The following is a 280,099-nucleotide window of genomic DNA, read 5'->3' as shown; positions in this document are numbered from 1 at the left end:
CATGCCCTTGACCGGAATCGAACCCGGGACCCTTGAGTCCGCAGGCCGATGCTCTATCCACTGAGCCAAACCAGTTCTGGCTGTTTTTTCTCAATTAGAGTTGATATGTCCATGTTTGTTTTTTAAAAATATGTTTTTTATTGATTTCAGAGAAAGGGAGAGGGTTAGAGAGATAGAAACATCAATGATGGGAATCAATTGGCTATCTCCTGCACACCCCCTACTGTGGATCAAGCCCACAACCTGGGCCTGTGCACTGACTGGGAGTCGAACTGTGATCTCCAGCCAGGCATATCCTATATCTTTTGATTGGAACATTTAATCCATTTACATGTAATTATTATTATTTTTTTAAAATATATTTTATTGATTTTTTACAGAGAGGAAGGGAGAGATTCAGAGAGTCAGAAACATCGATGAGAGAGAAACATCGATCAGCTGCCTCCTGCACATCTCCCACTGGGGATGTGCCCGCAACCCAGGCACATGCCCTTGACCGGAATCGAACCCGGGACCCTTCAGTCCGCAGGCCGACGCTCTATCCACTGAGCCAAACTGGTCTCGGCTACATGTAATTATTGATAGGTATGTGTATCTTGCCATTTTGTTACTTGTTTTTGAGGGTTTTTTATTTTCTCCATTCCTTTCTTCTCTTGAGCTCTTTTGACTTGCTGGTTTCCTTTAGCATTTTGATTGGGTTTCTTTTTTTTTTTTTTTTTTTTTCCGTGCTTAACCTTGTGACTCTGAGGCTGTGCACGTGAAGTGAGATGTGTCACAGATCTTTCTGGTGTATGAGGTTGCTTCAGCATCCACAGAAGAGAAAGGAAAAGTCTTTCTAGTTAAGTTTTTAAACCTGATTTATAAAACCAGTTAAGTTTTCTAAACCACATGAAGGGTATATCTGTGTGTGTGTGTGTGTGTTCAAAGTTCCTGGGGATATTTAACATGTATGACACTACAGTAGGGTATATTGAAAAGGTAAGTAAAGTGAGAGGTGAGAATTTATCCAGTGAATAATAAAACTAGCATAGTTGACATGTATCAGGTGCTTGCTGTGTGTCAGGCATGGGCTACGCGCTTTGAACACATCCTTACAGACCTGTATAATGGAAGTTGCTGTTCTCTGCATTTACAGATGGGGACATGGAAGCTGAGAGGTTGCCCAGCTTGACTGGTCAAATGTAGGAAGTGACTTCATTTGTCTATAAAGCCAGACTTTGAATTACTTCTGGTTATTTTATACTGGTTATACAGCTTTGGTGGCATTTTTCTCCCTTTGTGCGGATTCTTTAATATTTGGATTAACCAAATGAAATATCCACTTAACCACCTGGAGTCTTTGGGCCCAAGTAATATTACTTAAGCTTTAGTCTAATATTTAGCTTTTCTTAACTGTAACTTATTACAAACAGTTGTGCCAGGAGTTCCAAGATCTTGTTATCTTATCCATGAAGAAAGAGCCCACATTAACACAATGTGGGAATGGAGCCGAACCAGGCATTTGTGTACCTGTTGACTGGCCCGGGTCAAGTGGAATGCTCAGTGGCTTTCACAAGTTACCCTGGGGGAAGCCTTTCTGCTGGGAGGATCACAGATTATTATTGGTTCCCCCACTGGACATGCAGGGAAAGTCTCCCACACCTTTGCTGTTGTTTCTTTTTCGCTGCTGATTGGGTTTCTTGTCTTTATCTTTTTCATATTTTTTGGTTTGTGGTTACCATGAGGTTCATATATATCCATCTCTATCTATAATCTATTTTAAAATTATTGGAATTTAAGTTCAAATGCATCCTAAAAGCATTACATTTTTACTCTACACTTCAATTTTGTTTTTGTATCTGTTTTGTGTAGTTCTAGCTATTCTTGTTACTTTTGTCTTTTAACCTTCAGATTAGTTTTTTTAATGGTTGACTCATGGTACTTTATTATGTATTTGCCTTTACCAGTGGGATTTTTTTTTTTCTTATAGGAATTTTCTTACTTTTGGTTATAGCTTTTTCTATATAAAGTAGTCCAGTTAACATTTCTTGTAAAGCTGGTTTAGTAGTGGTAAACTCCTTTCGTTTTTGCTTGTCTGAGGAACTCTTTATTTCTCCTTCAATTCTAAATGATAAACTTGCTGGATATAGTATTTCAGGTTGTAGGTTCCCTTTGTTCAGCACTTTAAATATTTCCTTTCACTCCTATCTGATCTGTAAAGTTGCTGCTGAGAATAAAGCTGATAGCCTTATTGGGTTTCCCTTGCATGTGACTTTTTTCCTACTGATTCAAGATGGTCTCTATCCTTAACTTTTGCCATTTTAATTACAATAGGTCTTGGTGTAGGCACTGTTAGGCTCATATTCTTTGGAATTCTCTGTGGTTCCTGGACCTGTATGTCCATTTCCTTCCCCAGATTGGGAAAGCTTTCAGTCATTATTTCTTCAAAATACTTCTGGGCATTTTCTCTTTTCCCCCCTGTAATCCCTATAATACCAATGTTAGAGTGCTTGATGTTGTCAAAGAGGTCCCTTAGACTATCCTATTTTAAAATTCTTTTTAAATTTTGCTGTTCTTATTGGGTGACTTCCAAACCACTTATACTGTCTTCAAAATCATTAATCTGTTCTTGGTTATTATCTAATGTTCATTCTTTCTAATGTATACTTCATTTCAGTTATTGTGTTCATCATGGATTATTTATTACATTTTCTAACGCTTTGTTAATGTTTTCTCTGAGTCACTCTATTCTAAAGATTTGAATTCTGTAAAAACTTATCTTTGTTTCTTTAAAAATTTTCTCTGAATTTTTTTTCTTGTTCCTTCATTTGAGCACTTTGAATACACCATCCCATTGACTTCTGACCTTCAAGGGTTTGACTGGAAAATTAGCTAACAGCCTTATTGAGAATCCTCGTATGTAATGAGTTGTTTCCCTCCTGCTGCTTTCAACATTCTCCCTTTGCATATGTCTTTTAACATCTTGACTATAATGTGCCTCAATGTAGTTTATTTGGGTTTATTGCTCAAGATTGCTTTGGCTTTCAGGGTCTTTGGTGATTCTGTAACAATGATAGGATTAAATTTTCTGTAAAAATGCCATTGGACTTTTGATATAGTCTCCTTAAATCTGTACAGTTCTTTGGGTAGTATGGACATTTTAACAATATAAAAACTTCCAATCAAAAAACACAATATATCTTTCCAGTTATTTATGCCTTCAATTTCTTTCATCAATATCTTATAGTTTTAAATGTACAGATTTTGTATTTTATTGTTTTTTGTAGCTACTGTACATGTTATTACTTTCTTAATTTCTCCTTTAGATAGCTCATTGGTAGTGTATAAATGTTAAACTGATTTTTATATGTTGAATTTTTATCCTATAATTTTCTGAATTTGTTGATTAGTTCTAGCAGTTCCTTGAAGTTCAGGGTTTTCCATATATAAGGTCATGTCATTTGCAACATATGATTTCACTTATATAGGGAATCTAAAAAACAAAATAAATAAACAAACCAAACATAAACACACTTATGGTTGCAGAGAACAAAGTGATTGCTGCTGGATGGTAGGGAAGTTAGAGGAATAGATGAAAACGGGGGAGGATTAAGATGTGCTAATGGCCAGTTATAAAAACAGTCACAGGAATGCAAAGTACAGCGTAGGGAATATAGTCAGTAACAGTACAATAACTATGTAACTTTATCTTTGATTTTTGAGTTGCTTGTAATGTATCTTGAAGATCTCTTTGTTTGGGGACCTTCAGAATTCATGTATCTGGATGCCAATATCTCACACAATTTGGGAAGTTTTCAGTGATTGTTTCGTTAAATGAGCATTCTGCATCTTGCTCTTTCTTCTTCTTCTGGGACTCCCATAATGAGTGATTTGCTCTCATGATGGTGTCCCATAATATGGTAGACTTTCTTCTGATTAAGTCTGCTGTTGAAGCTCTCTATAATAATTTTCATTGTATTCTTCAGCTTCAGCATTTTTCTTTGGTTCTTTTAAAAATTTCTTTGTTGAACTTCATTTTGTTTACGTATTACTTCCCAAGTTTATCAAGCAGTTTGTGTTAACTTGAAAGTCCCTGTACTACTTTAAAATTATTTTTAATTCTTTTACAGGTAACTGGTAGATCTGCTTGGAAGTGGTGGTGGTGGTGGGGGGGGGTGGTGTCAGACATTAGATAATTATTTTGTTCCTTTGGTTTTGTCATATCTCTTTACTTTTTCAAGTTTTTTATGCTCACTTATTAACCCAAAATTAGTTTTTAAACTTCATAGGATTTTTGTAAACAGACATTTTTTTTCCTTTTTTTCTTTTCTCTTTATTATACTGACTAGGAGTTCTATTGCAATATTGAATAGAAGGCAAGGATTATCTTTGCCTTTTTTAAAATTAGAAGGGAAAGGGATTTAATATTAAACCATTAAACATAACAATTAGATTTTTATAGTTGTCCATTATAAAGTGTTGGGATTCTGTTTCTGGTTTGGTGGGATTTTTTTTTATCATAGGAGTGTTCCCTTTTGTAATTTTTTTTTGTTCTGATTTTCCTCCTTTATGTTAAGCTGAATTATATTGCTAAGATAAATTCCACCTGGTCTCACTATATCATTGTTTTTCTCATTGCTAAGCTCTATTTCCTACTATTTTGTTAAGTAATTTTGCACTGGTGTTCATGTGGGACATGGATCTTTTTCTTTTCTCATATTTGTCAAGTTGTGCTACTGGTGTTGTGCTAGACTCATAAAACAAGTTGAAAAGTTCTCTTCTCTATTTCTTGAAAGAATTTGTGTAGAACTTGGTATAATTTCTAACTTAAATATTTGATAGAATTCACCTGTGAGGTAATCAGGACTTAAGAGTCTTCCTTCCTTCCTTCCGTGTGATTACAAATTTAATACTGTAATAAATATGGAGCTATTTTTAGACCTTTTCTTTGTGCATCACTTTTGACAAGTTATATTTCAAAAGACATTTGTCCGTTTCATCTGAATTGTTGAATTTATTGGCATAAAGTTGTCCATAACATGCTCTTATTATCTTTAATGTCAAAAGGCCAAGTAATGATGTCTCTCTTTTCATTCCTGGTAATAGTAACTTGTATTTTGTCTTTTCTACTTGATCAGCTTTTTAATTTTCCTAGACTGTCATAATACATTATCATAAACTGGGTGGCCTGAAACAATGGAAAGTTATTCTCACATTTCTGTAAGACAGAAATTCAAAATCAAGGCTACCTCTGTAGGCTATTGGAGAGACTCCTTCCTAGTTTCTGGTTGCTGGCAATCTTTGGCATTCTTTAGCTTGAGGATACATTCTCCAAGCTCTGCCTGTCTTCACTTTGCCTTCTCTATTTGTGTCACATGTGGTCTTTTTATAAGGACATCAGTCATTGAATTTAAGGCTAAGCCTAGTCTAGTATGAGCTCATAACTAATTCCATTGGCAAATACTCTATTTCCAAAAACAATCACATCCTGAATGTCTAGACATGACTTTTGACGGAATACTATTAATCCTATGTTCTAGTCTTACTAGGTGTTCATCAATTTTAATCATTTTAAAAAAACTCACTTGAATTTCTCTTCATTGATTACCATCAATTTTGGAAGTTTTCAGTCAATATCCCTTCAAACATTACTTCTGTACCATTCTCTTTATCCCCTCCTTTAACTCAATTATAAAATGGAAAGCCATTCGAGTTTGCCTTCAAAACTCATATATTGGATTTTAATTTGCATTCTTTTCTCCTCAACTTTGTTTTTATATTTTCTTTTCTTATTGAATTTATTGGGTGACATTGGTTAATCAGTTTGTATACTTTCAAATGCCATCTTCAAGTTTATTGGTCCTTTTTTCTATGTGTAACTGTCATATTCAATTGTAGAATTTTTATGTTTTTCAAAGCTCTCATGTCTGCTGAAAGTCCTCATCTTTTCATGCATGTTTCCCACCCTTTTTACTAGATCCTTTAGCACTTTTATCATAGTTATCTACATTTGATATTTGCAACATTTAGGAAATCTCTGAGTTTGCTTTCATTGACTGTTCCTCTCTGGATCAAATTGTCCTGCTTCCTTCCATGTCTTCTAATTTCTTCCTCTATGCTGGATATTTTTTATAAAAGAAGAGTAAGTGTGAAAATAAATGTTATCTCCAGAAAAGGGCTGCTGTTTCTTTTTCATACTCCTAGAGTGGAGGCTGAGTTAATTGGATCTATATTTTTTCTAAGAGTAAAAGTTAAAGAATTAAAACACCATCAAACTAATATTTTTATTTTACAATAATTTATTTAATGTGTTATGTATATCTCTAAGCCTGATATTCCAGTATGGACGTACAAGTCCACATTTTCCCCTGTGCCACCTTATCCACACATAATTTATAATTTTATAAACTTAATTCAATCAATTTCCCCCTCACCATACTGTGGTCTTCATAACTGAATTATAGTTTCTTTGATATAGAACAATCAGGACTGGATGCTGTATTCCAGATGTGGTTGCACTATGATTTGCAGAAATATAATAAAAAAAAATTTCATACTTTGTACCCATATTTTTCTCACATGATGCCAATCAATGTTTACTGAAATGCCCCCCCTTTCACTGCTGCTTAATATACATAAACAGTATTTTATTTTCAGTCCAAAAGTCTTCAGAAATATTATTTAGTCCCATTCTAGCAACTTATTCATGATCAAGCTCTGTTTCCACCAAATAACCATTTTCCCTTAAATTGCTTTCTCTTAAACTTTAAATTTGTTCTCACCATCTTGTATTCTGGCAGTGGACCCATTTCTTCTAAAAAGATAAGGCTTGTTAATCTTCTTCAAGGATTCTTTTGCAAATCAGTTTGTCATGGTCATCTTCCAGATGAGCATTTTCTCCAAATTTTATCTGGAATCTGTATATCATTCTTTTTTACTTTTAAATACATTTTTATTGATTTCAGAGAGGAAGGGAGGGGGAGCAGGAGAGATAGAAACATCAGTGATGAGAATCATTGATTGGCTGCCTCCTGCACCCTTCACACTGAGGATCAAGCCTGCAACCTGTGCATGTGCCCTGACACGGAATCGAACCAGGACTAGAACTGGGACCTCCTGGTTCATAGGTCGACCCTCAACCACTGAGCTACGCCAGCTGGGCTGTAAATCATTCTTTATCTACATAGGTAGAAATTTTGGTACAAGCTATCCAATCATGTGCCATGACCAGAGAGATGTATGTATCACAATTATTTTGTACCTAGTTTTTTCAAGTTGCTCATTTTGTCTTTTAGAATCTGACTTCTACAAACATCACATCCCAGTAAAAAGGTTCAATATTTGCCTGTTCAAGGCTACTTTTACAAGTAATTATAATTTGCTATAAAGAAAAATCTATAAAAAGTTCTTGACTGTAGTTTAAGGTAACTATTATTAATGATATCTGCTGTTATTCACAAAGTCCTCAGATTCATGAATGAACACTAACCTTCGTTTTATGTAAAACATGATTGGCATAAATTTAACTATAGCTGCTTCTCTCAGTTTTAATTAAAATCTCTTATCAGAGACTAAGTTTCATGAAATTATTATAACCATGTGTGACAGACCAGTTAGCATAATATCTGGCTTTGTGGCAGGCATCAATTCAATACCACTAAAACTAGCTAACCACAGATGGTATATGAATTCAGGTCTGCTTCCCTTTATTGGTGAATTCCAGAAAAAATTTTTTTAAAAGACTATAAGAAATGTAGTAATATGGTAAAACTATTACTGCAAAACCCAATTTGAAAGGAGCTGCTGAGCAATGCTGATTACTTGGTGTCCTGGAAAATGACTTGCGTAAGTGCTCCAAACAAAACATGCTTTACAATAATTTCTAAAACGTGAAATGCTGGATTCTGCAGATGGTTCAGTGCACTTCTGGTGTTTCACTTCAATAAAGTAGGGAAAAAATCTAGTGCTATTGTCCTTTGGTTTTATTTCCTGCGAGTAAAAAAAGTATAGGCAGAAATGGTTTTACATGATCCACTTGAATATATCCCTTGAAATAATTTATAAATTGGCTTACTTCATGATTCTTGGTTATCAGGACCCATCAATGTCACTGTCAGCCTTATTTGGTGGAAAATTTCAGATCAGTAGTAGTAACTTATGAACGTTTTCCCAATCCCTGAGAATCATAATCATCGCATGTTTCATCTTTTCATCATACATCTCTGGAAAGTAGGTGTGTTTGCTCGTTGTTAATAGGACAAGGAACAGTGTCATAGAGGGTTAATCCATGTAAATTGGTTTCCACTCGCAAAGAAATTTTCTGGAACAAAAAAAAGGAAAAATATATACAGAAGTTTGCTCCTTAATGACAGGTCACATCCTCAATATGTTCAGAGGACTATCTTTTGGGATTAGGAATATAAATCAATTATAATGAATAATAAGAATGAGACAGCTATTGAATTGCCAAAGATATTGGTAGTATTGAGAGCTGGGAAAACCAAGTTTCTCTATTCGGATCTTTATTTTTCTTTCATTTCTATGAAGAATCAGTAAAACTAAATGTTGAGGATGGCCAACGTACATGGAAGCAGAGTGGATGAAAATTCTGTCAAATAATTTCTCAAATGTGATTGTTTTACAACCCCATTTCAAAGCTGAATCTTGCTAGTAATACACTACTTCTGCAAACACAGAAATGATTCATGTGAAAAGTTCCTCTTCTGCCATCACTGCTTATGAAGTTAATGTTCGAAAGGTTAGAGACTTGCCTTCAGAAAGTTCTCGTACCCCACCTGAAGGAAGTTTGACTACATAAATCTAATTCTGTGTTTCCTTACCTGAAAATCACGGATATAAGTCAGGAAAAAACCAAAGAAGGAAAATGACATAGACCATTCTGCTGCGGTAGTCATCATGTGAAGCACATAGCCCTTGAGTGACAATGAAAAAAAAAGAATAATTCTGTGAAATTTCGGGCAAATGGTCTATAATTTCTCTCAAATAAAAAACCTGTCATACTTATAAACCCTCAATTTTTTTTTTTAACGTATCTTGAGCATTCAAGGCAGGCATTGGAAAAGTCCTCTTAAATGATCTAGGTATCATCACAGTTTTATCTAGAACACATAAAGTTCCATTTGAATAACTAAGACAGGAGAACTTCTTGAATCAAGAACTTACTGCCTTTCCCAAAGCCAAAGATTAAAAAAAAAAACAACCACCCTTAAGTAAACAATGCTCATGATAAACTTAGTGCTATTTTAAAGCATTAAGTAGTGTACGGATTATACTTCAGAAAATCTAGCAAATTATTTTATTCATTCATTTTCACAAATATGTCCTAATAAGACTGATATTTGGTAAATAATTTAAAGTAAAATGCCACTGAGAGGTTTGTGAAAACAGATAAAATCATTTTATTATCGATGTAGTATATGTCCCTCCTCCATTTCTCTCAGGATCAAAGCTCAGATATCCACTATATTTGAATCCAAATGCAGAGTCCATAATAATACACTTCCAGGCAACAAAAGGTGGGCAAAGACATGTTTTCAATTCAGAAAACAAGTATTCTAATAAAAGATCTCAGCTGAGTACACTGTATACTATATCCTGACTGTGAGGAGTCCATTTCTGAGAAAACTCTTTGCCATCACAATTTCCTTCATATCTTGAAAATGCCCACAGACCACAGGTGACAGGAGAATACAGAGGATGCCACATAAACCCTTTCATATATAGGAAATAACCTTAATACATATCTGATTATTCTACTGAAAATGTCTCGTTAGTGATAAAATGAAAAACACTATCAAAATAGTCATCTTTAATACAAAACTATGTTTTTAAGACTCTACGTTCTTACTTTGTCCTCGGGGTTCCAGTGGAGCTTCTGTACTATATCTGAGCCAAAATGGCCACTGTACAGGAGTGAGGAGCAGGTCAGCACTATGAGAAAGGCCGGTCAAGGAAGGTTCTCAGAGAGGAGCTGTAAGTTTAAATTAGATTCAAAACCAAATTTCTTTAAAGGTCCAAGAGGACCACGCATATATTTGTTTCCAAGGTCCAAGCCCATCTTCTTGAAGACTTCCTGGTACACGGCAGAAGGAGACTTTTCAATGTGCCCAGAGAGTCACCATGAAGTGGCTCGCATCGTCAACCGCCTTTGTCAGTAACTCAGCACTCCCACCGCCAGCTTCTGCTACATAATTAACTCATCATAACATCTTTGAAGGGAGCATGATTAGTTTACACATTATTTTTGTTCCTAGCTCAGTTACCGGGTTCCTATGTAAAAACTGAATTACATGTTTAAAATCCTTGAATTTGGAGTTACTGTTCCAAGAATCTCACTGTCCACAAAAGGACTGCTTACAATATGCCAACAGCGTTCACTTAAATTTTGTTATTCAATTCCCTTCCGAGTGTAGCCACATTTTATTTATTTATTTATTTTAAAAACATATATTTTTTACAAAATATATTCTATTGATTTTCTACAGAGAGGAAGGGAGAGGGATAGAGAGTCAGAAACACCGATGAGAGAGAAACATCGATCAGCTGCCTCCTGCACATCTCCTACTAGGGATGTGCCCGCAACCCAGGTACATGCCCTTGACCGGAATTGAACCCGGACCCTTCAGTCCGCAGGCTGACGCTCTACCCACCGAGCCAAACCGGTTTCGGCTGCAGCCACATTTTAGAGCAAAGGATACTGCTAAATGCGCTCACTCCACACCAGATGACCAGCAGTAGTCTGACCCAGAAGATCTGTTTGCCATGAATTTTGGGCTGCATTAGGTAGGAAAGGGCGGTCTGGACAAACATATACAATGAGCCCATACCAAAGGTGAGAACAGCTCCACATATATGCACGGCAAAAAAGGTTGTTTTCTGAGGCAGAAAGAAGAAATAAAATAAAAGAAACTGAACACATATTGCCAATACAGTATTTAAAACACAAGCGAGCAATTTCAATGGGACATTCACAGAGTAGAAAACCCCTGCAGATTGTACAAATTACTTCCTGAGGCAATTTTGTTTCATAATATTCAGCATAAACCTGTGGGTTATAATAATTCAAATTCAATCACAGTCCACTACTAAAAATATGATAGTAATTATCTATCCATTTAATATGTTTGTTTATTTAGGTGCCTCTTCTATGTCAGCACTATTTAGTAATCAGATATATTAGTAAAAAAAATAAATAAGTAACAAAAATTGGCCCTCACAGTTTACACTCAAGTGAAGGTCACTGCTATCCAGAAACAGAGATTTTCCTTTTTTTCTTATTAGTCAAGTCCTGTAGATCCTTAAAATGACAGAATAATTTCTACTTAGTCAACAGATTAATGAGAATGAAATTTTCTAAGTGTAAATGTAGCTATTTCAAAAAGGGCCAAATAATTCCAAAGCTGTGGATTCTATTTTGTGAGGGCAAAGAAACAACAGCAGCATGTAACTGGATGCTCCAGGTGCTCTTGACACGTACATTCAGGTACCTCAGGGAAATACCTGTGCTGGGTTAAAACACAAACCTGGAAATTTGCCACAAAAGAAAGTCCTAAACAACTCAGCAATCCAAGTACGAAGCCAGCCTTGTTTAACTTGGAGATATATTTCCCTTCGGGATTCAGAGCCTGAACTTGCTTATAACGAACATAAATGGTAGCAACGCCTGGGAAAGAGAAAATCCAAAAAACAAGTAATAAATAACCAAGAAATAAAGTTGCCAATAAAGAGTTCGCGAAGGTCACTGCTATCCAGAAACAGAGATTTTCCTTTTTTTCTTATTAGTCAAGAAAGGGCTAAATCAAACTTCCCTTGCAAAAACATTGCCAAAGAACACGAAAGTACAGAAAACGTAGCAGAGCTATGCTTTTGTAGATACGTGCTTGAAAACTTTAGTCATACACTGAAACATTTACTTGACTTTAATTTTTGACTTCCTATAAAAGAATGCAAATAGTCACAATTGGTGGAAAAAGCAATACTCTAGCAAACCATTAATAAAAATTTGGCTCAAAAAACAAGTGATTAATAGGAATGTAAAATACTGTAGCAGAACTCCATTCCTTTGGCATTAGAATATGGTTCAAAAATCAAACCATGCTATCCTCAAACTTCGAAATCACTTACCCTGACGGGATGTAGTTGGTGTTAGTTGTGGTCAGTGTGTTGACAGCTCTTTGCCCTCTACTGGTTGCTTAAGAAATCCACTTAAGGCCTCAAGGAACATTTGGTAATACTTTACAACTTGTATTTGAATGAGTAGTCAAGTAGCTCTATACGTTTTTTTAAAGATTTATTTCCATAATTCAGCATTTCTAGAAATTGCTTTTCTTTTAAAAGGAACATATCTCTGAGAAATAATTTAGTGAGAACATTCCCTCAAGTATAGCAACTAAAAAGTAAAACAAATAACGCAATATTGTCTAAAGATGAAAGGGGTGATTTGGCTATTAATTTTCATCATTAAGATCATTCTCATTACTTACATAAAACTGCGGCGAAATTTAACATTGCCCCAAACAGGCACTTTTCTGGAGCGATGGTACCAGTGTCACTGAAAGAAAAAAATGGTGTGGATTTCTAACACTGAATTTACACGTGTATTTCTTCTAAGGAATAAGAAACAACAGGGGTTACTTCAAGTCCTTTATCTTTTCATAAGTCTGTGGGTTCAACTCTTATAATTGCGTAAGGACATGACAATTTGAGCTCACAATATTTGCCTAGTTCACTTTTTATCATATCACTTAGATTATTTTTTCACATACTAGAAATCAATGTAAATTAATGAAAAAGCATGTTAAGGATGTTGTTACTGACTTACATCTATCAGGCAGTATGTTCATCTGTCTCTGAATATTCTCTAACATCACAGAGCCTTTCAAAAATCTGTCTTTTGTTATTATGTTCTTTTTTTAAAAAAAATACGTGCTTATTGATTTCAGAGAATGGAAGGGTGAGGGAGAGAGAGATAGAAACATCAATGATGAGAGAGAATCATTGATCAGCCGCCTCCTGCATGCCCCCTACTGGGGAACAAGCCTGCAATTTGGGCCTGTGCCCTGACCGGGAATCAAACTCTGACCTCCTGGTTCATAGGTCAACACTTAACTACTGAGCCACACTGGCTGGGTTGTTATTGCTCTTGACTCTGCCTATAACTCAATTTACAGCTAATCATTCATGATTAATCAAAAAATATTTATCAAGAACCTACCCTGTGCCACACAGCGTTTTAGGGACAGAAATATGGTGGTAAGTAAAGGAGACAAAGCCATTGGCTTCCTGGAAATTCCATTCCAGACCAGTTTTGAGCCCCCACCTCCCTATGGCCGTGACCAATCTTCTAGCAGAACGCTGACTCACAGCATTCCGTCCAGACCTCTATCACCACCAGCTGCCACATGCACTGCAATGCCCGTCGGTCAGGGCAGTGTGGTGTACATGGACCCAGATGAACTGCCACCACGTACTAACTGTGGAACCTTGGGCATGTTCCTCTGTCTCCCTAAGTCAGACTATCTGCAAAATGGAGCTATTACCCTCCTCCCTGCCTCACCGGATGGCCACGAGGAACTGAAAGTGGAGTAGTGCATGTGAAATATCTATCAGAGTAGCAGGCACAGAGGAGACCCATTAAATGTTACTTCCTTTCCCCTCCCTCTAACTACTGTAAAGATTAAAGAGACAAACTCTTTGGTCTCGAATTGAAGTATGTAGAAAAGAGAATAAAGATCTTAACTAAGACAATGTAATGGGAATAAAAAAGGAATGGAGCCCTAACCGGTTGGGCTCAGTGGATACAGCATCGGCCTGCGGACTGAAGGGTCCTAGGTTCGATTCCGGCCAAGGGCATGTACCTTGGTTGCGGGCACATCCCCAGTGGGGGATGTGCAGGAGGCAGCTGATCGATGTTCCTCTCATCGATGTTTCAAACACTCTATCCTTCTCCCTTTCCCTTCCTCTCTATATAAAATCAATAAAATATATTAAAAAAAAAAAAAAAAAAGGAATGGAGCCTGGCAGGTGTGGCTCAATGGTTGAGTAACAACCCATGAACCAGGAAGTTAGGGTTTGTTTCAGGTTAGGGCACATGCCCTGGTTGTGGGCTCAACCCCAACAGGGGGCGTGCAAGAGGCAGCCAACTGGTGATTCTTTCTCATCATTGAAGTTGCTATCTCTTCCTCTCGCTTCCTCTCTGAAATCAGTAAAAACATATTTTTAAAAAAGTACTATTCTAAAATAAGAGAAAAAAAAAGGAATGGAAAGTCATTTCTGGTAAGGAATCAGAAGACTCGGTGAGCATCTGGATTACGTTTACGAAAAGTAAAGTATCCAATATGAATCGGAAGGCCTGCTCCTTCCTACTCTAAAACGCATCTTCAGATACAAAAGCTTCTGTTCCTCTCTGATCACGATCAGGGAGTGGGGATCATGTTTTTTTGTTGCTGCTGTTCCTTCTACCTTTCAAGTTTTCAAGAATAATGTATACATATTATTCTTATAATCAGAAAAAATACACACAATTTTAAGTTCCAAATGATGCTCTTGTTTTGGATTACCCCAAAAGTAACCCAAAGCATCCATGTCCAAGCCGCTGGCTGCGCGGACTCCTTCCCTGGCTCTGCAACACGCTGACACAAACTGGCCTCCAAATGAAAAGAGCCCTGCCCATCGCCTCGGCAGCAGGCCCTTCAACCCAGCGGTCTGCACACCATTTTGATTACACACCATTAAAAAAGTGTAACCATGTAACTTCAAAATATATGTATTATTATTACACATATATTACAGTTCAGCTTAAATATTTTGAGATTTTAAAATATGCATAGAAGTTCTAATAGTTTCTTCTTGGATCCCAGTGGCTAGTCTCACGGACCCCACTTGGGCCTCCACAACTTGAACCTAGACAGCATCTGAAACCAGCTTGTAAACTGTCTTTGAAGTGAACTTTACTTTCGGTTATGCCCTTTGCTGCTGTAACAACTAGGCCTTTTAGTTAGGGTTTATGAACAGAAAGGAACTAGTTTAACAATCATTTTTCAAATGAAAGGAAAGGAGCTTAAGGGAAGTAAAAATAAGTACCATTGAGTTTAAATATGTCATAATGTTGGGAAAAGATTCTAGGGCAATATACGAGTTCGTTAGCAGAAAAAGACAGAAGGGCAGGGACAGGAAAGGAAGTGCCTAGGGGACGCTGGGTCAGGAAATCACATGCCGGACCATCAGAGAACTGAAACCGAGAAAGAACTCAAGTGGCCTCTAACTTACTTAAAGCTCTTTCAAATGAAAGCAGACAAGTTCTCGAAGAGGGCATAAAAACGCTAAAGGACCCGAATGAATCTTTTCTGTGTGTCTTCTCTTGAAGTTACTAAAGTGTGAACTGGCTCCTTAAACCAGCGGTCGCCCAACCTTTCGGACCTCGAGGACCACCGGTTGGCGACCGCTGCCTTAAACTACACGTGCCCCTAGCAGAGTAGTAAACATTGGTGACGATCAGATTCCTAGAACTGGAACCTTAAATAAAAAATATCTTTTTGTTTTATACATCTTCCCCAAGGGCACCCAATTTGTTGATATTCTTTGGGTCATACCATTTATAAAAAAATACATTTAGCCTTTGTTTATCATCCTTTAAAAGGTTAGTTTTTCAAAAGGTAAACAAATTAATAAATGAAACAACTCCACCACCAAACACGCCAAACTCTGAAAGGCAATCCACCAAACCCATTAATCACGTGTGTGGAGGCAGGAACTAAAGGGAGGTTAGAAGAGGGAGGTCACATCACCTTTATAATTGAAAGGACATACAAGAAATTGAGTACTTCATTAGCAATTTTGAAATTTCAAAAATATTTGCGGTAAATGTTGATACTTCATGTGCCAGAAAGATCTAGGCAGCATGTCCTGAGAAGTAAGCGCGTGGCCTCCAGAGTCAAACTGCCCAGTGAAATTGATTCTCGGTTCCGTCATTTACTGCCTTGTGCCTCTGGACAGGAACTTAACCTTCCTGGACCCCATTTCCTCACGTGGGGGGTCGTAGTTCCCACCTCAAAGGGTGGCTGTAAGGACCCAATTATTTAAGACTGAAGAATGCTTAGGACATTACCTTGCACATAAGTAGATCAACAGATGTTTGTCATTACTATGTTCTTTCAATATTATTATTGTTGTCTGCAGCATTTTTTTTTTTTTTAAGGGGTGAGTAACTCCAATTCTATCTCCTGAGACAACGTCGAATACTGATTTGGAGAAGAAGGCACTGAAGTGTCACAATTCACTAAGCAAGTCCCAAATGAATCTCAGCCCTCTGTCTCCACATTTCTCCATCACATAGAAGGAGCCAAGAATCCTTCCGTTATGTTCCTCTTGTTGTTGTAAAGCCAAACATAACATTTGAATTTCAAAATGCTAACGTTACCTCTTGGCTTCGATGCTAAAATATGAATGAGAAACAACCTATCGGATACATTTCACTGACCTGATATAAGGCAACGCAGGGTCAACATGGTGGAGAATGATGGCAGTAATGTACGAAAATATGAAAGCAGCAGCCGTCCAAATGACAAGGGCGGAGGGCAGGAAACTGAGGCCTTGCTGAAACCACCACATCTCAGACAGGTCTTCTGAAGCAGAAAACAAGTCAGACGAGATTATCCACACGTATTTCATCTTTTCTGCTTGAGCCGCCCACTCCCCCAACCTTGGACTTAGCACCCTGAGCTGGTCCATTTCTGAAACCATCACCCTCACCGCCTACTAACACCCGCTCTCCTTCGACTTCTCAGGAAATGAAACCAAGATTCTCCCACTCAGATCCAGGCTCCTTTCCCTCCCATCCTTCCATACATCTAGTACCAAGTGCCGCTTATTCCACCTCCGAAATGTCCTTAAAATCTAGCTCTCCTCTCCATCTGCACTGCACTGCCCCACTGAAACCACCCTCATTTCTTGGCCAGCTTATTATTATAACCTACTAACTGGTCCTCCTCTAGACTGGACCACATCCAATCTAGACTCCACCCTAAAGCCGGAGTGACCCTTCTAACACCAATCCGAGCACCTTCTCCCCCCACAGCGAGTCTTTCAGGTCTCCCCTATGCCCTTGTAAACACCCCCTCCTCCTGCGCATGGTCTGTGAGGCCCTTGCTCACCTTCATCATCATGACAAAAGCAAACACAGTGATTACTCTGTGTCAGCAATGTTATGAAGCACTTTCCATTAAGACATGATCTCACTGACTCCTCACAGCAGACTTATAGAGGTTAAGAGAACTGCCCAAGGTCATGGGGAGGTAGAGGCAGGAGTCAAACTCAGGCAGTTCCATTCTGCCACCAATCGCTGTGCTGTACGCCACCGCAAACTGCTTTCAGATCTTCGAATGTGGCATGCTCTCTTGGGCCCCTCAGACCTGCATGCGCACGGTACTGTCTGGATGAGTGGACTACAGTGCTCTCCCCGCTCCCTCCCACTACCACCGGTCAACACCTACTCACCCATCTTCAAGTCTCGACTCCAGTCCTTCAGCGGAGTGTCCTGCCTTGTTCCCAACAGTACTTCTACCCCCCGCCCCCCGCCCCCTGCTCCCAAAGGAGACTCACACCACTTACCTGTTACTTGCTTGTTTGGTTTTATCTTCCTCACTAAACCTTAAGTTCTGTGAGAGCAGGAACAAAATGTTTTGTTCACCATTACATTTTCAGCTCCTACATGACGGGGGGCAGGGAAAAAAGAGAGAACCTAAATATACAAAGACCACACATCACCACTTTCTCCCTTACCTTCCAGGCTGAGGACGCTGGTAAATAATAATGAGTCAATAATGTGAGTCAGAAAACATGACTGTCTCTTCTTGCATTTAATTTTAAAAAATAAATACATAAGTACTTTCAAATTATAAGAAATGACTCACATGCATGTGAAAGTAACTGCATGTTTGGAGGAGTAGCTTCTCATAGTAGCTTCCCATGAACTTTGCAAAAACTTACAACTCTTCTCTCCACCCATCCGCCAATGTGCTCAGCTTTCTCATCTCAGACTTTCCAAATAATGAAATCTCAGCTATTTTTGACTTGTACTTGTCACTTACTCTGTCATCTGACTTATTGCTAAATACGTGTATTTAAATCTTGCCCAGTAAGTTTCTTTTCCTTTGTTCCTAAAGCTACCATTATAGACTTGAGTAATTTCCTGTCTGAATTACCATAATCTCCTCCTTTCCTGTCCTTTTCCATTGTCAGTCCTTACCACTCCCACCAATTTTCTTCATCTGTTCAGTTAATCATGACAATTCCTCCCTAAATTCCCCAACATAAGTTTCTGGGACAATACTTCTCAATTTCTATAAATTTTGAGCTACAGTACTTCTAAAATCTTTCACTTTTCTCCTTCTATCTCTTTAAATGCTATTTGAATTTGTTTCTGATCATTCCAATCTAAAATCCTTAGGAGTCTGGTACCATATGTGTTGGTTCTGCCAACCCTTGCACAGGAGTTTCATGGTTTCTGACGATGAGCTCAATTGGGAGTGTCCCAAGGATGAGATGAAGGGTGACCCATTCCGGGAGGGCCTGTATTTTTTTTTGCTGGGCGCTCTGACATATAACCAACCCAGGCCAACTTTAATTTCTTGGCTTCAGGTTTGCCAGCACATGTAGATATGTCAATTTGAATCCTGAATCTGGGCTATGCAGACCCTGTAGTTTGATATAGTAGGCAGCCAGGCAGAATGGGCAGAGCAGGAGCCAGAAGCCCTGCTACAAAAGTCACCAGGTAGAAAGTTCTGGAGATCTAGCAACAGGCAGAACTGGGAGGACAAGTATTGCAGGGTGGGACCTCGCCCCCCAGGGTGGCCTTTTCTCCCCTAATAGGACACTGGTCATGCACTTGAGACCCCCTGACCTTTCATATCGCAGGTCATGGTCAGACCCTCCCCTGACATGTCGCTAGTCATGCCGTAGAACCCCTAGAGGAGGAACAGGGGCCAGAGAAAAGCCTCATAGGGCTCCCAGACAAGCCCTTGCACAACCACTCCCATAAGCATGAAGCCTTCAAGACAACAAGGTTCTGGCCTGCATCAAACAATCTTAGGAACAAAGCCCCAGGTCCGCGGACCACAGAGACAGAGTTTTGGTCTAACGAGAGATAATATCTAGGCCTCAGTTGTGTATCAGCTGCAGGCCCAGAAAGTATCAAGGCCAGGCAGGGCAACATGGGCCATGGCCATGGACCAGCTGTGATGACTAAAGCCCCCCTGCCCTGGGGCCGACCAATCAGTGCAGACCACAACCCTCAGGAGACACACCTGGAAAGCTGAAGAATATTCTATTGAGGTCCTCCCCTGAGACCTCCAGAGGCAAGCCCTTAAGATAAAGGACCAGCAGGCTTACACTTTCTCTCTCTGCAGAACTTTCCCCTCTCCTTCCCCAGGCGCGTTTCCTTTGACTTTCTGTCTCCTAAGTTTCCTGAGTTCATGCAGCTCACTGCTTCCTCGCTCGCTTTTGCGGCCCGTGCCTTTCCAAATAAACTTTCACTTGTATTTGAGTTGCTTGGCTCTGAATTCTTTTCTTAGCTGAACTCAAGAACCAAGATCTGAACCTGGTGCTGTTCCCTGTTACAGTTTCTGTCCTCCAGACAGTCTGTTTGGAGTCGGTACCTTTATTTCCACCACCTGCAGCTACGTGACAACAACATTTCTTTGTGATCTCCCTTTGTCAAGGAGGTATTTTTCCTAGCCCACCTTTCACTGAGTTTGTAGAGATTTTTGAGGGCTCTAGCTAAATTTGGGGGGAGGGGCTTGTCCAAGGCCATGAGTTGTACAATTTCAAGTAGAAACATTTACATTTTACTTTTTATGGAAAAGCCATCCCTTGAAACACAGGTACCGTTTAGGTGAATAAACACAGGTACTACTACGTGAATGGTGCCTCCTGAAGTTGTACCCCTGGGAGGTCAAAGGGAGATGACTTTCTCTCTCTACTTTGGGGGGAGGGGGGAAGCTATCACCTATCCCCAGCTGGGCTTTTTTCTGCTACCAGCCCAATGCCCCAAAGGAGACACACTGCTAGTTTACTACTCTGGTCTCAGCTCTCTTGGACTTTTCAGCCCTGAGGACTTTCTGTTCTTTCCCACAAGACCTGCTATGCATTTAAAAGGCTAATATAATTTATTCAGCATTTAGGTGTTTTGGCAAGACTGATTTTCAAAACATTTTGTCCACCCCATTGCTAGAAGCATAACCTCCTCCTCATTTGATCCTTTGTGCCTGTCCAAATCCTTCCTAGTCTTCAACATCGAGCTGGAAAACCACTTTCCACCCACAACACCTTCCCTAATCCCTCTGCACCTGGAAATAAGCACCCGGGGCCTCAGAGAACACGGAGCCTTTGCACGTCTCTTACAGTGCACTGTCCTCCACAGGAGGAAAAGGTAGGAGGGCGTTTTAAGTGGGTAAAATCCTGAATGGGGACTCCACTTCTCCACCGCAGCACAGCAGAGGGCTTTGCTCAATAAATATTTTATGAATGAACAAACAGCCCAAACTAAATCCTCTTAAACCCCAAAAAGGTTCATAATTTTTCTGTTTCAGTAAACAGTATTATCATTTTCCCAGATTATCTAGATTCCAAGGCCTCAAAGTAACCTCACATGCTGTCGCTGAGTGATGGCAATTCTACCTCGTCATTTGCAGCCATTCCTCCTCCCAGTTCTCAAGTCAGAGTTTCAACTCTCTCCGCGGAACTAATTTTTTCCTTCCCCTCCATCCATTCTACATGCACTGTCAAATTAACATTCCTGTAACATTCTTCTGTTCAAAAACTTGTTTTTATAAAATTGGACAAACCTGGACAAGCTTCCTTAACTTCCCTGAACCAGTTTTTCCTTTGAAAAATGGCATAATATTATTGGCAAAGGCTGCATTGTCCAACACAGTAATCAGAAGCCACAGGTGGTTATTTAAAATTTCAATTGACTAAAAGAAAGTAAAATTTTAAATTTTAGTTCTTTAGTCACGTTAATGACATTTCAAGTACTCAAAAGCCACCCGTGTCTAGTGACTACTGTATAGGACAGTGAAAACAGTACATTTTCATTCTTGTGGAAAAGTTCTATTGGACTGTGCTAGAAGGTTATTACTGGGAGTGCACTGACATAGCACAAGTAAAGAACTTAACACACTGATGACATAGACAGCAGCTTTTAGAATTAACTGTTAAATGTTCTAATACTCGATTCATAGAGGTTTATTGAAGAATTAAATGAGGTAATATACGTAATAGGTGATATGGATAATATACTGTCATAGGGGTCAATAAAAGTTTGTTCCTCTTTTAGAATGTAAAAGGTGAATTACCTGTTTTAGTATCAGTCTTCAAATCTGCTCAAACCTGCGCCTTTTGAAGATCCTGAAAACCACATACAAAGAAAATCAGAGATTGTTCAACCCACATGCTTTTAAATACATACAATTTCAAGTCAACACACCAATATTGTTCATGGGCAGAACACTATGTTATAGGATTATTATTAATAGCTTATTTTCCCTATCGAGTTGATACTTGTGTGTTTCATAATGATGTTGTACCATCTAGAAACAAGTCTAGGATATCAATTCTCTGATCCTTTTTTATATTACCTTTCACTGACCTCAGAAAGGATAAAAGAAAATACAAAAACAACAAGTTTCCCCTATAGGATAAACAAAAATGCAAAAAATAATAATGGCCTATTAAGCAAGATAAAGCACTATTTTTTGATGCAATGGAAAGAATGCAGCTGTGTTCTCAGATTTATCTATGTGCAAATCTTAGCTTTATCATGTTCCAGCTGTATAATTTCAGGCAAATTACTTAGCTTCTCTGAGTTCCAGTATTCTGACTTGTAAAGGAGCAATCTAAAAGAGTTTTTCCTTAGAGTTGAACCCAGTAAACATAAATATAATGACAGCTGACATCAATTTTTGTACAGCCATAACTAGCCACAAGGATGGGAAATGACAACACTTAATTCTCTGTATAAATGAGTCACCTTGGATTAGTCTCTCCTTAGGTTTTGAGAGTTCTAGCTGTTTCCACTGACAATTTAGAGAAGCAGGGCGTGAAACGGTTGCCCAGTTTGCTGACAACTGAGAAATTTCTGCGCACCAATTAGGGAGGAAGATGAGTATTGCTCTTGGATTTTCACACTGGAAAACTGGAAGCATGACTGCCAACCAAGCAAAGTAAGAATTTTAATGATTAAGAATTTAAGAAACCTGCTCAGCTGGTGTGGCTCAGTGGTTGAGTGTCCATCTATGAATCAGGAGGTCACGGTTCGATTCACGGTCAGGGCACATGACCGGGTTGCAGGCTCAGTCCCCAGTGTGGGGTGTGCAGGAGGCAGCCAATCAATGATTCTCTCTCATCATTGGTGTTTCCATCTCTCTCTGAAATCAATAAAAATATATTTAAAAAATAATAATTTAAGAAACCTTTTAAAATCCTCCAAAATATGCAGGAATAACCTTCACATGGCACGATGAGTTTAAGAAAATGTTCTTGCATCTCTCACCTATGTTCTCCGCTTTCTTTGACGATCCATGAATCAGAACTGCAGCTACAATTTTCAAATTTCATAAATATTGAAATGCCACTGGTAATAAGATGAATTCCTTATGCTGTCTCCTTTAAGTGGTGACTGAGAAACGATAAAAAAATTCTATTTTTTTTTATAAATCTTTTTTTTTAATCCTCCCCAAGGATATTTTTCCATTGATTTTAGAAAGAGTAGGAGAGAGAGAAAAAGACAGTAATAGCGACGTGAGAGAAACACATCGATTGGTTGCCTCCTGCACGGGCTTGGCTGGGAAGGAACCTACAACCGAAATAAATGCCCTTGACTGGACTCGAACCCAGGACCCTTCCGTCTGCAGGCCAACACTCCATCCACTGAGCCAATCTGGCTAGGGCAAGAAAGAAAATTCTAGGTGTTCCAAGTGAAGACAGAAAGCCCTGGGGGTACACAGAACCATCAGGTGCAAAGCATAATAGAAAATGATTATTTTTCTAAACACTCTAAGTTGGACTTCTGACAAATGAAATGTTCTTGTAATGATTAAATCCTAGATGTCTAGAAGGTCAGGCAAGTTTTAAAATAAGTTGGATCAAATATCACAGGTAATCGGGGGAGAATCTGATGCACTGCAAATTACAGCACTGCATCCATCTGGGAGATCTGGAAAAAAAATCATTTGCGTTTTTCACATGTGCCTTACAGTAAAGCCTGTTGTGGATACAAAGACTTGCCATTTAGCCCTAGCCGGTTTGGCTCAGTGGATAGAGCATCGGCCTTCGGACTGAAGGGTCCCAGGTTCGATTCCGGTCAAGGGCGTGTACCTGGGTTGCGGGCACATCCCCAGTAGGGGGTGTGCAGGAGGCTGCTGATCGATGTTTCTCTCTCATCGATGTTTCCAACTCTCTATCCCTCTCCCTTCCTCTCTGTAAAAAAATAAAAAAATTCAATAAGATATATTTTAAAAAGGACTTGCCATTTACCTGTCAGTATTGGGCTCCCCCCCCGCCCCCCTGGATAGGACTGCGGGTAGCAGCCCCGAGCGCCGCGTAAACACAGCGGCTCACCACAGGTCTCCATTCCACCCCCTCCCCGCCTGGAATCGGAGCCCAGGAGTGACGACGGGAACGCAAATCGACCAGTTTTTCGCGGGACGGGGGCAAAGGTTCCCGGTCACCGCAGGAAACAAACAAAACCGGGGAACTGCACGTTTCCACCACGGCCGCCTTCCGGAGCCGCGGGCACTTGGATGCCGACCAGGGCTGGGCTTCGCCTGGGGCCGGGCAAGGATGCGGGAGGCGGAGCCTGGCCCGGCGCCGGACGGCGGGGACGGGGGACGGGGGACGGGGAAAGGGAGGGGAGGGGGGTGACCTGGGACCGGGACCGAACGGCGGGGCGCGGAGACCCGAGCCCAGCCCGCACGCACCCCCGGAGCCCGCCCGCCGCCCCATCGGGCCCCGCGCGCGCCTGTCAGAGTTGTTCTCGGGGGCACCGCGAGCTGGCACCCGACCCGCACGCCCGCCACGAGGGTCCCCGCGAGGCGTCCCCTTGCCCGCCGCGCGCCCCTCTGACACACACCCCTGGGGGGGCTGGGGCCGCTCCGCACCCCCTCCCCGCCTACCTCGCTGGGTGCGCCCGCCGAGGCCGACTGCGGGGTCCGGCGCCTGCGGGCAGGACGGGGACGGGGCGGGCCCCGCGGCGCGCGCCCGAGCAGCCAGGCCCGGCCCCGCGCGCGCCCCCGCCGCCGGCCGCGCCGACCCGCGACTCCTTTACGGCCGTCGCGAAAGTGTCGCGAACGCGCTGCCGCCCATCAGAGTCACCCAGTCGGCTGGAGTCGGAGTTATCAATACTCGGGGTGTGCCTGCTGGGCTCCGGGTAAGGCTGCGGGGCTCGGTCTTGGGGAGACGGTCTGGGAGGGGAGGATGTGTTGGGGGGCACGACTCTCAAAGGGTATGGAGAGGGGCGTGCGTGTGCGGGGTGGGGCGTGGGATCGGAGCTGTGTGTGGACTCGCGCGAGGCGGGCGCCGTCCTTCCTCGCGCGGGTGGCCTCGCGCGCGGGGTGGTGGGGAGGGCGCGGGGCCGCTGCCCCTCTGGCCCCGGGTGTAGAGGCGGCGATGGCGGGGTGCCCCGCGGGAGCCCGGGGACAGCTGGGGTTCGTGGGGGTGGGGTTCGGGGAGGGGAGAATTCGGGGACCGGAATTGGGCTGACCGGAGGCTGGGGGCGCTGCCCGCGCGGAGCCGACCTTGCCTGTTGGGTCGACACCGAACCGCGATGCGCCCTGAGCCGGGCGGGGCTGCCTTCCCTTTGGAACGTGATACCGGTGCTTCGTGGATGGGCCACGCTTCTGGGTCGGCAACTTCTGGAGGAGCGTCCGAGGGCAGTGACCGGCCCCGAGGTCGCCCGCCGGGGTTGTGGGGCGCTGGGCTCGGCAGGAGGGTTGCTGGTTCGCCTGGTTTCCCAGGGGCGCTGGGCGAATGGGATCTTTCCGTGTAGCCGCCTTCACTCTTCTCCCCATCGGGGCTTGGCGTATTGGCCCCTTTGCATCATTGGGATCGAATGTATCATTTTGCTTGAAGTCACAGTTCATGAGTGAATGCCTATTAAGATGGCAGGCAAAGTCTTAGTTACCTTTCAACCACGATTCGCGTCTCATCTCGGCTGTGAACAGAAACTGTTCCGTTTCTGCTCTAAAACGAGTAGGAATGTGTTGAGTGAGTGTATTGAATGGACTGACCACACCGGTCAGGCTGTGGTGAGGACATTTCCAGCATTTTATGCCGTTCACATAAAATTCCAGAGAGGGAGGTTCTAGCTAAAGCCTTTTGCTGCACTTGTGGTCTGTGCTGAGAAACATGAGCCAAAGCCCCCTGTGCCGCTGGTCTCTACGACCCTTCCAGGTAAGAAATAAGTTCGATAAATCTGCCTTTTGTATGAACCTGCTCCGACAGAGGCGTCTTTATGTGTTGTCCACTTAATAGATTATTACTGAATATTTACAACGATCGTTTTAGAAATGTATTCTCCTTCCTCGCCCACAACCAATCTCTCTTAAAGTTTACATTATAAACACCATTAAGTGTTTGATATGTAACTCTAAACTTTTTTACAGCCCCAATTACATTTTATTGCATTGGCCCTGTGTTTTCTAGGCAGCAGTGGACTCCTTCAAGCTGGCTAAAAGTGCTGGTGATGCTTTTTCTGAGGGTCATGCTGTGCTGTGGTTTTTAAGGGAATAGGAAAATCTATAAAATGCTGGGCTGTTGCTTCCCCTCCTGTCCCCCCTTCTCGGAGGAAGTTGTTTCCTGGTTTTAAAGAATGCAAGATTGCACTTCAGCAAAACAGTAGATCTAAATTGTATCACACAGTACTGTTTCTGCTTCCAAGTCCACTGAAAAGGCTTTTGTTTTTGCTAGCTTGTTTTGTGTATCACTTGTTAAATAATGCTGAATGATATCCACTGATCTTGTTGGCTCTCTCCCTCTCTCTCTCTTGCTTTTTTAATTTGCTCTGCCTCCCAAATTGTGTTGGCCATGAGAATTCTCCTTTAGGAGTGCCATAAAGGTTGGAAAGAGCTGTGTAGTCACCAGTATCTGTGAAAGGTTGTACTAGTAAACATATTGCTGAATCAGTGCAGCTCAAAACTTGGCACACTTAGGCATGGGAGCAGGGAATTCTGGACTCTCCCACTGCAGGTTGGGTATTGTGTAAGCTTACCTTATGCTCTGCTGAGCAATGGAGATTCCTTTTCTCGTGTGATGCGTGTCAGATGTTCCCCAGTGCTGAGCACAGGAATAAGGTAGGCTGCATGCCATTATCCTCAGTTGCTATAAGCACAGATGTTTTGCATCACAGATTCAAGGTCCACAAACGGTGTGTAATTTTAGTGAAGGTATTCATTACATATCTCAGATTATATTTTTGTACCTTTGTTGGGTTTTTTCCCATTGATTTTGAGAGAGTGGAAAGGAAGGAGGGAGAGAGAGAGCGATAGAGAGAAAACACTGATATGAGAGAAATACGTCAATTGGTTGCCTCACATGCACCCCAGCCCTGGGCAGAAAGGAACCTGCAACCCAGATACGTGTGCCCTTGACCAGAAATCGAACCCAGTGCATGGACTGGCGCTCTAACCACTGAGCACACCAGCCAGGGCCCTTTGTTGGACTTTTCACATAAAAATACTCATGCCTGCCCAAAGAAAACTTACTGTGAGACCATCTGGGCCCCGTCCTCTGGACTCCCACAGGAGTTTGTTCACAGCATGTTATAACTCAGCTGGTTGGGCATGGATGGCATATTTCAATCTTTCTGTTTCCTGAAGGTCTAGAACCGCTGAGTGATCATTAAATACTAGATGAATCACATTTGCTCATTGTTCCACAAATGAGAACTAATGGCCTACTTAACGTTAGGTATGCTATGAGATCTTGGAGGAAAAAAAAGTTAAGACAGATATGGCCCCTGCACTCCAAGGGCTTACAGCCCTGGTGGGGAAAGACCAAAACACCATCACCACCACCAGTGACAACAACCAAAAAAAGTTTAGAGTGTGATAAGTGCTGTGAACGGTTATAGCAGAGGAGGGGGCTGTGCTGATTAGAAGTGGAGAGGTTGCAATAGCTATAGATAGGCCTGTGATCAGTGTTATCCAGGGGGTGGGAATGTTTTACTTTAAAACGTTCACTTTTATTATTATGATTTATGAAAACATATCCTCAGTTAACAAGTAGACTGTTCTACAGAATGACAGGTTTCTTTATAAGCTCCTTGATGGCTTTCCATAACATCAGGATGAAAACTCCTTGCTGTGGACCATAATCCCCTGCACTGTCTGGCTTTTCAAACGTCATTGTATTCCCTTTTTTATTTTGGGGGGTGGGGGGTTTAATTGAGATATTATTAACATATAACATTTGATGAATGACGTATATTAAAATACGACACAATTATATGACATTATATTAACATGATGCTGGTTTCCGGTGTGCAACATGCTGATTTTATATATGTATATGTTGCAGAGTGATCACCACAGTAACTCTTCCATCTGGTTTACGACTGCCCAGGCATACTGGTCTCAAAGGTGCCTGGATGAGATAAGGCTTTTCTTGCCTCAGGGCCGGTTCCCTCTTTGTGGATGGTTTCTGCTGCTCTTGGATTTGGGGTCCATGCTGCCTCTTCCCAGACTTCAGCCGCCTTATTCACACTGCGCACCCTCACCTGTTTTCTGGCTCCACACTTTGTTTTTTGTCATAGCACCGATCACAATGTGTCATCTTAGTGGCTTGTTTACCTGTCTTTAGTTATTTTCCCATTGGATGTGGGACCTGGGACTGTGTCTGTCTTGTTTACTGCACTGAGAGATTGGCCGGATGCATTTGGAACTTGGGGTCCATTTTCTCATAAAAACTTAGGACTGGTAGCTAGGTTTCTCTAGCCAGCAATAATTTTAATTTCTTTCTTAGTCATATTTTTCTTTTTTAGTTCCTTGTAGTGTGGCAAGAAAATGATATTTTCTCTCATCCTTTGGCCATAGACCTGGCTTAGATAAAAATCCTACGTGGCTGAAATAATTGTTGGTGGTATTCGTTCCTCTTTTCCATATCTCCACCCCACGTCCTTATCTCCTTTCTCTCCCTATAGTCTGATCTTCCTACTGTAGTCACCTACCCTGTCCTGCCCTCTTGAAATATGCATGCTTTTCATTTGCTAAAATTCAGAAGCTCCTATTTTTTCCTGAGATGATTTTCCTGTCAATAGCCTCTGCATTTCAGGTGTGATGGAGGGAGGTGGGACTGTGGCAGTGAGCGCAGCCTCTGTGGTTGTGTGTTGGTGTTGAAAGCATAGCATGTCAGGGGCTACATGTATCTGAATGTGTGTTTGCAATCTTGTTGCTAACAGCTTCACAGAGACAATCTTGCCAAATTGAAATGTTCAAAAACTTTTTGCCTTTTTCCACCCCCCTGGGTGAATTAGACAGTGGCTAGAACTAGAAACGTTTGTCAAAATGTAGATTTTTCCAAGAGAGCAATAGAGGGTTAAAAAAAAAAAATCTAGGTCAGCAAGGGAAAACACCCAGAAGGAAAAGTATCAGTTTATCATACAGTCCTGCCAAACGCTCAAACTTAAAACCATTAGGATCGGTTGCGTGTAGCTGTTAGTGCCAAAAGTGGGCCAGCACCCTCAATGTTACCTTTTAAAAAGGGGGGAGGGTGAGGGAGGGAATACTATAATAATAAAATACAAGTTAAGTTGGCTAAACTTTCTGTTTCAGCTTTAAGTGGAATCCCATGAGAGCATACCAGATATAAAAACGCATACTAAGTTTGACTATAGAAAAGCTGGCTTACTATATAAAGCTAAGTATTTCGGTGGTTATCAGTCTGTCACTTGATCTAAAACGATCTTGTCACCAGTTGTTTGACATTATATAAGTATTGCTTACAGTTGTAACCAATTGGTTTGTGACACAGGTCGACTTAAGAAATGTCCAAACCTGTTGAGAACTTTTATGAATTGAAACTGACAATTGCCAGGAAGCGAAATCTCAACAGATTGAGAAAATGCTCCAGAGAATGGTAGTTTTGCTGCTTATTTTATACATGAGAATCAAAGGGGGGGGGAGGGGGGGATACATGAAATTCATCGGTAGTAGATTTGGGAGGTGGGAGAAAGCAAAGCTGGGGAGTCTCTGAGAGTGGATGAAGAGTAAACCGTAGCGACACGTACAGTATTTTACTTTGGTGAGTATAGGAGAGTTAACAATTACTATTTATTGTACATAGAGATGGTTTGGGGGAATAAGATAACAGTGAGGGGTTCTGTGGTCTGTGCTCTGTTGCAGTGGGAGTGCCCTGAGGGGTCTGGAAAAGGAGACCTTCCAAGGATATGTTATTTTAGATGCAAAAAGACAGTAGACAAGCTCACTTAAAGTTAAGGTTGACTTCTGTCAAGGAAGCTACAGGCCTAGGCTGTGACTACCCACACATGACCTGCGGTTAGTTATGCTCAGACCATCCTGTGTGGTTGCTTTTGGTGTCTGAGTCTGCAGGGCCCACCATGCAGGCCTCCCCTGAGCTTGTCGGGTTTAACATGTGGCCCCTTTTCCGCGCAGACAGTTATCAAGCTCCATGACTGATGGTGATTTTGGATGTCACTTTAGAGCAGCCGTGGGCAAACTACGGCCCGCAGGCCGGATCCGGCCCCGTTTGAAATGAATAAAACAACAACAACAAAAAGGACCGTACCCTTTTATGTAATGATGTTTACTTTGAATTTATATTAGTTCACACAAACACTCCATCCATGCTTTTGTCCCGGCCCTCCGGTCCAGTTTAAGAACCATTGTGGCCCTCGAGTCAAAAAATTTGCCCACCCCTGCTTTAGATCTTTTGTGACATTGAAATTTTGGAATTTGTTACTTATGGTAGTAGAGGCAAGAAGTCCTGGACATGTTTTGATACTAGATCCATTGTTGAGATGTCCTAGACCCTGGATCACATTCTGTATCCCGTGGTGCGTCATTTCTGAGAATGTCACAGAGCGTTCTGGGTATCTCTCTACCAGAAGATCAGTGTGCACCCTTTGGTACAATGCCACTACTTAAGATTATTCCTTTTGTTTTGTTTTGTTTTTTTCAAGTCTCTTACGGCTTCTTTTTCTCCCTAAATGTGAGTTTCCCACAAGGTTCTTTGTTTCATTTTCTCTCCATACCTAATCCCTTCGAGAACTTTCCTACTTTTTAGCCTTAAACTAGACTTTAGCTTCTAAAGTGATAATGATATTTTCATCTCATACCCAAACTCCCAGTCATTTGATTTTGTCTGAAACACCTGTACCTAAAAGGTGCACATCTGTATTTCCTACCCTCAGCCCCAGGTCCTCTCTCACCCCCCACCCGCCACCAAAAGCCACATAACCAGCTGATTCTTCTTCCCAACCCCTGTTCACAGTAGGACCAGGCGTCTCTACTGACTACTTCTTTCCTCTGCGCCTTCTAGTCCCCAAGTACTTTCTCTTGACTCTTCCTTTTAAATAGAAGTTACTTAAAGATTTGACTGTCTTTCATGTTTCCATTTTTACCAACCTACTCTAGGCACTCACCACTTCAAACCTTTGAAGTCTCCATACTAATTGTTGTTTGTGTATTTATTTTTTAAATTCTCAACCAAGGACATGCTTTTATTGATTTTAAAGAAAGAGGAAGGGAGAGGGAGGGAGGGAGGGAGGGAGAGAGAGAGAGAGAGAGAGAGAGAGAGAGAGAGAGAGAGAGAGAGAGAGAGAGAAACATCAATGTGAGAGTGAAACATTGATCGGTTGCCTCCCGAGCATGTCCTGACCAGGGATTGAACCCACAGCCTAGGTATGTGCCCTAATCAGGAATCCAACCTGTGACCTTTCATTGTATGGGCAAAACTCCAATCAACAGAGCCATACTAATTTTTAAATGTTCTCACTATCTCTATTCTGATTAATATATATCTATCCTATTAATCTTGAAAATACACGTCATTATTTTCTTACACTGCTTAATAACAATAATTATGTTATCTCTAATGTGTTTTGAGTCACGTACTTCAGGGATTAAACTCAAAGTCCTTTGTGAACAGTCATCACCAATTCAGGTGGCCTTTTTCCTTATCACCTCAGTTCATCGGTCACACTGCTGATACCATCTGCCCTCTGAAAGTCACCTTTTCATTGCTGTTGACCCCCACCTGGCATACTGTCTGTAGGGAATCCTTTTCTACTGGCGAGAAGTTTTATCTTTTATTTTAGCTTAAACAGGAAGCCTGTGTTTGTCTGGACCTCACAAGGAAATGAGCCCCTCTTTGCCTTAGTTTCACTTTCTGTAAAAATAGGTATAATTAACAGTCCTTACCTTCTGGGCTTGTTGTGAGGATTAAATGAGTTAATATGGGAAACATGAAAACATGCTTAAAGTTTTTCGTACATAGTAAGTGCTCAATAAATGTTAACTGGCAGCATTAAATAAAAAAATCTAGTTTCAGACCTACGATGTAAATACTCATTTGCTAGCTCTTGGGGTGCCTTTGGACCTCCGTTTTCGTGTATTGGAAATGATTCGATCACTTATAGGATTTGTTCCATTGTAGTACTGAAGGCAGTGAGGTGAAAAAGACCATGAGCTTTGAAGTCACACTGTAAGGGAACAGGAAGCACCATTAATAAGAACTAAGACGAAAAGCAAACCCCTGGTTTTCTGGTCCCGGTTTTCTGTTACCAGTTTGACTTCTTATTTTTTTAATTTACTGACATTGCTGTAAATAATGGCTGACAAAACTTTTGTCCCCTCGCCCCCCCAGGTAAAGACCAGCCACCAAAAGCTGTGAAGCAAGATAAATTATTCTCTCCAAATAAAAGAAAGCCAGAGTCCATGAGCGGCCAGCGGTCGTCCAGGAAACGATGTGGGGACGCGCGCGCGGAGTCCCCCGTGGGCTTCGGGCACACGAGCGCCCCAGGGTGTGTGTTAAACAAGTTGTTTCAGCTGCCCACGCCGCCGCTGTCCAGGCACCAGCTCAAGCGGCTGGAAGAGCACAGATACCAGAGTGCCGGCCGGTCCCTGCTGGAGCCCCTGATGCAGGGGTACTGGGAGTGGCTCGTGGGAAGGGTCCCCTCCTGGATCGCCCCGAACCTCATCACCATCGTCGGGCTGTCCATAAACATCTGCACGACGGTCTTATTAGTCTTTTACTGCCCTACAGCCACAGAGCAGGTAAGGAATGTCTTCATGACAATGACGCACATTTGTTACACACCAGCAACACCGTCATTGGGGTTTCTAGGTCAGTCTAGCTAAAGATCAGATACTCTGACAACTCCTCGCCAACTCTTTTCAAATATCCTGCTACATCAGATAATTTTAATAAGACTTGCTACTGCAGCCTACCTCATACACTATGGGTACGAGAAACCGTAAGTAGAGGGTGGACTCTGATTCTGGTAGGTAAATTAATGTTAGTGGGGACTAATACGTCAAACGCCCCTTTTAGAATCAGTAAATCTCAATTCTTTACAAAAGAGTTTTCTTTCTTTTTTGGGGGGTGGGAAGGGGGGATGGCTGAATACAGTCTTAGCAGAGTTAAAAATAATCAGAGAGAGCAGTCTGCGGTAGCGAAATGCACCCTGCACATCAGTCAGTCATATCCAGACTGTTGCCCTCTTCCTTCCAGGGCGATGGTTGAATATCGCTCTTCTCTCCCGTAAACACATGTGGCTGGTAGACCTCCGATATCTCGGTGATTCTAAAAGACGAGAGAAGTGTAAGAAAAAGTCAATGTCATGATTCCCCTGCTCTGTGTCCCGCCGTGGCTGCCGTTCAGAATGGAAGCATGGGATTGCTGGGGGACGCCCTTCCGGGGCCACCTAGACGCAGCGTCTGCTGCTGCTTCCTCTGTTTCCCTCTGAGCTCATTACTTAAAACCAAAACTGAAACCAGGACCCTTCATCAGAATGGGTACATTGTGTACTTCTTTGGTTTTAAAATGTCCTTGTCAGAAAGTGAGCTGCGGTAGTTAGGCAGAGGAAAGAACCAAACGTGTGTTGTGCCCGTATTAATCAGAATGGTTGGTCACACGGAACCCAAGAAAATAGAAAGTGGTTCTCAACTAAAGGTGTTAAAAGTGACCCTGAACCATGCGTCATAATGGGCACACATTTCTTGTATGTTTTAAGCTTGAAATAACAATTTTCTAAGTAGTCGTGTCATATGATTTGTTCTTACAGGTGAAATTTGTCATCATCTATCCTTTTCTGTTTTCATCAATTCATAGTTGAATTTTTTTTCCCAGAGCTCATTTCCCCCTCATCCTTGAATAAATAGTTTCATTCCTCTTTGACTACACAAATCCAGTCCATACAGATTGAATGGACATATTCTGGTTTTTCCTCATTTTCTTATCTATCGTACTTTACATCAGTCTGGAAACTTATAAAACAAAAGCCAGTCTAACTTTACATATGATGGGGGGCGGTTCCCAGGGCAGGCACTAAAGGCTTACGTAGAACAGGACAGGGTGGAGAGGGTTACTCAGGTGTGACCCACTCGGTAGGGGCAGGGCAACGTCCAATTCCAGGAACCAGCTGACAGTAGGAGGGGATTTCCCGGAAGCCACCTCTGTTCTGGCCCGGGGACATCTGAACCTGGCCAGCAGGCCCTGCAATGGTCAGGCCGGGACCTGTCATGAACTAGTCTCCTCCTCCACAAGTATGTCCTTGGATTCTTTCTTTTTTTAAAAAAAAAAAAAAATTTTTATTGATTTCAGAGAGGAAGGGAGAGGGAGAGAGAGATAGAAACATCCATGATGAGAGAGAATCATGGATCGGCTGCCTCCTGCAAGCCCCACACTGGGGATGGAGCCCAAAACCTGGGCATGTACCCTGACCTGGAATCGCACCATGACCTCCTGGTTCATAGGTTGACACTCAGCCACTGAGCCACACCAGACAGGCTGTCCTTGGATTCCTTATTACCTGTGCTTTGAGCTGTTTTACAAGTAGCTTACTTGAGGTCCTGACAGCTACTTCCAGAGGAATTTGGTCCAGATTGCCCACATCTTTAGAGATACAGAAAAACAACAGGGAGGTGGGTCAGTTCCAATAAAGCCTTCCAGTTGTACTGAGTTTGTATGTTTTTTGTTTTTGTTTTATATTTCAGAGAGGAAGGTTAGAGGGAGAGAGATTGAAACATCAATGATGAGAGAAAATCATTGATCAGCTGCTTCTTGCACGCCCCTACTGGAGATGGAACCCACAACCCGGGCATGTGCCCTTGACCGGAATTGAACCTGGGACTCTTCAGTTGCAGGCTGACACTCTATCCACTGAGCCAAATGAGCTAGGGCTAGGATGGACTTGTTTAAGCCAGTGTTTCCCACATGAGTTTAGCATGAAAGGTGTGTTTTTTTCCATGTAATACCTGTAAACATCTTGAAAGATACAATTTGGGAAAGACGGTACTACATTATTCATTCATTGACTCTTAGAATCTAAAGGTTAGAAAGAATCTTGTAGAAATTCCTGAGTCTCATGGATCATGGGATTTCTGTCATGTCCCTGGGAAGTGTAATCCAGTTTCTGCTTGAGCACCGGTACTAATTAAGGAATTTAATTCTTTTACAGTTCAGATGGTTTCAGAATGTTTTTCATTATGTAGTACCTGGATCTTCTCTCCCAGAGCTTCCAACCAGTAGTGCTTCTCTGGAAAATGAAGATAAAGCATATTAGCCAACCACAGTAATGAGTGTGTCTTAACAGTCTTGCTTTTCTTGTGTTCTTGCGCAGGCACCTCTGTGGGCATATATTGCCTGTGCGTGTGGCCTTTTCATCTACCAGTCTTTGGATGCCATAGACGGGAAACAGGCGAGAAGAACCAATAGCAGTACTCCTTTGGGAGAACTTTTTGATCATGGTTGTGATTCACTATCAACAGGTACTATTGATTTTTTTTTTTTTTAAACATATTTTTTTTTATTGATTTTTTACAGAGAGGAAGGGAGAGAGATAGAGAGTTAGAAACATCGATGAGAGAGAAACATCGATCAGCTGCCTCCTGCACATCTCCTACTGGGGATGTGCCCGCAACCCAGGTACATACCCTTGACCGGAATCGAACCTGGGACCCTTCAGTCCGCAGGCCGACGCTCTATCCACTGAGCCAAACCGGTTTCGGCTACTATTGATTTTTTTAAATATTAATGATTAATAGTGACAAAGGGGATGTGACGAACAATGTTAGAATAACTAGGAGGTTTATGGTGGGATAATGGTTATCAGAATGGTGATTTTATATAAGTTTTAGTATTTCCAAAAAGCTGTAAAACTGGTTAATGTTTATTCATTATTAGCTGTATTGGGAAATTTAGAATTTATATTAATTTCCACTAAAGTTCTTTTTAACCGGAAGTATTATTGTTTTGGCACCAGTTATTTTTAAAAATCTTAGGGCATTGTTGTCATCATCAAAGAAATCTCATAAATTATAGATGTGAGTACAATAGTGGGAGACTAGGAAATTCCTAGTCTTTAGATGGATATTTTGTAGACATTTAAAATTATATCGTAGATTTGGGGTACAACCATGAGAAAAGGACTAGAAAAACACACTAATGTGCTAGCGATAGATGAGTTACTGTAGTTAGATTATAGGTGATATGTCTCTATTTGTACTGTGTGTAAAGCAATATCTCAGTACCTTTTTAGAGGGCAAAACGAGAGATTTAGGAACTAAATGACAGTTTCTAGCTAGTCTTCACCACCACCCACACACTTACTTTTAATTAGTTCTTTAGTTGGTTTCTTGTCATTTGGCATAGCAATGAAAATATTTTAAAAGAAAAACAAAACCCTCAATAGTTTTCCCTCGTGGACTCAGATTTGCAGACGTGGGTGCACGTTAAAGTTGCTGTTTCTGTGCATCCTGACAGCAGGATGACAGGTATCCTGGTTTATTTTAAGTGATAGTCATTTTTGCTCTGTAGTTTGAGTTCGAAACTTTTATAGGGAAGTCCGTAACGATATCTGCTAAGTAAGAAAAGACGGCTATCCATCTGAAACAAGTAGGTCCCTTTGTGAATTATTTTTTTCTTTTATTTTTTAAAAAAATATTTTTATTGATTTTAGAGAGAAAGGGAAAGGGAGAGAGAGAGAGAAACATCAATGACGAGAGAGAATCATTAATCGGCTTGCCTCCTGCACACCCTACACTGGGGATTGAGCCTGCAACCCAGGCATGTGCCCTGACCGCACTGACGAGGAATCGAACTGTGACCTCCTGGTTCATAGGTCGACGCTTAACAACTGAGTCACACCGACCAGGCTAGTTTTTCTTTCTTTTTGACTCTGCCTTGTCATTTTTTTTTACTGCTCATTAGTACACTATCACTAAGTTGGGAGAATACTCCAAAAAAAAAAAAAAATGCTAAAGTATTTTAGTTGCTTTCAAAAACTTAGGTTTCGCTAAGTGTGTAGAGCAGGGGTCACCAACCGGTGGTCCGTGGACCTCTGGTGGTCCGTGGGGTCCAAAAGGTTGGGGACCGCTGGTGTAGAGAAAGAAAAGATTGAAACTACAGGCAGCCCTACCTGGTTTGGCCCCGTGGATAGAGCGCTGGCCTGCGGACAGAAGGGTCCCGGGTTTGATTCCAGTCAAGGGCACATGCCCGGGTTGTTGGCTCCATCCCAGTGGGGGGCGTGCAGGAGGCAGCCAATCAATGGTTCTCTCTCATCATTGATGTTTCTATATCTCTCTCCCTTTCCCTTCCTCTCTGAAATCAATAAAAACATATTATTTAAAAAAAAAGAAGAAATTACAGGATAAACTATAATGTAAAAGATTATATCCTTTCTTGTTTATCATTGATAACTGAGATTGTACATTTACAGCGTCTTTCTTTTGCCTCTAAAATCATTTCAGCTGAGTGTGGGGCCTTCTTGTGTCTGTTTTTGTTTTTTTTAATCCTCACTCAAGGATATTTTTCCATTGATTTTTAGAGAGAGTGGAAGAGAGAGGGAAAGACAGAGAAATATTGGTGAGAGAAACCCATCGATTGGTTGCCTCTTGCACTCGTCCCAACCAGGGCCCAGGCCGGGGAGGAGCCTGCAACTGAGGTTTGTGCCCTTTCAGTCCACAGGCCAATGCTCTATCCACTGAGCCAAACCGGTCAGCTCCGTGTTTTTTTGTTCAGATTGTTCAGGTGTTGATTGTGATCTTTCTTTTGCAGTGTTTGTGGTTCTTGGAACTTGTATTGCGGTGCAACTGGGGACAAATCCCGATTGGATGTTCTTTTGTTGTTTTGCTGGGACGTTCATGTTCTATTGTGCGCACTGGCAAACATATGTTTCTGGAACATTGCGATTTGGAATGTGAGTAGCACTTAATGGTTATTTTGTTTTATCTTTCAAGCAACAAGAATGTTGCTTATAGGTATGTGAATATTAGGTATTGGTCAAATTACAAAATTAGTTTAGTAAATGAAAGAAGTTGAGAACCCTCATAATTCTAGCTATTACCCAAGGGTCTCCATTATGTGTCCTTCTATCACAGTTTTTTTGGTTTTTGATTTTTTTTAAAATTGATTTCAGAGTGGAAGGAAGAAGTAGAGAGAGATAGAAACATCAATGATGTGAGAGAATCATTGATCGGCTGCCTCCTGCACGCCCCCTGCTGGGGACCGAGCCTGCAATCCAGGCATGTGCCTTGACCTGAATTGAACTGGGACCTCCTGGTTCATAGGTTAACGCTCAACCACTGAACCACACCAGCCGGGCCTGTGTTTTATTTTGATCTATGAAAATTCATTTTCAGGAAAGAAAAAGATACTTAAAAAGAGCAAAGAGCAACTCTAATTTCTAAATATCGTAGCTTAATAAGGTTTTATTCTTTTCACATTGTTTTATTTATGAGTCTATAAAAATATAAACTCTTGGTAATTTGATTGACGTGAGCACACCATATAGGTTATTACTGCCAACAAAATGCCTAAGAATTTAAAAAATAAAATACAAAAACTCCTTCAAACCGCAAAGTGAATAGTTCAGCGTCGTGATCCATAAATATTAATGAGTAAACCAGTCTTGGAATGAGGGTAAGGGTGGAATTGACCAACTAGTGTTTAATCAAGTATCACAGATCCTATTTATACTGCTCAAGTTAATCTTTTATTTTTTCATGGTATAAGATTAAAAGAGAAAGAACTTGAAAAAAGACTCAGAATACATCATGAAATGTCAAAATAAAGATCTGATGGTAAATGATAGAACATCTTAACCTAGTCTCTAATTAAGATGAATCATTAATGGAGTTTTGAATATTAGATCCATAATGAATTTAGTTGTTGAGGTTTTGAAAAATACAGAGTTCATAGAAAGTCAGGTGTTCCCTAAAAGTTTAGTTGAGATGACTTTTGCTAAACTTATTTAAATATAATTTAAGATGTTCTTATGACAGTAACTAAATAATTATTAATATTTTGGATATTAGCTAAGAGACATGTCTCAATAAAGGGGTTTAGAAAACATGTTTAAGACCCATTTTAAAATGTTATTTTTATTATAAGAGACAATAGTGGATGTGAGTGTCCAATTGAAGACTGTATGCATTCATCAGCAGTTTAAAAATGATCAGTGCTAAAAAAAAAAATGATCAGTGCTCAGAAAATATTTAAAATTTCTGATACTATTTTTACAAAGCACTGTTTGAAAATATTATGTACCAATGTTTTTTCCCCTCAGACTTCTACGATCACTTGGTTTGCTAATTAAGTGATGGTACTTTTTACTATCTGGATTTCACACAGTTTGTGTTCCATTGGTATGCTCTCAGAGTTAACTTTCAGGCCCTTATTTTGAAAAGGTGTCTGTCACCTAGCCCTAATGTATTCTCTTCCCCTTTAAGTAAAGCAGCATCACCCACATGGCGTGAGCCCCGGGGAAGGGAAGCGGAAGCCCTGGGAGCAGGGAGGAGGAAATGGATGGTGTTTGTGGGCATGACTTGCTCTGACAGCTTTCTGTTCGCCGGTCTTAGCGCTGTCCTGGTGGCGTATTCCTTTGACGAAATACCTACTTGGAGAACTGCGGGCAGCGCCACATCATTAGCGCATCAGATGCCTGTAGGGGAGTGGCAGGAGCTAGGGCTGGAGAAGACCCAGAAAATCCAGGGCCTTTGTCCTGCCCAGAAATGTGAGCTTTGATCCTGGATCTGTGGGGAACCTTTGCAGGGCCTAACGCAGGGCCAGTCTGACAGCATTCTGATGAGTGGATTGGAGTGGCCCTGACAGAAGGAAGGAGACCCCTTAGGAGGCATCAGCACAGTGAATGTGAGGAATGAACTCGCACAGAGACTGCTGTGGAAGGCGGGGGGCGGGGGGGTGGTTGGAGATTTAGAGGTAGAAACTGTAGGACTTCTCTGTCTGGATTTGGAGAGTGAGAGGGCGCGGAGACTGGCATGGCTCCCAGATCACCTTCTCAGGTGGGTGGATGGAAGGTAGAGAAGGCACTACAGGAGAAGGAGCCTTTTGAGAGAGAGAGAGGAAGGGAGGTAGAGAGAGAGAAACACTGATTTGTTGTTCACTCAATTAGGCATTCATTGATGGATTCGTGTATGTGCCCTGACCGGGGATTGAACCCCAAACCTTGGCATGGGGACACTCCAACCAACTGAGCTACCCGGCCAGGCCGGAGGAGCCTATTTGAAGGGAGAGTTCCATCTAGAAGATGTATATGGGGGATTTTAGACGTCGGATAGGATAAGAATAGCAGAAAACATAGAAAGCAAGCCTAGAAAGAAGCCCATGAAATTGAACAGCAGAGTAGGAGGAGGCATACCGGAATGGATTTTGAAAGAGAACAATGCTAAATGCTGCCAAGACTCAAAATGAGGACAGAAAAGTGTACATTGATTTGGCAGTGTGAGGCCAGCAGAGTGGTTTCTCTGTAGTGGGGGCAGAAGCCAGATTGTAGGGGTGACACGTGGAAGGAATACGTAAGCGCACGGCTACCGCAGGCCACGTACAGAATGGGTGGCTGTGGTGGGAAGCAGCAAGAGAGAACGTGGCTCAAAGGAGGGAGGGTTTTATATTTTGTAAAAGTTGATTCCCACTAATTTTTAATGGGAAAGGTCCCAGCATACACAGGAAGTCGACTAGAGAGGAGAGTAGGGTAAAGACAGGAGCGACTGGCACTGCCTTACAACGGTGTGAAAATTACAGTGAGATATTGAGGCCAGTTTGCGTTTAACATCTCCCTTCAAATTAAATAGTATTATAAGGGATTGGTTTTGATTTGGGAAAATTGTATACTATTTTCTGAAATCCTGCATTCACATTAAGGCAACGTTGAATTGATATTTTTAAATTAAAAGTAAGTTACCGCCTTCATAGAAATATGCTGCCAGTGCTTTACATTTAAGAAGATATTTATCCAAATGCTAGGGCATATGGAGTAATAACGGTATTTTTAAAGAAGTTCTAAAAACGCCATGCTGGCGTTCCCATGTTCTGCGAGAGCAGGTAGCAGAGGAACATGTCTAGGGAAGCCAAGTCTGTGTCGTGGAGGAGAAAGCCCAGAGTTTGTTTTGTTTAATTAGGAAGGAAGGGCAAGGGCAACCCTCAAATGTAGTTTGAATAAAGAAATTTTTTAAAATCCCTTCTTCTTATTCAGAGGAAAGTGGAAGCAGCCTTAGGCCCCTTAGGAATTTTATTTTTAAATACTTACTTTAATTATTTTATTTTGATGTTTACACACATACGTGAAAAAAATCACGAGGATTTCTTTTTATATACCATAAATTCAGGTTGCTATACCTTTAATAACCTTATAAAACAAAATGTTTGCCAAATTAGAAATTTGTATTTGTTTTCCTTAGTCTCCTAATGTCACTATTTTTAGTTCCTGTTAAATGTTCTCTTAGTACCTTGAATAAAGAGGCCCAATAATTTAATTCATCTATTACTAACTAATTTCCACTCAGCGTCAGGTATTGTGAGTGGCCAGTGTGAGCTGTACCTGCCGGCACTTTACCATGGTCACAGGTAAAAGCCGCCGTGTGCAGGGAGCAGTACCCACCACATCCCTACCCAGGGCCCTGTCCTGGCGGTGCTTCTGGTCTGAGCAAGTAGAGCTGGTGGATGAGTACTGCTCATCGGACCCTCCCAGGCCGGCTGAGCCCGTCAGGATCGTTATTATAAGTCTGGATAGGAAAGGCTGGGGAGGGAATAGGTTTAGAGGCTAGAACTTCGTAGAAGGATTGAGTCCGTGGGAGAAGATAAGAATTATGAGTTGAAGCTCATTTGTAAACACTTGTAAAATATTCTTTAAATTGTTTGTCAATTATATTAAACGCAAGAGTTCACATTTCCTCTCTTAAGGTCTAAACCCTCCGTATCCAGGTATTTTTAATGTATAACATGTAGATGTCTGTGTAGAATCATTTTAATAAATTAAATGCTTAGAAACCCTAAACAATCCTTAATGAACTATATTTATGCAAACCGTGGGCCTTAAAAAATCTTTAAGATAGAACTCTTTCTTAAATTATCATTTCAGAAAAAACAACCTTCGTTTTTTTAAAAAAAATCTATTTTTATTGATTTCAGAGAGGAAGGAAGAGGGAGAAAGAGATAGAAACATCAATGATGAGAGAGAATCATTGATCGGCCGCAACCCGGGCATGTGCCCTTGACTAGAATTGAACCTGGGACCCTTCAATCCACAGGCCGAGGCGCTATCCACTGAGCCAAACTGGCTAGGGAAAAAAAAACCCACAACTCTGAAGTTACCTTTTTAGGAGGAAAAAAAAAGAAAGTAATTATAGTAAATTGAACTCAGGCCAGTGTGTCTTGTCTCAAGTGTCCTCTCTAAATGGCCTCCTCTGTACATCAGCTTGGGCAAGGCCCTAACCTTCATGGTCCTCATTCTCTAATGTATAAAGTAAGAGTTTGGGATTAGGTGACATCTAAGGTTCTTTCTGTGAGTCCATTAAATTTACAAAGATTACTTCCAGAGTTCTTATTACTTATAATTATGGCAGGTAGAGTATTTTTCTTCACTTTATTGCATTTTTTTCTATAATTAAATGAAAAACATTAATAGGCTATGTATTCTACTGGTAGTCTGACAAATCCAGTTCACCTTCTTACCCAGGTAACCTCTAAACAGAGCTAGGGAACCGTTTTTCTGCCAAGGGCCATTTGGATATTTATAACATCATTTGCTCAATATTATTCATTTAGTATAAATTTATGTTGCTATGAAAAAAACTCCTAGATTTATTGAATTTCAGGTCCCGCCTGCAGTTCCCTTGGCAGGGCCAGACCCAATGATTTTGCGGGCCTTATATGGCCTGGCCGTTCCCCACCCCTGCTCTAAAGAATAAATAGTTGAAAACCTCCTAGTCATTAAAAACTATTAATGTCTGAGCCACTTCCTGTGCATTGGAAATGAGGAAACTTCTTGTCAAATGCCTTGATAGGATCTGGATCTGTAAATGTTTAAGATTTATCACGTGGATTATTGAACACCAAAGATTTCCCTTTAGTTTCGGTTTTCCCGTGTATTTTTTCTCAGCAATGATTCACTCATTTGGACTCTGCCCATTTTATCAAAAAATCATAGATAATATCCTAAAACAACTATATGAATGTAAAACCTGAGTGCAGTTTGGACTCCGGATCAGCAGGTGAAATTGTGGGCCCTGATCATTAGCACTCCTTGGTTCTTAGGTTTGAATGTGCCCATTTTCTTTGGAGCCTGTTCTAAACCACTAGCTTTTTTCTTTTTTTAATTTAAATTCTTTATTGTTTAAAGTATTACATGAGTCTCCTTTTACCCCCATTGACCTCTCCCCGGCCACCCCCACCCCCAAACTAGCTTTTATCTTGTCACCAAAATTTTTTTTAGCGATTGAATTGGATGTTTTATTTACCTTGACCACTAATAAACGTTTCCAGTGCAGTAGAGAGTGACAGCTGGAATTAAGGGAAGAGAAAGAGGAGAGGATAAGATTCTGGACTAGAGATGATCAGGAAGCAGAACAATGAAAAGGCCACTTTGATTTTTGCTCTAACCAATTCCTAAAGGTCACCCTTCCCCACTCGCCCTTGCCCCTTCATGTGTTGATGTTACTGAGAGCAGAGGTAGGGGCGAGGTGAGTGTGGGGTGGTGAAGGGATGCGAGGTATCCGTGGTTTCCCAAACACACAGATGTCTGTACATTGGGGCTGCTGGGGAGCATTTACCACAGGCCTGCCCAGATAGGTCCTGGCGCTCACGGTACCTACCTCCCAGACGGTGTGATTATTTGACAAGCAGTAGTCACCATTCCTAGGTCATTGAGAGCTGACTTGTGTTTTTAGTCCTAGTGTTTCCAGCTGCCGATTTACAAGTCATTTATTCAGTGTTATGGTTTTAATTTTTATGCTTTGCTACTATTTGGATTTGGGTAAGAAATGTCCATGTATGCATGGGAGGACAATAGTATTGTATAAATCATATTGTTGAAACTTTAGATGTCTTTATAAGGAGAATGCTACATTTTAAATCTCACGTTGTTACCTGTTTTAGTAGGGCTCTTTAGCAGAAGCTCTGAGTAAAGCTATTTTGAAATGTTTGTTTCCTTATGCATAGATTCGATGTTACAGAGTCCCAGATCATAATTATAATATGCCAGCTTCTCACAGGAACCCTGGGACCTTGGTTCTGGAACTCCACGGTAACTGCTAGAATATTCATGCTGTCCAATGAACAATGGCGTGAACTCAATGAAGACAGCACCTTTGTCATGCACAGAGTAATTAAAAAACAAAAAATCAAAAGTCTGGTGGTATTTCACAGGCAAACAGGTTATTAGAAAACGAATAATTTTAATATATAATAGGGCAATAAAAATCCACCCTATTAAACAGAATTTTTTAAAAATAATATTTTGATGATCTGATGCTAAAAACAATTTTCTCTCCCATTTACCTACTGTAACCAATATTATTTTTGCTCTATGTAATATTTTTAAAAAACAAATACCTTTCCACCATGAAATAGAATTCTTTGGGTATTTATATTTTGAAAACAATAAAGCAAGCAGAGTTTTCATTAGATACTTAAGTCGAGAGAGCTTTTTATAGCGATGTAGAAAAGATTCTATTTACTCTTTTCACTTACTTAGCGTATCATTTAAGCTATGTAGTACTAGTGCTTCTGCTTCTGTGTGCAGTAATTTTGTTTTTAAAAATTAATGCTACAAGCTGTTCTCGCTTCTATTATGTTTAATATTTTCCTCTCTTGTGCTTTTAAAACTAAGTATCTTTAGCTTTCCTGTTACTATAGTCATCCTTTGACTACTTTCCTTTTCAGGTTGTGCTTTTTAATATTAAATACATATTTCTGTAGTTAATGCTAAGAGTAAGAAATGTATCTTTTTCTTCATATATTAGAAGTCTGATTTTGACCTTAGGACTTTTAAAATTTTGAAGATTTATTAGGAAATGGTTTCCCACTAGAATAGGCCAGAGTCCTTCACACTTTAGAATGAAAGAGTTTATTTACAAGAAAAATAGAGCTTTGATTCTGTTTATTTTGTAAATCTAGTTATTCAGTGGCAGTAACGATGACTTTGGTGACAAGTCAGTAGTGAGGGATCTTCTACAACTTTTTTTTTTTTCATCAAAAACATTTGGCATGTGGAGAATACCAAGGACTCTAGGCATGTTTTAAGAACAAAACTAAAGCCATTTCCAATTGACTTCACAATATATTTTCATAATTATTTGTGGAATTCCCTCCTGGGGTAGAATCATGTGCCTCGTTCAGGGTGTCACCCTATAGCACTCCTTTACTGTTCACCTGTCTTTAGTACTTTCTCCGAAGATCTGAGGCTTTATGCTCACTGCACTTGTCTAGATTTGTAATTTTCTATAGCTCATCTGTTACTATTAATTACATTCACCAAAGGTCACTGTCACCACTATTCCTAATGAAATTCATAGTCAAGATATGGACTATATTGTTTACTTTCACTGTGTTTATGTGTGATAACTAAGTGCCCTATATTTAGAGGTCCCTCCTATTAAAATGTTTGTGGAAACTAATGCATTTTCATTGTAACCTGAAAGATGCTTTTCCTCCACATACGCTGTCTTCCCTTTCACCAGTTGCTGCGAACCTGCAGATGTCTTCTTTTGCTTTTAGTATTTGTCACTTTAACTGATTTGCCCATTTAAATAAAATTGTCAGATGTACTTATTTTTTCTTACAGAGTTCAGGGGAAAAATAAGCTTCACAATAAGTGGTTATTTCTAATTTGTTTCCAAATTAATTTCATTTATTAACATCGAAACTTCCTATGTCAGCACTTGCCTATTGGGCTGTGCCATTTTAGAGAAAATTGTGTGAGAAGACGAGAAACATCATCCTGAAACGTATAAACATCCCAGTGATAGCAAGTTAAACACCTGTGACAGACGTTTGTCCCTGTTGATTCATAGTCTAAAATTTAGGAGAGTTTGGTCAGCATTGTGTAGGAACAGCACTTACTAGCTCTGTCATGGGCCTGTGGAAGTCATTTTGCCTATCTTACTAAATGTCCCACCTATAGGATGGTGGTACTAGGTCCTGCCTCCCAGCATGATTTTGAAGATTAAGAGTAAAAAATATAGTGTGTTAACTACAGTGACTGGCATATAGTAAGTGGTCATTACCATTATTACTAATTTCAGACCTGTGTTAGTGACTCCCGATGGTCTCCAGGTTTCTTCCGGAATTGATTGTGCTAGTGCGAGTGGGAGAATACGCCTGGGAACCCTTTATCTAACTCCAAGATGATCACTCAGTGAGCTGAGAGGACTGTTTTCCAAGATGAGAAGGACAGGCTGCCCCTTAGCAAACTTGGATCCCTCTTGGAGGACCTGTTCTACGCTAGCCCTTGGCTATTCTCTTCTTACTCAGAGTCACTAGACAGGTTATTTTTTGTTTTTGTTTTAAGTCTTCAAAGATAATCTAAAGATCCAGGTAATCATTCACATGGTAGACAATACTGTTTTAAATAATTCAGCTTACCTCAGAAATAGACATTTAGACTTCCTCTGTAGATATCACTTGAATTTAAAATACTCATGGTTATCACTCAGCTGTACTGGTAATACTTATTTAGCATTAACCTAAGCTTGCCATGCCCAGTTTGCCCCTTATCAAGGGCAGGAAGTTAAATATCGGAAGGCAGTGTATTGCATTTCGAGCTAATCTTTACTCCAGGCTGCCAGTCTTCTCCCCACCCCTGGTATTTCTGGTAACGTACATAAGGAATGCCTTATTCTGGTTATGCATGTTCCCTAGCACCTCAGGTCCATTTATGAATAATTGCAAATCTGCAGTTAATAGCAATCTAATCTTTGAATAGGATTCCAGGCACCTTCAATGACTTTTGAATAAAATGCTTCTTTTGAAATAATAGCTCACAAGTCAAATTGTACAAACCTGGGTTTCTTTGACTTGGTGAATTTAGCGCTAGTGCATGTGTTAACCAAGCTGGTAGCCAACCCAGATTACAACACAATTATATTTGCTGTGTATAGTTTAACAAAAAAAATTATGTTTGCAAATTTGCAAGTCTATCTTTGAAATGCACACAATACGTAAAACATTCTGGGCAAAGGTGATTGGTGATTACCATGCTTATCAACCGTCCCCGAATGCCAGTTAAACCCCTTCACACCCTCACTTAATACTGAATTGTCTTGGAATTCAAACCAAGTGCATGTGGTAGGTATCCCAGTTTGGGGCTTTGTCAAGATCTTTCATGTTTTCTATTCTCTTTTACATTTATCCGAGGTACAAATAATTGCATGAGGTTCCCTCCATTTTTATTTTGTAATTCTATACTTCTGGCCCTTCCCCTCCCACAAGGCTGCTTCATATATCCAGCAAAATGTTGTAAGATGTCTGCCCTCCACCCGAAACAGAGCCGATCGTCTCTGACACCTGCTTAGCCTCCTGAGTCTGCTACTGAGTGTCATTTTCCTTATTGGCAACACCACTCACCAGGTCAGCTCTACAGATTCTTTTTAGCCTAACCCAGTCCATTTCCCCCCCATAAAAATGTGTATATCGAGATAACTGCATCACTGTATGTTTGCAGCTTAATCAGCTTGTTTAAAAACCATTCTTGAACACACGAGGATCAGGTTTTTTTAGCGGTGAGAGACCGTTTCAGCCTAGTTACTTGCTGTGGGTTTGAGAGCTTCCGACCCTTAAACTGTTTGTTCTCAGTGTCAGCTTTAGAAGTGAGTGCTCGGCTCTGCTCTGGGAGTTGAGCCCCCTGGCTGCTGTCGATACCTATTTTTCTTAGACTTAAAAAAAAAGCTTACTTTCATAACAGATAAATTACTCACTTTGTTTAAAAACTAACATTATAAAAAAAAGATATGTAGTTAGTGGTCTCCCGCCTCCTCTCCCAGCAGGCTGGTTCCCATGCTGCCCTCCACTAGGTAACTACTGTTCTCAGTTTATGATTTATCCTTCCAGCAACTTGTTATAGAATTAATGGCAAAAATAAAAAATAGAATATTTTTATATAGAAAAAATAACATATGCACAATCTAGAACACAGTTGTTGTTTTTTACCTATTATGTCATTAGTATGTGTCTATATCACTATGTAGGGAGCTGCCCCACTCTTCTTTAAAAAGCTACCAAATATGCCGCCGAGGCACCTAATTTCTGGGACCACACCTCATTTCTAGTTTGCTATTATAAATAACACGGTAAGGAAACACCTTGTGCGAACATGGTGTGCAGGCGTATCTGTAGGGTAAGTTCTCAACATTCAGAGGCCTTTGGATCCAGGCCTCTGGGGATGAGAGCCTCCAGGTTTGACGAAGTGCCGGCAGGAAGGGAACCCCAGTGTAGGCTTTGCTCCTCAGTCTTTTTGCCCGTATTCTTTTTTCCAGACTCTCGGCCTTCTCATTTCTGCTGCCCTGTTTTTGCACCACGTTTGCCTCTTTTTGACTGTACGATCACTCCCAGCTACCTCGAAGCTAACTCTTGACTGCTTTCAATGTCTTCTTTCCAGAAACCTTTGGGTAGTTGACCTAATAAACCTGAGAATTTGACAACTGGGTGGAACTTTTTTCACCCCCGTACCATGGAAGGCCTGACATGAGGATGTCTAAAGGGCAGTCCGCTGTACAAGGTCTCCGTGGTTTTTGCGACTAGTGAAAGCTCTCCATTTCTTCCGCTGGATACTACAAAGCAGTATTTCAAGATCTCGTGTTATACGGCGGTCCAACGCAATCCTCTGCTTGACACTCAAAATTTAATACACACACTTCGTTTTTTCTTTTTGGTTGGAAAGGTTAAGCTCTAAGTTTTCAGCCCAACCTCAGAAACTTCCTTTGGAAAGGAGGGGTTTTTATTGCTCTGTGAAATTCATCAAATTAAATGAAAAGGCTCTGGATTTTATTTGATTTTGCTCATAACAAATTTGTGACACCTCCTCTTCCCCTTTCCTCGATATTTGAGATTTTTGTCGATTGTGCATGATAGAGGAACGCTGCTAAGCTTGCAACTAATGAACTTGAAATGGTTTTGAGTAATTCTGCTTTTTTGGCTTTTTGTACCTAATCAGAATTGATGTGACTGAAGTGCAAATCTTCATAATAATCATGCATTTGCTGGCAGTGATTGGAGGACCACCTTTTTGGCAATCTATGGTAATTCCGTTCACATTGTGTATCCCATGTCATGCATGTTGTCTTTTGCTTGTGTTTCTAATATAGGATAACACGGTTACAGGGTGAAATGTAAAATTATTTTGTTTTTTTCTGAAAACGAAAGGCTCACAGCAGTCGGACACCAACTTCTCTCTAGGGCCTGGTGGATTTCACTAGCCTTCTACGTGGGGCCTTAGGTGCCCCCAGGGCTGGTTCTCAAGGCGCTTTCCAGTTATGACTTGTCACTCCATTTTACTAGTACAGCCGAGGAAACAGCAGGGAGCGTGAGATAACCAATGACGTGGTTAAATCGGCCCTTTTATTCCATTTCCGAACTCAGTTTTTTGGGCATATGCTTAAAGCCGAGTGGCAGATTTGGGGTAGGAAGTTAGCTCTGGCCCCCAAACAGAACCGATGCTATTGAAGCCGGTGCCATAGTGGGTTTTTGGTGTGTGGTGTTTTTTAACAAGCCACGCCCTAGGTTTTCAACCTGACCTAAACTATAGGCTCCCCTCCAGTCCCAAATTCTCTTCCAGAAACCTCTGGAAGAGGGACTGTGATATGTGTGCCATGGAGGCTCAGACACAGGCTCAGGAGCCCGCCTGCCTGAGTCGGCCCCAGCTCCCATCTCCTGTGGGAACGTCACCTGTCAGCTCTCTGCTGCTTACTTCCTCCTCCGTACAATGAGGACAACAGTCCCGACCCCGTCGGGTGATTTTTGTGGATTAAATGAGTAAATATGTGTAAAGCACTTAGAACGGTGCCCATCACACCGTAAGCCTCAAATGTTGCTGCTCTTGCAGTGAGAATGTACCCTCCGGATCTGAGCCAAAGTAGTCTGTCCTCCCTGGCCCGGGTAACCTCGGACCGCTCCCACCACCCGAGCAGAGCACAGTATTTGTCACTCAGTAGGTGTTACCTTACCAGAAAGATTGACTGCTTCTATGCGAACATAGTTCTTCAAAACCAGATTAATGTTAAGGTATAAGGGAAGTTTACCGAGCAAGAGTTTTCCCTCACCTAAGTCACTTTATGATGGTAAATTAGTTACTTGAGGAAGTGAAATTAACACACTTCCATAAGTATTTATTGCCAGAAATTATTTAATGCCCTTTATTTGGGGGGCGGGGGGTGGAGGATGAAGGGATAAAAATAATCTATAGTCAACAAGAAAAAGTTTGAAACTATTTCGTCATGTACGTAATATGTACGTAATATCATTCAGATTCACATCTTTCCTACACGCAGTCTCAACGCCAATACGGTCTTCAGTGAATTCTGACATCTGTAGCTCTCACTAGAGAATTTTATTACTTTTGCTCTCCACTAGGTTAGTAGTTATTTTTTTATATAACTGCGTTTTAAAAATAATTCAGCCATAGAGGAAGGATTTTTCTTTTCCTAAAACTAGATCATAAAGCCTAAAGCCTAAGCCTAAAGCCTACCCCCACTTAAATTTGTTATATGGCTTTGTGTTTTATTCCAAAATCTCCGCCCTCCCCCCCCCCAAAAAAAAATTGATTTGAACCTCTTAAACATAGATAAATAACCATAGTTTTAGCATACTGATGACAAAAAGGAAATGGGATTCTGGCTTGATCATCCAGAAACAAAGCCAGCATCAGGTATGTAGACCTGTCCATCCAGTTATCCTCATCAGTACGGAGCACACGGAGCACTGTTGTACACGAAGTTACGCTTAGGCAACACACATCCCCTGGTTCTTTGGCTTTTGCCTGGCAGTAAATTTGCTGCAGGTATACTTGTTGCCTTTTTTAAATTAGGATTTATACATACATCAGAGATGTAATTTTTTTAAAGGATCAAATATTTTGTCCTGTCTTTATTGATAATTAAGAAAGTATAGTCATCCTTTTTTATTAAGTGTTCTACAAGGAACCCTCGGGCTCCAGGCTAACCTGGAGTGCGCAGACCCCCCAGTCCAGTTTCAGGGCTAGGGAGGTGAGTAGCAGAGGGAAACCCCCCGCCCTGTCTTATTCGCATCACCGGTCCTCCTGTCACCATCAGTGGATGAAAAGGGAGGACTTCAGATCCTGGTGCTCTTTGGGGGCGTAGAGAAAAGGTCTGTGTTCTTTGAGCGGACGGTCCCCAGGAGAGTCCCACAACTGACCGCAGGCCACTGCATTTTTTGTTTTCTTCTTACTTGGCCCTAAGCATTTATGGATGAACATGTTCGTTCAGGAAAGAGCACTATGTGTAGTGTTCCCACTTATCTGTGCGCCAAAATGGAGAGATGGTTTGTTTAGGGCCTAGACGTGAAATTTTCATCTCTTCTGAGGTTGATGTCATAAAATGGAAAACGCTTTCTAAGTCCTCATTCAAAAGCTTTTACTAATATTCAGAAAGCAAATTTATGGCAAACAAACAAAAACAGTGCAGAGGTCTTCATAACGCTGATTGCAGGAGGTCAGCTACCGGGCAGAGGTAAGTGGTTCGTGTCCGCTGCTCATGGAGCACACCTTCTTGCTGCTCTTCTTTCTCTTCAAAGAGACCAGTTTTTACCATTTTGTTTTGTTTGGTTGGGTATTTTTTGTCTTGTTTTTGTTTTCTTTCTTTTTCTTTTTATTAAGGAAAAAATACTTTTATGCACAAAAGTCCACTAGGGCGTGGTTTACATGTTGCAAGAAATAAAATAACACATTTTTGTGTGTGTATTGCTTCCCCAAGGAATATATCCGTTTGGAATGCCTGGGAACTATCTGTTACCCTATCACTCTTCTGAAATGGGCGGGGGGGCATACAGGTTTGAAGGGGACCCACAAATAATCCCCACAGGGTTGCTCTCACTGACATTTGATTCTCGTAAATGTACTAGTTGATTAAATGTGTGTGTATTAAGCCATGAGACACCTTATTCATTAGGTAGAACTGAAGACTTGGTAGTGTAATTTATATCTCATTCTCAAAGTAAAAGACTTAAGAAGTGCAGTTTTTCTTAAAGGTGAACACTAATGTTACATTGTCTTTTCATAGAATTCACTTGTATTAAAAGTATTTACAGATAGTCATAGCCCACATTCTTTGGAAGAAAGTATTTATACTCAAAATAGTACTTTCTATTTTTGCTGAAATTTATAGAACCTATAAGAACACTTTATTATGCTCATAAGAAAACTAGTGTAACAGTTAGTAACCGATATTCTACATTAACCCAAACCATTGAACCAAAACATGGGTCCATTGTCAATCTGGCAAATTGAGGGTTTAAGATCTTTTTTCCACTTCCACCCTTTTCAAACATAAATTCCTTTGGATGCAGCCAGGGAATCCAGAGGGTTTTTCCCTGGCTGTGGGGCAGGCCCCAGGCCCCAGGCCCCAGGAGAGCTTGTCTTGTCCTGCCCAGTCTCTGAGGCCCCGAAGCCCTGGAGGCCGAGGTAAAGGTGTCTTCGCGCAGCTTTCTGGCTGCTCCCACAGAGCGGGTGCACTGTGGCCACCGTGGATGCGTCCCAGGAGGACAGAGAGAGACTGGGAAAGACAGTGTGCCCGCCCTCTTTCATCTTGGGTGTGAGGTGCCAGTGGCAACACTTCTGGTGCTTTTTATAAGCGGAGCAGTTGGTGCCGACTTCGAAGGGCTCATCACCGGGAGAGGCTCGGGATCCCGCTGGCCCCAGCGTTCCCTTCACTCGGCCTCCGATTTCCTGGTAGCTCCCTTCCCTGATCCCTCTCAGTGGGGGCCCGTGTGTCCTTACACGCTCGCAAAACTAATTCCACATGGAGAGTAAGAGAAAGGGAGCGCTTCACCCAGCAGGTGCGTACGGAGCCCCTGCAATATGTGGGGCTCTAGAGAGAAGGTAAAAATCAACTCAGACACAGCCTTACACCCAGGAGCTCAGGGTTGGTGCGTGTGGCCATCACATGACGGGTGAACAGCGTCCTCGGCATGTTTCTGGTACTTGCTTCTGAGCCTGTTCTTGCTCACTTTGGGTCCAAGCCACTTACTAATTTGCCTGGCTTTGCTAATGTTTCTGCTGCTCCTCCTTTCAAAAGGCAACCATTTCCATGATCCAAAGCATTTTCCAGATTTTAAATACAGCTGTGATGCTGTCCAGCCCAGCTGTGCACAGCTCTCTGCAAGGCCAGCCTTGGCGCTCATTCCGTCCGCTGGCCCGCATTCAGGCAGGCCCCTGAATGCCTCGCTGCTTTGGAAATGTGGGAGAGTGTAGGGTTTCCCTCTTGCCAGACAGGTCCTTTGTCATGGGAGCAGAAAGGGAGCCAGCCCGCATTTGGAGTTTCCGCCAGGTGCATCAGGTTCGCACTGCCATAGCTCTAGTTTGTGAACTAGAGCAGAAAAATCTCTTGGAATTCAAGCAGCCATGGTGTTGGTTTTCTCTATGGAAAACAAGTTTTGGATTGGTCTGTCGGGTTTGGAGATCAATCGGGGAAGGAGGACAGCATTGAGGATGGTCCAGTGAGGTCTGGGCTTGATTTTTAAGTTGACCTATTTCACGTTAGAAGCGTAAACACCACCACAGTACAACTTGAAGTTCAGACAGTTGATTCCAACTTTTTTTTTTTTTTTTTAGAGTTGCAGTTTTGCAAGAGGTCATAGAGTTGTGTAAACAAACAGAGGTCTTAAGAATTTTGAAGAAATTGAGGAGCTAAACATTAAGAATTATATCTACTAATTTTACTGCAGTTTTATACATATGAACAAATTGAAAATCTCAGATTTCCTATTTGGTTTTAAAAGTGTAGGCAGATGGCAGCCTAAAAAGCGTCAGCAGCCCTCATTAGTTTGTTTTCATTGTAAAAACTCATTGCCTGCTAAGCCTGGGCTTTGGGAATCTTGTTCCTATAGTCATTTGTTTCTATTTTTAGACTCTTATCATTTTATTGTTGCTTTCTTTCCATCTATACTGGACAAAACTTGAGACTTTAGAAAAGCTAAAGGGGAGGTATAGGAAGGGAGAGATTCTTAAATGATTTTAAATATTAATGCAAGTATATTTCATTTTAAATGGCGGACTTGTATTCGCAAGATTAAATACACGATCTCAGTCCACTCAGCCGCCCTTGTTTTAAATCAGCCCCTTTCCTACTTGGATGTGCTTGCCGTGTTTGTCCCCCACACGTGAACGCCTTCTTCCTTGCCCTCTGCTTCCTAGCTGCTTGTATCCTAACAATTTGGCCTTGGGAACTCTTCTGAGTAGAACTTCTGTCTTCCATTCTCCAGTTTACAAATTTTTGTTTTCAATCCAGTTGCGAATATTTTTCGTCTTTCATCATCCACGCTTTATCGTAACAATGAGTAACAAATTGCGGATATAGAGGTAGAGTTAAAAAAATGCACAAAGAAAAAGACAGAGAACTCTTCTTTGATAAAAACACCAGGAGACAGCCCAGTTCACTATTGCCAGACTCCTGGGATGTGTTAAATGAGCTCACTTAGCTTATGACTCAAATTCATGAAGTTGGACCAGTTGTTTTCTTTTTAAAGATTGCTGTCAACAGTGAGATTAATTTCTGTGTAGCCTCGTCTCTTCAGACTTGTTATGTTGCTCATAAAGGAAAAGAGAGAGGAACTTGCATTAGTTTAAGTATTTACTAGACTGGGGGGCATGGAGAAGAACATATCAGAATGTGAATTGAGTATGTGACTGTTCTGTTTTCCTATTTCAGTTTGTATATATTTTAATTGCTCTTTCTCTCTACCTATTAAAGATTCCAGTGCTGAATATTCAAGTGAAAATTTTTCCTGCACTTTGTACTGTCGCAGGGACCATATTTTCCTGTACGAATTATTTCCGTGTAATCTTCACAGGTGGTGTTGGGAAAAACGGATCAACAATCGCAGTGAGTATTGCTTATGCTAGGACTCAGGTGTGGGGGTCACTTTGCTTTTCATTTGAATTATATGAAATCGCCCAGCCAGCATGGCTCAGTGGTTGAGCATTGACCTATGAACCAGGAGGTCACAGTTCAATTCTGGTCAGGGCACATGCCTGGATTGCGGGCTTGATCCCCAGCAGGGGGCATGCAGGAGGCAGCCAATCAATGATTCTCTCTCATCATTGATGTTTCAAGCTCTCTCTCTCCATTCCTCTCTGAAATCAATAAAAATTGTATTGAATTATATAAAATCACTTGTCAACTAGGAGTTTCCACTTAGTCTTAAAAATAGTAATATCCAAAACTTCAGCTTTATTTATACATGCATACAATGATATGCTTATATTTATGTGATATGCACAAACTTTTATGCACTGTGTTTTTTTGTGTGTGTGTGTGTTTTTTTTAAAGTATGGTCTGCTTTATAAAATAAGCTTGGCCTCTTAAAAGTGAACTCCTCAGTTTGTGCCTTCCCAGTCCGGGCGGCTGCTTTTCCTGAGCTGTTCTGATGCTCCATTGTAGGAACTGTTGGCTGTCAGATTCCACGAGGCTCTTAAAAGCTGGAGCTGGTCAGTATCGAATCCCACTAATCCATCTCCTCTCTGCCCTGCACAGGGAACAAGTGTCCTTTCTCCTTTTCTCCACATTGGATCCGTGATCACATTAGCTGTGATGATCTACAAGAAATCCGCAGTCCAGCTTTTCGAAAAGCATCCCTGTCTTTATATACTGACATTTGGTTTTGTATCTGCTAAAATCACCAATAAGCTTGTGGTAAGCACGAATGTTTTTGTTTTTAATTTTCATCTGATTCTGGTTTTAGGGCCGTAGTTTTCATTCCGTAGTGTCCTGAGAAGTTGTCGAGTTTGCTCTCCTCCGATCAGAATCTCCTGACATCAGTCTGGGAACTGTTGGTATCTTCTGTGAAGCGACAGTGAGATTACCAGGAGCTCCTTGAGCCACTGTAGTTCTCCCCTCTCTCCACAATTTCATGTGCTTAGTTTGCTCACCTGCATTCTTCAGTCTCAGTCTAGACCAGGGGTGGGCAAACTTTTTGACTCGAGGGCCACAATGGGTTCTTAAACTGGACTGGAGGGCCGGAACAAAAGCATGGATGGAGTGTTTGTGTGAACTAATATAAATTCAAAGTAAACATCATTGCATAAAAGGGTACTGTCTTTTTTTTTTTTTTTTTTTTTAGTTTTATTCATTTCAAACGGGCCGGATCCGGCCGCGGGCCGTAGTTTGCCCACGGCTGGTCTAGACACTCAGATTAGGCTCCTGGTGAGATGCGTGCTTGGGGGCCTAGTTGATGGGAGAGCCCTTTGGTGTGTAGCTCTCACACACACTTCGTGTTGTCAGGTTTTTAGTTTGGGAAATTCAACGTATGTTGCTAAAGAATTCTTGAGACTTGCTGTTGGAGCACAGTGCTGGTTTTCTGTGTAGCTCACCATTGCTCCAACACGGAAATGCCCACGCCAGTGATTCTCTTTCTTTCCTAGGTGGCGCACATGACAAAGAGTGAAATGCATTTGCACGACACAGCCTTCATAGGCCCAGCACTTCTGTTTCTGGATCAGTATTTCAACAGCTTTATCGATGAATATATTGTGCTTTGGATTGCCCTGGTAGGTATTGTATTTCGTGATGTGGAGGCTACTTATTGTTTCAGTGGGCCCGTCCTGAGAGATCCATCTTGCAATTGTAATGATTTGGAATGTCAAAGCCTCATTTATAGGACTTTGTGCGAGTTCCTTGTGGCTTCATCTTTGAACCATTTTTTACATTACTTTTAATTCTGCCTGCATTAGGGCTTATAAATTCCATATTTCTGACTGTAAAGCAGGAGTTGGCAAACTTCACCCAGGGTGCCAATGGCCTGGTTTTGAAAATAAAGTTTTATTGGAACACAGCCATGGCCATGCATGTATGTATTGTCCGTGGCTGCATTCATGCAATAATGGCAGAGTTGAGCATTCGTGACAAAGACCGTGTGGTCCGCAAAGCCTGAAATAATGACTGTGTCTCTAAGAAAGAGTTTGTTGGCCCTTGTAAAGGAAGAATCAGTGAGCTCTGAGATGTTAGATTGTATGGAATGGAGGGTGACTCTGAAGAGAAGGGGAGAAAGCCAGAAGCCGCGCCTCTGCACTGTCGACGCTGAGGGCACCCTCGCAGGTCAGGTGACTCTGATCGCCTCTTTTCGTTCCAGGTCTTCTCTCTCTTTGATTTGATCCGCTACTGTGTCAGCGTCTGCAATCAGATCGCATCTCACCTGCACATACACGTCTTCAGAATCAAGGTCTCTACAGCTCACTCGAACCATCACTAGTGATGGCGTCGGTGTGGTATAGGAAACTCGTGCTTTCTGCAGGAAAGAATCTGAACATATTAATGAGAGTGGGGAGGACAAGAACAAGTATAATTTATAATAATCAACGTGGTATAACTTTTATCCTTTGTTACTGGTAACACTCCTTAACGATCCTCTGTGAGAATGGGAGTTTCGAGTCCTGTCCTGTATATTGTACATGTTGATGTACAGGTTTTGGCCAAGCGAGCGTGTGGGGAACAGTGCCATGGCTTGTAAGCTCTCCTGGATTCAGAATAAAATGGTCATGTGGGGCTGATCCCCTTCAGGGGAGATTTCTTAGGTAGAATATTTGCAGGCCAAAAGACGGTTGCTATATAATTTTAACAAATCATCATCGTTTAGTGACATCTTTGATTCATGTCTTCTCAAGCTTTCTTTGCCAAGGAGCTCAGCTCAGGAGCAGATGTCCCCCACTGGCGTGTGAGGGGGAGCTAGTGACCAACACCCGGAATTCGGAGGGAAAGGTTTCCTATCTTGACATCGTGGAGGAAGTCATTTTTTTATTGCTCAAGAAATGGAGTGTCTCACGGGCTGGGACCCTGTCAGCATGCGGAATAATGTACCTTTGTCGATTCATTTTATTTTTTTAAATAAATATATGATCTGAAAGCCAGCGTTTTTCTCAATTTTATTCACTGGAAAAGTAAAGTAAATTTTAATGTCATTTTTCAAACTTGAAGCAAAATTTATTTCTGTTCTTTAATAAATAAGAAAATTTGGTCAGCTGTGTTGTTGTTCTGTCCTGTGACCTTTCTATTTTGTATAAATTATTCAACTTAAAACATAGGAGAACTGTATTCTTTTCCGCTCCTGATAGTTTTTTTGTTGTTGTTGTCATCACCCTGTCCCACCCTCCAAAGACATTTGTGTTCTTTGTATAGGATTGAGGGACCTGAGGGCCACACTCACATACACACACTAAAAAGATGCAATTCTTGGCCCAGCCGGCATGGCTTAGTGGTTGAGCATTGACCTATGAACCAGAAGGTCCCAGTTCGATTCCTGGTCAGGGCACATGCCTGGGTCCCCAGTGTGGGGCATGCAGGAGGCAGCTGATCAATGATTCTCATCACTGATGTTTCTCTCTATCCCTCTCCCTTCCTCTCTGGAATCACAAAATAAAAATTAAAAAATGAAATTCTTGAAAAAATGCTTCTGAATATTCCCCATCCCTTCCACTGTTTCAGCAGAAGGTAGGAGAGGTGTGGAGGGAAAGTGGACTAGGTGACCCCCTAAACTTCGGACTCTACGGTTCTCTTTTCTCCAGAGAAAAAAATGTCACTGTGGGATCCCTCCACCTTTAGCTGACCCAGCTCCACTGGGCTTCCCAAAATAGCAAGTAGGAAGTAGGATGTCGAAAACAGAGCTTCCAAACGAGGTAGTGGGTGGACAGGCCTATTTATGGACACCTCTGTCTCCTGCTCACTGACATTGCCGCCCTCCGTGACCCCGGACCACAAATTCCTCCCTCTGGCTCACAGCCCTTCCTCCCAGGAACCTGGAGAGCTCGCCTGCCCCGTCCCAGCGCTGTGGCCAGTGCACCTGTGTCCCTGTCCCCTCCTGGTGAAGAGCTGCTGACCCCTAGAGCTCAGCCACCAGCACAGCCCCAGTTCTGGGCCAGCACCAGGTCCCCTACTTGCGGTCCCGTTTATTCTCACATCTATTCCTGTCTTTTTGCTCCTCCCCCAAGAGTGGAAGTCAAAGATACACATAGAAACCACAGGAAGTTTTCATTTTATTCTTATCCCGTGTCCACAGACCTTTTTACGTGGCAAGCCGGAGCCTTTGGGCCACAGCTGCTTTCTCCGGAGGATTTTGTAATAGTGGTTCCTGGGACGGGGCAGTTCTAGCAACTCCTACGTCTCCATGACACCTGTGCTCCTGTTCTGCTCTGTGTCCCCCCTGCACAAGGTGAGCCCTGCTCCGTGAGCACAGAGGCCAAATCTTCCGAAGCCTTGAGAAAGCAGATTCCAGGGATCCCAAACTCGAGACACCAGCTCGAAGCAAGACCGGGTTCCCAGGACTTGGGAGAAGACTGGGTCCTGGGACTGAGAGCCTCGCTGACCCTGCCCTGTTGGCAGGGGCCAAAGTCCAAAACTGGAGGTCTAGTCACTCCCGTTCACCACAGTTCTCATTTCACAGGCTTTCCCTTTGATTTCTTCTGTTTCTTCTGTTCTTCATATTCACGTATTTTCCGTTGGAAATAGCCTGTGGGTTCAGAAGCAGGTGTTAGAGGATGTAATCTCGCCAGGCAGACGGATGAGCTCAGGGATGAGGATCAGAAATACCCTTTCTGGCCTGGCTGGCATGGCTCAGTGGTTGAGCATCGACCTATGAACCAGGAGGTCATGGTTTGATTGCCGGTCAGGGCACATGCCCAGGTTGAGGGGCTCTATCCCCAGTGGGGGGTGTGCAGGAGGCAGCTGATCTATGATTCTCATCATTGATGTTTCTCTCCCTTTCTCTTTGAAGTCAATTTTAAAAAAATTTTTAAAGGAGAAAAAAAAATCCCCTGTCTGCTCCCTATACCCCCACTAAACCCACATTCTCATTGGGGAATTCCCACACCCTCACAGGCCTCTGGAGACCCCGTATTCCATTAGCCCCCAAAGGGGCTACAAGGAATAATTGGCTCCAGACTCAGAGCAAAGGGCCTCCTGCCCCTGATGAATAGAGCGACTTCTGCAAAGTGTCAGCCCGGGGCATCTCCTGAGGCTGAGTTCTTTCTTTCCAACCGGCCGATAAGATCCCAGCTGTCCTGGGGCCTCTGGAGGGAAGTGCCCTTTCCTCCCCTCAACTCAGGGCCAGGGCCAGTGATCCCGCAGGCCTAGGGGGTAGAGGTCCTCGCTGCCTACCTGCAGGAGGGTTCTTGCTCTTCTCAGCTTCCTGGATGAAAAGCGAGAAGAGCTGTGTCTTCACAAACTTCTTCACGAATCGGCGGTTGGCCTTGGAGGGCAGAGCCTTGTAGAAGGCCCGTTCTTGGAAGCGGCCTTGCCCGTTGGCCTCCCACCTGATGTAGGAAGCGTAGTGGCCGACGGTCTTGACAAAGAACTGCACGAACGGGCCTGACACATGCTCGTTGATTTGTTCTGGAGCTGTGGGGGACACGGAGACGCCGCTCAGGGAGGAGCCAAAGGATGAAACGGCCCACCTTTACCTTTGAGGGGCTGTCACTGCAGGCTGAGCGCTCCAAGGGTGGGGGTGGGGCGGGGGTCATAACCACTGATGGACTCTTTAAGGTGGGAGGCTGGGTATGAGTTCTCTACCATTGCTTAGGAAGAATAAAATCTCTGACTCGCCCCAGGATCCAGGCCTCAGGGACTGGCCCAGGCCTGCTGAGCAGGTTCATTTTAGTTCTGGAAGGGGAGGGTTGGGAACATGCCCTCAAGGGCCTTGGAGAACCCCACAATAAGAGGGGCCTGGGACTTACTCTGTTGCTCATCGATCCCCTGACCGAGAGACTCCAAGATGTCATCCTGAAGCTTGGGAGGTAGGATGTCTTTTTCGTCACCGACCTAGTCGAGGACAGAGTTGGGGAGGAGGTGTGAGTGGGGTGTTGGCAGAGAGAAGGGTGTGTCTGCACCCCCACTCATCCCCAAATTAATAACTGGTCACATAGGTGAGAAACAACAGAAGCCGTTTCTTGGTCTTTCAGCTGGACTCAGTGTTAGCAAGTCTCCTCTCCACCCCTGTGGTTCCTGGTTGGCACCCCTGCTCTGAGGCACCAACACTAATTGCCTGGCCCCGAGGTCGGTCACCTGCGATTTTCGTGTGTCATGGGCCCCCTGAGAGGGGAGAGGTCTTCTTAGCAGGGGTTCCCGCTCAACATGGATGAGCGAGCATGGAGGAGACGGGAGTGATGGAGTTAGTGGTGGGCCTGCAGGGGGTCTGAACCCAGATACTCACTGACATTAAGAAGGTTCCTTCACAAAGATTCACCAGCAGGACCTGCAATAAACACAGAATGGCTTTATCTCTTCCCCGTCGTCACAGACCTCCGGAGGCCCCGCCACCTCCATTTCAGCCCAAGTAGCATCTTCAATGCTCGTTTCGGTCTGACACTCCTTTCACCCCCTCCCGTTTGGAAACCTCAGTTCCTTTCCGGGGGAAAGGGTGTGAGGGTCCAGGACAGTGACGGCGAACCTTTTGAGCTCGGCGTGTCAGCGTTTTGAAAAACCCTAACTTAACTCTGGTGCCGTGTCACATATAGAAATTTTTTGATCTTTGCAACCATAGTAAAACAAAGACTTATATTTTTGATATTTATTTGATATATTTAAATGCCATTTAACAAAGAAAAATCAACCCAAAAAATGAGTTCGCGTGTCACAGGTTCGCCATCACTGGTCTGGGAAGAGGGATGGGAGAGAGCTGAGCTAGAAGGGGACACAAGATGAGGAAATCATAGCCAGTCACTCCCTTCATGAAGCCCTGGGTAGACTAACTGCTTCTAAATATGGAACATGTAGAACAAGGTAGGTGCTTTGCACCTGTGTCGCATGTAGTCCTCCCAACAGTCCTGGGGGGGCATGAACTGACCCAACTCACAGAAGCTGCCTGAGGTCCTACGGCTAACACACAGCAGGGCCAGAGCCCACGCCTCCAGTGCCCTGGCCTCAGGACTGCACCCTGTCCCCACTCTCGCCTTCAGCTCCCTCCCCCTGGTCAGCTTAGGACAGGATGGGCATCATTTCATCTCTCCATTCTTGCAACAGCCTAGAGACTCCCTCGGAGCTTCGGGAAACAGCGAGAGAAGGAAATGAGCGCAGGGTCAACAGGAAGACAGAAGGAAAGGCAGGAGGAGACCACGTGCCTGCAGGCTGCAGGTGAGGCAAGCACGGGGCTGGAACTAGGAGGCCTGGAATTCGGGGGCCCTGAGCTCCGGTACCAGCTCCATCACTCGCCTGAGGGGCCTTCCGTCTAGACCAGACAACACAAACAGACATCCCGCTGGTTGGATTCCAACCTGCAGATCTGCTTCCAGGATCCTCAGCGCGTTCTCAAATAACTGAATTCACTGCCAATGTTTACATTGGAGCCTTTCACATAAAATTTGGATTGGGGGTTTCTCCTCAAAAGTCGGGGAGTCTATGCCCTGGCCGGTGCGGCTCAAGTGGTTGGGCATCATCCCGTGCACCCAGAGGCTGCCGGTTAGATTCCCGGTCAGGGCACACGCACAGGAGGCAGTCGATCGATATTTCACTCTCACATCGATGTTTCTCTCTTTCCCTCTCCCCTCCTCTTTCTCTAAAAATCAATTAAAAATATTTTTTTAAAAAGTCAGGAAGTCTAACACTGGTTCTCATTTCTAAAGGACAACATTCAGAGAGAACTGAGTGCGGCCGCCCCCTTTGGGCTGGGCACGGGCTCAACAGTTTGCCATAACCCCCTCCCCCAGCCCCCACCCCAACCTGCTGGCCACTGAAATGCCTACTGAGCTCCTCTTTTCAGTCTGCTCGTGACAATGGGGTGAACGAACCCTCCCCCCCTGCTATTCCCCCCCCTCCCCCCCGTGCTCCCTTCTTCCAAATAAAAGGAAAAAGAGGGACTGGCAAGTGTGCCAAGAGACAGCGCCGGCGCTGTAATTACCCGTCCTCAGGGGAGAAAAGGTGAACTAGTCCGGGCCTGAAACCACTGTGTACATGGGCTCCTGTTTGTTTGGGGGGTTGGGAGCGAAGATTGTGGGTGAAGAATGTTTCTGTGATGTCGTTCCCCCAAATCTTCCTAGCACTGGGGTATATTACTGTCAAATAATCCCTTCCCGGGAGCTTATGTGGGGGTCAGGGAATCCCCTCACACCCGCAGTAGCCCCTGCCCACTCCACAGGGCAGCTGCGGAGGCGGGACAGAGGCCCAGGCCGGGGACGGCAGGAGCCAGCGCCTCGGCCTCGGCCTCGGGAAGCCTTCCTGCCTGGCCCCGGGGAGGAGCCCCGGCTGCTGAGAAGCCGGCTGCAGTGTCAGGAAGTTTCATAACTGACGGTATTGGGACACTGAAGCCCGATTGCTACACACGGGCTGGCCCTCTGTCCCCGTGAGTCACAAGGCGAAGGCTCGTTCAGAGGGCGTGTGTACTCAGCACTTCTGAGAAGGGCTGGGAGGGCCAGGAAGCGAGGAAGGAAAACATGTCTTTCCTTCCCAGCAGCACGTGGTGGAAGAGGGGCTCGGGGTCCGCTCCCTGTGCCCCGGCCCGGCCCGGCGTGGCCTGTGTGGCCTCGGAGATGCCCACTGAGCTCTCTGGACTTCCGTGGTGTCGTGCACCTGGGGGACGTCCTCCCACGAGGGCTGGTTCCAGGCCTCTGGAGCAGCTCACTGCTAGCCTCTCCCCGTGGCTGGCCCTTTGTCTGCACAGTCAGGGTTAGGCAGTGCAGACGCCCCCCAAAGTAGGTCTTCTCGCTTGAGGTGAGTAACATGCTCTCTCTGAAACTTCCTTCTGACAGCTCCAAGCAGGACACATGTCCTGAGTTGTCCCTCCAACACGGGAGACCGATGCATGCCAGGAATGCCTGCTCGGGGTGTCCTGACAACATCGAAGGGCTCTACCCTGATTGCCAACGGCCCTCTCAGCCACTCGGAAAGACAACTCCTGCTCCAAAGATCTGCCTGTTCAGGATTCAGCTTTCAGCGGGGCTGCATGAGTGAGCTCATGTCCAAGGAATGTGAGGGAACTCCAGAGGGCTGTGTGCCGCAAAACCCAGCTGTGCTTACCCGTTCCGATGGGGCAGGGGACCCCCAGGGCCCGCTCAGGGGGGCCAGCTGTCCCCGGACGGTCAGATGACCCCTCCACGAGCTACGTGCTTGAAGCCCAAAGGAGCAGAGAGCTGACGCTTACGGAGCATCAACTACATGTCAGGCCTCAGGCAGGGAGCTTTAGGCGGGTGATTTCCCCTGGAATCCAGGGCACTGAACACTGTCACCCCCGTTTTACAAAAGCAGCAGCTCAGGCTTAAACAGGTGAAGCAACCTGACCCAAATCACACTGCCCCGAGGAACAGAGCTGGGATCCGGCGCCAGGTCTGCCGGCCCCGAGTCACGGCTCTCAGTGCTCGCGCCTACCTCTTCCATGGGGCTGTCCAGGACCTCCTGCAGAAAGCGCATTTGCACTCCCACCATGAAGGGCGTGGGGCAGCAGACGGTGGCCAGGAGGCTCTCGGGGACCACGGGGATGTAGGTGTGCGCCCAGCTGAAGGGGTAGAGCAGCGCCGCGGCGGCGTGGATACACTGCGACAGGGTGCTGGGGACAGCGACAGGGACGAGAGTTAGAGGGGCCTCCCTGCGCCCCACCCCTGCCACCCCCACGCTGCCCACCACCCACAGCGGGTGCAGCCGGCCGGGAGCCACGCTGGTCCCTGTGGCTCCTCACAGCTGGGAGGGGAGGGGCGGGGGCGGGAGAGGCGCGGGCCCCTCTCCAGGATGGGCCTGCATTGGGCCTTTATTTGTCATAAGACTTTTCAGCAACAAAAGCGGCTCTAAGGAGCGGAGAGGGGAGAAACGCCTTCCCTCGAACCCATCACCGATGGAGCCCCTTCTATGCGCTCGGCACGGTCCTAAATATGTGGGTGCCAGGAACTGGGAGACGCAGCCCTGCTTCTCGGAGTTCGCAGTGCAGCCGAGGAGGCAGACAGTGAACACCGGGCAGCAGAGGCCAGGCCTGTCTCCCCCTCGCATCTCTCCAGCCCGGCCCAGGCCTTCCCTCTCCAGCTCTCTCCGGCCACTCCAGGCTGGTGCCTGAGTGCCTGGGAAATTCCTAGATTCCCGGAACCTCGCTCAGCAATTCCTCCCGGAAAGTCCCGCAGAGGGGCTCTGCCCTTTCCTACCAAGCACTGGGTAATTGCCGCCTGGTCACAGCGCAGGGCCAACTCCCAGCCACTCACGCAAGCACACAGCCCACTCTCTCTCTTCTCTGTCCCCCACTGGCTTTCATGGCTCCTCATTTCTCCTGGTTGCCCCCGACACCGGAGCCAATAAACACACGGATGCAGAAACCTCGTTCCAGTTCTTGGTATCAACCAGCACTCCCCGAGAGAGACCGGCTCAGAGAGCGGGCCAAGGCCGAGGCTAGCTGGAAGTTCCACCCACCCCACCCCCCATGTTTCAGGGATCTGACAGATGGTGTGGGAAGGAAGTGGGGAGAGATGGGATCTCCCTGGAGAAAGTCAACGTCCGAGAGGCAAGTCCTGCTGGCCCTGGCCCTGGCCCTGGCCCCGGCCAGCCAGCTGACCCGTGCGGTCACGTTCACTTCCCAGGCACCGATCTTAGGGGGAAAGGCCAGCACCCCAGCTCCAGCCACACAGAAACTTCTTTCCCCACAGGGCTGAGCGGGGAAAAGCTGGTTCCAAAGCAAAAGGTTACACCACTTCCCTCAAGGACTAGCTCACAACTAGTGCCTTTGTGTTGACACTGGTTTTTATAGAATGTTCTGCCCACAGACCCCACTCCCTGGCCGAGCTTCCTTTTCTCTGGGCGCCATGACATCCACCTGACCCTCTCTGGCCTAAGAGCTGGGTTCCCAACATCCTTTCCTTCCTCTTCCCTGACAGACAGAGCCAGAGTTGTCAGCCAGTATCCTCCCTCCGCAGACATGAACAGAAGGCCAACCGCCAGCTCTTTGATGGTGTTTTTTTCCTTCTCCATCCTGTCATGTCTCCCCTTGTCTTTCTCAGACTCAAAGGCCCTAAGAGGTAGAGACCAAGGCATGGCAATGCCCCGCTTCAACACACACAGGGGCACACTCAACTGCGAAGTTATTATTATGAATAACAGCTCAGCTCGGCCGGCCTGGCTCAGTGGTTGAGTGTCAACCTATGAACCAGGAGGTTATGGTTTGATTCCCAGTCAGGGCACATGCCCAGGTTGTGGGCTCGATCCCCCTTGGGGGAGGGGGCGGGGAGAGCATGCAGGAAGCAGCCAATAAACAATTCCCTCTCCTCATTGATGTTTCTATCTCTCTCTCCCTCTCCCTTTCTCTCGGAAATCAATAAAAATATATATATATTTTTAAAAAAAGAATAACAGCTCACACTTACTAATCTGTGCCTGGCAGGGTGCTGGCTGCCTAATGTGAACTATTTCATTTAATCCTCACCACAACCTCACGAGACAGACAGTCGCTTCCTCCATTTTACCGATAAGAAGATCATGACTTCAACAAGTTAAGAAGCTAACTTAAGGGAACCACGTAGCTAAGAATAGGACTTGAACCTCTTTGTGCTGATTCAAAACCTACGCTTCCACCCACGACAGAATTCTACATCCCCTTCGGGTCAAAGGCCATGTCTTGTTTGCCTGTATCCTCCCGAAGGCTTGGCATCCGAGACACAGTTCACACACGCGTGTCTGTTGAATGCATGAGTGAATGGATAGCTGTGCTTGTCATTAAGGATTACGGCCTTGACCTCCATACCACTGCATGCCTTCCTGCCTGAACCTTTCAAAAGCAGAGTCATATCTGCACCCACCCTAACGCTCTCCGCCCGGGCCATCCCCTGGACACTTCTTGGCCTTTTCTGAGCTCGGTCAGAACCCTCCTCAGGCCTGGGCAGCAACCAAGTTGGAGGGCAGAAGCAGATTAGTGCTGGTCCAGACCCGGAGGCAGGAGGGCGGGAACCCGGGCCCCACAGCCTGACTTCCTCTGGGGACCCTCCGGCCGTTCCCCTGAACCCGAGGACGCCAGTCCGTTCGGCTGAGCCGCTCAGTGGCTGGACCCACCTGAGACCTTCTGCCAGGAAGATGATTCTCCTCTCCAGCACCGCGGAGGCGAAGAGCTGAAGAATCTGTTCGAAGCTGAGACAGCGCAACAGAGAACTGAAGTCCACGTGTTCCAGGTGGGAGTCCAGGGGCCGCGTCAGGGAGATGAACTTGGGGAAACCAGAGAGGTTGTCATCACACTGAAGCCTCACGCAGTCGGCCTCCACGGTCCCCGCAGGAGTGAACCCCATCCTGTCTCTCCCACGCTAAACCCACCTGTGGTTTCCTTCCGCCCTGGGGACAGCACGGCCCACGAGGCCCTGCCCCCCTGCCAGCCTCACGGAGCCCACTCCACCTCCTGCCCGCTTCCCCACCACCTCCTTCCTGTGCCCCGGGCATGTCACGCTCTTTCTGGCTGGACGTCCTGCACAGGTGAGGCCCCCGGGACCCCCCTCCTCCCAAGTTCTTGTCCCCCCTAGTCTCAGAGGCTCTCCTCGGCCACTTAAAGCAACGCGTGCTCTCCGTCCTTTCTCTGTAGCATCCTGGTTTTTTCCCCTTTCATCAAATCATACAATTTTTTAATTATACATTTGTCTGTTTCCTTATTGAACGTCCGTCTCCCCCAACTAGACTTTTAGCTCCATGAGGTCAGGGGTCACGTTCATTGTATTCACCACTTTACAGCCAGGAAATCGTGCAGCTCGGGGTCCAGCAAGCACGCCCTACTTATTTTCTGAGCAAGTGACAAAGCCCAGCCCACCCCCACCTTGATTTTATATGGAGAAGCCAAGGTTCAGAGGGACACGGATTACCCAGAGGAATAGGGGTCAGCATGGAATTCTTAAAACAATGTTCTGCCTCAAAACAGTGGTGTCCCGGGCGGCCTGGGTGGGGACTCAGGGGCGGGGAGGGGTGATAAGAAATGGACAGATGGAGGCCTCCGGCAGAGCTAGAGCGCAGAGACCGGAGGGTGAGGGTGGGGCACGGGGGCCGGTGGCAGGTTGGGGCTGGGGGCAAAGTCCACCTGGCACCAGGAACCTCGGCTCCCGTGGCTTATTTATTACACATACAAGTCTTGGCGGCTTGAATAGTGAGTGAGTAGGCCAGGGGTCCTCGAACTTTTTAAACAGGGGCCAGTTCACTGTCCCTCAGACCGCTGGAGGGCCGGACTATAGTTTAAAAAAAAACGATGAACAGATTCCTATGCACACTGCACATGTCTTATTTTGAAGTAAAAAAACAAAACGGGAACAAATACAATATTTGTATTTGCATGTGGCCCGCGGGCCGTCGTTTGAGGACCCCTGGACTAGGCCTTGTGAGCGGCCGGTTGGGAGGATGGGAAACTGTGGGTTGGATATTCAGCTCTGACGATAATTCAAGCCAGACCCAGCCCCCGCCTGGCTCAGTGCGTCTGCATGTTAACCAGTGAGTGAAGGGCTGTAGGGCTGCGAGGAGCGGTGTCGCAGAGGCCTGCCCCCTCCAGCCAGAGCGGGTCTCACCTCTTTACTGAACCCACCTCGGTGCCCGAGTCGGGGATGAAGCTCTTGAGGGTGACGGTCTTGCCGGGAGCGGGGAAGGCGGCCTCCCGCAGGCCCTGCATGAACGGGTAGATGACGGCCATGGAGATCTGATGCCGCTTCTCCACCTCATCCAGGATCTGCAGGAAAAGGACCCGGGAGGCGAGGCTCAAAGGGATGCAACGGGGAGGGCGGCAGAGGCCCCGGGTGTGAGGGTCCCGTGCTGGTCCAGCCCGTCTTCCCGTGTCTTCTCTGCCCCTCCCCCGCGAGTCCTCTCTCCTCCCTGGCACAGACCAGTCTACTGCTTCCTCCTGGCCTCCTTCTTCTCATCCTCCCTCGACCTACCCACATGCTTCCCTTCTCCGAACCTCAACATAAGCTACCTTCCCGGGAAGCCATCGCAGGGTAAACTCATCATCCACTTGACACCACGTTCATCGTGATGGTTGGGATGAGGGCCTACAAGGCTGGTTCCGCTTGGCACCACTCTGCCCCTCAACTTTCGCTGGAAACTGCCCAGGGCCAGGGCCAGCCTCTGTCCCCCATGAATGCATGCTCCACCCAAGCAAGGCTGCCAGAGTCCCTGCCTTCACCCTCCCAGGGGCCTGCTGGGGGCAGAGCACACCGAGCCCCTTTCGTGGCCACCAAGACCCGCCCTCTCCATTCTGACGGCCCCTCTGATCCCACTCAGGTGTGTGGCTCTCAGCGAGCTCCAGCAGAAGTCCTGGCGTCCCCAACGCCCCAGCGGCCCTGGAAGGCCCTGAAGGGAACCCGGCATCGTATAATAATAGTCGCCATAGCTCTTTAGAGCTCAGCCTTTCTCACAGATCACCTCACTCGAGCCTCACACCAACCATGGCATAGGAAGGCGCGGGTCATATATGCATCTGACAGACGAAGACACGGAAAACTCCAGACTCCTAACCGGAGCTCCTCCCTGCGCCTCCAGCTGCTTTCTGGCCTGACCGGAGTGGGAGGAGTGGGACCCCGGGGCTCTCAGCGGGGGAGACGGTTCCCTGCACTCGGTTCTCACTTTTCTGTGAAATCAAGTCCAGCCCAAGCCCATCTCCGCCTGGGTTCTCCCGCCTGGGCCCGCCTGGCCCCGCTGACGGGGAGGCACTCCCTGAGCACTGAGGGAGCACCGTGGGGCGGCAGCTGGGCAGGCAGCCAGGCAGCCGGCAGCCGAACAGGCCCAGCAGGCCCAGGAATCCCGCCCCGGCCCTACCTTGGAGAACAGGCCGAAGCAGCCGATGCAGCTGATGATGCAGTACACCCTGGGGAGCCGAGGGCCGCGGCCGGCGGGCTGTGGGGGGAGAGAGCCTCCTTCAGGGCTGCAGCCCCCAGGCCTTTGGGGACAGCGGGGCACGAGCTGGAGGCTGGGGACGCATGGTGAAAGGTGGGCCGGATGGAGGAAGGCCTGGGCAGGCGCAAGGAGGCCAGAGCGGCCACCAAAGTCCAAAGAAAGTGGCTGTGAGGGGGCTGGAGGGCTCACAGGCAGGCACTGCCACCATGGGGGGTCGGCAAAGAGCACGGACCAGCGTGCTGCGGGGACGAGGGAGGACAACACTGAGAATCCTGAGAGCCCAGGGCAGGTGTTCAAATCCCGGTCTCTGCTCCGGGGGCTCCCGGGGCCACGGCACCAAGGCCCAGACGGGGATGTTGGGAGAGCAGAGACCACGGCAGGGCCTGCAGGAGTCCCCTGGGTAGGCGGGCGAGGGGGCACGTGTCCCTGTTCTGCAGGCTGCAGGGGGCACTAACATGGCAGCGGGTGCTGGGCTGTGCTCTCTACAGCCGCCACTGCCAGGGGCCTGGGCTTGTGCGGCTGAGGCCTGGCAAGCCCCCTGAGGAGCCGGAAGGCTGCAGAGAGGAGGGGACAGTTCTGAGCTGCACAGACCAGGAGGCGCCTGCAGTAGCCGATCTTCCTGCTCCCATCCACGTTGGTCAGCACGAAGGAGAAGGTCTCCCTGAGGAAGAGACACGAGACTCTCATTTGCCCACTAGACCAGGGATGGCGAACCTATGACACACGTGTCAGAGTTGACACGCGAACTCATTTTTTTGGTTGATTTTTCTTTGTTAAATGGCATTTAAATATATAAAATAAATATCAAAAATGTAAGTCTTTGTTTTACTATGGTTGCAAATATCATAAAAATTTCTGTAGGTGACACGGCACCAGAGTTAAGTTAGGGTTTTTCAAAATGCTGACACGCTGAGCTCAAAGGTTCGCCATCCCTGCACTAGACTGTACAACGGCATCAGGGGAGTGCCAAGGGGGGCGAGGAGGACCCGGGAGCTGCTGGCCGGTCAGGAGAGCGGTACTAGTACCAGGAGAGTAAGTGCTTATCGGTGTCAACCTCCAAAGGCATCATCTCATTGAATTCTCAAAACAGCCCTTAGAGGAAAGTTTGCTTGTTATCCCTGCTTTAAAGTTGAAGGGACTGAGGCGGAGAGGGCATTTCTCATGCAGGCCATTCAACTCCTAGCCGTGCAGCCAAAACTCGAACTCAGACAGTCAAGTCCCAGGGCTCCTGCTGGAAGGGACGTTGCTACGTCACCTTCTTAGAGGGCCAGGGCCTTCTTCTAAGCCCAGCTTCCGCCAGTGGCAGAGTCAAAACCCAGAGACGTCACTCCCAGCACGAGGGAAGGGAATCCCACCCTTCTCTGCTCAGAGGTAACTGGTCAACCTGTGGGCCAAGATCCTTGGTCTTACGGGGCCCCAGGCAAGATGGTTATACATGAATCCACTGAGCCCCTCCCCGTCAGGAGGAGAGCTGGTAAGAGACGGGCATACAGGCCACGTGAGGGGCCACAGGAACCATCAGGCTCACACGGGCCCTTCTGCCCCGATCCCACAGGCCCCGTCTCAGGGCCGGCAGTTACCTGGGATACTCAGTGAGTGGGGCCCACTCGTTCCCATCCGGGAAGCAGAACAAGGGGATGGCACTGAGCAGCCGTTCCTCTTCCTCCTGCTGGCCCCGAAGCAGGTTCTCCCGCTGTAAGGACAGGAAAGGAGATGAGCCGATGGTGCACGTAGGGGCCTCAGGAGAGGGCAGGAGGGCAGGGGCAGCAGGAGGGGGCAGGAGGCAGGGGCCCCAGGAGAGGGCAGGAGGCGGGCAGGCAGGCGGACTTCTTTTGAGGCTCTAGCACAATCTTAGGATAAGCTTGTCCATGGCACGGGGTCCTCTGCCTGTCACTCTACACAGGGACTTTGTTCTGGGTCTGGCTGGACGGACCCCAAGGCCGAAACAGCCCGTCCCGGGCCACGTCTACATGAACCCGAGTTAGACTTCAGTGTCTGAGGATCCGCGTAGTCAGGAAGGCGGCCAGGCCACCCGTGAACACAGAAGGGCCCTGAGACCACTCGCTTCCTGCGAGGACCACGTCCCAGAGGTAACACCTCGCAGAAGAGAAGCGGCCAGCTCACCGGCCCCACTTTCAGGGTGAAGGAGATCTCTGCGGCCCAGGGCAGGGGCAGTGAGGAGCCCAGTGTGTGGGCACGTGACCACGGGCTGCCCCGCCCCCTCCTTCCCACGGGGGTGCCTGGGAGGAGCTCAGGCAGAAGGTAAGCTTCGCCACAGAGGAGGGTGACTGGGATGGAATCTGGGAGAACCAGGAGGTCCCCAAAGGGAAGAACAAGCCTAGTTTGCCGGCCAGGGAGCCTAGGTCAGCTCCTCACAAAGAGGCCAGGCCTAGATTCTGTGGGTGATAACAGGAAACAAGAGCGGGCGAGCTCAGGGCACACACACACACCCCCTGCCCCCCTGTCGCCTCTCAAACACCCCACCCTCTGTCCCCTCCCCCCGCCCCCCCTTGCAGTCCTTACCTTGGGAAACTGGTAGGTGATCGTCGGCTCATAATCCTCCCCCGATCGCCTCCTTTTGAGGGAAACCACGAGGAGGTATTCGAAGAAATGCTGTCCTCCGGCGAAGGTGGCCAGGCAGTGCTCCGGGGCCCGCTCCGGCTCCTTTGCAGCCTCCCCCGGGCTGTCCTGGACAGACCCTGAAACCAGACACGTGGCCCACTCGGATCTCACAGGTCCACGCCCCGAGTGGGGACTGCGAGGCTCCAGGCAGCTTCAGCACCTCAAGGCCCCCTGCCCACGCCGAGGTCCCCGGAGCCGGCCCAGCACCCAAGGTCCTGGAATGGGATCAGAGCCAGCTGGGTAGTTTCCACGCCAGCCCTGGGGATGTGCAACCACGCGGAGCCACCGGGAGAAAAGAAAGCACTGATTTGGAAGCCGAGGAAATGTACTGGGGAGGCCCCGTGGGAGGCCCCGTGCCCCGGGCACTGCCTGCCCTCAGGGTGCCCAGCGCAGCACCTGCAACATGCCCCAGCAGACCTGTGCTCACTGCATCAGAAGAGGCCCACGGGCCATGTGGCTGTGACCACACCAACCCCCCCAGGGGGTATGACAGGCTCTAAAGACCCGCAGGGGAACCTCCCAGCGCAGTCACATGGGAGGAGGAGGTCAAGATATAAAAGGAAGAAGGAAAAGAAGTGTTTCAAGGAAGAAACAGCCCCAGAGAGGAGAATCACCCGTGGGGAAAAAGGAATCCAGTCCAGACCTGGTGGGATTCGGGACCGCCATTTGTGGAGCTGCCTGAGCATCCCGCCTACCAGTGGTCCTGCCATCGTCCCGGGCCTGTGGGGCATGGAGCGCTGGCTGCCCTCGCCCACAGCGACTGGCTACAGAAAGCCCCAGGAGAGAGCTGCTGCTTCAGCTTCCGACCCTGGCGCTAGGCAGACAGGCCCCACGCTGTCTCCCAGATGAAGGAGAGCAGTTTCCATCCCGGGCACCCAATGGGTGAGCAAGCCGGCTGTGACGGGACCCAGGCAGGAGGCAGGAAGCCCGCACTGACACAGGCAGCATCCTGGCACGCTGCTCAGACCTCAGCTCCTCCCAGGAGCCCCAGGGTGTGGTGAGACAAAAGGTCGTAAGTAAACACCTCCAAGGCCCAGCTGCTTCTGGGCTCAGGGCTTTGACTTCTGGGCCGGAGGTTGTACAATGGGCTTATTTACAATCTGGGTCAAGTGAAGAATGCGAGATAGCATCAGGCTGCAGGCACTGGGGACTCCTGAGCCTTTTATCCCCAGAACTTTGACTTGTGGCCTTTCACTTCGAAACTGGGTCAACAGCAGCCCCAAACCCCTGCAAGGCCACCTGGAACTTCCAGGACCAAACACCCCCACAGCCAGCATGCCACTACGTCTGTCCGGTGACATCCAAGAGGAGAGATGCTTCCAGGAGGAGGGAAACCTGGACATCAAGACACACCTAAAAAGCCTCCTCTCCTGCTGGTGGAGCAGAGAGCAAAGTCCGTGTCTGAGCCGCAGAGCTCCTGACGGTCCAGATCTGCGTCGGATCATCTCTTCCCCTTGCAACACCTCCCGGACAGGCTTCTCTCCCTGGGACCTGTCCCAGGGTCCCAGCAAAGGATCCCTCTTGCAAATAGAAAGCGCTGACATTCTCCTGGCCTGCAGGAGGGAACTGGCTGCACCAGCAACAGTAGAGAGCACCTGGGGGAACTCTGCCCCACCCCCACTCCTGCTCAGTCTTTTATATTTTAATATACTTTTTATTGATTTCAGAGAGGAAGGGAGAGGGGGAGAGAGAGAGAAACATCAATGATGAGAGAGAATCGTTGATTGGCTGCCTCCTGCATGCCCCACTGTGAGGATCAAGTTCACAACCTGGGCATGTGCCCTGACCGGGAATCAAACCGTGACTTCCTGGTTCAGAGGTTGACGCTCAACCGCTAAGCCACGCCAGCCAGGCCTGCTCAGCCTTTGTTCCCTGTTGGGCCAGGTCAAGTGTTCTGCTCAAGCTAAAAGCAGAGCAACTGGCCCCTGGGGCCCTAGTGGTGTCTGGAGGCTGTGTCTGGGGGCTGGGAAGGAGAGAAAGGGTAGCACTAAGTCACCTAGAAGTCTTGCATAAACCCCTGAGCGAGCACATGTACGAGGTAAGAGACAAGGACTTTGGCCAGGCAGCCGCGTCTAACAGAAGCCAGGAGGCCAAAGGGTTAGATGCCAGAGTCTGCCACTCCGGCGGAGAATGAGCAGTCCTCCGGAAGAGAGCGGGTTCTGGAATAAAGAAGAGCTTCGAACCTGGCTTTCGTCGGACGAGTAGAAGCCACACTCAGTGGCCCAACCATGACTCCTGGGGCGAGCCCCCGTCACAGTCAATAAGGATGTGACGCATACTGTAATGGTGAGAACAGTGACCCAGATCACCGCGCACCCTCACCACTCCTTGCTCGCAACCTGCACAGACTTGTTGTTGTACAATCCTCACCATCTGTCTGAGGAACAAGCATGTTGCTGATACAGATGGGGAAACCGAGGCACAAAGAAATCCAGAGACTATGAACAGAATCCGTGGGGGGTGGGGATCGTGAGAATTCTGTGCCCATGCTCCCGCCCTCTGGACGCGGCACACACAGAACGGCGCACCAAAGTGGGATGCCTCGTGTTTGCCACGGACTTTGAGAATCCACACCTTTTCACGGATCCTTCCAGAACCTCAGGAAATTACTCCTTTCCTCAAATCATTTGGGTTGCAGTTTACAGACCATTCGTTCCTGCTCTATTAGGAGAGCCCAAGGAACAGCAAAACTCATAAACTCGAGCAAAAAAGTGACTAGACCTTTGGGGTTGAGGCCCAAGAAACGCAGAAGAGATGGCCTTCTCCTGTCTTTCCAAGGGGGTTATCAGCCGGAGAGAGGACATCCGTCAGACTCGCACGCGTCATACAGGTCACCCCATTTAATCCCCGGAGGAATGATTATCCCGGGTGTTTCACTGAGGAGGGAGCCAGCCTTTCTAAGGAAGTCAGGAGTCTGGTTACACTTGTTCCTCCACCAGGAAGCTCCGCCCACAGCCATCTGAGGAAAGTCCCAGAAAAGACTAGAATATAGGTGAGGGCAGTTTCTGAAACCTGCATCTGAAAAGCTGGCCTTTCCTCTTCTAGCTCATCTGCCTTGAACCCGGGACCACCCCCACTGCCACTCCTCCCGCCAGCATGATTGACACATCCGTGTGTGTGTGTGTGTGTGTGTGTGTGTACACACCCTCCTACCACACAACTGCCCTGCAGGGAGGGGAACTCCCAGGAAGGCGGAGGACAGACGGCAGGCAGGCAAGATGAGGAAACACTCTCCTGGCCTAACAGGTGCCAGGCCTCGGGACAGGAGTCCCGGCTGCTAGTCTTCCAGCCCCTCAACCTCCCGGAAGCTCCTCCGGGCACGAGCCTCACCTTGTCTGGGGGGCCAGGGTGGTTGGGAACACCCGGAATGTCTCCTGTGGCTGCAGGGAGCAGACCCCGTTCCTCCACCCCCACAGCTGGGGTTGAGAGAGACCAGAGAAGAGAGGCCAGCGGCCCCACCCTGCACTCAGCCGGGCCACTGCAGGTTCCCGACCTCTGTCCCCACCCGTGGTCTCTGACCTCCCTGCCTCCGTTGGGGTGAAATGACAGATACTGGAACCCCATGGTTAGGGAGAACAGCCAGGGCTGGGGTGGAGGGCAGGGGTAATGGCAGGAGCACTGACTTCACCCCCAGGTCTCCCCGACGCTGGGGGTTGCACTTGGGAACGTGGCTTCCTTCACTCAACCTTGTGATTTGCCAGCGCTAGAGCGGTGGGCTGCCCGTCCACCCAGCTCCCTTCTCCTCGGACAGCGGGACCTGTGGGCAGGGGAGCTGAGGGTTCTGGCGAGTGGAAGAGGCAATACATGTTTGCAGAATGAATGGGGGGGGAAGAATGAATTCCTAATCGCCTTCCTTCCCGAGCTCAGGGCCCTGCCGAGAAGGAGGAGCACCACTCGAATGTGACTCCCCACAGCGCGGAGGACTGACCCCCACTTCGCTGCCCAGGGGCTCCGGGAGGCCGGACTTGCCTGGTTCCCGCTAAGGCGCCACCCCAGCTCTGCTCTAGGCCACGCTCTCCACCGGCCCTGGGGCGGGGGTGTCACGGCGTCGGGGAGCCCAGTTTTGCGTGGCTTTTGGAGGCGCAGAGGCGGGGCGGGGGCCCGGGGCTGAGGCGGGGTCTCGGGGAGGGCGCTCCCGGCGCTCTGCGGTCTCACCACCAGCTTCCTGGCTGGAAGGACACGTGGCCCCGGGGCCCCACCACCGTTTCCTCTGCCCCGTCGCCTCCCCCTGCACCCCCTGGGGCCTGGCAACTCCCTGACCTCCGACCTTGTCCGCCCCCGGCCCCGTCCACCCACCTGCGCACCTGAGCTGCCCAGCCCGCCCGAGTGCGCGGCGGACCCGGACCCGGACCCGACCCGGACCCAGACCCGGACCTGGACCCGGACCCGGACCCAACCCGACCCGACCCTCCGCGCCGCCCGGCCCGGCCCCCGCCGCGGTCAGCCGGTGTCCTGGCCCCGTCCCCGCGCTGTCCCCGCGCTGTCCCCGCGCTGTCCCCGCGCTGTCCCCGCGCCCCGGCCGGCACTAACCCCCGCGGCCGCGCTTCAGTCGCAGGCTGGCTCGGAGGCGGCGGCCGAGCCCATCCATGGCCCCTCCGGTGCCCGGCGCCCGCTCCCAGGTCCGCGCCGGCCCCGCCCCGCCCCCTGCGGACCTCGCGGGGCGACACTTTCACTTTCACGCGGGGGGAGGCCGCGGGGACCTGCCGGGCGGGGCGAGGCGGGGCGTCGCACCTTCCGGACGCGGCCCAACCCCCCACCCCCCCTCCTGCTCACCTGGGCGGGCCGCGTGGGGTGACAGAGGGCGCTCGTAGGCGTCCGGACGGGGCGGCGCCACCCCGCTCCCACCCTCCGCGGGTCCCGGGGAGGCCAGCGCCTACCTCCGCGGCTCCAGCCGGGAATGCCCCGTGGGCACCCGCGCACCTTCCAGGCGGCTCCCCACTGACCCCAGGAGCGGGGAGCTCGTTGGCTGAACCCTTCCAATCGCTCCGTCTCTCCCCCTGCGACTGCCTTGTCCAGATCTTTGGCCATATTTGTCCTTCTGCCCCCGCGGGGCGCAGGGCGTGTGAGCCCGCCTTGCTCACAGCCTCTTCCACTTCCCCACGTAGCGGACCGAGGGGAACCGGGCCACCGGCTCCTGGAGATGCGGCCTGGGTCCTGACCCGCCTTCTCAGCAACCTGCTCTGTTTGCTTTTAATTGATTGGACTAACATTGGATAATAGCATATACATTTCAGATGTGCAGCCTTATAATTCCACAGCTACATATACTCACTCTGTTGTGCGCTCACCACCCGAAGAAGTCTGCTCTCCTCCCATCACCATATATTTGACCCTCTTTGCTCGCTTCCTTTTCCCCAGGCACCGCTTCCCCTCTGGTAACCACCATTCTGTTGTCCGTATCTATGAGTCTGGCTGTTTGTTTGTTTGTTTGTTTTCTCCTTCGTTGGATGATTGCATAAAGAAACTGTGGTATATATACATGCAATGGAATACTACTCAGCCATAAGATGATGAAATCTTGCCATTTATGACAACATGGATGGTCAGGAGAGTATTACGCTAAGTGAAGTAAGTCAGATGAGAAAGTCTTGGGGAACACACGAGACTTGGTTGGAAAGTTGGTAAGGAGGACATTCTGAGGAAAGGGGAGTGTGTAGAAGGCCGCCTGCCCTGTTTATGGGAATTCCGACTTAGAGGAGACTGAGGGGAGTGTTGAAGGCGGTGCCCCCAATTATTCCATGACTTTTCCAAATTAGTCTGTGCACATGCAGAACCCCGGGTGTTTACTGGAATCCTTGTGCCTAATCTTTGGGTGCCTTTGCCTAGAGGACAATGCAAACGCATGTGTCCTCCCAAGATTACTCACCCTACTGATTGTATGTAAAAGATAAAACTGCAATAAAAGCCTAATGAGGCAGGCAATCGAGGCTGCCTGGTCTCTTTGGCCAGGCAGTCCCTTAGCCTCTCTTTCACAGCAAACGTTGTGTCGAAGTAATCCATTCATCCATCGCTCAGGGTCTGCTGGTCCGCCCTGGCAAAAAAGGACACCAATCAGTGGCTCAGTTGGTTGGAGCATTGTCCCATGCACCAAAAAGGTTGAGGGCTCGATTTCTGGTCAGGGCACATACCTATGTTATGGGTTCGATCCCCAGGTCTGGGCCCGTACGGGAAGCGACCAATTGATATTTCTCTCTCATATCCATGTTTCTTTCTCTTTCTCTCTCCCTCTCTCTCTCTCTTCCCCTTCTTCTTTCTAAAAATCAATAAATGTATCTTCTGGTGAGCATTTAAAAAAGGAGGTGGGCAAGAGCCGTGTGATTTTATGATATGCGGGATAGAAAAGAAAAAGGAACAAATCATCCAGCGTGTTCCTGGGCAGATGAACAACATGGGAGGAAACCCTGTCCTGCCACTCCCAGCCGCCAGGACATGTGAAAGTTAGGGAACAGAACGCTCTTTGTAAACTCTTATGTGATCCAAATTTAAGGGATGATGATGATGATGATGATGATGATGATGATAATGATGATGGTTGCAGCTGTCCACATTCCGTTTTCTAATTCCAAATCTCAGTACAGCCTTTCAGCTCCTTCTCCACCCGTCCCACCTTCGCTGGCTTCCAGACTTCTCTTCTCAGGCAGGAACATCTGCAGCTGACAAACCCCACTTGCTCCCTGGGCAACGGCCCTGTGTCCCTTCCTGCCTCAGGGCCAGCATCTGTGGGATAGGAAGGGTGGAGGAAGTAGAGTCCCTCTGAAGTTGCTCATTTCCCAGCAATTTTAGCCCGAAAAGGCGTGTGAGGCAGAGGGAAGAAGACATGCTGGCAGAAAGATGTCTAGGATCTATAGGTAGAACCCCCCAAGCTACAGCTCCCTCCCCCCTCCTGTGCATGGCCTCCAGGTGACTCTCCGGTCACAGGCTGTGGGTGAGCAGGAGCGAGGGATCCAGCCCTGGTATTAAACTGTCTGGTCTTTGCCTGGAGATTCTAAAAGTCGCCTCTACCCTGGGCCTCTGCAATTTGGTACTTAATTACAAGGTTTGTTTCTGTTCCTTATTCTCTGTGTCATCCCGCACACAAGGGCACGTGTCTTCCCCAAGGACCTTCTCTGGGCTGCACCTGGGTCTTAGGCATCTCTGTGTTAAGTTTAGAACTTGCCCATGACAAACTTGTCCAATTGGTTGGATATTATTGTGCCTTAATTTTCCCAACTCATTTTTATGGTGGTCCCAACTAAACTACTTCCTTCCTTTAAAAATGATGAAAAAATACGTGTCCGTGTACAAGAATGATCGTGTATTTGAAGTAGCTTCAAACCAGAAATAGCCTCCAATGTCTATAAACAGTGGAATGGATGGATTGGGCATATTCTTACAATGGAGCACCATACAGCAGTAAAAGTGAATAAACAACTGCTACATACATGACACGGCTAGTTCATACAAACATAACTGAGCAAAAAAGCTAGATATAAGAGAGTACGTAATGTAAGTTTCCATTTCTATAAAGTTAAAAATAGGCAAAACAAGTATATGTGTGAGAAGTCAGGATGATGTTAGATCTAGAGAGGAAAGGAGAAGTTATAATTGAGAGGATACCCTAGGGATTCTGGGTGCTGGCAATGCCCTACTTCTTAATCTGGTGGCAGATACATAGGCATGTTCACTTTGTGGTCATACATGTAACCCCCTTGGAATGGGAAGCCATTGGGAGGTCTGAACAGAAGACTGACGTGATCTCACAAAAATGAATGCGGCATGGTCCCTGTCCCCGCAGAGCTGACATTTGGGAAAGACATGACACGATAGAGGTGCTGGGATTAAGAGAGACACAGAACAGTTTAGGGACAGGAAAGAGAAATGCGTTCCAGCCCGAAGACTGGAGTCTACTCTCCAGGAGAGAAATTGAATTGCAAAAATTCTACTTACTTTAAAAAAATTAATAGACTAATTTTTAGAGCCATTCTAGGTTTATGGAAAAATTGAATGGAAAGTAGAGAGACTTCCTAGATATTCCCTCCCCCGACTTTTCCATCTTCCATTTGTGTTTTGACACACTATGATTAACTAAAGTCCATGGTTTGTATTAGGGTCACTCGTCCCACACATTCTGTGGGTTTTGACAGATGTATATGACACGACTTACCATTAGTGTCACGTGGATGGTTTCACTACCCTAAAAATTCCCTATGCTCCACCTTCTCATTCCTCCCTCCCTCCCTTCCTGGGAACCCCTGGCAACCACTGACCAATCCTCTCGCTGTCTCCAGAATTCCATAGAATTAGAATCATACAGCACGCAGACTTTTTAGATGGGCTTCTTTCACTTAGTATCTACTTACTTTTTAAAAACCTCTCAATACATTCAGAAGCAAAAGAACAAATAGAATTTTGGGTGTCTTTTTGGCACTGTGCAAGGCTCTGAGCCACCAACGGGCATAACCTGTTGGACAAATATGAATAAATTCCCAGCATTGTGACTACCACATTAGCACATGGCCAATATGGAATTATTGAACTGAACTACAGTTCTAACACCTGGAAACGTAGGCATTTCTCAGTTCTCCTGGGCCATTCACTTAAAAGAAACAGATAGCTCTCGTGGGTTGAGCCCTTTATACGTCCAGGCACTATGCTAAGCATTTTGTAAACATTATTTCAAATCAGCATTACCAATAATTCCTTGAGTAGGTATTACTATCTCCGCTTTACAGATGAAAAACAGGCTCAGAGATGTTAAGAAACTTGCCCAAAGTCACAAAGCAGCTAAAGTGAACCTTTAATTCATACTCGGATGGGAACCTTATCTCCAGGCTCATGGGACACTGCTGATGAGCCCACCAACTGTCGCTGTGGCATCTGCAGAGTGGACAAGCGGCCCAGCACTCAAAACTCTACTTATTTGTACAATTTCCAGAACTACATGTTTTTCTCATCCAACCAAGGGAAACTTAAAAACCATCTCGGTCCCATGACTACAGGAAACTGACATTTCAGAATCAGGGCTTGGTCTGAGAGAATGGAGGAGGAAAACAAGGTTTGCTCATTACCTCCAAGATCATTCTAGACCAGTTCTTAATCCCATGCCGTGTCTTGCATCTTCTATCACCTTTTTTTTATTTTTTAAGCGGTAACCTTTTATAACACGTTTACTGAGAGGTCTTCCACATGAACTTGAATTGACTAATTTGAATTGAAATTCTCTTCTCCTTGCCTGGATTGCAAGGAAATCCCTTGACTTCACACCTTCCCTGTCCCTCTGCACCTCATTGTTTCATTAACCATCATATTCTGGCCATTTATCGATAGAAAGGACCTAGAATTGTAGAGTGCCAAGTCAGAGGGACAGTATCAGAGGCAGCCCTGTGGTCTCAGTAATAGGAAATGCCCCCTCCCCCACCCCGGAGAATTGAGCTGCCAGCCGCTGGCCTCCCTGGATGGGGGTGAAGCCTCGTCACCACACAGCTAGTTCCTAGCAGTCAGGACCAGAACCAGGAGAGCTGTGTCCAAACCCCTGTCTTCAGCCCGATGAAGGGATCTGATGGGTAACTGTCTCAGATATTTTCCCCTTTTCTTCACTCAGCTGGCAGTTTATAACAGAGAGCAGCAAGCACGCAGCACCGCCTTAGAACACAGAGCTCAGTACGCACTGGTTCATCGCCCGATTAATGACATTGATCCCCAGCTGTCCATGTTCATCCAAATATCAGAGCCCAAGAAGGTACCCTCGTGCCCCCACGATCCCCTTCCTCTCCCCTCGCCCCTCCCAGCCCAGGAAGGAGCTGTGCTGGACAGCCTGGTTAGACAGAGGGCTGTCTGCTCAGGGACCATGGCCATCGTGTAGGGAAGCTCAGGAAATGGTGAAAGGCTTTGAAAGCCAAGCCTGTGAGGCAAGAGGGAAGGTCACAGTGGGTGAGGACCCGGAGGGAAGAGACAAATGCGGTGGGTAGAGCTGGGGGCAGGGCTGGCATCACCTTCACCAGTCTGGGTGATGCTCTTACCAGACTTTTTCATGAGCTGCGAAGGGCCACAGCCGACTTCATCGTTCTCCACCTCTCTGCTCACGCACACCTCACTCTAACACATCTTCAGCTGTCATTTCCTGAGTGTCTCCTGGGTCCCAGGCATGCTGCTGGGTGCTGCAGATTGAAACGCACAAACTTGAACCTGACTCCAAGGAGGTACCTTTTCTGCTTTCAATGGGGATTTCACACTCAACGTAACTTGTAGGGTTTTTGTAAACACCAAGGGAATCTGTAATACTGTCAACAATAAGAAATACATTTAAAAAATCCAAGGGAGATTTTAGTTATGAAAATGCTTTGAGTGGGTGGAGTCTCTGACCCAACATGATTGCCCTCTGGCTCAATGGGATGTGTGACGGGTCACTAGTGTCCTCACCACCGAGAGGAAGTGAACTCAGTGCACAGCACCTGCTGGACCGCATGGAGGGTCTGAGGTCGGAGCAGCGCTCAAGTTGTAAATACATGAGAAGCGGTGAGCAGAAGATTCCCAGGGTGAAGGGGCTGTGCAATTAAATACTGTTTTATTTCGCTTTTACTTTCTTTGTCATCTTCTCCTCCTCCTTTTTCTCCTCCTCCTCCTCCTCCTCCTCCTCCTCCCCCTCCTCCTCCTTTTGGTTCTATACAGAGGAAACCAAATGCAAATCGGTACAGTGCTTTACTCTTTAGGGACCCAGGTACCAGGGGCCTGCCTGTCAGGAAACAAAGCCTGGGTTGCACAGAGGCCTGGCTGCACAGAGGCCTGGGGGCCGGAGGTGGGGCCCAGGTTGTTTACCGGCTTGTTCTGGGGCAGGAGGTGGAACCGTCACCCACAGCACTAACCAGAGGAAACTGCCTGTTCCCAAGGTCATTGCAGGCTTCCTGCCCAGCACCTGTTCCCTCAGCCTTCGGAGGGCCTTCACCTTCACCTCAGATGTTTTCCATAGATGGGACAGGAGGGAGGGTTTGTGAATGACCAACCAACTCTCCCAGCTCAAACCTGAACTCCTCGTGTATCCTGGGGCGGCGGGGGGGGGGGGGGGGGGGCAGGGGGCAGTGCGCTGCAGGTGGAAAGAGCACCAGGCTTTTGAACTCCTGCATTTAAATCCTGGAAAGCTGCATGCCCCTCCCTGTACAATGAGGAGGGGGTATAAGAAGCACTAGCTGTGAGGGTGAGCTGAGAGAGAGAGAGAGAGAAGCATCTATGTGAAAGAAACACATCAATTCGTTGCCTCCCACACTTGGCCCGATCGGAGCTGGGGATGGATTCTGCAACTAAAGCACCTCCCCTTGACTGGAAACCGAACCTGAGACCCTACCGTGCACAGGCCAACGCTCTAACCACTGAGCAAAGATTGTAACTGAATTGCAAAAAGCAATCCACTGTGGAAAGTGTCCATCACCCACCTAACATGCCTCCATGGCAGCCCCTCTGCTCTGCGCACAGAGCGGGATTTGGTCAGCCACCAGTGGAAACCCTTTGACTTGGGGGAGAGAAGACCCCGCTCTGGCACCAGGAACGAGTCGCAGTCCCCCCACCACACACAGTAACCCCATTCTCCTAAGGTTGGCTACGGATGTGGCTCCAGGAAAGCTTTTGCTTTCTTGAATAAAAAGGAACAAATTCAACTGGCCGGCCCCGTGTGTCTCCTTGCCATGTCTCCTTCCCTGGGCACGGACATGATGCCTGTTCCTCTCATCATTCTATTCATGTTCCCTTTCAATCCTTGCGCACACTTACAGTAGCTACATTAAGGCTCTTGTATGTTAATCTCTGTCATTTCTAATCTGTTTCTCTTGATGCTTTCTCTCCTGGTTATGTCACATTTCCTGTTTCTTTGGCATATCTGTATTTTTTTTTATTTGAAAGGGAGAGAAATATTGATTTGTTACTCCACTCTTTTATGCATTCATTAACTGCTTCTTGTAGGGCCCTGACCAGAGAGTGAACTCACCACCCTGGCGTATTAGAGTAATGCTCTAACCCACGGGGCTACCCTGCCAGGGCCTATCTGGTGATTTCTTGTTGGATGCTGGACATCATAACTGTCGTCGAATGTTTAGATTGAGTCGGCAGGCAATTTGTTTCCTTGCAGACTGACCTGCGCACTGGGAAGTTGGTGTGTGAGCCGTGTTAGGGGACGTCTAGCATTCTCCGCAGGGCCCAGGTGCCCTTCCATAAGGCTTGAGCCTGTGAACTCCCAATTCAATTCCCAGCTGCTCAACCGAGACTTCCCCCTCTGGCCAGTCTCATATCAAATGTCTCCCAGGCCTGGGGGAGCCCTGCTGTTTGTTCAGCTCTCAGCTCCCTGGGCGTGTTTTTCCTCCATCATTGTTCTTCGCCTGTCTTTCTGGAGTTTCACCCTGTCTGTACAACTTTCCATCTAGCCAAAGATCCGAGGGAGCCCCATGCAGATTCCTGAAGCTCTTTCTCCTGTTTTGCCCCCTCGTCCCTGGCGTTCTACTGCACAATGTCCACACACCTCGCCCTCGTCCAACTCCAATTTCTGTCTCCTCAGCCCAGAGAGACCGCCCTGCTCTCCATGGGACCCGCCTCCTGGGGTGTGGTCTGGAAATTGTCCCCAGGCAGGAATCTGGGGCAGCCATAGGGCTCCTGCCGTTCCCTTTCCCTCTTTTGGGGTTCCCAGTGCTGCGCTGCCTGTCGCCTACCATCTGAAACACTGGTTTCACGTTTTTTGTTTTGTTTTTAAGTCTTTATTGTTGAAAGTATTACATATGTCCTCCTTTCGCCCCATTGACCCCTTCTAGCCCACCACCACCCCTCACCCCCGACCCCAGGCCTTCACCACCCTATTGACTATGTCCATGGTTATATGTGTACGAGGTCTTTGGTTGATCTCTTTCCGCCCGCCCACCCTCCCCAGCCTTCCCTCTGAGGTTCTGCCCTCTGTCTATGCTTCTGTGTTTCTGGGTCTATGGTTTAATGTTTTTAATCTAGTTCTCTAGTTTATGGCACCAGGGCTACTCTCCGTAAGTGGAAGTGACCTCAAACACTGCTTAAATATCTAGTACATTTTAGCTCTGCTAGTGACGAGGGTGTGAAGTTGAGTGCGAGTTCACCGGCATGTGCCGAGGAACCGAAACTCGGGTGGGGAAGTCCTTGCAGCTAGGAGGAGTGTCCAGGTGCTCTGCATGCTCAGGCTGTTTTTTGTGCCCAAATTGTATCATTTTACCGCAGCTTAGCTCCTCTGAGCACTCCCTGTCCCTCCGTTCCTGCCGTCTAACACTTGGAATACCGACTTCTTTAGCCAGCACCCCCTCCAACACCTTCCCACACCCGCTTTCCGACCAGCAAGGGAGGCCTTCCGGGCCCAGGTGCACTCAGACCACAGAGGACTGAGACCCGCTGCTTCACAGGCCAGTGGGACGAGCTTTCTGATTCTCCCTGAATCCTATCTGCTTCAGGTTTGCCCCAAAGGCCCCTAGTGTGTCTGTGAAACTGTGTTGTGAGCAGCGATACTTAAGCAAACTGGAGCCATCGGGAAATAACGAGAGCAATGACCATCGGCCTCTGCGTGTCAGGCCACTAGGGGCTGAGGGTCCTGGAGCACTCACTGTAGGACCTGTGCCAGCTGTGGGCGCCCAGCAGAGGGCCTCCTGCTCTTGGTTTCCCAGGGCCTGCAGTGTCCCTCCCCCAAGCTCATGCCCTTGCCAGGGTAGCCCACCTCTGGTACTCAGTGAGGTGGGAGGACAGTCCCAGGCATTTTGGTATGAAGCTGGACAACGCTGATGCAGTGAGTCCAGGTTGGCCAAAGCTTTGTCAGAGCTGCATCGTGGCTCTGTACAGTCCCCCTGTACAGTCCTGTCTCCTCCCCCTTCCTTTCACGGGTAACGATTCCTGGTAAATGGCTTGTGCCCGAGCTCTGACTCCACCTGTTTCCAGAGCACCTGGCCTGTGACAGAACCACCACTGGGCGTTGGCAGCACATGGAGCCCGGGTCCCCCGCAGCCAGCGCCTCAAGGTCAGGTGGTGGGTGATGAGTCCACAGGAAGGGCACCCTGACTCCATTCTTTTATATATATATATATATTTTTTTTTTTTTTTACTGATTTTTTACAGAGAGGAAGGGAGAGGGATAGAGAGGAACATCGATGAGAGAGAAACATCGATCAGCTGCCTCTTGCACACCCCCTACTGGGGATGTGCCCACAACCAAGGTACATGCCCTTGACTGGAATTGAACCTGGGACCCTTCAGTCCGCAGGCCGACACTCCATCCACTGAGCCAAACTGGTTAGGGCTGGGAGTCCATTCTGATCCAGGCACTCGCTAAGTGGCTCACATGCATGAAGCGGCTCACATGCATGATCACATGTAATCCCACAGACACTCCCGTGGGAAAGGTCATCTTGTCCTCCCCATCGGTAAAGACCTTCCCTGGCCTCTGTCTGCAGAGTCGGGGCAGGCCCCGGGATAGAAGATGCATCATTATCTCAGGTCCCCTCCAGGCCCTGGGCCCTATCTTCTGCAGCCTGAGCCCTGAAACGGCTTCCTTTTCATCTCTGCCTCCTGTTTCCACCCTCCTGCGCCTCCTTCCTCCCCCGGCTCTCAATTCTGCAGATCTGGCCGCCCCCGCACGGGCCCCACTAAACAAATCAGAGGCACTTTCCGTGCCCAACCCCACTCTCGAAACTAGGAAGGTACGATGCTCTCAGCCCACATCCTGTACCTGAGCGAAGTTCTCACCGGTGGTTCAACCCAGACAAGCCTTTATGTAACACCATTCAACTTATGGCTAGCCTGGCGGCCACCAAGTCTAGACTCCCATTCATTTATTCACTCACTTATCAATGACGAACTCCCAGCGATGGGCCTGCTGTGTGCAGGCGCTGGCTGGAAGGACGCCGATGAAGGACCTTTCATTTATTCTCACACTTGTTTATTCAACAACGACTTACTGAGATCCCTTTTTGTTTGAGACAAGTCTTGAAGATCTGGTGGGGAGCTAGTCAAGTTTTGACCTCACGTTTTCCTTAGTGGGAGGGAGAAGGCTTAGCGTCCACTATTCAACGACTTCACTGTAGTCCAGTCTCACTCACAAAGTCCCGAAGAATGTCCAAGAGATTCTCAGTTCAGGTTGGATAGTAACTTCTCACGCCACAGGGGTTCCCGGGCAAGGGGGACATTTGGGTGTCTCCTGCTGTTTGTTTTCTTCCTCCCTAGTTCTTTTTGGGGGGCTGGGCCTTTCTCATTAGGTTCTCCGGGTGCCTCCGGGGCCTGCCCCTCTCACCAGGGAACAGCTAGGCCCCTTGAATCTGCTCTCTCTCCTCTCTTGCCCTGATGGACACTTGGCCTCGGCTACCCTCCCTCCCGGCGTCCCGCCTTGTGGGTGGGGCTCTCTTCGCACGCGTCCCACATGTCCCAGGCTGGCATACGTGGGAAGAGTCCCGTCGCTTCTGCCCAGAGGCTCATTAACAAAAGCCCCTTGTCGTTATGCCAAGGTTAGGGCTGAGCCAGGCCCAGAAAACAAGGAGGGGAGGTGCCAAGCCTCAGGAATGCTTGCGTGTTGGGGCAAATGAGGAAAATCCATGTCTCCATATTTAGAGCTGCACAGAAGAAATGGATTTTCTGCATTTGCCCCTTTGACCTTCCCTGGAGTTCTCCCTCTGCCTCCTCCTTTTTTGGGGTCCACCTGTGCCACAGTGAGCAGGTCATGGACTCATCCTCTCTCCCTACTCATCCTCTCACCTTCTCTGAGGCAATCCCCATCCCCAAAGAGACCCTTGCAGGACACAAGACCACGCCCACCAGGTATTGAGCCTCCTTTCAGCCACCACCAGAGGGCGCCACGTCCCCCAGCCTCCCACAGTGCCGCCGCGGTCCTAACGGGGGTTGTGGTCAGGCTGGGTGGATCCCCTGGGGCTGGTTTCCACGCTAAAGGTCATGCCTTTGCTCCTCCCTGGGTCGCCTTCTGGGGCTGGGGAGCCCTCAGACGCCATCTGGACACCAGTGATGTGGCATCCTGGTGGGCTTCCTGTAGGAACACCCCTTTCTGCATGGGTAGTAAGGCTGGGAGTGGAGTGGAGGGACGTCCTAAAACATTGTGATCCTCAGCCTCCACCCACGGGCATCTTTGCAGCTGTCTTTTCTCGGGTTCCATGGCTCCTTGTCCTAGGCCTCGCTGCTTCTCCCTTCAGTCAAACCCAATTAGAAATGTCTGCCCCCTGATTCCCTCCAGCCTCTGTAAACCATACCACCTTCAATTAAACAGAAGCAACCTTGGCAGGTAACGCTTTCTCACTCCAGACTTGGTGACACCTCCCAGACTTCCAGCCACTGCCTGACATCAATCACTGCAATCGAGTTGAGGAGATGGCCCTAGCCGGTTTGGCTCAGTGGATAGACCATCAGCCTGAGAACTGAAGGGTCCCGGGGTTTGATTCGGGTCAAGAGCACATACCTCAGTTGCAGGCTCCTCCCCGGCCTGGGCCCTGGTGGGGTCTCGTGCAGGAGGCAACTAATTGATGTGTTTCTCTCACATAGACGTTTCTCTCTGTCTTTCCCTCTCTCTTCCACCCTCTCTAAAAATCAATGGGAAAAATAGTCTCAGGTGAGGATTTAAAAAAAAAAAGAAAAATGAAGGAGCTGGAGGGTGGGCAGGGTCAGCCGCACCTGCAGCCTGACTTCCCTTGTCCATACTCCTCCCCTAGGGTCCAGCTGGCCTCTTGGACATGCGGGGCCTACTCTGAAATGACTTTGAACCCGAGGCCAGCCTCATACCCGTGCCAGATATGCCATTTCCTTAAATGTACCTTCAGTCAACAGCCTTTCAAGGCTGTTCTCACAGAGCCTCCATTGTGTCCTGGGTTGATTACCAAGAAGGAAAACACAGATAAGAGTCAGAGGGTAAACGGAGCCAGGTGATCCCGCTGCCCCTTTATCCCTGACTCCCCCCTGGCCCATTGATGGGGGCCAGGTTCCGGGTGGCAGGGCCTGCCGTGATCCCTATAAAAAGCTCCTGGGTGCTCGCTCAGGCCTGGAACGGGCAGGTAGGACTTCCCACCAAAATGGGCAAGTTGCTGATTCTTGTTGGTGAGTCTTCCCAGGTGGCCCAGGTCAGCTCTCAGAGAAGCTGCTCTTTCTCCTCCATTCACTCCACCCCCCACCCCCACCCCCACTCCCTGTGCTCCAAGGTCGCCTGCACTGTCCCTTTCTCTCTTGGGATCATGACATAGTGGGGAAGGAAGGAAGGAAGGAAGGAAGGAAGAAAGGAAGGAAGGAAGGAAGGAAGGAAGGAAGGAAGGAAGGAAGGAAGGGAGGAAGGAAGGAGGAGGGAGGGAGGGAGGGAGGGAGGGAAGGGAGGGAAGGACCCTTGAGCACCGGAGGGCTTCAGATAGGAGGGGAATGGATACCTAGTGACCAGGACAAGCTCATTTCCCCCAGGTAGGATGCTGGAGCCTCGCCTCTCCCATTCTAATGTCCTGTGATTCTTCCACACGGCCAGCCACAGAGCAGGAGCTCAATGCACGGTCCTGACCGAGGATTCATCAGCTGACAGGAGCAATTAATAGGAAACAAGAAATGGACGAGGCAGATTTTCTCTGAATACATACTGCGGGGACAGGTGTGAGGGGCCTGGGGAGGGAGGCAGGAAAGGCCTTAAAGAGCTAATGCAGTTTCTCCCGCGCTAGCTCCTCCCCACAGAGCATGCCCACTGTGGCTAGCAGCCCAAGGAGAGGGATCGGTGGGCGGGGCACAACAGCTCCTCCCACTTATGATTGGGTGGCTTGAAAGGGATTCAAATTCAGAAGCATCCTTTGAGTTGAAAAGTACCAGTATAGTGGAGTTGGTGCTAGAAAAGGTGAGTTCTGGTTGTCAGAGTGAAGGGACCGCCATGGGAAGGGGCCCTCGGCCTGAAACCGGCCTTGGGCACCTCCAGTTCCTCCTCTGCCCTTCTCTACCATTTGGCTTATCTTTAGGGTCCATTCATTCAAAATGGACCTTATCTTTAGGGTCCATTCATAGGGTTGACTATGTACCAGGGGTTCTGCTGGGTAGCGGGGACTCAGCGGGGCAAGCACAGTCCCTGCCCTGAGGAGCTCAGTCTAGTGGGAAGTCCAGCAGGCTGTTATCTGTCAGTGCGGTAAGTGCGGTGATGGAGATAAGCCACCGCAAATACCCGAGGAGCCTAGAGGGAGAACAGAGACCCAGCCCGAATGCCACCCTCCGGGGAAGTCTTCCATGACACCCTGTGCGCGTCCCAGTTTCATCACTTGTCACGTTGCGTTGCAGCACCTTTGGGCTTACAGGTTTGACTTTCCCGCCAGACTGTGAGCTCCTGGAGGGCAGGGGCCATGTCTAATTTTATCTTTCTATCTCCAGCACCCATCACTTAATAGGAGTTTCTAGAAGAATAACAGCCCTAGCCAGTTTGGCTCAGTGGATAGAGCATCAGCCCTCGGACTGAGGGGTCCAGGGTTTGATTCCGGTCAAGGGCATGTACCTCAGTTGCAGAGTCGATCCCCAGCCCTGGATGGGGTGCATGTGGGAGACAACCAATCAATGTGCCTCTCTCACATCGATGTCTCTCTCTCTCTCTCTCTCTCTCTCTCTCTCTCTCTCTCTCTCTCTCTTTCTCCTTCTCCTTTCTACTCTCTCTTTAAAATATCAATGGAAAAATATCCTCCAGTGAGGATTAACCAAAAATAAAAATAAATAAAAATAACAATAAATCTCCCTGGTTCCTGAGCTCCGCACTGTCATCTGAGCGTCCAGGTCGCTCACTGAATCCTACCTTAGCTGCCTTCCCGGAAAGCATCAGGCAGGGTCCGTGCTGGGGAAGGGCCTGTAGAGCAGAAGGGGCATCAGTGCTCAGCTGCTCTTCTCCACTTCCTGGCCTGTGTTCTCCGCTTACTGGTCCACTCCCTGCAGGGAAAGGGTGACCTGCCCCCCTCTGACCAAAGTCTCTTTTCTTCTTTAGGGCTGGTCCTCCTGCTGCAGCTGGGTAAGTGCCCCATGTGAGGGTGGGGAGTGCCAGGGTTCCCTGCGGAATGGGGATCATCTCTAACCTCCCTGCCACTCCAGGCACAGCAACCAAACTTGTGTGCTACTTCACCAACTGGAGCCAGTACCGCCCTGGCACTGCCAGCTACATGCCCGAGAACATGGACCCTTGTCTGTGCACGCACATCATCTATGCTTTCGCTGGCATGGCCAACAGCCAGATCACAACCATCGAGTGGAACGATGAGGTCCTCTTCGCCGGCATCAGTGGCCTCAGGAACTAGTGAGGCAAGGGCTTGGGCTCAATGCTGGGTTGGAGGTTTCCAAATGGGCCTTTAGGACGTTCCCCGAGAGAGACCAACACCAGGACACCTAGTCTTGGAGTTCTGACCAGTCACTCTCGGGCGTCATGGGCAGGGCCGTCCGCATGCTCTGCCCAGGACAGGCAGGGTGCTGTCATTTTTCTGAATTATTTTCTCACCAGATTCTCAGCCTTGCAGTCTGTGTATTCCGGGAGGTGCCCTCCTGGGGTCATTGTGAAGACTGCCCCCTGGAGTTTGTGAACTGTGGTGCATCCCACACCAACCTATACTCGAGCTCCCAACAGAACCTAAGATGGTTCTTGTGCCAATTAAACGCTGAGCTTATTTACTGGGTGACTACTAGGTTGGGCATTTTTCTAGGTGCTTCCCATGCTAGGAGAAGAATATCGCCTTTTCTGGAAAATGTTATGTCACCTTTCTTCATTCTTGATGTTTTCATTTTCAAATTTGGCGGTAAACCTCTACTCTCCCTAATAGTCCCACAGACTCTAGTTTTGTTCTGTAGCAGCAATTCAGCAGTAGATGTAGCATTGAAATAATTATCCTGGTAAATATGGTGCCAGATGCCAAGATAGGGTCCTAGGACTGAAAGAACAGTTTCTTGCAATTTCCTTCCTTCCGCAGTGTATATCTCCATATTGCAGATATAGCCGGTGTCACTCTCGCACACCATCCGAACAAATAAACCATATTTTGTTATTTTCACTGGGTTGTACGTGCGAAATTTGAAACGTCCTCTCCATGGAATCATTCCCTCGTCCAAAGACAACTGTTGCTTTGGTTTGTATATTGTTCGAAATTTATGCAGGAAATAATCCAGCACAGGTTGAATCTTGAAAAGTCTCCCCAAGCGACTGTCCATTTCGGCGTTATCATTGAAATGCCAGAATGTCCATATTTGCTCAAATCTATGGCGACTCATTGTCTGTGGAAATATAGGGGTACATAGCAAAGGATCTGTTGACCAATAGTCTTTCAAGCTATCTTTTCTTGTTTGGCCCATCAGAATAACTAGGCCAAGGAATTTCTTGATGTCCTTCTGGGTAACCAGAGACCACTTTAGTGTTCTAGATGGTGTTTTGCGTTTCATTGCGGTTTGATCGTGATAGTTGGACAGCTCTTTGCACAACATCTCAAACAGTTCATCACCAAAAAAGATATTGGTCACAGAGGGTACAGAGTCACACTGAGACGGAAATGTAGTGACCCCAGCATGACCTTCAAACATTTGTAAGCGTGGTGGTGTGTCAATTTCAGACCAACAATTATCAGTGGCTTCGTCAGTGTCGGAATCACTTGAAAGCACCGCCACCTTGCGCTTCCTTACAGGCCTAATAATTTCACTGTCAGTAGAATCAGTAGAATTGCCTCCGGAATCGTCAAAACAGTCATCCGCATCTTCGATCTCACTAGGAATCTCTGATAAATTATCGTTAAATGCTTCCGGAAGAGTATCAGTTTCGTTGGTTTCCTTCCTTTTTCTGAGAGAGGGCATTTCTAAAAGCGCCAGGAACTTGAAGATGAAGACTATTCGAATGACCAAAAGACAATGTAACTGCAATGCTTTATGGGTTTGTGCAATTATATAGTTTTTCATAGATTGACCTGCACAGTTTCCACCAATGACAACGCTTCATTCGATGTGGACTGTGCCGCGCCAGCACGGCCAAGGGTGTCTCTGAGTGGGGGGGTGAAAGGATTAAGGAAAGACAGATAAGAGAATAATAGCTGGGTCTCGGTGGGACGCTGCTCCCTGAAGAGGAGACAACGCCAGCGCCCACAAACCGTGTCTTTATTTTATAGCAGATGCCACGAGGCAAAGTAGGGGCGTGATCATGTTGTTTACAGCATTCTCATGAGTCTCAACCTCACTCAACTACATGCACCTGAACTCTATCACAAGGCACGTGGGGCTATGTGTTCGGACCATAGGTTCAAGCTTACAACCACAGCCATTGGCTATGATTGTGCTGGGAGGGCCCTGCCCTCCAGCTAGGACTTGCACGTGCAGTGAGAGGACCCTGTCCTTTCATTAGTCCGAGGCTTGAACTTGCCAAAACACGGTAACCGCGTCCCACAGTGGACAAGACAGTGTGTTGACATCTAAGGTCCATAACAGATGGCACGCGAAACACGAGAAAACTCCTGAGCGGTACTTAAGGTGCTACGTTCATTTGTGTAACAAAAATACCAATTACAAATAAACATTTTAAAAATTACACAGTTCTGATGCCCCTTTCACTCTCATGTGTGCCTGGGTTTGGAAGGTGAATTAAGTGAAGGGACTCAGAGTTGTTGACCAGATGTCCCATTGTGTACCGAATGTCCTCATAAGTCGGCAGCAAAGAAGTCCCCAGAGTTGCACCAGGTGCTGACTCAGCCATTCTGTAAGCTAACTACAAAACCAGAACTTGAGCTTAATTTCTCATGGATTTGACATCTTTAGCACATATTTCACAGCCACAAAAGCATTTCTGACTCATGGTTCCCCAGGCCTCGCTGTGGCTTGCACTTCAGCCTTTGTACGTGTCTGGGTTGCTGTCTTCATCTTAAGAGTCTACACACCCGAATGGCTCCTTATCGCGTTGCCCTGGCTCTGCGGGAAGGAAGTCACTCTTGGTATTCCCCCAATCCTCACTCCAAGTCCCTTCCTGCTGCTTTATTTATAAAGCCAACACTTATAAAGGGTACTTGATGGGCAGGCCCCATAGAAACATCCACTTGCTAATCTTCATAAGACCCCCTAGGTCAGCGGTTCTCAACCTGTGGGTCACGACCCCTTTGGCGGGCGAATGACCCTTTCACAGGGGTCGCCTAAGACCATCCTGCATATCAGATATTTACATGACGATTCATAACAGTAGCAACATTACAGTTATGAAGTAGCAACGGAAATAATTTTATGGTTGGGTCACAACATGAGGAACTGTATTTAAAGGGCCAGAAGGTTGAGAACCACTGCTCTAGGTAGTCATGGTGATGATGCCCACTTTCAGGAACATGGCACAGAGAGGCTGAGAAATGGCATAGAGTCCTGCACCTTGGACATGCATTGGAAAGCTGGCAGTGTGGTTCTGGTGTCTGTGACCTTTCCCACACCCTGGGCTGTCCTTTGGTGCAACCACGCCATGAGACTACCTCTCACTCCCAGGCCAGGCTGGATATTCTAAAAGCAATCTTCTCCAAAAACATCTTCTTGATTCTCTCCACCTACCTCTGCCCATTTCTTTGGAACCCTTAAATCCAGATGCGTAGCTGCCCACTCATCCAGCTGGTCTCCTTTTTAGTTGGTTCTAACTGTTACTCTGGACTAACTTGTCCGATAGCACTTAATTCAACAGGTCATAATTTCCTCTTTCATTATCTGCCTGCAGCAGTGATAGTGAGCCCTGTGTCTTGTTTACTCAAACAGTCCAGCACTCACATGGTACCTGGCACAATGTAGGTCATGATTAAATAAGTGAATGAACATTAATAAATACCTTGAAACAGATGCATTCCCCTGGTATTTACTCTAAGTGCAGTATTGACTGTAAGGTTATAGAAGACAGGAATTGTGCCTCCTCCCTTTCTTCCTTCCAATTTGTGACTCACATTTTCCTGGAAGAATGCTTTTTAAAAAATACGTCCTGATTAGAAAACTGTGGTACATCTACGTGATGGAATACTATGCTGCTGTAAAAAAGAAGGAATTCTTACCATTTGCAACGGCATGGATGGAACTGGAGAGCATTATGCTAAGTGAAATAAGCCAGTCAATGAAGGGAAAATACCACATGATCTCACTCATTTATGGATAATAAAGACCATTATAAACTGATGAACAAAAATAGATACAGAGGCAGAGCAGCCTCGAACAGACTGTCAAACTACAGTGGGAAGGCTGGGGAGGGCTGGGGGGCAGGAGGGGAGGGTAAGAGATTAACCGAAGGACTTGTATGCATGCATATAAGCATAACCAATGGACATAAGACACTGGGGGGTAGGGGAGGCCAGGGGATTGTCAAGGGTGGGGAAAAAAAGGAGACATATATAATACCCTTTGTAGTACTTTAAGCAATAAAACAATTAAAAATATATATGTCCTGCCTGATTTCCCATATGCTAAGTCCTATGAAATGACAACACTCTCAGCATATACTTAAGCATTTTTTAAACAAGAAGATATATTGACAACCTAGAATGTTTAGTCCATTTACATTTAATGTAATTACTGGTGTATTTAGGTTTAAACCTAATTTTTTTTTTTTTTACTACTCCAGTCAACTAACTAAAGGGAACCTTTACTGAGACCTCACACCCATGGGGCTTATGCAGGAGGCCACCCTGCAGGGCTGGAGGGCATGCATTTGACCTTCTTCTTAGGGTGGAGGTTGGTGGTGGATTGTAACATTTAATGGCGCAGACGTGCAGGCAAGGGAAACACTTGGGACAGATCATTTTTGTGGAAGTTGCATTTCTGAATGAGCTGGAGGAGGGAAGGCTCACTAATGTCACTTAGCAGGCAAAGCACCAGGTTCAGGGTGAATTTTTTCTGGATGGTAAAGTCTGAGTGTGGCCATCCTCTAGCTGTTCACTCACAAGAATCAGATGCTGCTGGCTGGGCAGGGTGCCCTCCTTGTCTTGAAACTGGGCGTTAACATTCCCAATGGTGGCACTGGGTTCAACCTCAAGGGCGATGATCTTGCCCATCAGTGTTTCACAAAGATCTGCATCTGTCGATTGGCTGCCTCATTGGAGGGAAAGAGCTAAATCTACACTCCTTGACTCACATTTCAAATCCTGCTTCTCCTGTTTGGAGGAGAATAACAGTTGTGAAAAGGGAAACAAGGAAGGAACATCTTCAGAGTGCAGACTAGTCTGGCAAATGCATTCTAGACAACTGTACATAGGAAATTTGAGTATCTGGACATTTATTCTATTTTTTAAAAAGGCTGTGAGATATTCTAGCATCAGGGGAAAGAGATAGAGTGAGAGCATGTTAACCTGTTTCTGGAAAGGACCGCGGAAACCATCTGCTACCAATAGATGAGGGTGAAATAGCCTCTTAGCGCTCTCCACACAGAGAGTGTAGCCCACTGTACAAAACCATTTTGAATTATGTAAGCTATTCCGTAATGGAGCTTATTAGTATGGTGTCTGGGCTTGAGCCCAATCCTTTCTTCTTATAGAGTAAAATCAAGATAATATGGTTTCCCTGTCAATAATGGGTTCTTAAACGGGTTTGAGGTTTATGAGCACTACCAATACCAACATTGACTTTGGAGGCAATTACGACAAATGAGAAACTGATAAGTCACAGGAGGGGGGTATAAAAGGCAGGTTGAACAAGGGAGTTTCTACCCCTGAGGCAAGATGGCCAAGCTCACCCTCCTCACTGGTAAGGAACCACCGCCACTCTGTGCCCTTGAGCCACTCTCTCCCTCCTGCTTTTCTGCCCCTTTAAAACCTTTGAACTCAACCCAATCGCCAGAGATGATCGCTTTGGGGAAAGCACAGGGACACTGTTCCTTTCCTGGTGATAGGTCTCCCACTGCTCGGCGGTCCCCTCCCTTCCCCAAGCCTCAAGGCTCATGGCCCTTTAGTGGTCTTGTGAGTGGGAGTAGAGGGGAGTGGGCTTCTAGGAGAAACCTTAGGACTTTATCGGCCTCAGAAGGTTGGAGGGTACAGAGGTGTTAAAGGGACTCGAAGAGTGAAGCGTAGGGAACATGCTACTGTGCGTGAAGCACCGTGTGGAAAGGCTGCTGTGTCCGCAGACGTGTTCCTCCAGCTCATTGTTCTCTCTGTTGCTTTAAGGTCTGCTCCTTGTGCTGACAGCCGAGATAGGTATGTATGCTTCTTGGCAGGGACCCCCATATTGTTCCTTTTTCGTTTCTTCATCATTTGGAAACTCAGCATGGCCCTCCGTCCTTCTACATAAAACAAAGACTATTAATTAATTTTTTTTAGAGAGTTGGAAATTCCTTAACCAAGTTAAGGATTGAGATCATTCTAAAACCCCAACGCTAATATTAACTAGACAGTGGTCTCACACATAAATGTTAATAAAAAAATAACATGACCAGGCATCTTCATGGTGCCATTTGCTCTGTTAAAAGCATTTTCAAGTCTGTCATCTCACTGAGTCTATAAAACAACTATTCGCTGAGAGGAGGAAAAGGCATTACATCCATCTCGCAGCCCAGTAAACTAAGGCAGAGAATGACTTATCATATGACTTGTCCCAGGAAATATAGGGAGGTCAGGGCAGAATCTAAACCTGGAGCCAGAACTCTTGACTGTGAGAGGATAGTTTGTTTCCTTCTGAGTGAAGTTATTACTCAGGGAGACAGCTACACGTGCTACACAGACTAATACCATCATCCTACCTGGGTTGTAGTTTCCAAATGAGTAAAATGGGAAGAATAGTAGCACCTACTTCATAGGATTTTGGTGATGATTATTGAATGAATTTAAATAAATTACTGAGAGCAGTGCTTGGTAAATCATAAATGCTAAGTGAGCATTAGTGTTTGCTAGTGTTAATTAGCATGCTGAAGGGACTAGGACAGTGGTTCTCAACCTTGTCTGCACATTAGAATCACCTGGGAATCTTTTTAAAATCCTGAGTTCTGGGCCTCATCCTCTGGAAATTCTGTTTCTTTGTTATGGGGTGGGGCCACAACATTAGTAACAAAGAAACAGAATTTCCGGAGGATGAGGCCCAGAAATCAGGATTTTAAAAAGATTCCCAGGTGCTTCTAATGTGCAGCCAAGGTTGAGAACCACTGGACTAGGGTAAATTTAAATCAGAGTTTACTGCTTTAAGGTTTTATCTCAGCAAAGGGCACTGATTTCTAAGGGTCTTTAATTCTCTCTTGAGGGACAGAGCTACCTCTGACAGATATCTTCAGCCCCAAATTGCCTGCTAATTATGGGTTGGCCACAATACACAGGGATCTCAGGCACATCTCCCCCCTCCCAATTCATTTGGAAGTCTGTGGTTTCTCAGGCAATCAGAGACGGTGTCATCCCCAGGGAGCTTGCTCTCTCATTGTTTCTCACCTCTTCCTCTGGGGACCAGGTTCTGCCTATCACCTGACATGCTACTTCACCAACTGGGCCCAGTACCGGCCAGGCCTGGGCCGCTTCAAGCCCGATGACATCGACCCCTGCCTCTGCACTCACCTGATCTACGCCTTCGCCGGGATGCGCAACAACGAGATCACCACCATCGAATGGAATGACGTGACCCTCTACCAGGCTTTCAATGGCCTGAAAAACAAGTAAGTGATGAAAGGACTGAAGTTTAAAATCTTTTAACCTTTGAGAATAGTTTGGATGAAACCTTCCACAGTGGCCTCCAGGCTGAAATTCCAAACAGGCCAACAAGCAGCACACAGATAAACTGCCAGCTTTCTGACAGTTTCCATGACAGGGGTGACCCTCACTTAAGGGCAATGGCTGGCTCTCAGGAGGGGGTCATCAACTAAAGTCTAGCTCAGTTGCCAAGGGAAGTTTAGAAAAGTCCAGTGCTATAGACTCAAGTGGGAACAACCTTCTACTTGGAAGCAACCTGAAGCTGGCACTGATGAGCACACCGTGTCCGCCATCTAATGCCACCACTCCCACAGTTGAGGAGGAATGGATGAGAATGAAGAAACCAGTATGAGAGTTGGCGTGAGACTTCTCCTGGCTGAGCAATCATGAAACCAGGTGATGTTGAAATGATTTCGCTTTCTTTCCATTTGTTCTGACACACTCTTTGCTTCTTTCCCCTTCAGAAACAGTCAACTGAAAACTCTCCTGGCCATTGGCGGCTGGAACTTTGGGACTGCCCCGTAAGTTTTGCAAGATGACTTCCTACACCGATGTTATGACAAGGTGTCAGGACTGTGGAGGCAAGCCCTCATCCTGCCCTCTTGGGGTCTCCCATAGTTTCACTGCCATGGTGTCCACTCCTGAGAACCGCCAGACTTTCATTGCCTCGGTCATCAAATTCCTGCGCCAGTATGGCTTTGACGGACTGGACTTTGACTGGGAGTATCCTGGCTCGCGGGGGAGCCCGCCTCAGGACAAGCACCTCTTCACTGTCCTGGTGCAGGTGAGCTGTGTTCCATGTCATTTTTAAATTCAAATTCATTTTTAAATTCCAGTTTGCATTCGATATTCTTTAGTATTAGTTTCTGAAGAGCACACAACCCATTTCATATGCAAGATCACTGAGGCCATACAGAAAACCCAGCTCCCTGCAACCTCAGTGGGAGAGGAAGGACCTGGATGCCCTATTGCCGTGAGAATGCTGAAGAAGGAAAGATGGACGATTGATTAAATTTAATTCAAAGAATAGTCATGAACGTCAACTTAGAGTTCACGTTCATAGACGTTCTCCTACTCTTGCACAGGAAATGCGTGAAGCTTTTGAGCAGGAGGCCAAGCAGGTCAACAAGCCCAGGCTGATGGTCACTGCCGCAGTCGCTGGTGGCATCTCCAACATCCAGGCTGGCTATGAGATCCCCCAGCTGTCCCAGTGAGTGACCACTTGTCCCCAGCTCCTCTGTGTCGCTCGTGTAAGAGACGCTCATCCTTAGCCTGTCTTGCTATTCAGGGACCTTGTTGAGGAGGCTTTGGGAGGGGTATCTTTGCCTGCAGAGGTGTGGGAGATGACCACCAGAGATGATTTTACCTGCTTTACCTGGACTGCAGGTACCTGGACTACATCCATGTCATGACCTATGACCTCCATGGTTCCTGGGAGGGCTACACTGGAGAGAACAGCCCCCTCTACAAATACCCGGCCGACACTGGCAGCAATGCCTACCTCAATGTGGTGAGTCCCTATACAGACATATATACAGACCAGAGATGGTGTCCTAAATCACATGGGGATTCGGGGACAAAAGGCATCATAAATTTAGTCAGGTTCTCAAGTGGAAAATCAGGTTGCTATAATTAATTAACTAGTTCCCATTTACAAAAAAAAAATAAAAAAATCACCAACTAATTAACACCAAACTGCCAATTTTATCAGATAGGAAAGAAGATTAATAACAAGTGCTTCTTTAAGAAAAGAAAATGAGGCACTACTACTCATATTTCAATAAATTACAAACTGTTTCTCTGATCTTTCCTGTCTTCCTATTCCCCGGTTGCCTTGTCTAATTCTACTATTCCAATCTTTGCACATGTATGCCATGCAGAATTTCAGCCATTCACCAACAGATCATACCAGGAAAATCATGAGAAAAAAAAAAAAAAAACTTAGTCCTTCACTCATGGTTTGAATGGGAAAAGTTTACCTAAAGCTTTCATATTGGCGTGTCATTAAAAGAAGTTAGTTGAATAAGGACAAACCACTTCAGTAGAGGTACATCAGTGATGCTCTAAAACACTGCAGCAGGCACAACCATACACAAACACTGGGCTAACCACTCATTACCAGGCCTACAGCCTGGTGGGGCCTCTCTCTGACCTGCTGCCATTGCAGGATTACATCATGAACTACTGGAAGGACAACGGGGCCCCAGCTGAGAAGCTCATCGTTGGATTCCCATCCTATGGACACACCTTCATCCTGAGCAACCCCTCCAACCATGGGATCGGGGCTCCGATCACTGGCCCTGACCCTGCTGGGCCCTACACCAGGCAGTCTGGGTTCTGGGCCTACTATGAGGTATGCTCCCGGCAATCTGAGAGAGGCAGAGAAAGGTGGCATTCTCTAGGCCAGGGGTTTAACAATATAAAAGCCCAACATGTCTTGGCTCACTTAACAAGTAGTTGGCTCATTACGGGCGGCAAGATGAGCACTCATGTGGCACGTTAGGCTGGATTCCAAATACAGAGAGAGTAGGAAAAGGAGATACCATCAGCGAGATTACATCAGTGAACAGACACTGCTCGCTGCCTGCCAAGGCATTCTTTGATTTAAGAGCTTCTCCCACATTGAAAATAAATGACCCACATGTGACAAAGGATCAAATCCTAAAGGAACTGAGAAATTTGCTTGATAGAGCTCTAGGCCTTCCTTTTCAAGTAGCTTCATGCATCCCTTCTCTATTTCCCTCCCCCATGCCCTTTACCCCTGCTACATGGACACTTTGCCCACCTCTTGACCTCTTCCTTACCTCCTCTTAGATCTGTCCCTTCCTGAAGAATGGCGCCACTGAAGTGTGGGAGGCTGCTGAGGATGTCCCCTACGCTTACAAAGGCAATGAGTGGCTTGGCTATGACAACACCAAGAGCTTCAAAATCAAGGTGGACTGTGTTCTATGGATTCTTGTTGCCTCTTTGTTCCCACCCGTAGCCCTGGAGCCCCAGGCTGGCCTTGATGTCTGCACTTCATTGGATTTCTCTGTAATTACCACAGGCTGACTGGCTGAAGAAGAACAGCTTTGGAGGCGCCATGGTCTGGGCCATCGATCTGGATGACTTCACGGGCACTTTCTGCAACCAGGGCAAATTCCCCCTGACCACCACCCTGAAGGACGCCCTGGGCCTGCAGAGCGAAAGTGAGTTGGAGTTGAGACCCTAAGCCTCAAACTTGAGAGACGTTTCAAAGCTTTCTTTAAAGTCAAGGAGTCATGGTCCAAGGGATTTGATGACTATTGCTCTATTCATATTTGGTAATGTTTCAATAATGGTGGGGAGAACAAACAGGGTTCTTCACCATTCCTTTATCCATGACTCATTTCACAAGCAAGATTTTAGCATCTATTAGGTATTAGCACTAAGTAGGTATGGCAGAGGATCCTGAATACATAAGTCACAACCTCTACTCTATAGAAGCTTACAATCTAATGGGAGAGATACTATTGATGAGATTTCAAAGCTAGATAACAAAGAAGATATTCTATGGTGAAATCCCAGAAAAGGGATAAGAAACCTCCTTGTGACTTTATGTCATTAAGGTCTCAATGCACCAGGGGAACTAGGAAGGAGGAAAAAAAGACAAATTATGCTTTGAAGGATGAAGAGGGAGTTGGTTGATAAGCAAAGAGGAGAGGGGAGGGCAGGCATACCAGATCAGGAGACTGAAATATGCACAGACATGGAAGGAGGAGCTAAGAAGCAAATCCAGGATATTAGTTCTCACGCATCAGACACGCTAACAGAAAGCAGGGGGGCTCAGGATCTGGCTTCTTTCTTTTAGGTTGCAAAGCCCCAGCCCAGCCCATTGCTCCCATCACCGAGGCTCCCAGTACAGGTGGAGGCAGCGGCAGTGGCAGCGGCAGCGGCAGCGGCAGTGGCAGCTCGGGAAGCAGCCCCGGTGGCAGTGGATTCTGTGCCAACAGGGCCAGTGGCCTGTACCCCGACCCCACTGACAAAAACGCCTTCTACAACTGCGTGAACGGACACACCTTCATTCAGCACTGCCAGTCCGGCCTGGTCTTTGATGCCGCCTGCTCCTGCTGCAACTGGTGATGTCTTTGCCAGACACCACGTCCCTCATTCCAGCTCAGAAATTGTTGTACAATAAAGGGTTGAGCATTACTGTGCAGTAGCTTCTACTTCTTTCCTGTAGGGTCTTGAATGTAGTTAACCCCAGTCTCCCAATGACATACGATAGCTCCACCAGCCCACCAGCCATGTGGTTTCTATGGTGAGCACCCAGAGCAGGCACGGCTCTCTCCTGGGTGCTGGGTGGAGGGAGCGGAGGGATTCAAGGAAGATGCCTGGTCCTTTCATTCTCAGAACATGTACTCAGAGGAGGGTGGGAGGAGACAAGGATGTAAGAGTCAAATAAGGACCCATAAACAAACGTGTCTCTATACACTCCTTTAGAGCAGAGATTTCCAACTGGTGTGTCAAGAATTTTTAAAACATGCAATATCTGACTCTTTAGGCAGATGCACTGACCTCTTTTCCCTGAGAACGTCAAATAAAAAAATGACAACAGACAGCACAACAATAGCCATCCAGTGTGAATGAATCAAAATTATACCTATTTTTTTTTTTTGGTGTTGCAGAATTTTAGTAATTAGTTTATGTGTGCCATGAGACGAAAAAGGTTGAAAATTGCGGTTTTAGAGAACTATTTCTAGATGTTCAAGGGATGCAATAGTGAAGATTTGGAGGTAGTTTATATGTGGAAATAAGAGAGGAAGTGGGTTTGAGCAGGATTGGGGAGGATTAGGAGGGATAGTGAGACAGAGGAGTTGGGGTACTCTGGGAAGGCAATTTAAAGCGAGGAGCCTGGCCCATGTAAAAGTTGGGAGGTTGTATGTAAATTTCTTGAGCTAAACCCAAACAAATTAAGCTTTATTATTTAAAATAAACTTAAGAATTTAAATCACTTCGATAAATTGGAGGTTGAATTCATCCATCAATGGACACTTAGATTGTTTCCACATCTTGGTTTATAAATACTGCTGCTATGAACAGGGGGTGCAGGGGTCTCCTTGACAAAGTGCTTTCATTCCTTTGGAGACATATCTAGAAGTGGGACTGTTGGATTATGTAGTAGTTTTGTTCTTAATTTTTTGGAGAAGCTCCATATAGTTTTTCATAGTGGCTGCACCAATTTACATTTCTACCAACAGTACACAAGGGTGCCCTTTTCTCCACATCCTTGTCAAAACTCACTATCTCTTGTCTTTCGATGAGAGTCATTCTAACAGGTGTGTGGTGACATGTCACTGTGCTTCTGATGATAAATATCTTTTCACACACCTGTTGGCCATTTGGATGTCTTCTTTTTTTAAAAAAATATATTTTATTGATTTTTTACAGAGAGGAAGTGAGAGAGACAGAGAGCTAGAAACATCGATGAGAGAGAAACATCGATCAGCCGCCTCCTGCACATCTCCCACTGGAGATGTGCCCGCAACCCAGGTACATGCCCTTGACCGGAATCGAACCTGGGACCCTTCAGTCCGCAGGCCGAGGCTCTAACCACTGAGCCAAACCGGTTTCGGCTGGATGTCTTCTTTGGAAAATATTTATTCACTTCCTCTGCCCATTTTTTTGTTTTCTAAATCCTCACCCAAGGATATTTTTCCATTGATTTTTAGAGAAAGAGAGAGGGAAAGACAGAGAGAAATATGGATGTGAGGGAAACACATTAACTGGTTGCTTTCTGCGCACACCCTGACCAGTATGTGCCCTTGACCGGAGTCAAACCCAGGACCCTTCAGTCCACAGGCCAACACTCTGTCCACTGAGCCAAACTGGCTGGAGTTGCCCATTTTTTTAAATTGAATTGTGCTTGGGTTTGTGGGGGTTTTTGTTAATGAGTTGTATGAGTTCTTCATGTGTTTCAGATATTAATCCCTTATCCGATATACCGCATGTAAATGTTTTCTCCCATTTTGTTGATTGCTTCTTTTGCTGTGCAAAATTTAATTTATTTTTGTTGCTTCGTTCCTCTGGCTAAGACTTACAGTGCCATGTTGAAGAGAGTGGGAAAGGGACATCCTTGACTTATTCCCGATCTTACAGAAAAAGCTTCCATCTTTTTATGTTAACTCTGAGCTCTTCATACATGGCCAGGGGTCTTAGTTTTTAACAACAAATTATAGTCTGGAAAATTTAAGCTACTTTTTCATTTTGTTCATGTTTACCACCAAAATCATATCTTCTTTTTAATTCTCAGCCTTTATCTCTTTTTAAGTTAAATTTCATTTTGGTCAATATAATACATGTATATATAATTAAGACATCAAAAATACTACACAGTTCTCTAGAGGATCAATTTTATCAACTATATTACTTAGTTATATATTATATAACCATTAGCCATTATATGTATAAACAAAAGAATCGATAGCCAGACAGAAATAATTTTTTTTTATTTTTTTTATTTTTATTTTTTTTTAATTGCTTAAAGTATTACAAAGGGTATTACATATGTGTCTTTTTTTTTCCCCGCCCTTGACTATCCCCTGGCCTCCCCCACCCCCCAGCGTCCCATGTCCATTGGTTATGCATATATGCATGCATACAAGTCCTTCGGTTGATCTCTTATACCCCCAGAAATAATTTTTTTATAAATATATTTTTATTGATTTCAGAGAGGAAGGGAGAGGGAGAGAGAGCTATATGAACGTCAATGATGAGAAAGAATTATTGATCGGCTGCCTCCTACATGCCCCACACTGGGGATCGAGCCCACAACCAGGGCATGTGTCCTGACTGGGAATCAGACTGTGGCCTCCTGGTTCACAGGTCGACGCTCAACTACTGAGCCAGGCCAGCTGAGCCAGACAGAAATAATTTTGTAAATTATAGTAGAAATGTTTTTTCCTCCCCAAAATATATATATTTAATGTTATTTGAGTCTAAGATAAGAAAAATAAAACAGAAAGTTTTCTGGTGCCAAAAAACTGTGGATTGAGAACCCAATCCAGGTACCTTTTTTTCCTTTCTAGTCCCCCAGCCCTGTTCTCTTGGTGACTGTGAAGTCAGATTGCACCCTGTGCTAAGGAACGAGTGGAGAGTAACCTGGGTCGCAGCTATCTCTACCTGGCTGTTGATGGCCTACCCAATCGCAGCTGTGTCCATTATTTTACGGGCTCTGGGCCCTGAACTCTGCCACGTGGGCACTGAGAAGCCATTCCTTTCATGGTGCTGGTGCAAATAAAGTGCTCCAACTATTGTATGACCATAAGGATGGGAATTCTTCCCAACACACAAGTGCTCCGATGGCAGGCAAGCTGGATGGGGACTTACCTGGAATGTTTGGGGAGCTATTAAGAAGGGATTCTTTATCTGCAGGTCACTCATATGGCGCCAGGGGTGCCAAATTCAACAGAAGATACTTCACTAAGTTTACACAGCCGCTAGACCTGATAGTCAAATAGGATAAACCTGGGATTACTGCCTTGCTGCTTGTTTTTGCAAGTCCTTGACTTACCCATGATTTGCCACAATTCTGGCTCTTAGTCCCAACATTATTCTCCTGGGTGTCTCAGGAAAATGCCTATCCCAGTTCTACCTAGACCACCAACCAGCCTACTCAATTCATATAAGGAGGTAGCGCAGCGTGAATGTTAGATTTTCATTCTAGAGGCAGCTAATCTTGGCACTGAGTCCTGGATCTGGTGCTTAAGATTTGGTCCATTTTCTGCCGAAACCAGTTTGGCTCAGTGGAAAGAGCATCGGCTTGCGGACTGAAAGGTCCTGGGTTCGATTCTGGTCAAGGGTATGTACCTGGGTTGTGGGCACTTCCCCAGTGGGGGATGTGCAGGAGGCAGCTGATCGATGTTTCTCTCTCATCGATGTTTCTAACTCTCTCTCTCTCTCTCTTCCTCTCTGTAAAAAAATCAATAAAATATATTTTTTTAAAAAAGGAAAAAAAAAGATTTGGTCCATTTTCTCATCTACAAAAATGGGCTGATAGTAAGAATTCTTTTCACAGGTAAATTAATTAATGAGGAGAGACCCCTGATGAGCATTCATTGTTTTTTGGCCACTCGGCATCCACTCTCCATTCCTTTGAATTTCATCTTGTGACCAGTCCTGATGGAAATGAAAATCCAAGTGCCCTGTCCTTTCCTTCATCAAACTTGTCTGGATTCACAATAAGTCTGCTAAGGTGCTGACATCCCATGATGGGGATGCCTCCCATCTGCATTCCAGGTATTGTCACAGGACGATAAGCAGTACAGACAATATGTACTAGAGTCTATAAAGAATTTCAGAGGAAGGAAAGACCATTGAACTTCAACGAGGGGATCTGAGCTGGGTGTTGAAGAATTGAAAAATCAGGGTAGGCAGTGAGGAGAAGGGAAGACATTACAGGCAAAGGATAGAGGGATAGTGAGAACAAATGCAGTGATATATTTAGGGATAATGAATATGTCATTTTGCTGAAGCAGAAATTTGTTATAAAACAATGGATAATTTTTGAAAAGGTGGGTTGAAATAAATTTCAAACAAGAAATTCTAGAAATAGTCAAGTTGCAGATATTTCTTTCAAAAGAGATTCTCTTCAATATCATTGCCATCGTCTCTATCAGCAACATGAAATATGCTTCCACCTCTTCTGGAGGTAATTTGGAACTGTGGAGCCCTAGAGAGCATTCTGTGACCTTTGGAAGGGATATGTAGGGACTCATACATTCCTAGATAAAATTATTGTATAAGAATGACTTAAGGTTGCCCTTTTTTTGGTTGATTTTTCTTTGTTAAGTGGCATTTAAATATATAAAATAAATATCAAAAATATAAGTCTTTGTTTTACTATGGTTGCAAATATCAAAAAATTTCTATATGTGACACGGCACCAGAGTTAAGTTAGAGTTTTCCAAAATGCTGACACACCGATCTCAAAAGGTTCGCCATCACTGCCCTGGCTGGTTTGGCTCAGTGGATAAGAGTGTTGGCCTGCAGACCAAAGGGTCCCGGGTTCAATTCTGGCCAAGGGCACATACCTTGGTTGCAGGCTCCTCCCTGGGCCTGGGCCCTGGTCGGGGTTTGTGCAGGAGGCAACCAATCAATGTGTTTCTCTCACATCGATATTTCTCTCTGTCTTTCCCTCTCTCTTCCACTCTCCTTTATTTTATTATTATTTTTTTTTTTTGCATTTAATTTTCCTTTTACTCCAAAGGGCAGCTACTTATCCTCCAAAAGCAGCCATCACTTTAGAGGAATCCAAAAAGCATTAACTGCCAAAATGGTGAGGTGGCTCCTCTTCTTTCCCAAATCAAGTTATTTAGAATCTTGACCAAAGGCAAACACCACGAATGTTGAGCAAAGGTCTCCCCCTAAAAGCTCCTTTAGAATCAATAGAAAAATATCCTCAAATGAGGATAAAAAAAAAAAAAAAAAGAATGACTTAAGGTCATTCCAGAGTGGGTAGAATATTCTAAAAAGCAGCACCTGAAGTAGAAATGTCCCTTAGGCACTGATTGTACAAATTACACACAAGTAATTCCATTAGAAAGTTTAAGAACAGCTAATAACTTCCAAAGGCTTTCATTATTTACTTTCCAATAAACACAAGCTTTGGTGCTAGGCACGAAATGTCCACAACATAAAAACCTAACCGCGTGGTGAAACACATGCTTATCAACCCTGGGAACTGCCAAAAAGGCTATTAAGCCGGTGCTTTCTATGGTGATGGTCTCCGCCACCTGCCGGGAGCCACGGCATGTTCTGTCCTCATGGAGCAGGGAGAGTGGTGGTGGGAGAACGGAGGTTGGAGGTCCACCAAGCGGTGTTTGCAGGAAAGGAGGTCTGTTGGTTCCTGATAAGCTATAGGCACACCTGGGTTAAATGTTCTCCATTTGGAAGCCCTCATGATAACCAGCAGCCCGCACGGCATAAAAAGCCAATCCGGGCCCTGCTGGACCAGTACCGACAGCAGCCATGGCAAAGCTTCTTCTCCTCACAGGTGGGTGTGTAATCAGAGATGGCGCCTTATTCTGCCTCCGCTGATAGTGTTTTCTCTCGGGATCTGGCAGGTGGGAAGCAGTCTTCACGTTACACCTCAATCCTTTTCCGTTCTTTGTTCATCATTTCAAATTTCCAAGAGAATCCTGACATAGACAAGCCAGCCTACCTCTTGTTCTCTTAATTGATTCTGGTAACATTTCCACCGTCATTAATCCCATGGACCTAAAAGAAAGGCTGTTGTTTTCCAGTGTTTGTCTCACTCTCTCATTTCTGGCTGGGTCGTTCCTTTCCTCCATTCTTCTTCCTGCACGCCCTCTGTTTAATTGATATTATTTCTATGTACATGCTTGTGTCCTTGGTCTAGCTTTCAGGAGGGAAAATCAGTAGGAACTGAGACAGTTACGCAAGCTATCTTTTTCTAATGTTTTCAGAATTAGTTCTCTTTTATCCCCTAGTTTCCTACTGAGCAGCTGATGTATTATAAAAAATGTCACTGTTAGAGCTTGGCCAGCATGGCTCAGTTGTTGAGATTGACCTATGAACCAGGAGGTCACGGTTCGATTCCCAGGCAGGGCACATGACCAGGTCGCTGGCTTGACCCCCAGTGTGGGGCATGCAGGAGGCAGCTGATCAATGATTCTCTCTCATCATTGATGTTTCTATATCCCTCTCCCTTCCTCTTTGAAATCAATAAAAAAATATATATTTTAAAAATGTTACAGTTAGCAATTCAATTATTCAAAGTGGTAGATTCAGTAAAGTGTTTAGAACCAAGTTGCATCCATAGTTTATTAGATGCTCTCAAGCTGTGATATATATATACATATATATATATATATATATATATATATATATATATATATATAATGGTTTCAGAACCTTTTCTAAATGAAACCTCTAGCTCAATTTATAAAACAATCATATTGCAAGTACTTTGATAGAAGCCATGGAGAGGGATCTGGCGTCTGGCCTCACAGTTTCTCATTCTCTTCTGCAATAAGGGCTCCTAAAAGTTGGTTCAAACAAAAAAATTCCCAGGCTCCAAGAGATACTGAATTCATTTCCTTGTCTGTGGAAGGCTGTACTCATCCCAGTTCAGGGAGGTGAAGTGTATATGTACGTGTAGTCACTCAACAGGGTGAATTTCAGGTAATTGCCATCAACAGATCTTCCATAGATGATAGACTTGAACTCTGCCTTCAGTGACAGTTATCTGACATGGAAGGTGGACGAAGAGAGAGCCGTAGCCATTTCTGACTGAGAGGAGGGAAGGGTAGATCTATTAGTGATTTCACTGAGAAGCCTACTCTTTGGCATAACCCCTTAGTATCTCTTGGGCTGTAACAACCTCTGACAAATAGGACGGCATCCAAGTCCTCAGAATTAGATTCTACAGGAAAGACGACCGGTCCAAAGTACATGTTTTTGTTTTTATTTTTCCCCCCCTCTTCTCTCTCTAGGTCTGGCCCTTCTGGTGAATGCTCAGCTAGGTAAGTCCTGGATTTTATCTTTGGCATAATCTTTTCCTGCCATAAACCTCAAATTCTTATCTATTATTCCTATTACAATTATCTGCTGATATATGTGATTTTTAAATATTCCAATACTTTTTTCAAAAGTATATCAAGAGATAAGCCATACTAGGAAAGAGAGCTACGATCTACTTCATAGATGGGTGGGTTTGACATTGAGAAAATCTAGGGTTTAGGATTGGCTGCCATGTTGTCTTCGTCAGCATGGCCACCTAACAGTTAGAAACGAGTATTCACTGGGCTTCATAGGACTCCTGGGCATCTTTTCTTCAGTGGTGCCCATGTTTATACAAGATCTCAATATAAATTCATCAAAGTTAAAAATAGCCAACCCCCAGTCGCCCACTAGTTCCCAAGTCAGAATCCTTGAACTCATCTGCGAGGGTGCTCACACACAGGGACGGGGCATCTGAGGCAAAGGGAGGGAAACAAGAGGGCCAAGACCCGTGGCACGTTTCAGTAGCGTCCAAACCAGGCCACTGTCCTTACTCCTTACTGCCCACAGGCTCTGCCTACCAGCTGATATGCTACTTCACCAACTGGGCCCAGTACCGGCCAGGCCTGGGGCGCTTCATGCCTGATGACATCGACCCCTGCCTCTGCACTCACCTGATCTACGCCTTCGCCGGGATGCGCAACAACGAGATCACCACCATCGAATGGAATGACGTGACCCTCTACCGGGCTTTCAATGGCCTGAAAAACAAGTAAGAGAAGGGGGAAATATCTCATTGAGTATTTCTCAGTTCAGTACTTCCCAAACATGATGTGCAAGGGAATCATCTGGGGTCTTTCTAAAATGCAGCTCCGATTCGGGTGGGGACCAAGATTCTGCATTTCCAATAAGCTCCCTGATGCTTTTGGCCCAGGAGCCACACTTTAAGGAGCAGGAATATAGATAACACAGCACATTGCCTGCTCTAGCAGGTATTCGAAACATATTAGTTGCGTTTCGTCCTTTCATTGTCAATCTTTTTTAAGACCCAGGAAACTTCAAGCCATCTCAGCTACTTTCAGATCAGGAGGCAGAGGATATAAACGATTAGACATCGTCAAACCCAAGAGAACAGAAGAATTTGCTGTATTTGAATGAAGTTCTAGTTTGTGTAAAAAAACAAATCAAACAAACGAAAACCCTACTGTCTTTTCATTTCTGACTTGTTTGGTTTAGTTATATGTAGGAGAAGCAGCACTCCATTAGGAGTAGCACTGTTCTGGGTGCAGCTGCTCCAGGTAAGCTCTGATACCTAAGAGGAGATGAACCCTTTGGACCGGTGTTTCTGGAAATGTGGTCCATTTGACTACTTATATGGAAATCACCTGGGCACTTGATAAAAATGCCAATGCCTACCCAGTCCAACTGCTGCAGAACCTCTGGCATTTCATGGCGCCCTCCCACTCTGACCCTTGCACTTTATTCTTCCATAAACTGACGTTTGAGAATTACTATTCCAGAGAAGGCGTGTAATTCTGAGCCACATAGAAGCTGAGAAAGTAACTATGCTCAAGCCGCATTTACCACTTCATCTGATGGAATTGAATATGAGCACATTATGCTGACAGGTGGATAGATAAATACTAGTAGGTAGATCGATAGATAGAGCTATAGATATCGATATAGATAGCTACATATAAATATATATGGATATATATTCAAAAATATATATTCAAAAATGTCGCCAATTCATACTTTTTTTTAGACAACCCATTCCCATAATTTAGTTTTCCCCAAAGAGCCCCGAGTAAATTTATGATGATCACAACACAAGAATTGTTACAAAGCGCTCGGGAGTGGAGGAAAGTTGTTTTGCAATATAGCAGCATGTCAAGGCAAGGGCAAGGTGTAAGACGGGGCCCAAGACCAAAGCAATGCTAGTTTCAATAGAGAGGCTCATGGGTTTTGCAGTTTCTCTTTTCTATCCTTCGCTTTACAGGAACAGCCAGCTGAAAACGCTCCTGGCCATCGGCGGCTGGAACTTTGGAACTGCCCCGTGAGTCCCTATGGGAGAGGCCGGGGCTTATTTGCTATGGAAAACAAGGTAGCCCAGTGTGACCCGTGTCCCTTCAGACCTCACAGTCTAAGACAGGGTATTAAGGATGCACAACAAACAAGTATGCCGCTTAAATAAATTACTACACCAGAGCCTCAATAATAAATAGGATGCGATTGATTTTAGTTATTTAAGTGTGGGTGGGAATTCTGGCATCCTATTCATCAAGGTTTAGTTACTGGGATTGCAAAGCAATCTCCTTTTAAAGACTTTCAAGAGCACAGCCCCTGAGAAAAGTGTTGGAGCAATTTTCTCTGTTTGCCTTCTGCGGGAAGGGAAGGGAAGGGAAGGGAAGGGAAGGGAAGGGAAGGGAAGGGAAGGGAAGGGAAGGGAAGGGAAGGGAAGGGAAGGGAAGGGAAGGGAAGGGAAGGGAAGGGAAGGGAAGGGAAGGGAAGGGAAGGCGCGCAAATGAATGAGACGTGGCTGAGGGCACATGTGCTTGGGGGGCTATTTGGAGAGAGAGCACAGTGAGCTGTGAGCATGAGCAGAGGGAGGCAGGTGTTCAAGGCAACCAGCGCAACTTGGCAGAAAGGTCAGAGTTGGATCAATAAAATAGAGGCAACATTGAGGTACCATGGCTGGGCACAGCAGTGATTACAGTGTAAGGACAGGAGAAAACCAGGAACGTATTTTTATTTGGGCTGTGGATCCTGGTGAAGAGCTTTGAGGCAAAAATATGGGAGTTTGATATTACGACAAGGTGTTGGGACCACAGAAGCCAAGTCCTCACCCTGCCCTCTTGGGGTCTCCCGTAGTTTCACTGCCATGGTGTCCACTCCTGAGAACCGCCAGACTTTCATCGCCTCGGTCATCAAATTCCTGCGCCAGTATGACTTTGACGGGCTGGACTTTGACTGGGAGTATCCTGGCTCGCGGGGGAGCCCGCCTCAGGACAAGCACCTCTTCACTGTCCTGGTGCAGGTGAGCTGTGTTCCATATTATTTTAAAATTCAAATTCATTTTTAAATTCCAGTTTGCATTCAATATTCTTTAGTATTAGTTTCTGGAGAGCACACAACCCATTTCATATGCAAGATCACTGAGGCCATACAGAAAACCCAGCTCCCTGCAACCTCAGCGGGAAAGGAAGGACCTGGATGCCCTATTGCCGTGAGAATGCTGCAGAAGGAAAGATGAGCGATTGATTAAATTTAATTCAAAGAATAGTCATGAACGTCAACTTAGAGTTCACGTTCATAGACGTTCTCCTACTCTTGCACAGGAAATGCGTGAAGCTTTTGAGCAGGAGGCCAAGCAGGTCAACAAGCCCAGGCTGATGGTCACTGCCGCAGTCGCTGGTGGCATCTCCAACATCCAGGCTGGCTATGAGATCCCCCAGCTGTCCCAGTGAGTGACCACTTGTCCCCAGCTCCTCTGTGTCGCTCGTGTAAGAGACGCTCATCCTTAGCCTGTCTTGCTATTCAGGGACCTTGTTGAGGAGGCTTTGGGAGGGGTACCTTTGCCTGCAGAGGTGTGGGAGATGACCATCAGAGATGATTTTACCTGCTTTACCTGGACTGCAGGTACCTGGACTACATCCATGTCATGACCTATGACCTCCATGGTTCCTGGGAGGGCTACACTGGAGAGAACAGCCCCCTCTACAAATACCCGACCGACACTGGCAGCAATGCCTACCTCAATGTGGTGAGTCCCTATACAGACATATATACAGACCAGAGATGGTGTCCTAAATCACATGGGGATTTGGGGACAAGCATAGATTCTGCAGATGTCTCACTTGTTATAACTGTTCCCTTAAGTGGCTAATCAAATCTCGTCAACTATAATTCCACCAAAATGTGTTTTAAAAATACTAACAAATCCTCTGTCATTAAGATCAAACAAACAATTTGCCTGCTAGGACAGGGGTCTAACATCACCAAGCCCCGGGCCATCAGCCTGGTGGGGCCTCTCTCTAACCTGCTGCCATTGCAGGATTACATCATGAACTACTGGAAGGACAACGGGGCCCCTGCTGAGAAGCTCATCGTTGGATTCCCAACCTATGGACACACCTACATCCTGAGCAACCCCGCCAACCATGGGATCGGTGCTCCTATTACTGGCCCTGGCCCTGCTGGGCCCTACACCAGGCAGTCTGGGTTCTGGGGTTACTATGAGGTATGCTCCCGGCAATCTGAGAGAGACAGAGAAAGGCCATAGGTTTAACAATATAAACAATCCAACACATCTTGGCTCACTTATGTAGTTGGGGCTAGAAGTGGATGCTCTTGGCTATTTATAAGGAAGGCAAGATGAGCACTCATGTTGCACATTAGGCTGGATTCCAAATACAGAGAGAGTAGGAAAAAGAGATACCATCAGCGAGATTACATCAGTGAACAGACACTGCTCGCTGCCTGCCAAGGCATTCTTTGATTTAAGAGCTTCTCCCACATTGAAAATAAATGACCCACATGTGACAAAGGATCAAATCCTAAAGGAACTGAGAAATTTGCTTGATAGAGCTCTAGGCCTTCCTTTTCAAGTAGCTTCATGCATCCCTTCTCTATTTCCCTCCCCCATGCCCGTTACTCCTGCTACATGGACACTTGGCCCACCTCTTGACCTCTTCCTTACCTCCTCTTAGATCTGTCCCTTCCTGAAGAATGGCGCCACTGAAGTGTGGGAGGCTGCTCAGGATGTCCCCTACGCTTACAAAGGCAATGAGTGGCTTGGCTATGACAACACCAAGAGCTTCAAAATCAAGGTGGATTGTGTTCTATGGATTGTTGTTGCCTCTTTGTTCCCACCCGTAGCCCTGGAGCCCCAGGCTGGCCTTGATGTCTGCACTTCATTGGATTTCTCTGTAATTACCACAGGCTGACTGGCTGAAGAAGAACAACTTTGGAGGCGCCATGGTCTGGGCCATCGATCTGGATGACTTCACGGGCACTTTCTGCAACCAGGGCAAATTCCCCCTGACCACCACCCTGAAGGACGCCCTGGGCCTGCAGAGTGGAAGTGAGTGACAGCAGGAGGATGTTCAGGGATCTATAAACGCTCCTTCTCCAACTCAAAAGATAGTTCTCACATCTGCCCATCCCCATTGACCAGGGGGCATTTTCCCCATTTCATTTCCCTGCTTTTGAGAGATACGTGCTAAAGTCTTTCTCTAGCCTTGAACTTCCATGACAGAAATGTCATGCTCTTATGGGAAACCAAGCCTACCTGGGTGGGTTTTCCAGGTCTGCTGAGCCTTAAAGGTATAGCAAAACCTCAAGAAATGAGGCTGACCTTATAACATAAACATTTACTGCTCTATGATCCCTTTATTAAAAGTCTCTTTCAGCCCCTCTGGGGAGATTTAACAAGAAAGTGTTAGTAGTGCTCACATATTTCTAATCTGGAATTCAGGAAAATTATCAACTCCCTGAACTTTTCCCAGATTTTCTCTTAGAGCTTATTTGCTCAGGACTTATACTCAGATCCTCGACAAGTCTTTTTCACATTTGGGCGCTCGGTAAATTTGTTTTAATGATTTTGATATCGTCAGGGAAGATCGAACTTAATAAACTTAGAAACCAGGCTGGCTTAAAATGACAGCTTTCCCTACTGAGTGTGGAGCTATCCCATGACCCTTTCAGTTGTAGGGATCCAGAGCTAACTGGATCCAGGCCTCACCCCCAGGTCTACTAGTCTCTGCACCTCTAGGCAAAGCTCCTACCAGTCACTAGTCCGCTCTTGTGTCTTTCCAGGTTGCACCACCCCCTCTGAGCCCATTACACCAACAACTCTTGCTCCCAGCACTGGGAGCGGGAGCGGGAGCGGAAGTGGAAGTGGGACCGGAAGTGGGGGCACTGGCTTCTGTGCTGACAAAGCCGATGGCCTCTACCCTGTGGCAGACAACAGGAATGCCTTCTGGCACTGCCTGAATGGAATCACATACCAGCAGAACTGCCAGGCCGGGCTTGTCTTTGACCCTAGCTGTTCTTGCTGCAACTGGCCATAAACCTGACCAGTCTCCAATCCCTAGGGTTCTGAACAGTCTTCTTTCTTTATCTTGCTTCTAACTGGAGTTCTGCAATAAAATCCATCAGTCAAAACACAAGTGGCCTTGGTGTAAGTGATTTGGGTGGAAACCTCTCTAGATGTGAAAATGCAGGCTGTGCAAAATGGAGTGGAGGGGTGGAAGCGAGTGCGTGAGGACGTGGTGGAGATGACCACACCGTGCTCTGTCTGCCTGCGTGGATCGGCATGAAGGCTGGAGGCCGTCAGGTGGAAAGGTTTGAAGGTTTGGTGCTGGGATGGGATGTGGACATGACCAAGATCGGTCTGTCACCTCGTGACTGTCCTCAGGAAGGAGCCAAAGTGATTCTGTGAGATTAGAGGGCACAGGCCTGCTCATCTCACTCAGAGAGCAGAAGACCAGGGTATTCTCTTAACGTCTCCTAGGTCCCCAAGCTAGTCCAGCACCTCCTGGATTGGCAGCTTTGGGAAGACCTGTGCAGTGGACTCCTTTTGGGGTGTCTGCCCAGCCCATGGGACAGCAGTGTCCCTTTCTCAGGAGATTGCCCCCCTCCTTGAACCCATAGTGGTGGTCACCAGCCACTGTGCTTGCACCACATCATGTCCTCCCCTGGCTTAGCTGGTTGACTGGGGTGGACATCAGACTCCACAGGGCCAATCAGATGATCACCTCTTGGAATATGCAACAGGGAACAAGGACTGGTTGTTGGTTCCTGAGAGTGTCTGTGCCTGTAATGTGTCAGCTCTGGAGCTGTAGTGAGAGACTGAGAATGGAAAGTTGCCCTGGACACAGAGCAGGAACACTAACGGGGAACTACAGAGGAAAGGCATCATGAAGAAAGAACATTTAGCAATGGCTTTCCAACTGGATTCTAGCTCCTTCCTGCCTGTGGACTCTGTGAAACTCCCCTATAACTACATGGTAAATTCTTTGCTGCTTAAGATGGCTCAAGTTTCTTTCTTTTACTTGCAACTAAAAGAACTTTGACTAATAAAAAGGAATGCAATGGCTCCTGTTTTTTCCTGGCATGCTTCCTATAGGTCAAACTCTGTTTTAACTGTTTTTCGTGTATTTACTCATTTAATTCTCCCAGCAACCTTGTGAGGAATATACTAGTAATATGAATTCCAGGAGACTGAGGCACAGAGGAATTAGGTGACCTGCCCAACACCACACAGCTAATAAGGTGCAGAGCCAGATCCAAAGACAAGCCAGCTGGTTCCAAAGTGTCTGCATTTTACTGCCTCCTTTGGCACAGACCTCCATGTTTTCATGGTGAAAGGCAGCATTCTGGTAGTGATGAGGCACACACTCGCAGCCTTCTGGGTAATGACCATTCATGAGCTCACAGCACTTACTGATATTTACTTATTTCCCCCCCGTCCTCCTCCTCCTCTCCCTCCTCCTCCTCCTCCTCCTCCTCCTCCTCCTCCTCCTCCTCCTCCTCCTCCTCTTCCTCCTCCTCCTCCTTCTTCTTCTTCTTCTTCTTCTTCTTCTTCTTCTTCTTCTTCTTCTTCTTCTTCTTCTTCTTCTTCTTCTCCTTCTCCTCCTCCTCCTCCTCCTCTTCCTCTTCCTCCTCCTCCTCCTTCTTCTCCTTCTTCTCCTTCTTCTCCTTCTTCTCCTTCTTCTCCTTCTTCTCCTTCTTCTTCTCCTTTTCCTTCTCCTTCTCCTTCTCCTTCTTCTTCTTCTTCTTCTTCTTCTTTTTATTATTATTATTATTTTGGGGTAATCCTCACCTGAGGATATTTTTCCATTGATTTTTAGGGGTAGTGGAAGAGAGAGGAAGAAGCAGAGAGAAACATTGATGTGAAAGAAACACATTAATTGGTTGCCTCCTGCATGCAACCCAACCAGGGCCCAAGCTTGGGAGAAGCCTGCAATCAAGGTACATGCCCTTGGCTAGAATGGAATCCGGAACCCTTTGATCCGCAGGCCAACACTCTATCCACTGAGCCAAATTGGCTAGGGCCTTACTGATTATTATGTGCCAGCTTATGTTCTAGGTACTAAAGACAGTGGTCAAGTTTGCATTTTAGTGTAAGTGAGCTCGGAAGCCATTAGAAGGGCATAGCAGGGATGGAGGGGTGATGACAATTCAACATTGATAAAGGGGCGCTGGAATATCGTCACAGAACACAGGGAAAAAATGCTCACTATGATTGCAGCCAATGCATCAACTTCTGAGCCCTCACGTGACATGTCTTGGAAGTTGAAGACATAAAAATGGGAGACTAGGGTCCTCAATGAGTAGGTGAAGGCAAGAGTCAGTAAAATTGGGTATCGTTATAAATATAATTACATTTCTAGCCAAAGAATGGCAAGGCCTGGAGAAAAATTCACCTCTATGAGGACATGGATTTCTGTGCAGTGCTCTTTTCCCACTGCCTAAAGCAGTGCCTGACATATTACAAGAGTTTAAAAGGTACTTGTTAAATGAATAAATCAAAGAAGGCAGAAAGGGAGATAGGAGCTAACAAGCTCCTAGCTAACAATATCCATAGTGTTACGGGTGAGGAAACAGATATTGGATGGAAAACTTGCCCAAGATCATGTAGTTAATAATTAGCAGAGCTGCTTTTCAATGTTAGGCCTTCCCGGCTCCCTTTACACCACAATGTGCTGGTTCCAGGAGAGTCATGTCACAAAGACCTGAAAGGGGACTTCGAAGGTGGGGCTATTGCTTAGCAGCCAGTTTAGGTTCTAGCCTTCATTTTCTTGGTTGAAGTCCACTTATGAGAGTAGTGACTCATGGAGCTTAGGCATAAGAAAAAATGGACTTTAGAAAGTATCTTTCAGAAGGAGGTCTCGTCCAGAGATTCTTCTTTTAATTCTTCCACGACCTCGCTACCCCGTCTGCCTAAGAAAAGAAAGAAGAAAAAGGTGTTCACCCATCCATTACTTTGTCGCTTCGGTGATCAAGTCTCGAACACCAGTACGTTATGAAAACTCATTCTTTCAATGTTGGCGTCTAACTGGAAAGAGGTGGGGTATGCACAGGATTGCATCAGGACCCTGATCTGGGTTGGGGGTGGGGAAGTGTTCCTCTCACCAAGTCATGAGCTTTGACACAGGGTGGCACCCACCCAGATGCAAGGGCACTGGTTTTTTAATTTGTAGGAAGGTACCCTTGGAGTTAGCTGTAGCCCTGGGCATGGAGGTGATGGAATGGAAGTGCCTTGGACATTTGTTAAATTCCAACTATAGGTCAGTGCCTTGCTGTGCAAGATTTGTCCCATGGTGTCTCCTACATTCCATGGCAGCCTTAAGAGGCATGAATGGTTAGAGCCATTTTATAGATGAACCAAGGCTCAGGGAGATTGGGTAACTTCCACAAGGTCACGTTGCTAGTAAACGACTGACTAGGCCCTATTGGGAACCAGTTCTGAGTGGCTTCAAAGCCTGTGTTAATTCTTCTCCCCCGGGAAGAGAGTGGCTGCTATTTAAGAAAGACTGGAAGGTGGGACTGAGAAAATTTATTTTCCTCTCTTCCAAACTGGATACATCCGTCCTCTGGCAGAATCTGGGTCATGGGTTCTCAATCCTATTCAGACCCAAGTCCTGCTTTTGAGTAACAAATTATTTGTAACATTTTGAAACATTATTTTGCAATTATTTTACCCTAAAATCAAATTCATGGGTAGCAGTACCTACCACATATAATTTCAAAAACAACATAATGCCATCATTTTAATGTAAAGGAGAGAAAATAATTCTTAATAAAATAACATATAAATGCTCAGATATGACTAAGTTTTTTGTATTTTTTTATTGACTTGAGAGAGAGAGAGGAAGGGAGAGAGAGAAAGGGATAGGATAGAAACATCCATGATGAGAGAGAACCATTGACTGGCTGCCTCCTGCACATGTCCCTACTGGGGATGGAGCCCACAACCCAGGCACCTGCCCTGACCGGAACCGAACTGTGACCTCCTGGTTCCTGGTCTGACACTCAACTACTGAGCCACATCGGCCAGACAGATTTGACTACTTTAGAAGACAATGAAGTAGTCGGACTCTTGCACCATATAATGACTAATGAATAAGTACAGAATTAAGAGAGACGGTTAGATGCCATTTCATAGAAGCAATGTAGGAAAATGAAAGAGCAGAATTGTGGCTCAGTGGTTGAGCGTTGACCTATGAAGCAGGAGGTCACGGCTCGATTCCCAGTCAGGGCACATGCCCAGGGTTTGGGCTCGGTCCTGAGTGGAGGGCGTGCAGGAGGCAGCAGATCAATGATTCGCTCTCATCATTGTTTGTATCTCTCTCCCTTCCTTCCTCTCTGAAATCAATAAAAAATATATATTTTTTTAAAAAATAAAAGAGCAGAATTATAAATGGACACCTTCATCACTAGGGTTTATTTGTTTAAGGTCCCAACTACAAGCCCAAGGTGTTTTCCAGTTCTCCCTCCTCCAGGGTCAGCCTAATTTTTGCCCCCCCAGCTTTCAGACACTGTGCAAAGTTCTGCTCAAGTCTTCTGCTTTGCAGCCAGCTTTTTCATTAGCAAATATTCAGAGGGAAGAGCAGCACCAACTGCTGGGTTCAGCGCTGTGGGCTTCCCCTCTGTCTGGGAGCTCAGGTCTGCATGTTTTTTTCTTTTTTCTTTTTTAAATGTATTTCTTTGTTGATTTCAGAGATGAAGAGAGAAGGAGAGAGAGATAGAAACATCAATGATGAGAGAGAATCATTGATCGGCTGCCTTCTGCACACCCCCTACTGGGGATCGAGCCCACAACCTAGGCATGTGCCCTTGGCTGGAATCGAACCTGGGACCCTTCAGTCCGCAGGCTGACGCTCTATCCACTGAGCCAAGCAGGCTAGGGTGCATGTTTTTTCTTGCTTGGTATATCTCTGATGTCTTCAAATATTTTATTTAGTCTAGCTTTTTTTTTATCTCTTCTCAGCCAGAGGATTAGTTGGAAGCACACCAAATTGCCAACGAGGAAACAGGTTGTCATATGTTCAAAGTCCTTTGTAAGACATGTTTCATGTCACTAAAAGAAAAAAAAATAAACACGAATTTCAAATACACTGTGGGTACCTACAATATTAATTTTACCTGAAATATTAATAAAAGTGAAAGTTATTGAGCAATGCCAAGATTTCTTTACATTTTCTTTACCATCAGTATTACTGAAATTTGAGTAGACAGAATGCTTGGAGGAAATTATACAATCACTTTGAGATGGAATCTTTGTATCTCATAATGACCTTCTCCGATCTTACTGGGCTGCCTGCATTATTTCTTATTTACAAAACAGTTTTGATGCTGTATGTCAAGTACAGCCAATTATTTGCAGAAATGCCCAGCAGTGTCCAGCAGGACATTGAATGTTAGGTAGGACATGAGACTGGGCACGGCCAGGTGTCCAGCCTCCCTGGCCCATTGAGCAGGGGCATCCCTCCAATAATTTTCAACAAGTCAAATGCTCCACGAGTGTCCCCAATATCCTCCAGGCTCAGTGTCACTTTTTTGGAAACCCTACCTTAGATTTGTAAAACCATCCTGGGCATACAATACTAGCCCAGTAAGTGTGGACTCCAGGGTCATCCTTAGGGGCCAAAGGGTGTATGGGCCACGCGTTCTGTTGCCTCCTACACCTGACAATTCCTAAAGCCATCCTAAAGGCAAGTTAGTAATCATATCCAGGTGAAAGCAAGTTAGTGATCATACCCAGGACAAAGGTAAAGAAGTCAACACACACCTTGATCCTTCTTGGCTGAGGATGGGAGGGAGTGCTGCTGAGCCGGCTGGAGATGGTCTTCAGCAATAATCACCTCTTGCCACCTACCAGACACTGGATTGCTTTAGTTCTGTTATCTCAATCCTCTTCACGACCCTGTAAAGAAGAATTCTGATCATTCTCAATGTAGAGATGAGGAGACGGGGACTTGGACATTTAAGTGACTGCCCACGATTTAAAAACTATTAAAACTTCTGTGATTTTGTTGCTCCTCTTAAGGCTTCCAGCCCTGTTACAACCTTGCGTTCCCTTTTGCAGCGGTTCTCATCCTGTGGGTTGCCACCCCTTTGGGGGTCCAACGACCCTTTCACAGGGGTCGCCTAAGACCATCGGAAAACACATATATAATTACATATTGTTTGTGTGGTTAATCACTATGCTTTAATTATGTTCAATTTGTAACAATGAAATTGGGGGTCACCACAACATGAGGAACTGTATTAAAGGGTCGTGGCATTAGGAAGGTTGAGAACCACTGCTTTAGGGGGACAAGGAGACCACCTGATGGGGAAAGGGCTTGAGGAACAGGAAAAAGGGGCCTAAGAAGGGCTAATAGGGTCCCCAATTCCCCTGCTCGGGTTGCCCTGGGAGCGCACCTCCATAAGCCATCACTGCAGCGGCTGCTACTAGTCCCTGGTCCTAGTAGCCCCCATTTCCAGGCATTCTGAGCCCCAGTGTCCCCTCTCTCCTCAGCACATTCCCAGTGGCCCTTGGGCCCATCCTTCACCCCCGCCGCCCCAATAGTCACGGGTCCAGCAAAGCCATCTACCGCCAACCCAGCTGCAGAGTCCACATTCCCCTGGGCTCCGGGTCCAGGTCCGGGTCCGGGAGGAGGTGCGGGTCCCGCCCTGTAGGTGGCTGGCTTCCAGGGCGGGCGCTCCCACTTGCTGCGCAGGCGCAGGCGCAGGCGAGCTCGGAGCAGAGGCCCGCGAGGCGTCCATTCCCTTGGCAACGCAGTACACAAATACTAACCCAAACGAGCGGCAGGATGGGCTTCAACCAAGGGGGTGAGGAGGGTTGCGGTGAAGGGGTGTAGCGTCCAGGGGAGGAAGACTGGGGGCGGCTGGGAAAGACGAAGTGGAGGAAAGGCCTTTGGGTCCCCTTCATGGACTTTGGTCTGGTTTTTGTTAAGAGCTCGGCAAGGCCCTGTCCTCTGCTCAGCCTCCTGTGTCTCCCCGCCCCCTCTAAGGCACTCCCTTCGATCCCTCAAGTGGCCCTTCTCCTCTTTCTTGACCTTCAGGACCTGTGGTTCAGCACCCCTTCGGAACAGGAGAAAAGAAGATCTTTCCTTACTTCCATCCGCACACCCTTTTGGGAAACCAGTTTCTCCCTCTTAGGGGAGCACCCCACAGAGGGCCTGGATGTTACACAACAGATACTGTGAGTATTCACCTTCCCTGAGGTGTGTCTCCAGTTCCCCATCAATTTAAAGATAGCCAAGTTCAGTGGAAGAAAAACTACAGAATGTGTGACCTTCAGGGTCCCCAAATGAGAAAGTGCCCTTATTCTCTGCAGCCAGCTGTCAGGGTCAATGTCATAGATTAAAGGACCCGTGCTCCTCACTCCCAGCCTCCATCCAACACAAGCCTTTGCTTCATATAGTTAAGAGGATAGTCCCCACTCCATTCCCACCTCCAAAGACTTGTGGACCAATGCCAGTTACCCACCCAGTAGACCAAGCCTGGATTGTAGATGTGTTGGTAGGAGCGTTCATGAAATAATATGATCAGGTACACTTGCATTGGAGCAAATCCAGCTCTGTGGTCAGAGGACTGGATTCACTGGAAGGCAAAGAAATGTCACTTACTCCGCCTTACCCAGGCACATTCCCCTGCGAAGTTACTGTTACTCATGTCCTTGTTTCTATGGTCTTGAGTCGCAGAAGTCAAGAAGTCGAGAGCAACTCCTGCAGAGAAGATTCATTCTAAGTCCGTGCTGTTTTCATGACGATAACGTTCTCTGTGTTTTTCTTTGTTTGTTTTAAAAAATATATTCTACCCGAAGAGGTATGACTGGGTACACAACCTCTCCAAAATCCCGACCAGTACAAAAGGATATACTTTGGGAGCCAGAACAGCCATGAGGTTTAAGCCGAATAAGGTTAGAAATGGTTGCATGCACTTCAGTTTTCGTGTGATCCATGGTGTTGTATTTGCATTGGGAAGCACAGGGCAGTGAGTGGGAGGTTACCTAAACAATATGCTCTGAAATTAAAGAAATATAGACATTTAGGCAAAAGCCATTAAGCCTATCTGAAAAGCTTGGGCTAATGCATTGGAAATGTGTGTGTGTGTGTGTCTGTGTGTGTGTGTGTGTGTGAGAGAGAGAGAGAGAGAGAGAGAGTGAGTCTGGGAGAGTGAGAAACAATTATCAGGAGAAGTAGTACCAAATTAGAGTTTCAGTGGTGACTGAGACACCTGATGTTAAAGTACTGGAAGCTTTGTTTATATGCATTGGATTATCTTGTCAGTTAGAAAAACAGCCCAGCCTGTTGTGGCTCAGTGGTTGAGCATCAATCAATTCTGAGTCAGGGCACATGCCCAGGTTTTGGGCTGAGTCCCCAGTAGAGAGCATGCAAGAGGCAGCCAATCAAAGATTCTCTCTCATCACTGATGTTTCCATCTCTCTCTCTCTCTCCCTCTCTTTTTCTCTGAAATAAAGAAAAATATATTTTAAAAAAATTCCACCCCGACTGGTGTGGCTCAGTTGGTCGGAGCATCATCCAGTGCACCAAAAGGTTGTCAGATTCCCAGTCACATACCTGGGTTCTCTCCTTCTTCCTTGCTCTTAATTCAATAAACATATTCTCCGGTAAGATTACAAACAAAACAAGCCCAGCCGGCGTGGCTCAGTCGCTGAGCATCAGCCTATGAATCACGAGGTCATGGTTGGATCCCTGGTCAGGGCACATGCCCAGGATGCAGGCTGCAGACTCAATCCCCAGTGGGGGGCCTGCAGGAGGAGGTTGATTTCTCCAACCTAAGCAGGATGCATTTTTAGGTAGTTGAACCACACCGATCTTGGTTTTCTACCTCTCATAGGCCTATTTCTGTAGCTTGAGATGGTTAAACCATAGCTGATGCATGAACCAGAAGAGGATGAGTCTGGTGTGTGTGTGTGTGTGTGTGTGTGTGTGTGTGTGTGTGTGTTTGTGTGTGTGTTTTACTTACAAGGCTTCACGTGTATACCTGTGTATCATCTTCTAACATATTGCTCTTTTTCTTGGAAACAGGATCTGACACCTCACCCAGGCACGTACCAGACAATAAATCTTCAGGAGGGAAAACGAAAACAAAGTTTTGCTCCATTTAATGTCATGTTGCCTCGATTTATAACTCACTCAAAGGACATGAGTTATCCTGGGTATGTCTCCTCTTTTCTGGGGCACTTCAACAGAAAGCGATAGGAAAGGAAGGACAGGTACAAAACCACTCATCTTTAAGATTCAACCTCTTTTGCCTTCCAGATCTCTGGCATCATGGAAGCGTAAATCATAGTGATTCGTTTAACGAGTATTTATGAATGTGCCAGGCAGTTCTGTGGGTTCCAGAGATGTTGCATTGAACCCGTCACACAAGGCCCCTGATTTCTTGGAGCTTACATTCTAGAATCAGACAGATGAGGAGCAAATAAGAAAATATCAACAGTAAGGAGGAGAGTGGCCATATATGTATTAGTCTGACCGTGACACATTCGAGAGTGAAAGGGGACCTTATGAATAACTATACCAAGACAGTAGCCATAAGCCAAGACTGTCATGAGCAAACCAAGGAGAACGGTGACCCGGCAATGTGCTATGAGGACGATAAAACAGGATGATGATATAATGCTGAGTGATGGATTGACGGGAGGCTACTTTATCAAGGGTTGTGGAGAGACGTCTTTCTGGGAAAGTGAGTGACACCTAATTAGAAAGACATTAGCAGCTGAAGGTGCTTGCACAGCCTTAAAAACCTGATCAGCCTGTTGCCTGTTATCAAGGAGTTAGACCTAGTTCAGGGACAGCTTACTGATGGGATTCACAAATAGTCACTAAGTCATAGACATCATGTTATATGTTTTGATTTCTAGCCCTGACATGTACAACCCACAGATAAAGCCACCCGCAAAAGTCACCTGGCCAATGAAATTTGGATCTCCAGACTGGGCTCAGATTCCATGTCTGCAGAAAAGGACCCTAAAAGCTGAGGTAACAACCCTGGGCTTCTTTAGAACATTATCTAGTTCTTCCATAGGGGCTCCTAACGGGGAGTCTGTGAATGAGCTTTGGAAAGTCCTGTTCCCCTGAAATTATATGCGCAGTTTTGTGTGCATATACATATAGGAATTTGGGGGAAAGTTATACAATTTTATTAGATTTTTAAAAAATATTTTTATTGATTTCAGAGAAGGGAGAGAGAAACATTAATGCTGAGAGAGAATCATTGATTGGCTGCCTCCTGCATGCCCCCTACTGGGGATCAAGCCCGCAATCCAGGCATGTGCCCTTGACCAGAATCGAACCCGGGACTCTTCAGCTACAGGCTAACGCTCTATCCACTGAGCCAAACCAGCTAGGGCAATTTTATTAAATTTTTTTTTAAGATGTGCATGTCTGCACAAAAGTTCCAGTGAATCTTATTTAATTCTCAAATATTTTGTGGTAGGTACAGGAGAATTATCCTATATAATAAAAGGCTAATATGCAAATCAACCGAACAGTGGAACAACCGGTGGCTGTGATGCGCCCTGATAATCAGGGGGCAGACGCTCAATGCAGGAGCTGCCCCCTGATGGTCCTATAGAGGGAGCGTCCTCAGCCAGAAGCCCTGAGCCAGGCTCATAGCTGACAAGCGCAGTGGCGGTAGTCTCTTCTGCCTCCACAGCAGCACTAAGGATGTCTGACTGATGTTAGTCCCATGGAGAGTGGGCCTAAGCCATCAGTCAGACATCTCCTGAGGGATCCTGGACACAGGCTGGGCTGAGGGACCCCCCCCCACACACACACACACACAGTGCACAAATTTCATGTACCGGGCCTCTAGTCTGTATATGATAGAGGAGGAAATTGAGACTAAGACAGATTAAGTGATTTGTGCAGGCCACACATGAATCTAGATCTAGATCCATCTAGACCAGGGGTGGGCAAACTTTTTGACCCGAGGGCCACAATGGGTTCTTAAACTGGACCGGAGGCTGGAACAAAAGCATGGATGGAGTGTTTGTGTGAACTAATATAAATTCAAAGTAAACATCATTACATAAAAGGGTACGGTCTTTTTTTTTTTTAGTTTTATTCATTTCAAACGGGCCGGATCCAGCCCACGGGCCGTAGTTTGCCCACGGCTGATCTAGACTCTAGAGAATGATGGAAAAAACCCTGCTCTTTCTATCATGTCACTTGAGTATTAGATCATCAGGGGGTTGTAGAGCATTCTGTACAAGCATGGATTCTGGGGACAACTGCCTGGGTTCAAATCCTAGCTCCAGTACTTACTTGATGTATGATCTTGGACAAGTCCCCTACTTTTTCTAAGCCTCCGGTTTTGTATCTTTAAAATGAGTATAATAATCAATCTGATAAGGTTGTAAAGATTGAGATAAGGTAGAAAAGCATTTAACACAGTACCTATAACATAATAAATGCTCAATACATGTTAGCTACCATAATTCCAAAGGTGCCTTTTCTTTCCTAGTGGGATTTTGGGTAAATTTCACAAATACTTATTACATGCCTGATGTATTAGTATAATTGTGCTAGGGCCTGCCTATAGGTCACATTCAAGAATTGAACATACGATCTTTGTTTTCAAGAAGTTTACCAGTTAACTCTTAGAGATTTACCAACTAAAAAAAAAAAATTTCTCAACATGATAGACACCAAAGTAAGATGATAAAGAGTCACTGTACATACAAAAGTTGAGAGACTCAGCCCTGGCTGGAGTGGCTCAGTTGGTTGGGCATCGTCCCGTGCACTGAAAGGTTGCCGATTCGATTCCTGATCGGGGCACATGCCTGGCTTGCGGGCTCGATCACTCTTATATTGATGTTTCTTTCTGTCTCTCCCTCTCCCTTCCGCGCGCTCTCTCTCAAATAAATAAATAAATAATAAATAAATAAAGGAGAGGATGACTGAGGCTAGATGACTGTGGGGTGGGGGGTAGCTAGGCCACCGCAGCTGCAATGGGCACCTCCTTGCACAGCCAGGAGGACCAGAGCCAAAGGGCTCTCCTCCGCATCTGGTCTGAGACAACATTCTCTCCTCGCAGCTGCCCAGCGACAGGGACTTCAAAAGACATCGGAACCGTATGGCCTACTTGAGCCTGTTTTACGGTTCAGAAGCCGGGTCTTCCTCCACATGCTCCTCCTGACCAAGCATCTCCCAGACGGAGGACGGAGCTGCTCCTCTCCCCTGCACTGTGTGGCCTGCTCCTCGGCCAGCCTGAGGCCCAGGGAGGGGCGGGGGCCCTAAGTACCCGTGAGCGCATAAAGGCCAGCTTGGCGTTGTATTTCGGCCCTCACAGCACCCATTTGAAATGCGAAGGTTTCTTTTTTCTCTCTCCAACATTCTGAAGTTGGGGATGGGTCTGGTTCATGTTCTTTTCCAGAATGGAGAGAGGAACGCGCTGGAGTAGAGTGCGGGGAGGGGGGCTGACCTCGGGTGGAGGCCTCCCATAGATCCCACCCCGGCCTCCGGTCTGTGCTGAAGCCGGCTGCGCGCAGACCTGCTCTCCCTCCCGGTTCTCTCCCACCGCTCAGTGAACAGACCCCGGACGTAGCTGCTGCTAAGTTTCATTTAGAATAAATGACTAAAAGCAGAACACACACAAAAAGGACATTTTGGAAGGAACTTCAAAGATTTTTGGAGTTTCCCAATTTATTCGTTGCAGGAAGTAAGACTGTAGTGAACAGAAGGGGTCAGGGTAGTTGGAAATGGTGCGGTGAGCCCACAGCCACACGAGGGCATCCCCAGCCCTGCGTGCGGGGTGCGGACAGCTGCCCCTCGCCATCTAGGCGGCGAAGGCAAGGCCCACCCTGTTGTTGGCCATGTCATAGACTGAGTAGTATTCCTTGAGGAAGACGTCCCCCAGGATCCACAGCGGCTGCCCGTTGGGGGAGGGCAGGTAAGTGGCCTCGATCCCCAGCCTGCAGTAGCCGTTGTTCTAAGGGGACAGGGGACAGACACCAGGATATAACCATTTGCACTATAGAGACCTCCCCCCACCCAAACTTCCCCCACCCTGTAGTTCATGGCACCCTCTGGGGTCTCTGAATTCTTGTTCACCCCAGCCCTGCCCTGGGGATTCCCCATAGCTGCCCAGATGTGAGCTGGGACACGGGACAGCTGTAGGGCCCATCCAACCACATATCCCGGGAGTGACCACATACGTGGAGGACATAGGCGGAGGGAGGCAGAGGGAACTGGGACCCGCTGATGATGAAGGTGATGGTGGGCAAGCTCTCCACAGAGTTGCAGGCGACCACAAACTGGGAGACAGAAAAGGCAAAGCTGTAGAGCGCCCCCTGGAGCCCAGACGAAGAGCGAGCCCCCTTCTCCTGGGTGACTGTGCTTGACCTTGCAGCACAGGCTCTCTCAGAGCGAGGACCGCAAGGCCTGACTTCCGAACAACGCTGACCAGACCCCCCCTCTTTCTTCTGGAATCCTCTCCTTTCAGGCATCTCAGCTCTTAGACCTGGGTTGTATCCATATGGCTATAAGGAGTTAGGCTCATTCCACAACAATTTCTAAGCCCAGAAAGTACAAATTACAGAGAAAAGGTGTGGATACACACACACACACACACACACACACACACACACACACACACACACACCGCTTGGGGAGCCAGGATTTAGTCTGGGCCCAGACTCTCACATACAGGGAGAAGCAAACTACTGATATGTGTGCAAAGAGGAGGAGGGGTGGGGACAGGAGGCTTCTCGGAGTAAAACCCAAAGACGTATGTCTTCCCAGTGAAGACAGAAACCCGCGTGGGATAGGAAAACGCACTGTGCCCTGATGACACTGCAGTCAAACGACAGTGGCCAGACCAAGCTGGCGCGTGTTCCTAAGACCTGCAATGGGTTAAGAGCACCTGCCCATAGCCGTTGGTCCCACTCACAGTCTGGATGGAGTCGGTATTACTCACCCCCTTACCCTTCCTTGCGCTGAGAGTTCATGCTGTGTTCCCACCTGATCTGTCCTGCCAGGGGCTCAGGGGCCCACCCAGCCCTTCCTCCTCCCTCTGATGACCTCATTTCCTGAGCTCGGGCTCCTGTGTTGAGCCTGCCTCGCTGTACAGACACTCCCGTGGCTTCTGGTTACTCACATCACCGTTCTGAGCCTGCTGGGCTCCTGTCGCTTGCAGGAAGGAGCCCATGTACTGCTGGGGAACCGCCAGCAGGAAAGTGCCGGTATCTACGATGGCCTGGCAGCCCTGGGAGCACCAGCCAGTGGCCTGGTCACCGATGGCAAACCTGAGGGGGACACCAGTACAGAGAGTCAGGAGCGTCTGCTACCAACATGATCAGCCCTCACCCACCAGCCGCCCAGCTGCGGCATTCTGGCTCTTCCAGGAAGCAGGCCACCCACTAACACCTCTGCCAGGCGTGCTTCTGTGCCTTCCTGGTCACGGAGTGTTGCCCTCAGGCTTGGTCTGGCAACCCCTCCAGCTCTGGCTGAAAGCTCTTGGAAGGCAGGACCTGGATGCCAGAGTCTATCTCAGCCTGAGGGTTTGGTGATTCCTCGAGAAAGCCGTGCCATGCCAGCAACAGGGAATGCTGTCATGCTAGAGAAACACCTACACGTGACCCTCACCCACAGGAACTCTCCGCTTCTCTACTCACTCCTGAATGGCAATCTGCCAGTACAGTTCCTGGGTGACAGGGGCCCAGACGATCTGGCCGGAATAAAGCCGCTGGTCCACGCCGCCCAGGATGAGCTCTCCACCGTACTGATGGGTTGGTTGGCTGAGAAGGAATGTAACGTGAATGAGTTTCCATAATACAGATGGGTCAGGCGTTGCTCTCCCTCCTCTCCTCTCCTCTCCACTACCCTCCCCTCTCTCCCTCCCACACTGGGGTACGGCAGAACGAAGGGGTGCTCTTCAGATATCACCCGGCTCAAGGTACAAGGGAAAGGGGAATTCTCAGACACCCAATCATTCTCGGAAATAATTTTCAGAGAATTGGAAACACAGACTATGTCCATAAAGAAGATGGACTTGGAAATCAGGCACCTGGAAAAAAGCTATAAAAGTATCCCAGACACCCTGCCTGGGGCAAAGTAAGAAACCCCTCTGAGAGCACCCGCATGGCCTGACAGAGATGCCGAGGCTGCTGGGGGGAGGGTGTTTCTGTCGTGCCCGGTGGGTCACCAGGGAATGCTGAGAGGATTGGGGTCTGTTGTGCTCGCTACCCTGCACCTGCCAGTCATAGACGAAAGGCATTTGGACTTCAGGTTCCCTGAGGATCGTGTGTGTAGAAAAGAAAAGCAGGGAGTGACGCGTGTCACAAAAGTTCAAGGCCAGAGGGAGAAGGAAAAGCTTTCAAATCAAAATGTTTGTGTTTGAGTCTCAGCTTTACACCCACATGGGGGGGGAGCTTGCTTAACATTCACAGCTTGTTTGAGCTTCCATTTCCTCACTGGAAAAATGAGGGCAGCAACAGGATTTGTAAGATGTCATTTGAAGTCATTGCTACAAGAACCCTTCATAAAACCAGAGATGCCGTTATAATTAGCATCTCATTATTGTTCTCTTCACTGGTCAATGTTCATGGCGCTTGTTCTATAGCTGCACAGTTATGCGGATCGCTCACAGCAATCTCCAGGTTTACTGGACAAATATTGAGGGACTACTGCTTATTTTTTAAGAAAGGAGTCATCGGATGGTTTATGGCCACAATTAAAAATCCTTCCAGTGCGTTTAAAATAAAACTCCCCCAGAAATGTGTTTATAAATCCTCAGAAGTGCATAGCAGATTATAGTCACTGAGTCAGAAAACGCTACAGCCTGAGCTCTGACTGGTGTTGAGTTGTCCAAAGCCCCCACAGAGCCTCATTTGCTGACCTCTTCCCAGGAGAAGGCCTCTTACCGAGAGAAGTAGAAGCTGAAGATGGGCAGGGTGAGCTGGCCCTGCTGCAGCATCCCCTGCATGACTGTGGGGGCACTGCCCACCGCCATGTTGGGGTAGGCCATCCCTAGGATCCCATCGAAGTCTGAGTAGTAGAAGGGGTCGTTGGGCTCATTCTCGCTCAGGCCGAACTCCTGGTTATTGACGACGATGTTCTGAACCTGGGCCAAGCAGACAGAGCAGCTGAACAACTCAACGTGGACAAATCCTTCTCGGATGTAGGTGCCCAGGGTCTGGAATCTAGACCCTGATCTGGGGGGAGAAGCTGGCTTCTTTCATGCTGAGCTCGCTCCTGGGTGTGGGTGTGGGAGGTGAAAGGGCAACAGCGTCACCCAACCACGTATGTTTTAGGAAAAAGCGTGTGGGTGCTGGGGAAGCAAAGGTGGTTGTTTCCTGGAGTTCTAGTTTCCATTTCCATGGACAGCGACTGGTTTTCTATTGAGCAGTCCACGTGCAAAATCTGTAGAGAAGCTATGGGTGTCAGACATAAAAACATAAGAAAACGGTGAAAGGGCAGATCTCTAAGTAACCAAGGTGAAGTTGTGTGGAGGAGGAAGCAGAGGTTCTGTGTGGTTGCAGAGGGTAGAGTGGAGAGCAGGGAACAGTCATAAGACGACACACAGTTTCAACACAGCATAACGGGCTTTCTGCAGCCAGGGCTGCTGTGGAGGCAACTCCTGTCTTGGGGGGAAGGTTGAATGAGACGGCCTTTGATGCCTTTTCCAACTCTCAGCTCCTGGGAAGATTTGACCTGACTAGTAATCGTGGATTTGCATGAGAGCTTAAGGCTTTAGAAATGGGAGCCAGAGCACAGAACCTCAGAGGCTATGAGAGCATCACTCACAGTCACAGTGTCATATCCCAGGACCACACTCAGGCTGCCACTCCCGTAGGACAGTGTGTAGGTTTGCCCATTGTTTCTGAAGGTGGAGGACAGGCTGGGGTTGAACCTGTTGTGATTGGCTGTAGAAAGACAGAATGAAATATTAGCATCATTCACTGCTTTCAGGATGCTTGGAGGAAACACATCCTCAATGGCCCAGGATCATCAGACCAAGTCGGGGATGGGGCTCAGCCTCAGATCCGTCACAATATAGACAAACCGTGTTAGCCCCAGAAAAGCCTGTCCCCTTAGGCAGCAAACATTGCCCGAATTCCTTTCAATCCATCATTCCCTGAGGGATAGATCCCCTCAAAAATGTCAGGGATTCTGGCCACTGGAGAGAGAGGAGGGAAAGGGACAATGTAGAAAGAAGTGGAAGTTACAGTCTATGTCTGCTGCCTCTCTCCAAAACTGTTGGCGAGACTGAGGGCAAGATTTCTAGAGGTTCCTAACTTAGGAAGGAAGAGATCGTGGATATGCACCAAGAACTCTGTACTTGAAATTATAACCTGGGCCAATCCTGACTCTGCCCCTTACTCTGCTCTCATCCATGGCAGGGGTGGCATGGCGGTATACTCACAGCAGGCCTGGCTCTGGCAATAGGTGGAGGGCACCCACAGATTGGAAGAGCCCGTGTCGAAGAGGACCAGGAAATTTTGGGGTGGTGTCCCAATGCTTATCTCCCCAAAATAGAAAGCCTGCAAAGAAAGGTTCGTCACCCTCATTACGCAGGTTAGCCTTGTCCTGAGGGTGGGGAAGAAGCTGACCCACTGGGAGTCACATTTTGCCCAAATCACTCCTTAGGGGAGTAAGAGGCTTCTCCCGCAATTTTCCCACCCCTTGTGTGATTCCCTAAAGTGGCTTCCAGCTCTGATGCTCTGTGTAACATCTTCCTAAGAACAGTCCACGGGACACCAGTAAGTCCAGATGCCCTGAGCAGACATCATAGCCTCGAGAACATTCTAATACTTTCTCTGGACACCAGTGTATCTTTCCAAAGGGGGAGATTTTCCCTAGTGGCCTTGCAATGCTTTCCTTCTTTTTTTAAAAAAATGTGTTTTTTATTGACTTCAGAGAGGAAGGGGGAGGGAGAGAGAGATGGAAACATCAATGATGAGAGAGAATCATTGATCGGCTGTCTCCTGCACGCCCCCTACTAGGGATCAAGCCCGCAACCTGGGCATGTGCCTTTGACTGGAATTGAACCTGGAACCCGTCAGTCAGTAGGCTGATGCTCTATCCACTGAGCCAAACCAGCTAGGCACATGTTTTCCTTCTTTCTCCTGCAGCTCATTGCTAGGACTTCCCTGCGATCTCTCCATTGAGTTGAACATTACCCCCTGTAAGTCTCTTAACTGTATAAATGGGGCTTTGGAGAGATGGGCCAGTAATGAGAGAAAGGGGAAAGGAAAGGGAGCTACTACCCTATTAGATACTACCAACCCATAATTTATGTAGATACTTTCCATAGGAAAGTGAGACTTGGGTTTAGTAATTAGTCCAAATCAGAGCAAATGAGGGGCATAAATGAGTACTTTTACATGGTTATCAGCCAAGAGATGGACACCCCTCCACCTTCACTCACATCCAAGTAGTTAGTGATGGGCTCGTAAGCAACAGCATCGTTGTTGAAATGATACTTGGCAGCTGGGTCCTCCTTTCGGTGGTTCTTTAGGAACTTCTCCAGGACGCCCTTCTCCTCCATTGTCTGGCGGATAGACTTGCCTTTTTTAAGAATGATTCTGCAGAGAATAGGGTTAAAAAATGAATGAGCTTCACCTTGCCCCACTAAAGCAACCTCTTCAATGATCTGACCTGGAGTTTTCAAATCTCTTCAGTACTTTCTGCTCAGGAAGAGCGAGGTCCAGGAAGTCCTCCTGGATTTTAGCAAGTTCTGACCACTACAGTCATTCCTGGATTCCCAACACAGAAACACACTACATAATATTTGGGAGGGGAGGTTGTGCTTATATCTTGTTTCCAGAGAATAACTGTCTGTTTCTTCCCAGCGCCTGCTATAAGCTTGGGACAGGGATTGTCCATTCTTCTAAACCAACAAAACAGTCAACCCACCCTTATGTGCACACACACACACACACACACACACTCCATCCATCCATCCATCCATCCATTTCAAGTCTTGGCTCCCAGTGGGTGTTCAGTTCGTGGTACAATCTGACTGCCTCTCCAAGAGACCTGCAACCCTTCGCTCTTCTCTAGCTTGTCACGCTCCCTTGAAGCTGGAATTCAGTGAGGCTGCATCCCAATACACACCTTTCCACACCCTCTGAGAGGTGTAGGCAAACCAAGACCAAGACCAGGATCTTCATGGCGCCGATTTTCACCAACACACAGGACACAGTGACAGACCCAAGTGTTGGGACGCACGGAGGGAGGTCGGGTCCCTCTCTTATACCCTGATCTCCCTGTTCTTTTCATCTCTAGGCACCTAGACTTTTCTGCCTGTGTAACAGCCCGTTCCCCTACACTCCCATGGATTCTGTTTGTTTTTCCCTTTGGCAAGCATGAAGGACTTTGTCTACTCTGTGGTCTATTTAAAAAGCAATTAGTGGCTTTGCTGATGGAATCTAAAGATTAGGCTGTGATAACAAATGTAAAGTTTACTGGAGACAAAAGATCCTGGTGTCCGTGCCTACTGGGAAGTGGGTGCTGGCAACTTCTGCCAGAACAACGGAACAGTTTGCTCTTTAGCTTCAAAGGGCATGTGCTGCTTTGAAATTTACAGTCTACTCTCTACTTCTCTTTCTCCTCCCTCTTCCTCTGATCAGTCCCGTCTATGGCTTTCCATAGGTGATTCTCAGTGTCCACGACACTCTGCTCCTCATTTTCAGCGTCTCAGTTCACAAATTAGCCAACATGTAGTGAATTGCCCACGCTATGCTCACTTCCGTAGTGAGCTCTGGAAGTGCAAAGACCATTAAGAAATGGCCCTGGTATGCAAATGTCTGCATTCCTGCTGAAATGACTGGCACAGAATCAAACTACCTCCCCCCACCCCACCCCCCGCCATGATCATATAGTCAATAAATGGTAGAGGTGGGATTAAGTCTCTGGTGTGTCTGAACTCAACCTCTACCTAACCACAGCCTCCTTCTCTGAACCTGGCGTACATAAGCTCTCATAGCTTCAATGTGCATGAAACTATCAATCTTAATGATAATAACAACAAAGAGATGTATACTTGCTTTCCCCTTTTTTGTAGAAAGTTATTTTATTTTGTGGGGGGAAAATATATTTTATTTTATGGGGAAAATTTTTTTTTCATTCATTTGCGCACAAGGACCAAGTTTTCTTCTGGTTCTCGTAAAAAAAATGTAACCCTGCATGCTGCTGCCACCTATTGGCAGTATTTCTAACTTACAAAAATCGGTTTTTGAAAATTCAAATTAGAAAGTGACAAAAGCTCATAACATTTTCTCCTCAGCTCGCTTTCCTGGGTGCAGACAACCGCACCTGTTCATTAGTCATGCCCTCGGAGCCTGCGCCCTGCCCCTCTCCCATGTCAACCGGCCAAATCGTCACCTTGCCGGTGGTTCCTAAGACTCCCACCCCACATCTGTGCCTCAGTCTCTTGTCACACCCAAGCCTCTTTCTTCAACGTTTATTAACTGACATTCTATTTTAAGGAGCAGCTGTCCCTTCTTCTCCATTTTTAAATTCAGTTATTCATCGATAGCGTATGAACTCATGATATTTACCTTATTCTATGGGTTAAAATCCATTATTATTATTTTGTTGTGCAAATTGTCCCAATTTGGGCCATTTGGAACTCTTTCAGGGTGACTCTTGTGTCCCTCTGACATGGCCTCATTGATTTTCGAGTACTTCCTTACTTTATGGAAACGTAAGATATTCCAGTCTTTTCTTGTGCCTCCCCTGGCCCAGCCCAAGAATCAGCTATCTTTTCAAGGATCCCCGGTTCCTTTTATTGAGAAGCAAAATTTAGAAGTCAAGATCTGAGCATTAGATGGGCTTATGCTTCTGAAATGTCATTGCTTCCAGGCCCTCTCAGTGGTCCAAGCCAGGAATATAATTACGTATACACATACTGTATTTCTATATCAATTTTTCTACTGACCTCTCTGTATCCACTTTTAGAATCATGACTTCATACTGATACCTCTGATTCCAACACCACGGGGCCATTCTAGCCTTTCCCTCTCTAGCCTGTTCGGTAAGTCACTACTGGAATTCTAATTTGAGACTCATTTTAAGACTTGGAGATTACACTTTCAAAAGAAATGGCAAAAGAAAGAAAGAAAGAAAGAAAGAAAGAAAGAAAGAAAGAAAGAAAGAAAGAAAGAAAGAAAGAAAGAAAGAAAGAGAAAGAAAAAGAAAGGAAAGAAGGAAGGAAGGAAGGAAGGAAGGAAGGAAGGAAGGAAGGAAGGAAGGAAGGAAGGGAGGGAGGGAGGGAGGGAGGGAGGGAGGGAGGGAGGGAGGAAGGAAGGAAGGAAGGAAGGAAGGAAGGAAGGAAGGAAGGAAGGAAGGAAGGAAGAGAGAAAGAAATTACGTCAAAGAACTCGGATGGATTCTTTGCTTCCAGTTTATTCAACAGAGAAGAGATTGGCTCACTGTGGCTTTGGGACCTGCTTTGCCCCATGAATGGTTATGAAAGGTGAGGCACAGGAGGCTTCTGCCAGGCAACCTGGAAGAAAAGAAGGGCTTTCCCCAGCGTCTGCCACCAACAGAGCGGAGGCTCCTTGATCCACAGCAGTTTCTTATCTTTAGACAGAGAGCACTGGTTGAAAGGGTCATCGGTTGACAGAATGGTTTCCATCAATGGGAACAAAGGGGTCGCCAAGGCCAAAGGAGTGTCCTGGGAGCTGGACGACAGGTCAGAGGGCAGCTTCCATCTAAAGAGCAAAGTAACTTATCAGGGGTCTGTGTCCACCTCCGATGTCAAATGCTCTCCTCTTAGAGTCTTAGTCTTCCCATCGGGGGTGACTGTCATCTTTCCCGAAGGGATAATCATCTTTGCAGGTGCTACAGCCTTCCTTCTACGGACCATGTTCTTCACTCCAGAGGTCTCAATCTCAAGGTGCCCAGAGGTCATAGTCATCTGTTCAGGGGTCACAGGGGTCCTGGTCTTTTCCCCAGGGGTCTCAGTCTTCCCTTGTAGAACTACAGTGTGCTTTACAAAGGATGCAGCTCCCCTTGTAGGGGTCACAATCCCACCTCTGGGGATTGTGGTCATATTTTCAGTCTTTCTCTGCGTCTCAGTGGCCACACCCTCTCCTCCTGAGAGCAAAATCCCCGAGACAGTGGGCAGTGCCTTGGTCACAGTCAGCCCTCCAGGGCCAGTGCTTGAAGAATTCATAGCAGATGAGGGCCAAAATTTTGGTGAAAGAGTTGAACTGGACTCTACAGAAAATCATCAGAAAAAGATGAGAGTCCTACCCCTTCCTTCCCATCCCATAACTACTAGCAGGGCTACCACCACTCCAAGGCTACTCCCCAAATCCAAAATTGGAGGATCCCACCATGCACATACTTGAGGACACAGATAAAATCCCACCACATGGAAGCCCTGCTCCCCCACCCCATCATGTTAACATGATCCCAGATGCCCATGGGCACTCAGGGGATTGTTAGGTTCCTGGTGAATGACCCCAAGAAGGAGCCTGCCAGTTCTCTATCCTTGAGCCCTCACTCTGACCTCTCTAGCGCCACCTTCAGCAAGACCTTGCCCCCATGGCCTAGTTCTTTACTTGTTGAGTTCTCAAGGATAAATCTTCTGTGTCCCCCAATGCAGGAGGCACCAGGAGCAGCGTTGTGGTCAAGAAAGCTGCTCTAGCCTGGCTGGTGTTGCTCAGTGGTTGCACATTGACCCATGAACCAAGAGGTCACTGGTTCGATTCCTGGTCAGGGCACATGCCCAGGTTGTGGGCTCGATCCCCAGTAGGGGGTGTGCGAGAGGCAGCCGATGGATGATGTTTTTCTCTCATCGATGTTTCCATTTCTCTATCCCTATCCCTTCCTCTTTCTCTAAAAAATCAATAAAAAAACTATTTAAAAAAAGAAAGAAAGAAAGAAAGTTGCTCTGGACAGTATATCATAAAGAATCAGTTTGGAGTCCCATCTGCACCCCTGAATAGCTGTGGTACCTTTTCGAGCCCTAAGCTCCTTATCCATAAAATGAGGACTATCAACCATCAGCTCTAGCATGTGAGGCCATCTCCTAACTGTCAGAGAAGGCTCTACAATCAAAGAGGCAGCCAAAGAAATCTAATTTCCTTTTTGGCCCTTGGCCGTGAAAGCAGGAGATAAAAACAAATAGAGAAATAAACTAACATATACTAAGTGCTAACTATGAGCCAGCATGGATTTCATCCCATATCTCATCGGTTCTTATAATAATGTCAGGAGGAGGATTCCTATCTTACAGATACAGAAACCAAGCTCAGAGTGGTCAAGGGGAGCACACATCCAAACCAAGATTAGAAAACAGATTGGCCCAAGAATAATCAAAGCTCATGCTCTTTTCTCAATGTCCTGCTGCCTCACCAAAGCCTTTAGATCTAACAGAAGGGGCCCGCCCAGTGCCTGTTTATACAACCTCTGACCCCAGCTTCCAGGTCATAGCTACTTACCAGCCTGCAACAGGAGGTTCTTTAACACAGAGACAAGGGGGAAAGGGCCAGTGCCACAGAAAGTGCCCCTGACATCGTCCAGGTCCAACGTCCATACCATGGCCCCCCCATAGTGCTCTTTCTTTATGAACGATGCCTGCAAAGGAGTAGTCAGTCAACCTGCTATACTGGCCGCCCTCCAGATTGAGCACAATGGCAAAAAACAGAAGATGGACTCCCAGGAGGCAATACAGCAGGATGGGTAAGAGGATAACCTGTATTTGAACCTAGCCTCTACCACTTATTAGCTATGGGATCGTGAAAAAATGAGATTTCTTCTCTTCAAAATAAGAGGGTTGGGTTAGATGGAATTAGGAAACCCCATTTAGATCAGATATGTCTAAAACTCACCCAACATCGTTACCCTCACATTTTCATCCTCCAACCAGTGCGTGCGTGTGCGCGCGCGCGCGCACACACACACACACACACACACACACACACAGCACAGACAAGGGCCTCGTGGCCGCCAGAGGGAAACTATATGCTGGATCAAGAAAGAACCAAGGCCTCACCTTGTGTCTGAAGCTGATGGCGTCATCATAGCCAACCCACTCCTCCCCCTTGTAGGCATAAGGGACACGCTGATGTTCAATCCAGCACTTCTTCGCTCCCTGGAGAAAGGAGCAAATCTGCCAGGGGTGTCGCAGGTTAGTTCTGTGAAGGGCCATGGAGAGAAGCACCAGCAGACACACTGTTCCTTGCCCAGGAATGAAGAATTCCTCACCAGGGGGTGAGAAGAAGGTAGACCCAAGAGGGTGTGGGGAAGCCATTCACGAAGGACCTCCCATCTATTCTGAGTAAGTTCCTGCTATTACACATGCCTTCCTCTAGTGTCCAAGATGGAAATGATAGAAAGAGAACCAAGGTGGATGACTTCCTTAAGAAACCCGACCTGGGTTTGGTGAATAATGTCAACACCAACGTACCAACAGTAGCACACCTGACCCTTGACCAAACCTGTATGTTTCTAAAGAGTTTTCATGAACAAGTCTCTCCTCTGTTCATTAGAAATGGGCATAAAGTACCCCAACTAGATAGTTATCAAACTAGCCTTTGAACCTCGGATGAGTTTAAAGTTCTCAAAGGCGAAGAGAAGTCGGTTGTGGCAATCAATCCAGCATCTGCGTGTCAGCTGGGTTTCCAGCAAGCAGAAGTGTTCAAGCTGGGCTGCAGAAGCTAATGTCTAAGTCTTTTTTGTTGTTGTTGTTCTTTAAAAGTTCTATCAAGAGTTCTTTGACCCATAATGCCCTTCAAGAATATTATTTCACTTTGCTACCATTCACCACTCGGCTTCATTGGATTCGCAGGAAAACATTCCAGCAGGCCAGCACAGAGCAAAGACTGGAGAGACGCTGGCCCCGCCACTACTACTTAAGGCAAAGCTGTCAGTCTCCTTCTGGCACCCTTGTACCTGCTGTCCTGTCTTCTGCCTGGGAGGTCCTTCCCACGCTGTCATTCCTGCCCATCAGGGCTCTACCTGCTCCATAAGACCCTTCCCGATCCTACAGCCACACATTCTGTGCCTCTTGTCTTCTCTTGTGTTTTACAATCCCTTGGGTCTTTGTGCCTTTCCTCCACAAAAAGCAAGCTTTGCTGAGACTGGGATTAAAGAAGTGGAACTGGGGTAGAGAAGGAAGAATCTGTAGTAGAGGATATTTTTGGAATTGTTTCAAAACAATCTCATAGTGGGGAGGGAGTCCGGGAGCAGAGATGAAATAAGATTGGCCAGGAGAGGTTAATCAATGAAACAGGGGGAGGGAGGAGTGGTATGTGGTAGTGGCGGCAGGGAGAGGAGGTCACACTATTCTTTTACTTTGCAAACGTTTGAAATTTTACACATACAGCAAATATTAATTATATTTAGGCTGTATAGTAAGTCAGGATTGGCGTGTATGACATTTAAGATTCTTTTTAAGAGTGAAATATCTGTCCCCTTTATTCATATTCCACCTAGCCCCTCATCCCTTACAAAGGACTCAAATAACTTCCTTGAAGAAAAAGAAACGATCCCAGAGAGAGGCTTTCCCTTGCCCTAGTAAACTACCTCTCGATCCTGTCTGTAGCCCTCACCCTTCCTTTGCCCCTTGACCTTACTCTTGCCCACACTGCAGGTGGGGGGCCTTAACGAATAGACAGAGGTCCCTATCCTGTCACCTCATAGTAAGCCAAGAAGCCAGGCTGCCTGGTGTACTTCCCTGGAGATGCAGGTCCCACAGCTTCTGCCCGCAACCAATGCTCAGAGTCCTTGAGGAGGTGAAACGTCCGCCCATAGGTGGGGAACCCCAGGAGGAGCTTCTCGGAGGGGGCCCCCAGCTTCCGCCAGTAATCCATGGCGTACGCCTGCACGTAGGAAATCACAAACCCTCCTGCTACTATGGCCTGGGCTCCGGGGCAGGGGTCTGGCTGCCTCTGAGACCTTCCCTTCTCTTACCACAGATCTGGGGTCTCCTTGCTGAGAGAACAGGGGGCTGTTGTGCCCTGTGAACTCTTCCCAGCTCCCATGTACGTCGAAAGTCAAGACGTTGATGAAATCCAGGAGCCTGTACAGGGCAGCAGAAGGAAATGTATATACGGTTTGGGCTAGTTAGATGTTTAAGTCAGATCATCACTGCGCTAACTAGCTAACTAACTAGCTAACTAGCTGTGCATTGGCCACCCAAGTTTCCCTGCTACTAGTATTTCTGCCTGATGGGCCTGCCCATACTGGGCCATCCACTTAAGATACTGCCACTAGAACAAACTACTAGCCTGGGGACCTATGCCATCCTGAGAGTATCCATGGAAACAGGCAGGACTCAGACAAGAAAACAAAGGCAGTCGGGCCTGACACACGTGCTAACAGGTCTGCAGAAACCGACGTGAGTAAAGCAGTAACTGTCCCACAGCAGTGAGAGCACTTCTGCCCATCTGCAATTCAAGGGACATTGAAACCCACCGCATCCGGAAAGCTGTCTTAGTGGCCAAGTGTACTTGAGCCCTTACCAGGTCGCTGGTGTAAGGGTTTACATGGCTTATCTCATTTCATTTCAATCCGGCCAATACTCCCAGGACCGTGACTGTCCCGACTGTAAGCTAGAGAAACTGAAACTGGGTGGGTTAACCAGTTCGCCTAAGGCAGTGGTTCTCAACCTTCCTAATGCCGCGACCCTTTAATACAGTTCCTCATGTTGGGGTGACCCCCAATTTCATTGTTACAAATTGAACATAATTAAAGCATAGTGATTAACCACAAAAACAATTTGTAATTATATATGTGTTTTCCGATGGAGTTAGGCGAACCCTGTGAAAGGGCCATTCGACCCCCAAAGGGGTCACGACCCACAGGTTGAGAACTGCTGGCCTAAGGTCACCCAGCTGGTGAAGGCAGGACCCCCTCAGCCCTGCCTGGCTGTAAGACTAACAAACTCCGTGCCCCCTGGGTCTCCCACCCTTCTGCTCACACTGAAACCACACTCCCTGGTGTAACCACTCACAGAAGCACCCCAGCCTCTCTTTGTTCTGCATCTGCCTCCGTTTCCCTTCTGTAAATGCTTGATTCTTGAAATCTGAGCGAATTAGTCCAGAGCTGGCCCGTTCAGAAGGAGTTATGAGCTATTCTTTATCTGGCTGTGCAACCTGCTCTGCAAACTGGGCCCAACAGGGCCTGCCCAGTCTTGGTTCTGTGTCAGTGGTTGGTACTCAGCTGCTCTCAATGCCAGCCCTCTGCCAAACGGCCAGTGTCCACAACTATCCTTCGGGGCAGCAGAGGCCGGGCTCATGGGACTCTCTCCCGTGAGACCTAGTAATGGCTACACAGAGACGCTCCCCACGACGATGTGGGGGGCTGGTACCACATCACCTCGCTCTGACGCCTAGAGAAAGCCAGGGCAAATGGAGCCGATCCTTGCCCTCACCCCGGGCCTGGGGGTGTGAGCGCGAGATGCCTCCTGCCCTTCAATGTCCTCCCCCCGAGGGAGCCCCCACTCGCCTTCCTAGCTGGGGCACATGGTAAGCCGTTTGGATGATTTGCGGGTCCCCAGAGACGGCAGCCGAGAGCAGCAGCCTTGGACACACGGTACGCTGGGCCTCCTGCTGGAAGGCGAGCAGCAGCTCCTGGGACGTGAGAGAGGGAGACGCAGAGAACCAGGCAAAACAGTCAGGGAGAGAGGACACCACCCAGGAAGCCTTTATAGACGGAGCCTTGACCAGGCTCTGGAAGCATAAAGATGAGTCGGCTGTAGGCCCTGTCCACAGGCCCTTTAGAGGTAAGTGATTGCATAGAGGGTGGCAGGCAGGCTCGGGAGCAAGGGGTCGGACTGCCTGACTGCAGGAGTCCAGGACGCTGCCCGGAGAAGGCATCACCTGGGCGGGAGGCCTGGGGCAAGCGCTGGATACGACAGAGCACGAGCCACCCCGTGGCTCTTTGGTCCCACACCTCTAGGGTGGTGGCAGGAAAGGAACATTCCCTGACAGCTCTCCTGCCCTTGCCCTTGGCCTCCTGCTCCTCCTATGCCACAGGCCCACCTATGATCAAAGTAGAATCGTTTCCAGATTCCGGAGCTGCCGGCCTGGCCTTACTTGAATTAGGAAGAGGAAATTCCACCGGTCATACATGGGGCTGCCTCTCAGCCCAGGGTACAAGAAGCAGAGGTCCAGACCATCGAAGTTGTGCGTCCTCAGGAGGGAGATGGCCGAACTGATGAACTTTTCCCGGGTGGCGGGTGTGGACAGCATAGTGGTGAACCTGCGGGGAGACAGGGAGGGGCGGGTGGCAAGGAGCTCTCTCTGTAGAACCATGACCTCCTGTAAGGTCCCTTGGTCCCAGTCCCCATGAAGGGCACAGGGATGTGGCTGGAGGAGAGGAAGGCAGGTCTTTGAAAATCTCAAACCATCTTCAAATTCCTTCCCAGCACCAGGGCTGAGTACCCAGGAATGGGGATTCAGGCAGACACAGAACCAGCGCCGGCCTGGGGTGGAAAGCAGGCTCAGTATCAACGGCTGCAGAAAACACGGTGCCCACAGGCCAGGCACTCTGGCCCTGCCGTGCCCTCCTGGGGAACTACAATCCCCACCACATGTCCTAGCGCGGACATCCTCTCCCTGACCTGACTAAGGGAGGGGCCCAGCCAAGGGCCAGCATTTCCACAGAGACCTAGGAGCTGACCGGGGCCTGGGCTGCAAAACATGGTGCCAGAGACCCAGGCTGTGATAGGGGTTCTGGCCTCTTGGCTCTTTTGTTCATTGGCTGTTTGATGATTTTCTACTTTTTTCTCCGTTGTTGCAAAACTTCCAATTTATGGGAGTTGAACTTTAAGCAATTCTGGGCTAGTTCTGTGTGCATTGATTGACACAGCCAGATTCAGGGTGAGGCAGGCCACCTCCTAGCCAGGTGATCGCTGAAGGACACCTGCATGAAATAGGGCCGGTTCCTTTTACCTCCCACTCCTGCTCTCTTTTCTGCAAATGTGGAAAGCAAACAACCACTCTGTGGCCTCTTGTGTGTACGCTCCTGATCCAGCGTCTGCAATGGCCAATGCTCAGAACTGGGCCACAGAGGGACAGACGTGGCCACTGAGGGAGAGGCGTGGCCACAGAGGGAGAGGCGTGGCCACAGAGGGACAGGCGTGGCCACTGAGGGAGAGGCGTGGCCACTGAGGGACAGGCGTGGCCACTGAGGGAGATGTGAGGCCTGGGTAGGCGGAGCCAGTTCTCACCCAACATCCCCAGTCCTCCCTCCACTGTCCCACAGGTGCATCTTCCCACTCCCAGGCGGCCAGGTTGCCTCTCCTGTGGTCCCTTCCTCCCGGGCGAGGAGGCAGGGTGGCCTCTACCCCTGGCCTCAGCCATGACATTGGGGAAATGCTCCTTCAGGGAACACGAAGGCAGTTTTTCCTCTGCACGCTGCCTCGTGGAGGGTGAGGGGCTCGCAGAGCTGCCACCACGTGCCAAGGCCCCCGTGTGGCTTTCATTTACGCTACTTCCTTCCCACACCCCACACCCCGACCAACCCTTTGAGGTGGGTATTTGTAAATATCCATTTATAACGTGAGGAAACTCAGGCCCTGTGAGGGTTGGGGTTTCTTCCTCTTGCCCTAAACAAGACCCCCCCCCTGTCTAAGGCAAACCCATGCCTCTTATGAAGGGTTGGGGGGACAATTGTGAAGGCCCCATTTTGCCCCTCGTTTCGCCCACCCCCTTTCCCATCACCTGTGAGAACTTCCCTGAGTCTCTCACTCACTGGAGAGCTTAGGGGGCCCTTGATTCCAGGGCCAGATCAGGACCTGGGGCAAGTGTGTGCATTAGCTCGTCTGGCTTCCCCACCTGCCCTCGCTCCTACCGGCCTGCTCCACCCTCCCACCTGCCATCGCCCCCCGCCCAGAGAGAAGATGGGGACGGCAAAGTTTCACCTGGATGTGCCAAAGTTCCAGCCGCCGATGGACAGTAGGGTTTTCAGCTCCGGGTTCCTATGATGCGGGGAGGTCAGTGGGCAGCTGTGTTCATTGGCGGAACAATGGGAAGTAGGGGTGGGAGGGAGGGAAAGTGAAAGGGCAGGAGGAGGGAAGGAGCAGAGCAGAGCACAGGAAAGGGGAACAAAGGAGAAGAGTGGGGCATAATCCACCCACAGGCATCCCCCCCCAGGGAGCCCCTTAGGGGTTCACAACTTGGGGGTTGCAGGCAATTAAAATGCAGGTGTTTGTGAAGCATTTGGGATGGAGCACTTTAACAGGATATAGGCCTGGAATCCTCCCCACTGGCCTTAAAGGGAGAGTTGGGGGTAGCCAGGCCGAGAAGGGCAAGAAGGACATTCCAGGCAGAGGCAACAGCCACTACAAAGGCAAAGGCTTGGGTGCGGGGGCTAGAAAAAGCTCAGGGTGTTTATCAGTCCCAACTCAGGGACATTCTGGAGTCCTGCTTGAGGGAGGCTCAGACCAGAAGAATGGAGGAACGTTGACAAATAACAAAAGGCTTCATTCTCGCCCTTGCTCAGTGGTTAGAGCATCAGCCCATACACTGAAGAGTCTTGGTTTATAGGTTCGATCCCTAGCCCCGGTTGGGGCCCTTGAGGGAGGTACTAATCAATGTGTCTCTCACATCAATGTTTCCCTCTCTCTCTCTCTCTCCCTTTCTCATTCTCTCTCACTACCCCTCCCTCACTCCCTTCCACTCTCACAAAAAAATTCAATGGAAAAATATCCTTGGGTGAGGATTAACCGAAAAAAAAGGGGGGGGGGGGGTCTTAATTCTCTTCCGTCTGTAAAATCTGAAAGTACGACCGCCACATCCATTGTGAACACACCTCTCCTTGAGCTTGTTGAACTCCGGGTAGAGGGTGTCCTCATCCTGGAGGTCCTTAGCCACCATCTGGTTGTCATTCATTGAGGCGAAGGCAAATACCAGGTGGGTGCAGAGAAAGGGGTCCAGGTCACTGGGCAAGACCGAGGCAGGGCCGGGTCGACTGTGTGCCCAGTCGGTGAAATAACACACCAGTTTGTGGGCAGCGCCTGGCAGGGGAGAGCATACATTAGTCGACAGAGACCCAGGGAGAGGAGGGGGCTCAGCTTCCACAGAGCAGCGTGGACACAGCCCGAGAGGCCAGGCCACTGCAACACCCCTCACCCCCATACACACACAGACATACACCCCAAAGCTACACAGACACCCCCCACTGCTGAGGTCCCAGAAGGAAAAGAATGGCCTGGGAAATCCTGGTCAGAGCAGATTTCCGGGTCTGGATCCCAGACAAAGACGGTGACACCAACAGCAGGTGACAGAAACCTCTGCTGAACTGGATTGGGTCAGTGACCCTGACACAGGTCCAGGGCAGGGTCAGGACACGGGAGACACTCAACGCAGAGCACGACTCAGCCAGAGAATCGACCTGGCTCCGGCGAGGGGGGCTCAGTCTCCTTACCATCCCGGGGTCTCAGCGCAAGAGCCAGCCCTGCAGCAAACAAAGGAAGGGGTCGCACACAGAGTCAGTGCCCGCCCAGAGCTCATAGCCCAGAGCGAGTGACACACCCCGGCACGCCCTCCAGCCCTCCAGAGCAGCCACCGGCCCAGCACCATAGCTGTTCATTTACTTCTTTCTTGTCTCTAAGCTGAGTCAGTGGGGCCAGACCTACCTAACTCCTTCTCACTCTGGTGAACACCATGCAGCTACACACACGCTGTGCACGGGGACAACCAGGACTTTCAGAAGTCCCGGCCAAAGCTCCAGCCAGTGCTGCTCAGCCCTGCTGCCGATGGACAAGCAGTGGCATCCCGGCTCCTCCCTACCAAGATTCTGATTTCACTCGTCCGAGGTGGAAACCAGACATAAAAGTGTTTAATGTGCAGCCAGGTTTGACAACCACTCCCTCATCACTCCTCCCTGGGCCCCTCTGGCCTCTCACTGTGTCCCGTCCACCTCTCTCTAATCCAGGCCACCGGAGGCCCAGGCTGCCTCCTGGCACCAGAGGGCTGACAGACTGAGGAAGCCTGGCACCTCCTGGATGAGTGACACACTCACCAACCCACAGCAGCAGTCTCCCCATGTCCATGGTCTGGGAGCTGCGAGGCTAGAGCTCAGGCCCCTTTATAGGAGCTTCCCAGGGACAACCGTGGGATAGCGCTGGACGGCCCAGCTGCTCACACGCAAAACAGGGACAGTGATGAATGAACGGGCTGCTGCCCAGAGTCACAGTGACCCCAGCACGCCTGTCCTCCCTCTCCAGCTCTCAGAGCCAACAAAGCAAAGCTCCATCAGACAGGGACAAGGAGTGGTTGGCACCATGGGCCAGGGGGAGGGCAGGGCTGGTCAGCCCCTCTTCCTGGTAGTCAGCCCCAGGGACTGAGTGTGAGAGAGAAGAACTGCCTGGGAGCAGTAATTCCATTGTTGTAAGATTACTGCTAGGAGGCAGTGCATGTGCAGTTTTAAGGTCCCAGCTGGGGACTCTGGCAGACCAAAGCTTGAATCTCAGTGTCACCAATTAGAAGTTTTATAATCTTGGGCAAGTAACTTAGCTCTTTGAAGTCTTAGAACTTCAGTTTCCACACTCATAAAATGGACATGATAGTTCATACTTACTCCATAGGATTTTAGAGGCATGAAAGAGGTCATGTCTGGAAAGCGTTAGGTCAGTGCTGGGTAGATAAGGGCTCAGGGAATGGTGGCTGCTGTTGGGGAGGCCAGATGAGCTACCCAGTGGAGCAAGGTTCTCACACTCAACTGCTGACACTCATCAGGCAGGTGATATACATGGTTGCAGGGCACACGATACAGTAGCTCACTCTGCACTTTGTTGGAAGAATAACAGTTCACACCTGATGATACACATCAGCTGACATGAAGCATCTTGGTCAGGAGAGGGCAGAGATTGGTATGAAGAGGGACATCACTCGGTAGCCACTGGTGGCAGCCATGCAGTGAAGTAGACCCAATGTTGGGAGATGCTTCGATTTCTCAAGACAAAACCTGATTGTCTGTATCCACAGTGTTTGAGCCAGGAGATGAGCCAATGGGGAGATGTGGTGTCCATGCTCAGAGACCGTCACTCTCCACTAATCCACATGTCACCAAGGTACTAACCAGGTGTCAACACAGTAAATGCCACAGAAAAGTAACGACAACTAGTGGTTGGATCTGCTTCACTTCCAGTATGAAGAAACCAGGAGGATCAACTTTGCTATCAGCAGTTTGCTTGGATATCACAGAATAAAAACAATGAAGGGCATAGAATGTTTAGGGCGAGGACGTCTCACCGAAACTCTGGGAGAGCCTCTTGGGATGCTAATACAGACTGTGTCTCTGTTCAACAAATATTCCTTGAGCATGTGCCAGGCCCTGCTAGGCACTCCGAGAGTATCTAGTACAAGTGATCTAATACAACGGTTTCTGCTCTTAAAGGGCTTCTAGTCTAGTGAACATCCCAAGAACTAGTGTGTCTTTCTCTCTCTCTCTCGGAGAAGTGTGTGTGTATGTGTGTGTGTGTGTGATCTCTCTTGGAGAAGTATGTGTCTCTCTCTTTTTTGGATGGGTGCAATGGGGAAAACATGAGTCTTGTTGCCTTAGATGAATTCCTGCTCTGCACCATCACCGGGGCCACTGGAGTCCCGCCTGCACACTCAGCCCACCCTCCACTCCTTAGGCCTTTACTAACCTAAACCAGGAGATAATTAAGCCTCCCGAGGGCGACAGTGGAGCAGGCTTGGCAACAACATGCGCCGTTGGTTAGGTGACCCCTGGTGTGGCTTCTAACTCCAGTGACCTTGCTCTGAGCTGCTGCCCAGTTTCTAACCCCTGTGCCCTCATTCTTGTTACTAGGTCTCTGCTTTGATTTCTCTTCCTGTTCTACATACTGTGGGCACTTCAGTTGTTTCCTAGGACCTGGGTCCTGACTCAGTCTTGCCAGGCTTCTGGGGCCTTATTGACTGTCTTTGAAAACCTCCTTGCTGTAGAATGCCTACCCCTCTTCTTCTGAGCCTCCCCTCACCCCCCTCCACCCCCCAGGTTCCACATCACTGAGATTTCACACTCGGTTTATGCCCTTCTACCCAAACTCCTGCCAGGGGCACTGGCCTTTAATGCTGCATCCATCACAGAGCCACGTTTGCCTATCTGAACCTCATTCACCTGCACCAGGGTCAGTCCTCAGACTCCTATTCTGTTGCAGTGGGCAAGGCTGGAAGTCAGACCTAACCATTTCATACCTCCAGAAGGGACTGATCGTGCTGAAGAAAATGCCAAGATACAACAATGGATGCGCAGAAATGACCACTGCTTCATTCAGGGATGACCGTGCCAAAGAGCTGGCGACCACGCCTCTAGATGCACAGCAGAAGATGGATAGTGAGAAGCTGAATGGGTTATGTTGAAAATCAGTGGGGCATGTTGCCATTTGTTCCCAATCTTTCTCCGTGAGTTCTTGTCAGAGAATACGATTGTTTTTCATCTTTACACACCCACCCAGATACTTAAAAATATTCCTCGCTGGGGCTTCGCCTGTTCTCACGAAATGAGAAGACATTTACAAATGTCTTGCAGGGGACTTACTGAAGAAACCCCTACACCAGTGCAACCCCTTCCACATAACACTCTGCTAGATGAAGACAGGACCACAGACATGAAGTGGTTTGGTTTTAACAAAGCATTTGACCAAACCTTTCATGAGTTCTCACGAAAGAATTGGAGAAGTATGACTTGAACAAAATCAGTTGGTTGGTTGGTATAACTCAGAGTGCTGGCTACAGACCAGTGTAAACATCAAAGAGCCTTACCACGTCCTTTAAATGAATGAACTAGACTAGAGCAGTATTTTCCAACATTTAATGTAAAAGATGATTTTGGTTGTACATGAGGTTTTAAAAATTTTAATATATGTTTATTTTAATGTGTATTAGAAAATGAATATTACCCCCGAAACATCATTTCCTATATATTACCAAAAAATTGAGGCAGTTAAAAAAAAAAAGACTATTTTAATAAAGTAGTAGAGGTCAGTACTATGTCCAAACCCCAGGTAAAGGCTTCTTTCTACAGAAATGGGAACGTTCACTTTGAAACTGAAGTTCTAATGCTTATCCCAAAGGACATGCTGGACCGGAATCTTTACTTATAAAAATGTGTCCATGTTCCTTCAAACTGCCCAGTTCCGTGCGATTTTAGCTAAGCTGAACTCGCAAGTACAAAAGCACATGATGGATTATATTTCATTTCCATATGCTCAGGAACTGAGCCATGATTTCTAACTGGCAGTAGCAGCCAGTCCACCAACCTCAGTAACCAAATGTTTAGCTTAAGTTCCAACCAGCTGCTCTGGGGGCTGTAGGACTGATACCCCGAGAAGTGAAATATGTGTAACTGCACATAAGACGCGTTGGAAAAGACAGGCCCATAAAGCCTAAACGTTTTATTTCATCAGCCAGTGTCCACAGAAAGGGCCCAGGGGCAGGAGAGGTCAGGCCCCAGGCTATTTTCAGGTAAGAAAGGTGGCAGCCATTTCTCTGCAAGTCTATATGTCAGTTTTTAACTGAAATGCCCTTAAGCTCTCCACCATCCCCATCTATGGCCTCTATGATAGAAAAACCCTCATCTTTCACATACACAACTCTATGGGAGTTGGGGAGGCACTAGACAGGCACCAAACTTTATTCGGCCAGAAAATGGACTTCGAAGTCAGTTTAATGGCAAGTTGTGCAAAACTGTGGTGAGTGGCCCGGCTCTTCCCCCAGCTGAGCTGGCCTGGATTTCTGTGAATGGAAGCACTGCCCATGTTAAAGGTGAATTCAGTTCTATAAAAAAAATTAAGCTGCTCCATCTGAGTAGTATATGAGCTGCTTCTAGAATCCAGGAATGCCCACATCTCATCTAGACACAGCTGATTCCCCACGCACAGCTACATGGGAAGCATAAAAGCCTCATGAACTCGTTTTTAGGGGGTGGAGAGGGTGGGCTTCCCTCTCCCGACCAAAAATCTACACACACACACTCAGACATACATATCTATCCATTTCCCAGATAGTTTTTCTTCCCTATGACTACAGGATCCCAGAATCAGCCACCCAGGCTGAGAGACATGCCTAGTGACTGCCCGGGTCTGGGGTATCAGCTGACCTGGATTTGAAAAGGCTCCTGTGTGGTCTCTCAGACTGAGAGGGCAAAGGGCGAGGCTACTCCTGGGGGATTTGCTTTTGCCTTAAACCCAGTCTACTTGGCAACACTGTTAGGTCCAGGGGCTGGGAGAGGTTCTGTGGGCAGCACGTGGTGGATGACCTGGTGGTCCCAGCCCACGGTGGTGAGGAGGGAGGGATTGAGCGGAGACCATGTAGCATCCCTCACAAAGTCTCTGTGGGCTCGGCTTCTGAACCTAGAAGTGGGAAGGAAAGTTTGAGCGTGGCAGGGACAGGAGGAGAGAACCCACCATATCCAGGCACACTGTTGGGATGCATTACACACACTTCGTCAGGTATCACCCCCAGAGGACCTCACTGAACCTTATTTTCATAGACGAAGAAACAGGCTAGAGCAAGAGCAGGGACATGGGCCAAGCTCAGACCGCAAGTCATGGCCAAGAAGGAAGACAAAACAGACCTTCTATCTGGTGCTCTTCACCTGGCAACAGGCTCCAATTCACTAAGCGATTCGTTATGGGAAGAGGGCAGGCTGCCCTCTGGGAGGCTGGCATGCCAGTCTCAGAAACGCCGCCCGCCACCACGTTCCTCTACCAGGGGCAGAGCTGGCTGTGAAGCAGCCCCAGGAGGGAGAGGGTCAACACTCCGCCCGCTTCCCCCACCTGGTCCCCCTGACAGAGACAATGCACTTTCCTGAAAAGGAAAAGGGCCTGGCCCCGCTGCTCCCCTCCCCGCTTCCCGCTCACAGAGCTCCCCTGGCACTCACACATCGGACAGGCCCGAGTCCAGCACAGCAAGGGAGCAGTCTTCACTGACAGACGCCAGCAGGGGAGCACTAGAGGAGGGAGGGAAGGCAAGCCCATGGGTCCCAGGACAGACAAACCCAAGACAAACCCCGATGGGCCAGCTCCCAAACCCCCCTCTAAAGTGACCGGAGAAGGGGGCCTGATCCCCACGCTGGGTTAAGGTCTGGCTACCGTTCAAGTCGACATTGTAAGTTCCAAGGAAAGATGAGGGAAATGGAAAAAATCCAGGGTGGACAATCGTCCTGGCAACTAACCACCCCATCTGGACCCTCCCTGCAGCTCCAGCAATAACCCAGAAACACGGGCTTCTCAACCACCCTGTCCCAGAGGCCTGCACTATTCACTGTGCTGGGTGCTGAGCTGGATGTTAGCCATTTGCAGACAGGGACCGCACAACCCAAAAAAGGACCCGTCTTAAGAGACCACTGACATTCCGAAACCTCTGCAGAGCCGTGTCTGCTTTAAGGAACTTCCTAATGCCTGGCTGACATAAGCAAGTCCCCTCGCTGTGCCCAGGCGTCCCCGGCAGGCCCTGGTGACAAAGAACAGTACCTGTGTGGGGAGAACGCCAGCCCAGTGACACACTGGGAGTGCACAGCTGAGCTGAGGACACAGCTTGCGCTCTTGGTGTCCACCAGGGAGACAGTGCCGTTCTCATCACCTGCAGAAAAGCGAGAGTGCAGCAGAGTGGTTAGGAGTGCGGGCTTGGGATTCAGCCAGACCTGGACTTGAATGCTAGTCCCACGAGGCTGGACAAGTTAACCACTCTGAGGATCAGTTTTCTCTTTCGTTAAATAGGCGTAAGTAGCCATCGGGTGGTTGTGAAAATTAAGTTAATGGATGATGTAGTTATCAGTTTAACCGTAAACCCTGTCACCATGATAGCACAACTATGCACAGTAGAAAGAAATTCCCTAAATAGTAAGTCTTCACTTAACGTCACCGATGGATTGTAATTCTAAGTGAAACAACATATAATGAAACCAATTTGCATAGGCTCGTTGATATAAACCAGATTTAAGTTCCTGTGGCATCTCATCAATGTTATGAAACGATGCTGAATGAAGTGACATTACTCAAGGACCTGATGTATCATGACCCCCACGACTTTGTGGCCCATCCTTCTACCCAGGATGCAAGAGCCAGAACAATCAGGACTCAAAGCCACTGGGGGAGGAAATCACGTTGTCCAAAGCTGAACTAAAACCACGTTAGGATGGTCCCCCTCTCCAGCCCCCGTCAGCATCATGCATGTGGTGCCAGGTGTGCTGAGGCAGAGCAGCCAGAGCCTTGTACATTATGGAGTTGGCACTCCCTCTCTCATCCTCCCCCTTCCTAGAGTCAACACGCAGTTTGAGGTGCTCCCTTACCCAAGACAAAGACTTTGCTCTGCTGTGGATGCCAAGCTAGTGAGGTAGGAAGGTAGCCAGAGGCACTGCAGCCTGCAAAGGAGAGAAGAGGGTTCGTATGAGACCCAGAGCCCAGCTCCGAGAAGATGCTTCTCAGGTGATGCAGTCTAAGTCCCAGGAACTCTTTATTCTGATTCTCAAAACCCACGAAGGCAGCCAGGTCCTCATCCTTGACCCACCAGCCTCCTGCCCTTTCTGGACACAAGCCGCAGGCAAGTTTCAAGCATTAAGCATGAAGATTTCAACTCTGGCCCCCTTGTTGACCCATCCAGGAAATGGAAAGTAAATCACCACCCAGGAACCAGCCCTTCCTCTGAGGTCAGCAGAGCCTCAGTGGGAAAGAGAGCGGTTATGTAACTTATGTCACAGCAACTGGCATCTGATGACTTTCCCTTTGACTCTGGCCAAGGAAAGCCTCTCCTGGGAGGGTCCCAGTCCCACTCTCCCACCGCGCTCTCTGACTCACCCATCTGTGACGCTGGCTTGGGACAGCGGGTATCCCAGAGTAAAATTCTACTGTCCTAGAAGCCAAGGAAGAGAAAAAGGGCTTCAGAATCCAAGAAGCAGCCGCGGGCCAGGAGGCCTCCACACTAGACTTTGGCCTCGAGGGTTGGCGTGTGGCTGGGGAGTGGGAGGGGAAGAAGAGGCTGTATCTCACCTCACCGCATGAGAGAAACACGGAATCCTGGTGGGGAGAGGCAGCAACACAGGTGACCTGCCCGGAGTGAGCTGTACAGGAAGGGGAGAGAAATGTGAGAGAAGCTGAAGCCACTACTAGCCAGCAGCCAGACCCTATCAAGGGGCAGGAGGGAGGGGGAGAAGGAGGCCTAGGCTCATGATGCAATTTAATAAATTTCACGAGAGATTTTGAATGAAACAAAACCTAAGAGGAGATGTTGATGGAGTTATAAAACCTAAAAAGCGCTTGGGAAAAATTAATTAGCAAAGACAATGAGAGAGAAATTAGGGCTGAGCAGGGACAGTGAAAGATTTCATAGTTAACATCCTAGAAGAGTGATCTTCATACTGCAGGACGCATGCCTCACGGGAATTCTGGACACTACGTTTTAAGGGAATAGATTTCCTGAATGTTCTCTTTCCTCTAATTGAATGAGTAGCTGCCTGTAGTAGTCAGGCAGGAGAGCAAGGACCTGCTGCCCCTAACATCCAAGCAAAGTTGAAACAAAGAGTCCAAAAAGAAAATAAAAATAAAACGGCTGCCCTAGCTGGTTTGGCTCAGTGGGTAGAGCATCGGCCAGAGGGATGAAGGGTCCCGGGTTCCATTCCGGTCAAGGGCACATGCCCAGGTTGTGTGCTCATCCCCAGTCGGGGGCGTGCAGGAGGCAGCCGAGCAATGATTCTCTCTCATCATGAATGTTTCTCTCTCTCCCCATTCCTCTCTGAAGCCAATAAAAATATAAATAAATAAATAAACAAATAAAATGGCTAAGGCCAGGACTGGAAAAAAAGAGAGGGCACTCACCCCGGTATGAATTCAGTACCATCTGCTGAGTGAGGTCCCAGACCTTGATGCTAAGAAGAAAAAGGAAACAGATACTCAGTGGGTTGCAAAATCTCCACGGACACCTTAGAGATATGCCATAATCAGTCACTGGGATCTTAGAGTGAGTCTGAAATGTTCTATAACAAGGCTAATCAAACAGTGAAGACATCCAAAGGAGGCTTAGAGACAGGGGTGCCGAGAACAAGGACGCACCAGAAGTCTTTGCTACCGCTGACAGCTTGTGTGCCGGAGCGCAGGACACTGACGGTACACACTATGTCATCGTGCTCATACTTGCAGAACTTGCTGACAATGAGCGTCTCGTTCTCATCCAGCTCCCACAATTCAACAGCACCTGTCAGGGATAGGATGGAGGGTGAAGGGAACAAGCTTGAATTACACCAACACAGTAATCCACTTCTAGGATTCAAGTAGTCCATTGTCACTGAGCTAACAAATTCAGTTATTTCTATAGAAGCAAAGTCCATATTATTAGAGGGTTTAGCTAACTTCCAAGCCATTTGCCTTTATGCTGGTATTACTTTTTTCCTAACAACAGTCCAAACAGTTAGGTGGCGAAGGCTTCTAGGAAAAGATGAACCAGCTGGTAAAATCCATCACCCCACTTCCAGTGAGAAAATACTGGAAAATACGTTCGGGGGGGCGGAAGGATGACATCTCCACTATGGTCTATGTACACACAGTCCAGTGTGGTTAAAGCTTTCCAATTATAATAAATACTTGTTGAACAGTTTCAATAAATGTCTTGCAGAGTCTTTAAAAATACGCTGGATAACTCAGTGGCTTGCACGGTGACTGGTTAAGTACTGAAAACACCCCAAAAGTTGTCTTGAATATATGTAGTGTTCAAGCTCAACTGTCAAGAGGCTCAATTTTAAATTTCATGTAATGCCTGCCAACACACCAATTCTGGTCTTTTTTTTTTTTTTTAATATCAAAATCTCCACTACTGAGTCTGACATTCAAAACAAAGAAAGCAGAATAGAGACATTTCAGAAGAAAATGGGAAAATATGGAAAGAGGCACCAGAGACTGGCTTCAACACTATCTCTAAGATTAAGATTAACCTTGGTCTGGATTGGGGGGTTATGGGGCAGGTTACATGGAAGAAAAAATGGTTCCAACCCATTTCTTAATTTTGTTATGAGTTTTGTTAGAAATTCCCACCAGGCAATTCAGAATTTTGGAAAAGGTATTCCCACCTACACAGGAGTTCTCCTGAGGGACCAACACCCTCAAGCTACCCCACGCACTGAGTGTGGGGCATGAAAGACTGAACCTAGCCCCACCTGTACCCCCCTTGGCCTTCATTGCACCCGTGGGGTTGAGGAGACAGTGACTCACCTGAATCGGAAGCCACTAGGATACCTCTGTCCCCCACCCAAGTGAGGTCAGCTACTCCGGCCTCCGTCTGAACTCCAGCGGAGCAGAAGCCTTCGTTGGGGGCGGCACAAGGGTCCTTGAAAAGCCAAAGGGAGCCAGCCCAGCAGCGGCCACTCAGGCTGGAAGCCCCGAGCAGGAGCGCCCCATCTAAGGGAGGTACAAGCTGTCAGCGCGCGAGGAATGTAAGGGTTCGTCTCCATGGCGACAGCCCAGAAAACCACGCGGACTGAGGCTGGATGTGAGCTCCGGATCGCGGGGCACAGTTGGGGACCGAGTTCAGCGAGGGATGGATCAGGGTGGCAGGAGGGGCAGGGGCGGGCCAGAAGGAACAGTCTCGGGAAGGGTCGCCCCGAGGCGGGGTGAGGGAGCCCCAGGCCCGGGATCTCGGCTCACCCGACCGGTACCGCGCAGCCTCCAACTGCCGCTCCATACAGGCGGGTGCATTAGGGGGAAGGTTCCACTCGCGATCCTCCGGGGGCACTAGGGGGGGCGGGGTTTCCTTCCTCATCTCCACGGTTTCAATGCCAACCTAGACCCAAACTGGACGCCCGCGGGAGGCTCAGCTCCGACAGTCCCCACGTGGTACCCCCTGGGCCTCCGCCCCTCTGGACAGGCGACTGGCACTCTACATCTCGCGAGAATTGCTTCTACGGTTCCATTCCGCTTTCCGACTGCCGCCCTCCGCGACTGGTTCTCCGCGCTGCGTGCCTCTTATCGCGAGAAAAAACAATTGGAGAGGAAGTTGAGGGAACGAGGGTTCGCGTTCTCTTCTCGCGAGACTTGCGGGCGACCATCTTGCTCGGACTCCGATAGAATACTTCGTCCAGGTCACCCGGCCGCCAGGACCGCCGAGCCTGCCCTCGCTGACCATGTTGTCTCGGGTGGTGTTTTCTGCAGCCGCCGCAGCGGGTGAGAGGTGTAGGCCTGGGTGGGGCTACCAGAGTGACCGTAGAGAAGCGCGTCTAGGGTTACGCGGAGCGGGTGGGAGGACAGTGGTCGAAGAAACGCTAGCGAGCCTGGGGCCTGAGTCGGGGGTTCTTAGCGCCGCTGGGAAGGTGGGCGCGAGGTCTCGGGGGACAGGAAAGAGAGGTGAGTGGCCTTAGTGGTCGGGCCCCGCGGGGACCAAGGGAGGGGCGAACCAAATGTCACCTTGACCTTGCTGACCTGCGCTTGTGTGTTTGCAGCCCCCTCCCTGAAGAACGCCGCCCTCCTCGGTCCCGGGTAAGTGAGGGGCGTCATGCTCCCCTTCGCCCTTGTTTTTTTGTCCTCGCCTTTCGCTTCTCTGTGACCTCTCAGCTTTGGGCCAGAAATTACCTTCTTTTAGGTAATTTTGGAACGCGTAAAGCTTCATTCAAACACTGGGGCTTCTGAGCTACCGTCGTCGTATCACATTATGGCAAAGATGCAGAGTTTTAGGCGATGTGTCCTAACTAAACTGTAAACCGGTTTGATGTCTTCTAAGCCCCGCCCCTCTCCCTTGTGACCTTCAGGTAGACAGAGCTGCCACCTTTCGAATCAGAGTTCCTGTGATCCGAATTTTTGCGTACCCAAGGACAAGTTTTTGCCTTGTTTTTAGTTAAATGTATTGGGGTGACATTAAGTTTCAAGTGCATCACCTGTAGATTGCATTGTGTGCTCATTGAGTCTCCTTCCCTCGCCGTGTATGTATTTCACCCCCGTTACCCTCATCAGCCTTCCCTCAGCCCCTTTCTGGTCAGACTGTTGTCCGTGTCTGTGAGTTGATTTGTTTTTGTTTGTTAGTTTGTTGCTTTCTGTTTCATAGCCCACATATGAGTGAACAGGTTTTTTAAAGTAAAACAAAAATGAAGCGAGTTGTTTGCAGTCTGTCTCCCAGATTGCGACTTTTACTGCCAGGAGATAAGAGCCAGGGAAATGTATTGATTCAATAGGTATTTAGTTGCCACCCAGACAGCCAGAGATAGAAAATGAGCAAGGCTGAGGGCCTGCCTTTATGGAGCTGACAGTCCAGAGAGGAGGCAGCTGTAGAGCAATGGTTTGGAGCAGCGATTTTCAGCCTGTGTGCCACAGGGATTTTAAAACATGCAACGCCTGACTATTTAGTCAAGGGCACTGACCTCTTTTCCCTTCGACTGTCAAATAAAAAAGTGAAGACAGCCCACACAACAATGGCCATCAAGTGAATGTATCAAAATTATATCTTTTTTGGGGGGGTCAGGTCGGCCAAAAATATAATACATTTTTTGGTGTGCCGCAGAATTTTAGTTAGTTATGTGTGCCACGAGATGAAAAGCTTGAAAATCACTGGTTTAGCATAAGAACTCCAAAGCTAGAAGAAAGAGGTACACCTGGCCTCTCCACTTACCAGCTGTGTGACCTCTGTTTCCTCATCTGCACAATGAAGATAATTGTGCATTATGGGTTATGAACATTAAAAGAGTTAATCTCTGTGAAACTATAAAACCAGTGCCAGATACGTAGTATATGCTTAGTAAATGTTAGCAGCTGTTAGGTTAATATTATTTCATAAAATGTCCATTTGGGAGGGTGATTTCTGTTTTTAGCTGTAAATCTTGCAAAATGGGATAACTATTCTGTGGCTTGAAAAGGTGGCTTTAATCTCTCTGTAATTTTTGAGTATGTAATAAAGCAAAGCTATAATTGCTTCCAACTTATCAGAGAAGAAAGATTCCATACAGACAAGTAAATACAGGTAATAAATAAAATACACAAGATTCATATATAAGATACAAGGAACATCCTCGATTTCTCTTTCTTTCAGTTTCCATATCTAATGCATCAGCAAGGTCCTTCCACCAGATTGTACCTTGACTCTGACCACTTCTCCCGCTACCACCCTAGGGTACGAACCGCCATCAACTTTCACAGGGGCTATTCTGGTAGCCTCTCAACTAGTTTCCTTGCATCTCTTCTTTCCCATTACGGCCCCTTCTCCCAGTAGGAATTATGTCCGTCTCCTCACCCCACCCCCCTGAACCCTTCAGAGCTCCCAATCCCACTTGAAATAAAATCCAAGCTTGCATCGCCAGAAGGCCCAAAAGGAGCGGGTCCTATCATGCCTCGTTAGTCACTGTCCTTTTAGCTCATTCTGGGGCCATGTGGCCTTGCTGTTCCTTTTACAATTGTGGAGCTTATTTTTTGCCGCAAATCTTTGTCCTTGCTCTTCTCTCTTTCCCCAAGGTCAGTGGCTCAGGTGGCCTCTGGCCTCCTACAAAACGCCTGCTCCCACTCTGTTGCTCCCTGTCCCCTTATCTCGCTCCGTTTTTCCTCATAGAACCCGAAATAGCTACCTGAAAGCGTACAGACCTATACACACACTCCCCACAGCCTTACAACAGTGTTAAACAGGCTGGGACTTGGTGTGCTTGTTGCTGTGCTTTCAGGGCCTGACATAAGTGGAAAGTCAGTGATGAATGTTTGTGGAATGAATAAGTGTTACCCCAAGATTGGAGAGGCCCTGATAAAGGATGTACTAGAGATGTCCTGAAGGCTGGTTGGATTTGGCAGTTATTAAGTGAAAGGCATAGCAGGCAGAAGGAACAGCATGAAGGGAGTGGGGTTTTTTTTGTTGGTTTATGAGAGCTGTGAGTACTTCATGGCTAGAGGGTAGGAGAATGAAAGGTGAGAGTCTAAAATTTGACAGATGCTGAATCATGTGCGCTATATTAAGTAGTTTGTTTTTCTGTAGGCTTTAAGTAAAATTTGCATTTTAAAAATATTGGCAGCAGTGTGTCAGGGGATAGGATTAAGGGGTATTTGACCAGAAGAAGAGAGACCAGGTTTGGGATTATTAAGTTCAGGCAAGAGATGAGGGCTTGAACTACGACAGCCAGTTGAGGAGAAGATTTGTGTCAGCCTAAAGCCAATTCTCCAGTGCTGTGATTAAAATCAGCGGTTCTCAGCCTGGGCCAGTGTGCCCTCCATGGGACATTTGGAGGGGGGATGCTACACTAGATGCTTCTAGTGCAGTGGTTGGCAAACTGCGGCTCGCAAGGCACATGCGGCTCTTTGGCCCCTTGAGTGTGGCTCTTCCACAAAATACCACATGCGTGCGTGCACATACAGTGCGGTTGAAACTTCGTGGCCTATGCGTAGAAGTTGGTATTTTGTGGAAGAGCCACACTCAAGGGGCCAAAGAGCCGTATGTGCCCCGCGAGCCAGTTTGCCGACCAGGGTTCTAGTGTGTACAGACCACAGGGATACTGCTAATCCCTTTACAGCGCACAGAACAGTCTTCTACAACAAAGTATTGCCAGTAGTCCAAACTGTCAGTAGTGCTAAGGTTGAGAAACCCTGATTTAAATGAAAGAATCTTGAGCATGATTCTCAGATTTCAAAAGTTGATGGGGTATTGAAACTAAAAGAAAATACTATAGAGTGTAAACTGTAATTCAGAAAGATAAAAATAATGTTAAAAAGACAAGCGGTGAACCAAAATCAAAGAAATAATATAAACTCTTACATTGCAAGGGGATGGAGGTACAGAGAATTGGGACAAAAACATACCGAGTATTTGAAGGAGACTACGCTTAACAGCAGATAGGAGAACGACTAGTGGATTTTATTTAATCTGAAACCTAATGAGACACCAATTTGCTATAACTGCTAAAAATGGAATCTTAGGCTACTACAGTACAAGAATAATTTTCAAATCCACTGTAGTACAATACAATAGTAGTACAATACAATAATGGCAATAGCAAGTTCAGAATATATATTTGTAGAATGAATGATTTGGTCATGCTGTGTTAAGAGTATTATGTTCAGTTCTGTGTACCTAGTTTTTGTAAACAAAATCAGAGAGCTCCTTGTGGTGGACAGTCAGGATTGTGTGGGGAGTGAGATGTTTAACCCACATATACTAGTATGAGCGTATCTTTCGTACAGAGAAAAATAAAATCAGAACCATAAAAGGAGGTTTCAAGACATACATAGCAGTTCAATTCAAAGATGAACATAATTAGAGCTACCTAACACTGAAACAAACCTGTTTCACGTAGTGTTGGTCAGCACCCCATCCCAGAGAATATTCAAAAAGGTCAAAGTTCTTGCCATCAGGGAGCTCATAACAGTGGACATGTAATAGTTAACCACTGACATAGGACTTTAACATACGCCAAGTATCATTCTAAACGGGTTTAGGATTTGAACCCAGACAGTAGTCTGCCTTTGGTCTATGTTCTTATATATTTCCGTGCTGATAATAGACAGATAACTGATGAGACTTACAGAAGGGATTCTAGTTTTGGGTAGAAGATTGCATACGACTTTATGTAAGTCATTTGCCTTGTCACACAGCTAATTATTAGACCCTAACTTTCCTGTTCTTGGTCTATTCTCTCTGTTATGACCTTTCTGTTCTTGGTCCCCGTCTCTTTCTTGTTGCCTCAGTCCTTATCCCCATTCATTGTTTCTGCTAACTTCATACACTGTGTTCTCTTTAAAGAATAGGCTTTAAATTTGTGTCATTACTACCTTAGGGTTGTGCAAGCAACAAGGACCTTTCACACTGGGCAGCCAAGTCTTGCCCCTGTACCACCTCTTCCTGAATATGGAGGAAAAGTTCGTCTTGGACTGATCCCTGAGGAATTCTTCCAGTTTCTTTATCCTAAAACTGGTGTAACAGGTGAGCATTTGCCCATTTTGATAGTATGTTTGGATTGTGTGATTTATGTTAACCTAGTATTTGGGCAGCCTCTTACTTCTTCACATACACCACAAAAATCAAGCCAGCTGTTTTAAAAGTAATTGTGGAAGTGATTCAGTATAACAATTTAGTTGCTCTAACTTGTCTTTGAAATAAATTTGTTTGGAATTTTAACTTGATTTTTAGCAATGTCTCCATTTGTTGATATACTAAATTTATTGAATGCCTGCTCTGTGCCAGGCACTAGTCCAGGCATGCAGTGGTATGCCATCACAGAACATACATTTTATTGTAGGATACACAATAAAGAAACAAGTAACTGTACAATATACTATCTAATAGAAATAGCTGTGGATTAGAATAAAGCCAGGTAAGGCAGTAGAGTGTATTAAATTGTATATGTAAGCATGAAAACAAAGTGGGCTGTATTTATTAGCTTTTCCCCCTCTCAAAACATAAAATGTTGTGAAACATTGCGTTTTTATAATGCAACTAGAGGCCCAATGTATGGGGTCGTGCCTGGCAGCGTCCTTCAGCCTTTCCTGCATTCTCTCATATCCCAGGATCCCTCGGGGGGCCCATCCAACATCCCCCGAGGGATGTAGCAGTGCACAAAGTGGCGGGCGGCCAGGGAGGAGCCCAGGCCGCTCCACTGCGCCCGCTGTAGCCGCTAGGAAGCACTGACATGGAGGCGGGAGAGGCTCTCGGTCACCAGCCATGGGCCCGGCTTCTGGCTGAGCGGCACTCCCGCTGTGGAAGCGCACTGACCACCAGGGGACAGCTCCTGCGTTGAGCGTCTGCCCCCTGGTGGTCAGTGTGCGTCATAGCGACTGGTTGTAACAGTTGCTTAGGCTTCTTTATATAGAAAGAAGATATGTTTTCACTTAACACTATTTAATTCTTACAACAGTCCCATGAAGACATTTTCATTAACCAGAAGAACTAGGAAACCAAGGATTTACCAAATTTATTCTCTTTAGTAACTGAGTTGTACTTAAATCCAGATTCTCCAATTAGGTTTAGTGTCCTTTCTGCTACATGCACTGCCTTGCTTGCTGTACTCACGTACTGCTAGGATTGTGGAACATCGGAAACCAAGGTGTTTTTTTGAACCCTCCAGGGAGTGCCTAGATTAGCATTTTCCTAACTCAGTGGTCGGCAAACTGCGGCTCGCAAGCCACAGGCGGCTCTTTGGCCCCTTGAGTGTGGCTCTTCCACAAAATACCACGTGCGGGTGTGCACGTACAGTACGATTGAAACTTCATGGCCCACGCGCAGAAGTCGGTATTTTGTGGAAGAGCCACACTCAAGGGGCCAAAGAGCCGCATGTGGCTTTCAAGCCGCAGTTTGCCGACCACTGTCGTAACTGAAATTGCAAGAAACATTAGTGTCCACAGATCTCCATAGATGATGAAAATGTTACATGTGATAGACCTTTTTTGCAAATTCACATTTAAAATCTATATATAGAAGGCAAATTAAAAAACAAAACAAATCTTGAAACATTGTATGGGAAACTGGGTAAAATATTTTTGAAACTCTAGTTGACCATTGACGTGGGTTTGAACTGTAGGGGTCCATTTATATGTGGATATTTTTCAGTAAATACTGTAAATAGCCGGTTTGGCTCAATGGATAGAGTGTCAGCCTTCGGACTGAAAGGTCCCAGGTTTGATTCCAGTCAAGGGCATGTACCTTGGTTGTGGGCACATCCCCAGTGGGGGCTGGTGCAGGAGGCAGCTGATAGATGTTTCTCTCTCATCGATGTTTCTAACTATCCCTCTCCCTTCTTCTCTGTAAAAAATCAATAAAATATATATTTTTAAAAAAACAAAAAATCTTTCTTAAAAAAGGCCAATTTAAAATAAATACTGTAAATGTATTTTTCTTATTTTCTTATGTCTCTAACTTTATTGTAAGAACAGCATATAATACTTACCTGGCAGGGGAGATACCATGATCACGAAGGTGGTTTTCCCACGGTGAGGCTTATCCATTGCACTCCGGATGTGCTGACCCCTGCGATTTCCCCAAATGTCAGCGCCGCGGGAGCCTCGGTTGGCCTCGGATAGCCGGTCCCCCGCTCGTCCCTGCTGGCGGGCCATTGCGCCCCCCACGGGCGCGGCGCACCACTGCCGCGCCTCGGGACCGGGTCCGGGTCCGGTGTGGAGAGCCCTTCGTCCTGGGAAACGGGGTGCGGCCGGAAAGGGGGCCGCCCCCACGCCCTTCACGCAACGCACGTTCGTGGGGAACCTGGCGCTAAACCATTCGTAGACGACCTGCTTCTGGGTCGGGGTTTCGTACGTAGCAGAGCGGCTCCCTCGCTGCGATCTATTGAAAGTCAGCCTTCGACACAAGGGTTTGAAATAATAAAAAAAAGAACAGCATATAATACATATAACATACAAGATATGTGTTAATTGACTGTTTATGATATTGGATAAGGCTTCCATTAACAAGGCTATTGGTAGTTAAGTTTGGGGGGGGAGGTCAAAAGTTATGTGTGAGTTTTGGGCTGGGGGGATGGTCAACACCCCTAACTTCACTGCTCCCCACCACATTGTTCAGAGGTCAGCAGTAAAACCCCTTTATTCTCATAATATAGCCTAACGTCCTTTGTTGCTAGTGTTGCTCAAAAACACTAAAATGCTGCCATGAAGGTCTGCTTTGTCTCTGTTTAGCGTCCTGGGAGGCAAGAAAAGATAGCTATATTTGAAGCATTTGAAGATGCTACAGGAATTGAGAACCCCGATATCTAATTATTCCTTTTTTATGTATGTACTACTTTATAGCTGTAGTTGTTTTTTATCTTCAGTGTCAGGTTCCTAGTCAATAAAAATAAGCAGCAGTAGATCAATTTTATCCTGACTAATGTTCCCATTCAATAAGTTGTACATTCTGCTGAACAAATTACTTCTGAAAGTTACCTGACACCTTTGTGGAATAGTTCTTGTTTGTTGAGCAGCTATGCTAGGCACATTATTTTTTAAAAATATATGTTTTTATTGATTTTATAGAGAGAGGAGAGGGAGAAAGAGATAGAAACATCAGTGAGAGAAACATCGGTTGGCTGCCTCCTGCACACCCCCCACTGGGAATCGAGCCCACAACGTGGGCCCGGAATCAAACCAGCGACCTCTTGGTGCATGGGTCAACACTCAACCATTGAGCCACACCAGCTGGGCTGTGCTAGGCACTTTACATACATTATTTTTAATTTCATCAACCCTGTGAAGAAGGTACTGTTCCCATTTTACAGATGAGGAATCTATGCTTAGAAATTACTTACATTCCCCAGTTTCTTGTAAGTTGTAGAGTCAGATTTCCTTGAGTTCAGATCCTTGTTCTCTCAACTCTACCATAATGCTTCTCAATCCAGTGTTCTTCTTTGAATCCAATTATTTTAATCATTATTTGGCCTTCAACTAATTAAATGCAGAATTATCTTTCTGTCTTACCCTGTTAGATCTAGCATATCCATCATAAAATAACCTTTTCTTTTTTAGGGCCCTATGTGCTCGGAACTGGGCTTATCTTATATTTTCTATCCAAAGAAATATATGTGGTTACTCCAGACACCATCTCTGCTGTATCAACAATAGGGTTGCTTGTCTATGTCATTAAAAAATATGGTGCCTCTATTGGGGAATTTGCTGATAAACTCAATGAGGTAAGAACCATAAACCTTATTTCCCATTTGAGACCATAGTAGAAGCCATCAAGTGATGTTTTTGATATGAATGTATATATATCTGTATATACATATATATTCAATATAGTTAGAAATTAATCTAGTTATAAGTACAACTACAGGTGTTGATAGGTTACTAATTTGAGATCAGAAATCAAGATAAATTTTTGAAAATCTACCAAACTTTCTCCACATTTTCCATGGTTTTGTTCATTCAACAGATACTGTGTAGCTGTCATGGGCAATTCTTTTAAAGGATTTGTGCATTTCTCCCTATATGTGTGTATGTCTCTGTGTTTTTATAAATGAGGGATATAACTTTGCGGAAAAATAAAATGAATCTGTTTTATTACTCTTGGTGCTTTCACTGATCTTTGTTCTAAATATTGTAATTGCAGCAACAAATTGCCCAACTAGAAGAAGCAAAACAGGCTACCATGAAAGGTATCCAGGATGCAATTGAGCTGGAGAAGTCCCAGCAGGCACTGGTTCAAAAGCGCCATTACCTTTTTGATGTCCAGAGGGTAGGTTTCAGAACTTTCTAAGAAGAATAAAGTTACTCATTTGTATGCATTTAAAAAAAAAAATTTAGACTCTCTTACATGAGGAATGGCTGGAAATTGAGCATATTTTATTTAGAAAAGAGAAGATTTAGGTGGGGGTTGGCAGTTAAGGCTGTTTAGACATTGAAGACCTATCACGTGTGTAAATGTTTAGTTATTACTCTAAAATTAGAAAGCTAAAATTATAAATCCACACAAAAGGAAAACAATCATTGTTACAGCTGATTAAAGAATGGAATTCACTGTCTAAGGCATTTCACGAGGAAACATGTTTGCTATAAGAAAATCTGATACTTACATTCCAAATTTACAAGCAGATTCAGGTAGTAGTAGAACTTTTTACTATGGTCAGAGCAGAATTAGATTGTAAAATATTTAGTTTTTTAAACCACTTTAGGAACATGTCCAAATATTTTGTTATTACTTTGAGTACAGTACTTTATGCCTAATATTTAAAGTGAGATGTCCTTATATTGAGGTTTTATGTTATAGAAATACCCGTGAAATGAAAAATGACATGCTTAGGTAAAGTAAGTATCTGAATAGTAGGCTAGTCCAATATTTCTCTTTTTTTTTTTAAAGCACTCTATCTAGTTTTTTTGTTTAATATATTTTTTTATTGATTTCAGAGAGGAAGGAAGAGGGAGAGAGAGATAGAAACATCAATGATGAGAGAGAATCATTGATCGGCTGCCTCCTGCACGCCCCCACTAGGGATCGAGCCCACAACCCAGGTATGTGCCCTTGGCCGGAATCAAACCTGGGACCCTTCAGTCCGTAGGCCAACGCTCCATCCACTGAGCCAAACAGGCCAGGGTGTCTAGTCAAATATTTCCTAGTGTGGTCTCAGTACCACACAAGCATCAGTCATTTGGTGCAGGTTTTAGGACCTATTCTAAGACCTGTGGCATCAGAGCCTCTGCTAGGAGCTATCCAGATATCTGTCGTTTACAAACAGGATGCCTGAAGATTCTTAAGCACGTGAATGTTTTAAAACCTCTCTCCATGCAGAATTAGGTTACAGCCAGAGAATACTTTCTGCCTCATGCATAATTGAGTTCTTCCTCTATGGAGACACCAGTCAAGACAGGTTCTGGGATTACAGCAGAGAACAAAACAAAGTCTGCCTTCGTGGAATCTACTTTCTAGCCAAGGGTTGAGAAAAGGGCAGAAAAAAAATTGATCAGACTTGAGTGTCGATTGGTAATAAGTGCTATGTAGAGCAATAAACTAATGTTAAAGGGAAAGAGAGTTTAGAAGGAGAAGTTACTATTTTAATAGGCAATCAGAAAGGCCTCTAATGTGATTTTTGAGCAGAAACCAGAAGAAGTGATGGTGCAGCTATGTGGATTTCTGGAGAAATAGTATTCCGGGCAGAGGGAAGAACATTTGTAATGTCATCCCTAAACCTGGAAGCTTGCTCAGTATAGTCAAGGAAAGTAAGGAGGCCAATGTAACTGAAGTAGATTGGGTGAGAAGGAGAATTTTAAAAAGGCAAGGTGGAGTGTGGCCAGGGGCTAGATCATATAAAGTCTTACAGACTTCTGGAAAAACTTTTACCTGTACTCTGAAGGAGAGAGAAAGTCACTAAAGCTTTTAAGCAAAGGAGTGATATGATCTCACGTTTTGAAGGACCACTCTGATTATCCTGTTGCAGGTAGCCTTTGGTCTTGTATGCATTGATTTGAAATGCCAATGAGTTGGTGAAGTAGAGTTGTTAGTTAGGGTCATTGGATATATGAGTCTGGAATCGATGGGGATAATTCCAGGCTGCAGATTTTGGAGTCATGAGCTTACAGGTGGCAATTAAATCCATAATTTTGGAACACAAGGGGAAAAAACAGGTAAAAAAAAAAAAAGTACTTCAATTTGTAGTCCCTCTACTTATGGTCAAGTAATAAAGGGCCTAAGAATTTACCATAGGATTTAGCAATATGGAGGTTCTTGGTGACCTTGGTAAGGGCTACTTTAGTGAAGCGATTGGAGTGGGTTGAAGAAAACAATGGAAGAAAGGAAAATGGAGTCAGTATAGACAACTGAAAATTGTCAGAGTTTTACTGTAATGGTGGGCAAAGAAATTAATAGCTAGGAGGGGAGGATGTAGGAATCGAGAGATTAAAAAAAAAGTATCATTACATATGAGCATCTGATAGAAGTTAGGAAAAAATTAATGCCAGAAAGGGGAGGGGAGAGTTTGCTGGAGTGATGTCCGTCAGTAGCCAGAGGGCTTGGGATAGAATGCACACGTGGAGGGGTTGGCTTCAAGAGCATAGATATAGATAGTTCAGCCATAGCTACAGAAAGGAAGGCAACGCATGTGAGTATAGATTCGGGTAGGTTGTTTTATGTGGTGGTAGAAGCTTGTGGAAATTCTTTTGTTCCTCTTTCTCAGTGAAATAAGAAGGAAGTTCATTTGCTGTGAGTTGGAAGTAGAGAAGAAGATACGAGAGATTTGAGTGGAAGGAGGATCAGGAGAGGGAATGGGCTAATGAACTGTACTCAGGAGTATTAAGGGCCTCCGTGAGATTAACATGCCAAGCCTTCACATTTGACAGGCTGACTATAAGGAATCTCATCACACACGAGGAGATGACAATGTCCCTGTCACCATTATTAAATTGATAATGTTCTGGAGGCGTGAGTAGATATTATTAGAGAAGAGAAAGAAGCGAGAGGTATAAAAATTCAAAAAGGCAAAGTTAATCTTACAGATTACCTGATTATATTCCTAGAAGACCTAAGAGAAGCAACATAACTCTTAAAACAAGAAGTAAATTCAGCAAAGTGTCTGGATACAAAATTAATATCAAACAAAATCAGTAGACTTCTATATGCAAATAGCAATCCATCAGAAAATATACTGGAGGAAGATAAACCATTTAGGAAACGATTCCTAGGAGTAAACTTCACTAGAAATGTATAATCTTTTTTCTTTGTGAAGTGCTTGTGAGGTATGAGGCTCTGAGATTGGAAGGCTCATATTATAAAGACATCAATTCTACTTTAATCTTTAAATTTTAACACATTCCTTCTTAGAAAGAAAATACTAAGAGATAGAGGTGGGATGTTGGGACTTGGACAAATTGATAAATAGAAAATTAAAAATTTTAACAGGGATATTCTGAAAAATTGAAATTATGAGGAACAATCCTGCCAAATATTAAAATTATAAAATTAGAATGAACTTGAAATAGTATGGTCTGGTATATGAGTAGAAACTCAGGTGATAGGGTTTAGAGATAGACCTAAACACATATGGCAGTTTACATCAATGGCATTTTCATCTTAGTGGAGGAAGGACAAATGGGTACCTTTGTCAGTAGTATATATAAAGTTGGTTTCCTACCTTCTGCCTCATGCTAAAATAAATTTCAAGTGAATTAAAGATCTTATTAAATGAAACTATAAAAGTAGAAAAGAGAGTATGAAAAGAAATACAGTACCCTTGGAGTTGACAGGGCCTTTCTAATAAAGATAACAAAATCCAGAAACTTACCTGTGGTACAGTGTTAACTAGATTCATTGTAGTAATGTTGTCACAGTATATACAAATATAGAATCATTGTATGCATGAAATTAACAGAGAGGTCAATTACACTCATAAAAGACAATTTGGAAACTATACGTTGAAGTGCAGTTTTCATCATTCCTTCATTTTGCTTCAGAATAACATTGCTATGGCCTTGGAGGTTACTTACCGGGAACGGCTGCATAGAGTATACAAGGAGGTCAAGAATCGCCTGGACTATCATATCTCTGTGCAGAATATGATGCGTCGGAAGGAACAAGAGCACATGGTGCAATGGGTGGAGAAGCATGTGGTACAGAGCATCTCTGCACAGCAGGTACATGGTGTTTGAAGCTTCTGGACTTGGAGTGGTATCTCTGACAGGTGTCCACTGGTGGCCCAGCCAGGATCAGAACAGCCGGCCAGGAGTTTTTAGAGACAATCTCTAGTTGGTTTTTCTGAATGGTGGAACCTAGAAAATGCTGCACAGCTACCTGGGTGGCTTCCTCCTCCAGAGTTTGGTTAAAGGCCTCTTATCTCAGGTCAGAACAATAGAAAGATTGTTCAGAACACTGGTTGTTGCAGACTGATCAAGTTCATCATTTGGGAAACATTAACCAACACATTTAATTTCTCTCTAAAACATAGAGACTAGACAAGGTTATTTCTGAGCCCCTTCCATTTCCTAATTTAATGATTTTCATTCCATTTCCTCTTTCCCAACACCTGATTTATTGGTCTTGAACAGAAATTTTTTCTATTTACCTAAACTTGATTTCCTTTGTAAAAATTATGTTCTTTATGTACTTTTGACATGATTTCTTCTTTCCCAGATATGTAGTGTTATATTAATGAATTGTTTTTTTAATAAACTATCTTTTATGTAAAAAAAAATACTTATTTTAAAAAGTTGGAAAATGTAAAAAAGTGCAGAAAATAAAAGAACAGTTATTTTCATTCTTAATAATTTTGTATTGCTAATCTTAGTTTGCTCTCTTTCAAGCAGCTAGTAGCTGTACAGCTCACACCGATGGCATGTGGTTACAGGCGTAACTGGCTTCAAACTTTACATAGATTTCATTTATAAAAGCTGAGCCAGGGGATTTTAATCCCTGAATTTTCTTAAAATAAATTGCTTCTTCCCCGTGTAAATAAGTAAATAATTCCTAATAGTTTATTATATTTAAAGTCAGTAATACAACTAAAGATTGTGTAAGAATCTCAAGGTTTTGTAGGAGATAAGAATTGCATGTTTATATCCTTCCGTGATTTGGAAAGATCTAACCAGATTTCTCTTTTCTTATCACAGGAAAAGGAGACAATTGCCAAGTGCATTTCAGATCTAAAGCTGCTTGCAAAGAAGGCTCAAGCACAGCCAGTTATGTAATGCATCTATCCAGACTGAGACAGCTAGAAACATTTGAGGGACGGACTGGAAACTAGGCTGTGACAAAAGCTTTCTGTACCGCCATCTGCTGGAGTTACAGTTACCCCACTTAAAATGAAAAGCGTGAGTTTCATCTAGTGAGAGAATTAAAACAGTCTATTGGCCAGTGAGGTGTTTATTGTCCTTCTTGCTCTGATTTTGAGTTCTTCTATGATCACTTTTGAATAAGCAGTTTCCTCTTAATACAATTTGGTACCTGACTAAAGACTACCAAGTTATAATTTAAATTTGTAATTAATGCTATCATCTTACAATAAAGTGACAGTTGAAACAAGGTTTTTTCAAATTGTGTAATCTTCTGAAATACTATTTCAACATTTGCCATATGGGTAAAAATTAAAGATGTCATTGAAATGATAATCTTGCTTATAAGACCATTGTTATTGGTAAGCTGCTTCTGGCTGACAGGTTATGGACAATTTAAAGGTTCTTAAAATAACGAAAGGGAATATTGTACATCAAGTCATTCCATTTACTTTGTTATAATTTTAGTAATATATCAGTGGAAAATATTATGGACTCAATGTGTCATAAAATTGCTCTTAAGAATCCAGCAGATAGCCCTAGCAGGTTTGGCTCAGTGGATGAAGCGTTGGCCTGTGGACCAAAGGATCCCGGGTTCAATTCCGGTCAAGGGCACATACCCGTTGGTTGCAGACTTCTCCCGGGCCCGGGCCGTGGTTAGGGTTCATGCAGGAGACAACCAATCAATGTGCTTCTCTTACATTGATGTTTCTCTCTCTCTTTCCCTCTCCCTGAAAATCGATGGAAAAATACCCTCGGGTGAGGATTAACAAACAAACAAAAAAAGAATCCAGCAGATAAATCAGAAAGTTCTGCCCTTCCATAGGTTTGTCTGCATTTAATTCTTTCATGTTTACATAAAGTTTTACTTGTACACAATGGGCAACTTACATAATAGGAAATATTTGAAAATAATGTATCATGGGTAATTGCTATTTTCTTGACTTCCTATGATTTTAACTTATGTAAAATTGTTAGGATCAATATTGATGGCCAATATATTCATTTACTCTAGAAATCAGATTGATATAAGGGATTAGACTCGATGCTGTTGGTGAGCTGGTTAAAGCAGTCTCTTATCTTTGTTTCTAATGCAGGATCTTGAAGTTCACAGAACAGGCAGTTAAGAAGGGAAGATGGATATCAAGTGGGAGAGGGTAGGAAAGTGTGGAAATCACAAGTATACACTGAAACCATCAGTTTTATTACCTCTGACCTTGATGGTAAGATTGTCCTACAAAACCCCAGGCCCTTCATCACACAGACGTAGTCCAAAGGTTGGAGAAGCTGAAGGATGATCCAGGGAAAGATTGGGAAGTTGCAGGCCCGGCTGCAATGAACTGGTGAACCAACAGATGACAACATGTATGGGCTACAAAACAGACACCTCACTTCCGCCCTCTCAACTTGCTCAAGAATCTCTTGCGGCTCACTCTTACTAGAATATTCAAGAAAGAGAATTTTAGAAAGTATAGTTCAGTCTAACCAAATCGACATGTTATGAACCATTACAACTATCGTGTCAAATGTTAACCTGAATGAGTAAAACTTAAAGCAAAAATTCTAGTCCTAAGAAGTCAATGAAAGCATTTAGTAAAACATGGAGAACAGAAAAGCAACAGGTTGGAAAAGAAATGTCTAGGCTGGCATTGAAATTAAGTTAGGATTGGAATCCAGCGAGGTGGCACAGCAGCTGATTGTAGAGAAGCCACTGGAGGAGAGTAACATTTTTTCAACTCAATAAGTTAGGAGTGAAACATAAATAGGAATTATGTTTGAGTGCCTAAATTCTATGCTTAGAAGTTAGATTTTGTTCTGAGGATAGGGAAGCCAATGAAAAAAGTCTCCAGCAGAGAAATGATGACTAGATTCTTGTTTCAGAACAATCAGTACCAACTAGAGGGCGGTTTGGAAAGAGGATGTTGGCTCATTCTAACTAAAGGACATTGAAGACCTTAACTATAGGCCTTAGCAGTGTGGATGGAAAGAAAGGAATTAGTGAGAAATGCTAGAGGCAACATTAGTAGGACTTGAGCAGGGAGACTGACTATGGGAGAAGGAATGAATTAAGTTGAGTCACCGTTTACTTGTTTGAGAGAAGAAAAGGAGGCACTGTTTACTGTGATTTGGAATATAGGAGGACGTCTGTTTCAGAAAAGAAAATAGGGCTAAGTATGGAGCCACGAAAGAACATGTGTTAGAGGAAATGCAGAGAAAGAGGATCCTGCAAAAGAGGGAGTCATTGGAGGAAAACCAGGAGAGGGTAGGGCCATGAAGTCAACGGACTGGAGAGTTTCACACAGGAAGAGCCAGTTTCTCCAGGAGGTTAAGAGGATTGAAAGTGCCCAGAGCCCAGCCGCCGGCGTTGCTCAGTGGTTAAGCATCGACCTATGAACCTGGAGATTGCAGTTTGATTCTGGTCAGGGCACGTGCCTGGGTTGCAGGCTAGATTCCCAGTATGGGACGTGCAGGATGCAGCCGATCAATGATTCTTTCTCATCATTGATGTTTCAGTCTCTCTCCCTTCCTCTCTGAAATCATTGCCCACGGAGGTAATAGCTTGGAGTCTTTGGTGGCCCTCCTTAGAGTAGCTTTGGTTGAATGGCAGGGACAGAAGATAGGTTGTAGTGGTGGAGGATTAGAAGGCAGTGGGGAAATAGATCTATGTAGCATAATTTCCAGAGCACTACTCACCCCAGTAGACGGTAACTAGAGGGAGCCACAGGTGGGCTCAGAGGAATGTTGGAAGCTGAGACAGGCTGGAACAAATAATAGCTGTGAAGAAAAGGCCATAGAAGGAAAGACGAAAAGATTGCAGAGGGATGATAGAAGTCAAGTCCCTGAGTGGGAAGCGATACTCAGGTGACAAGTGGAGGAATTGGCCTTCAACAGAAGGTGAACTTTTTCCACTGAAACTAGCAAGGTAAGGCTGGACCTTGAAAGAATGAAGCTTTTTAGTGAGGAAACTCATTCAGCAGTGATTTAGGAAAAGCCCACAGTGTCAGGCACTGCTCAGAACTAGGGTTAGTAGGACAAGTACAGCTTGTGTCCACTGACCTTACAGTGTAGACAATGAACAATATGTGTTCCTAATGTTAAAGCTGGGGCGGGGGAGGGGGGTGTGTGAAAGGAGCTCCATAAGAACTTACTGTGGTGTAGGAGATCGTGAAAGGCCGCCTGAGGGATCATCCCCGTTTCTCGTGTGGAATCTGCAGCACTAAAGGATCCACTAACTGGCCCTCACCAGTCCTACCTCTTGCCTGAGCCCACATGTGATATTGTTACTCCTCGTCAGCAGTCTCTCCATTGCCTTTAAGGTCAAGTTTGTTTAGGCTCCTCCCTCACGTAGTCTTGCCCTCCAGCCTTTCTTTCCTCTCCCATTCCCCATCCCCACCCCACCCTCATACCCCACAGCATCCATGATGGGGGAATATTTGTATTTCCCGGAACGTGACAAAGCATGCCTTTGCTCAGGCTGTTGCTCTGCCTAGAATGCGCTTCCTCCTAGAAAATGTGACTCCTCTTTCAAGATGCAGTTCGAACATCATCTCCACAATGCTTTTCTTAACACCCACTCTCCCTCCTCACTGGGTAACCTGAGCCCTTTCTCTTTGCGATTCCACTTCACACTGTAGAGATGCCCAACATTGCATCTAAAGCACTCATGACGCTTACGTACTCCAGAACATAGCACTGTGTTTGGGGTGTAGTAAGTGCTCAGCAAATGTCTGGTTAATTCATGAATCCTCTAAATGCTGAGTTGCTGCTGTCTCCTCTTCTGGCTCCTCTTCCTCCTCCTGCCCTTTGGTGACATCTTTGATCACAATCATTGATGTTATCTTCCTCTCCTAAATGCCTCTCAGATGAATTTATATCGCTTCATCGCTCTACTGCTGGTCCAAGCTATTATTATCCCTCAACTGGGTCATGGCAGTAACCTCTCAGCTGGGCTTTCCTATCTGTTCTGACTGCTTTCCAATCGGCTCTCCTTTTTTTTCAGGGGTTCTTTCAGACAGCAGGTTTGATTGTGTCACCCTTGTTTAAATGCCTTTAGTATAGATAAACCCGCTTCTCTTAAAATGAAGACAGAAGCTCTGAGGGAACTGGCTCAGCCTCCCTCTTCAGCTTCATCCCCTCCAGCTCCACATCTCACAGCCTGCATTATGCTTGAAAACCTACCCTCACATACGTTTGTTTGTTGTTTGCTTGGACTTCCTATCCACATTTTTGACACAGGGCTTTTGAATTTTAGGCTCCTCCCTCACGTAGGGAACATTCAGTTCCCTGTGATCTTTTCCCCCCACCCCACCCAGCTCTTGGTCTAGTGAAACTCCAACTCACACCTCAGATTTGGCTTGTGTTTCTCCAGGAAGCCCGCCCTGGTTCCTTGTGTCACAGGCATACACAGCCGGAGGGGCCTTCACAGCCCATGGGATTGCTACCATTCCTCTGGTCACAGCCTCCTAGTCTGAGAGTTCCATGAAGGCAGGAAAGGCCATTTTCTCACCACGGTATCCTCAGAACTTAGGCTCATACATGGCACAAAATAATTGTTCACTGCGGAGTGGATGAAAAAATGAATTCTCGCCCTAGCCAGTTTGGCTCAGTGGATAGAGCGTCGGCCTGCGGACTCAAGGGTCCCAGGTTCGATTCCGGTCAAGGGCATGTACCTTGGTTGCAGGCACATCCCCAGTGGGGAGTGTGCAGGAGGCAGCTGGTCGATGTTTCTCTCTCATCGATGTTTCTAACTCTCTATCCCTCTCCCTTCCTCTCTCTAAAAAATCAATAAAATATATTTAAAAAAAGAAAAAAGAATTCTCTCAGCCACTGAGATTCAAAAACTTGGCGTAGTCATTGACTCATCCTGCTGTTTCATTCCCAGATCCATGTCCCAAGTCTTAGAACTTCCCATCTTACAGCAGGTTTCCAGTGGGTTCTGCTCGTGCCTTTATTAGGTACCTAAAATACTGCTCAACTCTCCTGGCTTATTTCCTCCTCTCTTCCTCTTCCCACACTTTATCCTGTGTGATGTGGTAGAACCTTCCTTAAAGGCCATGTTTGTTATATCCCAATTCAAAAACGGTTCATGGTTCCTTATTAACACTTAACATTTCTTGCTTGGATTGGAAGACCTCCACAATCTGGCTGAAGTCCATCTTTGGAACTGTTTTTTACTTCCCACCTATTACAGATGCCCCACTTTTAACCCATACTGATATCTCAGAAATCCATCACTGGGCCTGAGGCAGTCCTCACACTGTTTCTCACTCCTCTCTCCATTCAAACCCCACCTGTGCCCCAGGCCCAGCCCCAAGTGTGGGCATATAGCCTAGCGCCCGTGGTCGGCAAACTGCGGTTCACAAGCCACATGCGGCTCTTTGGCCCCTTGAGTGTGGCTCTTCCACAAAACACCACTTGCGGGCTCGCACGTACAGTGCAATTGAAACTTTGTGGCCCATGCGCAGAAGTCGGTTTTCAGCCTGGGAAAGTCTATTTTGAAGAAGTACTGTTGATATTTGGCTCTGTTGACTAATGAGTTTGCCGACCACTGGCCTTAGCCTGACTCCCAGCTCTGTTAGCTCCTCCCTCATTGAGTTGCCCTGCCCTTTGGCCTCCCAGGCCTCGCTGCCTGGCCACATCTGTCCTGTCCTATGGTTCTCACCCTACTTGCCTGCTCCTTGCACAGGCCTTCCGATCACCCATGCTCTCTAAAGACATCCTCTCATTTACTCGCAAGCATGGCATTCTGCTGCTTCACCCATTTAGCACATCTTCCAATCAGATGGTAGCTCCATGAGGAACTTCTCTGCCTTGCTCTCAGAATGACCCACCACACCCAGCCCACTGTACGACCCATCATAATTACTTAGTATATTTTTTTAAATTAAATCTTTATTCAGATTATTACATTTGTTCCTCTTTCCCCCCCCCCCCATAACTCCCCTCCTCCCAGTTCCCACCCCACCCTCTGCCCTCACTCCCCACCCACTGTCCTCATCCATAGGTGCACGATTTTTGTCCAGTCTCTTCCCGCATCTCCCACACCCCTTTCCCCCCCAAGAATAGTCAGTCCATTCCCTTTCTATGTCCCTGATTCTATTATAATCACCAGTTCATTCTGTTCATCAGATTATTTATTCACTTGATTTTTAGATTCACTTGTTGGTAGATGTGTATTTGTTGTTCATAATTTGTATCTTTACCTTTTTCTTCTTCCTCTTCTTAAAGGATACCTTTCAGCATTTCATATAATACTGGTTTGGTGGTGATGAACTCCTTTAGCTTTTCCTTATCTGTGAAGCTCTTTATCTGACCTTCAATTCTGAATGGTAGCTTTGCTGGATAAAGTAATCTTGGTTGTAGGTTCTTGGTATTCATCGCTTTGAATATTTCTTGCCACTCCCTTCTGGCCCACAAAGTTTCTGTTGAGAAATCAGCTGACAGTCGTATGGGTATTCTCTTGTAGGTAACTGACTTTCTTTCTCTTGCTGCTTTTAAGATTCTCTCTCTGGCCGAAACTGGTTTGGCTCAGTGGATAGAGCATCGGCCTGCGGACTGAGAGGTCCCAGGTTCGATTCCGGTCAAGGGCATGTACCTGGGTTGCGGGCACATCCCCAGTAGGAGATGTGCAGGAGGCAGCTGATCAATGTTTCTCTCATCGATGTTTCTGACTCTCTGTCTCTCTCCCTTCCTCTCTGTAGAAATTCAATAAAATATATTTAAAAAAAAAAAAAAGATTCTCTCTCTGTCTTTTGCTCTTGGCATTTTAATTATGATGTGTCTTGGTGTGGTCCTCTTTGGATTCCTTTTGTTTGGGGTTCTCTGTGCTTCCTGGACTTGTAAGTCTATTTCTTTGACCAGGTAGGGGAAGTTTTCTGTCATTATTTCTTCAAATAGGTTTTCAATATCTTGCTCTCTCTCTTCTTCTGGCACCCCTATAATTCGGATGTTGGTACACTTGAAGCTGTCCCAGAGGCTCCTTACACTATCTTCGTATTTTTGGATTCTTTTTTCATTTTGCTTTTCCGGTTGGGTGTTTTTTGCTTCTTCGCATTTCAAATCTTTGACTTGATTCTTGCGATCCTCTGGTCTGCTGTTGGGAGTCTGTATAATATTCTTTATTTCAGTCAGTGTATGCTTAATTTCTAGTTGGTCCTTTATCACAACATCGAGGGTCTCACTAGATTTCTTGAGGATCCCACTACATTTATCGGCGGTTTCTAGAAAGTTTTTGAAAAACCTTGAAAGTGTGGTTTTGAACTCTATATCCAGTCATTTGCTTTCCTCCATTTCTGTCATTTGTGTCCTGTTTCTTTGTCTCGGCATTTTTTATGCTTCCCTGTGTTGATAAAGTGGTTTTCTGTGCTAAGTGTCCTCTAGTAGTTCAGCCTCCCCAATTACCTGAGGTGGACACTCTTGGTGTACTCCCTTGTGGTCTTTGTGCACAGTCTTGTTGTAGTTAAGCCTTGATTGTTGTAGGTATCACTGGGAGGATTTGACCTCCAGGCCAATTGGCTATGAGAATCAGCTGTGTCTATGGTGGGAGAACTTCTGTGCTGAAGACACCCTTCTGGGGCAAGACTTGCTTCAGTGGGGCTTTAGTGCTCACTGAGTCTGCCCCCTGAGTGTGTCCCTTATGGATCTGCGGAATTATAATTGGGTGGTTCCACTCTGACCACTGGGTACACTGGCTCTTGGATCTAAGGAGGTGCTAATCTAGCCTCTGCTTGAGGCTACCCTGCAGAAGCCAGCTGTAAAGCAATGCAAGTTGCCCTGGGGCCTTGGGCAGCTGCAGTTTGTTAAGTAATTTTCAGATTATAAAGGGCCGGGCCTTTCATATGCAAAAGCCTCCATGCACAGCTTGGGCGGGGCAGAGCCCCAGGGGATCAACTGGGCGGGCTAAGGGAGCAGTATGGCTGCTCTCAGTCCTGTCCTCAGAGGCCCCGGCAATCGCTGTGTGTGCCTCGGAGAGAAAGCTGCCCTCGAGTTCCTAAGGATGCCATACAGTCCCGTTTCTCCCGTATGAGCCTGGGTCCCCAGAGACTCGCCCAGAACTGGAGCTCAGAGCCGGAGACTCCCTCCTGATTGAAAAAGACAATCATGACCTCAGCCGCCAGCCCTCTCTGCATGCACCTTTGCACCTTTGTATTTTACTTCCGCACCGCACCTCCTCTGAATCTCTGTATGCTTTTTTCTCTTTCCTTCTAGTTGTAGAATTTCCACTCAGCCAGCCTTCCTGTGGTTCTGGATGATGTCTGTACTGTCTTTTAGTTGTATTTTTGAAGTGGTTGTGCGAGGCAGCAATCTCCGGTGTTTACCTATGCCACCATCTTGGTTTCTCCTCTGAGTATATTTACTGATGCTGTTTTATGAATGGTTGTTTATAAATGATTTGCCTTCTCTTTGAAGGGCTCTCCATGCTCTTAAAACACACAGTCTGCACAGGGGGTACTTAACTCTAACATGATAGTTCAGTTTCTTTTATTGGTTAGATTAGAATAAATGACACAGTGAGATGCTTGCTGACAGTGGTCATGTCATACTGCTGTGACCCCCATAATATCTGCCATGTGATTGCTCCACGTGTCCTTAATTAGAAATAAACTTGTCTTATCCCTTGTGCTCTGACATTCATGTGTCCAAAGATACAAAAGAAGTTTTCTGCTTATGGGATAAAAAATACTGTGTTGGCCTCAAAGAGGAAGTCTGTCCTCAGGTTTAGTTGATTTGCAAGACCAAGCTTGACAGTGGCAGTCATTATTTCGTCATTTCTGAAAAAATAGGAGTAGCCACGGAAGCAAAAGTTCAGTTTTAGACGGGGCATTTCGTGACTGGACTTTTCCTTTCAAGGTAAATGCTTTTATCCCAAGTTTTTATTTTACACAGAATAATTGCTCACCAAAGAAAAATGTCCTCTCATTGTTAATGGTTTCTATCATTTCTTTTTCTTTCCAACTTTATTTGGTGGGGGAAGGGTTATATTTGAATGTCTGCATTGAGTTGGTTAATTTAATGGCAATCTGGAAGATTCTGGTGCCTGACAAAATGAGAAAAGGTATGTATGGCATCGTTTCTGTTTTCATTCATGCTTCTGTGAGTATGTGAGTGGTTTTTTTTGTTTGTTTGTTTGTTTGTTTTTGTTGTTGTTGTTTCTGGATTTTTTTTTTTTTAATGTGTGTGAGTGTTTTTAAAGGGACATGTGTTTGTTTCTTTTCTCAACCTGGATCTGTAAGTGGCTGTGGCCCTGTGGTTTTGTGTGATGTTTGGTCTTTCAGGGTCGGATGGCCCATCTTTTTGTCCAGGTGGCTGTGGTAACATTTCTTTGGGGCAGTTGCAGATTCAGAGCCACTGATGTAAAGGTTAAGATTGTACAGAAACTTGCCATGCTCTTCTCTTCCTTTCCCAGGGGTAAGGTCTAGTATAAGTTCATAGGATTAGTTCATACTCTGTTTACTTAGCATAAACATGTATTTCAATATATTTAAAATGCTATCTGAATATTTTATCGTGCTTGACAAAGAGCATCATTGACCTTTAATGAAAACAGGAACAAAAAAAATGCTAAGAAGGTAGTTTCCACTGCTGATTCTGCTGTTTGTGGAAAGCGTCCGGTTCTCCCAGCTCCGAGTTCTCTCACCCAGTTCCCCTGTGGCCTTTCTCACTGTTCTACATGCACGATCTAAAAACATCTGGTCGGAGTGTGAGGTACTTGGTAGAATGTTGCTGTTGCTACTTGTCCCTGGCAGTGAGGTCCTGCTTCCAACCCTCCCCAATGCCCCAGACCTTGGAAATCGATTCACTTTTGAGAGCTGAACAAATAACTAGTGGCATTTGTTGTCTAAATTACCTTAAAACACAATAGATATACCAAAGCCAAAAATACTTAGCATGGGTTTACTTAAATATGAAATAAAATTGTGGCCTCCTAGAACCTGTTTTATTAGAAAATAATAACATGTAAATAATAAACAGGGAACTGGTTAAACAAGCTATAATACACAGCTGTAACAGAAAGATCTATCACAATGAAAAATACTTAGAGAAAGTTTGTAGTGGCATGGGAGAATGTCTATGATAAAAAGCTTAGTTTGTGGGTGTTTTTTTAAAGGATATATGAAGAAATATCTCAACTAGCCTTTTAAAACATGCATGGCAAACACTCTGATCTCACTTACAGTGGGAACTTTAAAAGTCAAACTCATAGACACAGAGAACAGATGCCAGAGACAGAAGGGGGTGTGGGGAAAATTGCTGAAGATGGTCAAAGGTACAGACTTCCAGTTATAAGATAAATAAGATCTGGGAACAGCATGGTGATTATTTTAAATAATAAAAGACTAATATGCAAATCAACCAAATGGTGGAACGACCGGTTGCTATGATGCGCACTGACCACTAGTGGGCAGACACAATGCAGGAGCCAGGCTTACGGCTGGTGAGCGCAGCAGTGGTGGCAGGAGCCTCTCCTGCCTCCATGGCAGTGCTAAGGATGTCCAGGGAACGGGCCAAAGCCCTCAGTCGGATATCCCCCAAGGGCTCCCGGACTGTGAGGGGGCATAGACCAGACTGAGGGACCAACCCTCCTCCCCCACCCCGAGTGCACAAACCTTGTGCACCAAACCTCTAGTAGTTAATAATACTGTATTGCACATTTTAAAATTGCTAAGAGAGTAGATCTTAAACATTTTTTTTTTATATATATTTTATTGATTTTTTACAGAGAGGAAGGGAGAGAGAGATAGAGAGTTAGAAACATCGATGAGAGAGAAACATCGATCAGCTGCCTCCTGCACATCTCCTACTGGGGATGTGCCCGCAACCCAGGTACATGCCCTTGACCGGAATCGAACCTGGGACCTTTCAGTCCGCAAGCCAACGCTCTATCCACTGAGCCAAACCGGTTTCGGCGATCTTAAACATTTTTTATCATAAAAAAAAGTGTAACTGTGAGATGATGGATGTTAACTAAACTCATTGTAATCATTTTGTAATATATATGTATATCAAATCATTAATTGGTATACCTTAAACTAATACAATGATATTTCAATTATATCTCAATAAAACTGGAAAAAAGTGAAAAACTATATTTAGAATTTATGGAAATACAAAACAAAGGAAATACCCTAAAATATTAAACTATGGGTAGTAAGAGTTTAGATGACTTCTGCTTTTTGGTGCTTTATACTTTTTGGTACAAATACATAAAAAATAGAGGGAAAATAAAGCTTGATATATAACAAATAGAACCATAGCCTAGGTGAGAATGTTTTCACTCGAAAAGACAATATGTGAACAGAAGTGTCTGATAGAACCTAGAGGAAGGACCTCCAGCAACAAAAATTTGTAAAAGTTCACTCAATACTGCCATGGGAGAGGGAGGCAGATGCATCAGACCTAGATGATACTCAGTTCAAAATATCCTTTCATCTCCCATCCTACTTCAATTCAATGCTTACCAAGCAAAATTATGGTTTTTATTGGCTTTCTTACATGTTCTGATACAGTGCTGATCGTTATACCAACATGCTCCTTATTTCAGTTTATACATCAGTCTCCTCTGAGTTGGTTGGTGGAAGTTCTTGTGTAACCAGTCAATTCTAGGTGCCCTGATTAGATCAAATTCCTGGACCTGCAAAGCTGAGGACGGACTGCGGAGCTGTGGCAACCACACCACATAAAGTCTGTGACCACTGACCTCACTAGAACACTCGTCACGACCTGCCTCTCCTTGATACTGCTCCTATGTCGAGGTCCCGGTTGACCCGTCCACTGCCTCTCCTTTCCAGGCTCTCTCAGAGGTTCCTTCTTTATTTCGGGGGAAGACAGAATGGGAGGAAGTCAATCCAAAAACGATCCCAACACTGGTAAGTTCAGGACAGAAACCGTTACCTGCCTCACTGCCTGGTTAAGTGAACTGGAATAATTGAAAGGTGCGCTTGGAGGACTGTAATGGGACAACGTTTCTGAGGTTGGAAGGATCAGAATTCACCATGATGCAGTCATACCGGGGAGAGTGAGACGGGGAACCGGGGAGAACTGTCTGATCCTCTAGATTTGAGCACAGGGTGTCTCTCTGCTTGGGATTAGACCAGCTGGGTAGTTTGTGGGAATCTAGTTGACTTCCCTCACTACCCACCCCATTTGTGGTGTAGGGATTGGGAAAACTCACCGTGGCTGCCTTTGGCTTCACTGCAAACAAATGAAAAAACAAAAAAAAACAAAAGGCAGTGGGTGCCAAGGTCAGATTTCCAAGGACCTTGGGAAACACTAGTTCTAGGATTCTCTGCTTAAATCTGGGAAACACAGGCGGTGTTTTGTTTATCAAAGGGAACTCTGGGTTTATCTAAGGGACATACGCTGGGCTTTTCTTTCATTTGTGTAGCTGATGGTTTTTTAAGTTCCAGTTCTAATTTCCATGTTAAAGTACTCAGGACCTAAGGCAGGATGTTCTCTCCATTTGCGGGGTTGTAGCCCCTGTCATTAATCTCCACGGGTTACTTGGGTAGGGCGGGGCACCTGGGGGCATGTAAGCCTAGGTGAGGATCAGTGGCAAAAACATTAACCCCCTTCATGTTCTCTCATAGACAAAGGAGTCCACACCACAACAGCTCCAAGAATTACCCCTGCACCCTGCCCTTCCGAGTAAGTGAGCATTCTCCCACCCACTTCCTCTTATACTACAGGGCGCTTGATTTTGTGTTGACAGCTTTGCATTATGGGCTTGGGACGGGACATCTGAGGAGAAGGGGCCAGAGACAATAGAAAAACTAAACCCATTTTTTATCCTCTTACCTAAGGACCTCCCCAAGCCTCAAGAGATCCGTGAATCCTTTAAGTTTATAAATAAAATTTGTTATGTGGGGCCACCTATGAACATTTTTTAAAATTACAGTTGACATAGCATATTCTGTTAGTTTTAGGTGGACAACATAATGATTCAACATGTGTATAACTTACAATATATCCTGTCAATCCCCCCTCCTGTCTGGTAATTGTCGATTTTTTCTCTGTATCTATGAGTTTGTTTTTGTTTTGTTTCATTTTGCTTTTTAGATTCCACATATAAGTGAAATCATATGCTATTTTTTTCCTCTCTGATTTATTTCACTTAGCATAATACCTTCTAGATTCATCCATGTTGTCACAAATGGCAAGATTTCACTCTTTTTTATGGCTAATATTCCAAGATATATATCACATCTTCTTTATTCATTTGTCTGTTGGTGGACACTTAGGTTGTTTCCATATCTTGGCTATTGTAAATAATGCTGCAGTGAACATAGGGGTACATATGTCTTTATAATTATTGTTTTGGATTCCTTCAAATTCTACCTACAAGTAGAATCACTGGGTCATAAGGCAATTCCATTTTTTATTTCTTGAGGAACCTCCATACTGTTTTACATATGGCTGCACCAGTTTACAACCCCACCAACAGCACATGAGAGTTCCCTTTTCTCCACATCCTCGCCAACACTTATTTGTTGATTTATTGATGATAGCCATTCTGACAGGTGTGAGGTGATATCTCAGTGTGGTTTTAATTTGTATTTCCCTGGTATTGAGTATACTTTCATGTCTATTGGCCATCTGTATGTCCTCTTTGGAGAAATGTCTACTCAGGTCCTCTGCCCATTTTTTATCGGTTTATTTTCTTGGTATTGTTATATGAGTTGCTTACATATTTTGGATATTATTGAATATATCTTTGGCAAATATCTTTTTCCATTCAGAAGGTTGTCCTTTTGCTTTTATTTTTGATGGTTTCCTTCACTGTGCAAAGACTTTTTAGTTTGATGTAGTCTGGTTTGGCTGTTGTTGCTATTTCCCTTGCCCAAGAAGAGACATCCAAAAAGGTATTATTACCAAGAGCAATGTCAGAGAGTTTATTGCCTATGTTTTCTTTTAGGAGTTTTATGATTTCAGGTCTTACTTTTAAGTATTTAATCCATTTTTTGTTTATTATTGTATATGGTGGTCCAGTTTCATTCTTTTGCATGTGTCTGTCCAGTTTTTCTAACACTGTTTATTGAAGAGATTGTCTTTACCCAACCGTATATTCTTTCCTCCTTTGTCAGAGATTAATTGACCACATAGGCATTGTTTGGTCCGCACCGAAAGGAGGCGGGCCAAAGATGTGAGGGTTTAAGAAATTTTATTACATTCTCTCACAGCTGGCTGAGACCAGTGAAAGAGTCAGGCCCGAGGGGGTGGTTATGCTCTCTTATATATGGTAGAAGTATGCAAAAATAGGGTCAGGATGTGGGTGCACAAGTTGGTCAAGCAGTGGGGAGGGCAGGAGTTGGTCAAGGGAGGAGAGTGCACAGGTCAGGAGGAGGGAGAGGACTTCTTATCTTGCTTCTGCAGGCACCAGCCCTCTGCCCCAAGCTATGGGGAAAGGCTTATAATAATACATATTTCAGAAAACATCTCCAAGTAGGAGATATTAGGGGTATTTCATCCTAACAGGCATGGGCTTATTTCTGGGTACTCTATTCTGCTCCATTGATCTGTGTGTCTCTTTTGATGCTAGTATCATGCTGTTTTAATTACTATAGCCGTGTGGTATAGTTTGATATTAGCGTGATACCTCTAACTTCGTTGTTCTTTCTCAAGATGGCTTTGGCTATTCAGGGTCTTTTATGGTTCCATATAAATTTTAGCATTATGTGTTCTAGTTATGTGAAAATGCTGCTGGTAGTTTTATAGAGATTGCATTAAAATCCATAGATTGCTTTAGGTAGCATGGGCATTTTAACAATGCTAATGCTTCCTGTACACGAGTACAGTATATATAGCCTTTCATTATTTGTGTCTTCTTCAGTTGCTTGCTTCAATGTCTTATAGTTTTTGGGGACAGGTCTTTTGCCTCCTTGGTTGAAGTTATTCCTAGGTATTTCATTCTTGCTGATGCAATTGTAAATGGGTTTTCTTAATTTCTCTTTCTGATAGTTTGTTATTGATATATTAAAAATGCAGCCAATTTCTGGTTATTAATTTTGTATCCTGCTATTTACTGAGTTCATTTATTCTAATAGCTTTTGGGTGGACTTTTTAGGGTTCTCTATACGTATAGTATCATGTCATCTGCAAATAAAGACACTTTTACTTTTTCCTTTACAATTCAGATGCCTTTTATTTCTTTTTCTTGTCTGATTGTTGTGGCTATGACTTCCAATGCTATGTTAAATGAAACTGATGAAAGTGGATGTTCTTGTCTTGTTTCTGATCTTAGAGAAAAAGCTTTTAGCTTTCTCCATGGAGTATGATGTTAGTTGTGGGTTTGTCATGTATGGCCTTTATGATGTTGAAGTATGTTCCCTCTATCCTCACTTTGCTAAGAGTATTTATCATAAATGGATGTTGGATTTTGTCCAATGCTTTTTCTGCATCTATCTGATATAATCGTATGATTTTTTTTTCATTTTGTTTCTGTGGTGTGTCACATTAATTAATTTGTGTAAATTGAACCAGTCTTGCATCCCAGGAATAAATCCCACTTGACCATAATATATGATCTTTTTAATGTATTGCTGAATTCGGTTTACTAATATTTTGTTGAGGATTTTTACATCTGTGTTCATGGCCTATAGTATAGTTTTCTTTTCTTTTTTTGGGGGGCGGGGGGGTAGTGTCTGGTTTTGGTACCAGGGTAATGGTGACCTTATAAAATGAGTTTGGGAGCTTTTTCTCCTCTTCAATTTTTTGGAATAATTTTAGAACTATGAATATTTTTTGAGGGAAAGAGAGTTCACAGCTTTCATTGAGGCTTTCAAATGGATCTGAAACCCGAAACCAAAAAGTTGGAAAGCAGTAGGAAGCGTGAAAGCTATTTTAGAGGCTTACCATAGAAGGAAAAGGTTACATACACTCTGATCTTTAGGAAGGGCCTTCAAAAAGCCCACAAGGTCATCTGCTCCCTCTTTTTGCCACAACAGCAAAGAACTTCACTTGGCCTTGGCCTTTCTTGCTGGGAGTCTACTGACATTGCTGCTGATGGCCCTTGTCTTCTTCATCATAAAGAGCTACCGGAAATGTGAGTGGCCCCGAGAGATGGGGCAGCAGTTCTTTCTCTGCTGTTGAGAATGGAGTTAGCCTTGAATGGCTAATGGGAAGAAGGGGATAAAACCTGCTCAGCCCGCCTTCTCTGCAGACCACAGATTTGAATTCCTCCACTTCTCAGCTGCCCTCCAGACCCTCCACCTTTCCCACCTGCACCGCCTCCCTCCCAGCCCACCCCTTCACCCAAGACCAAAGGGAGAGGCTTCTAATTCCTCCAGACCCCATTGGTGAGATTTGTCCCCTTTTTTTCCTGGCACTTATGGCAGATCACTCAAGTCCCCACGCTCTGGATCCTCACTCAGATTCTCTTGCCAAGGTAAGATGACCACACTGTTTCCATGACACTGGAGACCTGACGCCATTGGAATTTCCCTCTATGCTCTATGGCTTATTCACTAAACAGTAGTATTGCTTTCTGGATGCTGGGCAGTGATTCTTTGAAGGGTTCTTCTGGTCTTTTTGGGTCTTCTCTGACTGAAGCTTTCAAGTTGCTTCTGAAGAGACACATTCCTCCACATTGAACTCGCTCATTCCTCCTCCTTCTTCCTCTGTAGTTGTCATCCAACCCGGAGGAGGCACTTACCTCTGCCAGCATGGCTCTCAAAACCTCAAAAGAAAAGAGAGACGACTTGAATGCAAACCATTCTGCAGACTTGAACTCCGTTATCTATGCTCAGATTAAATTGGCAGACTCATCCTGAGTTTCCAATAAGGCTTGAATCCAGTTCCTCTCACGTCAGCTGCATCTTCATACATCACTTTTCCTTTGTAGAAAATTTGGACCACAATCTGGGTGAAACTGCAGATGGAGTTGTTTGGGTGTGATCTGGCAACCTTGGCTATCAGTTTTGTGACCAGGGTCAGTCTTATTCCTGTATCTCCCACTTGGACTAATAAAATGGAATTCCCCGAGGACCGCGACTGCCCCCCTTCGTCCTCTTCCAAAGTGTGTGCTACAAGCTCAGTGCACCGAGAGTGTTTCACTCAGTGTCACTGATCAACTTGGGAAGAGTCAACCAACCTAGCAATCTAACAAGAATTACAAATAAAAGCAAACCCTCTGTGATGTTGGCTCCTTCGTCATGTGTCCCTGTTCCCTCCAGATATCAGGGCCAAAAGATCTCCAAGTGATGTTAAAGGAAAAGGCACGCAGTTGAACACAATTCTGCATATTCTTGATTCATGTGGAAAATACCTGTGTGTGTGTGTGTGTGTGTGTGTGTGCGCACACCTGTGTTTGTATACTATATTCAGGGTATCCCCAAAAAATGTATACTCACTTCAATAGCTGATAGCTCAGTTTTGAAAATGAAATATTTTAATGAACACTGCCTTTATAATTATTCAAAGTGTGTATATACAGTTTTGGGGCTATCCAATATTTAGTTTGTCCCCAGAAGGAAACACTGTTAACTGGTCTTAGTGATCACCCCTGATAACTGAGGGACTGAGGGGTGGCATGGAAGGGCATAGGCTTTCCCTTAAATGCCTTTTGTAACTTTTAAAAAATATATTTGTATTGATTTCAGAGAGGAAGGGAGAGAGATAGAAACATCAATGATGAGAGAGATCATTGATTGACTGCCTTCTGCATGCCCCCCACTGGGGATTGAGTCACAACTTGGGCATGTGTCCTTACTGAAATTGAACCTGGGACCCTTCCATCCACAGGCTGAAGCTCTGTCCACTGAGCCAAACCAGCTAGGGCCTTTTGTAACTTTTAACATTCTTCCTTTACCTGTTGAGCATCTTCAGGGGCCTGATACCTAGCGCTCGTTTCCCCACCTGAACTCTGAACCAACTGAGAGAGAAGAGGACTCGGCAGACAGAGAACAAAGTACCATCTTTATTACAGAGAGAGATCATTGATTGGCTGCCTCCTGCATGCCCCCCACACAGGAAAGGACAGCGTGTCCTGGAGCTGCAGACCGTGGGCTTCAGACCAATGAGCCCTGTGGGGATAGAGCTGCTCCGAGGCGGGTCCCCTCCCACCCAAACCGGGGCCGGCTAGCCCCATGCGCTTCAGGACAGGTCACGTGCTCTTTGTAAGCTGCACCCAAAGATTAAAAAAGAAAGAGGAAGCACAGAGTAGGTACGCCCAGTTCTGCCTCCAGTTTCCCACACTGTGACTCCAAAGGGGCGTCGCTGTGGAGTGTCACCCCAATGGGGCTCAGTGCACAGGGAAGGAAGCAGGAGTGGGGAGTGGGGAGCCTCCTCCACAAACTTCTTTTAAAAATATGTCAAATAATGTTTTTAAAAGTCAATGTAAGAAAATTAAAGTTCATAGAGCTGACATAATCTACCCAACATGTGGCAGAGTAAAATGGAAACCAGATGCTCTGACTTCTGATTCCTGCATCTGGCCTGCACTGCCTGCTGCCCCAGCATGAAGAGGGGCAGAGAAACCAGACAGGTAAGGGGGCAGGCCACATGGGCAGGAGAGCGTGATTTTTCTGAGACAGAGAGCTGCTCCTGACACCTGGCTTTTGAGGAGACAGTGGAATTGGGGTTTGATCGAGGGAGCTGACAGGTCCAGGAGAAAGACACGTTAGGGATGCAGGCTTGCGAAGAGGCCTGGGCACAGCAGAGCAGGCAGCCCCACGAGGGCAGCAGAGCGCCACCAGTTCTCCTCCCCCCCACAAGGAGGCCTCATTCACTTCCTTTACTTTTATTTTTTTTTTAAGATTAACTTTTTACTTCTCTTTTTAAAAAATATTTTTATTAATTTCAGAGAGGGAGAGGGGGGGAGAGAGAGAGAGAGAAGAGAGAGGAGAGAGAGAAGCATCAATAATGAGAGAGAATTATTGAATGGCTTCCTCCTGCACGCTGGGATCAAGCCCACAATCGGGGCATGTGCCCTGACCGGGATCGAACCGTGACCTCCTGGTTCATGGGTTGACGCTCAGCCACTGAGCTGCACCACCACTGAGCCACGCTGGCTGGGCCTCGTTCATTTTCAAAGGTTCCCAAATGCTAGGAGGACATCAAACAATTCTGCCCGCCCCAAAGCTAGAAGCCACAGCTTCTCAGTTCAGAGCCAGTTCCTTAGCCACATGTGTGTGAAATACCAGATTCATTGTTTTCCCTCTGTTTTCATGAAGCTTCCCATTTTTAACAGCAGAGCTCTGTTTTCAAAGTCTTGTGGGGTTTTTTGTCTCCCTGTCATGAAGAGTGATGTGCAACTAGCCTTGCTGGAGAGTGAGATGAGTGAGTGAATAACTGACTGTTGATAGGGAATCTTTGCAGGTGAAGGAAGAAACGAGGCCCTGGATCATGGAAGCAGATAAGCCTGTAGGGCCCTCAGGGAGGTGGTTTTCCACACAGGTAAGTGTAACTCTCCCAAGACATCTAGAGTGGCTTTGTCTTTCGTGGAAGGTGGTTGTCTGCTCTCTTGCCTGCTGTCGTAGGCAGTCCTCACTGAGCCCAGACTGGATTGCTGTTTGTAGTGGCTCCTCTAGTGAGTTCAGCACATGGCCACAGGGGAGGGATCGGGGCTGGTTTGTGGCTGAGGGATAAGACAGTACTTTGATGTTGGATCTGAGAATCTGGAAGGAAGGGGGACTGACTGGCTGTATGGAAACAGGGAAGATGCAGGAATGGGGTGACATCCACACGCCCTCCCCTTTTCTTCAGGCTGTTGACTGGCGTGGAGTTCCCTCCCTATGGAAAGAGGGTTTCTTTCGGATGATGATGAAGGAACTGTGTTCATGGAGGACTTTGGAGAGCCTGGACCTGAAGGTGCAGGGTGTGTGCAGAATTGAGCCAACCTCCCTGTCCTAGCCCTGCTCAGGCCAAAGGGCCACTTGAGTATCTTGAGCACTGAGACTGGCCCGCACCCTATTGGAAGAGACCAGAAGAGCAGGGTTTTTATGAGGACAGCAGAAGCAATATGGGGAGACCCTGGGAACTCCCTGAAATAGCAGGAGAGACACTACATGGGGAGAGAGGGTGCAGACATGCAGGTGGGAGCTAAGAGAGGTGGGTGCAGACATGCTGGTGGGAGCTAATTTGGTAACTCGGGTGTTAATGACAATATAACTTCACTTGCACCTACAGTGGCTGATGCCTCTGCCTTGACTTGTGTTCCTGATTTGAATGAATATCTCATTTAAGCTTTTGCGTTTTGGTTTCTCATTGACCAAAACCAGCATCCATTCAGTCTTCAAAGAGCAGTTTCCCGTACAGTCTTTCACTAAGAGAATCTGAAAATCAAGGATTTAGCCTATCTCTCTCTCTTTCTTTGGGTAGGACAGCACGTAATATTAATTCAGGAATTAATTGGAATATTATACTTTAAAAGAAACGTCCAGAATTATTTTTCCCGTGACACCCCAGGAGAAGTCATACTTTGGAGTTCATTCAACACTGGTTAGAAATTTATTGGCTCACAGATAAAATACAAGTGATCTCCTGGGCCCCTGACTGAGGTTCTGCCCCTCCTCTTCGCTTCCAGCCGGCTCAATGCATGAGAACCAAGATCTTGAGGTGTTCTCTGACTAGCCTTGCGCAGGCGTGGCCACTGTTCTTACCTAGCTGTAGATGTGGCTGGTTGTCATGGTGATTCTATTGGAGCATCACTTTGCTTATGAGCTAAATAAATCTTCAGTCACATCTGTCCAGTTTGAGCCAGTTCCTTTGAAGTCTGGACACACGAGGGGGCACTTCAAAGAGTTTACTTTGTTGGAAACAAAAGGAAAAATGGAGTTGAGATCTACTGCCTACCCAGGCCGAGTGTTTCTTCAGCCAAAGTTACCAACTCTCATGAGGGCTTCCTGGGGACTGAACAGCACAGTTTGTTTTCAGGGCTGAAATCAGCTGGTTATTACCTGGAAAGGAACGGTGGACAGGTCCACATAGCCTGCCCTGCATGGAGCTCCTGCTCTCTGGTTAGGAACGGGGAGCCCTAAAGATTGGGTAGTTGGGGGGCACAGAGCTCAGGCAGAAGAGCCAAGGAGGGAACCTACCAGAGGTGTGGCGAACGCAGAAGCAGCTTGCCTGGTTTTCTGGCTTCGAGTTAGGCCTTTACCTGTAATCGCCCGAAGGCAGAAGGCTTCAAGGCCATGCCTCTCATGACCCGGTCTAGGTTGAGGCTGGTGGGCCCATCCTCTTCCACTCCTGACCCTTCTCAAGGTGACCTTTCTATGCCCCCTCACCTGGGGGCCCCCTTTGACAGGAGGCGTGGCTTCTAGTCCCTCCAGGGGGAACAAAACGTTTCAATCAAGGAGTAAGGCTGCCTCCCAAAGCTTGTGTGCTGGGCAGGCGGGTGGCCCCCCAGTCCTGGAAGCTGTGCTGTGGTTGTCTCAGGGCCTCCCTCCTCCCTGGTCCACACACACCTCCGCTGACGAGGGGGACAGTGCTGTCTCTGTCACATCTCATGGTGCCTTTGTCACTGGGAAGCAGAACCTCCCTGAGCCCCTGGCTGTCTGCATTGGCTTCCAGGGGTCCAGGCAATAAGAGGAGGTCACATTTACCCATTTGAAAGCTGCTTCTTGATCCCTTTTATTTTCCCTGCACTGCCCCCTCCCCCCACCAACCACTGCTTACTTCTTCTGTTTCTTTGACTCCTCCTCCTTTTGAACAAGTGAGTCATTAGAGAAATGATCCCCACCCCTGTGATCAGTACGCAGGTGATGAGGATGGACATCCTGGAAGGAACCACAGACAGTTTTATGTCCCTCGGAAGAGACCACCTTTCGACTCTCTGCTCAGGATCCCCTTGTCTGAGATCAGTCCCCTCGGCCCTGTTCCTGCCCCGGCCAGTTCCAGCAGCTCCTGCCAAGCGTATGCCTTCCGAGTGGCCGCCACCCTCCAGACCCCACTTGATTGCACCCAGGGTGGGTAGGTGTCTGCGCTGGGCTGAGTCCCTTCCTCAGAAACTAACCTGGGACCTTGGAGAAGAAGAATCCAGTCCAAGACTAGCTAGGCCTCTGAAGGGGAGACAAGAACTCAGGAGCTAGACATGGGTATCTGTCTTCTCCCAGGGCAAAATGAAGACTAGAGGGCAGGACGGGGGAGGCAAACACAAGAGCAGCCAATGGGAGACCGAGATGAAGTCCCGCTGACTGAGGGCGGCCACATCCTGCCCTTGCATTTAGCAGACACCGCTCTCTCCTCCTTTTAAATGAAAACAGCGACAGGGCATCCTGTGACCAAGAGCCCTAAACTAGATCCTTTTGGAAGGAACCATATGGTCCCCTTGGAGAGACCTCGTTGAGGTGGAGAAACAATATGCAGCTGAAAGTGGCAGGTGTGAGTCAATGGTCATGTCTGCTCACCTGTAGTGATCTGCCTTGTACACCAGTTTGGAAGTTCTGCAGCTTCTGTTCATGTTCCCTGACGCATCTGCATCAGAAAGGATTTGGTATGTGCCAAGCAAGGCCCATTCCCAGGCCCACCCTTTGCCTCTGCATCTCTCTCTGGCATCCCTTCAGTCTCCACAGCGTGAATGATGGCTGGGTCACGCAGAGGCACCACGCACAGTGCCATGAAAGGTACCCTGCAAGAGTGAGGTCGAGGGAACAAGACACTGCACTCTGCTCGCTGAGCCACCCCTGTAGGGCACCCCCACAAGGACCCCTGGCATGCCCCTTACCCTTCACAGACCAAAAGTCACTGGTGTGGGCTCCTCTGTAGTCAGTCACGACCAGCTCGGTGAAGTCCATGTCATCCCGGGCAAAGTCCCGCTGGATGCCGCACCAGTACCAGCCCGCGTCCTCTTTGGTCAGGCAGGACACAGTGACAATAAGCTGTTCCCCCGTGTCCCTCAGGGCCACGCGGCCCGTGCTGTTGGGTGTGAAGGCGATGATGTTGCAGTAGTCCCGGTAGTAGCCTCGGCACCAGTACTTGAGATGGTCCTTGTAGTGGGCGGCGTAGCTGCAGACAGCAGACACTGTGTCCAGCACAAAGCTCTCCTTGACCTTTTTGTCCATGACCATGGCTTCTGTCAAAAAACACACACAGGGAGGCAGGAGAGGTAAGGGGGGACCAGCAGTGATGGGGAGACTTGGCTCAGAGTGGTGGACACACACTACATTGATGATGTATTATAGAGCTGTACCCCTGAAACCGACATAATTTTATTAACTAATGTCGCCGCAGTAAGTTCAATAAAAAATAAAAAACACTACACACACATGTACGAAAATACCAGTGTTCTTTTAACGGGTTGCAGCTCCTGCCCTCCTTGAGGAAAATTAATGAAAACATTGGAGGCTGATTTTTGCCTGATTGGGATTGGCAACTGTTATGGGCTGAGTTGTGATCCCTAAAACTCATACATTGAAGTGCTACCCCCGTCCCTCAGAATGTGACTGTATTTGGAGATAGGACCTTTAAGTAGGCAATTACATTGAAATGGGGTCGTTAGAATGGGCCCTAGTCCAACATGACTGTTGTCCTTAAAAAAAGGAGATTAGGACAGGTGGCAGAGGGAATGACCATGTGAGGACACAGCGAGAAGGCAGCCCTCTGCAAAGCAAGGAGAGAGGCCTCAGGAGAAGCCAAGCCTGCCAACACCTTGACCTTGCGCTTCTAGCCTCCATGATTACATGGGAATAAATCTCTTGCCAAAGCCGCCAGTCTGTGATGCCTATTACAGCAGGCCTAGCAAATGCCTAGCAAATGAACACAGCAGCCCTGGAGAAGCCTTCCTCCCTGGCCTCTGGGCGGGTAAAATACAGACCCCCCGTCTGCAAGAACTGAGGAGGCCTCTCAACATTGCTTGACGGGAGGCTTGAAGAGCCTGAGGCTTACTGTTCATAGATCCTCTGCCCCCAGCCACGCTCCCCCACAGGCCACCTCAGACCCTCAAAAAAAATGAGAAGGTTTGGGGGCTTCTGTTGACTGTATGGGGCTGTTCTTAGAGACCAAGAACTTCTTATTTCCTCCCTACAAGACCTCAATATTGCATAACGAGGAAGTCGTGCACACCACGTCCAGCTTGACCGTGGCTGGGGAAGTGTCCAACTAAGGAGAAGAAATGGGGGCAGCAACCCGTCCGTGTCAGCCTCCAGGTATGTGCTGGGCTCCCCTCAAATGCCACCTCCAGTGTGGCTCACGGTGAGCGGGACCACCCTGCAAAGCAGGCTCATGTCCTTGGGACCAATGGGTATCATTTGGTATTTTGTTCTCATATCAACCTCACAAGGAGGATCATGTGATGCTCAGTTTACAGGCAGGAGCGCTGACCCAGAGAGACGCCAGCAACTCTCCAGGGTCACATGGCTGGAGTGACAGAGCCAGGGCCAGCCCCGTCCTCGGAGTCTCGTCTTTGGCGTCAAGAATGGGCAGAAAGGGGAAAGTCTTACCCTCGTCTGTCTGCACAAACATTTCTGAAGGGGAGACGGGGGAAGGGAAGGGGAACTTAAACTGAGAGAGAGAATGCAGGGCCCTCATTTTAGCTGAGGGTTTCAAACCCCCCACAGCCCTCTAATCAGAGCTAAGAACAAGAACTATTTTGGACAAGCTCTATTTTCACCTCCTATTTCCCCATCCCACTCCTTCGGCAGTTGGCGCTAGAAAGTAGGAGAGAAGATGGTACTGGAAGGTCCCTGGGAAGTTGGGGAAGCTGGTGACATTTCTTCCCCTGTCTTACCTGAAAGGACAGTCAGGGAGAGCAGGACGAAGAGCCCCATGGCTGGACGGAAATGAGAGATCTCAGCAATCCTGGATCTGTTTAAGAGAAACAGGTATCTATTGTTCAAGGTGGTTTTATCCTGTTTGGAGAAACCAGGGGAGCAGGAACGACTGGCTAATCCAGGCACTGCTGCCATGTTCAGGTGTCCAGGTTGTGCATGGCACGAGGGTACCTCATCAAAAGAATGCCATTCATGGACGTGAATGTATAGAATAAAGTGGGGCAACAGAGAAAGTCCTGGGCTTCCGGGCAGAGCCCCAAGCAGGAATGGAGATCCCCATCCTGGATAAACCCACCCGGACACAATCAGAGGAGCACATGGGCACACCGTCGCTGGCACATGCCCGTGTGTGCAGCTGTGCCTCGCCTGGCAAGGCTCTGAGTATCCCAGAGGCCACTCCTCAGGTCCATCCACCACTCTTGGAGGCTCAATTCCTCTTTAGCGCAGAGGAAGACTAGCAAGGAGATTCCTACCTCCCCTGACTCCTGAGTGGACACAGAAGCCTCACTGCGGGGTGGTGTCAGGGGTGGAACATGAAGCTGTCAGTAGCAGATGTGCCCGGTGGCATCTGCAACATGTGAGCAGGCCCACAGCCAGCCCAGGAAACCAGCCCCTTATCTACAGTAAGAGGCCCAGGGACCAGCCTGCTAGCAGTCAGACAAGCAGGAAGCTAGTACTAGGCCAGACCGCCCAACAATAACCCATCAACAATCAGCCCCAAGGGGCCAGGACTTGATAATAACTGACAGCTCCCCTACATTTTTCTCCTGCTTCCAACTTGGGGCCAGCCAGAGAAAGGCCAATATGCGCCCCTAAGCAAGTGCACAGGAGGCGCCCTGTAGTCAGCCTGCCTGCAGCTCCCAGGACAACAGCCTCCAGCCAGGCCCCGAAGCCTCCTTTTCTCCCAAAATAGAGCTTCCCCACTGCTCCGCCCCCTCTAGTCTCTGCCAAGACGCTCGGCGGTGGCTGACTCCCTGGTTACCGTAGACTCAGAAGAAATAGCCTTTGCTTTTCTCATCTGGTCTTAGCTTATGTCCATAGCTGACTTGATAAAACATTGGGCAAACTGACCCAGCTACTCAATATCTGTCTTTGTTCCAGGGAAATCATACAGGGGAGGAGGAAGCAACTTCGTTTTGTCGGGGTGGTCTTCCCACTTTATTCCTTTAGAATAAAAGCTCAACAGCTCCTCTCTGCTGTGCAGCCCGAAGGGAACTAGCCGGGAGGTAGAGCCGGGGAGACCCTGTGACGCTACCTCTAAACCTGAAGCCAGCGTGGAACTCACCACTTCTACCCAAGCTCCTCACCTGTGATTCTCGGTTCATCTTTTTTGAATTCACTCCAAGGGACACTATCACTTTAAGGGCTACTTCTGGGCTGGTGGAACACCTTAGCTCAGGAGACACCCACATGACCAAAAAATAAATAAAAAGTCAGCTCCATTGGGAAGAAAAAAAAAGAGGAGAGGAGGAGGAGGAGAAAAGAAAAGAGTGTTTTCCTGACTCTCAGGAGCTACAGCCCCTAGGATGACATCAGATGACCCTGGACAGACGGCTGTTTTGTTTGGCGGGAAATGATCACTTTATATCAAGTTTCCGAAAAGGGCTGATGCTGGGTGTTGCTACAGCAATGAAGTTCGAGACTGCAAATTAAGAAGCTCGTGTGAAGACCTGTGGGGACTGAGAAGGAACCAGTACCTCCCTCAAGTTGCCAACTGGGAAAGGTGGTTCCTGGACAGAACAGTGTGCGGGGGTCACCAGCAGCCCCAGAGGAAGCCCAGGGCCTCGCCCCGGAGGGGCATTCTAGCTACACACAGACATTTAATTCAGCGGGGGAAGCCTTGACTCGAATAAGTGGATACCACTAAGAAAAAAGCCTGGGCAGTGGGTGCAATTCTTAAGGAAAAATATCCCCCCATACGTTGAAAGGGAGAGATTGTCAGGAATAAAGCCATACGCCACTCCCAGGGACCAACAGGAACAGTGCGGGGGATGTTCCAGTCTTCTGCCTGCACGATATGATTGTGAGTGACGCCAGGAAGTGGGCGGGTGGGGTGACCAAGTTGAGCTTCCCAGTGTTGATTCTTCCTGGGGTGACTGGAGGAGAAACAAGAACCCTTCCCTGAAACGTTAACCAGATAAACATGATTATCAGGCTCCAGTCTAAGACGGCGGTTTGGAGAAACTTTCAGGACTGGCTAAGAATTAATAAAAACCGTTTCAGCCACTTATCCTCTGGGACATGGTTTCATTGAAATCCCCATCTGGCGGCTCTCATCAAGCCAATATACTTACTGTCTTGGGAGTGAGTGTCCACAGAGGCGAATTTGGGTGGACAAACCAGAGATGTCAACTTGACTCTCCAAAGCCACACTCAGTGCTTGAAGGATGTGACTTAAACTCTGTCCCTGTATGGCGTCCTGATTTTTAAGAGATAACTAAGGCCCTAACCGGTTTGGCTCAGTGGATAGAGTGTCGGCCTGTGGATTGAAGGGTCCCAGGTTTGATTCTGGTCAAGAGGATGTACCTTGGTTGCGGGCACATCCCCAGTAGGGGGTGTGTAGGAGGCAGCTGATCGATGTTTATCTCGTCAATGTTTCTAACTCTCTATCCCTCTCCCTTCCTCTCTGTAAAAAAAAAATCAATAAAATATACATATTTTTTTAAAAGATATAACTAAGGAACAAACAAACAAAAGCCAGCAGCCCTCGAGTACACAAATTGTAGCTTGTGTCCATGCATCTGCTACTGTCCATTAGGTGAACTTGAGAGTTTGGGCTTTGGAGTAGTTCCAAGTTCCTCTTCATGACTGAGAATAGGTGGTGAGAAGCTGGCGTCCTCTCATAAGGCAGGAGTCAGTTTATATCCTGGTTCTCCTGCTTGTTAATTGCGTGACTGTAGACAGATTGCCTAACCTCTCAGTTCTTTCGTCTGCAAAATGGAGATGATAATACTGGTGGTATCTACCTCAAAGATGATCAAGACCTAAAAAGATAATGCATGCACAGTGCTTGGTGCATTGAAAGTACCCAACAGATACTATCTATGCCCTTGTCTCTTTTTGCCCCGCCCCCACTACTCCCATTACAATGAAACACCAGAGGAAATGTTAGGACTCAGCTCTGGAGGGAGAATCCTTCCTTCCTTATCAATCCGAGAATGGGTCATAAAGTTGACAAGTGCTCTGATCAGCCCAGGAGAAGGGAGCAGAGTGTCTTGGGGTAAGGAGTGAGGGGCCCAGAATTCATACAGGTGAGCATGCCACATGGCTCAAGGTAGCAAGTAGGCTGAATGCCAAGAGCTGGATCTTCAAGCCCCGAGTGACCCTGGCCCTCAGCAAAGAGCTCCACAATCGTTGGTCATCATCTTTTATTGACTCAGATACCTTTACAGATGGATTTGGCAGTGTAAGTATCCCCTTAAACTCAGCTCACTTCTGTCCCCACCGTCTCCCGGGCATCTGCTGAGAGCAGGGCCCATGGAGTGGGACGGAGTCGCCACCACATGCATGTCCAGCCTGAATGGGACCTTTTATCAGTAAATCAATGAGGTTTCCTTCAGATTCTGTGACTTCTTTTGGGGGGAAGGAGGAACATGGGCAATATTAACAATAGAACATTGTACTCAAGTCAGGCATCCAGAGAATTGAATTAGGGAGGAATGACAAAGGGGAAAAAAATCAAATTAGAGGCAAAGGGTAGTAGAAGAGGTACAATCGGAGACAGCCGGCCAAATGCTTCCCCCATCAGTGGGAGGGATCACGGATGTGAAAGACCTCGGCCCAGGTGGATAGGACCTGAATTGTGTGTTGACGTTGAATCTGAAGGTCAGACAATCATCTTTCATGGATAACTACTAAGAAATCTGTTCAATATGTGGGTCCAAGGAGTCAGAGGGCTGGCAGTTCATACAGGTTTTGAAGATAAAGAAATAGGTCTCCTTGAACTTTTTTATTTTAAAGGCATAGACGATAGGGTTCATCATAGAGTTCGCGTGAGACAGCAGGATGCCCAAGTTCAGCACCACCTGGGGCACCTCACCATTAAAGTAGATGATGCAGTTGATGATGGATAAAGGCAGCCAGGACAAGGCAAACAGAAAGAGAACCAGGAACAAGGACTTGGCCGTCTTGAACTCCCGTCCATAAAATGAACCTGTCTCCCTGGAGCTGGAAATGTTCAGACTGAGTTTGTTCCGGATGATACAGAAGATGTCCATATAGATGGCGCACATGGCAACCAGGGGGATGAAAATCCAAGTGAAGAAGCTGAAGTACACCATGTAGTCCATCCTCATGACCGAACGGAACTGGCAAGGAAGGAAGGTCACATTTCTGGGGGACCCCGGGGACAGGTTCATGTTCCAGCCGAACATGGGGGTCAACCCCACCAGGATTGACAGCAGCCAGCAAAGACCCAGGGCGCACCATATTCTCCTCTGAGTGGTGACACTCCTGTATCTGTTTGGATGGGAGAGAGTGGGTGAGTTCACAGCATTTGCTAAAGGATGGGGTGGGCAGGCGGTGGCGGGGGGAGGCGGAGCTGGTCAAGGAGACAGGAATGGAGAGTGTTGCTATTCTATGATGATTTTGGCTAAATGCTACTGGATATGAAGACAAGATGAACAGACAACAATTAGAAAAAAATCCGAAAACCTCTCTGGGGGAGCTTTCTAAAGAAGCATGATCTGGTCCTCTCTGTGTGGCTCAGTGCTTGAGCGCCGATCTCTGAACCAAGAGGTCACCGGTTTGATTCCCGGTCAGGGCACATGCCCGGTTTGCGGGCTCCATCCCTCGTAGGAGGCATGCAGGAGGCAGCCGATCAGTGATTCTTTCTCATTATTGATGTTTCTCTCTCTCTCCCTTCCTCTCTCTGAAATAAATAATAATAACAACATACTTTAAAGGAAGTATGGCCTGTAATGGATCAGGATTATGCTACCTGGACTCAGGTGCCCACACACTGCACTCACAAGTCCATTTCCAGCCCAAGAATTCTTCAGTTCCTGGGAGGTAAGAGTCAATCATCTAAGTCTCCTGGGATCGCCTTCCTGGTGAGAAATGATCTCCAAGCACGTTTGCCTGCACTGTTTGCTTGTTGGGTTACTTTTTTGTTCTGGTGTCCTTTAATTATACTCTGCCTCCCCCACCCCCCTCTTTCTTTGAATACCCTGCTTTCCTTCTTACACTGACACCACACTTGGTGTTTGAATTCAATGACTCCGTGGAGTTGGGAAGGTCATGTTGAAATGCTTCCAGGACCATAAATGCTCGTCCATTGAGAGCCGCCATTTCTCCTTAACCCGTCCTTCCTGACAACGTTCTGCACAGACGGCAAGAAGGATACTGATGTTGTTGAGTACTGTGCACTTAGTAGACTTTCTCTTAATGAAATCTCACAATTTGTATGAGAATCTCCATTTCATTAATAACAGTGAAAATAAATAGGCGCCTTACCATTTATTGAGCCTAGACCAGGGGTGGGCAAACTTTTTGACTCGAGGGCCACAATGAGTTCTTAAACTGGACCGAAGGCCGGAACAAAAGCATGGATGGAGTGTTTGTGTGAACTAATATAAATTCAAAGTAAACATCATTACATAAAAGGGTACGGTTTTGTTTTTGTTTTTAGTTTTATTCATTTCAAACGGGCCGGATCCGGCCCGCGGGCCGTAGTTTGCCCACGGCTGGCCTAGACTGTGGGCCAGGCATTGTTCTAAGAGCTCTGCGTGTGTCAATCCACTTAATCTTATGAGGAAGGTGTAATCGCTGTCTCCCTTTTTATAGGTGAGAAAAATGAATCTGACAAGTAACTTCTACAGGTCAGAAGTGGAGAAGCTCACATTGAAAAGAGGTAAGGCGCAGAGCATGGTAACCATTATCTGGTAAGATGTGGAACCAAAGGAGAGAAAGTTCTATCCTACGCCCAAGATCAGATTTCAAGGTCTGGGATTTGAACCCAGGCTTGTTTGTGTCAAAAGCTTGTCTGCAGCTCCCTCCCATGCTCCTTCCCCGAGAGGAGAGGAGGAACCGGAGACGCACGCAGTCAGGGGAACCGGATTCCTCCATTTGGTGGTCTGTTCCATTCACTTGGTCACATGAGAGACTGTCACTATTCTGTGCAATGGGGAACTTTTTTGGTCCCCTTCTTGACATGGAGGAGGAGGAAGCAAAGTGGAAACAACTTTAAAATAACCTACAGTTATTTGCAAAGAAGAGAAGCCTGCGCTTATCTTAGATGTCTGTTCCTTATCTTATCTAGCAGGATCCTTTCTACCGCTTCTAAAAGTCAAGAGCGTTTTTTACTAATGAAAAATGCATCAAGCTTTGATCGTCGCTGGCTCCCCTGGCTGATCGAGCACACATGCCCCGAGTCCCTGGAGAGGGATTCCTCTTTCTCACTCCTGAGTCTCAGCTCGTCACTGCCGAAGCCCTCACACACCAAGTGCTGAAATGAGCCTCTTTCGGGCTCAGGGGCCAATTTGGATTTGCTTTTGTTCAAAAAGTCTGGGACCTGAACCTTGCAGTCCCGTTTCCCAGGCACCTCTATCACCGCCCCACCCCACCCCTCTTCAAGCCGGTTACCTGACCGTGAGCTTGACCCGCAGGTATCGGTCCACAGCAATGGCTAGCAAGAACATGATGGAGGCGTGAGTGAAGACCAGCAGCAAGCAAGTCATGAGAAGGCAGCTGTAGAAGTGGACCGTGAGGCCCAGGCTGACGACAACGGCCAGGGGCATGACCAGCACCCCAACAGCAATGTCAGCCAGGGCTAGGGAGACAATGAAATAGAAGGTGGTGGTATGCAGGCTGCGGTTCAGCTTGACCACCCAGATGACCAGCACGTTGCCCACTATGGCGCAGAGCCCAATGACAATCTCCATGATGATGTAGAATATGTTGGCCCACGTCAGGGTGGTGCTGTTGACAGGCATCTTGGTTTCCCAGAGGAGCCTCCCGGGTGACAGGTGCACAAACAGGCTCCGGGTGAGCCGGGGAGCTCAGCTCTTGCTGGAGGTCCAGGTGCAGCAGCCACAGTCTACAACTCACAACTCGCCCATGCCTTCTGATCTCTGGTGGGGCGCGCCCCTGGAGGACCTCTGCGCCTTAGAGAGAGCCCATCACAGGGCTCACTTCCAGCCCCTCTGCCAGCCACACATCCCTGGGCTCCCAAAAGCTTCGTGGGCTGAATCTGAAAGAGCTATCGCTCTTAGTTCCCCAGACAGATGCACTCAAGGACTCCGCCTTCCCCTGTCCCGTAGGGCTCACGGAGCTCCATCAAGATAAGCAGCCCTCTTCAGGGTGTTTCAGGAAGTGAGATGGGCCAAGAGGAAGCACGGAGCCAGGGACCCTCAGCAAGAAGATGGAGAGGACGGAGGAGGACGTGTGAGTGGCTTGGAGAAGGCTCAGCATTCTTCACTCAGGACCGGATGCTGGTTCGCTAGCGTAGCGCGGGTGGGAGAGGCGCTGGGAGCACTGACAGTGAACTCTTCTGGCTTTCTGCTGGTTTAGCAAAACATCCCGTGACAATGAGGCAAACGGACACCCAGAGGAACAAGAAGTGGTCTTTGGTGGCAGGCCCCTCACCTTCACCAGAATTTACTCTTCCTCCTGCCTAGAGCATAGAGACTGACTGTGTGTCCCTCCAAAATTCACACATTGAAATCCACTTCTCAAGACGATGGCATATGGAGGCAGGATCATTGGGAGATTATAAGGTCATGAGGGTGGAGCCCTCATGAATAGGATCAGGGTCCTTATCAGAGACCCCACAGAGCTCCTCCGCCCCTCCCACATCCGTGAACCAGGAAGTGGGTCCTCCTCAGACATGGAGTCTGCCTGAGCCTTGATCTTGATCTTCCCAGCCTCTTGTTTATAAACCATCCACTCTGCTGGGCACAGGGGCAACCCGGCCTTCATATCAAAGATCTTTTGTCACAGGGACAAGCTAAGGTTCCCTGCTCAGAAGGTGCAGCACGTCCCATAGCATCATGTCTGCTCAATCACCCCTTCCCAGCCCGCACCCCACCATACAACCACCTGTGTCACACCTATTTGAGTGATAGCAGGTTGACAGGATGGCCGGCCAGGCAGAAAGGAGGGAAAGAGCAACATGTTCATGTGATCACAGGGCATCCCCGCCCCTCTCGTGCCCTGAAGCCCACCCCCATCCCGAGGAACAGGTGTCTGTCTGGGAATTGGGCCCTATCCCTGAAGTTGCTCACCTGGTCTCCGCTCCTGGGAACCAGACACTCGGGGCGATTGCTATTCGAGGGCCACCTCGTTCAGGTGCTTCTCTGTGCCGCCCAAAGGGGTCATTTACAGAAACAGCTGCGCCTCAGCCCACACAGTGGGTTAAAGGGTTTGGAATATTTACCTTAAAGCACCAATGTACAGCCCCAAATGCATTGCCCGACCGACTAAGTGCGGCTCTGGGGCTTGCTAACTGGCCCCTGGCCCTGGGTGCTGGTGAGATGCCTCCGCTGGGGCCTGCCAGGGTCCCCTCGCCACCCACCGATGCCCACTGCGCCCCAAGTTGGCGCGTCCACGTCTATCTGAGTGCCTGCCCTGCCCCGTCTCCCTGAGCCAACTCCCCAGACACGGAGGGGCCTCTGACTGTGTCCCTTACCGGCTTCCACGTGGCCACTTGTCAATGTCTCCCCTGAAACCGCTCTCTTATCTCTCCTCGGAGAAGGAAGTCACAGGAGCCATGTCTAGGAAGCCGTGCGGATGGGGGGTGGGGGGTTGTTCTCACGCTGTGGTGACCTTTGAGTCATTCTAGAAAACACACTCTCCCCCCAGCCCCTCCCACCCGGGGGCACCAAGGAGCCTGCAGGAAGGTGAGGCGAGGCACGCTGCCTGGTTGTGGGGCTGGGACAGCCCAGCTTTCCTGGGGCCTTGGCATCCAGGGTCTGCTCGCACCCAGCCTGGCTGCCAAGGGCGGCGGGGGCTCTGTGTTGGGGAGCTGGCGAGTGACACAGCTCCTAGAAGGAAGCCTTAGGTGCCTATGGAGAGGTGGTGCCGGCCGGGGAGAGTGTCCGAGCCTCAGAGCCAGCCCCTGACCGGCGTGTGTTCTGATCCTTGCCCCTCCCTTCCCCTTTGTGCCCAGGGGAGCCCTGCTCAGCAGAGACCTGCCCATCTCAGCTGCATGAGAGAAGCCACGGACGGGGGTTTTGTCCCAGCACCAGTCACAAGAGCAGCGTGGTGGGGACAGGAGAGCTCGTGAGACGTTAACCCACGGGATACAGGAGAGGCAGGGGACATGCTTGGGGCCACCGACCAAGCCACCTCTTCACACCTGGGATTCCGTCTCCAGAATTCCCTGTGTCGACCTGGGACTTCCCTCCTGGGCAGGGACGCCTTCCTCTACGTCAGTGGTTCTCAACCTTCCTATTGCCGCGACCCATTAAACCAGTTCCCCATGTTGTGGTGACCCCCAACCATAACATTATTTTCGTTGCTACTTCATCACTGTAATGTTGCTATTGTTATGAATCATCATGTAAATATCTGATATGCAGGATGTATTTTCATTGTTACAAATTGAACATAATTAAAGCATAGTGATTAATCACAAAAACAGTATGTAATTATATATGTGTTTTCCGATGGTCTTAGGCGACCCCTGTGAAAGGGTCATTCGACCCCCAAAGGGATCGCGACCCACAGGTTGAGAACTGCTGCTCTACGTGTTCTGAGCAGAGAGAGCTTTCAGGGTCGCTTCCCTTCTGGGCCTAGGACGGGGCCTGAGTGTCCTTTCCGCCAACAGGTGCAGGGGACAGAGGACAGGAGGCCGCCGCCAGTCCTGGTTAAGTAGCTGCCCCATCACCTCGTGCGGGGACCTCCTCACCCTCCTAACCCACCCCAGAGGCCGGGTTCCCCCACAGCCTCCAGCGGCCCTCAGGGTCAAGTCCACACTCCTCGGAATGGCCAGGGGACCCTCTGCAATAGGGTCTCCTGGCCCCTGCAGCCTCCTGTCGCCTGATTTCCCAGAAACCACGGGCCACCAGGCAGGCGGATCCCCGAGGCTGGAGGCAGCTTTCACTTCCCACCCGCCCCTGTGCACACGCTCTGGGCCCAGAAAACAAGCCCTGTTCCCTCCAGGCTGCCCTGAAACCAGGCCTTGGGGGAAAGTCCCAGACGCCGCCCCTCCTGGAGCCCCCAGGTGCCGAGTTTCTCCTGCGAGCTCTGGAGGGCAGTGCCTCTACTTTCCTGTCTGCTGCCTGCCCCTCGAGAAATGAACTGCTGGCACAAGGAGCCCCTGGGTCTGACGGTGCCGTGTTGTCAGGAGGAGGTTCTAACCTCACATCTGGGGAAGAAAGAAGCGGCCAAGACCAGGGGCATGAAGCACAAGTATAAAGCAGGTCGGGCCCCAGCTCTGAGTTAGGAAGAGAGGGAGGAACCAGACAGATGCCACACACACACACACACACACACACACACACACACACACACACGCTGGCCACTGGGGCTGGGGCCCCGAGGGAGCCCTGGGCCAGAAAGAAAAGCTTCCATTGGACCAAGATGCCAAAAAGAATTATATAGAGATAAAAAAACTGTAATATGCAAATTAGGTTGGGTCACCCTAACGGTCACAACCAGCTCAGGAGGAGGGGCCTGCCAGGGGCCCAGAGCCTGAGAGAACAACAGACAGGTGGCCCCACGCCTGGCCCTGGAGCTGAAGAGAACAACACGGGGGCGGGGTTGGGGGGGCGGGAGGGGCGGCCCCCCAGCCCCAGCCCCATGGCCGGGTTTGATTCTGATCAAGGGCATGTTCCTAGGTTGCAGGCTCCTCCCTGGCCAGGGCCCAGGTCAGGGCTCATGCAGGAGGCAACCAATTGAAGTGTCCCTCTCACATTGATGTTTCTCTCTGTCTTTCCCTCTCTCTTCCACGCTCTCTAAAAATCAGTGGGAAAATATCCTCAGGTGAGGATAAAAAAAAAAAAGAAGGATAAAGAAAAAAATGTCATATCCTATGAAAGAGACATCTTGAAAATGCCTAAAGAAAGTTGTCATTTTTTCGTGGTGAAGGGACTGGAGTCCATGTGGAGAAAAACACCTTGGTGGCTGCGGCGGCTGGCAGTGGCAGCAGCAGTGGGGTGATGGCGATGGCGCCTTCCCCTGATCAGCCCAGTTGCCTCCCACAGAGACAAGCCATCAGCAGGACATCCCCTGAGGGCTCTGGTCTATGAGAGGGGGCAGGCTGGGCTGAGGGGACCCCCCCCCCAGTGCATTAATTTCATGCACCTGGCCTCTAGTTCTAAGTAATAAACTACAAGTGAAACGTGGCTCAGGGATTTTCCCATAAAATGAGGGTCATGTTGGTTTCAGTTCTACTAAAGAACCTGAACTTGGTGGAGGAGGCAAGGCTGTGGGAGAAAAGGCCACTGGAGTCCTGGGGAAAGGCCTCGCCTATCCCCAGCCTGGGCCGGAGCCTCCTGACCAAGGGCTCACCCATGAGCCTGCAGCCTGGACCTTGGAGTTCTGTTTAACATCCCGAGAGGCTGGCCAGAGACTCATCAGATACTTTGCAGCTTCTCAGAGCAGCCTGGGAAACCCCAGCAGCCAGCCTGCAAAGGCAGCAAGAGGCAGTGTTAGCGGGGCCCAGGCAGGGAGGCCAGCCCCACGGCTGGTGCAGGTGGCAGCCAAGACAGGATGTCGGGCAGGCGGAAGGTGGCCGCTTCTGCGGGGCTGGCTCTCCCGGACTCACTGCTGCCTGCAGAGTTGCACAAAATCAGTTTGCTCACTTCCTCTTGGCTCCGTGCGGCTTCCCCAAAGCCTCACAGAGCTTTAATCCTGCTAGCCAAAGGCAGGGGCTTAGAAAGGATGAGGGCCCACAGTCAGCCCAGGGAGGTGGCCAGCCCTTACTCCCTGCTCCCAGCAGCCCCCTCTCCTCGCCGTTCCATCAGGCCAGAGGGGGGAGGCTGGGCCCTTCAGAGGGCTTCCTCCAGGGGCCTGGCCTGGAGCCACTGTCCCCAGGGGACTTCTTACTGGGGCCCAGTGACTTGAGCCAATCCAGCTGTGGCCCAAGAGGCAGGGACTCCTGAGACCTGCAGAGTTCAGGAGACACCCTTAGAGCCAGTGTGGTGTGTGGTGTGTGTGTGTGTGTGTGTGTGTGTGTGTGTGTGTGTGTGTGTGTGAGGGTTCCTTCACTCTGAGTAACAGGAAATCCTGCCAGCAAAGGGGAACCGCTCCAGGCACCACACCCACCCACCTACATCAGTGTGCCAGGTCCCGGCCCTAGCGGAGGACCCACACAAGGGTTCAGCTAACCCTTTATTCCAGGTTCTGGGCCCTTGGAAAGTGAGGAGGTATTCGAACTACACGAGTCTCAGGGGGTAGAAGCTTGCAGGCACCAGCTTCCAGTGGCGGAAAGGCTTGTTCCTGTATCCCTGCTGGGCTGCTATGCCCAGCAGTGACCACCAGGTGGCAGCACTTTCCCACAGCCACGCAGGAAGAATTTAGTGGCACCCCTTCCAGCCCACCTTAGCCGCCACCTCGGGACGGGCAGAAAATGAAAAAATAAAATAAAATAAAAGTGAGAATCAAGGGCAAAGGAGACAAAGATACACTCAATCCTTTTGACTCAAGAAGGCTGAGCAGAGGCAGCTTCTCCATTCAAACCTGTGAGTGTTCCAATAAGAACAATGTTTGTGTTTTCCTCACTAAATTAACCCAACAACGCAGGGCATTGTCCATCTCATCTTAGAGCAGGAGAAACGGAGGCAGAGAACTCTGCTCGAGATCGGACAACTGGAAAGAGGCCTGCCATCTCTGGCCTCCTCACTTCAGGTGAGGGCTTGCTGGTGTGAGGTTCCACTGGGCTGTTCAGCAACCTACCTGCCATACCTACCTCACTGGCCCCTCCCTCACCCCTGCCAACCTCCGCCCTGCCCTCTCCCTTCTCTGCACACAGGGTCCGCTGGCCAGTTTCCCCGGCCTTTGCTGGAAATTGGCTGGCCTTTCCTCATTTGGAACCTGTGATTTCTCAAAGCACCTTGGGTTTCTTCACAACCCAGCTTCCTCTTTTTTAAAAAAAAATTTTTTTTATTGATTTCAGAGAGGAAGAGAGAGGGAGAGAGAGAGATAAACATCAATGATGAGAGAGAATCATTGATCGGCTGCCTCCAGCATGACCCACGGTGGGGATTGAGCCCACAACCTGGGCATGTGCCCTGACCGGGAATCGAACCATGACCTCCTGGTTCATAGATCGACGCTTAACCACTGAGCCACACCGGCTGGACCCAGCCCCAGGCACCTAGCCACCCATGCCCGTGTCCCCCCTCCCCCCCCCCGCCCACAGTGGTCATCCTCAGGCCAGATGTCACGTGGGCCAGCTGTGAACCTTGCTGCCCACCCCCATGCCCTTCATCTTCACCCCTGGAGGTGGAGGGAGGAATTCTGGGCACAGAAACTGCTGACCCTAAATGTACACACAGGGCCATGTCCTGGCCCCCTCCTGTTTACCTTCTTCCCAACAAACGTGATGACACTCCTTAGTGAATGGGGGCAGGGGATATCAAGGCCTCCCCTGATCCCATGACACATCTTTCTTTCCCTCCTGCTCCACCGCCTTCCATAGCTACCCTCACGAGAGCCGTCACGGGGAGAAGGCCAGCGGGCACGTGCCAGGCGCTCCACCCTGCCAGGCGCTCTCCCCACAGCACCCGCAGTGCCACAGCACCCCTGTGGGGTCGTGCTATTAGATCCATTTCACGGGTGAGGAAACTAAGGCTTCTCGACAACTGAGTGACGGGCTCCGGGCCACGTGGCCAGCAAACGGCAGAGCTGGGGCCCGGACCCGAGTCTGACTTGGCTCAAAGGCGGCTCTTTCCAACGAACCCCAGGAGAACGGTCGCATACCAGCTGGGCCAAAGCCCGAGCTGTCATCTGGGGCGGGAATTCTCCAGTGTGCTAACGGGTAAGACTTGTGCCGTAGGTCAGGCCAGCTACGGGGGGCAGTGTGTCGTCGTGCCTGTTGCCTGCTCTCCAGCGGTTGTCGAATATCCGCAAAGAGGATTGTTATTCGGGCCGGTGGAGCGCGGCCAGCCACCTTGGCCTGACCCTCTCTACTTGCTGCTCCTCCGTCGAGTCAGTGATCAGACGACGACATCGTAAAACCACACACTTCCATTCCCTGCTGAGACCTTCTCTCTGCTCCTTGTTAAAGGACACCGTGGAAAGCCATGTGTCCCGGCCTCCCGTCACCACTGCAGACGCTCTGCTGCGACGTCGCTGGCAGAAAGTTTCCGAGCAGTGGTTCTCAACCTTCCCAATGCCGCGCCCTTTAATACAGGTCCTCGTGTCGTGGTGACCTCCAATGTCATTGTTACCAATTGAACATAATTAAAGCATGGTGATTCATCACAAAAACAATATGGAATTATATGTGTTTTCCGATGGTCTTAGGCGACCCCTGTGAAAGGGTCGTTCGACCCCCAAAGGGGTCGCGACCCACAGGTTGAGAACCGCTGGTTTCTGACGATAAATTTCTCTGGAGGGTTTAGTGCTACAACAGAGGTTGCTCTTCTTCGGCAACGAGCCCGCTTTGTCTAACTGCTCCGGGGGGGGGGGGGGGGAGGCTTGGTGAATTCTGCGGGGGCAGCCGAGAGGCCGGGAGCTGGCGTCTACCTCAGGGGTGGTGCGTGGCTTGTTTCCCAGGGCACCTGCCTGCCCCACGCCGGCACCTGGCTCCTCTGGGCCAGTGATTGCCACACACCCAGTTCTTTTACTCTGAGCGACTTCCCACCCTTTTTGGAGGCCGGCGGCATAAATGATACACGCACGGGGCTGACGTGGGAAGGAGCGTTTGTGTTTGTTTCTAAGGCGTGTCCGCAGGTTGACTGTTCCAGAATCGTCGCCCGGATGGTCAGTTTGGGCAAAAGGAAAATGCCAGTGATGAACCTGAAGCTGCCCTGTGGGGTTGGGTGAGCCCTGGGAGGCACGTTTTCAATACAGTAATTGAATCATCCATACCCAGTCATAGCCACTTGGGAATGTGCCGAGCCGGGCGTGAGGGCGCGCTCCCCCCGGTGGGGCTTATCTACTTGGGGACACCCCATCTCCTTCCACAGAGGATTGACGTTACTACCAGCCGAGCGAGTGGCTCCCCACTCGGTGCGCCCACCTCCGCGCACGCATTTCTCTGCTTGAGCGCTTGGTACGCCATCTTGTAGCTATTTATTTACACAACTGCTTCTCCCGCTGGCTAGCCGACTCCCGCAAGCTCATAAGCAGCTTCTGTAAATTCCACGTGAAAACATGCGTTACTTGTCTCTACATCTCCCTCCCACTCCCCTTCTCCCCAGAGCACCAGGAGCCTGGAACAGGAGCTGGCCCAGAGGAGACCTGCGGTACGTCCCCACGGAAGGTACGACGTATTCTTCGCGAGCCTGTCGCCTCACCTTGTCAGAGTGCTGACCGTGCCTCTCTCCGTGCCAGCAGGAACCAGGAGGGATCTGGAAAGACCGCTTCCTCGACAAAAATAGCTTTTTGCATCTGACTTCAACCTCAAACCATTGCATGTGACGGGCTGGGGTCTAGTCAAAGGAACCCTGGGAGAGAAGGTCTGATATGGGCAGTACGGTTTGTGGTTTCAGCATGTTGACATGCAGCAGGCCGTGTCATTCTCTCATCTCTGTGGTTCTCAAATGGTCCCCTCCCCACCCCTCTCTCACACACACATGCACTCACACACACTCACACCTAGGTACTCTCCATCACCACTCTGTCTCCTGCGCTACCTCATTCACAGCTGGAATCAGCCCACTCCTTTCCTCCCTTGTCCTGTCACTGCTCCACCTGCACGCAGGACCTAGAGCAGTGATGGCGAACCTATGAAGCGTGTCAGAGGTGACACGCGAACTCATTTTTTTGGTTGATTTTTCTTTGTTAAATGGCATTTAAATATATAACATAAATATCAAAAATATAAGTCTTTGTTTTACTATGGTTGCAAATATTAAAAAATTTCTATATGTGACACGGCACCAGAGTTAAGTTAGGGTTTTTCAAAATGCTGACACGCCGAGCTCAAAAGGTTCGCCGTCACTGACCTAGAACCACCGGGGCCCTGGCTGGCCAGTTCGTCCAACACGTGATGCAACGGGGGCTCATGACATCGAGTGACTCAGGTCACTGTGTTTGACACGGGGTTTCCTGGACCCACGGACGGAGGTGGGTTGGAGCACCAGAGGTAACTGATGCGGGGGGGGGGGGGGGGGGCAGTTCAAGGTCAAACCTGGAGTGAGCAGCCAGGCCCTTCACTCACAGAAATGGCTGGGGGTCCATTAGGATCCCTCCCAGGTCCTCTTAATCTTCCGTGAGACTCTGTCTCTTTGGGGGGCAGAGGGGGGGATCCATTCCTGTTCCAAATCCCAGACCCACTCCTGGCTTCAGAAATGGGAAGTTCTCAGAGGGGATTTCAGGGAAGCACCTTCCTCTCCCTTCTGCACTCGCCCCCCCCCCCAATTTTGAGTGGTTAGTGAGCACTGGGGAGTCAAGGTGCCCGCCCACCTGCTGGGAAGCATAGCAGGCCTGCCCTGCCGGGAGGGCTCCTGTGTGAGGCTGGGGAAGGCAGCCTCAGGTCCCATGATACTCAGTTCCCCACAAGTGCCTCCCGCAGGGTCACCAGCCTGTGAGGCCTCTTGGGCTTCCCACCTGTCGCAGGTGAAACTCCCCTGCAACCAGCAACCGGCATAGTTTCTTGTCTCTCGTGTGTCATTCATTCTGGGGCGGGGGGGGGGGGGGGTGCGAGGGGGAGGGCCTTGCAGTCCGTGGGGCACTGTTCACTAGGAAGGGCCCCCCTGCGCAGGGCGGGAGTATGACAGCCAGCTCTGGCAAACGGGTTGGGGGTGGGGAGGGTGGCAGGGTGAGGCGGGGAGGGTGGCAGGGTGAGGCAGGGAGGGCTCACTCGCGAGGCCCACAATTTCATCTGCCTTCCAGTCGCTGTACTTGCTCTCAGCCCTCCACACCAAGCTCCATCTCATCTTTCGTCAACCCTGGGATCTTTCCTGATTTCGAAGAAACAAAGAAGTAGGATTTGTCCTGGGTCAAGGGCTCGGCCTCAGGGCCGGGCTGGGCTCCAGTCAGGCCTGGCCCCGACGCAGCAAGAATCACATCCTGTCTTTGTCCCTCCGAGATGCGTGCCCGGGCCGGCTGTGGCCTTGCCCAGCGGAGAGCTGGGCCTCGCTCCGGCCACCAGGACTTCAGCGGCAGCCCCGGGACTCGAGGCCGCTGCCTGCCCGCCCCGGCCGCGCCCCCGCCCGGCGCCCATGACTGGGCTTTTTGTGTTATGGTGGAGCTGGCACCCTCTCCAGCTGCGGCCAATAATGCTGGCTGTTGTTTCTGAGCAAATGGAACAAATGACCAATGTGGACCCCATGCCACCCACAAGCTGGAAACCTGCTGGGAGGCGGGCAGCACAGGCTGGGCCAGGCTGCGGGAGGGGGCCCTGGGGGGCGGGCTGTGGGAGGAAGATGCAGAACCTCAGGGAGGGCAAAGGGCACAGCTTCAGTCCGACCGCCCGAGGCTGAGCGGCCCCGGGGCAAGGCCCTAACATTTCCACCAGGCCCCCCACTTCTCCCTCCCTTCCACTCGCAAAGGAAGGGTGTCTGCATAGCCCTGAATAAGTGCCCTTTTAGATGTTGAATTCCCTGCGAGCGCCGCAATGGGTCTTAGAAACCAGCAAGTCCAACTCCCAGGTCACAGACGACGACAAAGGCCCCAAGAGGGAACAGATGTAGTACGTACGTTAGCAGCAAAACCTAAAGTAGCGCCTAGCACAGTGTGCATGCGTGTGTATGTTTGTGTGTGTGTTTGTGCATGTGTGTGTTTGTGTCTATGTGTGCGTGTGGGGGTATGTGTGCATGTGTGTGTGTTTGTGTGTATGTGTGTGCGCGTGTGTTTTGTGTGTTGGTGTGTGCGTGTGTGTGCGTGCGTGTGTGTGTGGGTATATGTGCATGCGTGTGTATGTTTGTGCGTGTGTGTGTTGTGTGTGCGTGTGTATGTGTGTGCGTGTGTGTATGTGTGTGTGTGTGTGTGTGTGCAGTGTGGCCGGGACTTTCCTCTGCAGTCATACAGAAATAGCAACTACTCCTCCCGGGCTTCCGCTGGGCCTGGCACCGCGCCGAGCGCTGTCACGGGCTCTCCCGTGATCCCGGGTGTGGCCCAGGCCCGGAGCCCCCAGCATCCTCATCACATCTGCTTCCTGCAGGTGAGGAACTTGACTTTGGGGAAGGCTGTGTAACCTGCCAAGGCCGCGCTGCCTGTGGGCGGGGAGCCAGCCTCCAGCCCAGCAGTCCTTGGCCCGGGCAGCTCGGGGGTCCATGGCCAGTCTGCACCGAGCCACAGAGGCTGAGAGTCTAGAATCCTGAATTCAGCAGGAAGCTGGCCCCGGGGCTGGCTCTGCCCCTGAAGGAGGAGCCTCTAGCGTGAGGGCCCAGGTCCCGGCCCCGACCCTCATCTGCACCCGCCCTTCTGGGCGCGCAGTGGTCACTGGGCCCTGGGACACACCCTGGCGCTTCCGGCCCGTCTCCCGTGCGCTCTGGCACCTGGATGCCCACCTGCCGCCCCTAAGCTGCGAGGCCCGTCCTCAGCCCTGCGAGTCCCCAGTGGGCAGGCGCTCTCAAGGCAGGGGCTGCGAGCCCCCGGTCGGAGCTGTCATCTGGGCTGAGCTGCCCCAGCTGTGGGTCTGAGAGCCACATGAGGCAGAGGGGCAGGCGGAGCTCAGCGTGCCCGCTCTGACACGAAGGTGGAGGGGGGGCTGGCAGTGTGACTCACCAGGGGCACCATCTGGGGACGTTGGCCCACCCGCCGGACACGCCACCTGCCGAGGGACGGAGGGCGTTCCCTGCCAGCCGCAGAGCTAGGGCTCAGTGCAGCCCCAGGGCCTGGCGCCAGAGCCTGCAGGTGCCCTGTGACCCCCGCTGGGGACCCATCCAGGCCCCCTTCGCCCCACCCACCCCCACGGAGACCTGGGCCTGAGGCTGGGAGGCCTCCGACAGTCCTGTTATCCTTGGGTTTGGACTCTGCCTGCCAGGAGCTTGGCTCCCTCCTCTGCCCCATCACAACCTGCACACAGCAGCCCTGCCCCCAGGACCCTGCACCGCCCCCCCACCCCCACCCCCCGCCCCCCCGCCCCCAGCTGGGTTGGTCTAAGCAGGAAGCCGCTGTCAGCCTCTGAGAGAGGAGAGCAGGATGGAGGCCAAAAGGAAGTCACCCAGAGCAGCTTAAAAATAACCCTCCCCCCGTCGGCCATGCGGGGGGCGCGTGCAGGGGCCACGCTCGGATGCGGATGCCGGTGGCTCGGAAAGGCCCACAGGCGAGTGCAGTGGCCGGTGGGGAGCACACCCACCCTCATCAGCCCGGAGCCACCGCCCCACCCTGGCTCCCCGGGGGCTGACTGCCGCTCAGCCCGCAGCTGTTTCCCTCCTGCAGCGAAGGCCCCGGGTCAGTAAACTGGGAAGAGCATGCTGCCCTTCTGCCCGGGGAAGGGCACAGCCTCCCACGGAGCAGAGCGCGCAGGGCTGGGCGGCTGAGGGAGCCAGACTTCCTGTGGGCCGCCAGCCTCATCTGTGCCCCGCTGGGGCGGCCAGGATCTGCCCACAGAGGGCGTGATGCCTTCCGACACCGGATGGGGCGAAGGGGCCCCAGGAAAGCCAGAAACCACACCTGTCTCACAGCCCAGCCCCAGGCATCAGTGTGTGCGACCCCTCGGCGCTGCTGGTCTCGGGGCCTGTGGAGGCTGCAGCTATTTTAGGCACCGTTTCCACCCCATCTAAACGGAGCTGCTCTCGGAGGGAGGTCCGCTGCCAGACCGGCCTCTCCCTGGTTCTGCTGGATCCCAGGTCACTGTGGTCTCATCCCACTACACACATATACACAGGCACGCACACACACATACACAGGCACACACACATACTCAGGCACACATACACAGGCACACACACATACTCAGGCACACACACATACACAGGCACACACACATACACAGGCACACACACATACTCAGGCACACACACACACACATACATACAGACAGGCAGACACATACACAGACACACAGACACACATACATGCATACACACACATACACAGATATACAGACACACACGTTTCATGAAACATGTAGAGAGAGGAAGGCGTCTTAGGAATCCTCTGGAAAACACCTTGTGGCAGAAAGTACCGACACCGAGTGGCCTGAGTCAGTAACTTCCTCACCTAAGTTAACTGAGCCCACATCCCCTCTCGCGCTGCCAGGCCTCCGCCGTCACCGTGGCAACGCAGGATGGCTTTCCTGGACTTAGGTCGTTGCTCAGCCACTGAGCCACACTGGCCGGGCATCTCCTCAATGCTTTTAATTGTAGTAATCTATACCTAAGATCACATTTATCATCTTAACCATTTTTTAAAATATATTTTTAATTGATTTCAGGGAGGAAGGGAGAGGGAGAGAGAGAGAGAAACATCAATGATGAGAGAGAATCATTGAGCAGCTGCCTCCTGCATGCCCCCTACTGGGGATTGAGCTCACAACTTAGGCATGTGCCCTTGACAGGAATCGAACCCAAGACCCGTCAGTCCGCAGGCTGATGCTCAATCCACTGAGCAAGCTGGTTAGGGCTCATTTTGACCATTTTTAAATGCCCAGGATGGCGGAATTGCATGCATTCCCATTGCTGTGCAGCCGTCACTACCCTCCATCTCTGGAGCTCTTCGCCTTGTGTAACTGAAACTCGGTACCCATTGAACACTGACTCCCATCTCCCTCCCCAGTCCCAGAGCACAGTTCCACTTCCTGTCTCTAGGATATGACTAAGCACCTCCTACCTCCTCTTATCCTCAAGTCAAACTCGACTCTTTCCTTTCCGCTCATAAGCCCAACCCACTTCTGTCCTCCCAGAAACCAAGTCTGTGGAATCTCCTCCTTTGGCAGAGCTACCACAGAGTCAATGGTTGCCTGCAGCCCTTCAAGAATGTTTAAAACTGTGCGCAAATCATCAGATAGTTTAAGAATAATGCCAAGGCCCTGGCCACTGTTGCTCAGTGGTTAGAGCATCAGCCCACGCACTGAAGGGTCCTGGGTTCCATTCTTGGTCAAGGGCATGTACCTGGGTTGCAGGTTCAGTCCCTGGCATCAGTCAGTGTGTGTGTGGGAGGCAACCATCCCTGTTTCTCTCTTGCTCTCTATTTCTCTCTCTGCCCCTCCCTCCCTCTTTTCCACGCTCTCTAAAAATCAATCGGAAAAAAATGTATCCTTGGGTGAGGATTAACGGCAACAATAAAAAAAAAAGACCGCCCAAAAGTACCAAAGTAGGGATTATAAAAATAAAATTCCCGTGCTGTCCTTCATCCCACCCACCATTTCCACTCCTCTTAGCCAACCATTGTTCGCAGGGTGCCGTGTGCTTGCCTAGAATTGTTCTTTGCTTAACGTCGCATGTGGTGCTCAGTAACAGACGCTCTGGAGCCAGGATGCCTGGGTTTGAATTCTGACTTCGCCTCTTAGTTGGGTGACCTTGAGCAAGTTACTTGACTTCTCCGTACGTTGACTTCTTCATATAAAATTGAGGCAATCTGAGTTTCCTTCTCATAGGACCGTGTTCTGAGGATTCATACATGAACAAATGCACTTAGAACAATGGCAAGTGCATAATGAGCCCGTGTAGGTGTTCCTCCTGCGTTTTTATTATTGTCATCCTGCGGGTGTTTCTATCTTTGTTACACCAATGGGAGTGAGCCCTGCATACAGCTCCGCACGCTCATTTCACCCGATGAACACCCCCCGGGCATCTTTCCGTGTTAATTCAACCTCATCCGTTGTCACCACAGCACAGCTCTCCACGCTGTGGCTTTAAGAGCCATGACAGCGTGTCTCAGGGTACGTCCCCATGTGCACCTGAAACTAATACAACGTTGCATGTCAATGGTGATTGAAAAATTAAAAATGTCTTAAAAAAAGAATATGTCCCCAGATGGCAATCCTGGGGTCCTGGGTTGGGGGCACGTGTGGGGGTGACCCATCGGGATTGGGGTTTGCTTTGGTCAACGGGGAGCACAGAGCGAATTTCCTGCTAGGTCTGCGAGCTGCCGATGGCGCCGCCTCACGCCCAGAGGCCGGCCTTTACAGTGGCTGTTCTTTCTTTTTCTTTTTCTTTCTCTCTCTCTCTTTTCTTTCTTTCTTTTTTTTTTTTTTTTTTTTTTGCTGCAAAAAGCTTTACTGTTTCCATTTGGTCCAATGCATGGGCGAGGGCCGCAGGGCGGTGAGAAGGATGCTAGTCGTTTCAGGGAGAGACTCAGGCCAAAGCCAGTCCCCAGGGGAGGCAGAGGGGCCCCCAGAGGCCGCTGGGCCCCTCGTCCCGCTGGAGGCCGAGCCTCTGGGACAGACCCGCCCGGCCAGCCTGGGGCCAGCAGCCCACGTGGCGGGTCAGCGGACGCCCACCTTCCCCGCGCGGTTCACCTCCCGACCCGGAAGCGGTTCTCCCGGAAGTCAGGGAGCCGAGGGTCCGCGCAGGGATGGCGCTTGGAAAGGGCCTGTTCCGGCGCCTCTGCGGGACCTGCGAGGCCCCCACGGCGCCCCAGCTTCGCCCGCTCGCCCCGGGGGCTCCCCCGGGCCCTGGAAGAGGACGCAGCTGGCGCGGGGGCTGCATCCGTCGGACACGCTCGGACCCGCGCTCCTTCGGTGCCGACTCCAGGCCGCGCAGGGAGAGGTAGGCGAGCGGCCGCAGGACAGGTGGCCGCGGCGGAAGGGCGGGCCGGGAGCCCAGGTGGTGGTGCCGCTGGCCTCGCAGGTGGTGCGGGAGGCACCGAGAGACGGGGGTGGGGTGGGGGGCGGTCGAGGCCGGAAGATGGGGCGGCCTGGGCTGCTCCGTCCAAACACGGTGGAAGCCAGAGGCGGCCCCGGGGCGCCCAGGGCACTGCCAGTTGCTATTCTTGTGGAGCAGTTCTGGTCAGGGCTCCTCTCCGAACACGGATTCCGGGCGGCCCTTGGGAAGGAAGTCATCGCCTTCCTGCCCCTTCCCAGGACCTGGCGGCGAAAGGCTGGTCCCTGGGGGAAGGACTATGTATAACCTGGCAGGAAGCGGCCGCGGAGCCCAGTGACGGGAATAGAAAGCAAGCAAGTGGGCCGCTCGGGAGTGTGTGGGCCTGTGTGCATGCACGTCTGTGTACACACTCATGTGCACGTATGTGTGTGCATGCGTGTCTGCACACATGCGTGCCTGTGTACCTGTGTGCGCATCCACACGTGTGTTTACTCAACGCATGACTTCGTCCCTCACCCTCCACCCCTGTGGACTCCCCCATTACTTTCTGCCCATCTGATGTCTGGGAACCCGAGGACAAAGAAAGACAATAAATAGTCCAGAACCGAATCCAGAACTAGAACACGGCATGGCCCTCAGGAGACCAGGGGGCAGGAGAGTTAGGGGGCCACCGCTCAGGGGAAGTCAGCACCGCGTCCGGCTCCGAGCACCAGCCAGCAGCTCCTGACTTCACCTCTCTGGGCCACAGTTTCCTTGGCATTAAAGGGTGGGAGACGATAATATCTACTTTCTAGTCACTTTGAGGATTAAATGAATTAAACTCACAGAGAGCCCCTCCCAGTGCCTGGCGTGGAGGACGCACAGAGCAGGTGCCCTATCGGAAGCATACCCGCCTCCGTCTCTGTGAGCCTCAGTTTCCTTTTGTGTCAGCTGCTTACGCTTCACGTGCAGAAAAACGATCGCACAGAGAGAGGTTCAGCAGGAAAAGGAATTCATCATTTGGGAAATTTTTCCCAAAGACAGGGTCAGAGCCATGTCGGGGACCGGCCGATTAGATCTCATGAGCAGTAGGCACAGAAGTCCCTCTGGACATTGGCAATCAGATGGGCATTTATCCAACACATTCCTGGAGGGGGTAGTTTACAAAATTCAGCCAGCGCAGCAAAAAGACCCAGCCGTCCAGCGACGTCCCCACCAAAAATGGTCATCAGAGGCAGGGCAAGCCCTGAGCGAGGGGAAAGTGTCGAGCGCTCCCTGTTTTATGGAAAGTCCTTATCCCCGCACGGCTGGGTGACTCACGGAGGCACGTGCTCACGAGGGCTGGTGGCTCCTGTTCGGGATCGCTGCCTGTTTGTGAGACTTGACAACAAGGATTTCCTTCTCCAGACCAGTCTGTCCCTAGGGCGTGTCTCCCCAAGAGGAGATTCAAAGAGGAACAAGAAAGACGCTGGCCACTGAGCTCCAGAAACCCAGCTGCCTTCTCCCAGCCTGGGGACTCACAACAGCTTCATTGTGTAGGGGGTGGGGGGATTGGACCGCAGCTTTCCTGCAAGCGTGTTTGAACTTGGACCTCGGCTGCATGGAATAGCAGCCGCTCCCTGCCAAGGCACCCCCTCCTCTCCCCTCCGCTCCCCTCCTCTCCCCTTCCTCTCCCCTCCTCTCCCCTCCTCTCCTTTCCTCTTCATCTTTGCGAGAGGATTTCGTTCCATTTAAGTCCAGGGGACATGGCAAAAACAACACTCCAAACGCCACTTCCATTTTTGGCAATGGGATCCTTCGGCTCACAGGCCTTTAGATTCTGTGTGTACCTCATACATTGGTGCTCTCCGCTCACTTCAGGGGGAAGCGTTGAGGTGCATTTTTCAGCTTGTTATTTATTTTTTTTTTTTAAGTAGAAAGAACACCAGTATTCGCAAAAAAAGGACAGAGTCACTGATTATTAATGCTGGCAGGACGGTAGCTAGTCACACTTAGCTGCCCCATTTTTCAGATGAGGAAACCGAGGCCAACGAGGCTAAGAGCCTGAGCAGCACTTTGAGAGGTGTCCCCAGGACAAGCCATCTTAGGACACCAGCGGGGCTGAAAGCCACACCGTCTTTCTCTCGTTTCCTTGAGCTGTCACTTCCCATTAACGCGTACTGATAACTTGCTGTCCACCACTTGGAGGTGTGATAAGGTGCACTCAGGAGAAGGAACCAAAACTCCTTCTTTTTAATAATTTTTACTGATTTCAGAGAGGAAGGGAGAGGGAGAGAGAGATACAAACATCAATGATGAGAGAGAACCGTTGATCAGCTGCCTCCTGCACGCCCCCCACCAGGGACCAAGCCGCAACCCAGGCCTGTTCCCTTGAGTGGAATCAAACCCGGGCCCTTCAGTCCCCAGGCCGACGCTCTACCCACCGAGCCACACCGGCCAGGGCTAGCGCATTTCTTTTTCTTTGAAGCCATTCATCCCTCATATTCCTCATCCCTCTCAGGTTTCACATCCACTCCTTTTTAATCCATGGAGTGCTGTCAACGAGCCACTTAACTATTCCAGTCTCCTCTCAGCAGACTTCTGTGCATCTCCTCCCGTGTGCCAAGCACTGTCCTTTGCTCTCCATTTCTTCTTTCCTCACCCCATCCCCAGACTCATTACCGTCCAATTGACTGGCATTTGGCAGAACTGCCTGGCTGCGCCTGGGCCAACCTCCGTGTCTCCAACAGGTCATGTCTGAACAGTTTCCCTTGAACAGCTCACAGGTCATGCTGTCCCGCTCCGCAGCTCACAGCTGATTGCTTCCCGTGACTCACCAGTTCAGGTCCAAGTTCCTGCCCCTGGTTTTCAAGTTCCCCTGCAACCACCTTATCTACCCAAACTTACTTCCCCACAGTTCTCACCTAACTCGTCTTGAACTGGTTGAATTTCATTCATCCTTCAAGGCCTGGGGTCAACTTGCTCTCTAACAAGTTCTTTAAATCAATGCAAATATTTTAAAAAGAAAAAAAGAGTTCCTCTTCCCTTCCTCTTAGGCATCACTGGGTGCTCCCCTCTGGCACACGATGGCTCACACTGCGGTGTGGTTATCTGTTCGTCAGCTGGCTTCTCACCAAACTCTGAGCTCTTTGGACACAGGGAGCATCCTTCCTATTTTGCATACTAATGCCCAGCAGAGTGCAGATGCTCAGTAAATGCCCTGCGTGGCATCAATACTTGGTTCCCAGTACAGCGTTGAGTCCCTCACTGAAACCCAGAGGCTCAGAGAAGACTCGCTGGGCACCTGCGGGTAACCCGACACCAGAGCTCATCATGCAGTGACGCAGGCCCACACTTGTAAATGGCAATTATGACGCAAGACACATGTTCATAAGAGCGTTGTTGTTTAAAGGGAAAACTTTCCTTTTTGGGTGACCAAGGCCAAAGAGGCCGAAAATCCGAGCTGCACTTTGCAAGTTGTCCCAGGACAAGCTGTCTTAGGACACCAGGGAGTTCTCCCTCCCTTTTGGATCCGTGGTTTGAAAGAATGAAAAAGAAGGTAATCTGAACTCACTCGTAAATGCTAAGGAACAACAACATTATGTTTCCAAGGGAAACGATTCTACTTTACTAGCCTAAGGAAGACATATCTAATCTGGAGTTAATAAATGAAATTAATACAGTATAGCCCTGGCCAGATGGCTCAGTGGGTTGGAGTGTCATCCTGTACACCACAGGGCTTTAGGTTCCATTCCCAGTCAGGGCACACACCTAAGTTGTGGTTCGATCCCCAGTCAGAGTGTGTATGGGAGGCAACTGCTCAATGTTTCTCTCTCACATCAATGTTTCTTTCTCTCTCTCTCTCTTTCTCTTTCTCTTCCTCTCTCTCTCTCTCTCTAAAACCAATAAAACATATTCTCAGGTGAGGATAAAAAAAAATCACACTTAGCAACATGAGATTCAGGGGGGTGGGGACATGGATAATAAGGATTAAAATGTGATCATTTTGTTGGACCATTTTAATTACTATTCATTTATTCAAGACCATTTCCCTATCTCCCTCCACCCCACCCCACCATGCTCTTAGCACCAGAAAGTCCCTCTTACTATTTTCTTCAAATAGTTTCCTTAAAAACCTAAGCCGTTAAGACTAAAAACCACTTGTTTGCTTTTTGTCAGCTCACATGGCATTTTCACGATTTTTAAAAAGAATAATTGCATCAGAAAATCAAACATCTCAGGATGATGGCCTGGGTGATACCAGCCATTAAAGCACACACTTCCTGTGACAGGCAGAACATGACAGCAATTTCACAGAAATCACAATTAGTTCTCCTGCAACAGATCTCATATCAAACAGTTACCGAGCACATTTGATAAGGGCGCTGGGAGGATGTTAGCTAGCCACTCTTCACCTCCCCCCTTTTTCAATGAACTCTTTTTATGGACAAGATACTATGCCAAAAAACAAAACAAAAAAACCCCACAAAACAACAATTTATACCCAAGCGACTTCTTACTCTCAAGTTTTCCAAATCCAGAGAAAGGATTTGAGTTGGCAAGTTCATTACTCAAGCCTTCATGCACAAGTCTGCAGAAATGGTGAGGTCTTTCCATTATCTAGTTCATTGTGTAGACACGCCATATGCCTGTGTGTGATTAGTGGCTCTGCTCTGAGTGTGAGGAGGAGGTTCCTGTGAGGATGTGTCCCTTTTGTTGTGGCTGCTGAGTCAGCCTGCTCCTGGCTCCTCGCCCTGTGTAGTGGGCACCTACTGCTCTGTATATTTAGCCCTAAATGCGCCTGTTCATCTTTGATGTCTCAGGAACCAAGCCCACTGGGTCTCCTTTGGGTTTGGAACCACATTGTCTACAAAATCATGGCAACACCTACAGTTATTGGAGTGCATTTGGAGAAACGTTCTCAAGAGTTGAAGACCCAACCTTGCATAAGACATGTTTCCATCTAAACGCACCATAGAACGAGAAGGTTCCCTCTGGCTCTGGCATTCCTCCAGGAAAGAAGCATATAACCACAGAGACCAGATTGTTGCCTACGGGCCTTCGGCATGACCTGAACTTGACATACCTTTTTAGTAGATGTCCTGCGTAGTGCCCTGGCAACAGAGGGTTTTCCCAGCCTGTGATACGGAAGCCATCTGATACCTACACTCCTAATCTGCGGGATTTCATCTGTTCTACCCCCAGTGAGCCTGATCCTCAGGACCATTACTGGAGGGTTTCTCCTACTTGAGCTTCGCTTTGCCATTGGCTGTGACATCCCACCCTTAGCGTCAGGCACTCGCCTTGGAAACACAAAATCCTTTTCTGTTTTGTTAAACTAATTTTAATAGATGTTATCTATGTGCCAAAAATCGAGGTTAGCCGCAGGAAGTTAAGCAAAAGAAGATCTAAACCTTGCTCTTGAAAAAGCTTCTAGAAAACTGTGATGTAATATAATGTCTTGACCGGACAGCGTAGACTGGGAACCAGTAGGACTCAGAAGAGGATCGCATTCACATGGGAGTTTGGGACAGGCTTCTTGGAGAAGATAACAGGTAACCCAATTTCTTTTTTCTTTTTTTCTTTTTTTAATCTTTTTTTTTTATTTTAATTTTATTGATTTTTTACAGAGAGGAAGGGAGAGAGATAGAGAGCTAGAAACATCGATGAGAGAGAAACATCGATCAGCTGCCTCCCGCACATCTCCCACTGGGGACGTGCCCGCAACCCAGGTACATGCCCCCGACCGGAATCGAACCCGGGACCCTCCAGTCCGCAGGCCGACGCTCTATCCACTGAGCCAAACCGGTTCCGGCTCAATTTCTAAAGGAAGAATTAAGTGAAGTCATTCCCCCCAAGTAGGAAGGGTGTTCTTGGCAGATGGAATAATATGAGCAAACGTACAGCAGTATACAGAATGGGCTGTGCCCAGCCAGTGTGGCTCAGTGATTGAATGTTGACTTACGGACCAAGAGGTCACTGGTTCGATTCCCGGTCAGGGCACATGCTTGAGTTGTGGGCTCAGTCCCGGGTAGGGGACGTGCAGGAGGCAGCCAATGGATGTTTCTATCTCTCTATCCCCTTCCTTTCCTCTCTCTCTCTTAAAAAAAAAAAATCAAGAGAAGGGGCTGTGATGAGGAGTGCAAGCAGTTGGGCCTTAATTTTCAAAGAAGTACAAGGTGGGAGGTGGGGACAGAGATGAGATTAAGGAGAGTAGAGCTATAGCAGATGGGACAAAAGAATGGAAAGCAGAGACTCGAACAGATATTTGCAAACCCATGTTCATAGCAGCATTACTCACAATAATCAGAAGATGGGAGCAACCCAGATGTCCATCAGCAAAAAGATGGATATGCAAAATGGTACCATGAAATATTATCCAGCCTGAAAAAGGGAGGAAAATTCTGACACATGTAACGACATGGATGAACCTGAGGCTATCATGCTAAGCGAACTAAGCCCGTCGCAAAAGGACAGATACTGTGATTCCACTTACATAAAGTATCGAGCGCAGTCGATAGTCAGATTCATAGATAAGTAGAATGGTGGCTGCCCAGGGCTGACATGAGTGGGGAATGGGGAGTGCGTGTTTAATGGGTACAGACTTTCCATTTGGGGAGATGAAGGAAATTCTGGAGATGAGTGATGGTGACAGTTTCACAACAATGTAAATGTGCTTAATGCCACTAAACTGTGCACTTGAAAACAGTAAAATGTGTGTTATTTAAATTAAGCCAGATTTGGGCCAGGATGTAGCTTGCCAAGTTCTTCCATGAGAGGTAAAGCTTTGAGTTAACAAGGAGATTTTAGTGCCGATTCGAGCTGTGATAGAATTGGTTGGTCACTTCTGCGTGTGCTGGAGAACTTAGGGACATGAACCGATGAGCTCGGGGCCCTACATCCCTAGCTCCAGGCCCACCGAGGGGATCTGAAATCTTCCGTGAGCACCTGAAAGTGAAATCAGTAGATAACTTACAGCCCAACCAGAAAAGGGGGGACTGCACGTACAGAGGCGGCAATTTGGGCCATGCCGAGTTTGAAGTGCCTATGAGATGTCCACGTGGAGATGTTTAGCAGGCGCATATGCTATGGTTACAGTCACAAGACTACATGAGGTCACCATTGAAGAAGAGAGAGTGAGAGAAGAGCAGTGGGCAGAATGCCGGGGAGCCTGACGTTCGGTGGATGAGCAGGGAAGAGGGACCATCATCTTATGGGTCTAAGACCCCCAAAAGGGAGGAGCCTCACAGAGGCTCAGGAAATGGAGAGTCTCGGGAAGCTGAGAGTGACTGCCCTAAAGCGTGCAGGTTTTATGAGACATCGAGCAAGGCACAAGTGCAACGGGCGGGATGATGACTGCTGCCCTCAAAAGAACCCGTTGCAAGATGTGAGATTTTATGAGGTCTGTGTCACCAGCTCGTTGGATTGGCATTCCCTTCTTTAAATAGCCGTTGGACTTGGGGACCATGCACAAAGGTTAGATAAGGAGAAGTGGCTCTGTGGCTCCTGTCCACGTGGGGGAAAGGACTGTGCGGATGAGAGGCGGGAGCCGCAGGAAGTGGCCTGATGACCTCCATCCTTTGATGGAGTAAGGACCAGGCGGGCACTGAGGGCAGGTTGTCAGGGAAGCGTTTCTTTTCTGCACAAACTTACGATACCAGACTTGCTTGCCCACATGCAGACCAGTTCTTGCTTTCAGAGTTTGTCATGTAGATTTCTTTCCATAACTATGGGTCAGGGTTAGATTCCTGGTCAGGGCACATGCCTGGGTTGCGGGCTGGATCCTGTGGTGTGGGGCATGCAGGAGGCAGCTAATCAATGATTCTCTCTCATCATTGATGTTTCTATTTCTCCCTCTTCCTTCTTCTTTGAAATCAAAGTATATTTTTAAAAAAGATAATCATGTGCTTTTCCCTTTATTCTATATATATAATTTATATTACATTGCTTGTATACCATACAAGAAATGACCCAGTCTTTCATTTCTGGGATGAATCCCACTTGGTCATGATATATAATCTTTTTTATATGCTGCTGGGTTTGTTTTGCTAGTATTTTATTGAGGATTTTTGTATCTATATTCATAAGGAATTTGATCTGTAGTTTTCTTCTGATGTCTTTGTCTGGTGTCGATAGCCTCCTAGAATAAGTTAGGGCGTGTTCGCTGCTCTTTATTTTTTGGAAGTATTGGTGTAGGATTTATTGGTGTAAGATTGGTTTACTTCCTCGAGCATTGTATAGAATTCAGTGAAGCCATCTGGTCCTGGGTTTTTCTTTGTTGAAAGTTGTGTGTGTTTTTTTATTACTGACTCAGTCTCTCTACTTTTTATAGGTCTATTCAGATTTTCTATTTATTCTTGACTCATATTTTGGTAGTTTGTGTGTTTTTTTAAATTTGTTCATTTCATCCAGGTTGTCTAATCAGTTCATAGTGTTCTCTCTGTTTTCAAATGGTTTCGTATGGGTATGCATTGCCTCCTCATACAGATTATAAGCAGGAAGGAAGTGTGCTGGGCACAAAGCAGAAACTGAAGATGATTGATTGGAGTGGGTAAGAGCATGCGCACTGAAGCCAGAATTCCTAGATTCAAATACCTACCAGTGATTATTGGCTGTGTGACCTTGGGCACATTACTTAGCTTTTCTATACCTCAGTTTCTTCTTCTTTAAAATGGGAATGCTGATAGTGATAATGCCTATCTCACAGACATGTTGAGAGAATTAAAATAATACACAAAAAGGTGCACCAAAGATCAAGTTAGAAACATCACAGAATTTAGAGCTACGAGAATCCACAGAAGTGTGTAGTATCACAGGGGATTTCATTTCCGAAAACCTTGCTGCTCTAAACCCCTCAAAACCACGAGGTCAAATCTAGCAAACATCTTCTATTTGGCAATAAAATAAAGAAAATATTTGAAGCTTATGGATGAAACCACAGCACAAACCTCAAGAAGAGGATGAAAGCTAAAGCTGGGGGCTGTAGTGGAATTTTTTGTTTTATTTGTTTTGTTTCCTTTTTATGTAATGTATTGGGTCTAGAGCAGCGGTTCTCAACCTGTGGGTCGCAACCCCTTTGGGGGTCGAACGACCCTTTCACAGGGGTCACCTAAGACCATTGGAAAACACATATATAATTACATATTGTTTTTGTGATTAATCACTATGCTTTAATTATGTTCAATTTGTAACAGTGAAAATACATCCTGCATATCAGATATTTACATGACGATTCATAACAGTAGCAAAATTACAGTTATGAAGTAGCAATGAAAATAATTTTATGGTTGGGGGTCACCACAACATGGGGAACTGTATTAAAGGGTCGAGGCATTAGGAAGGTTGAGAACCACTGGTCTAGAGCAGTGGTCGGCAAACCACAGCTCGCGAGCCACATGCGGCTTCTTTGGCCCCTTGAGTGTGGCTCTCCCACAAAATACCACGTGCAAGCGCGCACGTACAGTAGCCCATGCGCAGAAGTCGGTTTTCGGCCTGGGCGAGTCTATTTTGAATAAGTGGTGTTAGAAGAAGTGGGGGTGTTGGTCGGTGGGGCTATGGGAGACTCAGACACAGCGAGGGGGAGGTGCGCGCAATTCATGCACGAGTTGAGTGTGGATGGGAGAGTTGGAAGGGGTCGACCTCAGCAAACGTACCTCAATGAGATTGAGGATGTTTTTAGCAAAGGCCAGCTTAGGAGTACCCTAATTAAGTTAATAACAATGTACCTACCTATATAGTTTAAGTTTAAAAAATTTGGCTCTCAAAAGAAATTTCAATCATTGTACTGTTGATATTTGGCTCTGTTGACTAATGAGTTTGCCGACCACTGGTCTAGAGCATTTGTTTTAATGGCCACTTGGAGGCAGTACAATAAGTCTCAAGTTCACATAGGTTGAAGAGTAAGATCAGAAACCCAGACATTTATCCAGGAGTTGCAAAGGATTATACACTCAGTAAATAGAAGAGACACATATATCCGTCAAAAGAACATAGTGAAATTCAACTAATATATGAGTTGTGGCATTGGGTACATGGTCATAGAGTCCCCTTTGTGACTTGTTAACCACATACGAGATCTCCAATCAGTTTGGGGCCTGAATTCAGATTTTCTTCATGTTTAAAAAAAGCAAACCTAAATCAAAAATGTAATCTAGGTAGTCTCTGTGGTCCCAAATTAGTAAGTACCCAAGCCTCTGACAAAAGCAAACAAATTATCTCCACTCAGGCCTCTAAGAATTCCCACAGAGTTCCAAAGAACGTTAGCTCACAATCAAAAAATCACAAAATGAATGAAGACACAAACTTCCCTGAAATACATCAGAAAAACATGTAGGGGGAGGGGGGGAAATCACCTGCTGAGGCTTTAGATATAGGTATTAATGTTACAGAACATTAAATAAGTATACAGTGAAATCCAGAGAGACAGAATGGTGACTGCCAGGGGCTGGGGGAGAGAGACTTAGTCTTCCATGGGTATAAAATTTCACTTTTAGAAGATAAATGTTTTGGAGATGAATGATGATAATGGTTGCACAACAATGTAAATGTACTTATTGCCTCTGAATCGTACACGTAAGAAATTGTTAAAATAGTTAATATGTACATTTTACTATAATTTTTTAAGCTTGAAAAGATTATTATGGTTGATAATTTTTCCAGATCTGATAGAAGACACAAATGGTCCACTTAAGGAATCACAATGAATCCTTAGTAAAAGAAAAATATATCTAGACACATTGGAGTAAAATTACAGGTTAACAAAGAAAATGCTAAGGCCAGTCAAAGGGAAAAGAGATTACCTACAAAGAAATGATATCTACACCGACAACTGGTTTCTTTTATATGTACATATATACTTTTTTATTGATTTCAGAGAGGAAGGGAGAGGGAGAGAGAGATAGAAACATCAATGATGAGAGAGAATCATTGATTGGTTGCCTTCTGCGTGCCCCACTCTGGGGATTGAGCTCACAACCCGGGCATGTGCCCTAGACAGGAATTGAACCCGGGACCCTTCAATCCACAGACTGGCACTCTACCCACTGAGATAAACCAGCTAGGGCCCAACAACGGGTTTCTGAACATCACAGTGGAAGCCAGAAGAGAGAAGTGCAATGTCTTCAAAAGACCAAGATGAAAAAGAATTCTGCCTAAAAACAGATAGTTTAATTAACAAATCTTACCGAAATAAGGGGAAAATTAAGCCCAGATAATTTAAAACTCGAATTTTACTAATAAGCACTAAATGAGCTTCTAAAAAGTACATTTTGAGAAGAAGTAAATTATGTCAGAAAAAAGTTTGAGATGCCAGAAAGTACAATGAGCAAATAGTCTAAAAAATATGTAGGTAAATCTATAAAACAATTGGTCATATAAAACAATAAAAAAAATTGGTAACTTAAGGGATGAAAATAAACAGAACTAGAAATAGTAATAGTATATGAGTTTGGGAGAATAGTCTGAGTAACAGCACCCTAAGCTTCCTCGTACTGTTATAAGGGATGATAAATATATCATACTTTAGCTTTAGTCTATGGTAAGTAAATTAGGCACATTAAAATTTCTAGGGTAACCACTATAGGAAAAGACCATCTATCAAAGGGAGGAAATGAAATAAGCAGAGGAAAAATCTCAATCCAAAAGAAAGTAAGACAGGAATGGGAATAATGAAACAAATAGAAGGTCCAAATGAGGATGAAAGAAATGATCTAAATACTAGTATAACAGCACTTACAACAAATAGACCAAATTCTATAGGTTAAAAGTCAGATATGAAGGACTTTTTAAAAAGGATTATAAAAAATCCTCTTATTTGCTGTTTACAAGATAAATACTCAGAACATAGGACAGAGCAAGATTGAAACTTAAAGAATGGCAATGTAATAAATAAAGGAAAGCTGGAGTAGCAATATTAATATTGGACCAAAATATCACTCAAAGAATAGGGTCACTACATAGTCACCAACATCCCCATTTCCCAGGAAGATAGAAACTTCTAAACTCTTAACTATCTAATAAAATAGCTTCAACTATAGAAAGTAAAAAGTAACCGAATGACCAAAAAAATGGGCAAATCTACCACCATAGTGATAGACTTTGACTTGCTTTTTTTGGAAACTGATAGAACAAGCTGACTGAAACACCAAGAAGGTATTATTCAATTATTCAATAAGCTCGATGAAACTGATTATGTATAAAACATAGTCCCAGCAAGTGCAGATTATACTTTCAAATAAATTATATACTAGGCCATAAACTAAGTTCTATTGTATTTAAAATAATCAGTATCATATACGCCATGTGCTGTGAACATAATGCAATTCAATTACACACTAATTTAAAAGATAATTTTAAAAAACATTATTTGACATTTTGTATTTGAAAATATTGAGGCTTAAATGAAAATACATATAGAAACTTATGTGATCAGACTAAACATTTTTGCAAGGATGTAGTATACATTATCTCTTAATTCTCAGAACACTACAAATGATAGTATTAGGATATCAATATTGTGGATAAGACTAGTGCTGAAAGAGACTGAGTAACTGCCCGAAGGCCTACACAGCAAGGAAGCAGCAAAGCCCAGATTTAAACCCAGGATTGAATGACTGCGTCTGTGTTCTAACAACAAGCAGCTTGCAGTCTGTCTGGGAGATCCGACATTCATAAGTGAAGTCATTGGAGAACAGCCTCCATTAAAATGCCGAAATGTGTCTCCGGCGGTTCTCCGAGGCCAGATTGAGATTTGTTTTTCTGAGCCCTATGGGATGTACAGGAGGAAAGGGTCTGAGTTTTATAACCAAATAAAAGTTTACAAGAGCCCTGCGTTGTATGTAATTGATAAACCCAACGATTGAATGTGTAGGGCAGGCAGACAAGAGGACACACGGGGGAAGCCTGGAGTCCCCATCACTGGAATTTCTCAACACTGTACAGTCGACGGAGCCCTTTCCCAGATATCACGCCAGGTCATCTTCACAACGACCTTGTGAAGTACAAGTTCTCTCATTTCACAGGCGAGGACAAAGCATCGACTGAGTCGCTTGCCCCGTGTCACCCAGTCACGTTCCAGGATGCAGCCACAACCCCAGATTGTTGCCCCCAGCTCTTCCGTTTTCTCAGCCCTCCCTGCCACTCAGAACCAGGCGGCCCAAAGCCCACCTGACCCGCCCAACTGCTCTTCCCGGAGCTTGCCTACCTGGCCCCCTCCTGCTCCACGCGTCCGCCTGGAGTCCCTTCTATCAGCCCAACGGGTGGTCTCCTGCACCAACTGCCACAGAAGCTTCCAACAGCCACATTCCGCCCAGCCAACCTCCTACCTCTGGGCACTCAGGAAGCCTTGGCCTCCTCCAACTCCTGCTTCTCCTACAACCACCTTTGCACCATAAATCAAGGAAAAGCCATTTGGACCGTTTGAAATGGGAAAAGTATTGAAATTTCTGGAACTCTGCCTTGGACAGCCTTATTTCCCTTTCCCCCAGCTCCCCTTCATAGATAGTCTGCCCTCCTTGGAGCCAGTAAATATTTATTGAGCACCTATTAGATGTCAGGGATTGTTCTAGAAATGCAACTTTGAACCACACAGAAAAAGTCCCTCCTCTCATAAAACCCACATTCTAGTAGGGAGCGTCCGGTTAGTGAAGTAAATAACGTGCCAGGTGGTGATGGCACCATGACGAAAAAGAAAGGGGCGAAGCCCTAGCCGGTTCGGCTCAGTGGATAGAGCATCAGCCTGTGGACTGAAGGGTCCCAGGTTCGATTCTGGTCAAGGGCACGTGCCTGGGTTGCAGGCTCGATCCCCAGTGGGGACATGTAGGAGGCAGCTGATCAATGATTCTCTCTCATCGTTGATGTTTCTACCTCTCTCCCTCTCCTTTCCTCTCTAAAACCAATAAAAATATATTCAAAAAGAAAAAGAAAGGGGCGAGAATATGAGCTGCAGAATGGAGCCTATTGTTAAGAGGTTGGCCAGGGAAGGCAGCTTTAATGAGGTATCTAAAGTCGTCTGGCTCTCCAGGGACAGGGAACACGGTGCTGAGGGCATTCAAGGAATGGCGAGGAGCCAGGTGGCTGCAGCCCAGTGAACAGAGGGGAGACTGGTAGGAGATGAGGTCCCAGAGCGAGCCAGGGACCAGATTTCATAGCGCTGTGAAGGCCCTGAGAAAATTGCCGGTGTTCAGGCATTCAACCTTGTGCAGACAAACTGAGCGGCTATTTTGGGCCTGCGCTGCTGGGTGCAGAAAATACAAAGAAGAATGAGGCAAAGTCCTGTCAAGTGTAGGGTCTAATGGGAAACAGGGGAGGGAGCAGGCGGCTGTATCACAATGTGATCAGTACTGTGGTCAGGTCCAGCCCAAAGGCTCCGGCGCCATGTGCAGCCTGGGGACGTCAGAGGAGGTGACATGTAGGCCTCGGCTGTCTTCATGGGCTCAGCAACCCCACTGGCCACAGAGGGCCATCAAGCACTTGAAATGTGACTAGTATGACTGAAGAAAGGAATTTTTTTAATATATATATTTTTATTCATTTTAGAGAGAGGATGGGAGATAAAGATAGAAACATCAATGCTGACAGAGGATCATCAATCAGCTGTCTCCTGCACGCCCCCTACTGGGGATCAAGCCCACAACCCGGGCATGTGCCCTGACAGGGAATCCAACCGTGACTTCTTGGTTCATGGGCTGACGCTCAACTGCTGAGCCACACCGGTCAGGCAAGATAGGAGTCTTTAATTTAATGTAAAATGAGGGGAATGGGCTAAATTATCTCTAAGCTCCTGTCTACCTGAGTGATTCCAGGAGTCTGAGCAATTATCTCTCCGGGGTTCACTTCCATGGGCCTCTGAGGCCTGAAATGTCTCTAGGTCCCACATGAAGGAATTGTTGTCTAAGATGGGGAGGTTGGCCAGGAGGCCTTCCCAGCATTCTTCAAATCACCCTGGGGTGCACAGGGGACTGTACTACCTACTCCAAAGTCTCAACCTGCACCCCCAATTGTTAGCATTTTTAAGCCACAGATGTATTTGTAGGAAGTGGAAATTCAGAGGTCCTGGAAGATTCTGATGAACAAAATCTCCCAGTTAGAGGAGCAGACTCTGTGGTTGGAAAAAATATCAAAGTAGCCAAGCCAGTGTGGCTCAGTGGTTGAGCATCGACCTGTGAACTAAGAGGTCATGGTTTGATTTCCGGTCAGGGCACATGCCCAGGTTGCTGGCTTGATCCCCAGTGGGGGGTGTGCAGGAGGCAGCGGATCAATGATTCTCATCATTGATGTTTCTCTCTCTCTCCCTCTCCCTTTCTCTCTTTCTCTCTGAAATTAATAAAAATATATATATTTTAAAAATATCAAAGCATAAAATGTCAAGGATGAAACTTCTGAACACTGTGTCCTGAGTGTGTGGCATAGGGAAGCTCCTTTTTTTTTTTTTAATATCTTTTATTGCTTTTTTACAGAGAGGAAGGGAGAGTGATAGAGAATTAGAAACATCGATGAGAGAGAAACATTGATCAGCCGCCTCCTGCACACCCCCTACTGGGGATGTGCCCGCAACCAAGGTACATGCCCTTGACCAGAATCGAACCTGGGACCCTTCAGTCCTCAGGCCGACGCTCTATCCACTGAGCCAAACCGGTTAGGGCCATAGGGAAGCTTCTTAATTTCCCAGAGGATGTGCAAATGTTTGCCAATCTAACCTTTATCTTAGCATGGGAACTCCAGTCTTTTAGGAGCAAACAGAGGCTAGCACCCAGTTCTCACCCTGTTTCTTCACCTATAAAATGGTTATAATAATAATTAGCCACTTTATAGGTGTTATTGGCTGACTTGTGTCCCTCCAAAATGTGTATGTTGAAATCCTAAGCCCCCGTACCTCAAAAGGTACCTGTATTTGGAGACAAGGTCGTCATTAAGGCCCAATCATGCGCTACGTCTGGAGCAGCGGTCACCAACTGGTGGTCTGTGGACCACTGGTGGTCCGTGAGGTCCGAAAGGTTGGTGACAGCTGCTCTGGAGCACGCTTCCCCCATGCCTGTTTTCTTTGCCTTTCTTTCTCCTAAGCTGCAAGGACCCTTCTTTTGCCTCTGTAACTTGTTTCCTGAGCCCACACAGCCCTGCTGGCTCACTTCTTCTACCTGTGTGACTTTCTAAAGAAACTTTTGTTTGTTTTTGAGTCTTGCCTCTGAATTCTTTCTTAGCCAAAACTCAAGGACTGAGGTCTAACATCTGGTGCCATTCCCCATTAACATTCTGGTGCTGTGACTCAGATGGTCTTATAAAAAAAGAATGGGGGGGTAATTAAGTTAAAACAAAGCCATTAGGATAGGCCCTAATCCAATCTGATTTGCAAGAAGAGGAAATTTAGACACAGAGAAACCAGACACATGCCCACTTTGATAAGAGTCATGTGAGGACACAGTAAAAAGCCCCGTCCGCAAGCCAAGGATGGAGAGCTCTCAGAAGAAACCAAACCTGCTGACATCTTGGACTTCTAGCCTCCACAACTGTGGGAAAAAGACATTTCTGTTGTTTAAGCTGCCCATTCTTTGGCACTTCGTTATGGTAGCATAATAACACATGTAAATCCCCTAGTGCATGAATGCTCAGTAACAACTTGTTGTTCTTTTTATTATTTACTAATAAAAAAAACCTGTGTAGCCCAGCCAGCATGGCACAGTGGTTGAGCATCGACCTATGAACCAGGAGGTCACAGTTCAATTTCTGGTTGGGGCACATGCCTGAATTGTGGGCTTGGTCCCCAATATGGGATATGCAGGAGGCAGCCAATCAATGATTCTCTCTCATCACTGATGTTTCTATATCTCTTTCCCTCTCCCTTCCTCTCTGAAATCAATAAAAATATATTTTTAAAAAATACCTGTGTGGGGCACTGAAAAAATATACAATATGTACGAAAACATACAACAGGGATCAGTAGACTTCTTGTCCACAGTGGAGGATCTTGGGGGACGAGAAAGCAGAGTTTGCCTTGCATGCTAACCACCATGCAGGGATCACAAGTCTCTTAGTGTCTCAGTTAACAACACGGTAGCCCAGAGCTTCTCAAACTGTAATATGTACACGAACCACTGAGGACCTCTGTAATACAGATTCTGATTCAGGGGGTCTGGGGTGGGGCCTGAGAATCTGCATTGCTTTTTAAAAGTATTATTTCAATTACAGTTTATGCTCAGTCTTATTCTGTATCAGCTTCAGATGTACAGCCTAGTGGTTAGAGAATCATATACTTTACAAAGCGGTCCCCCCCGAGGGTCTGAATCTCCAAAAAGCTCCCAGTTAATTCTCACACTGTTGATCAGAGGACCACACCAGGTGGCACTGAAGAAATGGGTTGTTTAGTCCCAATAGGGGTTATCAACTATTTGGATACACAAGACAAAACCAAATGCATCAAGTGGCCAGAAAATGCTCGTTGGACTGCATCCTGTATCTGTCCATCATGATTAGAGTCTGCAGTATCATTTCAGTCAACATATCATTTGAGCCAGAGGGTTGGGGTGCTCAGGCAGGTAAAGCTATCCAGAGAATTCCTGGAGGATAAAAGGGTGGCATTTGGTTCAGCAAAATGAATGAAGAAAGCACAGGCTGTAGAACCTCTCTGGGCTAAAGCAACTTGAAATAGCCAATGTGGTGTCAGGGTGTCTGTATTTCCCAATCCAAATAAGGACCCTAGTGGCCTTTGCTGCTTCTTTGAAGGGGTGCAGGGGAGGGAGGTGTGGGCGTGGTTATGGCACTGTTTGCTACCAGCTGGGTCATGTGGGGTTTCCTTATCTTTGGAGAGTGTCATGGGTGTTGGTGCCAGCGTGGAGGCCACCTGATTTCAATCAGACTGTAAAGTCATTAAGACACCAGGAGGTAGGCCTCCCTGTGGGCCTGCAGCCAGAGCTGTGGGAAGAGGACCTATGAGGGGAAGGAGGAACTTGTCCTTGGGTTACTAGGTAACCTCAGACAAACATCTTGAGTAGAGACTCCAGACTTTCATCATCAGGACCTACTGTCCTCACTGTGCCCCAGGAAGTAGTCCCGGACACCTGATCCCACGCAGGTCAGATTTCCCTTGTCCCCTGAGAACCGGGAGGTTTGTGGATCCAGCAACTCCGGGAGGTTGTGTTTTTATAGTTTTTCTAGAGTTGGAGGTGGGAAGATGGGTTGAGAAGGGGTAGCAGAAATCTCAGCCCCTGTCAGTTTGGACGAATCCACTGACATCTGGGTGTTCTTTCTCAGGAATCCAGGTTTCTTGTGAGGTAAGCAGTCATGAAGACCGACCCCTGATGGTAATCTCTCCCCGAATAGATTTTGGAGGACTTCATTCAAACTATAGCATCAAATACATATTGTACTTCGATGAGGAGCTTGGATTTGGGAGCATATTAGCTGCTTGGTCCAGTCAGTAAAATCTCAATTTCCCACATTTACAAAATAATAGCATGTGTTTCCAAGTAAATCATGGATTAAATGAGAGATAAAGCATATGAAGTGGTTAGCTTTTATTATAATCTCTTCTTTCATAACCCCACTTAATCACACTCTTTTTCCTTATATAATTGCAGGCTCCCAAAAAGGCAGTAGGGACGGTGGCTTATTCCCCTTCCCTTCCCTCCTCCCATCCTAGAGTCTACTGCAGTGCTTCTCGGTTAGATGACATTTAAATGAGCATCTCCTATATGCCAAATAAAAGGCACAGTCCTTGCCCTAAGGAGCACACAGTTTCTCAGAGGGAGACAGTTGAGTCAACAAATAAGTATAATTAAGCATCCCAGGTGCCCTGACAAATGTCTAAATGGGCAAGGGCAACAAAGCAGAGCATGTTTACTTTTAGTTTGGAGACTAAGATAAGAAAGGGGTTTAGGAGCTTCCAGGTTGGTGAACACATGGAGATTTAGAAAGAGTGGCGCCCTTAGAGTGGGCAGGGAAACCTCACACCCTTTCCCTATACCTGAATAGACACTTCTCCAAAGAGGGCATAGAGGTGGCAAAGAGACATGTGAAAAAGTGCTTAAAGTCACTGATCAACAGAGAGATGCAAATTAAAAGGACAATGAGGTATCACCTCACACCTGTCAGAATGGCTACCATCAACAAATCAACAAATGACAAGTGCTGTTGAGGATGTGGAGAAAAGGGAACCCTAGTACACTGCTGGTGGGTATGCAGACTGGTGCAGCCATTATGGAAAACAGTATGGAGTTTTCTCAGAAAATTCGATATGGAATTGCCATTTGACCCAGTGCTCCCACTTCTAGGAATATATCCTAAGAAACCCGAAACACCCATCAGAAAGAATGTGTGCACCCCTATGTTCATAACAGCACAATTTACAATAGCTGAGATCTGGAAACAACCCAAATGCCCACCAGTAGGCGAGTGGATAAAAAAGCTGTGGTACATTTACACTATGGAATACTATGCAACAGTTAAAAAGAAGGATCTCTTACTCTGTGAGACAGCCTGGAGGGACCTGGAGAGTTGTATGCTAAGTGAAATAAGTCAGACAGAGAAAGACAAGTATCCTATGATTTCACTAATATATGGCACCTAATGAACAAAATAAACTGATGAACAAAATAGATCCAGTGAGATAGAAGCATAGAACAGACTACAGAATCTCAGAGGGAAGGCAGGGGAGGGTAGATGGGAGGAGACCAACCAAAAAACTTGTATTCGTATATGCATAACCCATGGACACAGACAATAGGGTGGTGAAGGCCTGGGGTGGGGAATGGGAGCAGGCTAGAAGAGGTTAATGGGAAGAAAAGGGAGACATTTGTAATACTTCCAACAATAAAAAAACACATACAAGTGATAGGGTTAGCTGCCATCTGATGTCATTAAATAAATATTTGTTGAATAAATAAATAAATTTGAATTTTCATCTGGAAACCTTATATCTTAAGCATGGCATGAAGAATGTGAATACTATGTAGACACAACAGACTCAGCGATAAGACACAGGCTCATTCATACTCTAAGTTTTCCATAAAATCATGCTGCCTAGAGAATTAGGGAAGGCTTGGAAGATGGGCATGGCGGAAGGAGATTGACATTTATTGAGTATCTACTGTGTGCCCGCACGTTATATAGTTCTGTGACTTAATATTCACTACACACCAGGGAACAAGATATTAGCTCTGTTAACTGAGGGGGAAACATACTTCCAGAGGTGAAGTGAACTTGTCCAAGGTCACCCATCCAGTAAAAATGGTACCAAGATTTAAACTCAGTTATGTCTCATTCTAAAGCCCAAGTTCTCTCCACTATGCTGTACTAGACTGTCTTCATGCTATTAGCAAATCAAGTGACATCTCATCCTTGAAGGATGAGCAGGAATTTGCCAAATGGAGAGGAGGAGAGAGGACTAGGGGCACTGCAGGTGTGGGGGGCACGTGTAAAGACCCGTGGTGTGAAACAGCCTAGCTGATGAGACTGCGTGACTGAAGCAAATGGTACATGGGCAGGGCAGGGGGCAGGTGTGGAATCTGGAGCAAAGGGTGGGTTAGAACTGTGCCCTCTATGCAGCTCAGTCTTTTCTGGAAGCCAGCACTTCTTCATTGTAGCCTTTCTGATGCTCTCCAACCAATGAGAACCTACCCATCCTCTGTTGTACATGGTTTTCCTTTTGCCCAGTCCTCCATTTTCCATATTCCAAGCACAGAGACATCTAAATATCGCTTTAGGGTTTAATCAATCCTTTCCTGTTCTATGACAGCAAAACACAGATATGTACCTACAACTCCCTTGACTGAGACACTCGTTGCACGAGGCGAAATGAGTTACTGATGAACGGGGTGTTATCTAGGCAGCAGCAGGCACAAGATTGCCCAGAACATAAAACCAGGGTCGTCAGGGAGCAGCTCTAACTTGTTAACTGAAATGCCAGATAAATGTCACTCTCTGTGCTGGCTTCATCGTAGTTTCTTAAAAAATAAAAATAAGATATTCTCAGTTGTACTTTCTCAGGCATTTCCTGTTTATAGGGTGTGTGCTCCAACAGCTGTGTTAGAACGCAGGACCTAAGTAAGGTCGTTCAGATCAAATTGCTCTTTGAAGTTCTAGGTGCCAGGCTAGGGGATTACTCCCACCCAGGCCAGAGCTCGGCCTCCTGGCCCTGATCCTAGCTGCCCTGGGCTCCTGGCTGCTACCACCACACAGTCCGGTAATGATGGCAAAAGGTTGAAGGGTGGGTGGAGATCTGGAGTACACTCTGTCTTCGTGGACGGCATCATGTCATTGGAAAGGCAAGGGAGAGGGATAGAGAGAGAGAGAAACATCAATGATGAGAGGAACATCACCGATTGGCTGCCTCCTGCACGCTCCCTGCTGGAGAAGGAGCCTGAAACCCAGGGAATATGCCCTGACGGGGAACCGAACCAGCGACTTCTTGGTTCCTGGGTTGATGCTCAACCGCTGAGCCACACCAGCCAGGCATGGGCTGTTTAAAACTTGTGATTTATGAAATCTCTTTTCTAAAAGAAAATGTTTAGATGGTTCCGGGACACGAATTACATCCATTAGAATATCATCCATTCTAAGACATTTAATTATAGGCTACACCATTATTTGATGTATCACTAAGAAAAAAAACCTCTGTAACAAACAAACAAACAAACAAACAAACAAAAAACCTCTGCCTAAACTATGACCCAATGCCTTAACCCTAACCCTGTGACCCGGGAATTAGTCACACCAGCCTCTGAGCTTTGAAACATGGGACGGTGCTCCCGGCCCTCCGTTTATTTCATTGCCGGGCTTGTCTTAGACAGTTCTTTGTATATATATCAGTAACAGACAAACACAGTTATATCTGTGTGTGGGTAGTTTTCTTTTGAGAGTCCCATAGAGCACTTGTTTCTTGAGCTTTGTGATGATATATGGAATGGTGGGAATTTCTGTAATGATGAATGTCTGCTTCACTGACATCAGATTCACGTCCCACGATGTCCGTGCCTCCTCCAAACACAATAACTTTCATTTCAATGCCAAATGATAGTGTAACTTTTTGGAATTGAAACAGCCACTAAGCTCAACCTGTTATTACCAACAGTGTACTTAACTCCATTGATGCAATGGCAACGTGAACAGCCATGACTAAGTTTGAGCCCGGGCAGACCATGGCAACTACAGCACGACTGCAGCCAGGTGACATCAGCGTAAGAAGTATCCCAAATGACTCCCGAGACATTCAACAACTGGAGAGTGGGGAGGGTGGGGAATGTGTGTTTCCTAACTGATGGATTGAGCTATATCTTATTTGCCTCCAGGGATGAGGATCTGGCACATAGTAAATGGCCAACAAATATTTTTAGGTTGTTGAAGGATTGGAATGCAAGGATAGATGAAAGGATGAGTAAACAAGTGAGTGCTTATGAGGAATGCAGAAATGACCCCCCTCTGCCTTCTTTCAGATCGTCTTTCATTTGGTGGCATTGCCCTGCAGCCTTCAATCCCCAGAGCCGGCGGGAATCATGCATCTCCTGACCTTCACCTAGGCCTTGGCACCTGCCTCACATCCCATATTCCCGCCCCCCAGCACCTCTTAGGCCTCTATCCGATTGTGAAACTCCGGTGTCTGCGTGGAAGACTTGGTGTCTCACAGAAATGTTATCTTACGATTCTGGACTCTCCTCAACACCAGTGGCCTTGCCCTCAGCCTCTCCAGCAGCCTCCTCCCAGCCCTCTTCCTCCTCCTCGTCCTTGCATCTAACGTCCCATCCTCCATCACTGACTTCCTGTCCCTGGCATTTGTGCACCAGGTGGCTCCAGCCTCGTGCAGGTACATGGGCTCCAGCTTCCGGTGGCTGTCAATCTGTCTTCTACTCAGTTCCCTTTTTTCCTCAGACCCTCAACACCTTGACTTTCAGCAAACCATGAGAAATTAGAGACATCTGGTTGGCACTCCCTGAGTTCCTAAAGACGAAAGACTCAAGTTCTCTCCTTCTATCCTCCTCTCCCTGTTTCAGAGTAAACTTCTCTCCAGGTCAAGGCTAATCCCTCCATCTGGTCTCTGCCTCCTCCTCCGGAAACTCTTACTCTGTTAATCATACCCTCGTTTTCCCTTCTCCAAGCTTCCCCTTCATTGGGTCTCTCCTGACAGCATATAAATATTTTCTTCTCTACTCTCTTTAAAAACAACTTCCACCCGGAGACTTGACTTGGGGTGGTAAACACACAAAATACAACACACAGATGATGTATCGTAGAACTGTATACCTGAAACCGATACAATTTTATTAACCAATGTCACCCTAATAAATTCAATTAAAAAGGACTTCCACCCTTCCACACAGCACTCTCCTCTCCTAGTTCCAGCCCTTTCTCTCTCCTTCAAAGCCAAGTCTGTAAAGTCTACCTATGATAATTGTCTCCACTTTCACCTCCCATTTACTTAACACCTAATCCTTTATGACGTGCCCCTGCTTACATCTGTGGCCTTTATTCCACTAAGTACCCTAACACTTTCTTTTTCCTGATCATACTTGCCAGTATGCGCAGGATGTTTCATACCCCTGACCCTCCTTCTCGGATGCTCTCCTACTCTCTCCAGCTAAGTAACTGCTGAGTATCTTTCTCAAATACCTCTTCCTCCAGGGAGCCTTCCTTAACTCCCTGATGAGCGGCCACTCCTCTATTCCACAAGAACATCCTGGACACACCTCTGTCACCCTATTGTCATTGCTGGCTTAGTTATATGTCTTGTCCTAGAATATTATGCTCTGTGAAAGTCAAGGCCATTATTATTTGGGCTTGGGCTGTTGTAAATAATACAATGATATATGTGAACAAATGAGTCACTGAGCCTTCGAGTCTAAAAATAAGGTCAAGTGCATAAAAAGTTGTTTTATAGTCAAGACAGAGGGAAAATTCTGGATAAACTAAGTAGTGATAACAGTGAAAGAAGTATGAAGAAAGCACTTCATTGAAATAGATATCTCCAGTTACATCTTCTTCTAAATTGTATCATTCCCTTAACTAAGCGTGTTAATACAGTTATTATCAAACTTTTGGTGTCTTACTGATAGTCTCAATTATAAGTGGGGAAAAAACCCACACTAAATAATTCATCAGAAAAATATCTTAAACTAAACCCCCAAGGAAATAAATTTAAGTGGCGACTAGAACTTGAAACACAAGTCCAGGTATCCGAGCACACCTTGGGCAGTTTGGCTTTTCTACCCACGGTTGGCATTTAAATTTCTCCAAGGTTTTATCCCAAACTCTCTTTCCCCATTTGTCTGTACTCACCCGACGTTTCAGTCCAACTGAACTTCCAAACACTCCCTAAAACTGCCCGCGATGTTCTCTAGCTGGGCCTTTCCTCCCTCCACCAAGAATCTCTGCTCCATTTCCAACTTACGCCAATAAAAAGAGCAATTTCCTGCCTGAACAGGGCTCTCATTCCCTTTGGAGAGATTCATCTCTCCTCTTTCGGGGCTCATAGCATTTTGTACCTCTTATCATACCTGGTTTTATTGGCTAACTTTTATGTAGCAAAAAATACTATGCACCATCATATTTGGTTTTATATTAAAGCTTTTGCTCATCTAACATTTTTTAAACCCCTTAAAGAGGGTCTATAACTCTTTTAATGACATATTTCAAGCAAATATATGTTAAGTACAGAAAATAACATAATACTCTACCCACATTGACACATGATAGCTCCCATTCGTGTGTTTTAACTGGCATATGTTGTTCCACTGTCTAAATATTTCGCAATGTATTTATCTATTCTCTTACTTCCCACTTGTTGCTATTTTGGAATAAATAAGCAGATTTGGACATGATCTCTTGAGCACATGTGAAAGCGTTGTTCTAGAAAACCTTCCTGTGGCTCGTATTCTAATGAGTGAGTGTTAGAGTGTATGCATCCCTCAGCTTGTCCAGTGCCTGCCCTTACCGCCCTGCAGTGCCAGGCACTGTTCTAGGCCCTGGAGGTTGAGCTTATCAAGTGGCACTCAAGAAAACAACCAAACCAAACCAAACAACACTTGTAGATTGTTACTGAATTGCACTGGACTTATAAATTATCTTGTGAAGAACTGACAAACTATAGTACCTCTCATAGTTGTTTAGGTATTTTTTGTCTTCCAATATGGATTTATAGCTATTTCTGCAAATATCTTACACATCTTTGGTTAGATTCATTTTATCTTTTTAAAAAATTTTTGCTGATAGGAAGCATTTTTAAAAAATATTTCTGTTGATTTTTGTTTTGTTTTATTTTGTTTTGTTAATGCTCACCCAAGGATATTTTTCTTTTTTAAAAAAAAATATTTTTTTATTGATTTCAGAGAGGAAGGGAGGAGGAGAAGGAGATAGAAACATCAATATTGAGAGCGAATCATTGATCAGCTGCCTCTTCTTGGGGATCGAGCCTGCAACCCAGACATGTGCCCTTGACCAGAATCGAACCCGGGACCCTTTGGTCACAGGCCAATGCTCTATCCACTGAGCCAAACCAGCTAGGGCTTTCCATTGATTTTTAAGGAGAGTGGAAGAGAGAGGGAAAGACAGAGAGAAACATCAATGTGAGAGAAACACATCGATGGGTTGCCTCCTGCACAAGCCTTGAGCAGGGCCTGGGCTGGGGAGGAGCCTGCAAACAAGGTACGTGCCCTTGACCAGAATCGAACCTGAGACCCTTTGGTCCACAGGCGGACACTCTATCCACTGAGCCAACCGGCTAGGGCTCTATTGATTTTTAGAGAGAGAAAGAGAAACATCAATGTGAGAACAGAGCATCAATCACCTGCCTCTTTCACCCCCCTCCCACCCCCATTACTGGGGATCAAGCCCAAAACCCAGGCGTGAGCCCTGACCTGAGATCGAATTGGCAACATTTTGGTGCAGGGAATGACACCCAACCAACTGTGCCACACCAGCCAGGGCAAAAGCATTGTTTTTTAATGACAGTTCCTAATTATTTGTTTCTCCTAGATCAGCCGTGGGCAAACTACAGCCCGCGGGCCAGATCCGGCCCGTTTGAAATGAATAAAACTAAAAAAAAAAAAAAAACCGTACCCTTTTATGTAATGATGTTTACTTTGAATTTATATTAGTTCACACAAACACTCCATGCTTTTGTTCCGGCCCTCCGGTCCAGTTTAAGAACCCATTGTGGCCCTCGAGTCAAAAAGTTTGCCCACCCCTGTCCTAGATAGTAATCAGCTAATTTTTGATTTTGTTTCTATGGACTCTGCTGAACTCTTATTTTACTAGTGTGTAGATTGTCTTCAATTTGCTGTACAATTACATTGATTGGGGAGAACAACAGTTTGTTTCTTCTTTTTAAGCCCTTATACATTTAATTTCTTTTTATTTTCTGGTTGCTTGCTTGGCCCTCTGTCACTCAATTTTATAGAAATAGAGATATTAGACATTCTTGTCTTATTCCTGTCTTCCAAGGGAATGCTGCTAAGAAGCATTAACCAGTAAGTATGTTGTTTACTGTAATTTTTGGGTGAACACCTTTTATCAAGTTAAGGAAATTCCTTTCATAATGAATTTGCTAAAAATTTTTTGCCACAAATTAAATTTTATCAAATGTTTTTCTCTGTATCCATTGAGATGATGATTTGTTTTTTTCTCCTTTAGAATATAAATGTAGTAAATGACATTATTAAATTTTCTAATGTTCTAGCATTGTATTCTGCGATAAACTCAAACAGATCATAAATATTAATTCTAATGCATTACTGGATTTAATTTTCTATTTTGTTTAGGATTTTGACCTTCTGAGAGATTCGTCTGTGATTTTCCTTTCTTACCTATCTTTGTCTGGTTTTGACATCAAAATTCTGCCAGTATCATAAAACATGTGGCAATTCTTTCTTTCTTCTGTTCTCTGAAATGGGTTGTGCAAGATCATGACGATCTTTTCCTGCTGTGTTTGTCAGAATCTGCGTACAAACTCCTCTGGCCACCATATATTTTGTTTTGTTTTTGTAGATAGATTATTAAACTATCAAGTCAACTTTGTAAAAATAGGTATAGCTCTCTAACTAGACTTTCTATTTCTTCTTGAGTTAGTTTTAGTAAGTTTCTTTTTTTCTAGAAAACTGGTCATTTCATGTAAGTCTTCAAATTTAGTTGCAGAAAGTTTATAACATTCTCTTGTTCTTTTTTTTAAATCCTCACCTGAGGATATGTTCACTGATTTTAGAGAGAAGGGAAGGAAGAGGGAAACAATGTGAGAGAGAAACATTGATCGGTTACCTCCCATATGCGTCCCAAACCCGCAACCTTTCAGTGTATGGGACGACACTCCCACCAACTGAGCCACCTGGCCAGGGCCATTCTCTTATTCCTTAAAAGTTCTATTATATACTAGAGGCCCGGTGCACAAAAATTTGTGCACTGGGGGGGGGGGGGGGGTCCATCAGCCCGGCCTGTGCCCTCTCGCAGTCTGGGACCCCTCGGGAGATAACGACCTGCTGGCTTAGGCCTGCTCCCGGGTGGCAGAGGGCAGGCCCAATCCCTAGGTGCAGCCCCTGGTCGGGCTCAGAGCAGGGCCGATTGGGGAGTTGGGGCGCCGCCCCCCGTCATGCACAGAGCAGGGCAGATTGGGAGGTTGTGATGCCACCCTCAGTCACGCTCAGGGTAGAGCCAATTGGGGGGTTGGGGCACCGTCCCCTGTCACATTCAAGGCAGGGTCGATGGGGAGGTTGCGGTGCCACCCCCTGTCACGCACAGAGCAGGGCCAATCAGGGGGTTGGGGCACTGTCCCCGTCATACACAGAGCAGGGCCCATCAGGGGGTTGGGGCACCACCCTCTATCACCCACAGAGCAGGGCCAATCAGGGGTTTGGGGCGCCGCCACTCTCACACTCAGGGCAGGGCCGATGGGGAGGTTATAGCTCTACCCCATCACACACAGAGCAGGGCCTATGGGGGGGGGTTGGGGAGCTCCCCCCTATCAGGCACAGAGCAGGGCTGCTCAGGGGGTTAGGGCCCCGCCCCCTGTCACACTCAGGGCACGGCTGATGGGGAGGTTATGGCTCTACCCCGTCACACACAGAGCAGGGCCCATGGGGGGGCGGGGGTTGGGGCACCGCACGCTGTCACACACAGAGCTGCAGGGCAATCAGGGGGTTTGGGCGCTGCCCCCTGTCACGCTGATCTCGGTGCCGGGAGGCATATTATCCTTTTACTATATAGGGTAGAGGCCTGGTGCATGGGTGGGGCCGGCTGGTTTGCCCTGAAGGGTGTCCTGGATCAGGGTGGGGTCCCCACTGGGGTGCCTGGCCAGTCTGGGTGAGGGGCTGAGGACTGTTTTCAGGCTGGGAGTGACTGAAGTTCCCAACCGCTCCTTTTTTTCTTTTTTCTTTTTTTATTCTGGGCCAGCTTTACCTTGAGGCTTGGCTCCAGCTCTTAGGCCTCCGCGGCTGAAAGTAGGTTTCTGGCCTTTGCTTACAATGTTGCGAATCTGCTGGCTGAAGTCCAGCGGTATTTGTTACAATGTTTCTTAAACTGCCTGTTCAGAGGCCTGCAGCCACAGGCGGGGAACATTGGTTTCCTACAACGATCCTCCGTCACTGAGGCAAGCAAGCCTCATGTTAGTTTCAAGCTGCCTGGCTGCTGGCCGCCATCTTGGCTGACAGTTAATTTGCATATCTCGCTGATTAGCCAATGAAAAGGGTAGCGGTCGTACGCCAGTTACCATGTTTCTCTTTTATTAGTGTAGATGTAGTGATTTCCCCTTTTAATCTCTATTGGTTTTATTAGTCTTTTCAGAGCACCAGCTTTTTATTTTCTTGATTTTTTCTATTATAACTTTGCTTTCTTCTCAATTAACTTCTCCTGTTTTACTTTTCTTCTACTTTCTGTGTGTGTGTGCTATTGTTCCTTTATCCAGTGTCCTGAGATGAACACATGGTTCAGTAATTTCTAGTCTTTATTTAAAAAATAAGTATTTTAAAGCTTTTGTAAATGCCTCTCTGCAAATTTCTCTGCAGCTTTTGCTGCATCCCACAAATTTTGAAATATATTTTATTATTTAGCTCCATATGTTGCCTCATTTTAGTAATGATTTTTTCTTTGACCCATCAATTATGATTTATTCTTAATGCAGTTTAGAAATATTTTTAAAGGTACTAATGCATGGAAATTAAAGTGAGGTCTTTATGGATCAGAAAATGGGACCTACATGATACTGTGGTCTGGCTGAGATGATGCCATAATGTCATCAGAGACCTGGATGCTTTCTTCCTGCTCCATTATCCTGACACCGGGACTCCACGGTAGACATGTGTTAGATTTCTCACTCTTTCCCGAGAAGTGGTTGCACATAGCAGCTGCTGCGGACAGCCTACTGCCCTAACGTACCGTGCGGCATGAGAAGGAATTAACAGCCCAAATGAAAAATCATGAGATTTATCATGAATCCGCCCTCCCTGTATCTGTTTTTGTTTTTTTTGTTTTTATATATATTTTTTTATTTCCGAGGAAAAGGCAGAGAGAGAGATATAGAAACATCAATAATGAGAGAGAATCATGATTGGCTGCCCCCTGCACGCCCCCATTGGGGATCGAGCCCACCACTTGGGCATGTGCTCTGACCGGGAATCGAACCTTGACCTCCTGGTTCATAGGTTGCCACTCAACCACTGAGACACGCCCGTCGGGCACATCCTCCCTGTATTCTCATCAGCTTCTTTCTCAAGTTCAGAACCCTGTTCTGGAGTTGCCCAGCCTGGGATGTAGCCCATGGCCCCGGGTCTGGACCTGAAGGGCTGGCTCCAGCATTAGGCATTTGGGGAATATTTGTTGAGTTGAAGGATGCATAATTAGAAAGGAATGAATACTCCCAGCCTGCTCATTTTGCAAGCCCCAAACTAGAAACGGATGGCAAATGTCACAAACAGTAATTTAATCCTCTTACTAAAGAGATTAGAACTAAAGCAAGGCAGGCTTGGCGTACAAGCAGAAGCGTCACGTACTGAGCAGTGTCTTAGGGGGGGAACAATGTAAGGAAGATTAATTTCTAAACAATAACTTTCTGGAAGCTTCTCAAGCCTATGAGTCTTCTGGCTGACCTGTCACACACGATTTTTCCATTGTTCACAGCATAAGCAGCGTCTTTCTACTTAGCAGAGCAGCATCTCCCCGCCACACTCCCGATACTGTTCTCAGAGCAAACCTAGATGGTTGAGCCAAAGGCACACGGATGCAGGGGAGCGGGGGACAGAAGGTTCCGGCAAACGATGTGAACTGTATTTTGCAGGCGCTGCTTGGCTGTCCCGTAAGTGCTCCCTTCCACCTTGCTTTGACTGAGTCAACACAGCTCAGGCGTGGTTGCTCTCTGTATTCCCTAAGAGCAGAGACGATTCTTTCGGATTCCTGAACATTCCATCCCCCGTGGTGGGAGGACTCGGGGGGGCGCGTCCAGGCCTCTCAATGAAGTTTTCATCAAAGCACTGCTTCCTTCCCCCTGTTGCTTTTGGAAGGCCCTGGCTCTGTGACAACCGCACCTCGGCTGAGCTTTTCCACAGCAGCCCTTGGATTCCTGCCCCGCCCCCTCCATCTGCACGCCCCCATTTCCTCTCTTCTCTGTGTTGGCTCTTTGTGGTTCTTCTGGGTAAACTGGCTGAAGAGTAATGAACCCAAAATACCTAAGTGACAAATGAGTCACCACGCTTCGATAGCAGATCTCTGATGATGAGCGGGTGTGTTGGGGGGTAAATAGCAGAGGAGGTGGCTGGCGGGGGGGGGGGGGGAGAGAAATAGAAACAAAATGAACAAGTTGGCAGAGGTGGCTAAGAGCAGCTGAGTGGGCGCAGGGGGCGGGGAACTCGATGGGCTTGCCAAGGTAAGAGCAGTGCTGTGGCTTGTCACGCCCTGGCTGACTCAGGCTAGAGCAGGCCCCTAGGCAAGGGCTAACACCGGGCTGTCTAGTAAAACTCAGCTGGACCGGCCACCTGACTGCAGTCCTCTTCTGTTTACAAGTTCTGAGTCCCAGGGCCAGGAATTCTTGGTTCAGGCTGAGGCAGGGCTGCTACTTAGAGACACAGTGGTGTGTTGCTCTAAGGCCATGGCCTGGGTGATAGGAGTCGGGGCCTAAGTTAAATCTCTCCTCTGTACTTTTCTGTTTGTCTGGATTTTTCAGAATGCATCATTTCCCCAAAACGTTATCTTGAAGCATACGGTGGAGCTGGTCGGCCAGCTCAAGGCAGGAGGCTCCGGGCAGCCCTAAGGGTGGGCGTGATGGTCAGCAAAGGCTGAGAGACCGGTACCACTCGCCCCTCGGGACCAGCTTGACTTAGCAAGCACTGAGCATGTGACCTGGTCGCTCAGGACACGACTCCTGCTTTTTGTTCTTTCCTGAGTCAGAAAGGAGCGGAGTCGGCTGAGTCCCTGAGACATGTTAGTGTCTGGTTTTGTGGGGATCTGCCTGGCCAGCCCCCGGTCCCTCTCAAAGACTGACTGTCAAACTGATACAAGAAGCCAGCGTAAGGAGGAACAAACTTTCTTTTACCCTCAAGCTTTCTCTAGTTGGTCAAACAGACATGAGACAGATCAGCAAGAGAAAATGACCAAGTTTGAGAACATCAGAGACCCCCTGTGCAGGAGAGGCTCAGAGACAGAAATGGGGACCTCTGAGCTAGGGATGAGGTCATGCACCTTGGGGGCTTCAGAGGATCGTTGCAGGGGGAAAAGAAGAACAGCGGTTCAGTATAGAGCAGTGGGCCCTGCCCAAGAGATAGTAGCTAAAGGGAGAGGCCGGGTTTCTCCTGAGTCTGAAGCTAAAACTGCCTTTAGTTCAGAGTAATCTACACACCTTGTGGTGGCTCCGTCTGAACCCCCACACCAGAAAGTAAAACCACGTGTGCGAGGAACGAGGGCTCAGATGCAGAGACTGTCGCTAAGGTGTGGCTGCCAGGAGAATGTTATGGGAAAAGAAATGATCAAATGTCCCGGGGGCAGGCTGTCTCAGATTAGGAGGACGATAGGGTTAGGTCACAGGCTGTCTGGTTCTTGTTTTAGGTTAAAACCCAGGGAGTTTAGGGACTTGCTTAAACACAGGAAAAGACAAAACAAGTTGGTGTGTGTCTTTAAGCCTGAAGCCACGTTCTGCTTCACTGGTTGGACTCAGCCCATAGGCTCATCTCGGGCAGCCCTCACCCCTATCCCGCATACGTGTACCATCAGATCCACGACTCGGAGAAGGCAAAGCTTGGCATCAAGAAGAAGGGGGAGACTGGAAACTACCAAGGCTTGGTAGCTAGAAAGAAAACTACAGGTCCTATAAAGAAAGACCAGCCCTGGACAGTTTGGCTCAGTGGATAGAGCATCGGCCCGTGGACTGAAGGGTCCTGGGTTTGATTCCGGTCAAGGGCACATGCCCGGGTTGAGAGCTTGATCCCCAGTGGGTGACGTGCAGGAGGCAGCCAATCAGTGATTCTCTCTCATCATTGATGTTTCTATCTCTCTCTCCCTTCCTCTCTGAAATCAATAAAAATATATTAAAAAAAAAAAGATCAGATCCCCATTAAGTTCCTTAAGAGCCATGTCTGCTCACTTGGACCTACATTCAGCTGAGCCAGCCAGTGAATTACTTACTGATAAACCTCTCTGGAAATGATTCATGAAAATCATCTCAGGGAAATCCATATTCTTGGCCTCAGAAGTCTTCATTTCAAATGCTTTTTAAGACACTATAGATGACAGCTGATTCTCACAGCCAGTTGGCCTGGAGGTCAAATCCCCCTAGTATTAACTATAACAATCAAGGCTTAACTACAACAAGACTGCGCACAAAGACCACTAGGGGGTGCACCAAGAAAGCATAAAAAATGCGGAGACAAAGAAACAGGACAAAACTGTCAATGGAGGATATTGAGTTCAGAACCACACTTTTAAGGTCTCTCAAGAACTGTCTAGAAGCCGCCGATAAAGTTACTGAGATCCTCAAGAAATCTAATGAGACCCTCGATGTTATGATAAAGAACCAACTAGAAATTAAGCATACACAGACTGAAATAACGAATATTATACAGACTCCCAACAGCAGACCAGAGGAGCGCAAGAATCAAGGCAAAGATTTGAAATGCAAAGAAGCAAAAAACACCCAACCAGAAAGCAAAATGAAAAAAGAATCCAAAAATACGAAGGTAGTATAAGGAGCCTCTGGGACAGCTTCAAGCGTACCAACATCAGAATTATAGGGGTGCCAGAAGATGAGAGAGACCAAGATATTGAAAACCTATTTGAAGAAATAATGACAGAAAACTTCCCCTACCTGGTGAAAGAAATAGACTTACAAGTCCAGGAAGCGCAGAGAACCCCAAACAAAAGGAATCCAAAGAGGACCACACCAAGACACATCATCATTAAAATGCCAAGAGCAAAAGACAAAGAGAGAATCTTAAAAGCAGCAAGAGAAAGAAACTCAGTTACCTACAAGGGAATACCCATACGACTGTCAGCTGATTTCTCAACAGAAACTTTGCAGGCCAGAAGGGAGTGGCAAGAAATATTCAAAGTGATGAATGCCAAGAACCTACAACCAAGATTACTTTATCCAGCAGAGCTATCATTCAGAATTGAAGGTCAGATAAAGAGCTTCACAGATAAGGAAAAGCTAAAGGAGTTCATCACCACCAAACCAGTATTATATGAAATGCTGAAAGGTATCCTTTAAGAAGAGGAAGAAGAAAAAGGTAAAGATACAAATTATGAACAACAAATATGCATCTATCAACAAGTGAATCTAAGAATCAAGCGAATAAATAATCTGATGAACAGAATGAACTGGTGATTATAATAGAATCAGGGACATAGAAAGGGAATGGACTCACTATTCTTGATGGGGAAAGGGGTGTGGGAGATGCGGGAAGAGACTGGACAAAAATCGTGCACCTATGGATGAGGACAGTGGGTGGGAGTGAGGGTGGAGGGTGGGGTGGGAACTGGAAGGAGGGGAGTTATGGGGGGGGAAAAGAGGAACAAATGTAATAATCTGAACAATAAAGATTTACTAAAATTAAAAAAAAAGACACTATAGATAATATATGCTCGTTATAAAATTAAAAGTAGAAACAAAAAATTAGCCATCGTCCCAACACTCAAAATGTTCACAGTGTAGTGTGTTTCCTCCTCGTCCTTTTCTAGGCGTAGGTTTATTTTTTTTAACCCAGTTGCTGTCATTCTGTATATAGAATTGTGTGTGCTGCATTTTGCTAAATGTATCTTACTGTCTTTCCCTGTGATCACATGGGAAATGATGTCCCCATAATTATTATGGCTGACTCATAAGGCATAGAGTTGACTGAATTCTCCCCAGTGTTTTGGGCATTGTGTTTATTTTGCATTTTTAAAACTATAATTCTTTAATATACGGAATTTGGAGATTTTCACATCAGCCCCACCACTTAGCCATGGGGTAAATCCTACCAATATCTGGATGGGTAACCTGAGAGCTAGCGGAGGGACCCGCAGGACAGACAACCAGAGGGAGCTGCCAGTGTCACTCCTGGGGGGTTTCAGTACAGGGTCCTGAAGGACATAGCCATGGCTGAAGGCAGTGTCACCAGCATCCAGCTGTGCATTTCCCTGCTAAATGTGGCCCCCAAGTTCCATATTCGGCCCAGCATTTTCAAGGATCCTGCAGAGAACAGATATTTTCGATGAGTAAGAATAACAGTAAAATGGATCTCGTTTTAAAACATTTATAAAACGCCTTCTTGTCTCTTCTCTGATTTCCTTTTGGAGATTCTGATTTCCTCTGGGCTTCCCTGGGCGGGTCACTTGCTGGAGGGGCATCTTCTGAGCTGCAGAGTTAGGGCAGCAGAAGCAGAGAGAGTTGGCATCAGTCAGGATGGGTAGAGGGGGCTATGGATATAATTGATCATTTAGCATAGTTGTGTGGCTGTCATTAAATATTTCAGGCCAGCCCTAGCTGGTTTGGCTCAGTGGATAGAGCGTCGGCCTGCAGACTGAAGGGTTCCAGGTTTGATTCCGATCAAGGGCACATGCCCAGGTTATGGGCTCAGTCCCCAGTGTGAGGTATGCAAGAGGCAGCCGACCAATGATTCCCTGACAGTATTGATGTTTCTATCTCTCTTTCCCTTTCCCTTCCCCTCTGAAATCAATAAAAATATATTTTAGAAAAAAAATTAAAAAAAATATTTCAGGCCAGTGATGTTTCCATACTAAGGCGAGTCCTGTGTCACCCAGACTCCAGTTCCTGGGCTTAACGGGAGACAGTGAGCTCCCCACTAAGCCCTGCATGGTGATTGTTTCATTATTTCATTTAAGCGGCCGGAGTTAAGTGCTCTTTTCCCCATTTGGCACATGAGGCCATGAAACCACAGAAAGTAAAAGAACTCTCCCCACGGCACATGGCTATTAAATGTTTGAGCTTAGATTGGAACCCAGGGCCGTCTTTAAAGTCTGTGGTCTTACCATCATTCTGCCTCTCTTATTAAACCTAACAGATAAACATGCTTGTAATAAAAAATTACTTAATAGTATTAATTTATCAATTAAGGGTGGAACTTTCTCTGAGATCCAAAAGTCACCATTACAGGCAGGCAGACTCCTTCATAACCTGAAGACAACTCATGAAGACCAGGGGTCAGCCGGGTCAGCTGCGGGTAAGGAGCTCTTCCAGGGATTATATTCGTCTTTTTCATTCCCATATTCCCACTCCTCGTGCAGTGCTTAGCCCATAGTAGGTGCTCAATAAAATTTGTTGGATGAATGAGTGAAAATAATATTTTACCAAGTCTGGCCCAGAGGCGCGAGCTGAGTTAGGGATGGTTTGTGATCCACTCCCCAGGTATAGATAGATGTGTTTCTCAGGATGTGTTGCCAGAACTGAGGAGGCCCAAACCAGCATTGGTCAGGGGCATGTGTGGTTATCCACAATCAGCTCCAGGTCGCAAGCACGAAACCATCTGACATGGGAAGTGAAGTGTTTCCCTTTTCCTCCTGCCCTCGCAGCGTGGAGTGAAGATAAACTCTCTCTTGCTCTCTCCTCCCTGACCCCTAAAACCCACTGGATTTGTGTGAGGCTCCGGAAGGGACTCCCTCCTCCAGAGAGTGCCCACAGCCTCCTGCTTGCTCCCCCAGGGAGGATTTGGACTGCAAGTGTACATTAAGCCCGGTCATTAAGCCACGAATGCTGTGCCCAAGAAATAAGAAAGCGAAAGCATTACAAGTAGATTTTGTCATAATCCTAAATTTCCCCAATGTGTCAACTCCGGGAAAGTCCGGGTCTCCAGCAGGAACCCATCTGCTGTATTTCTGGTGTGACACCCTTCTGTTTATATTTGCTCATTTCTCTCACAGAGTGCCAGGAGAGAAAAAGTGATATTTAAAATTTTTCATCTGCTACTATTTATGCAAACACATTGCTCTCCAAGTGTGGGTTGAGTGATGTGAGTAAAGCAGCCACAGCCTCCGACGGACCAGAGTGTAACTTACTGAAAAAGAGGGGAGAAATGCATGCCCTTGTGAGGACAGGAAGACAGGAATGTCCTCGGACCAGCCACACGGGATGGGGGAGAAGTTCTGGGTCTTGAGCCCCACCTTGGGGGCCTCCTTTGCATCTACGGGCTTCTCCTGTGTGTGAGCCGCTCAGGGGCTGCTTAGAGCTTTAGATCCCTGGCTGAGGATATCACGGTGAACAATTATGGAAGCATGCTGCTGACATAAGGAGAAAGAGGAGGAAGAAACTCCACCAAACTCTGCTAAGTGCTTCACGTACATCACCTCATTTCATCGTGACAGCGATCCTGTGATATTGTCTTTGTTTTTCAGACCGCGCTTCGCAGGGGCCATACAACCTTGCTCGGGATCATGGGACTTAGGCTGTCTATTTTGAGATCCACGCCCTTTGACCTATATCACAGGTAAGAGGCTTCCGCGGCTTAAGCTCTAATGGTATATGCATTCGGAACCTAAATACCGAACATTTTTCGTGAGCTTACTATGAGATAGTGCTGGAGACAAAGAATGTCAAAGTCCTTTTTATGTTAACAGATGGAAAGCTTGTAATCACCCCATGGGGTAGATACTGCTATTGTCCCATTTTACAGATGGGGAAACCGAGTTCACATATGAATCAAGTTGTCCGAATCACAAGGAAATATCAGAAGCCATTCTGGATCCAAGTCTAGGCCGTTAAGCACAGCACCACACTGCCTCTCCTCTGAGGAGAGCTTTTAAACATTCTAGAATCTTCCACCCCTTCAATCACCCATACATAGATATAACAGGGACGATACCCAGGAACACAGTATTTGAGTTCCTCCCTACAACCCTCTTTTTGCAGCCCTGAGGCTTTGCCTGGTTACAACAAGCTTGAAAAACAAACTGGATAATCAACACTCTTTAGAAGTTCAAGAGTGCCTGAAGATAAAGAGGCCATTCCTTTGTGTGTGGCAGCGGCCAGCAGGCCTCCTCTCCAGCCGATGCTAGAGGAGATGGAGTAGACAGCCCCACATCAGGCCCAGAGTTCCTTGTCCTCTCCTAACTGCTCCTCTCCAGGTTTCTGCCTGAAGGAGAATGAAATAAATTAAGGGGACATCAAGGACAGGAGAGCTACTTCCTATTCCCCATGGAATCCCTTGGCTGGTAGGGCATCGCCTTTAAGAGGGCACAGCCGTGGGGTGTGGGAGCCAGGCCCGGTCTCAGAGCCAAAAGCACCATCCACAGCAGCGATTTTCAACCCGTGCGCCGAAAGAATTTTTAAAACATGTAATACCTGACTACTTAGTCAAGGGCACTGGCCTCTTTCCCCTTAGATTGTCAAATACCAAAATATGACAACAGCCAATACAACAAGAGCTGTCCAGTGTGAACGAATCAAAATTATATCTTTTTTTTTGGTCAGATCAGCAAAAAAATACATTGTTTGGTGTGTGTAGAACTTGCGTAATTAGTTCAGGTGTGCCATGAGACAGAAAAGCTTGAAAATCGCTGATGTACAGAGAAACCAGCAGAAGGAGGGAGGAATCCGAAAGGCTGAGCCTTACCCCAAAGACACAGGGTTGAGCTGAAAGAAACTATTTACATAATTGAGTGACTGAGTTTTCAAACCTGTTGAACTAAAATTAGGTTTTCCCCTCTGGCGACCCAGCAGGGGGGTGCGAGGGGGTTGAGAAGGTGACATTAGAGAAAAAGGAAACCATGTTTTCTTTACACATCTGAGTGGTGTGAGTAATTCTGCGATCCTGGTTTACACCTGCAAGGCTGGGCAGATGTGAGTTTCAGCAGCCACATTCAAAGCTGAGGCTGCCAGGCCTCGCTCAGCCCCTCTCCGTAGCGACCTTTCTCTGCGGGCCTGGTCTCTCCCCAGAGAGTTCCACATCCCTATATTTAGACAACGTAAGACCACATCCATTAGCCTCAACCACAGCACCCAGTGTGGGTAAACTGCCTGGCTCTCTTGGGGGAGGACGATGGTGACAGTGGGGTTCTTTGTGCCCAAGGAGTGGACTTCTGCCGCTTTCTATTGCCTGTGTGTGTCCAGGACAGTGACCATGGCAGAAGGTGAGCACCCACAACTGAGAGTCTACAGTCACCCCCGCTCCCATCACAAGAGGAAGATGCTGAAGACCAGCCCAGGAGAAGGGACGAGAGGAACACCGCTGTGTCGTGAAGGACTGGAGTTCAACTCTGTCGACTTCGCTAGCAGCTTAACGTGTGTGTGGATAAAGGGACCTGGTGTGTCCCGTGGCAGAAGGTTGCTATTATGCTAGAAATGGAAAATGAGGGAAGAAGAATGGTCTCCAAGGACATAATTGCCCCTTCCCATCTCTGTGCAATCTTCCCCTCAACAGGCCGCAAAAATGTAGAAGATAGGCGCCCAGGTTTGGAGGTTCATATCCCAGTTTTGCCACTTCCTTCCTGTGTAACCCTGGGCAAGTTACTTAACCTCTCTGTGCCTTTCATCTGGTCTCTCATCTGTAAAATGAAGAACATAATAGTACCTTCCTCACAGGATTGTCAGAGGATTAAATGACACATATAAAACCTAAAGAACAGTTCCTGGCACATAATAAGCCCTCAATAAATTTGGCTGTAATTATTTTATGACAAGGGTAAGAGTCGTATGATTTTGAAGGCCCTTCTAGTTTAAGGTACCCCTTAATTTACTAACAAATGAATAAGGGTAAACTCTAATTGGATTTTTCAACACACTAATTATAGAGTATCTCCCTTCATAAGCTGATTCCACTTCACAAGGACCTGCACCCCCACCCCTGGAAAGAAAGATGTTCATTCAATGAATCAGATCCTCCAGCCAAACAGGGTTTGGAACAAGTTTGACCTCTGACCCTTCCTGTCATGAAGAACTTGCTGATAACCATGTTGTACAAGAAGACAGTCCCCGACGGCTGACCTTTTCATCCTGTAGGCTGAGGTCAGGGTCAAGTCCGTCTTCATTCGAAATGCGCACTTTAGCATGAAAACAATATTCATGGAGAGAACGTGGGTTTTAAATTTTGATCTCATGGCTTCCTCACTGGGAGAGTCTAAGGCAAGCATGTCAAACTCAAAGGCTAACACGGGCCAATTAAACAAAGTTTAAATGTATGTGGGCCACAAAAAAACTAAAAGCTTCAATTTTCATAAAAACGTAGGTTTATTTCAATAGAGACATGCTGAATACAAAGGGCTGAAATAAATAAGTCATTGTTAATATAAAATAATAGAACATTTTAATAAAAATGAATATTTTTTCTTGAACATTAACTTACCAGACACTGAATAACTGCACAAATTAATAAGGATAACATAAATAAACCTATTTTTCTTGTTCTCCGAAAGTGAAATATTTCCTGTTGCACACACCAGACAAGTCAGTCCAAGACTAATGACGTGGCCATTGGTGGCTAAAATATTCGCTGCTAGTATTAGTGGGGAGAAATGGTGCATCTGCGCGCAAGGCGCGTAAGGGAAATGAATGAAACACGATTATAGTAATCAGTCATTAGCAAATGTTGTAGTTCATTATTAATAATTATGTATAATAGGATATTGTAAAAATTAAGTTATGAAATTTTTATTAAAACTTTTTTACATACTATTATATTGGCTGGGCCGCAAAAATATTCGTTGTGGGCCACATGTGGGCTGCGAGTTTGACATGCTTGTAGTAGGATCTTGTGAGGGAGGATGAAATTAAATTACTCGTATAAAGTGACCAGCATAGAGTAGGCACTCATTAAATGCCAGTTCCACTTCCTACCCCCCTCCCCTCGTTTCCTGCTGAGACACAGAGCCTGCCTTGGGGGAGGGGCATTCATTGAGTGGTGTCAGTCATTGTTCGCTCACTCTACTGAGCACGAGATGGTGAGCATGGGAAGAAACAAGCATCCATTGATTTGATCTGTTCTACCCAGCGAAAACATCTTTCTCTTCTAGCACTTAAAAAAGCGATCAAAGTCCAGCTGTTAGTGACTTACCCAGCTGCTCTAAGACCACCTTGACCAAGCGAGGAATAAGTGCCCTGCTCATCTCTTTGGAGGGTGGAAACAAGTAAGACCTCAAGAAAATCTACCCCAAACCTTTCCAAGTTTACAGGGCGTGTGGAACACCCAAGGAGGCAGGACAAGTGAGACTGGGGTCAGGCTTGGCCATGCATTGAGGTGCTTCATTGTCAAGCGGGGAGCTAGTGCAGGTCCTGCCAGCTTCTTACCAGCGTTTTAAGGACAACACGGAGCTTCCAGTCCAGCCCCCCGTAGCTGTGTTCATTCACAATCACCGAGCCCCTCGCCTTTCCTGCTAAGATCCAGTCAAGCACCCAACCGTCAAGCCCTACCTGCCCCTCCCCCACCTCCTTGTCTTCAACCGCCCTGAGAACTTTTCTGAGAGGCAGCGGAGACCGAGAACCAGGGGCCCTGTGGACGGAGTCATCGTAGCTGTTGACACAAAGTGCTGACATTGGAAAGTACCGCTGCTGAATCAAAAAGCCACTTCCCAGAGACGACCGCCCTGCTCAAGGCTTGGTTCCTGGAACACCACTGGTTGGGTCCAGAGCCCGAAGCCTCCTCTGCCTCAGTTTCCCAGCCTGTGGGAAGGGAGTGGCAACAAAGGGAGATTGCTACCTGCCACCCAACCTGTCATCACTTCACGCGTGAATGACCTGACCAGCTGTCAGAAAGCTATGAAAATGAACTCGTATTTACCACGTATTCTGAGGCGAAAGGTGACAGAATTAGGCAGAGCTGAGGCAAGTGGTAGGGTGTTAGCTGGGGGTGCCGTGGCTTTTGACAGAATGTCCTTTAGCTTGTGAACTGAACTTTAATTTTTGTCAAAGTAGACAATTTTGGACCACAGTCGTTTTATTTTTTATTCTTTTCCTTTGCAAAACGCTTTCATCTCTTTCCTTCTAAGTGTTGGAATCTAAGAGCCACTCCACCCAGCTGAGCTGCGCAGGACTGCAATTTAAAAAGTAGTGAGCATAGTTCAGATTCTTCTCCACACCATGTCAACTAAAGGAATAGTATCTAGCTTTCTTCTCTTTCTTTCCTTCTCTCTTTAAAACAAACAAACAAACATTTTTATTGACTTCAGAGAGAGAGAGAGAGAGAAACATCAATGATGAGACAGAATCATTGGTCGGCTGTGTACTGCACACCCCACAGTGGAGATGGAGCCTGCAGCCCGGGCATGTGTCCTAACTGGGAATTGAGCCACGACCTCCTGGTTCACAGGTCTACACTCAGCCATTGAGCCATGCCAGCCCGGCTCTTTCCTTCTCTATTTAACGAAACAAGGAAAATGTGTAGGATTAGAACTCCATTCGGTCCTGTTCAGCGTTTGCCCTGAAAGGTGACTTAGCTCCTGTGACATTTGCAGGGGAGCCTCATTGCAGGCTCATTCTGGAAATGCTGACGTTTCTTTGCTCTGGGCCCCTTATTCTTTTTGCCTCTCCGCTCCGACTTCAAGAGCACAAAAGGGAAAGATGGCCACGATGGCCTGCCATCTGCTGTCCCCAGCTCTGATGTAAGACACGCAAAGCCTGGACTTCTCTGATGAGGAGCAGCGAGGAGGAGGAAGTGGGAAGAGGCAAGAGGCCCCAGGGCTGCGGTGGAGACTCAACCAGCAAAGTCAGCACCTGCAGGCGGAAGAAGGCAGCGAATGAGCATGTGCCCAGTGCGCTCCAGAGAAACCGTCCAAGTCGGGGCTGGCGAGCCGCTTTCTGCACCCTGAGGGCACTGCTCGAGGCAGTCGGTGGCACGGGCTCCCTGTGAAGCCAGGGACTGCTTCTCGTGGGACTAATTAGTCCCTCTGCCTCACTCTCACCTCCTGGTGCCCCCCTCACCTCCTCGCTTTGATCTGAATTCTTCTCAGGGGTTCCTATTACAGGCTGATTCCACTTGAAACCAGTTCCCAGTGTCCACAGTTTCATCTATACCCTAAAAACAGAAACAGATGAAAAATGTCATCACGATCCAAACAAATGAAAATGAGTCCCCACTCCTGACACAATTTTGATTTGTTTCCAGTGCGACAGATTCTACCTACTTCTCATCTTGCTTTGTCACTTGCCTTATTTGATTCCCTTTTCCTTCTTCCTCCTTTTGGGCCAACCCATTGACACCCAGCCCACAAAACAGCTCCGCGAACAACCCTTTAGTTAGGACAGTACCGGGCCCTCCATCAAACGTGATCAGCAATGTGCTAGGCAGCACCGGGCCTGCCACCTCTCTGAACATGCCTGGGACCACGTGTGTCTCCATTTCTGTGACTCATCAACCTCTGTCTGGTTTCTATGCTGTTAGATTACTTTGGGGTGAGGTGTGAGAGGCAGACCTACTTACAGAAATTCAAATTCGTAGTTATCATCATCCACTGAACCTCAGACAGAAGAAGATGGACTCAGGATTTGCTGAGAGGCCCCAGCAGCTAAGAGCCAGCAGAGGCAGGGGGCACCCACACCCAGGCTGTCCCGGGAGGTGTCAGCACACTTGGTCTCCTGAGGATGGTGGTTTGCACATTGTTTGTGGTTTGCCATCATTTCAGCGGATAGAAATCCCCAAAGGCTCACTGACCCCGCTGACCGCCACTTACCAACACAAAAACAAACAAACTGACATTTGCTCATTGAGGAGAAGGCCAGAGCTTTGGCAGAGCACAAGAATGATGTCTTCGGCTCCCCAAGGCCTCATGGCCTCCACAAATATTTATTGATGTCATTCAAGTCCTCTGAGGGTGGATCATACGTAATGTCCCAGTCGTTTGGGTCTTGCAATGCCCTTGGAAGGTCGGAGCCTTAGAGTAGAACCAGGGAGTGGATGACGGCAGACTAGGTAAGGAGCCGAGGAGCGGCCGCTGCCCGAGTCTCCACTTGCTCAGGACTAACCGCTGAGTCGGCTGACGACTGTTAAAGAGGTTTCTCTCTAAAAGTTGGTGAGGAGACAGGACGGTCCAAAGTGGTCACCAGGGTGGCCAGTGACGGAAAGCTGGCATAAGAGGAAAGAAAAGGAGGCCGTGAGCATGGACGTGTTCCTGAGGTCACGTGGGCAGGCCCCGGGCCACCCTCTCCCGCCTCAGGATGCCCCTGGGCAGTGCCCCTGGGGGCAGCTGGGCTGGTGAAAAAACAACAAAATAATCCCATTAAGTTCCCATTATCTGACACATTAGAAACTCTAATGAGAGGCTTTCGGAGGAGCCGAGCAGCAGGAGGGCACCTCTGATGGACCGTCCCCTGGGAGGTTGTCACTGTCACCGTGGGCCAGCCGAGCGCCCGAGTGTCTCCGAGCAGTTCCTCTGGAAGACAGTGGATTGGGCACCAGGAGCCCCCCAGGGAGCCATGACCAAGAGACAGAGAAGCAGCCCGGAGCGAGGCTGGCACCCCGAGGAGACCCTCCGCCTGAAGGGTGATCGCCTTGAACCCTGCGTTTTGTGAAATGTTCTCAGAAAGTCTGAACAGATTCACTTTGAAGGTCGCAGATTCTTTTTTAAAAAATTGTTATTGATTTGAGAGAGAGAGGAAGAGAGAGGGAGGAGGAAGAGAGAGAGAAGTGAGAGAGAAACATTGATCGATTGTGCCCTGTACACACCTGGACTGGGGATGAAGCCTGTAACCTGGGCATGTGCCCTGAGCGGGAATTGACCCGGTGACCTTTCAGTGCAGGGGATGACGCCCAACCAACTGAGTCACAGTGGCCAGGGCTGAAGGTCGCAGATTCTTTCAGGGTGGTGGTGTCTGAAGGCAGGTCAAATGCCCTGCAAAGGGCTCCCTCACCTCTGTGGTTCCCAAACTGCGTCCTCAGACTTCAGGTACCAGAGGAAGGGGGCTGCGAAGGCTTATTCCCCTGGCAGTGAGTGACTGTGGAAACACTCACCCCTCAGATCTGCCAATGGCTTCCAGTGTTCTCTGTCCAAACATGGCGTCACCTCACCAGCTCTGCATCTCTTCTTGGCTCTGCATGGCCCACTAGTGCCATACCCTCCGGTGGCACCGAGCCCAGAGCGTGCCCAGCGGTGCTCAGCTCCATACAGGGCGACTGTGGGCCTCCCAGCGCCCTCCGTCCCGCTCCTGGGGAGAGGAGATTACCAGGCAGCAAGTCACGCCATTGTTATTATTACCCTGAAGCATAATAAATCTGTGAGGTGCAATAAATTAAGACAAGGCTCCTTTCTCACTTTACACGCTGCCAATAGTTTTATTGTAACGGCTGGGAGACAAGAGTTTTCCTTTTTAGGCAGAGCAGAGGAAGCTGTGACATTAAAGAGAGAATGAAAGGAGCTGGGAAGGAGTTTGTGAGACTGGTATTGTGCCTGAGCCGGCTCATCAGGACACCCGGCATCTAACGTTGTGCTTAATGGTGTTAGGGAACATGGGGCCTGTCAGTGTCTGGGAGAACTCATTTAAATTCATTATCATAGCAAGGTACCTGCAGTCTGCAGAGCTGGCCTCCCTCACAAGACTTACAGCGCTTTCTCTCAGTGATAAGCCCGAACTGACTTCTAAGATCACAAACTGGTTCTGGAACTCATGAAAGTCCGCAAAGGAGAGTTAGTGAGATAGTTGCAGAGGCTGAAACTGTGATCATTTGTTCATGTGGGCAGTTGCAGTTGTAGAGAAACCCTACAACTCCTCACAGGGAGATTCTGGCCGACCAGATGCCGGTCCAGAGGGCCACAGGCCCTGCCTCTCCTTCCTTGATGCTGTGCACCTCCAGGCTGCAGGAGGCGAGGGGAGGGCTTGAGCAGTGCTCCCCTCCACCCTTTGCCAAGTTCAAAGCCCAAACGAGGCCTCCTCCAATCTTGTCCCAGCTTACCTGACACTGAATGAATTTTTTTGTCAAAAATCCTCCTCTTTGGTAGCAAATTCTCGTTTCAATCTCTGTTGTAGAATTCAGCCTTTCCTTTTTTTATTCAAATGTTAGTCATTCGAGACATCTTAACTCTCTGGTTGGAGAGCCTTCTTTTTATTATCTTCTGTCTCACCTAGGCTCATGGGTACTTTCCCCTAAACTAGACCTACTGGGTGCTGGGCTCTGCCTTCTGTGTCATTGTGTCCCCTGAATACTTATGAAGCTGGGGAACACATAGTTGATATTCTATACACAGATGGTCCCCAACTGGTGATGGGTCTATTTATAGTTTTTTTACTTTATGGTGGTGTGAAAGTGATACCCGTGCAGAAGAAAATGTCCTTCAGATTTTAAATTTTGATCTTTTCCTGGGCTAGCAGTTTGTAGTATGATACTCTATCATGATGCTGGGCAGCCACAGCTCCCAATCGGCCACGTGATCACGAGGGTTGAGCACCGACATTCCACAGTGGACAGTGTCTCTTGTGTTCTTTTTTTTTTTTTTAATATATTTTATTGATTTTTTAATTTTATTGATTTTTTACAGAGAGGAAGGGAGAGAGATAGAGAGCTAGAAACATCGATGAGAGAGAAACATTGATCAGCTGCCTCCTGCACATCTCCTACTGGGGATGTGCCCGCAACCCAGGTACATGCCCTTGACTGGAATCGAACCTGGGACTTTTCGGTCCGCAGGCCGACGCTCTACCCACTGAGCCAAACCGGTTTCGGCGTCTCTTGTGTTCTTTGGCTATTGTGCTCTGAGTGTGTTTAAGGTGGGTTGGGCTAGCTCTGACGTTCCCTGGGTTAGGTGTATTAAATTTCGACGTAGGTTATTCTCAACTTACGATGTGACATAACCACATTCTAAGTTAGGGAGCATCTGTATAAGTGTTGATTGACTTTCAAAATAGTTGCCTAGCTTATCTGACAAATGTCAGCGCTACTCCCCTAGTTTACTATCCCCCCCTGTATTGCCCTGCAGTGCTCCTTATGACCTTCCAGCCCCAAACGACTGACTTCCTAGGTAATCCCCTCATCCAAACCCTAGTACTCCCCACTTCACTCCCTCTTAGAAACTACTACACCCCTTCATTGAGTCTCACTTCTTAGCAGCTAAGACAGGCAATTTCATTCTCTGAGTTGGAATAGTCTCATGAATTCTGTTTTTCTCTGCCATGTTTCCCCTGCCCCATACATTCTACCTCCACTTACTCTGTAAGAAGCCTAATCAGTACAAACTCTGGGGAAGCCGAGGTCCTCATTGTTGAATCTGGTTGAATTAAAGATTTGCTCCCTCAGCTCAAAATTAATATTATAAGTGTACTGGAAATACATTTTCTACTTTCTGGCCCCAAGCTAATATTTTTTACATGCAGCGTTCGGTATTTGGCTCAACCAGTTATTCAAATGCACAGGAAATTGCCAACTCCTTTTTTGGCCTTTCCCCTATCTCACCACTGCCCCCCCGTCACCCCAACACACACACACACACACACACACACACACATCACTGGAGATGGGAATGTTGGAGTCCTTGCTGGAATTCCCCTCAGGTTGTATCATTGTTTGGAAGTTATTGGTTCTCCTCCAGGAGCAGATATGGACAGAGGAAAGAGTGCCTGTCTTAGCTCAGCATATCAAGCAGCACAAACCCTAGGCCTTCATGTCTGTAAAGCTGCTCTAGGGCAGTATGGTCTTTCTTCTAATGAATAGACAGGTTCATATTACAAATATTTATCGAACACTTACCTTGTTCCCAGTGCGGTATTGCTCATTATATCATCTTATTTAACTTAATTCTAATCCTTGAAGGTAGCATGGATTTTTTTCACTTATAAATGAGGAAGCAGCCCAGCCGGTGTGGCTCCGTGGGTGAGCACTGGCCTATGAACCAGGAGGTCAGGGCACATGCCAGGGTTATGGCTTGATCCTCAGTGTGGGGTGTACAGGAGGCAGCCAATCCATGATTCTCTCTCATCACTGATGTTTCTGTCTCTCTCGCTCCCTCTCCCTTCCTCTCTGAAATCAATAAAAAAAAAATATTTTTTTAAAATGAGGAAGCAAATGTTCAAAAGTGTTAGGTGACTTGCTCTGAATGGTAGAACCTGATTTTTGGGTTCTAGGTCTACTGTTCTTCACATTTCACCATGCTTCCTCTTGTGTGCTTTTTAATTCTTTGTTAATAGCTCCTCCGTGCAAGAGCTGGAATTCTCTTAAATAACCTACAGAGCCCAGGATCCCATTGCAACAAACCCCATTCTAAAGCCAGCATTCTCTCCTGGGTTTCATCTGGCAAATACTCAAGTACATTATGAAAGCTCACCCAGTTTCTCAGTGGGAATTGGGAGCTTCGGACATCTTCCAGATTGGGTCCAAGTGTTAGACATCAAGGGAACAAACAGGAAGCCTGATGATGCTGTAAGATGCTGGTTTTATGTTCCTTTATGCCATAGACAGTGGGTCTGAAAGTTGTATTAATTTAATTTGTTAACAATATTGAAAGTACCACGAAAATGGGGGAGGGTGGTATTTCCACCTAGATTTTTAAAAAGACCCTTTGACTATAATGTCAATTTTAAAAATCAGTTAGTAAATAACCATTATCTTTCCTAGAAAAGTAGCTAGTACTTCTTCAATATTTACTATGTATTGGTTACCATTATGAATTTTTGTGTATTATTTAATCTTCACAACAGCTCTATGAGGTAAATGCTATCTTAATTTTACACAAAAGGAAAGTGAGGCTCAGCGAGGTTAAGTAGTATGTCCAAGGTCACACAGCTGGGTAAGTGGCAGGGTTGGGATTTGAACTCACACAGTGTGACTCCGGAGCCAACACGTTTAACCACACTTAGGGTTGGCAGACAAAATATAGGATGCCCAATTGAGTCTGAATTTCAGATAAACAACCCCAAATATTCCATGGAACATATTTATACTAAAAACATGTTTGTTGTTTCCCTGAAATTCAGATTTAACTGGACATCTTGTATTTTTATTTGCTAAATCTAGCAACCCTGACCACACTATCCTGCCTTGTGTAAATGCATCTATCTCTCTCTATTCGGGTTGCTTAACTTACGGATTACATATGCTTGAGTTTTGTTGCAAAATAAACGATGTGAACTCATAGCTACAAAGTGAGGACAAGCCCTCTTGGATACCTTTTCCCTCCATTTTTTGAAGGCTGGGTTGGCCTGGGGACAACCTCCTCCTTGATAATGTAGTTGACTGTAAGCTTTTCCCTTCTGATAAGAAAGAACTTTGCTGACTGTGGGCACATTCTGGCCTCCTGCCTGCACTGGGCTTTCTTATTGGCGGCCAGCGGTGTCCTGCCTGTTGCTCATTCTTATCCAACTTCCCTGCTACAGAAATCCTTGATTCCTTCTAGGAGCCGCAGAGCTGCTTGGCCGAGTAGCTGCTTCCCTCCAGATGACTGGGAAAGAACGAGCTGGCTGCAGCTTAGCAGGAAGGGACCCTACATATAATGTCTGTTATTACAACATACAAATGGGCAGCAAACACACCACCCAGCAAACATCCTGCATGACCTGTGTGTGCACTCCCCCCCACTAAGTTCTTTCACGCAGTGCACACACGCACCCACCCGACTGCCTTCTCTCACCACCCAAATAACCTCAGCTAAAGAGAGAAGCTGCTCTCACAGCCACTGAGGCGACAAATGTCCCCCGATCACACCATGCATTTGAAAACAAATAGAAAGCACTTTGGAATTAGCTGATCTTTATTATCTTTTAATAATGTGAATAATTGAAAATTGACCATTTATTTACAAGCCTGGATAGTTATAGAATTACCTGTATAGTCAAGATTTTTAAAGTCTTTTAAAAGCAGCATGAGCCAAAACCGGTTTGGCTCAGTGGATAGAGCGTCGGTCTGCGGACTGAAAGGTCCCAGGTTCGATTCCGGTCGAGGGCATGTGCCTGGGTTGCGGGCATATCCCCAGTGGGAGATGTGCAGGAGGCAGCTGATCGATGTTTCTCTCTCATCGATGTTTCTAACTCTCTATCTCTCTCCCTTCCTCTCTGTAAAAAACCAATAAAATATATTTTAAAAAAAATAAATAAAAATAAAAGCAGCATGAATTTTTATGAACCCAGAATGAAATGATAGATAATATTTACTATAATGTAAAAAACATTTGTCATTGTGAAAAGCATTGTACATGCCTGATCGCTTAGTTTTTACCAAAACCCTACTAAATTTTGTACTTTTACAGATAAGAACACTGAGGCTACAAGAAGTTAAGCAATTTGTGCAAGGGTGAATGGTTGATAAGTAGTAGAACCTGCATTTAAACTTATGCAGTCTCACTCCAGAGACCCACTGGCTTAATTACTGAGCAATGATGCCTCCATAGCATAAGATCGTTAGATATCACTTCTGTGAGGGGGGAGGGGGAGCTTTTATAGAGAAAATTTCAAATCTGTTACTTACCCTTTTACTCCAAAGGCATGAAATAGTCTCTTTCTGAAAGAGTAAAGAATATCCAGGAGGAAATTAAGGTGGGTGGAAATGGCCAAAATGGTTAGGATTAAATTAGATAGTAGATTCCTAAAGCATACAACCTATCAAGACTGAATCATGAAGAAACAGAAAATCTGAGCAGTCATTACTAGTCAGGAGATTGAATCAGTAACCATGGGCGGTAAGCTTCTTGACATACTGGTAGGTCTTGGTGGTGACTTTCGAATCTGACACCAAAAGTAAGAGCAACACAAGCAAAAATAAACAGTTGGGACTACATACAACTAAAAAGCAAAAAACCCCAACCAATCCAATTAAAAGTTGGACAGAAGATCTGAATGGATGTCTTTCCAAAGAAGACATAACAGATGTTCAATAGGTACATAAAAAGGTGTTCAATATCATTAATCGTCAGGAAAATGCAATTCAAAACCACATGGGATATTAGCTCACACCTGTTAGAATGGTCGTTACCAAAAAGACAAGAAATGTCAAGTGCTGGCAAGAATGTGAAGAAAAGGGAACTCTTTGCACTGTTGCTGATAATGTAAATTGGTCTAGCCAATATGAAAAGCAGTATAAAGTTTCCTCAAAAAAAATTAAAAATAGAGCTATCATATGATCCAGCAATTCCACTTCTGGGTAGTTAACGGAAGAAAACAAAAACACTAACTTGAAAAGATAGGTGTACGCCCATGTTCATTGAGAACTATTTGCAATAGCCAGGGTGTGGAAACAAACTAAGTGCCCATCAATGAATGAATGGATAAAGAAATTGTGATATAGATATAGGTATATATATCTGCATCTATTCTTTAGCCATAAAAAATATGAAAACTTGCCAATATGCTAAGTTAAATAAATCAGGCCGAGAAAGATAAATACCATATGATCTCTCTTATATGTGGAATTTAAAATAAACCAAGTTCATAGATCTAGAGCAGCGGTTCTCAACCTGTGGGTCGCGACCCCTTTGGCGGTCAAACGACCCTTTCAAGGGGTTGCCTAAGACCAGCCTGCATATCAGATATTTACATTACGATTCATAACAGTAGCAACATTACAGTTATGAGGTAGCAACGAAAATAATTTTATGGCTGGGTCACAACATGAGGAACTGTATTTAAAGGGCCAGAAGGTTGAGAACCACTGATCTAGAGAATAGATTGGTTATTGCCAGAGGCAGGGGCTCAGAGAGTGGGAGAAATGGACTGGGGGGCGGGGGGGGGGAGAGGGTAAAAAGATTAAAAAAAATTAGATGCCAAATGATGAGTACAGAGCTCATACCACATGTGACTCACACGAGTTGGACAACACCTCTACTGGTCTATACCCTACTCAACTAGACAAGCCTACTGATCACTCCCTTGTATGTCACAGCAATGCCAAGTTGCCACAATTTAAATGCTTACTCTCATTTTCTGTACTTATCTTACGGTCAACTGGTGCTATGGTCTGAATGGCTGTGTCCCTCCAAAATTCATATGTTGAAATTCTAACTCCCCAAAAATGATGGTTTAGAAGATGGGGATTTGGGAAGTGGTTAGGCCAGGAGGATGGAGCCCTCTTGAGTGGGATTTGTGCCCTTATACAAGAGGCTCCAGAGAGATCTATTTCCACCAGGTGAAGACACAAGAAGAGGACACTGGAGGAACCAGAAAGAAGGCCCTAACCACAACATGACCATGCTGACACCTTGATCTCTGACACATTCCTCTGGAACCGTGAGAAATAAATTTCTGTTGTTCATAAGTTACTCGGTCGGTGGTATTTTGTTATAGCAGCTCAAATGGACTAAGACAACTGGTAGTAAACAATTTTGTGGACCAGCACCAGTTCATGGGTCACATTTTGAGTAGCACTAATATAGAAAAGATCAGTTTAGTACATATACCTTCTCTCTCCCTCTCTACAACACACTCATTCCTGAAATGTTTATTGAGAACCTACCAAGTACCTGGTACTTTTCTAGGATCTGGGAATATAGTAATGAACAACACAGATGAGGTCCCTCTCCACAGGGAAAATCACATTCTAATTCAATCCATGTTTTGTCAACTAAAGATAGGTTCCAGTTTGAGATCTTGCCGATGAGTAGCTCTGTGCTTTTGTGCCATTCATTTAATCCCTCTGAGCAACGTTTTCCCTCTGCAAAAGGAGATTTATACATACGTTAGTGGCATTGTTGCTGGGAAGGCAGGGACCGTATCTTTCCTATCTTTGCATCCTCAGCAACAAGCACAAGTGCTTGGCAAGTAGCACGCACTCCACGGAGGTTTGTTGAATAAATGTGTGTCAGGTACTAACTGCATGTGTATAGTATATTTTTATTTAAAATCTGGTAAAGATTGTACCTGCTCTTGAAATCACTGCACCGATAGGAAAAGTACATTAGGCATGGCAGGCCATGGCAGATGTAATTCTGCTCTTGGGTTACAGGTTTCTAAGAGTCGGAGGTCTAAAAATACATTTTCTAAAGGTTCATTAGATGGAAGCCTCTTTTTATCGATCTGTTTCACAATCTGAATGGTCCTTAAAGGCCTTTTCCATAAATGGCCCCCAGGAGTAGCTGTGCAGGTCCGGGCATTTCTAAGCACATCATGCTCTCTAGGATTCCAAGCTAGAACTGAGTGGTAAAAGCACCCTAAGTTTGGGGAGCATCTGGAAGGAAAAGAAATACAGCCAGTTTGTTCTCTTCCAAAGTTTGAACCTCATGTTAGAAAATCTCATGGCTTTGTTTTTACTTAAGGTCAGTTTATTAAGATCAATGCTGAAAGTTATAAGGAAAATATTCCCCTGAAAATTATTTTTTCTTAGGAAAAAAATAAAAAGAAAAACCAACACCCCCTCAGCATAGGCACAGATGCTGTGGCAGCCACGCCTCTCTGACAAGGGGATAGTCCCTGGTGGGTGAAGTCACTGTCTCGGTCCTCGTCATCCTCTGGCTCCGACTCATCCATTTCCCGGAATAAAGACTCATCTACCTCCACATTCTTCCAGCCTCTGCCAAGAACTGGATACCATGGGTCAAGATTATGATCTGTTTCAAATAGCTGTTTCCCACTTAAGTTATTTTTTCCTGCTTTCTCTTCTTCTTTCATTCATTTCCTTTTCATTTCCAAGAGTTCTGCGTCAAACTTGGCCTCCCAACTCTCAGTTGTGACAGGAGTGCCATGAAATAATTGCTTTTTGGCTGCTGCTTGCTTTGCTTTGTGCTTCTCCCAGGGATATAGACATTCTCACTGAGGGTTAGCGATGCTGCTCTTGGTTCCACAAAAGTGTACAACTCAATGCAGCGGCTGTAACGACACCAGCCCGACACTGCAAAGGACACTAGCAATGAAAACACGGGGACCTGTAAGGAGGCCTATTTAGTAATGGGAATAAAAAAATACACAAAATACATGACAAGCAGCATAGAAGTAAAAACAAACAGTGGGATTTCAGAGGAGAGGAGAAATCAGATACCTTCACTTCCCCTCTCCCTTCCCCATGCCTGGTCCTTGGAAAGTCCCCTTGCTTCCACTTGTTTGATTGCTTCCTCTTGAACTGCTTTTTCCCACAGGGACCACTGAGCCATTGGCCCCACTTCTCTCTGACGTGCCCTCTTCCCTCCCAGCTTAGATGCCAAGGTCCAAGGCTATGACCACTCCCCTCCTTCTTCCCCTCCCCCTCTCATTGGCCTTCATCAGCAAACCCCAGCCCTGGTCACATCCAACTCCCCCCCACCCCCACCCCTCCAACCCAGCAGTGGAATGTGGCTGGAGAAAAACCGCCCAACCCTGCAGAGTGGTCTCTTTAAAGAGAGGACCCCCAACTCAAGAGGGCCCTCAGCATTGTCGCGACTGCTACACTTCCCCAGTAACTCTTCCACTCTTCAAGGGCGTTCTCCCTCACCTTCTCCCATCTGCTCAAACAGCCAATAGGCCCTCCCAACTCACAGCTTTATTACATAGAGTAAAAGCATACAGCCCAGACCTCCCTCATCAATCCCAGTGAGACCTAGTGAGTACCAACCGGGAAAGGGTGCACTGTGTGTGTGCGAGTGTGTGTGATTGCTAAAAGGCACCCCCCTTTACGTGGAGCCATTAGAAAAGGTACCCCTTCCTCCGGTTGATGTGGCTTCGCTGTCTGGTTGGCAGAGCAGGGGCTGGATTTCAGTTCCCACCTGCCCCCCTTCTGCTCCACGGTAGCCTGAGCATGCCACCCAATGGACTACCTCACATGCCACCCACAGACGTGCCTTCTCTCCAAAACTAGTGGGTGAACACACTGTCCTAGCTCCTAGCCACGGCTGATCCCTACACTTCTCTGTTAGGGCCATTGCTTCTCCCCTGTGCCAGGACAATCTTTCTCCAGCTGTCTCCTCTTTTGCCCCATCACTCTACCCCCACCCCCACCCCCACCCCTCTGGCCCTAGAGAATGATCCAGCATACCCGGGAGGAAACATCTCCCATTTTAAATACCCTCCCTTGGTCCCAAGTAATCCTCGGGCTTCGGGCGGATTCTCAGTTGCTCTTTACAGCAAAGCTCTTCTAGAGCTCTTCAGACTCGCTGCAAACACTTTCTCCTCCTCACCTCCCAGTCGCTGTTAACACGCCCTAATCAGACTTTCTCCCCGATGACCCCTTTGAAACTGCTTTTGTCAAGGACATCAGCCACCTTCATCAGGCCAAAGCCAGCCTTCAAACTCTCAGATCTCATCTTATTCATGTCATCAGTTTGATAAGCCTGATCCCTCCTACCTCCTGAAAACAATGCTTATCTTCCCACATTCCAGCCTCTCCAACTGTTCCTCCTCCTTTTCTACTTCATCTCCAAGTGTTGGAGTTCCTTGTTGCTCTCTCCCTCAGCGACTCTCCCTCCCTAAGTGATTTTCTGTAAGCCCAAGGCTTAAAAAGCGTCTTTGTGCTGATGAATCTCAAATTAGTATCTTCACACTCATATATCCAATTGTTGGCTCACCGTGCCCGCTTGGACCGGTAACAAGCACCTTATGTAACATGCACAGCACAGAATTCCTACTCCCGCCGCCCGTATTTTCTTTTTGAGTCCTCCGGAACGCATTAAATGGCACCACCATTTACCCCTCCTTCAGGCCCTGAACCTAAGAATCATCCATGATCTTTTCATTCCTTCACACACACTGTCAAATCCATTTCTGTTCCAAACGTGTCTGAATAGCCCTCTTCTCACCCCTTCTCTGCCCCCACCCTATTCCAATCTACTGCAACCTCCTTACTGGTCTCCCTTAGGACACCCATGCTTCTCTCTGTGTATTTTACACACATTAGCAAGAGTAACTTTTAAAAATATTTTTTTATTGATGTTTTAGAGAGGAAGGGAGAGGGGGAGAGAGAAGCATCGATCGGCTACCTTCTGCAGGTCCCCTGCAGGGAATGGAGCCCACAACCAGGCTTGTGCCCTGACCAGCAACTTTTTAGTGCAAGGGAGGATGCTCCAACCAACTGAGCCACACCAGTAAGGGCTGCAAGTCGCTGTCATTGCTCTGCCCACCCTCCCATGGCTTTCTGTTGCTGTTATGAATGCGTATAAGGCTTCATGGGATCTGGTCACTTGCCCACCTCTCAGCCTACAGCTTGCTCTCTGGCCCGCTGATTCCTCGGACATGCCAGGCATATTCCCACCTGAGCTTATGCTGGTTTATTTCAGCTTGGAAAGGCTGCCCTCCCCTCCGCCGTATTTATTTGCTAGGCTTACCCCTGCCTATCCTACCCTTCGTGCATGTGCTCATAGGTCTCCCTGGCCTGGCAATACCGGCTCGGCGATAAAGTCACCCGTTTCCCGACATTATTTCTTTCACACCACTTATCAATACCTGAAATTTTTGTTCCCTTGTTTGTTGTCTGTCTCCTCTCTCCTACCCCAGTAGAAGGCAGGCCCCTGCTTGCCCATGTGTGGCTTTACCGCCTAGGACAGTGCCTGGCACCTACTAGGTGTTCAATTAGTACTTGTCGAACGACTGCATTTCCTCCAAGGTTCTACTCCTGAATCTCTGGACCCTTCCTCAGTTCAGTTCCGGCCGGCCGCAACCCCACATCCCATCCTCCGCTAAGCCACGACAGCCCCCACCTCCCCCACCGTCCTTTGCTCTCCCCACCCCTTCCTGCGCGGCCCCTTTAAGCGGAGTCCGGAAAGCGGCGGGGAGGGCGGGGCCAAAACCTCGCCGACGCGGACTCGGAGGGGCGGGGCGTGGTCAGGGGGCGGGGCTGCGTGCTGCGTGCGTGCGCGTTCTGGAGGCGCCGCCGCCGCCGCTTTCGAGGCCGCCGCCGCCGCCGTCGCCGCGCAGAGCCGGAGCCGGAGCCACGGCAGAGAGGAGGGAGGAGGAGGAGGAGGAGGTGGAGGAGGCGCTGGACTGGGGGGGTGAGTGAGGGGCGGGGAGCCGGAGCCACCCCGGAGGGAGCGGGGGGCGCGGGGCGGCCGGGCCGGGGTTGAGGCGACTCCTGTCGCCGGTCAGTCCCCCGGCTCCCCCTTCCTTCTCCGCGCTCCCTCGGTGTCCGGGGCGGCGGCCCGGGGGCCTGGCCGGCGGGAGGGGCCAGGGCTCGCGGAGGCCCGGCCGCCGCCGCCGCCGCCGCCGGAGCCAACCACGCCCGCGGACGGAGCCGGTCGACTGTGGCTGGGCCTGCGGGAGACGGACGGGAGGGGCCGGGCCGGGTGTGGGAGAGAAAGAGGACATTGTGTCCCCCACCCTGCAACTCCCGGAGGTGTCATGGCACTAGCCCGTTTCCCTCGCCATCTCCCCGGCCGGTGCCCTCACCCCGCGCCGCCTGGGCGATGTAGGAGATGGGACGTCGCCTCTCTTTTCCGCTTGCCTGTCCCCAGACTCGGGTCAGCTCTCCCTTTGGGGGGCACGCGAAGAGGGGTGGCGGGTGGAGGGGATTCTCTGTCCTTCCTCCTGTGCGGGGAGGCGGCAGCGTGGCCCCGGGTCCAGGGTCCCCGCTCCCTTTATCCCCCCCGTGCGCCGGGCTGACATCTCTTCATCCCTCTCCGCCTCCCGGCCCCTTTCCCGCCCTCCTTCCCCGGTGTCCTCCGCAGCACGCCGCGTGTCCGCCCTGTCGGCGCTGCTTTCCTGGGGTCTGTCTCGGCTTCCCTGGATGTTGTTAGGGACGAGGTCCGCCTGATTCTTGTCTTCCTTCCAACTGGGGCTGGTAGGGGTGTCGTTTGCCCCCTCAACTCAGGAAGTTAAGGGACAGTGTCTTAAGCCGAATTGTGTAATTGACTGCTATGGGGAAAAGGTCTGCGGGAAGACACTTGTGCCTAAAAAAAAAGGGGGGGGGGTCTCGTAGGGCGAAGAACCAAAGTTTAGGGGGCCTTTTGACTCCTTGGAGCCAACTACCGTGAGCAGTTAGGTGTTTCTTTTGGGGAGGGACGTATTGTCATTGCTTTGGAGGGAGGAGGGCATAAGGAATGAAAGAAGAGTAAGAGGGCAGGAGGTTAATGGGCCACGTCCTTACAGGTGGCCGCAGTGTTCTGCTTCCTGGGCGTGGGAGGAGGGCGCGTTCTGTTTTTAATCACAGCCCGAGTCGGGTAGCAGCTCCCCGTGCTCACCGGGGCTCCTACCTTCGCAGGCGCTGAAGGGCAGCCTCTGAAGGGATGCTGCTGGAAACAGGATTTGGAAACTTTCTTTTGGTTTCCTGTCAGCGTGTGGGGGTGGGCATGCGTCTGTGTAGTTTTTCTTTTCTTTTGATGTAATTGATAATCTGCCACATTTTGACATAAAAAGCACTACTAGATCAGGTCCCGAGCTCTTTTTTGTGTCTTTATTATGGTTTTCTGTAACACTGTTTTGAAATTATGTTTGCGTTGGTTGAAATTCTTTTTTTTTAAATTCTGGTGTTTCAGTGAATCTTGTTTCTTCTGTATTTTGAATTATGTACTGCAAACTATGATTACTAGTAGATGGACATTTTTGAGGATCCTACGGTGCGTGGCGTATGTAGTCACTCGGTATTTCTTGAATGAATTGAGTGATTACAAACATGTGCCTAGGTATTACATATTTTCTGTTCTTTTGAGAAGTAGCTTACATTTGAATATTGCATTTCACTTCCCAGATATAAAATAGTAATTCCTGACCTTTTCTAGGCCACTGATACCTTTGAGAATATAATGAAATATATAGGCACCGTAGAAAAATAGTAATAGGCATTTATGCAGAAAATTTTGTATTCAGCTTCAAGGACCTTCTAAAGCCAACCATGGAAACTTGTCTCAAAAGTTTATTATTATGATGGAACTGAGTAGTATTCAGCTCCATATTAAAGTTGTTCAAAAGCCTTTATTTTCTGTGTGCCCTTAAGAATGAAGGTATTTACACTTACAGATTAAACTTTGTGTCTTTGGAAACAAGACAAGAGTGATTGTTACTGCAGTTTTATGGGGCAAAGTTCTCATTTTAATAACTGTTACCAGGTCAGTAACAGTTACTGATGACTTCCAAGGAAATAAGATTGCTGCAGTCGGAAGCTCAAAATCATAAACATGGTGGACTTACGATTTTTATTGTATAAACTTCTGAGCAATACGAACAGCACTTGAGAATGTTCATAAATCAAACGATTCAGTTTTCCTGTTCTCTTCCAAGCTTGTTAATATGCATGGTATTTCATGTAGTTAATAATTATTGTATCAGCATTCAATGTTAATTCAACGAGTGCTTTTTGAAGGTCTGTTGTAATAAAACAAAATCCTTACTGTCATAGAGTGTGTATTCTAATCAGGAGAGGGGCCATCACCACATACGTAAAGAGTATGCCAGGTTTTAAGAGCTGTGCAGAAGAGCAAAGAAGGTGAGGGATAGAGAAACAGGGTCAGGGAAGGATAGGCCCCGAAACCTGACGGAAGTGAGGGTGTGTGCTTTTGGGGAAGAAGGTTACAAGCAGAGAGAATTGCAAGTGCAAAGACCCCTCAGTGTACTTTGCCTTTTTTAGAAAAACCAGGAGGCCAGTAAACAAGAGGGAAAGTGAGAGTTGAACTTGAGGTTAGAGAAGTAGCTGGGGGCCCCCCCATAAGGCCTTGTAGACTAGGCAAGAATTTTCAAGTTTACTGTGAATGAGATGGGAAACCATTGGAGGGTTTGGAGTTGAAGAGAAACCTATTCTGACTTAAGTTTGTGAGAATCATTCTGGCTGCTGTGTGGAAACCAGCTTGGCTGGAAGGGGGAGCGTAGAAGCAGGAAGACAGATCAGGAGGTTAATCTTTTTAAATCTTTTTCAGTGGTTGCAAATTAGTCCATCTTTCTGCTGTTGGGTATACAGGTAGTTTCCTTTTCCCCTGTTAAAATAACAAAACGAACACTTGTGTATGCAACTTTTTCTTTCTTTTGAAATATTTCCTTGGGATTGATTTCCAGAAGAAGGACTACAGAATCAAAGTATGTGACTATACTTGTGTTCTTGGTGTTCTATCTGTGAATTCCTTCAAAGAGTAGGTTGTACTAGTTAAAGTGATAGCCACTGTTGTTGATCTTAAGTTTCATGGCAATGTCACCTGCATTGAGTATTATTATTTAATATTTTAAAAACAATTTTAGATTGTTAGGTTTAATTTTCCAATAGCTCATTTAGAGTTCATTTATTATTAGCTAATGATTGGAGATAGAGAGATGAATTAGACAGGGTCTCTGCCCTCAAGGAACTTTACATTCCGTATTAATTTTTAATCTGATAGTTAAATAACTTCAGATCTTGCCAGTGTTCACTCATACTCATGAACTTTGTTCTGTCCCCTTTACACAGTTTTGGGTGACTGGTTAAGAGGGCAGTTGATGACCTTTTATATACAATTGGCATTCCAAGCAAGCATTTAATTTTTCAGTGATAATTTTTTTTTCTTACAAAGGGATTTTTTAAATGGTATCTGCAGTTTGATTTCTGTTCTGTGTATCTTCAGAATTTTACAACTGTGACAGCCCTGTTTTCTTCTTTGCAATAAATTATGCAACTAGTACTTAGTTGAGGACTCTCACAGTTGAATTTTTAAATTGTTGTAATTCTTTATAGTTATTCAAAACACAGAAACTATTGTTTCTATTAAATAAGATCAGCATAGCAGCTTTGAAATTTTATTTAGTTTTTAAAGGAGGGTGTTACCAGTCTGTTTTGATAGAAATCATACCACAGTGAGGGCATTGCTCAGCATTTCTAGTTCTGAAATCCAGATGGCTTGATTTGCCATGACCTGGGAGAGTGGGTTGAACTAATAGAGTTACCTGCAAGCACCTAGCACTGTGTCTGTACATGCTAGGGACCCAGCAAATGTTCATTTAGCCTCAGATAACTCCTGAAGCTCCCAGTTATAAAATTCTCATTTTAGAAGTTCAGTAAAAATATCTCATATGAAACATTTATATATCAATGGAGTGGTGAGTTTAAAATTATGAATACAATCTGGCCGGTGTGGCTCCGTTGTTGTGTCAATCTATGAACCAGGAGGTCACCACTCAATTCCCGGTCAGGACACATGCCCGGATTGCAGGCTCAATCCCCAGGGTTGGCCATGCAGGAGCCAGCCAGCCAATGATGTTTCTGTCTTGTCATTGATGTTTCTATCTCTCCCTCTCCTACTGAGATAGATGAAGCATCCATTTTTCCCCTTTTTTATGCATGAAATTTGGGGTAGAT

General features: G+C 47.0%; 13 protein-coding genes, 2 long non-coding RNA genes and 1 pseudogene across 49 annotated transcripts; 9 read left to right on the top strand and 7 right to left on the bottom strand.

Annotated features, from left to right (window-relative positions):
- Positions 1-6,260: 6,260 nt before the first annotated feature.
- DRAM2 (DNA damage regulated autophagy modulator 2) lies at positions 6,261-24,304 on the bottom strand. Of its 14 annotated transcripts, XM_036343064.1 has the most exons (12): positions 24,168-24,304; positions 22,547-22,672; positions 22,025-22,201; positions 21,351-21,402; positions 17,608-17,703; positions 16,478-16,622; positions 12,483-12,550; positions 11,523-11,662; positions 10,698-10,875; positions 9,848-9,930; positions 8,820-8,912; positions 7,939-8,299 (listed from the first exon to the last, which is right to left on the bottom strand). In XM_036343064.1, exons 6-12 carry the CDS (start codon positions 16,606-16,608, stop codon positions 8,192-8,194), a joined length of 801 nt encoding a protein of 266 aa, XP_036198957.1. In that variant the 5' UTR covers positions 16,609-16,622; positions 17,608-17,703; positions 21,351-21,402; positions 22,025-22,201; positions 22,547-22,672; positions 24,168-24,304; the 3' UTR covers positions 7,939-8,191. The 14 variants fall into 14 exon arrangements, 12 of the variants coding, with proteins under 12 accessions (XP_036198960.1, XP_036198961.1, XP_036198962.1 ...); XM_036343067.1 differs by lacking the exons at positions 22,025-22,201; positions 22,547-22,672 and adding an exon at positions 17,151-17,408 and having other exon boundaries at positions 6,261-8,299; XR_004973254.1 differs by lacking the exons at positions 22,025-22,201; positions 22,547-22,672 and adding an exon at positions 6,267-6,916 and having other exon boundaries at positions 8,054-8,299.
- On the top strand, positions 24,291-57,592 carry CEPT1 (choline/ethanolamine phosphotransferase 1). Of its 6 annotated transcripts, none has more exons than XM_036343055.1 (10): positions 24,297-24,421; positions 31,873-32,282; positions 34,850-34,997; positions 37,285-37,426; positions 48,674-48,758; positions 54,441-54,572; positions 55,224-55,382; positions 56,111-56,236; positions 56,818-56,907; positions 57,350-57,592. In XM_036343055.1, exons 2-10 carry the CDS (start codon positions 31,944-31,946, stop codon positions 57,401-57,403), a joined length of 1,275 nt encoding a protein of 424 aa, XP_036198948.1. In that variant the 5' UTR covers positions 24,297-24,421; positions 31,873-31,943; the 3' UTR covers positions 57,404-57,592. The 6 variants fall into 6 exon arrangements, with proteins under 6 accessions (XP_036198952.1, XP_036198948.1, XP_036198950.1 ...); XM_036343057.1 differs by lacking the exon at positions 48,674-48,758 and adding an exon at positions 43,684-43,768; XM_036343056.1 differs by lacking the exon at positions 24,297-24,421 and adding an exon at positions 24,758-25,443.
- Positions 57,593-58,696: 1,104 nt separating this feature from the next.
- DENND2D (DENN domain containing 2D) lies at positions 58,697-77,319 on the bottom strand. Of its 4 annotated transcripts, none has more exons than XM_036343051.1 (12): positions 76,985-77,319; positions 72,009-72,184; positions 71,066-71,178; positions 70,077-70,146; positions 69,408-69,485; positions 68,182-68,322; positions 66,684-66,832; positions 64,032-64,209; positions 60,886-60,927; positions 60,410-60,494; positions 59,835-60,074; positions 58,697-59,187 (listed from the first exon to the last, which is right to left on the bottom strand). In XM_036343051.1, exons 1-12 carry the CDS (start codon positions 77,133-77,135, stop codon positions 59,111-59,113), a joined length of 1,500 nt encoding a protein of 499 aa, XP_036198944.1. In that variant the 5' UTR covers positions 77,136-77,319; the 3' UTR covers positions 58,697-59,110. The 4 variants fall into 4 exon arrangements, with proteins under 4 accessions (XP_036198944.1, XP_036198946.1, XP_036198947.1 ...); XM_036343053.1 differs by lacking the exon at positions 76,985-77,319 and adding an exon at positions 76,638-76,808; XM_036343054.1 differs by lacking the exon at positions 76,985-77,319 and adding an exon at positions 72,722-73,046.
- A 4,672-nt stretch (positions 77,320-81,991) lies between these two features.
- On the top strand, positions 81,992-102,836 carry LOC118673569 (acidic mammalian chitinase-like). Its single transcript, XM_036344567.1, has 12 exons — positions 81,992-82,601; positions 91,048-91,071; positions 97,190-97,219; positions 98,457-98,658; positions 99,157-99,213; positions 99,311-99,476; positions 99,778-99,902; positions 100,079-100,202; positions 100,860-101,045; positions 101,507-101,626; positions 101,739-101,880; positions 102,522-102,836. The coding sequence occupies exons 1-12, from the start codon at positions 82,454-82,456 to the stop codon at positions 102,791-102,793; spliced, it is 1,596 nt and encodes a 531-aa protein (XP_036200460.1). The 5' UTR covers positions 81,992-82,453; the 3' UTR covers positions 102,794-102,836.
- Positions 95,632-98,775, bottom strand: LOC118673570. The gene is made up of 2 exons (XR_004973412.1): positions 98,557-98,775; positions 95,632-97,305 (listed from the first exon to the last, which is right to left on the bottom strand). It is a non-coding gene; the product is annotated as an uncharacterized LOC118673570 (long non-coding RNA).
- A 7,330-nt stretch (positions 102,837-110,166) lies between the features above and the next one.
- Positions 110,167-116,331, top strand: CHIA (chitinase acidic). Its single transcript, XM_036343469.1, has 10 exons — positions 110,167-110,196; positions 110,744-110,945; positions 112,173-112,229; positions 113,045-113,210; positions 113,512-113,636; positions 113,813-113,936; positions 114,228-114,413; positions 114,883-115,002; positions 115,115-115,256; positions 115,991-116,331. The coding sequence occupies exons 2-10, from the start codon at positions 110,812-110,814 to the stop codon at positions 116,242-116,244; spliced, it is 1,308 nt and encodes a 435-aa protein (XP_036199362.1). The 5' UTR covers positions 110,167-110,196; positions 110,744-110,811; the 3' UTR covers positions 116,245-116,331.
- Positions 116,332-119,010: 2,679 nt separating this feature from the next.
- On the top strand, positions 119,011-128,656 carry PIFO (primary cilia formation). Its single transcript, XM_036344927.1, has 6 exons — positions 119,011-119,194; positions 123,250-123,389; positions 124,014-124,109; positions 125,242-125,372; positions 126,081-126,198; positions 128,258-128,656. Exons 1-6 carry the CDS (start codon positions 119,011-119,013, stop codon positions 128,357-128,359), a joined length of 771 nt encoding a protein of 256 aa, XP_036200820.1. The 3' UTR covers positions 128,360-128,656.
- Positions 128,657-128,822: 166 nt separating this feature from the next.
- On the bottom strand, positions 128,823-135,233 carry LOC118673372 (pepsin B). Its single transcript, XM_036344071.1, has 8 exons — positions 134,591-135,233; positions 133,586-133,703; positions 132,967-133,085; positions 132,084-132,283; positions 130,836-130,958; positions 130,319-130,466; positions 129,378-129,476; positions 128,823-129,151 (listed from the first exon to the last, which is right to left on the bottom strand). The coding sequence occupies exons 1-8, from the start codon at positions 134,708-134,710 to the stop codon at positions 128,999-129,001; spliced, it is 1,080 nt and encodes a 359-aa protein (XP_036199964.1). The 5' UTR covers positions 134,711-135,233; the 3' UTR covers positions 128,823-128,998.
- Positions 135,234-137,555: 2,322 nt separating this feature from the next.
- OVGP1 (oviductal glycoprotein 1) lies at positions 137,556-150,446 on the bottom strand. Of its 2 annotated transcripts, XM_036344646.1 has the most exons (10): positions 150,327-150,446; positions 146,935-147,579; positions 146,045-146,101; positions 144,216-144,381; positions 143,626-143,750; positions 142,090-142,198; positions 141,813-141,998; positions 140,171-140,287; positions 139,617-139,752; positions 137,556-138,387 (listed from the first exon to the last, which is right to left on the bottom strand). In XM_036344646.1, exons 2-10 carry the CDS (start codon positions 147,258-147,260, stop codon positions 137,900-137,902), a joined length of 1,710 nt encoding a protein of 569 aa, XP_036200539.1. In that variant the 5' UTR covers positions 147,261-147,579; positions 150,327-150,446; the 3' UTR covers positions 137,556-137,899. The 2 variants fall into 2 exon arrangements, with proteins under 2 accessions (XP_036200539.1, XP_036200541.1); XM_036344648.1 differs by lacking the exon at positions 141,813-141,998.
- A 1,060-nt stretch (positions 150,447-151,506) lies between these two features.
- Positions 151,507-158,024, bottom strand: WDR77 (WD repeat domain 77). The gene is made up of 10 exons (XM_036342353.1): positions 157,763-158,024; positions 157,331-157,516; positions 156,179-156,320; positions 155,945-155,994; positions 155,120-155,190; positions 154,928-154,982; positions 154,423-154,494; positions 153,605-153,713; positions 153,013-153,081; positions 151,507-152,482 (listed from the first exon to the last, which is right to left on the bottom strand). The coding sequence occupies exons 1-10, from the start codon at positions 157,875-157,877 to the stop codon at positions 152,323-152,325; spliced, it is 1,029 nt and encodes a 342-aa protein (XP_036198246.1). The 5' UTR covers positions 157,878-158,024; the 3' UTR covers positions 151,507-152,322.
- A 98-nt stretch (positions 158,025-158,122) lies between these two features.
- Positions 158,123-172,499, top strand: ATP5PB (ATP synthase peripheral stalk-membrane subunit b). Its single transcript, XM_036342354.1, has 7 exons — positions 158,123-158,278; positions 158,554-158,590; positions 162,850-162,995; positions 166,523-166,686; positions 167,106-167,231; positions 170,936-171,115; positions 172,088-172,499. The coding sequence occupies exons 1-7, from the start codon at positions 158,239-158,241 to the stop codon at positions 172,163-172,165; spliced, it is 771 nt and encodes a 256-aa protein (XP_036198247.1). The 5' UTR covers positions 158,123-158,238; the 3' UTR covers positions 172,166-172,499.
- LOC118673826 lies at positions 164,948-165,082 on the top strand (annotated as a pseudogene).
- A 152-nt stretch (positions 172,500-172,651) lies between the features above and the next one.
- Positions 172,652-189,380, top strand: CUNH1orf162 (chromosome unknown C1orf162 homolog). 8 transcript variants are annotated; one of them, XM_036342360.1, is made up of 7 exons: positions 172,652-173,075; positions 173,347-173,472; positions 184,039-184,116; positions 184,837-184,894; positions 188,191-188,288; positions 188,581-188,630; positions 188,869-189,380. In XM_036342360.1, the coding sequence occupies exons 3-7, from the start codon at positions 184,080-184,082 to the stop codon at positions 189,013-189,015; spliced, it is 390 nt and encodes a 129-aa protein (XP_036198253.1). In that variant the 5' UTR covers positions 172,652-173,075; positions 173,347-173,472; positions 184,039-184,079; the 3' UTR covers positions 189,016-189,380. The 8 variants fall into 8 exon arrangements, with proteins under 8 accessions (XP_036198253.1, XP_036198254.1, XP_036198251.1 ...); XM_036342357.1 differs by lacking the exons at positions 172,652-173,075; positions 173,347-173,472 and adding exons at positions 180,475-181,099; positions 181,224-181,304; XM_036342361.1 differs by lacking the exon at positions 173,347-173,472.
- A 1,781-nt stretch (positions 189,381-191,161) lies between these two features.
- Positions 191,162-206,423, top strand: LOC118673134. Its single transcript, XR_004973315.1, has 4 exons — positions 191,162-191,638; positions 191,948-196,326; positions 202,735-202,801; positions 206,057-206,423. It is a non-coding gene; the product is annotated as an uncharacterized LOC118673134 (long non-coding RNA).
- ADORA3 (adenosine A3 receptor) lies at positions 192,673-204,488 on the bottom strand. 6 transcript variants are annotated; one of them, XM_036343633.1, is made up of 7 exons: positions 203,533-204,487; positions 196,908-196,984; positions 194,907-195,254; positions 194,590-194,656; positions 193,859-193,959; positions 193,279-193,340; positions 192,673-192,989 (listed from the first exon to the last, which is right to left on the bottom strand). In XM_036343633.1, the coding sequence occupies exons 1-7, from the start codon at positions 203,880-203,882 to the stop codon at positions 192,987-192,989; spliced, it is 1,008 nt and encodes a 335-aa protein (XP_036199526.1). In that variant the 5' UTR covers positions 203,883-204,487; the 3' UTR covers positions 192,673-192,986. The 6 variants fall into 6 exon arrangements, with proteins under 6 accessions (XP_036199526.1, XP_036199523.1, XP_036199528.1 ...); XM_036343630.1 differs by lacking the exon at positions 193,279-193,340; XM_036343629.1 differs by lacking the exon at positions 192,673-192,989 and having other exon boundaries at positions 193,241-193,340; positions 203,533-204,488.
- Positions 206,424-219,191: 12,768 nt separating the features above from the next.
- LOC118673312 (transcription initiation factor TFIID subunit 4-like) lies at positions 219,192-271,191 on the top strand. The gene is made up of 4 exons (XM_036343935.1): positions 219,192-219,659; positions 256,449-256,540; positions 258,163-258,333; positions 271,079-271,191. The coding sequence occupies exons 1-4, from the start codon at positions 219,192-219,194 to the stop codon at positions 271,080-271,082; spliced, it is 735 nt and encodes a 244-aa protein (XP_036199828.1). The 3' UTR covers positions 271,083-271,191.
- The last annotated feature ends 8,908 nt before the right edge of the window (positions 271,192-280,099 follow it).

Source organism: Myotis myotis, unplaced genomic scaffold (genome assembly GCF_014108235.1).
Source record: "Myotis myotis isolate mMyoMyo1 unplaced genomic scaffold, mMyoMyo1.p scaffold_m19_p_18, whole genome shotgun sequence".
Taxonomy (NCBI): domain Eukaryota; kingdom Metazoa; phylum Chordata; class Mammalia; order Chiroptera; family Vespertilionidae; genus Myotis; species Myotis myotis.
The sequence above is the reverse complement of the archived record's forward strand: the minus strand, read 5'-3'. Positions and strand labels throughout refer to the sequence as shown.

Excerpts from the sequence above, each read along its gene's own strand:
- DRAM2 (XM_036343067.1), bottom strand. The coding sequence starts at position 16,608 with ATGTGGTGGTTTCAGCAAGGCCTCAGTTTCCTGCCCTCCGCCCTTGTC. Across the intron at positions 11,663-12,482 it reads AAATTTCGCCGCAGTTTTAT|GCGTTGCTACCATTTATGTT; the intron begins GTAAGTAATGAG and ends TCTCTTTCCCAG. Across the intron at positions 9,931-10,697 it reads TGGAGTGAGCGCATTTAGCA|TGCTGACCTGCTCCTCACTC; the intron begins GTATCCTTTGCT and ends CCTTTCTCATAG.
- CEPT1 (XM_036343055.1), top strand. The coding sequence starts at position 31,944 with ATGAGCGGCCAGCGGTCGTCCAGGAAACGATGTGGGGACGCGCGCGCG. Across the intron at positions 48,759-54,440 it reads CACCTTTTTGGCAATCTATG|ATTCCAGTGCTGAATATTCA; the intron begins GTAATTCCGTTC and ends TACCTATTAAAG. Across the intron at positions 54,573-55,223 it reads AAAACGGATCAACAATCGCA|GGAACAAGTGTCCTTTCTCC; the intron begins GTGAGTATTGCT and ends TGCCCTGCACAG.
- DENND2D (XM_036343051.1), bottom strand. The coding sequence starts at position 77,135 with ATGGCCAAAGATCTGGACAAGGCAGTCGCAGGGGGAGAGACGGAGCGA. Across the intron at positions 72,185-76,984 it reads TCCCGGCTGGAGCCGCGGAG|GGTCTGTCCAGGACAGCCCG; the intron begins GTAGGCGCTGGC and ends GTCTGGTTTCAG. Across the intron at positions 60,495-60,885 it reads AAGGAACCTTCTTAATGTCA|GTCGGTGACGAAAAAGACAT; the intron begins GTGAGTATCTGG and ends GTCCTCGACTAG.
- LOC118673569 (XM_036344567.1), top strand. The coding sequence starts at position 82,454 with ATGATTGCCCTCTGGCTCAATGGGATGTGTGACGGGTCACTAGTGTCC. Across the intron at positions 99,214-99,310 it reads TGGAACTTTGGGACTGCCCC|TTTCACTGCCATGGTGTCCA; the intron begins GTAAGTTTTGCA and ends GGTCTCCCATAG. Across the intron at positions 99,477-99,777 it reads TCTTCACTGTCCTGGTGCAG|GAAATGCGTGAAGCTTTTGA; the intron begins GTGAGCTGTGTT and ends ACTCTTGCACAG.
- CHIA (XM_036343469.1), top strand. The coding sequence starts at position 110,812 with ATGCCTGATGACATCGACCCCTGCCTCTGCACTCACCTGATCTACGCC. Across the intron at positions 113,211-113,511 it reads TCTTCACTGTCCTGGTGCAG|GAAATGCGTGAAGCTTTTGA; the intron begins GTGAGCTGTGTT and ends ACTCTTGCACAG. Across the intron at positions 114,414-114,882 it reads GGTTCTGGGGTTACTATGAG|ATCTGTCCCTTCCTGAAGAA; the intron begins GTATGCTCCCGG and ends ACCTCCTCTTAG.
- PIFO (XM_036344927.1), top strand. The coding sequence starts at position 119,011 with ATGGAGCTTAGGCATAAGAAAAAATGGACTTTAGAAAGTATCTTTCAG. Across the intron at positions 124,110-125,241 it reads TGAGGTTTAAGCCGAATAAG|GATCTGACACCTCACCCAGG; the intron begins GTTAGAAATGGT and ends TCTTGGAAACAG. Across the intron at positions 125,373-126,080 it reads AAGGACATGAGTTATCCTGG|CCCTGACATGTACAACCCAC; the intron begins GTATGTCTCCTC and ends TTTGATTTCTAG.
- LOC118673372 (XM_036344071.1), bottom strand. The coding sequence starts at position 134,710 with ATGGAGGAGAAGGGCGTCCTGGAGAAGTTCCTAAAGAACCACCGAAAG. Across the intron at positions 133,704-134,590 it reads CCATCACTAACTACTTGGAT|GCTTTCTATTTTGGGGAGAT; the intron begins GTGAGTGAAGGT and ends CTTTCTTTGCAG. Across the intron at positions 129,152-129,377 it reads CCTCCGCCTATGTCCTCCAC|AACAACGGCTACTGCAGGCT; the intron begins GTATGTGGTCAC and ends CTGTCCCCTTAG.
- OVGP1 (XM_036344646.1), bottom strand. The coding sequence starts at position 147,260 with ATGGGGGTGAGGGGTGTTGCAGTGGCCTGGCCTCTCGGGCTGTGTCCA. Across the intron at positions 146,102-146,934 it reads TTCAACAAGCTCAAGGAGAG|GAACCCGGAGCTGAAAACCC; the intron begins GTGTGTTCACAA and ends CCCGCATCATAG. Across the intron at positions 144,382-146,044 it reads TGGAACTTTGGCACATCCAG|GTTCACCACTATGCTGTCCA; the intron begins GTGAAACTTTGC and ends GTCTCCCCGCAG.
- WDR77 (XM_036342353.1), bottom strand. The coding sequence starts at position 157,877 with ATGAGGAAGGAAACCCCGCCCCCCCTAGTGCCCCCGGAGGATCGCGAG. Across the intron at positions 153,082-153,604 it reads CTGGCGTTCTCCCCACACAG|TGCTCCCCTGCTGGCGTCTG; the intron begins GTACTGTTCTTT and ends TCCCTCCTCTAG. Across the intron at positions 152,483-153,012 it reads GACTCGGGCCTGTCCGATGT|GTTCAGAAGCCGAGCCCACA; the intron begins GTGAGTGCCAGG and ends TCCCACTTCTAG.
- ATP5PB (XM_036342354.1), top strand. The coding sequence starts at position 158,239 with ATGTTGTCTCGGGTGGTGTTTTCTGCAGCCGCCGCAGCGG. Across the intron at positions 162,996-166,522 it reads TCCTAAAACTGGTGTAACAG|GGCCCTATGTGCTCGGAACT; the intron begins GTGAGCATTTGC and ends TTTCTTTTTTAG. Across the intron at positions 166,687-167,105 it reads TTGCTGATAAACTCAATGAG|CAACAAATTGCCCAACTAGA; the intron begins GTAAGAACCATA and ends TTGTAATTGCAG.
- CUNH1orf162 (XM_036342355.1), top strand. The coding sequence starts at position 181,175 with ATGGTTTCTATCATTTCTTTTTCTTTCCAACTTTATTTGGTGGGGGAA. Across the intron at positions 188,289-188,580 it reads CATAAAGAGCTACCGGAAAT|ATCACTCAAGTCCCCACGCT; the intron begins GTGAGTGGCCCC and ends CACTTATGGCAG. Across the intron at positions 188,631-188,868 it reads ACTCAGATTCTCTTGCCAAG|TTGTCATCCAACCCGGAGGA; the intron begins GTAAGATGACCA and ends CTTCCTCTGTAG.
- ADORA3 (XM_036343629.1), bottom strand. The coding sequence starts at position 203,882 with ATGCCTGTCAACAGCACCACCCTGACGTGGGCCAACATATTCTACATC. Across the intron at positions 195,255-196,907 it reads CTCCCTGACTGTCCTTTCAG|AAGCCATGGTCATGGACAAA; the intron begins GTAAGACAGGGG and ends GTTTTTTGACAG. Across the intron at positions 193,960-194,589 it reads TACAAGGCAGATCACTACAG|GATGTCCATCCTCATCACCT; the intron begins GTGAGCAGACAT and ends GGTTCCTTCCAG.
- LOC118673312 (XM_036343935.1), top strand. The coding sequence starts at position 219,192 with ATGGGCGAGGGCCGCAGGGCGGTGAGAAGGATGCTAGTCGTTTCAGGG. Across the intron at positions 219,660-256,448 it reads TCCAGGCCGCGCAGGGAGAG|ACCGCGCTTCGCAGGGGCCA; the intron begins GTAGGCGAGCGG and ends TTTGTTTTTCAG. Across the intron at positions 256,541-258,162 it reads CCCTTTGACCTATATCACAG|GACAGTGACCATGGCAGAAG; the intron begins GTAAGAGGCTTC and ends GTGTGTGTCCAG.